General features: G+C 41.6%; 7 protein-coding genes, 2 long non-coding RNA genes, 1 other non-coding gene and 1 pseudogene across 18 annotated transcripts; 3 read left to right on the top strand and 8 right to left on the bottom strand.

Annotated features, from left to right (window-relative positions):
* Nucleotides 1-35914: 35914 nt before the first annotated feature.
* On the top strand, nt 35915-86312 carry obsl1b (obscurin like cytoskeletal adaptor 1b). 2 transcript variants are annotated; one of them, XM_074658064.1, is made up of 33 exons: nt 35915-36261; nt 37935-39053; nt 40649-40918; nt 43092-43352; nt 43507-43818; nt 43915-44181; nt 44408-44683; nt 44862-45137; nt 45403-45678; nt 50972-51247; nt 55852-56127; nt 56829-57107; nt 57302-57577; nt 57836-58111; nt 59774-60034; nt 60480-60755; nt 60879-61151; nt 62449-62724; nt 62819-63094; nt 63373-63648; nt 63732-64007; nt 64122-64391; nt 64512-64778; nt 64921-65190; nt 66812-67078; nt 68171-68437; nt 69912-70024; nt 71561-71714; nt 76912-77073; nt 77284-77388; nt 78711-78977; nt 81275-81544; nt 85397-86312. In XM_074658064.1, exons 2-33 carry the CDS (start codon nt 38039-38041, stop codon nt 85405-85407), a joined length of 8673 nt encoding a protein of 2890 aa, XP_074514165.1. In that variant the 5' UTR covers nt 35915-36261; nt 37935-38038; the 3' UTR covers nt 85408-86312. The 2 variants fall into 2 exon arrangements, with proteins under 2 accessions (XP_074514165.1, XP_074514166.1); XM_074658065.1 differs by lacking the exon at nt 59774-60034.
* Nucleotides 74216-74836, bottom strand: LOC141782069 (uncharacterized). Its single transcript, XR_012597027.1, has 2 exons — nt 74627-74836; nt 74216-74500 (listed from the first exon to the last, which is right to left on the bottom strand). It is a non-coding gene; the product is annotated as an uncharacterized LOC141782069 (long non-coding RNA).
* Nucleotides 86313-86608: 296 nt separating the features above from the next.
* Nucleotides 86609-126359, bottom strand: LOC141782057 (carboxy-terminal domain RNA polymerase II polypeptide A small phosphatase 1-like). Of its 2 annotated transcripts, XM_074658072.1 has the most exons (7): nt 125658-126359; nt 110176-110324; nt 105343-105444; nt 95921-95977; nt 92535-92627; nt 90549-90734; nt 86609-90381 (listed from the first exon to the last, which is right to left on the bottom strand). In XM_074658072.1, the coding sequence occupies exons 1-7, from the start codon at nt 125746-125748 to the stop codon at nt 90253-90255; spliced, it is 807 nt and encodes a 268-aa protein (XP_074514173.1). In that variant the 5' UTR covers nt 125749-126359; the 3' UTR covers nt 86609-90252. The 2 variants fall into 2 exon arrangements, with proteins under 2 accessions (XP_074514173.1, XP_074514172.1); XM_074658071.1 differs by lacking the exons at nt 110176-110324; nt 125658-126359 and adding an exon at nt 106635-109519.
* LOC141782252 (uncharacterized) lies at nt 119973-120394 on the top strand. The gene is made up of 2 exons (XR_012597086.1): nt 119973-120197; nt 120329-120394. It is a non-coding gene; the product is annotated as an uncharacterized LOC141782252 (long non-coding RNA).
* A 2458-nt stretch (nt 126360-128817) lies between the features above and the next one.
* Nucleotides 128818-132355, bottom strand: LOC141782183 (SPEG neighbor protein-like). 2 transcript variants are annotated; one of them, XM_074658245.1, is made up of 5 exons: nt 132212-132355; nt 131725-131831; nt 131202-131509; nt 129300-129441; nt 128818-129101 (listed from the first exon to the last, which is right to left on the bottom strand). In XM_074658245.1, exons 2-5 carry the CDS (start codon nt 131829-131831, stop codon nt 128963-128965), a joined length of 696 nt encoding a protein of 231 aa, XP_074514346.1. In that variant the 5' UTR covers nt 132212-132355; the 3' UTR covers nt 128818-128962. The 2 variants fall into 2 exon arrangements, with proteins under 2 accessions (XP_074514346.1, XP_074514347.1); XM_074658246.1 differs by having other exon boundaries at nt 131725-131856.
* A 1653-nt stretch (nt 132356-134008) lies between these two features.
* spegb (striated muscle enriched protein kinase b) lies at nt 134009-187677 on the bottom strand. Of its 5 annotated transcripts, none has more exons than XM_074658111.1 (42): nt 186572-187677; nt 171127-171210; nt 170526-170592; nt 168801-170359; nt 168484-168627; nt 168192-168374; nt 167113-167279; nt 166784-166872; nt 163835-164010; nt 163284-163544; nt 163013-163171; nt 162667-162856; nt 162250-162479; nt 160260-160379; nt 160000-160104; nt 159580-159786; nt 159266-159389; nt 158246-158418; nt 157894-158006; nt 157590-157758; nt 157344-157440; nt 155395-155595; nt 155068-155125; nt 154860-154937; nt 153463-153635; nt 153351-153377; nt 153050-153202; nt 152139-152181; nt 151929-151997; nt 149087-151826; nt 148825-148974; nt 146965-147081; nt 146198-146365; nt 145904-146026; nt 145008-145172; nt 142440-143409; nt 141134-141373; nt 140749-140972; nt 139580-139684; nt 138816-138891; nt 138370-138519; nt 134009-137293 (listed from the first exon to the last, which is right to left on the bottom strand). In XM_074658111.1, the coding sequence occupies exons 1-42, from the start codon at nt 186987-186989 to the stop codon at nt 137038-137040; spliced, it is 11121 nt and encodes a 3706-aa protein (XP_074514212.1). In that variant the 5' UTR covers nt 186990-187677; the 3' UTR covers nt 134009-137037. The 5 variants fall into 5 exon arrangements, with proteins under 5 accessions (XP_074514212.1, XP_074514211.1, XP_074514215.1 ...); XM_074658110.1 differs by having other exon boundaries at nt 170526-170598; XM_074658114.1 differs by lacking the exon at nt 186572-187677 and adding an exon at nt 175806-176518.
* Nucleotides 187678-191160: 3483 nt separating this feature from the next.
* LOC141782135 (C-X-C chemokine receptor type 2-like) lies at nt 191161-196893 on the bottom strand. 2 transcript variants are annotated; one of them, XM_074658196.1, is made up of 2 exons: nt 194922-196893; nt 191161-193161 (listed from the first exon to the last, which is right to left on the bottom strand). In XM_074658196.1, exons 1-2 carry the CDS (start codon nt 194926-194928, stop codon nt 192113-192115), a joined length of 1056 nt encoding a protein of 351 aa, XP_074514297.1. In that variant the 5' UTR covers nt 194929-196893; the 3' UTR covers nt 191161-192112. The 2 variants fall into 2 exon arrangements, with proteins under 2 accessions (XP_074514297.1, XP_074514296.1); XM_074658195.1 differs by having other exon boundaries at nt 191161-193188.
* Nucleotides 196894-197257: 364 nt separating this feature from the next.
* On the bottom strand, nt 197258-204127 carry nabp1a (nucleic acid binding protein 1a). The gene is made up of 6 exons (XM_074658201.1): nt 202995-204127; nt 202647-202785; nt 202397-202468; nt 200307-200391; nt 198850-198919; nt 197258-198236 (listed from the first exon to the last, which is right to left on the bottom strand). The coding sequence occupies exons 1-6, from the start codon at nt 203089-203091 to the stop codon at nt 198037-198039; spliced, it is 663 nt and encodes a 220-aa protein (XP_074514302.1). The 5' UTR covers nt 203092-204127; the 3' UTR covers nt 197258-198036.
* Nucleotides 204128-204625: 498 nt separating this feature from the next.
* trnas-cga (transfer RNA serine (anticodon CGA)) lies at nt 204626-204707 on the bottom strand. The gene has a single exon. It is a non-coding gene; the product is annotated as a tRNA-Ser (tRNA).
* A 1267-nt stretch (nt 204708-205974) lies between these two features.
* On the top strand, nt 205975-209260 carry LOC141782016 (uncharacterized; annotated as a pseudogene).
* Nucleotides 209261-210059: 799 nt separating this feature from the next.
* On the bottom strand, nt 210060-234059 carry cavin2a (caveolae associated protein 2a). Its single transcript, XM_074658189.1, has 2 exons — nt 233352-234059; nt 210060-213983 (listed from the first exon to the last, which is right to left on the bottom strand). The coding sequence occupies exons 1-2, from the start codon at nt 233901-233903 to the stop codon at nt 213111-213113; spliced, it is 1425 nt and encodes a 474-aa protein (XP_074514290.1). The 5' UTR covers nt 233904-234059; the 3' UTR covers nt 210060-213110.
* Between the last annotated feature and the right edge of the window lie 1687 nt (nt 234060-235746).

Consider the following 235746-nt stretch of genomic DNA (forward strand, 5'->3'; position numbering starts at 1 on the left):
CTGCATCATGGGAGTGAATTACAATATAATGTAATATAAGGCCAATGTCTGATTCAGTTAGTTGTTCCAAATGTTTTTAAGGTTGTTCCTCCACAGCTTATTTTGGACTTGCAGTTGTGACTAATTACAGCTTTATGTCTTCTTCACTCACTGAAGAACTTCCACACCGCCGACATGTTGTGTGTGTGTGTGTGTGTGTGTGTGTGTGTGTGTGTGTGGCTTTGACGTTACTGTCTGTGCCGCTGTTTGCCAAAGTAAAACTATCATGCGTCAGCAGCACGTGTGTACATGTGACCGGCAAAAAAATCTGAAAGCCAATCGATTGGTGCATCTCTAATATGCAGTGGAGCACACAACGTCAATAGTCAATATAGCAGTCGATCATGTTCATTTAATTGTGGGACACCAAAATCATGATAGCCATTAATATTTGATTAATTGTGCAGCCCTAACAAACATGCACTAAAAGGCACGCACGGCCGGCCCGGCAATGTCAACAAAGCACAGAGAAACTCTGATTACAACATACAAAGGGGGAGAGTGACTTCATTCTCTGCTCAGGTAGACATTATTCCTCTATTTCTTTACATAGCAAATACTTGTTTGCTGTTATATTAATGGTCTGAATATCACCTTTACAGACAAACATACAGACAAGGAAAGTTTTTTTATGACTGTTTGGTCCTCAGCTGTCCACAACTGGCCGAGGTCAATCACCTCACGTCAATCCAGCTGAGCATGTGTTTTCTTTACTAAAGACCAGATGGAGAGCAAAAAGCCCCTGAAGCATTTCCACAAGTGAAGCTGGCTTCAGTCTTGTCCTGACAGAGCATCACTGGAGAACCTGAGGCATGCACTAAATGATTTATGCAGAAATATTAAAACTTCATTTGACTTTATTTTCACCTGTCCAATCATTTTCTCTTCCCTAAATTGCGGGGCTCTATTCACACACAGTTAAAGTGGATGAAGACACACTTAAATACAGAGTCGGCACATTAATCTCATAGTCCCTGTGAATGAGCTGCAGTAGAAAAGCCAACGCTACAAAAACATGTGTCACTGTCGAAATACTTTGTAACCAGGGGTGGGGAAAAAATGGATTCATTTATGTATCGCGATTTTTTTTATCTATATCCAGCGTGGTAAACACTACACATCCAGTAAAGGATGGAAACACTTTGGGTTTCACACATTGCAGGAAAAGCAGAGCTAGCAGAGCTAAAGCTGCATGCTAACTCTGTCACGGACAGGAAACGTTATTGTATTACGTTAACGTGGCGGTGGAGCCGGCCGTCGCTCTCGTCTCCGTGGTCAAACGGGCCGACGCTACAACTGTAGAGCACCCATATACTGACATTTATGTTCCTGGAGCTGACCATAGATGGATAAAGAGAACGGAGATAAGAAGTATACATGTGATTACGCCCGGTTTTCAAAATAAAAAATACATATATGGAAATAAGATTGATGGATTATATTAACAGACGTAGAAAACATTACATGTCCCTTATAAATTAAAAAGAAAATACAACTAATTTGTGAGGAAAATGTCTTTATTCTTTGATTTTTGGGTTGCTGGAAAAAAATTAACAAATAATGCCTGACAATGACAGGAATATACTGATATACATGATATATTTGACTTCAGGACATCTCTGACTACATACATGCTGGAAATCAAACATTCTGACTGTATTAAATTAAGTAGAAGTGTTTGATTTCCCGATGGTCTGGTGTTAAAAAAGTGAACAAAAATCGCCATAAATTGTAATATTGAATCGTAATACTTAAAAAGTGCAAAACATATTGAATCAACACCCAATATTGTGATAGTAGCGACTCGGGAGATCAGCCCTACTACATACACATGCAGATTTTTTTTTCTATATGCTGCAATACCACATATTGCAGTGAACTACAGAGTCAGTTCAGTTCCACAGTCTTGGTGCAATTTTTCAATAATAAATATAACATGTTGACATATAAACACACAGACATTTTCAGAGATGTATATACCCTAAAACAAGTAGAACAAAAGTCTAGTATAGTATAAAGTATATGCAGAATCTGAGCGAGCCTTTGCTGCCAACTTCAAATACTTGACAGTTTTACAGTCGGATACTTTGTATTACACATTTCATTCTGTACCTAAACGTTTTATACGTAGCCATACTAGCAAAAGGGAGATCTTTAACCTTAAAGACATGTGTCAAGGAGAACTAAACATACAGTAAAACTGAACAAAACAAATCAAACATCGTCAAAGACTTACAAGGGAGCAGTGAGGGAAAAAAAAACAGGAAGCGTCCTAAAGGATTGTGTCATCTAGACACAATGCTACCTTTAAAGTCCGGGTGTGGTATACAAGTCTGGCCATCTGAATACCTGCTCTCTTTACTTGTCCCCCTTTCTGTCCCTTGCAAGTTAACTTTTATGACCCGGTCCAAGGAGAAATGCATTGGGTGTGGAGGACACTTAAATGTACGCAGGCTGTCCTTGGAGACGAAAGACAAGATGGGAAGGCTACATCCTTTCATCCCTAGACATCAAAGATTTGACAGCGCTGAGTGGGCAAACCCAGACCCACAAGTACAGAGCGGAACAACTATCACATTCCAGTCCACTGTTCTCACACACACACACACACACACACATCAGCGTATCATTCAGCAGCAGTGGGCCACCACAGACACAACACTACCACCACTGCTACAGAGAAGCTGTACTGTCCCTTCACATAGCACATAATGGCCTGCTGTCTTTGTACTGTGGCTGACATCATGCACTGTAACGGCCAATGTTTGCAATGCTATCATCCTGTTCTGTATTCATACTGACTGTTTCAACTTTATCTTCTGTTTTTAGTTGTTGTCATGACATTTGTAGTCAGACTCACCGGATGTAGACTGGGGGTTTAAGTCTGCCATTCTCCAGCCCTTATGCTATCTGAACTATCTAACTTGCAAGGGCACCATGGCTGCATCCTGTGCTTAGTGCCGCCCAAGATGATTGTGATTGGTTTAAAGAAATACAAACAAGTGATCGAAATACTTTTTTTTTTCCTTTCAAATGATTCAGAAGACGTTTTGGTTTGGTCTTATGGTCCAACTGCCCTGGCTGCCAGAATGAAGAGAGGTGAACTGTAATCATCATTACTGTTACATGCCTGGGCATTTACTTCTTCAATGTTTTAGGTTACATGTCTACTTAACTTTGGTGCTACATATCCACGCAATTCAGCATTTAGCTGTTCTCACTGGTTAAAAACCTACTTACTCACTCAGATATCTGTGTCACAAGAGGAAAACAAGTCAGGCTGGGACACTTGGAGCCAAGGGGGAACACAGACTAGATGACAGAGTCCTGCAGTGTTTCAGCTGGATGGTGGGAGAAGTAAGTAAGAATACATGGCTATTGTCTGCTCCGAGGCATTCCCCACGAGCTGCGACTATTCACCAAGGAGACTCCACTGTGTGTGGGTGAGACAGAGAAAGCATGCCCACCCCTCACTTCGACTTTAGCCACTGAGCTTATGGCCATTTGGACTCACTGAGGGGGAGCAGAGATAGAATGAAGTGAGGACTTAGAGATGGGGTGAGGGAGGGGTGAGGGACGGGTGAGGGACCATTTTGTTGCGAGTGACAGAAATCCTTAACCTAAAGAACAAGCACACACACCGGAATTTGGGGCGACACACACACACACACACACACGCACACGCATACACACACACACACACACACACACACACACACACACATTTGCCATGGCATTTCTGGCAGCGGAGGAAGGTGAACTCCAGTTGGGAGGAGGTGCATGTGTGTGTGCGTGTGTGTGTGTGTGTGTGTGTGTGTGTGTGTGTGCGTGTGTGCGTGTGTGCGTGTGTGCGTGTGTGCGTGTGTGTGTGTGTGTGGCCTCGTTTTCTTCTTTCTGACAAACAATGCACCATTCAACTGGAGACTAAATACAACAAACACTATAAATGGTATGCCGCAGCAGCTACAAATTGTTACAGGAAGGACATTCAGAGGCTGGATTTCATGAAGCCACACACACAAGAGATAAAAGCTTCATGAAGCAGCAGGATGAGTTGTACTTCTCTTCTCTAGGTTTCCTTTTTTTCTTTGTTTCAAGATTAAACCTGCAGTTGGCATCATTGGGAAAAAAACTCCATAATAACCTTTCAGCATATTGTAATTCAAGTGTTCTGAGAGAAAACTAGACTTCTGCTCCTCCTCATGGCTCTGTTTTCAGGCTTTAGAACATCTAGCCTGTGACGGGAGACTTTGACCAATCACAGGTCATTTCAGAGAGAGAGCGTTCCTATTGGCTGTTCATTCAACGGAGGCAGCTGTGAGCTCCGATCAAACGGTCAAACCAGGCAGCGCTGAACAAATATGAATTAACATTCTGTTACTGTAATGTGTATTTCTCACGTAAAATGTGTTCAGAATCATCTTGTAGTGTACTGTTTAGTTGTAAAATGAGACAGTTTGCTCCGGCTGGTGGGCGGTGCTTGGTATTTCCTCAACTGATCTCAACATGACTGCTGGGTCACAAACTTTATCATTTTACAGCTAAACAGTACGCTACAAGATGATTATGAAAATATTTTACGCGAGAAATAGTCATTACAGTAACAGAATATTGATTCATATTTGATCAGCGCTGCCTAGTTTGACCGTTTGATCAGAGTTTGTGAGTGATTGACAGCTGCTCAGAGACAGCAAGGCTCCAGCTCAGCTCTGATTGGTTGTTTTCCTCAGGTCTGGGAAATCTTGCAGATGCCGTTAGGAGCACCGGAGGACACTGGAGGATACATGATTTTTTTTCAGGTTACCTGTCTCATGCACTACTGTCACGATATAGAGACCATTTTATAAAAATAACTTTTTTTTAATCGTATGTTTTTCTACCAACTGCAGCTTTAACATTTACTACCAAGTTCAAGATGAGAATAATTAAAAACTAACTACTTCAGCAGCCCAAGATGAGTAGCAAACACATTTCCAACCTCCTCCTTCTGCAAGAAAAATAGAGGTATGATCCCACCTTCATAATAAAAGTCCAGGAAACTATCTGTCATGGCTTGTTAGTATGTGATGAGCATTCAGAAGCATTTAATAACCCCTGGGAGGGCTCTGGGCTCATTTGTATGACGTCTTGCACCTTCAGTTGACCAACTTTCATCTTTGGGGTTTTTATTGTGAAGGAAATGGTACAGTTCTCTGGTTTCCCTGAAAAAAATGATTCAAGTCAAGGTACAGTCTGTGAAAAGTCTGGCACTGCCATTTTAACCTGCAAAAAGGTAGGAGGTGCAGACTTCTCTGCCTCCTCGGCTTAATAAGGAAGCCGATCTTATAACTATGCCGCTTTCGAGCCCAGATCAGACCTATTAGGTAACGCTGCAGTAACCCAATAGCGCTGCCTCGCTCTATGGGCTGAGCGGCGGTATGCATGGCCGGAATGTGTCCGAATACCTGAGCGGAGGCAGGAAGGAAAAAGGCGTATGGAAGGTAAGGAGCAGGAAGTGGAGGCAAACACACACCTCATGTGAGCCAACACGTCCTGATGGCTTTTTCTCCTGACACAGTTCAAACACTATTAACAACACCCACAGATCCACCTCGTCCTATATCCTTTGAAAAATGGTCTGCCATTAGCTCAGCTCTCCGCTGAGTTTATCAAGGAGTCATTTGTTGCCAGTGGACTTTTCACCCCATTGTGAATTTCCAGTGATGTATTAAACTCTTGGCAAGCGGCCAGCCTCTTAAAGCAAGGCCCTGTAGACCCCTAAGCCCCCCCCCCCCCACCACCCACACAGACACACCTCACCACTTCTTTTTGTCCTGGCCTGAGACACAGTCAGGAGCCTGAGGCGAGACTTGGGTTTTACAGGGTGGGGAAGTGAGAGGTTTGACTTGCCCTAAGGGTGACATACTGAGGTGCTGTTGGGGCTAAAGCAGTGTTGCAGCAGGGCACTCCTCTTCACATTCTGAAACTTTTACAGAAGATACTAACATGTCTGAATGCTAAATTGATATCACAATAACGTCAACTGGTCTTTACTCTCAAACAGAGTAAATGCTCGGCTGGATGCATGTCTGTAAAACAACATGTAATCTACGCACATTAACTGATATGACCGTGGAAAAAAACCCATAAATGACATCAAATCATCTTGTGGCTGGAGGGAGACTTTATAAGCATACAGTTGCAGACCAGAAGCAGAGAAGCGCTTCAGCATGAAGAAGTCTTTTAGTGGCTTGTTGTGAACGAGTTGAAGCCTGTGAAATGACTGAGGTGGGATGTGTGCCTCTAAACTGAGGCTACATCACTTCCTGTTGCTCCTCGTGCTAGGCCCAAAATACTGGAATCTGATCTAGGTCAATCCAATATCAGGAGTCACAATTGGATTAGGCGAGAGCCCTTCTGGCCACAGTCCTACATTGTTAACTAATAAGAATGACAAGAAATCGCAAGAGGTCTGAGGGCCACCACTGGCCTTACTAAGTTCCATAATAAGGTTTGAACCACATTGATGGGAGATCTAATAAGCAGCCAACAAGCTTGTTAAATGGCTTTAACTTGGAGGGTGGGACCTCTCTTCTCATCCAAATGGGATTCAACATATTAGAAATACACTTCTCTGTATTTTTTCCACAAGTCACTTTGTTATGATTAAGGGTTTTCAAAACAATAAAAGACTATCATGAGCAAACCATATAAATGAGCCAACAAACAAAATTATATGGTACATTCATATTTACTAAAGATGAAAGCCACATGTTGGCTACTGTGCTATAGGGCTGGGAGGATACACCCATCTCCCAATTCCATACTATCACGATACTCGGGTGCCGATTCAATATGTATTGTGATTCTACAAGTATTGCGATTCGATATTACGATTTATTGCGATTTTTGTTAACTATTTTAACACTAGACCATGGGGAAGAGTTGAATCATACACTTCTAGGGACTTTTACTTTGGACAATATCTAAATTAATACATTCAAATGTTTGATTTTCAGCATGTATGTAGTCAGAGATGTCCTGAAGTCAAATATATCAGTCATTGTCAGGAATTCTTTATTACATTTTTTCCAGCATCCCAAAAATCAAAGAATAAAGACATTTCCCTCATAAATTAGTGGTATTTTCTATTTAATTTATAAGGGACATGTAATGTTTTATACCTCTGGTGAATATAATCCATCAATCTTATTTCATAGATGTATTTTGTATATACAGTTCCCTTTGTTAACACCTTATTTTGAAAAGCGGACGTAGTCACGTGTCTACTTCCTCTAACTTCTCCAAGTCCGTCTCTAGCTCTCCCGTCAGCTCCGTTCTCTTTATCCATCCATGGTCAGCTCCATCGGGGCCGTTTCAATGCAGAGAACAGAAATGTCAGTATCTGGGTGCTCTACAGTTGTAGCGTCAGCCCATTTGACCACGGAGACGAGAGCGACAGCCGGCTTGACCGCAAGTTACCGCGGTACGATAACGTTTCCTGTCCGTGACAGAGTTAGCATGCAGCTTTAGCTCTGCTCTGTCTAGCTCTGCTTTTCCTCCAATGTGTGAAACCCAAAGTGTTTCCATCCTTTACTGGATGTGTAGTGTTTACCCCGCTGAATTTAATATGTGAGGGTGCAGGTCGTATCCACGATGACCCTCCAACGTTTCCTACTTTCTCGTTTCGGCTGGCTGCGACTGGCTGAGGTTTGTTTTGGTTGACGGATACGGAACGGATACGGAACGGATACGGAACGGATACGGAACGGATACGACGTCACGTTACTCAGACTACAGCATTAAAAGCGGTAACTTCCTTTTACCTCCGTAGAGTTGTGTATTTCAAATATTTCAAAATATGTTTTAAAATCATGCACATCTTATGAAGTAAAACACTGCTTCCATTAATCCCTTTTAACTGGCAGACTGCATTCAGTGAGATAAAACACAGGCGGGTTCTTTTCTGACTGCATGTATGCATCACCTGAAACTCTTGATTATCTGACATCAGTGTGAACTTGTAACAGCATGCCAGATTTCATAAGCTAAAACAACAATTGTTAGAAGTGAAACAAAGAGCTCCAGACAGCTTTTCTAAGACCAGTCTGACTTGTAATAAATGTTGGGAGACACATGGTTTTCCTAAACAAATGGAAAGGGAAAAAAAAACTGTACCCAGTCCAGCCAGAAAGTGCAGCTATAAAATAAACCACTAAACAACGTGAATGTAAATCACAGACCATAGCGTTCACACATTGTGTACTTGAGCTCTCTAATCTTCCCACTTGACCCATTTTCACAGCAGCTTCGTAACCCATTTCACTCAAACAGGAAGCCACCAAGAACATACCAACAATGGACTGGTGGAAGAAAAATGAAGGTTTGAATCTGTCCATACAGAATAAGGTTCTAGAAAAGGCAATAAAATAATACATACATAATAAAATAAATAATAACAATAAATTTAATTCTAAATTCAATTCTAAATTTAATCAATAATTAACTGTTGGCTTGACCGCAGAGGGCCAGCCCTACAAACGCAAAAGTCTGTCAATGAGTGACTGACTGAGTGACTGAGTGATGAAGTTACTCGATTGGTCGGCCTGTTAGAGTTTCCTCAATGAGCCCGTCCAGCACGACGCGTCCGGCTCACAAAACTTGGACCAAGCTGTCAAACTAGGCGATCTGGTTCCCAAATGAACCAGATTCAGCAGGGGCATCATCGCCTATTTCTCACCTAAAATGTTTTCAGAAGTAGATTTTGGTGGATTGTTTAGACGGAATAACAGAAAGTTTACGAGCAGGCCGCCATGTTGTTTCCTGTTTAAACGGCGGGCAGAAAACCAGGGACCAATCAGGTGCATTCCACGATAGGATATGTCAGCGCTTACACGGCCAGTTGAGTGGAGCAGCGCGTCCCCTAGTGTCCTCACAGGACCCGGTGGACATGTGGCACTGAATTTAACATTATAGACATGACCACTGACTATTTGAATAACAATTTAGCCACAAACTCACAGACTGACCACGAGGTCCAGACAGATACTCGGTTTGCACGGAGACTTGTTAAAAGGTCACTGGCATATAATTCATTCAACTTCCCACATTTAACTATCACAGCAGTACCTGACAGTTTTCCAGGAACAGAGAAAGCTAAAAAAAAAATGTGGAAATTGATACCCTAGGCAGATTTGGGAACCCGGACAATGTCTGTCACTGGTTAGACATTTCCTCAGCTGGTTTTATGATTGTGGGAGGTTTTCTCTCACATGATAATGAGTGTTATCCAGCAACAGAGAAGCATTAAAAATGTTTTAACCTCAAATTAAAATCAAAGACATCCAAGCCAAGTTTCCCCAGGTGACTGCAAAGCCTCTGACTCACTGATGTTTTGTCGGAATACATGCCCCTGAGCACAATTACACACTGGAAAATGAGTTCACATTGGCACATTACAGGATGCTTCTGTTTCACAGTAAAAAAAAAAACTCTTCCGATTAATTGAAAGATCCAATATTGATTCTTAAAGTCCTGCGATCGATCTTTGCATTTTAGGCTTTTCTGAGTAAACGTGTACATCAAATGTTATGTGTAGGCAGTGGTTACTTGTTGTAAGTGGTTCAGTTAGTGCGGCATGATGTATGCTACTTTGTGGAAATTATGTCATTACAACATGCACAAAAAGGTTGTTTAAAGTTCAAAAGTAATGTCGATAATAGCTGGTTATATTAGTCACCCTGAGTCGTGACAGTCCCGTAAACTGTGAAGTCAATAGTTCCATTCTATGCACACTCACTGCACTTTACAGGACAGGTTCACAGGTTTATAATCCACCGGGATATGTGTGTATATTTAGCCTGTACTGTGAACTTTATACCATTTTATATCCAAGACTCACTTGTTGAATGTAGAAAAGATGTTAAATCCCAGAGTAAATTCTGAGAGTCGCTTCATACAATAATGGTATTTATCTGATGTACCTGAATTATGAATTAAATTGAATAATAATATTCTGGACTTTGAATGGAATCAGCGGTGCCGATATCCAGCCCTATTTTCTTCAGGGCTTTTATTGTGAAGCAGCTGCAGAAAGTGTTGAGTCTGCATTGACTTCATACTATCAGTGAATGCTCCTGCTTTATGACAACAGGTCTCTCCTACAGGCCGTGTTGTTTCCTTCCAGCCAAGAGAGAAAACCCTTTGGTGGGGAAGTGTACTAATAGCAATGTGGACAGAATAAATGGTTGTTAGAGGCTTATCCTCTACAAGATATTTCACTGAGCATATGGAGAACTGGCCTGTCTTAAAATCAATAATCAAACTGCTATAAATGGGTATTTTTGACCAAAACTGGGAACTCAAAGGACTTGAGAACTCTACAACTTGCTGTTGCTTGTTGGCTCTATGAGGTACATTACGGTCACATTCCAAGACTAGCTCATATCTAATAAAATAGGAGGCCCACCTCTTTGGTGTGCAGAATGTCCACTGACAAACTTCCCAGGCTATCAGCATTCTTCAGATTCTCCTGCCAGTCACACAGGACAATTTATTGACTGACCATGTAACAACCTTGATGCAATGTTTCAACACAGAAAACTCAAGGTTTATATTTCAAAATGACAGTCGCATCAATGAAGTGTGTTGCACAGTAACAATATTTCAACAACTCCATAACACTGAGACTTTGGGGGGTTTGGCTGGAATATGTTAGTTTTCATCACCCTGAGACTTAAGACAAGGACTCAAAGATCAAATGACGAAGAAAGAAGTCTGGATCATTAGCTACAAATAATAAAGGCCATGTCTGGGCATGTGCCGAGACATTGATTGCTCAAGCAATTTCAGATGCTGTCGTCCAAAAGAAGAGAGACGCAGACAGTGTTTGCATGCTGGATTTGATCTTGTGCAGTGTTTTGTGAGCGTCTGACAAAGACCTTGAATGCTTTGGCCTGATAGACCAGGAATAATCATCAACAATCATTAAGTCAAATTGTCAGCAAAAAGCACATTTTTTGCTCAAAGAATTTCAAATGAATATTTGAGATATAGTTATGAGATAGAGCGTTAACATTTACACACTCGTTCAGTGATTTCAGAGCGACATTTTGCAATGCTTGACAGATGCTGACATTTCTACGGTTTTGACTCTCTATGCAGCATAGTGACAAGATACAGAACTATGTGCATATTTTGGTTTTTAGTTCAAATATAGAGAATTAAAGTATGTTAGGGCAGCTGTATGATGTCTTCATGCATTCATGGTTATAAATGAAGTGAGTTATCATTCCTGGGCAGCTGTCTGTAATTTAAACCACCTCTAATTTGCCCCCTATTTCATCATTCTGAGTATTCTCAGATTAGAACCTTTTCTATGCTATAAACTCTGGTCTCCTCTACTTACAGTATGTTAAAAACAGTTGTTTGACACAATCTAATTTAGATTCTATCACAGCTTTAAAGCTTTGAACACCTTTGAAACCTTGAATTATAAGGAAACCTTCGCTGTGAGCTTTAGAGATTTGGTCTTCCCTGGAGGTGGAAAGCTTTGAAAATATGACACTTTACGTAATCAATCTTCCGGAGGTTGTACTGGGCTCAGTGTTAAAGCTAGAATGAAGATACTGATATCATATGAAACTAGAAAACCTAAGGAATCCATTGGTACCAGCCATGCTAGCTTGTCATGAAGGAGGTTAAATAACGCTCCAAATTTGCGCTAAATGTTGGTGAGGAAAAAACGGTCATGGCCATTTTCAAAGGGGTCCCTTGACCTCTGACCTCCAGATGTGTGAATGTAAATGGGTTCTATGGGTACCCACGAGTCTCCCCTTTACAGACATGCCCACTTTATGATAATCACATGCAGTTTGGGGCAAGTCATAGTCAAGTCAGCACACTGACACACTGACAGCTGTTGTTGCCTGTTGGGCTGCAGTTTGCCATCTTATGATTTGTGCATATTGTTTTATGCTAAATGCAGTACCTGTGAGGGTTTCTGGACAATATCTGTCATTGTTTTGTGTTGTACATTGATTTCCAATAATACATATATACATACATTCGTATAAAGCAGCATATTTGCCCGATCCCATGTTGATAAATGTAAGTAATGTGTAATTAATCTTGATTAAATACGATTAAATATATATATATATAATATATAATATATTTATATATAAATATATATATATACATATATATATATTTAAATGATCAAATATATATATATATATATTTAATCGTATTTAATAATTATGCCATTCCAACTCAATTCATTTAATTGCCCATCAGATCTTCACATTCACCATGAATGGATAAATTGTACCTGCCTACACAGGTTTACAAAAGCAGCTAAAAATGCTGGCAAAGGTGCAAATGCATATGCACATCCCATCAGCTTTCAGCGTAAGCCAAAAACTATATTTCCTGCCATTCCTGGTGTTGCTCCTGAATGCATAAGTAAATAACATCCTCCACTGAAGACGTGGGCTTCGTGTGGAAAGAATGTGCATGCAGATCTCATTTGTGCGTTAGCCAGGTTGTGTAAGGAGCAGATTGTTAGATCAGTCTGTTGGCCAGCCCCGTCTCTTTGTCCTTTTGCTGGTTCTTTGAACCCGCTAGGCCTCACTCAAGTGTTGAGTTTCAGCTTTGCACAGCACTTCAAGAACGTGTCAATGCAGATCAACACTTTGACAGTAAATCGGACCATGAAAGAGGGGTACAACACTTCTTTTCTGTCACAAAGCTTCCTCTTTGCATGGAAGGGAATCACAGGCCCAAACCCTTGACATCTGCAGCAGACTGATACAAATTCCAGAGTGAGGACGCCGCTACAATAAATGAAAGCAAATCAAAGCAGGGGATGTGTGACCCCCCACTTGTTGACCCTTCAATGGAAAATGACATATGTAAATGTATTTTAAGTGGACAATCATTGAGTTGGTTGAATTGACGCTCAAAGTTGTCACCATATTTGAACGAAGCTCTCCGCTGAGGGACACTACCCATTTCTTCAGTCCGAATCCTTGTTACTTGGCTGCCGAGCACCAGTCACATCTAACTCACATAGATTAATGAGAAGCACAGACTTTGACCTTTGCCCAGACCCCAAAAGGCAAAGTCTCATCCTCTACAGCAGGAGGAGTGTTGACAGGGGCACAAACTTTTAGCTTACGAGGCACAACACCTTCAAACGCCCCTCAGTGAATAATGCTGGCTGGCTCATACTTCACCTTCAACTGACACTGTAATCCCCTGTAATTAATGGTGACAATGGCTGGAAGGGTATGACGTTATGCCTATGGCTATATCAGAGGCCCGGGGGATACAGTAGATGAAGAGAAGTAAGCGGGACAAAGAGGGCTTTCATCGACAAGACAATATCAGGGCCCTCAATTAGTACAGGCCAGACTAGGGTCCAGGGTGCCAGCGTTCATTGCCCCCCCCCCTCCACTGGGCACTTCAGCACAAAAAGCCCACAGGTCATGCTCTTCCTCTGGTTTAGCTTAAGCCAAGCAAAGGCATGTTATAATCCACGTGATGGGGCTTTGGTGAGCTGGTACACCAACTTGATCTAAAACAAGTGAACTTAGCGAACCAGCTGAAACATATTTTGAGATCTATGACTACATCTGGTTAGTTTTGCTATTTAGCTAGGTATTTCAAAAATGATAACCAACATAAGAGCTATGCCAGAATAATCTTGATCATTCCTATATAAATATTATGTCTCTTGTCCAAAGTAAACATGGATAATGCTCTGCCAACCCTTTAGATAAGCGACAGGAAACATTTAGTTTCAGAATGCAGACACACAAAAAGAGTCGGATAGAGATCAAAATATAAACCAAGGTTAGAGAGTGGAATACAAGCTCTCCCTCTGATCTGATCTATGTATAGTGTGCCAATCCACAAATCTAGTTATTCTCACCCGAAGGCATTCATAGAGCAGTGACCTTATCACGCCTTCAGAGTTTCATTGAGAGAGAGAGAAGACGGGAGGAAACAAGAGGCTTCAGTGAAAACAAGCACCAAAGCAGCCAAGGCCCGAGGCTATAGCGTGTGCCTGTTTTGGGTTCCACACACTTGGAGCCAACAGTAGGCTGCCAGGTTCAGCTGGGTCATGTACTGTATAGATGGATGATGGACAGTGGATAAATATGAATCCATTTTTTCTGACATTGCTTTACAAACATGTTTGTCTAATCAGTAAAGGAACAACATGAGCTCCACAACTTTTAGTGCATAAAGTTTTGGTAAATGTGAGCGGTTGGTGCTAGCTGGCTGAGCGTATTCCCGTGCTGTGTCGAGTTCCCAACAAGCTCATAAAATACATTAGTATCTTTTATGAATTACTATATGTCTACACAACCTGTGTAGCGACAGCAGCGCATTAGCAGAGCAGCACTTTCAGTGCTCATTCAGTGTATACACAGGATGTGTTCAGGCCCAGTAGGTCACATGCATTATGGCAGCGTCAGAGCCCAACACACAATCACTGTAGTTACGAGTGTAAAACGTCACGTTTTATGCACATACAACGCAAGCGAAACATGAGCCTTTCCGTGACCCATGTAGACAACGGTATTGATTAAAATTAGGGCTGTTAACGTTAATGCGATAATAACACGTTAATGTAAATTAATTTTAACGCAACTTATTTCTTAAACGCATTAACACAATCGATCTTTAGGAGGTCGTAGCGGCTCAGTTTTAAAGCTAGAGTGAAGATCCTGGTATCAAATGAAACTAGAGAAACCTAAAGAATCGATCGGTACCAACCATGTCATACTAGCTTGTCGTGACGCTCCAAACTTGCGCCAAATGTTGGCGAGGTAAAACTGTCATAGCAATTTTCAAAGGGGTGAAAATGGGTTCTATGCCCACTTTATGATAATCACATGCAGTTTGGGGCAAGTCATAATCAAGTCAGCACACTGACACACTGACAGCTGTTGTTGCCTGTTGGGCTGCAGTTTGCCATGTTATGATTGGAGCATATTGTTTTATGCTAAATGCAGTACCTGTGAAGGTTTCTGGACAATATCTGTCATTGTTTTGTGTTGTTAATTGATTTCCAATAATAAATATATACATATATTTGCATAAAGCAGCATATTTGTCCATTCCCATGTTGATAAGAGGATTAAATCCTTGACAAAACTCCCTTTAAGGTTCATTTTGGACAGATACAAATGTGCAATAAATTTGCTATAAATTGTGATTAAATATTTGAATCGATTGACAGGCCTAATTGAAATAGAAGTGTTTCTGTTCTGTCAGACGAGGTTGAGATGGACGACTGAAAAACGTGACACCTCCTATGTAGACACGCCATTAGTAAAGAGAGAATAGAGCACATGTGCCCAGAGTTGTGAGCAGAGATCCGTCCACTACAGTACTGTGCAGCCGGGATGGATAATGACACCTTTATTTGCAGTATGTGCATTATCCTCTTGCATTCTTACCCTTTATTCTGCTTTTAACTTTCACGGACACATTCAAGACAGGAAACTCAAGGTTACAAAAACTTTACACAGCCAAGTCTATTACCACGCCCAAATAATAAGGTCATGAAGTGGAGCTGTGAAACCACAGGGTTCTGTTGAACATGGCACTAACTGAGTTTGTTTCAGTAAGTCAAGTGGCCACCAAGGGAGGAGTTGGACTGCAGACCTTTCAGCCCAGCTCCCCGACTGACAGTGCCACTGTCTCAGCAGAGGAATGGCCCTGCAAATCTTTCACTGGACCTCTAAATATTTAACGTCCCCATGGTTGGCCTATGTTCCTCCTCTCTAAACCTCTCAATGGATGGCACCGTGCCACCTGGCCCGTAACAACCACCGAGTGAATAGAGGGCACCCTTTATTGTCTGCGAGCTCATGATTCACACAACAATTAGCAGCTTCCAAGTTACGAGCAACCGAGGCATTCACTTTGTAAAAGTCCAGGCTCAGCACATGATCCGACAGGAGCTTTAGTCTTCTGCAGTGATAGAATGGAACCAGGTGCATTTGGTCAAGTACTGTAACATTTTTGAGGTACTTTTAATTAAAATTCTACTTGATACTTCTACTCTAGAAACACCTATCTGCTCTATCACGATACTTGGATGCCGATTCGATATGTATTGCAGTTGTTAAGTATTGCAATTCGATATTAGGATTTATTTTGATTTTTGTTAACTTTTTTAACACTAGACCATGGGAAAAAGTTGAATCATACACTTGGGACTTTTACTTTGGAAAGAATGGTGTAAGAATGTTTTCATTTTCAGCATGTATGTAGTCAGAGATGTCCTGAAGTCAAATATATCAGTCATTGTCAGGTATTATTTATTACAGATTTTACAGCAACCCAAAAATCAAAGAATAAAGACATTTCCATCACAGATTAGTGGTATTTTCTTTTTAATTTATAAGGGACATGTAATGTTTTATCCTTCTGGTGAATATAATCCATCAATCTTATTTTCATAGATGTATTTTGAATAAACAGTTCCCTTTGTTAACACCTTATTTTTCGCCAAGTCCGTCTCTAGCTTTCCCATCAGCTCCGTTCTCTTTATCCATCCATGGTCATCATCGGTCTACATCGGGGCCGTTTGGATGTTTTTAACATAAATGTCAGTATATGGGTGCTCTACAGTCGTAGCGTCAGCCCATTTGACCACGGAGACGAGAGGGACGGCCGGCTCCACCGCACGTTACTGCGCTACGATAACGTTGAACGACTGTTTGATCGGAGTTCGCGAGTGATTGACAGCCGGCTCATAGACAACAGCTGGACAACAGGCACATGGTTTTTTTCCAGGTTACCTGTCTCATGCACTACTGTCAGGATATAGTGACCTTTTTTAAAAATAACTTTTTTTAATCATATTTGCTCCATTTCTACCCACTGTAGCTTTAAAATGTTTTTCCATACTGTATGTTGTCATGCATGAAAAGACCCAAAATGAACACTGTAAGTGGACTACTTGATTACTATAAGCAAATGATTTAAATAGCATTTGTATAGGGATGATCCTGTCCCAAGCTTTTTGACATATATACAGTACGTGGTTGATCACTATAACCGTGATCATTACAAGTGGTTTTACTGTAATGTAATTTATTATATCACTCAACAGAAACTGTTGTTTTCCCTTTCTTTGTTTCTTTAAATTTAAGTCCACAACTCGAGATTACATCCAATACTGAGTGCACCTGGAAAGTCCACCTCTCATTTTGGGACAGGTACAGTGAAGACAGGCCATGTCATCGAATCCCGAACCTCGCCCAAAGTCCCACTTCCGGCAAGACCATAGGAAAGTGGAGGACAGAGGTACAGGACTCAGCAAATCCCTCTTTTGTCACAGGAGCTCTGGGCTTGATGGTAATCTCTCTGTCCCATGGGATTCTCCTCAGTTCACACCCCCATGGTGTGAGATTTGTGAGGGGGTAAAAAGAGAAGTGCCTACAGACATGGCAGCTCTTGAAGGACGGGTGAATAAGTGGAATTCAAGGATGCCTTGAAAAGCGGCCTGCACATCATGAGAGTCAATCAGAAGATAAGAAGACGTGGAGAGCAAAAAGAGGGATATAACCACAAAGTGAGGGTCGAAACACACAATGGCATTCCCGAGAGGGGCCTCATGAAATGCTGAATGGTCTATTCATTCATTAAAAAAAACGCATTGGGTGGTAGCTGTTGCCTGTATTAACAGTGTTCACATTTGGCAGATTAAAAGATGTTTACTTCAGGTCTGAATCTGAAAAGTACCTTTGAAATAATGTCAGATGATCTCATCATAACTGTAGGCGCTCTATATAGCCTAGTCCTGGTCACTGTGGACCAGCCCTCGTTCATGGAGAGTGAAAAGCTTATGGTATAGATTTCTTAGGACAGGAGAATGTAAATGGGTGGTGGTGGTGGGGGCGGCGGGGGGGGTGTCTCTGGTTTCATGCCTCCCTGTGTTCAGCAGGCTGTCAGTGAGGACAAGTGAACACTCCCTAAAGCTGGAGACGGGGACAAAGTGCCAGGTAGATGGATCTGGTTTCCTTTGCTACAGCCAAATACAGCTTTGTGGTGGAAAAATCTGCACCTGGTGGCCATGGAAACCAGTGTTCACCCAGGCTACAGCCTACAGCTGACAAACTGACCACAATGTGAAATGTGAATGAATTATTATCTGTTTCAAATGTCTACAAATGTTTTCCTGAAGCTAATGCATTTCAAAAGCATCTTGAAATATGCATAACTTTGGTTACAGAGATGGACAAGGCTTTGACTTTTGTTGGTAATTCCTAAACTTTTCCATCTCGCCCTGTGTTCAGGTCTTTAAAACAAAACCTGCATATACTGTAGTCCTGTTATTTGCAGAGCTTCACACCTTCCACTAACTGTTACCTCAACTGCGGCTGGGAAAGACAAGCAAATAAGTGAGGGTTTCACCGCAAACAGGAAAGAGGTGCTGAGAGGTAAGAGGGCACTCAGTGTGCCATTAGTGCTGGAGATAGTTGGGTGTACAGAGCAAGCGGCCCTACAAATCCTCTTCTCTTGGAACATAAGCAGTAATTATGGTGTCCCTCTGTATTTTGCCGCTGTCAACCCGGCATTATGACATCAGGGACAGCATGAGAGAACAGCCGAGCGCACCTGAAATGCTGAGTGTTGGGAACACATAAAAATACAAGTAACAGCTGTCAGCTACATTCAGAAGGCTGCTCTGGCCTGAGAGCAGGATGATAGGGTATCACAAATACTGAGCAAAGCCCTGCGAGCTGAAGAGATTTGAACGTTTTGTGATCATGTGTCATAAAATACATCAATAAATACCCCACTGGAGATTATCTTGCTGAACAAAACATGTAAGTATCATAAACATATGTTTGCCACAGATCGTATTTTCTGCAATATTTTCTCATATTTTTTCTGAAAATCCCGTTGGCTTTTTGTCGAGGGAACCCAGGGCGAAGCTCACTTCCTGGTTGGCTTACAGAAACACGTCATCCCTGGAGCACTCTATGCTAACAAAACTATGTCTACATAATCAAGTCACTCTTTTGACCGTGGGGAGTTTTTTAAATCTAAAATAGTTAACACAATGCTGTTTTCCTGTAGTCCGATCCAGAACGCCACCTAACATTCAGTTAAAACCCTGTGCTAGATGCACTAAATACAACCTCACCTTCAGAGTTACAACAACAGAACCACTAATCAAGGAAAGTTCTTCTAGTCAGGTCATGTGGCGATAACAAACATGCATAATCCTCCTTTTCATATTATTCATACGGTGCATCAGTCAAACTGATGCATTTCAAATGAATACAGCAAGCAGAAGCTTGCTTTACTGTGATACATAAATGAACTCTCAATGTTGCTATCAGTGTGATCAGTTATCTGGCAGATACATGTTTTCCTTGGACTCTGGCCAAATTCACTTCCTCCCCCTTTGACAGATCAAAACAATGATGAACTCAGTAAGTTTAACATCATACGTTCAAATGTAAAGGCAACAGATAGCTGGTCATACCCTACTGGTACATACTGTAGGGGTCAAACCTGACACATCCAGGTGTCTCTTATCTGGGTTGTACATAAGGTAACCACAATATTTGAGGTGGTGGTGGTGGTGGTGGCAGACTTGCCAACGTTGAGACTTCAACAACAGGAAGGATTTCAAAACCAAAGCGGGAGGTCTGGGGGTCCTCCTCTAGAAAAATATGAGTTTCAGAGACTTTGTTTCCTGCATTCTGATGACTTTAAAACAATGAAAATAATAAAATAATAAGTAGACTGCAACAGCATATTTTGTTAAAAAGGCCTACCTTTAATTTGACTTTTAATTCTCAGGAGAGAAGAATTCACCCCTCCGGCATGAACTTGTGAATCTCTGGTATACACTAATATTCATCAGTTTTCCCCTGCTTGAGTGTTTCTCTCTCCGTCTCTCACTCACTGAAGGTCCTTTCAGACACAACGTGACAACGGCACCACTGCGCTCTGAAACCCCTTATTTCCAATGGCTTCCACCACGGCATGACGACTTTGTTGTGATGCTGTGAATTGTGGTGAGCGCAGCTCAAACTGCGGCGCAGCATCACGGGCAGCTCTTCTCTGCCAGAAAAACACATTTGGTGTAGTTCTATTGCCTTCCGGGTGGAAACAGTAAGGCTTATACACTCTGTGCAGTGCCACAAACGGGCTGAGAGAACGAAAAGAAAAAGAAGGTGTGACAAATTTCCATAAATCGGGAGAAATGCGGGAGGAAACCAGGAGAGGGCAATGAAAAACAGGAGTCTCCCGGGGAAAATCGGGAGGGTTGGCAGGTATGGGGGGTGGTGGTGGTGGTGGTGGTGGTGGTGGTGGTGGGGGTGGTGGTGGTGTATGCGTGTGGTTGGATGGGGTAATCTTTGGTCAAATCTAAAGAATTTAAAATGATAACATATTTTGTAGAACTGTAGGTCTAAAAACATTAGAATTTCTGGAAATACACAATATTTAATTGATAGATAGAAATCATAAAAAACAAAGTTACAATCGCATTAAGTTCATGCTTCCGATGTGTACATCCACCCTAATTCAAACAGTGTGTCTGGTGACGCTGGGCTGATGCTCAAACTGGGCCGTGTTATTCAATGACCCGCTCAGATATACAACTCTTCAGATTCACTACAGGATCCAGATGGGTTGAATTAAAGTGATCAAAGCAGGATGTGACCACCGTGGTTTTCTTATAAAAACACATCCACACTGAAGTAAACTACACCATATCCAGACTTCCTTTTCAGTCTCCGTAGTCAGTGTTTCTCATATAGAGACACGTTTTTTGTCCTGCTGTTGGACAGCTGCGCTGCGTTAAGAGCGTGGTCCAGTTACGCTGTGTGAGTTTTAAGAGATGGACAGAAATGACCTTATAAACATTGTTGTGACAGTCTTTATGAAACAGAAAAAGCAGCTACATATGGGGTCCCGAGTGGTTTTACAGCGAGGCATCAAATGGGACTTTAAAAGGCCTGTTCAGCCCATTACTGAAGCGTCTGAAACATCCAACTCAACTGATCAGCAGAGAGCCTGTTGTCTCTGTGAGCGACGGACAAAAGACAGTTGCCACACGGACACAAGTAAGAACATAGATGCATAAAGGAAGTGTCAATCCCTTATGTCAAACTTTTAAAAATGCTGAAAAAGGAGCCATAAAGGGAAGTACAGACACCCACTTGACATTTTGAATGACCCCCACCCACAACCCCACACACATAGCCAACACTGAAAGTCACAAGCCGAGCGATCTCCACACTCAGAGATATAAACCGTTTTCCTAGCAGTGGTTTAATAACCTGTAAAATGCTTGTAGCTGACACAGCACAACAAAACACTACTAGGTGGAACTTCCGAGCCCTGATATGAGGCACCTCCGGAGATGTCGATCATGAATAAGTAGGTTTACTGACTAGAAAATCCAGGGATTAGACATCACAAGGTTCACTGAGTCAGCCCAATCGGTGCACAGTCGGTCTATTTATTTCAGTAGAGAGCTACAATGATCCTAACAGAGGCCTCAATCTAATAGTCGTTCACCACAGAAAAGCTGACTTTTATTCTTGAAGGGGTGGACTTTTACAAATCACAGTACATGTGAGGTCTGGAGTTTATGAAAATTGTGTTTTCAGGAATTCACCGTTCGTCTATCTTCTCCATTGAGAACCTGTTTCTGTGCTTTTTCAAATAACACAAAGTGCAGAATCACATGTTCTCAATCAAAATGCATTTGATGATTTTGTATTTATGTATTTTTGCAAACTGTCCTTAAAGTGGCAGTAGGCAGTATATTTCTGGCATCATTGGGAAAAAATTCCAAAGTAACTCAACATGGCGGCCGGGTCCCAAAGTACTCATTCTACAGCTCAACAGTACACTACAAGATGATTCTGAAAACATTTGAGGACAGAAATAGTCATTACAGTAACACAATATTGATTCATATTTGATCAGCGCTGCCTAGTATGACCGTTTGATTAGAGTTCGCGAGTGATTGACAGCTGCTCAGAGACGGCAAGGCTCCAGCTCGGCTCTGATTGGTTGTTTCCCTCTGGTCTGTGAAATCGTGCAGATGCCGTTAGGACCACCCGAGGACACCGGAGGACCGGAGGACACCGGAGGACACCGGAGGACCAGAGGACACCGGAGGACACAGAGGCACAAGATTTTTTTCAGTTTATCTGTCTCATGTACTACTGTCACGATATAGTGACCGTTTTATAAAAATAACATTTTGTAATCATATTTGCTGCATTTCTACCGACTGCTGATGTTAATAATGAACCGTTTAACCGTTAACCGACATTAAGCATCTTAACTGATTAACACAATCGGTTAAAATGATTAAAAGAAATGTTAATAATTAATTAAAAAGCTGAGAAAAACTCGTCATCTTAAGGTGAAAAGCTGGTCCACCTTAAGAGAGTCTGAGCCGGCGTTACAGATACAGGAAGTCGGATCCCGTCTATAGCTCGCTTGAGTGGAGGAGATGAAGCCTCGTAGCATTTATCCACCGACAGATAAACTGTACACACACTGTCTGCTACACCTACGTTCACAGCTAGAACGCCACCAACAACACACACACGGTCTGTCGGAAACTCGCTGAAGTCACGCTGCGCTGACAGACTGTATGTGTGTGACAATGGTGAGCACGAAGCTACCGGCATAGCTACAGATGCTAACGTAGCACAAACACACACACTGTTTGTCGGTCAATCGACAGAGTGTCGTTACGCCGGACAGACACACAGCTGAAAACCTGCTAAACTAAACTAAATGTGCGGTGGAGACGTTTACTGGGAAAGTGGCTACATGTCCGCGACACTACACGCAGCATCGTAGCTGCTAAGTTAACGCTCCCGGACGGTGAACTGGGGACTGTCTGTTGTGCTCATACACTGCAGCTGGTACACAAATATCTTGTCATTTAACGGTTAATAATCGGTTAATGAGGGTCAGTTATCGGTTAAGAAAATCTTTCAAAATTAGCATCCCTAATCAATTCCAAAAGCAAAAAACTTAAGCAAAAGCCACTTTATAAGAATTTTGTGTGTGCAAAGTTTATTGTGTACTTTGTCCTCTACATATCCACTTTGGCATCTTGGATGTCGAAATGTGTTTTTTTTAAATTTGAATTAAAGTCATTAAATACTTTGGTTGGTTTTCTAATTCCTTGATATTCCCTGATACTAAGCTGTTTTTTTCGCCCGAACGTAACTAGTTTTACACTTTCATTTTGAACTTCATTGTCTGCTCTTCACTTATGTTCCAGCTCTCTCCTTCTTTCTTGATAGAGCTCACACAATGTATACCTGAATTATCTTTGTGGTTATTCAATGTAGTATGTGCTTTATTAAAATGCTACAATTCATTGGCTGCCATCTGGGTTATCACTAAAAATAATATGGCACAGGTAGGACATCCTGTTGGCACAGAGGGCCAAAGCACATAATGTACATGTCACCACAATGTGTCAGGTTTGAACTCAGTCAGGGACCTTCCCTTCCCTATATCAGTCTCTCTGCCATCTAATAAAGACTAAATGCCAGAAGAATTGTTTCTTCATACTACAGTCCTTTTCCTTACAACGATTATCATTCTACTGTTTTCCCTTAACTGACCTCCCTTGAAAACCACGATGGTCGCCGCTGTTAAAGCTTGAAACGTTCCATTCACACAGCAAACAGACATGTTATAGGCTTCAAGTAAGTGAACTGTCAATCGAAAAACTGGCAACTAATCTTTGTATAAAATAGGGCTGGGCGATACACGTATCTCCCGACTCGATACTATCACGATACTCGGGCGCCGATTCAATATGTATTGTGATTTTTAAGTATAGCGGTTCTAGAAGTATTGCGATTTGACATTACGATTTATTGCTATTTTTAACTTTTTTAGCACTAGACCATGGGGAAAAGTTGAATCATACACTTCTAGGGACTTTTACCTTGGAAAATATCTAAATTGATACAGTAAAAATATTTGCTTTTCAGCATGTATGCAGTCAACTTCTCCAAGGTGGTCTCTAGCTCTCCCGTCAGCTCCGTTCTCTTTATCCATCCATGGTCAGCTCCATCGGGGCCGTTTCAATGCAGAGAACAGAAATGTCAGTATCTGGGTGCTCTACAGTTGTAGCGTCGGCTCATTTGACCACGGAGATGAGAGCGACGGCCGGCTGGACCGCCAGTTACCGTAATACCATAACGTTTCCTGTCCGTGACAGAGTTAGCATGCAGCTTTAGCCGTGATGTCTAGCTCTGCTTTTCCTGTCAATGTGTGAAACCCAAAGTGTTTCCATCCTTTACTGGATGTGTAGTGTTTACCACGCTGAATTTAACATGTGAGGGTGCAGGTCCTATCCACGCTGACCCTCCAACGGTTTGTTCTTCGTCGTTGCGGCCGGCTGGTTTGTTTTGGTCGATGGATACAGAACAGATGACGTCACGTTACTCAGACTACAACAATAAAAGCGGTAACTTCCTTCTACCTCAGCATAGACACAAAGAAAGCAAATATATCGTATCATATTTGATCAGCGCTGCCTAGTTTGACCATTTGGTCGGAGTTCGCGAGTGATTGACAGCCGGCTCTCATAGACAGCAGACTCCAGTTTGGCTCTGATTGGTTGTTTTCCTTCGGTCTATGAAATCTTGCAGATTAGGAGCAATAAAAGCAGTATTTTCCTTACCTCAGTCTAGACTCAAAGAAAGCAAATATATCAATTCTGGCATTAAAAAAATAGATTTCATAAAAGTAAAAAAAAAAAACGCAATACAAGTTAAGCGATTTTTTCCCCACCCCTTGTATAAAACAGATAGCAAACTCAAATAAAGGATATACTATATGCTCTGAGCAAATAAAGTAATATAGGGGTTTTGTTACCGTTTCCCAGCACACTGAGAGCCTGTCTCATTTACCACTTGTTCAAATGTTTCAAATGGCTCTCCTGTACTTCTGGCCATCATGCCCCTGCACTGAGGAGGAGAAAACCCCAAGCCAGCTGTGATTTTTAATGTGGCATCTAATTCAGCCATTAAATGGCCCAGTGGGGTGTCCCCCTACAGCCGTTCCCCTCCCCCTGCTCCCCCCAGGCAAAGCCACGCTGGGTGCATGTCAAAGATCACATGACAATAGGGATTCCTGAGCCAGCCAGGGACCGGGAATGAATCGGACCTAATTCAACCATGTCGCAGGTGGCCAAAGGCATTGCTCTTGAGGCAGAGTGGCAGGCCTTTTAAACCTGGACACACACAGACGGAACGGCATTCTTGTGGAAATGTCACGTTGTTTGAAATATGTTTTACCCTTTTCACGTTTTTTTGTACCTGTTCTGATCTCCACTGAGGTTAAAGACAGAGAATCATCAAGATCCGGCATAAAGGAGAACAAAAAAAAAGGACCAACAGTTGGGAGGTGAATGGCAAACAATGTTTGATCAGACCTGTCCATAGTACTACATGGGACGGGTTAGTTAGAAAAGACCATACCAAGAGGACTAGAGGAGTAGAGTCAGAGTGTGTCTGCTCCCAAAGCCCCTAAAACACTGCATCTAGCTGCTAGTGATCACAGTCAATCAAATATTAATCAATGTCCTCTCAGTTTCTTCTCCCTATCATCTGACAGGGACACAGTTCTCTTACTGAACGTTTACTAAATGAAATGAAGGACATCAGTGAGGTTCAAAGATCAATTATTCAGCAGCAGAAGAGAGTTCTTTCATTCAGTGGCTCATATAGCCCTCTAACACCATTACCATTGTGTGTGTAAAAGAAATGATCCTTTGTCAGCCCCTCTTTGTTCAAATGTACTGATGTTACAACAGCTGGAAAGATAAGAGTAAGAGTTCTACTTGTGCTAACAGGTCATTACACGGAGGGGAAGGGGAAAAAAGCATCCTTCAGTATTTCAATGCAGCCAGCACAAACAACAGCCTGTGGTCAGACACAGAGCAAGACACGGGACAAACACAGAGCAAGACACGGGACAAACACAGAGCAAGACACGGGACAAACACAGAGCAAGACACAGGACAAACACAGGAGGAATGGAGGTTTTCTGAGCAGAGCAGACTTTGGACTTGAGAAAACTTGTAAACAGTCCCAAAGCCACTTTGACCTTTTCCCAATGGACAAACTGCTGCGTTTTATCACTGAATCCTAACAAGGTGTCATCACAGCTCTGGAGCAGGTCAGTCTGTGAATCATACATTAAAGAGTGCTGGAGAAGTCTGCTTTAAGGAGCGAAGAATACGCAGCAGACAAATGTGATCCAACAAGAAAAGAAAGATGGTATTGAGCAAACATCATGCTCAACATACAGTAGTGCCATAACTGAAGTGTTGCTGCAACTTTCTATAGTTGAGTTGTTTAGAACATCCCAGAACTAGAACAGGGACACACACAGTAGTGCTTTATCTCAATCCACACTGTTCTATAAAGGTTGCACAAGTAATCTGCAACAATTATTCAACTAATATTGGTGCTAAATTGGGGAGATAAAGTCCAGCAGCCTCCCAAAAGGGATATTTCTCAATGTAAGCCCATATCTTACTGTTTCAAACTGTTATTGTGAAGGAACCCTAGAAGATGTATTTACCAAGGGTTCTTAACAAAGGTTCTTAACAACGGTTAGCATGCCATCAGAGCAGCCCGGTACATGCATGTTGTCAGGATGAGGTCTTACCTGGCCATTGCGCTGCAGCTGAGCCGACCACAACCACAACCAGGACCAGGACGCAGCAGTGAAGCCGCTCCAGCTCCAGCTCCAGCCGGGAGGAACACCTGCAGAGGCAGCGGTCACATCACAGTCACATCACAACTCTACCATCCACTAAACTGCTGCAACAAGTTGAAATGCAAACGCACAAGTACCTCATCTTCATCTTCATCTCTTCTTTCGCTGATGTCGAGTAGGAAAGCTACATGGACCGGTCCGGTGTACCGGGGGTAACGGGGGTTAACGGGGGGTAACGGGGGCTTCCTCGGTCCGGCTCCGCTGCTGCACGCGGCTCCAACAGCTGATGGGGACTCAGTCTGCTGGAGACGGAGGAGAAGTGTGGAGAGGAAGAGGAGAGGAAGAGGAGGAGGAGAGGAAGAGGAGAGGTGACCTGCACCAGTTCACATCAGGGACTTCCGCCAGGTCCTAAAAGGGAACAAATTACACCGGTTGTCAACTTCCAGTCGTTTGTATGATGCTGGAGCCATGCCATCCCATAATACACACTACTACTACTACTACTACTACTACTACAATGATAATAATAATAATAATAATAATAATAATAATAATAATAATAATAATAAAAATGACAATAATAATATAATAAGGATAATAATTGTGTTTTTATTATTTTGTGTAATAATTTAACACATATTTAAATGTATAGGACTATTATGTATTTCTTTTTCCCTGGTTCTCACCTTTTAACAATGCTGAGAGGACAGACAGCTTGTGTCTCTTGACAGACCTGTCCAACCTGAGGGGTTATGTCCCTCTGCTGTCATCAGCTGGACTGGATGTGAATAGGTGAAAAACTACAGCAGGAGCTGTGTAAACTTGAGTTTTCCACCAGAACATCTTGTGTCATTCATGCAGAGTTTACACAGTTTACACTACCTCCTCCAGCTGTAGTGGGCTCACAAGAACAGACTTGACCAGATAAGGACCACATGTAGTCTCAGTGGAGGCCTGTTTACTTTGGTTTATCCTGCTTGGAGGTAAGAGAAAGGTGAGACCTCCACACGTTTCTTTCTTTCTCTTTTTTTAGCAATATAAAAAGAAATGCAATATTAGGCTATTCCTTCAATAGCAACACAAACATTTAGTGAGTCATTCCATTTAAGACTTCAAAAGATCACCTTCTGTATTCTTCATGTCTGATCATACTGGCTAACTCAGGGGTCAGCAACCTTTACTATCAAAGAGACATTTTAGGCAAAAAATAATAATAATAATAATAATAATCTGTCCGGAGCCGCAAAACATTTGATTATTGTGATGACGGTAACACAGTTTATAGTCTAAGTATATAGTATATAAGTCTAATGCAGTGAGGGCCAAAGAGACAATGTGCTACGAAGTATTAGGGCCACATTGAGGGAAAAAACATCTGAGATTTACAGAATAAAGTCAGAACTTTATGAGAAAAAAAGTTGTAATATTACGAGAATAAAGTCATAACTTCACGAAAAAAAATAAAAAAACTACTAAATTACTACTTTATAATATTATGACATTATTCTCATAATATTACAAGTTTTTTCTCTTAAACTTCTGACATTATTTTCGTAATATTATGACTTTATTCTCGAAATCTCAGATTTTTTCCTCAATGTGGCCCTGATACTCTGTCGTACCATTGTACCATAGACCTACAACAATGATAAATAAAAATGTAAACAAAAAACAGTTATTCATTTCCATTTTTAAAAGTCCACAGGGAGCCACTGGAGAGGGGCTAAAGAGACGCAGGTTGCTGACCCCTGGGCTGAGCTTTACATGCAACATCAGTTCTAAATCACCCCTACAACACATACTGTATAACAAGCAAAGCAACTCAAATTCACACGCTGCAGAACATAAACCCACAAGATGTTAGCAAAAAAACAATGTATGACAAGGGATGTAAATATGTGCACAGCTGCATAAGTGAGAGGTGGTGGAGCTATTAACACTACATACTACATACTGTATGTAAAACATGCTTCCAAGGGGGATCTTTTAGTCCCACTTACATCTTCAGCCTCCATTCTGCTCAATGATCAGATAAAACAATCGAATCATACTCAAATAGAACCTGTGAAAAGCTTTAAAGGTCACCTATTATGCAAAATGCACTTTTCCATGTCTTTTAAACATCAATATCTGTCCCCAGTGTGTCTACAGGCCACCATAGTATCATAAAAGACCATCCTCTCTCTTTTTCTCCTCCTCCGTTTGTCCGGAAATGGGTGCAGAAAAAAAAATCGCTTTTTTTCCTTCTCTTCTGACGTCATTAGAGAAATGCAAGCCATGTAAGGGTTTCCTGGTCGAACCAGAGAGAACCTTCAGTAGCTGACCCCGCCCCACAGCGCGTCACTGTCTCTCCTCCTCAACCTAACTTGAGCAAAGTCTGCAAGAACCAGCAGAACAGGCTTCATGTACTCCCATCATCTAAATATAACATGTTCTTTCACAAAGGCTTTATGTAATTACACTGTTTAAACAGATGATATTTATATATTATATATATTTGATGTCATGCATGTAGCAGAGTACAGGTAGTAAATAGTGACTTGTAAGCAACACAACACATTTCTGTTTCACAGTCAAACTTTATTTGAGTTGACAGATGACAATATTAATTATTCACAGCATTTGTAATCATCTCACCTGTTAGTTAGTTATGTGACATGGTACAGGAGAAAGTCTTTCAGCTCTGGTAAACTATGGTAAGCTAAGCTCCGGTGGTCTGTAGTCATGGTAACACAGAGACAGCTACTATTGTAAATAATATACCATTACTCTGATCTTCCATACATTTATCTTTTAGCAGAAATAATGAACTGACTACTGTTTCACATCTTCTATTTTCCACCCTGATGGTCGCTGTGTTTACACACCGTGTCATAGCGGTAGCATGTAGCTAACCCGTTAGCATGTAGCTACATGCTAACGGGTTAGCTCTGTATCTCCCATCTGCTTTCAGCTATCTGCTCTCCTCTGGGATGATTCTGTCGGTCATTTCTCACAGATGGATCTGTAAAGACAGACGTAAAACAGAGTGTATGTTTACGGTTTACAGAGTTGATGCATGAGGTAAACACTGAGTTAACTAACAGAGCTATAAATAGTATTATTTACCTGAGAGAAACCGTCAGGAAAACCTGGAATCTGAACCGCAGATGTTCATCATGTGTCGCCGATTTCTGATCAGATTCCTCCGGTAACGTGCGCTGGGTGAAGTTTCTGGTTTATAAACTTTAAAGTGGTTTATAAGCTCTATTCTAGCTGCCTCTCCCTCCACTCCTCTCTCCAGAGCTTCTCCGGGAGGGAGGGGGAGGGTGACGCTGTTGTTGTTGAGGAAGTTTGATTGACAGAAAACGCTGACCAATCAGAGCAGAGTGGGAGGAGACAGGCTGTGAATCAGTGGTTTTCAGACAGAGGCTGAATTAGGCTCTGAGGCAGGCAGACTCAGGCTGCAGTATGAGAAGAATAAAGGGTTTTTTGAACATTGCAGCATGTAAACATGTTCTAGTGCAACATTAAAATACATCTATGAACCTGGAAATGAGCATAATATGTGACCTTTAACATGAGCTGAGATGTGACATGTTGCACTGACACAAGATGACCACCAGAGGACGAAGTTGGTGTTCTTTTGTGCAGAGGAAGGATCTGATTCTGGTCCTGTTGCACTGCTGTCAACCTCCATTCTAGTAAACACTGGTGGTTGGCTTTGGTTTCTGTTCTTTTTCTTTTCTTTTTGTGTCTGTGTTAAAACCTTTATTGTGAAAAATCATGAAGTTGTATATGTTTGTTTTTTAAATTGACATGAATGTTTGTATGTCAAATACACCAAACCTAAAAAAGTGAAAAAGAGGATGCAGAATATAAATATAAGCACTGCAATTTATTAATCACAGATTGGCTTTTGTCCCCATTGCCACAAACAAGAAAGAAAACTTTACCCATTTATTAGATTTTTAGATTGTATGTGTTTACACATATAAAAAAGGTACAAGTTGATATTACATAAACAACAAATGTGATGGAGAGGTGCAAAAAAACCTCAGAGGGGCTTGATCAGGGCACTCTCCAGTGCATACCTTAATCAATTATAAAAAGAGAATACAATATTAAAAATGATGGTAAAGAGAGATATGAATGTGTATCAATGCAGCAGTTCCAGGTAGAAGCACATACTGTACATCTACTGATACATGTCTTGATTCTTTCTGTTCTGATTGGACCATTTTATATCATTAATAAAACATGGTATTTCCTTTACAGGTACTACTACCTCCTTTAGGACTTCTTTCAGCATATAAGGTGAGTTTGTAATCACAGGAGAAGGCACTGGGTTCAGTCCTCTGGCACTATGTATTAGACTGTATTAGTGGCTCTATCTGTAGGCCTCCAGGCTACTGTCTGAACACGTCCATGTCTCTGTGAATGTCTGCTTTGCTCACATTCCAATGTCAGGGAAAAGAAAGGCAAAATTGTCTGTTAAATACTATGTGTTGCTGTGTAACCTTACAGAGAGCAGGGCGGGACTCTTTCCACATACAGTAATACATAGTGCCAACAGCAGCTCTATAATAAAAACATAACTTCAGTTATTATTATCTGACGAGCAATAAGTCACAGCTGTAGTCATGCTAATTGTTTTGTCCTTTTTTAATACTGGGAGCAACAATAGAAGACTTTCTACAGTAGATGATCACAAAGGTATAAAAAGTCAAATGACTTTTTTATTTCCTATTTATAAATCATTCATTATTTTGAAATATGAATGTATTTTAATCTGATAAATATGCTTTATCATACAATCCCAACTCTATTTGGAATCCCACAGCAGCCCAAGTGGTCTTAAAGGTGCTGTTGATAACATTCAGCGACTAGATGTCACATTCTCCCTCCCTGTTCTATTGGATTCACTTCACAACAGGTACTTACCGTCAATCTCAGCCATATATCCATTTTTCCACACTAACTGACAACACAGAGACACCACGTGATACCAACGTTGTCTTACTATTGGCTCACAAGCCTTTTCAGAAGTTGGAATCAAACGTCAGATATCTTCCTCAGAGATAAACAAAACATTCATTTTGACCCGCCTACATCATTTAAATGATTAATCACAATCATAATCTTTTCTTTTTTTTTTCAGAAAAAGACATAATTTGATTCAGCACCTTTCTAAAAGCTCTGTGGATGTATTATTGTTTTTGTAATATTATCTACATAAAAATGTTATCAATAAGACATTAAATGCTAGTAACAGGTTCAGTGTCCAGCTGCTCAATGAAAACAAGTCTAGAATTTCTGTGTTAAAGGTAAATATAGGGTAACAAGGTATGTTGTTTTGTCACATTATACCTAGGGCTGTCAAAGTTAACGCAATAACGCGTTCACGTTAACGTCAATTTGTTTTAACGCAACTCCTTTTTTCAATGCATTAATGCAACTTGCAATTCTTAGGTTGTAGCGGCTCAGTTTTAAAGCTAGAGTGAAGATACTGGTATCATATAACACTAAAAAACTTAATCCATTGGTACCAATCATGTCATACTAGCTCTTCATGAAGGAGGTTAAATAACGCTCCAAACTTACGCTTAATTTTGGTGAGGAAAAACTGTCATGTCCATTTTCAAAGGGGTCCCTTGACCTCTGACCTCCAGATCAGTGAATGTAAATGGGTTCTATGGGTACCCACGAGTCTCCCCTTTACAGACATGCCCACTTTATGATAATCACATGCAGTTTGGGGCAAGTCATTTTTTAATATTAAATGCAGTACCTGTGAGGGTTTCTGGTCAATATCTGTCATTGTTTTGTGTTGTTAACTGATTTCCAGTAATAAATATATACATATATTTGTATAAAGCAGAGAAGAGTATTAAATACTTGACAAATCTCCCTTTAAGGTATATTTTGAACAGATAAAGAATGTGCGATTAATTTACAATTAATCGTCATTAAATATGGACAATCATGCGATTAATCACGATTAAATATTTAAATCGATTGACAGCCCTGATAATACCATAAATTATTCCTCTGACCTAAGAATTATTTGATAGTCATTTGTCCTTCAAGGTATCCATTAAAAAACATTCTTGAGTCCACATTGGAATGAACAGCTTTATTGGATAACGTAAATGGTTGACGTGGCTTTACAAATGCAAAACAGAATGAGTCATTTTGAGTTGAATTTCAAAAATGAGTTTGAGATGAAATGTGTTTGCAATTGATCTTAAAAGGTAAAACAGTAGTATTCTATGGTGCCTCTATCTTTCCAAGCATTTATTTCAGGGTTCAGATAAATCCTTTGTAATCTTATCTGATTGGCTCATGGAGAGCGTGGTAGAATCGGTTTGGTTATCTAAGAGTGAACCACCCACAGTCAGCTGATAGAGTAGGAGCCAGTAGAGAGAGAGAGAGAGAGAGAGAGAGAGAGAGAGAAAGGTTGTGAATGAGAGAGTTTAAGGGTCTTCCTTTCTGAACTTTGGCTTCAAGCTTCATTAGACTGTACTGATAGATGTAACCAACTGTCCAGATTCTGATGGCAAAAATGATCTCACTGTATTTTCTTGGCAGAGTCACTGTTGATGAAACAGTGTTAACCAGGTAGTCGTTCTGCTCATCCTGTCAACACCGTTCTTGACCATGGATGCCAGAGAATGTCAAAAATGTTTCTACTGTAATCAGTTTGTAATTCAGAAGAGTTTGGTAGAGGAAATATACATGCTGAGACAGAAACCATTCTCATCATCCACGCCAAAAAAACATGCATACAAACATGTCCGTGTTTATTTGTGTAGAAGTGAAAGCATCAGCATGATGGTGAATGTTGAGCTCTGGGACTGGGACAGAGGGCAGATTTAATTTGCAGATCATTTGGAATGTATTTTAGCCTGTTTGAAAGAAATAGATTGCAATTTGCCCTTAGAACAATATCACGAATGTCATTATCAGCAAAGTATGAAAACATTACTTGAACCCAAACCCTTTTGAGTTCTTATAGTCAATATACATTAAAAAACACTTTTACCTGGATCTGACACGACACAGAGAATGAGGATATGTGAGTTCTGATAACGGAACAACCCTCCAAGTTGTTACTCAGTTGTAGGCACAAAGCGTTTCATAACCAGCTACAGGGGTCTGAGTTATATCAGATTACCTCCAACAGCTGAAATCAGGGAAGAGGGGGGGGCTGTGGAGCCACTAAACAGCTGAAGGCACACTGCAGCCCACGCTGAGACCACGTCTCACAATCACACAACAGACTCACACACTGAAAAACGTGCTGTCCAATACCCTCATTACCACAAGGCATAGGATTCAAATACTGCCTATTGGCTCGTGTAAAAGAAAGACAAGTAAGGTCAAACTGCATAAACTGTTGATCCTGGAGTGGATAGAGGTATATAAGTGGTATAAAAGCAATGACCCAACCGTACCCGTTTACCATACTGTAAACAAACTCACTGGTTGAATTCAAACTCAGGGTTTACCAACTTGACAGCAGTTTACTGAGAAGACAAAAGAATGTCATGTTACGAGGACTAAAATATCTGACATACAGTAGGCTACTGACATTTCATTTTCATCTACAGTTTTCAGTTAGACTTCCATCTTTGCCACTGAATGAATGATAGTATCACTACTGACACAGCTCTGACACAGAGATGCAAACTTGAAATCAAACTGGTTAAACAGCATACATTACTTACTAGCAAGTCAGTACATTTACTCAAGTACTGTACTTGTACATTTGAGGTACTTATAACTTGAGAATTGCTGCCACTTTATACTTTATACTCCACTACATGTCAGAGGATAATATTGTTCCTTTAACTGCATTACATTTATTTACCACTTATAGTAACAGTACTAGATACTTTATAAACTAAAAGTTGACGTACTGAAACAATAAAGATACATAGTTTAAATTAGCTCCCCCTTGACCAAGTTACATGTTAATATATCAATAATAAAGATCCAATATTATAATAACATAATGCTGACAAGAGCCATTCTACGACTTTTACTTTTGATACTTTAAATCTATAATGCCATTTGTATATGTATGACCTCTACATCATCAATCAATCCGGCCCATGTTAACTGCCCTCTAGTGGATGATCAGTGCAATGCAGGAAGTTTACATCTCTTATTTACCAAATTCAAGATCACGTTGCCTCCACGTAATACTGGGATGGAATACTGGATGGTGGAATTACACAATAATTAAATAACAATAAATACATAAATTGACAAAAATACACAGATCAATATTTATAACACGCATGTGTGTATTACTGTATATACAGTATATATGTATATATATACACTTACATACTGCACATACTATATATATATATATATATATACATATATACTGTATAAACATATATATATATATATATATATATATACACACTTTTATCCAAATCCACACCCCCAGATTATTGTCATTTTCAAACTTGTAGTCCTGACGCTGACTCAAGTGACATCACAACATCGCTTGCCTTAAGCGGCAGCAGCATCAGTGGGAGTTTGTCAGCAGAATAATAGAGAAGTTATAATAGTACAGGGAGCGGCAGCAGCAAAGGCTTTCCCCTCTTCTATAACTTGTAAATAATAAAGTTTGCGATGCTGGACTGTTTTCAGATCTGTACATGCTGATCAATATAGACCTGTTGAGGTAAACAGTGTTTAAGAACCAGCTCATAATTCATGTTATTTTTGCTGTTTTTCTTCGCTATCTGTTCATATTTACCAGCCTAACGAGAATGCACCATAGGGTGGAACTTTGAGTCTTATTTATCTATTTTAGTCATAATTTATAATTTATGTTGCAAATAAAACTTGTTTTCCTCCTTTCAGCAGCACACTGTGTAATAGTTATAGACTGTAGAACTTGTGCACAACTTGTAAATGAAACAAATGTTGGAGACTTAATGAAGGTGAGCTTTAAAATATTTGGAGACCAGAAGCTTGTTGTTCTCCTTAGATTTGTATTGCAAAGCCTCAAGTAAGCTAAGCAGTGTGCCATGCACTAGCCACCTGAACTATCTTTAGCCCCTGCTGGCAAGTGAATGGAAGTGCCTGACTTATCTTCACTGCTGTCATCGAGGCAGCCAGTATTTTTAGGGGACAGCAGCAGCTGCAAAAGCATTTAACGGTATTCCACGAACAATGACACTTGGGGTGTCTATGGCCTGAGCGACACAGAGATTGGGGGACCACTCTGAAGTTGTTAAACGGGAAGCTAGTGTGCTGAAGTTCTGTTTTCTTTTCCTCCTACCGGACAAACGTCTACAAAGATGTACTGGAGTAGAACTTGGGACCTTTGAGGAGAGCATGTGTCTAAATCTGAAGTCAACTTGGGACATTACTCAGCCTTCAGGAGACGAGTGGCATTGCTTCTTACCTCGAAGAGAGATTGCAAGTGCGGAATGTATGTTGACGGTCGTTCCCGGCGACTGAAGCGAGGTAGGTCATGTGAGGGGTACACAGCACAGCTTCACAAGGGGCAGAGGTCATTCCAATTAAATCAGACAAGTAAACACAGGGGTTAATCTCCTCTCTTTAAACCTCCGGAGGGAATATTGAAGACACTTTCAACGCAATGTCCAAACTGTGCTAATAAAACATCTTGCAAGGTGAAAAACAGTTTTTATGCAACTTACAAAATTCATGTAAACACCCAGTTATATCAAATCATATATTCCAGGGTTATACAAAATAGATTTCCATCAACATTCAGTTCAATTTTAATTAAAAAATAATAATAATACTAATTGGTAAGCAATTAAAACTATTATTAGTAAGTCAACTTTCTCGTTTCCATCAATATTTAAATTTAATTCAATTTTTACTGTACCTACAATGTTTAGGCTTAGCTGGAAAAACTATAATCAGATAGGAGCTTTATTTCGTTTTTAGTTGTAAGCGTCTCACATAAAGATTAACAATATTTTGAAAAGTGTGAAAGAATACAAGACAGTATTGTTCAGTGTTCCAGTATTTGACCATGGGTTGGGTTTTGTGTTTGAATAAAAACAATTATATCATTAATATTATCAATAAAAAAAAATTATTAAATGTTTCAGTAAAAACTATCCTTCAAAGGAAATCTTGAAAACATCCTGAGATGACCTTCTTTTGAGACGTGAAACTTTGTTTATTACATCCAAGAGGACAAAGTTACAACACTCTGTGGGAGCTGCCCCAAAACACATCAACTCAGTTTACTGATGAATATACTCTGTCAAGTTCAGAGGCTCCCCAAACAAGATCTTGGGCAGAGAATGAGATTACACAAATGGTCATAAGGGGAGCACAGTTTTCAGAGGGAGAGAGAGAATTACACTGAAGTTTAAACAATATTTCTAGGATTGCCTAACTGATATTTATATATGAATATGACGGCAGACAGAGCTGCCAACAAAAAGTGTGATGGCAGCTCTGTTAGGGAAGGCTTTCTTTGATCCTCACTTATTCAAATCATTTTCATATTAACGGTGGCATATTCTCACTATATTTGAACTGCAAGGTCTCTTGGGTGGGCAGCCTGTGATTTTGGCCTGTGTTTTTGTGAGCATGTGGGTTCTTTGTGATACCTGACACACACTCCCTCGCAGGTCTTTATTTAGGGTATACTATATTAAGCACTTACCCATTGAAATACAGCACCAGCTGTACTGGCTATATGTTGTGGCTGCTGTTGCAAAAGGACTAGGCTGTCCACCCCCCCCCCCCCCCCCCCACCCCCCCACCCCCACCCCCACCCCCCTCACTGCTAGCCTGTTTTCGCTCATGCAGACAGATCTAATTCAATTAGTCCTAATAATCATACCATCCGTTTACGCTGACACACATGCACAGATAGGAGGCTGGGCTGAGTGTTGTCCATTCCTGTTCATTTCATTATATCAGGAAGGCTAAAAGTATAACTATAGTTTATAATGATATAAATATAAATATAACTATATATACAGTTATTTCATATGATGATCTGGATCAAATGTTAGAACAGATTACAATTTAGCTATTTTCATGTTCCAATGTTATTTCAATCTCTCAAGCGGTTTGATATTAAAGTAATCCATCTGTTTAAAGTAATTAAAGTAATCCATCTGTTATTTCTTTTCTTTTTTTTAAAGAAATTTGCAGTGCAGAAGTTGGACCGTCTTCCCCCAGTAAATAACTGCCCCGTGTTACTCTCCTGGACTGCTGAAGGTGAAGTGAGGCTGACACCAAAGCAGAAATGGATGTGTTTGGTGGTGCACCACGTTTCTTGGCCTATCCAAGACCTGTGGTGGTACAAAGTGGAACTGATGCAGTCCTAAAATGTCAAATTAGTGGTGATCCGAGGCCTGCCGTTATCTGGGAGCGAAACAATGAAAAGATTGACCCACTGGGACGATACAGGGTCTTTGAGGATGGAAACGTTTACAATCTCATCATTTCAGCTGTGACCACAGAGGATAGTGGCCAGTACATATGCAAAGCAAAGAACAGCATTGGGGAAACATACGCAGCGGCCACACTGAACGTGGAAGGCGAAGCACAAGAGATGGAGTTACGAGAGGAAAATAAGCCACGGTTCCTTATCAAGCCCCTCTCCACTCGCGCCGGTCGTGGGGATGATGCCGTCTTCTCTTGTAAGCTTTGGGGAAACCCACGACCAGAGGTTGTCTGGGAAAAGGATGGCAGGAAACTCAATGAAATATTTGAAAGCACACATTTCAGTGTGGGCTTCCAGGACGGTGGATGGTTCCAGCTCAAGATCTTTAAGACTCGTGCTCCAGATGGTGGTGTATATACATGCAAAGCCAGGAATGAGTGTGGGGAAGCGTTGGCAGGAGCTGTGTTGCTGGTTGATGCAGGCCCAGGACATGAGGATGAGGGAAATCGTAATGGCTACACGAATGGCCACTGGAAAGCCAACCAGGGAAAACAGAGGAGTGGTAGGCAAGTGCCAAACCGGCTCAGAGACGACACCATGACCAAGTCAACTAAAGTGAAAATGTTTGCAGTGACAGAGGGTAAACATGCCAAATTCCGCTGCTTTGTGACTGGGAAACCCAAACCAGAAATCATTTGGAGGAAAGACGGCAGGCTGATACTGTCTGGAAGGCGTTATTTGTTATATGAGGACAGAGAAGGATACTTCACACTTAAAGTTCTGTACTGTAAGCAGAAGGATAATGGAGTTTATGTTTGTGCTGCGTCTAATACTGCCGGGCAAACCCTCAGTGCCGTACACCTCTCCGTAAAGGGTAAGTCAAGATCATTTTCAGTGGCTTCAGAGTTTTGATTTAGTAAAATGTGAAGAAATGTATCTCCATGTTAAAGAGTGAAGGCAGACACAGCTGCAGCCTGTGACTGTGAGTAGAGGAGTGAGTGAGGGTGTGGTGTGTTCTTGGATCACATTTCTATCCATTTGATGCTCGGATGATGTCAGTGAGATATCTCCAAAGAGGTACTCTGAGATCATTTATTGGGGTAGGGCCAGACAGGGAAGGCAAAATGAAACTTTAAAAAGTTTTATGGCCGTGTGATGATGCTTTTAGAAAAAATAAAAGCTTATTTTTTGCACAGTGATATTGTTTTGGAGATGCTGAAATAATATGCTTCGATATAAAGGAATCTTACAAACTGAAATTACAAATTGATTATTGGTATAAAAACAATAGTTAATATTACGTATTGTTCTGTCCAATCCTTTTTATCTTCAAAAAACCTAATTTGACAAAGTATACCTGTGAGGTACAATATACAATAAGAGTATAATCTCAATATTCCACAGAGAATATGGTTACAGATTTGACCAATGCTTTTACAAAGCAAATAACAGCACGAACTGTACAAAAGCACAATAATGCTTACTGTATGACGCATGATCCTCACAAATGCCTACTTACTCATTGATGTCAAGTCAAGTACATGGATTTCTATTATCATTTAGTTGAATTCATAAAAGGGCAGGTCGGCAGGCCAGTGAGCTGCAAATATAATCAGTAATCAAATGCTTTGACACCAGCTGCTTTAAAAGCAATTCAATCCTTGTCCACTGGAGGATTAATGCAATGTAATAATGATCTGAAATTCAACCCGAGAGATATCTAAACAGGCAAAGTTCATCATCTTGAGGTGGATTCCAACAGCAGTATGATGTCTGCAGTCACTTAGCTTGTGAAAGGTCTAGGGGGGCGTCCATGTGATCGAAGTCTTTGGGAAGGGGATCATATTTCTCACATGGCCCAGAGAAGTCCAAACTCAAGGCACCAACAGACAGTATTGTACTGTGTCAGTCTGAGATAAAGACAGCATCATTGAGGTGGGGTTAATGGTCAGTGGTGGCTAGTGGGTCCATTTAAAGGGGATTTAAATGGAATATGGTGAATGTATTTCATCAGTTGTCTGTGTGTTTAATTGGACTTGGTATGATAAAAAATGAAGAGCTTTGCACACAGACTACTAAACACAGTCCACATTCTTTTGTTTACAACTGTCTGGTACTTTCTGATGGTGTCAGTTACAAACAGTTGATTTCCTATCCAACACCCGATGTGTTAATGACCTTTCCATTCCTCATCTAAATGAGCCACTTGTCTCATGGTTTTGTTCATCTTGTTAGAATTTACTGTCAAATACATTTCAATTTACACTGTTTACTACAAAGACACAGACGATGTGCTGTGTAAGGTTTCGCATGGGCGACATGCCTGAAGAATATATATTAATCAACTAACGCTAATATTTTTGTCAGAAGTTAATAAGAACCTCTTAAACTAACTTTAACTTCATTTTAAATTAGGAGATGTCATATTGGCTTAATCAAACTGGTGTACTTCCTCCTCTTTGGTGCCAGAGCCGCCTGTGCGGTTCAAGCAGCCCCTCATTGATCTAGAAGTATGGGAACGAGATTTGGCTGTTCTCGAGTGTGAAGTTCCAGAGGACTCCGTTCCCATCACATGGTATCTGGAGGACAGACGGCTGCAGCCAGGGGCCAAATATGGAATGGAGGAGTGGGGAACAAAACGGCGACTAACTATCCGTGACATCGGAGTTGACGATGATGGGATTTACCTCTGCGAGATGCCTGACGGGGGCAGAAGCATCGCTGAGGTGGCTGTGAAAGGTAAATCAGGATGAAATAGCTGTGGTAACTGTACTATATTTTTGGGAGAGTAATTTATATAATTTCATGGAACAAGTATGTGGTCCATACCCTTTTAATAAAAAGAGGTTCATGTTCAGATGAGACAGTTCAATTTATGTTTGGGATGATCAAAACCAAAGTTGGTCTAACTTACTAACTGTGACAGCCTAATCATTAAAGCTGAAATAGGCCAGATTGGAGCAAATATGATTAATAAAAGTTATTATTATAAAACTGTCGCTATATTGTGACAGTAGTACATGAAACAGGTAACCTGAAAAAAACTCAAGTGCCTCTGTGTCCTCTGGTGTCCTCCGGTGCTCCTAACGGCATCTGCAAGATCTCACAGACCGGAGGAAAAACAAGCAGTAAGAGCTGATCTGAGGTCTGCTGTCCAGCTGCTGTCTATGAGAGCCGGCTGTCAATCACTCACAAACTCCAACCAAATGGTCAAACTAGGCAGCGCTGATCAAATATGAATCAATATTCTGTTACGTTAATGTATTAATTTCTCTCCTCAGATGTTTTCAGAATCATCTTGTAGTGCACGGTTTAGCTGTGAAATTAGAAAGTTTGTGATGCGGTCGCCATTGTGAAATCTGTTGAAGGAATGCCAATAGGAACGCTCTCTCTCTGAAGTGACCTGTGATTGGTCAAAGTCTCCCGTCACGGGCTAAATTTTTAAAGCCTGAAAACAGAGCCATGAGGAGGAGCAGAAGTCTAGTTTTCTCTCAGAACACTTGAATTACAATATGCTGAAAGGTTATTATGGAATTTTTGCCCAATGATGCCAAAAAATATACTGCCTAGTGCCACTTTAAAGTAACACTGTGTAATAATTAGGGGGATCTATTAGCAGAAATGGAATATAATTATTTAGTATGTTTCCTTATAATCAACTGAAAATAAGAATTGTTGTGTTTGCGTTACCTTAGAATGAGCCGTATAGGAGCGGGTCCTCTCGCCATGTTTTTACAATAGCCCAGAACAGACAAACCTAATTTTTCCTGCTTGGGCCGAAGTTACTCGCTCCGGAGGTAATCCCTGCTGTTACTCCACTCTGCCGCCGAGAAACAAGACATGGGAAACCTCTGCTGGTCTTTAGGAGCTGCAACTTTTTCACAAAGCAGCTATTTCTGCACAAACTGCAACTTCTACTGAACTTGATATTCTCAAAGCTAAACAAACTCTGTCTTCTGCTCCACCAGCTCACTTGTTCGTTCACACATTCGCCGCCTCTCTCTCTCTTGCTTCACCACTCACTTCCCACGTACACACACACAAACACTCCGCACTGACTCTGCTATTCTCCAAATCACCTACGCTACTCTTACAACAGCTCTAGATGGGGCCATTCGCATTTTCGCGTCAGCCACTGTAGTTGTCCTACACACTTGGCACACGGGAGAGGTTTCAATCTGCAACCTCACCACTAGATGTCGCTAAATCTTACACACTGTTCCTTTAATTTGTTCTCCTTCTGTCATTTTTTAACACATATGCCTGACAAAAGTCTGACAAAACACTTGCACTATCCTCTTGCTGTACCGTTTCATTCCTTTCCCCGCCTCCTTTGAATTGGTTTGGCACTTGAGAGAAAAGGAAAATCCTTGTAAATGAAAATGCTAAGGCAGTGAACATAAAGTCTGATGTAATTTGACTTTGGGAAAGCACATTTTGTGTAATGTTGCTTTTCATCTATATTTTTTCAACCAGTGCCAATTGGAAAACACTATATACTGTAATAGTACTAGTCCATTATGAGACTGTCCCTCCAAGAACAGTCGTTCAGGAAGTGCCCAAAACAACATACTGTATGTGTATGTTCAAGTGAGAAAGCTCTGTAGCGGAGTAGAGGAGGTGGAAGTGGTTGCACGACTCAACAAAACGTTGAACTTTAACATGGGAGACCACTGTTCAATTTGTGTTTCCGACCATTAATCAACAGTGTTTCTTTAAACTATGACCACAATCACTCCCTAACCCTAAGCAAGTAGTTACTTATTTAACCATGACGATGAAGGCCCCCTAACCATTTACAAATGACAAATCTGGTTTTGTTTGTAGGGTCCTTATTTTCCATTAGAAAATCAAAATCCTTGTCCCATTAATGTGCAAATGAGTTACTCACTTTCAAAGTGTTTCCTTCCAGGGACAATTTTGCGGAAGCTTCCAAGAAAAGTGGATGTATTGGAAGGCGAAAATGCTGCCTTTTGCGTTGAAGTGGAAAAAGAAGAAATGGACATACATTGGTACAAAGACGCCATAGAGCTGCGTGAAACGCATCAGACCATCCTTAAGTCCTTTGGTCGAACTCACATCCTGGTTTTCGTCAATACAATGCCCCAAGACTCTGGCCTTGTGACTTTCCTTGTAGGCAGATCCAAGACTTCCTCTCAGCTAAGAGTGAAAGGTAGGGTCACTAATCTGTAGATTATAGAATTCCAAATACAATATTTGCACAAAAAATTATCAAGATCAATAAGTTCCTTTTGGAATCGATCAACCTGTATCAGTTATTCCAATCCAAAGAGATATTGATGCATAATGGGTTTCTTCTGTTTCAGCGGCCAGACATTGTCCTCCCAGTTGTCCAGTGGGAGTGCAAATCAACACAGAGCGTGCTAATGCAGCTCTTCTCTCATGGGTTCCTGCTCAGGACACACGAAAGAATCCTCCATCTGGATATGTGCTTGAGCGACAAGAAGTGGGCACTGGCTCACAGGAGTGGCTACAGTGCCTAACCACTGACTCCGCAACCTCTGTGGAGATCCTCGGTGACAGCGTACCATGTGAAGCCGATTATCGATTTCGCATCTGCAGTGTAAACAAATATGGAAAGAGCAACAATGTTGAGTTCCCTAAAGCTGTTCATTTGGGTAAGTTCAGTTATACTATTTTTTTCTTGATTAATGAATTCACAACATTAAGGACACTGCTTGCTAAATCATGTATAAACTGATTCTCTTTTCCAGTTCCAGTTGCCAGAATACAAGCTCCCTTACAGGATGCGTTGGTGCCTGAGGGGCAAGATGCCCTCTTCTCTATTGAACTCTCTGCTTCAGTTATTGGTACATGGTTCTTAAGTGGTACTCAGCTTCAGGAAGATGAGCGTTATTCCATGCGTCGTTCACGAACACACCAATCTCTTCGCATTCGAGGAGTACGTGAAACAGACAATGGAGCCGAGATCACATTTATTGCCTATGGCATCCGGGATTCTGCAGCACTGTACATTCAAGGTACGTATGGGTCATAATTTGCCTGAGTATGTGTCTCACTAGGCCTAAGATGTACTGTGTTTTTATTTGTTTTTCTTGTTCAAAATGGAAATTGGACAAATGTGCAAACATTGTTTGGCACCAAAAATGCAAGATGACACTAACGTACTGTATCCTTCGGTTCAATATCCTAAATGACAAGACTCGATGATGTAAATCGTTCTCATTGTTTTTCTAAAATTTGCAGCTCCTCTTGTCAAGTTTTCACCAATGTCAGAAATGGATCGAAACAAATTTGTAGAAATTGGGAACCCCATTGTGCTCTACTGTGAGCTGTCAGACTCTTCAGCTCCAGTGAACTGGTACAAGAATGGGGGGGAATTACAAACAATGGAGGGTCTGCATATCCAATCAGAGGGCACCATGAGAAGAATTGTGATCCAATCAGCAGAGTTCTCACATTCGGGAGTGTATTGCTGTGATGCCATTGATGACGTCATCAGGTTCAATGTGGAAGTAGAGGGTGAGTGGAGTGAGTTTCTTACAATGTTGGTGTCTTTCACTAACCATCTTCATTGTCACTTTTACCCCGTTTTTCCTTTCTTATTGAAAAAATGCGTTTAGTCTTCTTTTTAAGTCTGACTTATCGAAACATAAAATTTACAACTTAACGATCCATTAAAATATCTAAATATCCTTAGCCCCACCTGTGAGGTTTTCAGCAATTCCAGATGCTGAGAGGAACAAAACCATCGAAAGCGGCTACTCCATTGTTTTATGCTGTGAGCTCTCAGATCCTTCTGCCCAGGTGCACTGGTACAAAGATGGGTCAAAGCTCCATCCTCAAACTGGAGTAGATATTCTAACTGACGGCTTGGCGAGAACACTGATTGTCCACTCAGCAGAATTTTTCCACTCTGGGTTATACTGCTGCAAGACAAAGGGTGACGCCATCACGTTCAGTGTGGATATCAAAGGTGATTTTTTTTTACCTTAAGCGATGTGAAACATTAATAAGCTCGTACTCAGCAAAGCAACTAACTGATGACACTTTTGTATGTTGTATGTATGTCTGTTGCCTTTCTTCTTAGCACTCATAATAAGAGCAGCTAAGCTGTCACTTTTTCTTTGACTGCCTTACAGCATGTTAGCAATTTAGTTGTCAGTACATAGATTGTGATAATCTTAAAGGCTGGCATGAGGTTGATTTGAGGTTGACATAAGATCTAAACATATCTATAGCTCCACCTGTGAAGTTCTCAGCAATTCCTGAAGAAATGAGGACCAAGTTGACCGAAGCAGGCTGCCCTATTGTACTCCAGTGTGTGGTGTCGGATCCTGAGGCCCACGTTTGCTGGTACAAGGATGAAATGCAGCTCATTTCAAACTCTGGATTAGAAATCCACTCAGAGGGCAACACAAGGACATTAGTTGTTCAGTCTGCAGAGCTGTGCCACTCTGGTATGTACAGATGCACCACAAAGGATGATACCATGGAGTTTCAAGTGGAGATCAAAGGTGATTTTACACTTTTTATCTTGTTCGTTAATATTGTAACCCCACCTCCTCTTTATAGATGCCACTAATAATCCCCGCTTGTACTGTATGTGGTTTGAAAGACTGTTTCATGCACATAACCTTAAAGAAGTGTTAATGCCTTAGGTAATTATTAGTTATAATCATTTCTTTAGCAACTGCTGTGCCCTCAATTGAAAGTCTCCAAAGCCCTTTTCATTTTCTGCTCAGCAGTTACATTTTTGCAAGATATCCATTTCCACAGTTTTGATTTTATTAAGCTGTCCTGAATTCCCAATACTAGCTATACCAGTGACGTACTCTACTATCTTTGACGTTGAGAGAACCAAGTCACTTGAAGCGGGCAAACTTTTGGAGCTGGAATGTGAGGTTACAGACTCCACTGTGCCTGTCTGCTGGTATAAAGATGGTGTAAAGCTCTCCCCGCCGAATGATTGGGATATACAGAGTAATGGCACGTTGAGGAGACTCATTATCCCATCTGCTGAGCTCTTGCACTCAGGGCTATACAGCTGTGAAACCTCTGATGACACTATTCACTTCACTGTGGATATCAAAGGTGATTTTTATTTAAATTTGTTGAATCTTTGAGAAAATCCTAGAGCTTTCTGGTGACTAGATGCAACTAACACTTTCAATATGCATATCTGTCTGTCTGTGTTCAAGTGGTGTTTTATGTCAAGTTGTAACAGATTCTTAAATCATGGTATAATTAATCTCTACTGACTAAATGTGAGTTTTTCTCCTTGAATTTGGTCTGAGATATAACAGATTGGTTCCCCGTTTGGGAAAGCTGAACCTATAACCCCTTTCTTAATCAGAGAGTAAATATGCACTGTTCAGTCCGCAATTATAATATCGATCATCATCTTTAGCTCCAACGCTGCAGTTGTCGCCCTCACCAGAGGTTGTGGAGACGCAGTCACTTGAAGCAACCTGCCCAACTGAACCAACATGTGAAACCTCAGACCCTGCTTTCCAGGTGTCACTGCAGAGGGATCAAGAACAGGATTGTATTAAAGAGCCTGATTTTGAAATGGAAGGCATCAAGAGGACCCTTGTTATTGAACCAACTCATCCTTCGAACTCTGGAACATACTATTGTGCAACGGCAGATGATGTTGCCCAATTAATAGTAAACAATCAAGGTGATTTTGCAAATGTGTGTTAAATTTTAGTTATGACTAACTTTTTGTGTAGCTTTTAATCTGTCTTCTTATTCGTGGTTAGAATGGAGAGCTAATATCTGTGACAGTTTTGACAATATCTCTTTGAAGTCACTTTTTCTAAAATCTAGGATAATGTACACTGAAATTATCCCCCTAATGATTGTCTGTAGTGCCACCTCCGACATATCTGCTTGGCCCTGATGTTGAGAAGACCGAGTCTGCTGAAGCGGACTGCCAAATTGTTCAGCAATTTGAGATTTCAGATCCCATTGCCAAAGCCTGTTGGTACAAAGACGGAACCCAAATCTACCCAAAACAGGAAGCTGACTGTGAATCAAAGAGCAGCAGCCAAACCGTGCCCCTCCAGTCACATGACTTGTCTAGTGATGGGAGGTTTGGCTGTGAAACATCTGGCGATACACAGTTGTGCAATGTGGACATGAAAGGTGGTCTTCCACATTGTACCTGCACAATTAAGAATCAAGTATTTAGTGACATACATGAAGCCATCACCCAGCTCATTGTTTTCTCTTTGGCTTTGTCCAAACAGCAGAGCAGTGTCACTATGGTGACGAGATTGGTGAGATAGCTGATGCATCTGCCCAATACACTGAGGATGTCAAAGGTGATTTGATATATTTCAACATCAGTCATCCATCTTAACCCAGCACATAAATGCCACTAACAGTAGTGGTGTATTTTACTGTTAGCTCCATCATCTGAGGCATCTGCATCTTTTTTTTTCCCTTTTTGTCATATGAATCCTGGTCTTATGTCATTTCCTGCAGTGTTTGGCTCTTAATCAAACATGTGGGTGTTAAGTAGCTGAGTAGCTGCTCTTCATACTAACATATATGTTGTTTGTCAATTAATTCTTCATTTTAACAGCCATCTTTGCTTGTAACAAGCAGCTTACCACTCTTTAAAGTCATCTTATGTCTTATTCATCACCAGATCCTCTCATTCACATTGCTGCCCCGAACCTCTCACCGTTGCAATGACAACGAACTCTTATCAAAGAGAAGAAAATCAATTTACATTTTAGGTTTTTAGGGTGTTAGTGTACATGCTGGTGGTATAACAATCGGGAGTCAGCTGAAGGGGGAAATATAAAAGCTCAATCTCAGACCAAACCTGGTCGATCTTCTTGTTTGTCTTTGCAATGAATATCCCATAACTCCATGCTAACCCTCACTGATGCAAAATTCTGTTATGAGAAGAAGTATTGAGACCATCAACCACTGAAAACCTTTCTCTGTGTACATCATAATGCTTATAGCTACATCGCCAAGGCTCTCTTCTGGCCAAGAAAAGAAGTCTACTGAAGAGGCTTATCCTGTTGAAGTTGACTGCATGTCCTCAAAATGCAATTCTGGCACCTTCTGTGGCGAGAGAGGAGAAATACAGACTTATGAAGAACATTCCAGGCATATGCCAACTTCTCAGTCAACATATGAATATATGACTGACTGGATTACAACTAAACAGCCAAATGAGCTCTCCGACAATCAACGAACGACCCAATCTCCAGTTTACAGTAACTCTGTAAAGGCAAAAATAATGCAATCTGACACACACCATCACACTAACAAACCCACAGAATCTCAAGGTGAGGAATTAATTTACTATCTACAGCATGCAAAAGCCCCATCTGAAGAGCTTGACAATTCCCTGCAGACAGCTGTCCAGACAGATGGGTTCTGTAATGTTCTACAAACTGCAGCTGTTGAATCAGAGGAATCCACTCTCAAGACTCTAAGTGTTCAATCAGAAGAGCTACATAGCTCAAGACAGATGCTGACTGTCCAGTCAGAGCTAGGTATCCCCCTACGGACTTCAACTGCCCAGTCACAACACCTTGCTAACCACTTAGAGACTTCAACAGTCAAATCAGACAAGTTCTGTAACTCCTTAACAACTACAACTCTGCCGTCAGAGGAGCCATTTAAATCCTTACACTCTGCAACTGTCCAACCAGAAGAGTCCTTTAAATTCTCCCATAGTGCAACTGTCCAACCAGAAGAGTCCTTTCAATTCTCCCATAGTGCAACTGTCCAACCAGAAGAGTCCTTTCAATTCTCCCATAGTGCAACTGTCCAACCAGAAGAGTCCTTTCAATTCTCCCATAGTGCAACTGTCCAACCAGAAGAGTCCTTTCAATTCTCCCATAGTGCAACTGTCCAACCAGAAGAGTCCTTTAAATTCTCGCAAAGTACAACTGTCCAACCAGAAGAGTCATTTAAATCCATACACATTGCAACTGTCCAACCAGAGGAGCCCTCTAAATCCTTACACACTTCAACTGTCCAACCAGATGAGTCATTTAAATTCTCACACCTTACAACTGTCGAGCAGGAGGAGTCCTTTGAAATCTTGCAAAGTGCAACTGTCCAACCAGAAGAGCCCTCTAAATCCTCACATACCGCAACTGTCCAATCAGAGGAGCCTAAATCTGTAAAGACAGCAGCTGTCCAATCAGAGGAGCATTTAAAACCTTTACAAACTGAAATTGTCCAATCAGAGGAGCCCTTTAAATCTGTGCAGACAGCAACTGTCCAATCAGAGGAACCTTTAAATTCCTTACAAGCTGCAATTGTCCAATCAGAGGAGTCCTCTAAATCCTCACATACTGCAACTGTCCAATCAGAAGAGCCCTTTAAATCTGTACTGATAGCAACTGTCCAATCAGAGGATCATTTAAAATCCTCACATACAGCAATTGTCCAATCAGAGGTGGTCTTTAAATCTGTGCAGAGAGCAACTGTCCAATCAGGAGAGCCTTTTAAATTCTTACAAACTGCAATTGTCCAATCAGAAGAGCCCTTTCAATCTGCACAGATAGCAACTGTGCAATCAGAGGAGCCTTTTAAATCCTTACAAACTGCAACTGTCCAATCAGAAGAGCCCTTTCAATCTGTACAGATAGCAACTGTCCAATCAGAGGAGCCTTTTAAATCCTTACAAACTGCAACTGTCCAATCAGAAGAGCCCTTTCAATCTGTACAGATACCAACTGTCCAATCAGAGGAGCCTTTTAAATCCTTACAAACTGCAACTGTCCAATCAGAGGAGCTGTGTAGCTCCATACAGATGCCAGCTGTCCTGTCAGAGAAGCTTCTTGATTGCTTACAAACTGAAACCGTCTATTCAGAGGGGCCCTGTAACTCCTTATGGACTGCAACTGACAAATCAGAGGAGTTGAACAGACCCCTACAGACATCAACTGTCCAGTCAGAGAAGCTCAGTGATTTACCCAACACTGCATCCCCTCAATCATTGGACTTGTATAACTCTAAAGAGGCAGAAACGGTCCAACCAAGAAAGAAAGATTGGAACTTGCAACAGGCTGCGCATGTCAGATTGGATGATCTCTATCACACAGGACAAGCAGTGCCTAACCATTCAGAGGTGCTGTATCAGTCCAAGCAGGCCACAACAGTCCAAGCAGAGAGCCATCACACCATGAAGGCATCAGAAGACCAAGTAGATACCACAGTTAACTCTGGGCAAAGATCATCTACCCAGTTTGCAGAGCCTCACTATATCAAGCAGTCATCTCCTGTCCAATCAGAAGAGATCTATCTATCAAGGACATGTGACAGTCACTGGAGTGACAGTGTCACTGCAAATAAGGTGGCTGTTGAAGGTGATTTAAATAGTTAGCATTATCAAACAAAACATGGACGGGCACAATGTTGACATTGTGTAAAATGAAGAGATTGCTTTTTGCAATCCTTGACATTTTGACAATTTCTACATTTACTTACTTGATTTTGTTCATACTAAAACTAATATAGTACTCAATGTAAAACTTTGAGCTTGGGTGGTCTGTGAGGAATATTAAAGACAGCGGAAAGAGTAAATATATTAGCTTCAAATCCTAACTTGAATGCCTAGTTATCTCAAGTCTAACAAAAGATACCTCTTTTTAGATTACTAATCACAAAGAAATGTATTTTATTATTACTTATTTTAACTCTTAAGATTTCTTGGCATGACTAATGTTGATTTGAAATTTTGCTCTTCTGTCATTTGAAAGCATAATTTTTGTTGTAGCCAGTAATAGTGATGCAATTTTCTCTTGATGTTACCTCAAACATCCCCAGCTCCACCCGTGAGAATTACAAGACTTTCTGAGGCTGAGAGGATCATGTCTGTTGAAGTTGATGAACCCATAGTGCTGCGTTGTGAGATATCAGATCCTAACGCTCAAGTTAATTGGTACAAGGATGGAATACATCTACGCGAAGCAGCTGGGCAAGACATGCTGGCAGAGGGTTCCATAAGAACACTGGCTTTCCAGTCAGCGATGCTGTCTCATGCAGGGATTTACAGCTGCAAGACAACAGATGATGCAATGCAGTTTCATGTGGATGTTAAAGGTGACAAAAGTTCTTTTCATCTGTTCTGCAAATAGATTTTAGTCAAGGCCAAGTGCAACCAAATGCTTTTGCTTTGCTTATAAATAGTAAGATCTTATTCTATTACTTTCAATTTTTTTCAAGTAACAGAACACCAGCAAAAATAAAGACACTGCCACAGAGTTTAAAACATAAAGGGCCCTATCTTAACGATCTATAGCACATGGTCTAAAGTGTATCGCGCAAGTGCATTTAGGGCGTGTCACACTCCACTTTTGTGAGTGAAGCAGCGCATAATCTGGGCGCAAAGTAAGGCACAAGGGGCAACAGGGTTGTATTTAGTTTTAATGCCAGGTGCGTCTGCACGTTGGCATATTGCTATTTAAAAGGCAGATTTGGCAAAGTGAATGTGCGCGAGCAGATGTATGTGGTGCTTGGACGGTGGACCCTCTGCCTCAGCCGTCTCCCAAGGGAGGGATGAGGAGAGGAGACGCCACAGAGGCGTGTGTTCACCGTGATCTCTCTGGTCAAGGAGGAGAGCTGTTGCGTGTCCCTGTGTGTGTAACAAACAGAGTGTACACGTGTTGTGAACCTTCCTATGTAGACGCATCTTACTATCTGAATAATGCGCCCTTTAGGTAGAAGGAAAATACTGCGCCAGTCTTAAGACCAGGTTTTTGTTGGTCAATGGCCCAATCGCTTTCTGCTGCCTTAAGATAGCAATGCGTTAAACAAAGTACCTGACCACACCTCATTTTAAGACAAACACGCCCATGGGCACACAGATGGGACCAGTACATTTGCTACTTACACAACATGGGCGCTGGGTGTGAAAATGACAACTGCGTCGGTCTGAAACTAGGAATGACAGTTGCGCTGCGCTGTGCGCCCCTCTGCGCCGGGTGTAAGACAGGTCCCAAAATGTTCAATTGCTCCCTTTAGCAATATATAGATGACATCAGTTTACTGTTAACTGTGCATTTTTTTGTGCTGTTGGCACACCAAAATCACAGTCTAAGTGTTACAATAACAAATAGCTATAAGTGGTACGTAAAAGATGGCAGAATCTTTGTTCTCTAGCTCCATTCTATCTCTAAATCAAAATATACTTCGACACAGTAAGTCCCTGGCTAAAACCTACCTACTTAATGTAATGACATTCTAAATTAAGCTAATCTCTTAGCCATGGTAAAACCTTACCTGAGACCGTGTGGCTCAATCTGCTTCTCCTTTTTAATGTCTCAGAGTAGCTACTTAGGTAGCTCGCAAATGTAAAGTTCTTACTTACACTTTTCCATTTAGTACTAAAGCTCCATATGTCTGTCATCTTTTTTGGAAGGTACGATAAAATTGCACTTTAACGCACGGATGTATAACGTGAACTAGAGGCCGACGTCACACATGAAGATTATATGATAGCAGTATTATTTTAATTAGTAGTTGGCCTTTTTTTTAATAAAATTTCGATTGTATTGACCCAATAGTGAAGGTGAAATGCTGACTTCTGTTTCTTTGGAGCCGGTTGCTAGGCATTACACATTGCACCTTTGAGGCTCAATATCCTCTTAATTAAGATTTTTTCCCCCCTAAAATCCCTATCAGAATAGACAGTAGAAACAAACAGGTTTACCACAGTGGGATGAGCTATTTTGACCCCAACTTCAGCCCTGTTCAGATCTGGCATTAACATGCGACCTGGGTGATCTGATCACTAGTGGATAGCTCTAAGTACAGGTGTGAATGCACTCAAGACGCATCGAGGACGCATTGAGATCCGATCGCACAGACCACACTCGTAGGTGGTCTGGGCTGCATGTGACCACATTGTTTTAGCAGTGTGTACGCGAATGTGTCCTGGGCTACATTAAGGACCGCCTACTCAACTGACGTCCCGCTTGGATCCACGAGGTCTGACTGCTCTCGTAATGGGAATAGACAGGTAGACACACGGCATGGAAATGGCTTCTGTGCACTAGCCTAACGTATCCCTGTCGGTCAGAGGTCGTGTTAACCGAATACTTTCCGACATTGACTGATTTTTTTCAACAATGACTGAAATCTCTGAAGGCTGACCGTCATTTTGACGAGAGCTTGCAGAATCGTGAAATCCCGTGTTCAGAGAGCTGGTGATTCTAGTCTCCAGTGTGGCAGCAGAGTGCAGGTTCAGCCTTCAGAACAAAATGAAAATGGCCATGAGAATTCATCTGTCCGCGGAAAAGACTACAGGAAAAAAGGATTCATCTGCTTCTTGTGTGTGACCGCCCGGTCGGTGTCGTTTTTCTGTTCATCTTTTCTCTCCATGCCCTTATAAATGCATAATCTACAAGCTTGTTCTGTATATTAAGTATTAAGACAATACAAATGTACACACAGCAAGCAGGCCGCCACCACCGTGTGGCCCACTTTCTCAGTCCTCGGTCCAAAAATGTAGCCTATTGAAAAAAGATCAATGTAATCATTTCCAAAATTCACAACATGTTTTTATCTAACGAAATATTCTGTTGCAATCCATATTTGTTGGCATTTAGCCTTTCAAAAACAACATTTTCACTGAGGTCAAAAACAATTTGCTCTCCCATTCTCCGCACACACACAAAGGAAAGCTCGCACCTGTATTAAAATACATTTGACGCTTCATTCCAAATCCTCAATAGAAGCTTTGAATGTAAAAACAATGACATTCGGTAGAGACGCCCTCGTGGCTTGGTCACTCCACTTTGTTTGTTTCCTATTTACAGGGCCAGGGCTGTGTATCAACACCCCCAGAACGGACAGATAGCTGACCGTGAGGAGATCGCTGAATTTGACAAAAAGTGCATTGGATTACAATCACAGACTCCACCTTTAAATAGGCATATGTCTTATTATCATCATAATCGTATTTCTCATGTCACAGAAACCACTGAGAGTGAATCTTGTGTTTTGGCTGTTGTCATCATACTGTCGGTGATGTGTCTGTGTTTTTGTTCCGGTGCTCTGCACAACTCTGACATTAGCCCGCCCTCTCTCATCCCAGGCTCTCTGAAGCTCTGTACCGCCGACACTGCCACCTTTGCCAGGCAATAGCGGCAGTTCTGGCGGAAGGACCGCCGGTAGACAACATATTTTTCGACATAACATTTATATGTTAATAAAATGTACCCGAATTCACAAATACCAGTATGTAGAAACATTACTACTGACATTCCTGTAATATTAAGTTGCAACGTCTGCTGTATTAGCCGTGTGTTTACTTCGTGTTTATTTGCATATAGAGCGGGGCAGTGAGATCTGATCACAGGTGGTCACGGGAGACGCATGTGGAGATGCATTCTAATGCCAGGTGTGAAGTGACGTACTTAGAGCTGTCCACTTGTTATCGGATCACCCAAGACGCATGTTAATGCCAGGTCTGAACAGGGCCTGCTTGGAGGTTTTCAGTCACATCAAAATTAAAGTAGAACGGGTTAAGACAAGCGGCCAGGGTTTCATTAGTCCCTTTCATGTTATGCTCTGTACCAGTTAGCCACTGGAGTGCCTCCAGCTTTGCAACCTTCTGCTGGAAATGCAGGAAAATCCGTCCCCGTTCAGACCTGGCATTAACATGCGTCCTGAGTGATCCAATCACAAGTGGAGAGCTTTAAATATGTCAGTTCATACCTAGAATGCGTCTCCACATGCGTCTTGAGTGACCACTTGTGATCTGATCTCACTGCCCCGCCCTATATGCAAATAAACACGTAGTAAACACACGGCTAATACAGCAGATGTTGTGACGTACTATAACATGAATGTCAGTAGTAATATCCTACATATTCGTGAATTTGGGTACATTTTATTAACATCGAAATATAATTATATCGTACCGGCGGTCTCTCCAACACCGCCGTCTTTGCCAGACAACAGAGCCAGGGATGCTGCAGCGAGCGGGCTGGTGTCAGCTCCGTGCAAAGCACCGGAATAAAAACACAGACACATCTCCAACAGTATGATAATAATGCACTTTGCGTGCCTAGTCTGATAGTCTGTAGATATGTAGCCTATAAATAATATATATTTTAATAACATACAGTTGTACAGACAGAATACAGTAGAGCACAGAGGCCGTTTCCATGCTGCGAGGCAGACAAGCGCTCGTGTCTGCCTGTCTATTCACATGAGGAGCGCAGAGACCCCCTCTGAATGTGGTCTGAGCGATCAGATCTCACACCTGTACTTATAGCTGTCCACTTGTGATCTGATCACATGTTAATGACTGGTCTGAACAGGGCCTCTCTGTGCTGGATCATCCTACAAGCACATAAGCAATGTGTTGAAATAAAACTTTCACATTTTAATCATAGATGAATTAATTAATACAAATAATGAAATTAATTTGGGCTTGATTCTCATTCACCATTTTCCCCAAAAAGCTGCCATGTTTCCAATCTGTTAACTGTACAACATATCATCTGAAAACTACACATTTTTCTATAAATACTGAATCAAAATTGCTGAGTAGGATAAAAGATTTGTATGTATTTTTAATGGTTGCATATGATTATGAAGCCGTTAGTTTCAGGATTGTGCTTTGCTTCCTTTGGCTATTAACAGTCTGTTAATTATCTGTTTTATTGACCAATTCTATTTTACATTCAATCCTGTAGCACCACTTCTGAAGTTTTCAGCTTTATCGGAGGGTGACCAGAAAAAGACGGTCATGGCGGGCTTTCCCATTGCTCTACAATGTGAGCTGTCAGACCCCACTGGACAAGTCAGTTGGTACAAGGATGGAACACAGCTCCTACCTCAAAATGGAGTAGACATCCAGTCAGAGGGAAATTTGAGGAGTCTAGTTGTCCCATCAGCAGATCGGGTTCATACTGGTGTATACCGTTGTGAGTCAAAGGATGATGACATCCAGTTTGCTGTGGAAGTAAAAGGTGATGCTCAGAAACTCTGTAGCGCTTTCAGTGTCTTGCACGCCAAACTAACTGTAAAAGCAGGTGATTAAGTCACGTTTGTCTAATCGCCTAACAGAACATTTTTCTGCTTCCCGAATTCGGTCAACTACTTTTCTAAAACTGTAAAGCAAAACGTTTAAAGTTAAATCTGTTATGTTAATTTGTTACGTTAATTTGTTACCGCATGATATGTGAGTATAGAGAAAAACAACTCCCTATCACACCTAATCATGATGCTCATTTTTTAACTAAATTAAATTAGATAATAGAGGAAGTCTTCTCTCCAAATATCTTACAATGTTCAGCTTCACAATGCAGCTTCTTATTATGCATGTCCAATCTCTTGAGAAAGCTAACTAGTGTCTTGTTCTTTTTCATTAAAGACACTAACTGAATACGTTTTCAATATTGTTTGTGTCGTACCTGTGCTTTCAGTTTGTGCCTTTTATGTCGGTGGATAACTTTGAAATTTCAGAACTTTATTCTTGCTCTTTTAGCCCTTTGAATTGTTTTACTCATTGTCCTTCTTAAGCAGGTTGTGTTTATGTTGTATGTTATGTTGTTTGGTCTTGAAATTCTTTGTCATTGCATACACATTAGGTTGGATATTTAATTTCTTAAAAAAATGACATTTATGAAGTTTATTAAGACACTCTTTTTGCAATATCTGAAACCTATAGCACTACCTGTGAAGTTCTCAGAGCTTCAAGAGACTGGCAGGAGCATGTCCGTCCGAGAAGGTTCTCCCATTGTCCTCAGCTGTGAACTCTCTCATGATCCTTCCGCTCATGTCGACTGGTACAAAGATGGGATGGAGCTCCTACCACAAAACAATATGGAAATACAGTCAGATGGTCTAACAAGGACACTACTCATCCACTCAGCTGAAAACACACATGGTGGCACCTATGAATGTTCAACATCAGATGACACCATCACGTTTAAAGTGGACATAGAAGGTGATTCATTTCCATCCTTACTATCTTCCTATCATACATACCACGTCCATCTTATTCTATGGCGTGAGCGGTTAACAACGTTTGCTTTGTTTTGAATGTTCATGAGAACATGGTGTGTCTGGCTGGACAGTGTGTTTTTTCCACTGTTAGTGATTTATCTCTTATCCAAAACCCTTGTTATTCCCTTCTCTTAGGCCGATCGCCACAGATCATGCCAATCCCACTGTCAGAAAAATACAAGATGATTGCAATGGGTTGTCCAATTATCCTCCAGTGTGAGGTCTCGGACCCTGTCGCCCAGGTTTCCTGGTTTAAAGATGAAGTGGAGCTTTTTTGCAAAACTGGCCTTGATATGAAAAGAGATGGCAGTCTGAGAAAATTAATGATCCACTCTGCTAAGGTCTCCGACTCTGGCCTCTACAGTTGTAGCCTCGCTGATGATGTTGTGACATTCCATGTGGACGTCGAAGGTGATTTTCTTGTATTCAGTTCTAATGAGCTTCCAGGTGTGCTACCAACATTTCCTTAATTACCCTTAACTGTACACTTATTTGCACAATTACATATATAACGTAGAGGTTTTTGTAACATTGTCTAAAAACACAGAGCTTCATATAGTGTACATACTGTGCTAAAATAACCAAAAAGGTTGATGATGAACACTACTTGTTAAATGATATTCTGACAGCCTAACAACAGTGTTCTGCAAATCTTATAATACCCTCCAGCCTCTCCTGTGAGGTTTTCAGCACTTCCAGAGGTCGCAAGGAACAAATTTGTTGAAGCAGGCTGCCCAATTAAGCTGCAGTGTGAAGTCTCAGAGCCAACTGCCCAAGTCTATTGGCACAAGGACGGAGAACAGATACCTCCAAAGAGCGGATGTGAAATCCAAACAAAAGAAAGACTGAGAGCGTTGGTTATTGCATCGGCAGAAGTCAGACACTCTGGTAGTTACAGCTGTGAGGCCGCAGATGACCATATAGAATTCAAGGTGGATGTTGCAGGTGATCTAAGTATTTTGAGCTTTGTCAGAATCACTAACTTCTTTCAGTGAATGCTTGGCTACTAGACCAACCCATTTTCTTTATTTCATTCTGTAATGGTCTAAGATAAGGTGTACTGATAATGATGCACACAGACTTATACACCCTAATAGAAAATGTAATGTTGTGACAACTTACTTACATTTGACCATATATAAGTACATAATGGATCAAACATTATTCAATATTGCCAATTGTTTTTTAAGCAGCGGCAGTGATATGTAGCTCAATGTCGCCCTAACAAACAAATACTAAAAGGCCCTTTCAGACTGGACTTTTTAAAGCATGGTGGTAAAACTGCATCTTAAACCAAATGATACATTAACAGTGGCTCAAATTACTGTGTAATGTGAATGGGGTCACTCGTAGTAACAAACCACAGCGAGTTATCACCCGACTCTGCAGTTTCCCTTAGCTCCATGGAGTGTTTTGGTGTTTTTCAGCATACTGTTTTGGTTTTAAAACCAGCAACTTCACTGTTTGGTTGGAGACTGCCAAAGTTAGCAACTAGCTGGTGAACATAGTGGAGCATTTAGTAGCTAAAGAGCCAGATATTTTCGTCAGGAGTTGGTGGAGACCAAAACAAAGCTAAAAGGACAAATGGCCAAAAACACAACTCCAAATTAATGATAAATTTGTTCTGTGTCTGCTGGGTGTGTAAATACAGCCCGTTCTCATTCCCAGGGTGTCAAATACCAAGGCTTTGTTATGGCTGTCGGTGTTCTATACACAAAGTACACTTTAGCGCTGTTCCATTTACTACAATGTAAAACCATCCGAGATAATAGTAAACGCTCCAAGAAAGTGTGCCGTGAGCGTGATGACGTAGTTTAAAGAGAGAAAAGAAACACCGGGCGGGCGGGAGTGGTGATGGATGGGTCCAACAAACATCGTGTTCCGTGTTTCAAGTTTCACTTTCACGTTACAATCAGCTGTTTGTTCGTGTCCTGTGCTCACAATGTTCAGTTTCATTTTCACCTTACAAACGTAGTAGTTTTAAGGCCAACCATCAAGTCGGGATGAGAACGTGTTGGTAAATAGGCCGCTGTTTGCCGTAACTTTATATGAGGCGATAGTATGTGAACTAAAAGAGTTCATGCTGATTTAACTGCTCAGTCCAGTGGTAACGGTAGTGGCCAACATAATTTCCAATTTTCAATTTCCGGCTGTGTCAAACTTTGCCACTTCTTGCAGGATGCAGAGCAGACTGTTGTGCTTGCCACTATGTGATTCTGTCGAGACTTATGAAGGATGAGTTGCGGATGCTGCAGACCTCCTGATCTGAAAGGGCATTAAGGCTGTACATGCTCTGTATTAACAACTCAGATTGCAGGCAGACTGCAAAAAGAGCAAAAAACAAAACAAACTGATTGACATGTTCCATTTTGCTGGCTCACTGATTGCATGTGAGTCCATGACTGTAGCACTGTTTAAGTAACTGAGAGATCTCACTGTGTAGGGAAAAACTTTATCATACCAAACTATTTTGACACCTGGAGTAAAACAGTACATTTTACAGCCTTCAGCCTGTAAATCCAAGCGTTACATAGCATAGCAAATCTGATTACTATCTGGTTACTGTTCAATGAATTGAAATTCCTATAGCACCAGTTTGATTCTCAGCTGTTCCAGAGGCTGAGAGGAGCATATCTGTTGAAGCAGGCAGCCCGATCAATCTGCAGTGTGAGATCTCAGAACCCACCACAAGCCAGACCTGCTGGTGTGACGACGGAATAAAACTCTTGCCAAAATCTGGGATAAACATCGACTCCGAGGGCAATGAGAGAACACTGGCTGTGAAGTCGGCCACGTCTTCATGCTCTGGAGTGTACAGTTGTAAAACTGATGATTCAGATTTCAACGATTTCTATGTGGAGGTGAAAGGTGATGTGCTAAGCTTTTTCTTGGCAAGATGTTGTCATTGTAGAGTCTTATCACCTTCATCATGGCCTCTAATATCTAAGAAGGAAGCAAAGCCTGATCATCATCATATTCATCATAGCTGATTTCCTTCAGATGTGTCCTAATTTCATTGCTTTTCACATACGTGCTTCACATTTAATAGCATGTATTTTGATGGGTTACACCTATGGTAATTGCATTACCTCAATGCACTGCTTCAATTAATTTTCTCACCTTGCTTCAAAAGTGGATTAACACCCACTGATCATTATGATGTCTATGTGGAGTTGTTATCTAGATGGCAAGGCTTGAAATCAGCATGTCTAAGCTGTGAAAACCAGACCTTACAGCTACTGCACGCATGAGCATAAACAATGAATGCTACGTTCAAGCAACAACTTACTTCTTTTGTGACTGTTTTCTGCAGCGCCACCGGTAACATTTGCCGATATCCCAGAGGAGGACCTTTTCAAGAGTGTTGTGGAACAAGAACAGCTTGTTCTGTCGTGTGAAGTATCGCGGGCTGATGGTGTTGTACAGTGGTACAAAGATGGAACTGAAATGCAACCATGCAACAATATCACAATGCAAGCAGAGGACATCAAAAGGAATCTGACAGTACATTCAGCCAAACTGTCCGACACAGGCACATACACATGCCGTGCAGGAGACAACATCCTAATGTACAAGGTTAACATACGAGGTAATGAAATAGCTTATGAAAACTCTGAAAATACATGATATAAAACCTGCACCAAAAAAAAAAATGCACTTAAATTCACTCACAGTGGACAATGTTTCAATTTCATGTATTCTTCTTCCAAAGAACCTCCGGTGATGATAATCCACCCCAAGGAGGATGTCCACCTTGACCGTCACGTCCCTGAGGAAATTATTCTGAGCTGCGAATTGTCTCGTCCAAACGGTGTTGTCAGCTGGTACAAAGACGGCCAAAAGCTGCAAGAGAGCGAGAACATCAAGCTCAAGATCGAAGGCCCTTATCGACGACTGAAGATTATTTCTAGTGGAGTCGAAGATTCTGGAGAATACGTCTGTGATACAGCTGACGCGTCAATATTCTTTCACCTTAGTATTACAGGTAAAATCCCTGATACTACATACAGTATATTCTACATACATACAGTAGATATGTAGGTATCTCAAGGCAAAAAGCATAACAAGTAGATTGTGGTATTTACGGTATCAGTGTGCTTCAAACAAAAAAGTTTGTGCAGTGTCGTCTGAATATGTCTAAAGGCAAAAGTATATCTGTTCTGAATGGCCACACTCGAAGGTTGGTTGAAAAGCCTGCCGTCTAAACAAAAAAAAAAAAAAACTGTCTTCGACACGGACGCGTTGCTCCGCTCAACTGGCCGTTCAAGAGCTGACGTCCCCTATTGTGGAATGCACCTGATTGGTCCCTGGTTTTCTGCTTGCTGTTTCAAACAGGAAACAACATGGCGGCCTGCTCATAAACTTTCTGTTATTCCGTCTAAACAATCCACCAAAATCTACTTCTGAAAACATTTTCAGTGAGAAATAGGCGATGCCACTGCTGAATCTGGTTCATTTTGGAACTAGATCTCCTAGTCTGACAGCTTGGTCCAAGTTCCGTGAGCCGGACGCGTCGTGCTGGACGGGCTCATTTACATAAAGGACTGTTCTTTGCCTTTTCATTTTGAAAGAGCAACGGCCAATGAAGAAACTCCAAAACTCGGCCGACTAATCGTGTAACTTCGTCACTCAGTCAGTCACTCAGTGACAGACTTTTGGGTTTGTAGGGCTGGTCCTCTGTGGTCCAGCCAAAAAGAGAGCTCGAGGGCTCAGAGGGTAGAGGAGGTTGTCCACCAATCGGAAGGTCTGTGGTTCGATGCCCGGCTGCTCCAGGTCACATGTTGATGTGTCCTTGAGCAAGACACTTAACCCAAAGTTGCTCCCGAAGGCATGGCCATTGGTGTGTGATTGAGTATTTAGATTAGATCCTGATGGGCAAAGTTGGCACCTTAGCAGCCTCTGCCATCAGTGTGTTAATGCTGACATGTAGTGTAAAGTGCTGTGAGTGGTCGGAAGACTAGAAAAGTGCAATATAAGTCCAAGTCCATTTAACCCCTACACATCTGGCCAACAGTTACATGAAATGAAAGTTTGAAAAGGTGAGGAAGAGGTTTCAGATGCTTTTCAATGATCTGACAATCACTTTGTTTGAAGCATACCGATGCCTTTAACATTGCTAAAGTTAGGGGTTAACTAATTCATCCAGGATCAAAGATGTATGCAAAGACAGTCCTGCAGAGATATATGCATCAACTTGACTCCTAGAAAACAATGCAAACATATTGTAGCATTCATTAAACTAATGAGTGATGTCTAATCTGGATGATAACGTCCCTTTCCAGAACCTCCAGTGCGGATTGTGTCCCCAAGTCAGTCCCAAATGGAACTGTGCCAGCAGACCTCTGAGAGGATGGTATTGAGCTGTGAGATCTCTCGGCCCAATGCGGTAGTGCGCTGGTATCGAGACGGACTCGAAGTGGAGGAGAATGACAACCTTATCCTAGAGGTGGACGGGGTCTACAGAAGACTCATTATACCAGAAACTACTGTCAAAGATTCCGCAGAATACGTGTGTGATACTGCAGATGACTCCATGACATTCTTTGTAAACATAGCAGGTAAAGGAAACTAAAGAAAGAAAAAGTAGGTCCTCTAAATGTGTTGCTCTGTCAGTGTTTATCCATTTCTAACACAAATTTTCTGAATGCGCAGAGCCTCCTGTTCGCTTTGTACGTCCAAGGAAGATGGCAGGTAGAGTAGACAAAGTGGCTGGGGAGACTCTGGTTCTAGACTGTGAGGTTTCAAGATCAAATGCCGAGGTCACCTGGAAGAAGAACGGGGAAGAAGTAGAAGACTCCAGAAATATCACCATCCTTGAGGATGGTGTCCTGCGTCAATTAACCGTTCACTCACTAACAATGGAAGATGCTGGGCAATATGTCTGCGACGCAAAGGATGATGTGATGGATTTCCACGTAAATGTACAAGGTAGGTTATTGTACTTAAAGATATAAGAGCCCCCAAAGTCCAGAAAGATGACGGTCAATCTTTACAAGTTCTATATATTGTGCACTCAAGATCCAGACTTAGCCAATAGAAAGTCTATGCAAATTTAGACCAGATAATAACTCCTGGGCACAACTTCTTCAGGGGATTTTAGTGCTCTGCATTTTGCAATTAAAGACATTTTTTTTATTTCTTTCTGCCTAAAATACAAAGGATTTTCTGTTCCAATAGAACTTCTGTTCTTTCTTGTTCATTTTCAGAGTTGCCTGTAAAAATTCTTGGAAAAACTGATGCAAAAAGAGAAAAGCAGTTCTTAGTATCAGATGACATTATTCTAGTGTGTGAATTATCGAGATCCAATGCCTCAGTCAGTTGGTACAAAGATAATCAGCTAATTGATGACACCGAGCGATACTGTAGCGAGGAGCAAGGCGTTTTCCGATCACTGGTTGTCCTAAATGCTGGGCTTGAAGATTCGGGAGAGTACACCTGTGATGCAGTGGATGATAAGATTGTCTTCTATATCACTGTCAAAGGTAATCATATTATTAAGAAATGTATATGTTATCTGTCTTTCCTTCAATCGGGAGGAAAATAATGCAAGGTCTTTTATGTTCAGAGCCTCAAGTACAGATCATTGGAAACTCAGGCCACCCGGAGCATCATATCCTGGTAGCAGGAGATGACCTTATTTTGGAGTGTGAAGTGTCTCGGCCGAACGCCACCGTTCAGTGGTTATGGAATGGCGAGAAGTTGAAACCAGACACTCGTATAAAAATTGACAGCTATGACGTTGTGAGGAAGCTTGTTCTCTCTGGACTTCGGCCCTCAGACTCTGGAAAATACATTTGTGATGCCGTCGATGACAAATTAACAACAATTGTTGAGGTCCAAGGTAAGATTTACCGTGAAACATGTTTTAAATTGAATTGATGTTGTTTTCTTTTGATTAACATATTGTTTCATGATTGAATTTGAGCAACTTCTTTGTAAATCTCTTTTTTCTCAGAGCCGGCGGTCAAGTTTGAGAATAAAAAAGCAAGTAATAACGTCTCAGCTTATGAAAATGAGAGTGTTACACTGTATGCCGTCGTGAGCCGAGAAAGAGCTAATGTTCGTTGGCTGAAAGGTGGCCAGCTATTGAACGGGGACAACATTCACATCTCCAGTGAGGGTAATACCCACAAGCTCACCATTAATCCCTTGCAGCTGTCAGATTCTGGAGAATATGTCTGTGACGTAAAGACAGATGAGATGTATTTCAGTCTTTTAGTCAAAGGTAAGAATTTGGCACTCCTGAACAAAATGTGACCGCTATTTCCAAGTAAACATTTACTTGATTTTTCATTGTCACAAAGTTAACACCTCTGGAATTATATTTCTTTATTCTGCTCATCAGAAATGAAGATGAAATTTATCAGACCCCTGGAGAACATTGTGTCTCTGGAGGGCAGAAGCCTTATATTACGATGTGAGATCAACAAGCCCAAAGGAGATGTCCAGTGGCTAAAAGATGGCCAAGAGATCTCTCCAAGCCGTCGGCACACAATAAGGGCACAAGGTCGAGAGCGAACCTTTACCATCCACCAACTAGTGGAAGAAGATGCTGGAGAGTATGCCTGTGAATCCACAGATGACAGGACCTCAGCTACTGTCACTGTAGAAAGTAAGTCAATCCAAATCATACAACATTAAGGCAGGTCAGAGAATTAATATGTATTAAAAATGAAAATCGTTTAAATAGTCCATGTGCCTTCTGAATATTTTGAGCACAATGAATCTAATTCAGCTGAATGCTTTGCCTTCAGATCCCCGTGTTGTGGAGTTCATAGCGGAGCTTCGTAACATCACGGTCTGCGAAGGAGAAGATGCAGTATTTAAGTGTGTGGTTTCACCAGAGGACACTCGGTTGGTGTGGCGCTTAAATGGCAAGCAAGTAGCTCTGAATGAGCGCACTGTCATTTCAAGTAACGGACTGTGCCACATGCTCTGCATCCACAACTGCATGGTTTCAGATGGCGGCAGAGTGACAGCTGATGCAGAGGGGTTGGTATCAGAGGCAGAACTCCAGATTCAAGGTGAGTTGTTGTCCCATCCATTAACACGATGATTACAGTAGTATATATACCCACATGTACATATATTTGTCTTGAATCACAGACGTTACAACATTTAACGACCATTTACTGTTCATAACATCATATCTCTGGTTCTTATGACCATATATTTAGCTAGGAGCTATTTTCAGCAACACTGGAGTAATGTAAACATGAAAGTAATGTAAGAGAGTTTAAATGCCTGTGTACCATTAGTACCACATAAGCATATATGTGACAAATAAAGACCCTTTCAGACACGTTTAAATTGTTGAAGAGGCGCCTGTGACGACTAGCGGTTAGCAGCTCCTCCTGTCAGAGTTCCTCTGGTAACTGAGAGAGACAAGTGGCTCAGCGGTTTTGGTGTATGTGATGCTGCAGGGGACAAGTCTCCTCCAAGCTCAAAGCTTGCTCTCTGTGCTTGAACTTGCAATGCAACTGCTGATTTACTTTGGTCTATATTGTGTTTTATATTGTCTGAAAGTGGCTTCAAAGTATTGTTGTGTAGAATTAACAAAGAATTCAAACATACTAGGGCTGGGACGATACACCCATCTATCCATACCATCATGATATTTGAGTGCCGATTCGATGTGTATTGCGATTTATAAGTATTGCGTATCTAGAAGTATTGCGATTCGATATTACAATTTATTGCGATTTTTGTTAACTTTTTTAACACTAGATGGGAAAAGTTGAAACATACACTTATAGGGACTTTTACTTTAGAAAATATCCAAATTGACACAGTAAAGACATTGTCAGGCATTATTTATTAATACATTTCCCTCACAAATTAGTGGTATTTTCTTTTAATTTATAAGGGACATGTAATGTTTTATACTTCTGGTGAATATAATCCATCAATCTTATTTCCATAAAAGTGTTTTGTATATACAGTTCCCTTTGTTAACACCTTATTTTGAAAAGCGGACGTAGTCAGGTGTATACTTCCAATAACTTCTCCAAGTCCGTCTCTAGCTCTCCCGTCAGCTTCGTTCTCTTTATCCATCCATGGTCAGCTCCATCGGGGCTGTTTGAATGTATTTAACATGAATGTCAGTATCTGGGTGCTCTACAGTTGTAGCGTCAGACGAGAGCGACGGCCGGCTCGACCGCACGTTACCGCAATACGATTACGTTTCCTGTCCGTGACAGAGTTAGCATGCAGCTTTAGCTCTGCTCTGTCTAGCTCTGCTTTTCCTGTCAATGTGTGAAACCCAAAGTGTTTCCATCCCACGCTGGATTTAACATGTGAGGGTGCAGGTCGTATCCATGCAGACCCTCCAACGTTTTCTTCTCTGTCATATCTGCCGGTTTCAGCTCGCTATGGCCGGCCGGGTACTGTTTGTTTGGTTGATGGATACAGAACGGATATGACGTTACGTTACTCTGACTACAACAATAGCACTGACTTCCTTCTACCTCAGCATAGACTCAAATGAAGCAAATAAAAAATCTCTTTCAAAATTGGAAAAAATAATGGCGATACATAGGTGAATTGATTTTTTCCCCACCCCTAATACAGTGTAATCATATCAAGTACCAAAATCCCTGACATGATAGATGTTGCTATCTAGTAATTCCTTCAATTCATTTTTAGAGCAACAGGTGTTGTTCACCAAGAAAATGACACCAGTTGTAGCTGAAGAGTACGCTGACGCAACTCTAGAGGTGGAGGTGAGTCTGGATTCGGGAGAGGTGCAGTGGATGAGGCAAGGGGTGCTGATCCACCCCGGAGCCAAGTATAACCAGAAGCACAATGGCCGAAACCACAACCTTACCGTCCACAAACTGGCCATGTCGGACCGGGGCACCTACAGCTGTGAAACCCTCCATGACCGCACGCAAGCCCAGCTCACAGTGGAACGTGAGTGTGCATGTGTTGTCACTATGCCCTGTTGTTGTTTGTTTACCGCCGTTGCCGACGACTCCATCTCTCCATCGCTGCTTCTTGTGAAGGCAAAGCTTAATTAACTGAGTAAGAGTAATTTGAGTGACTGGGGACCAGGGTGGCACTTGTACTGGAGCATGATGGCAACCAACAGGTGATAGTCTTACAGCCCGAGCTGACTTTCAGACCAGGGTTTCTTATATTGACACAGGATCAATCAAGCCCCGATGGTTTCATCACCTCTGTCAAAGGCAAAGCAGATTACAGTTATAAGGGAAGGGCTTGATAAATAACAAGTTAAGATGCCACTGCCACACGACTAGAATTACATTTTGAAAACAAAGTCTAATTTTCCTATGAACAAACACCACCTACATTTCTTGAATGTAGTAAGCTTGACACACCATAAAAGTGGCATCTTGTAGTGATTAAGACATACTTATGATTGTTTTTCTTTGTGCATGCTTCTTGTATTTCTTAGTCCTATGATCCACAGGCCAGTGGGTGAATTAAAGGCTGTTCTTTCAACACTAGTGTGGGTGGGAAGGGGAAAGTCAGGACTTCAGGCTGCTGTTGGCACCTCCTATGAATTTGGATCTCCTCTCATTGCATCTAAATTTACACCCTGGCCTTCAAAACTAAGGTTGCTGTCATCAGGTCTCCAAAATAAACACTCCTTTTTTTCCACAGGGAATGCTCGTCTGTTAGAATAAGTGAAAAATGTTGGCAGTTTCAAAGCTGGCTTTTGTGTAAAGCCCCATACTCAAATGACTAAACTATTGGCTTGTCAATGTGTGCCAGCTTGTATTGTTTAACTGCAGACTGATGTGTACAGGGCAGACTTCAAGCCTATTCTGTAACAGAAAATGGACAATGTGTCTGCTCTGTGTTAAAGTGGAATGAAAAGCTTGTTACTAAGGCCAATATTTTAAGCATAACCTTTGTTTAACTGTTATTCAGTTCATACTAAAAAGCACTAACACAACAAATTCCCTCTAAGCAGATAAATAAATGCACTCGCTGGAGTACTGTGATGCCTTTTACACACCCCTGCCATTTTCTTTCCAGCTCGAAAAATCACAATCAAAAGAGGGCTGGCTGACATTAAAACCACAGAGAGAGAAACGGCATCTTTTGAGGTGGAGCTCTCCCACCCCAATGTCCCAGGCACCTGGATGAGGAACGCAATTCGGCTTAAGCCGACAAATCACTTCCGTATGAGTGCTAAAGGACAAGTCCACAGCCTGACCATCTCCAACCTATCAGTAGAAGACACCGGCACCTTCATGTTCTGTGTAGAGAATCTGAAGACGTCTGCAAGGCTTGTTGTGAAGGGTAGGTCATTTAGGAAAAGGGATTTTGCCAATGGTTCAACAAGCAGAGACCAATTAATAAGGTATTAATATAAAGTATATCAATATTCTGTTACTGTAATGCCTATTTCTCGCATAAAATGTTGTCAGAATCATCTTGTAGTGTACTGTTTAGCTGTAAAATGAGAAAGTTTGTGACCCGGCAGCCATGTTGAGATCAGTTGAGGAAATACCAAGCACCGCCCACCAGCCGGAGCAAACTGTCTCATTTTACAGCTGAACAGTACAGTACAAGATGAATCTGACAACATGAGGAGAGAAATAGTCATTACAGTAACAGAATATTGATTGATATTTGATCAGCGCTGCCTAGTTTGACCGTTTGATCGGAGTTTGCGAGTGATTGACAGCTGCCTCCGTTGAATGTGAAATGAAAAAGTTTGTGACCCGGCAGCCATGTTGAGATCAGCTGAGGAAATACCAAGCACCGCCCACTAGCCGGAGAACAGCCAATAGGAACGCTCTCTCTCAGAAATGACCTGTGATTGGTCAAAGTCTCCCGTCACGGGCTAGATGTTCTAAAGCCTGAAAACAGAGCCATGAGGAGGAGTAGAAGCCTAGTTTTCTCTCAGAACACTTGAACTACAATATGCTGAAAGGTTATTATGGAATTGTTGCCCAATGATGCCAAAAATATACTGCCTACTACAGGTTAAAATACTTGTTTATTGTAAAATGCAAAACAAATGAGGGCATTTGTTTGTGTCTGGTTGCTATGATACGGAATATTAAATGCCGGCACAAGGTAGAGTACTTCCTGTGGATGAAGGGAAGGCTGAAGCACACAGGGAGAGAGGACACGAGTTGAACATTTTTCAACTCTCAACGACTAGAAAAAAACCACCATACTTGCAGCGCTGAGTGCAGAATAGATGTTCTGCACCTCGTCACGCTGCTGCCGTTTGTAACAAAGTGTAAAAATGCGGCACTCCCATTGCAAAGAAAAAACATGGCATTGCGGTTGTGGCGGTTGCTTGCCATCCCATGCAGTTGGCTTGTCAATATTGCTATTGCGACAGCCCTAGTACTACCAAAACAAAATTTGACAGTAAAATTGTGTTGTGACCTCAGACTGGTAGCTGAAATGGTCCACTCAGAGTAGACCAGATGCCAACCAGTTGAGGCATGATAATAGAATAGAGTGACGGGCTCTACTTCTGTTGGCTTTATCCATGCTCACGTTACAAAGGTGCTAGTTTAACCTCATGCTGTAAAATAATCCGCTCCATGCCAAGTCACTAAGTATGCATCATCCCTTTGAGCTAGGGGTTGAAACGCTGGCGATGACAATTGGATGAAAATCTCATCGCGGTAAATTAGTCCACATAACTGTACAGCATCACTTCTTCAATTTTGCAGCAACGTATGCACTTGGTGCGTTTGGAGAAATTTAAGAAGGTTTTTGCTTGCCGCTAAGTATGCTTTTTCTCCACCAGAGCCCCCAGTGACCATCTTCAGGACGCTGGAAGACCAGAAATTCCCTGACGGGGCAGTAATCTCTATTGAGTGCGAGCTGTCAAGACACAACGTTGATGTGAAATGGTTGAAGGCAAGTGTTGGATTTTTGTCTTTCTTCATAACCAACAACATATAAGATTTTTTACAAAACTCCAGAGCCAAAACAATCTATGATAAAGTGTCATGTTATATGTTATCGCTTTAAAAAATAAATAAATGCATATCCAAAGTAGGGATGCTATAACCGATTATTAACCGACAAGATTAGTGAGTTGCATGCAGCGGTGTTATTTTTAGTGCCTAACAAGCCGCCCAGCTGCAACGGTAAGCCGATGCACAAAAAGGTTAAATCCATCATTTATCACCAGCTGCAGTGTATGAGCACAACAGACAACTGATTCCACAGTTCACCACACCGGGAGAGTTAGCAGCCACGATGCTGCGTGCATTGTGGAGGACACATGCAGCCACTTTCCCAGTAAAAGTCTCCACCGCATCATTTAGTTTAGCTGTGAGGTTGTCAGCTGTGTGTCTGCCTGACTTACTCCCTCAGCCCGGCATAATGATAGCGAGTGTCCGGCGGGCCACAATGGAGAATGTGGGGTTGGAGCTGTGAACGTAGCAGTGTGTGTACAGTTTATTTGTCGGTGAATAAATCCTCAGACCCGAGCCAAGCTCCTGTGTCTTGCAACACCGGCTCAGACTCACTTAAGGTGGGCTGTTAAGGTGGGCCAGCTATTCTCCTTTAAGTGACAAGTCGCTACTCTGAGTTTTGCTCAGCTTTATTTAATTTTTAAGATTTCTTTTAACCGCTTAACCGATAGCGTTAATCTGTAAAAAATCTTAATGTCCGTTAACGGTTAAACTGTTAGTCATTAACATCCCTAATCCAAAGTCTAGCATCCCCAGCTGAATGACGGTCTGCTGATGATTCAATACAGCAAAACATGCCGCGAACACACCGTGAGAGCTACGGACACAACAACACAACATATTGCCAATTTTGAACTTGACAAAATGACAAGCTCTGGTAGATTAGTCCCTTTTTAACTAAAGTCAACATAAAACATATAACAGGGAAAATCACACATAAAATGCAGCTCCAGCCGTCCCTGTTCAAGCGTGCTTCGGCCCGTGTAGTTACTGCAATACACACTTCCCTATACAGCGCTTCCTCAGACTAGATGAAGGTTACCTGTTCATCAAGGCCTATGACCTCAGCTAACTCTTCCTACACATCACTCCTTTTAATTACCTGGCTACAGTTTCTTTTCCTCTGTTTTATTTATCAGTCTGATTTTTTGTGCCCTCTTTGTAAAGCATCCTTGGGTTTCTTGAAAGGCACTATATGAGTCCAATTTATTATTATTATTATTATTAACAAAGCCAAAGGAATGCTAATTGCTTGTTAACATGACAGTATATTGAGCCAACATACAGTAGCATCCTTGCTAGCTTACATACACACTCTCCAACTAAGCAAAACTACAACAATACATTATGAAGTCAGAATCACAATCCCGATCAGTTGTATTCTGCCAACTTTGTGTTGATCAATATATGGAACAATAGTTGTTTGGAGATGATTAATAATGAAATCAGTGTTTGTTTGTTTCTATCTTTTCAGAATGGGGTTGAGGTGAAACCAGGCAAGGAGTTGCGCATTTATGCAATGGGAAGGAAACGCTTTCTTCAGATCATGAAATGCCATGTCAGTGATTCTGGCCTGTACACCTGCGATGCTGGAGATGCTACAACATGCTGCACTGTGGAGGTCTATGGTAAAGTCTGCTGTCTAAATTCTATAAACTACAGACAAGGGCTGTATTCCAAACTGCATACCATACTAGTAGTACGTACGTATCGGACCAGTCCACCTCTCCTACTGTATCCCACAATGCAAAGTACTGGAACGGTACAGGCTACGTTTACAACAGCAGCCAAAAACTGCACTTTTTTACATTTTTCGTAGCTATTTCATCACGAAATTCACTTCACCTCATTTTGAGCGAGAAATCAACTGTGTAGATTTTGAATACTGGCAGTTTTACGATATTAGACAGCAAATCAAACATTTGCTCATTTTGGCGCTTAGAAGTTCCATAAACTACCATGACAGCTAGCTAGCGCCTGCCGGGGTCGCTACCTCGCCAGCCAGACGGTCACGCTCAGAGACCGCTATGCTGGCTCTCTCTAGAGACCGGTCTGTAGACCAGAGGCTTTTCCTTGTTGATGGATAGTTTGTTTAAATATCACAACACAAAAGTCCATCCAAAAATTAAATAGAAAGCTGAGCAAAACTCAGAGTAGCAACTTGTCACTTAAAGGAGAATAGCTGGCCCACTTTAACAGCCCACCTTAAGTGAGTGAGCCGGTGTTGCAAGACACAGGAGCTTGGCTGGGGTCTGAGGAGTTGTAGCATTTATTCACCGACAAATAAACTGTACACACACTGCTACGTTCACAGCTCCAACCCCACATTCTCCATTGTGGCCCGCCGGACACTTGCTATCATTACGCCGGGCTGAGGGAGTAAGTCTGGCAGACACACAGCTGACAACCTCACAGCTAAACTAAATGATGCGGTGGAGACTTTTACTGGGAAAATGGCTGCATGTGTCCTTCACAATGCACGCAGCATCGTGGCTGCTAACTCTCCCGGTGTGGTGAACTGGGGAATCATCTGTTATCCCGTTAGGGGTCGCGGAGGGGCTGGAGCCGATCCCAGCTGACATTGGGTGAAGGCAGGGTTCACCAGACTTAGTCTCCAGACTATCACAGGGCTGACACATAAAGACAGACAACGATTCACACTCACACCTACGGGCAAGTTAGAGTTAACAATGAACCTAACCTGCATGTCTTTGGACTGTGGGAGGAAACCGGAGTACCCGAAGAGAACCCAGAGGGGCCCAAGCTGGATTCGAACCTGCAACCCTCTTGCTGTGAGGGCCCCACAACACAAATGTCTATTTTAAAATGAACAGGAACCTGTGTTTATCTGCCTTTTTGGAATTGAAAAGATCCACAATCGCCCGCAGGCGTAGCTCGCTGGAGAACCGGCTACAGAGCAGCAGAGTGGAGAGGAGCGAGAAGAGGAGAGAGATGAGGAGAGAGAAGAGGAGAGGAGAGGGAAGCGGAGAGAGAAGAGGAGAAAAAGCAGTTTTGTTGCTCAATGTTTTCTATTCACCGTCTCCCCTCTGTGATGATCCTGTTTGTCTTACTTCACCATGGTAAGATAAGATGAACCTTTATTAATCCCCAGGGGGAAATTCAGGTGGCAAAGCGCAGATACAGGTGTACCAAAAGATTATAAAACAATAGAAATACAGAATATACATACTGAATGAACAAAGTGAATGGACATAGCGTGTACCTTCAATACAAAATGAGCTGTTAGAATAAATGATTTAAACCATGTAGTATCTTATTCAGTAAACAAACATTGGTCACAAACAAAGAAAATCAAAGTTGTATTTTTCGATTATATTGCAATAGTGGTAGGAGTTGGTTTTTTGGTCCAGTGCTGTAAGAGCTTGTTTAAAGACTAAAGCCTGGTCTAGCATACTGCAAAATACACCACTTTAACTGTTTCATACTGCATACTACTGAGGAACACAGTATGCAGTATGTACTGTATACTGCATTGGTCAGTAGGTGGTTTGGAATACAGCTAAGGACCTCTTGTTTCACAGTGGTGTGATACGTTGGTATAGCTGGAGATGTGTATTATTATTCAACAGAACAACACTTAGTTAACAATATATTTTTGGGAAAGTACTAAAACACTGGAAGCCTACGACAAACCACCAGACTTAAACACTGCAGCAACATTATCAGCCATTTCTACCAAATGACTGCTGTGAAACATGTAGAGGTATTAGCTGAGTAAGCTACACAAGCTGTAAGTTACATTTCTTTTACACCATTTTGCATTAGTAGTTTGTCAAGAAATGTGGCTAACTAGTTACATGGCATTTTAAGAAGTTTGTAGGCTACTTTGGTTAGCTATGGGTCGGTCATTTACTTACAAATGACACAATGGCTGTATCTGAAACCGCCTAATACATACTACTGACGAACGCAGTATACAGTATACTGTATATGTGGCCCGGGCCCAACAGCCAATGGCAAGACTTAAAGTACCAGTTAGATTTAACAATTAATGTTTTTGCTTAGAGCCGACAACGCCACCTAGGAAATACTTAGAGCCTAGGACTCTGATAAATTCAGGTTCTTTTAAATCAGGTGAGCAGAGTTAAAAACCAGGCAGAAGTCTAAGTCAAATTAAAACCAGATTTATTTCAATTAAAATAGCATGGGTCTAAAATTAATGATTAATCTAAAAGCTAAAAGGAATAAAATGTTACTAGCAACAAGGTTAAAAACCCTAAAAAAAGTCCAGTCCAATCCAGTGATCTAGTCCAATCCGGCTCTTTAATCCAGTCCAGTCCACTCCAGTCCAGTCCAGTCCAATCCAGCGATCCTCCCGTGTCCGCGTCTTAGCTCCTCCCGTACTCCAACAGCCGTCTGCCCGTCTCGGCCGTCTCTCCAGCACCGTCCGAAACTGTGAAATAACAGAGACCAGGACCAGTAGTGTGTTCTCCACTACTTGGCTATCACAACTCCAGCTAAAAGCTATCCTGGCCTATTTCAGTGTGTCCGCCACGTAAATGTACCAAAGGGTACTTACATTTTTTTGAGTGAATCTGCGTTGGCGGACACGGCCTGCTGCATGTAGTCTCACAGGAACTCTCAGGTCACTGGGCTGGTAGGTAGTAGCAGGAGGGCTTTTCTGCTGCACTGCTGTCTCTGGACTGTCTCTGACTGAAGATCTCCCTGCTGCGAGCCGCTCTCTCCTTTTAGTCCTCTCCACCTGTGCTGCATCCTGCTAATTGCAGGCTCTCCGCCACACCTGTCGCTCCTCTCCTAATCAGTGTCTTTGATTGGGGGTGTGGCTGTCCATGGGTCTAGTTCATGACATCTTAAAAACACTTCAATTTACGTATTAAAAGCAATCCAAACAACCAACATGCAGGGATAAAACACATACAAGAATAAAAACCATAAAACATGCAAAATAGAATAAAATCAAACATAAAACATGCACAATAGAATAAAAACAACCATAAAACATAAATCATGCATATGTCATTTTTGACCCTGTCACATATACAGTATACAGTATACAGTACATACTGCGTTCCTCCTCCTATGCAGTATGAAACTGTTAAAGCGATTTATTTTGCAGTATGCTAAGCCAGGTTTTAACCTGCTCTTAAGGCCCTCACACGCCAAGCCGACGGTCAGCCTAGTTTTTTGGGTGTGTCGGCTCTTGTTTGCCCGAGTTGGTTTTTTTCGGACAAATCACAATGTTGAATGGGCGACAGCGCCTGATGGTGAGAGAAATCACTCTGATTGGCCGTTCACCTTAAACAAATCAGTGAGATCAGTACAGAAAAGAGAAACGGAAGTGAGGAAAGCAAGCCAACGAGTAAAGTCAAGATTTTTTTGGTTTATGGTTTTACAGTCATGCTGCTTGAAAAATTTGCAATAGTAAATATATTTTTTCTTCGCAAGTAACAGCTTATATAGAGAAACTGCACTCAGGTGGACAGTTAGAGGCTAACACAAAACACATAGATTCCAAAGTAATGTCTTTGAATAGGAATTCATTGTAAGGATATATTATTCCAATTTCCTCACCGAGCACTTATACAAAAGATATTCTTTCTCTCGTATTAGTATTTATGAATGTAGGCTGTTAGTATTATTAATTAATTATTAGTATTAAACCTGCAGTAGTCAGTATATTTTGGCATCATTGTGCAAAAATTCCATAATAACCTTTCAGCATATTGTAATTCAAGTGTTCTGAGAGAAAACTAGACTTCTGCTCCTCCTCATGGCTGTTTTCAGGCTTTAGAAAATCTAGCTTTTGACGGGAGACTTTGGCCAATCACAGGTCATTTCAGATAGAGCGTTCTTATTGGCTGTGCTCCGGCTGGTGGGCGGTGCTTGGTATTTCCTCAGCTGATCTCAACATGGCTGCCGGGTCACAAACGTTCTCATTTTACAGCTAAACAGTACACTACAAGATGATTCTGAGAACATCTGAGGAGAGAAATAGGCATTACATTAACAGAATATTGATTCATATTTGATCAGCGCTGCCTAGTTTGACCGTTTGATCGGAGTTCACGAGTGCTCTCATGGATGGCAGCTTGACTCTGATTGGTTGTTTTCCTCCGGTCTGTGAAATCTTGCAGATGCCTTTAGGAGCACTGGAGGACACCGGAGGACAGCAGAGGACACCGGAGGACACAGAGACACAGATTACCTGTTTCATGCACCACTATTACTATAGTACCACTACAGTGGCTAGATTGGTAGCAGTATGTACTATGATATGCATATTGATGACAATTCTCTAATGGTATGCCTATGAAAAATAAAATAAAAAGTGTAGTTCTTATTTTGAATGCAGCAGATCGAGGCCGATGTCACGGCTGCATTAACCGTGCAAGAGGATAAGGCCGGCGGGGACCCTCCTCTGGGCGTCTGAAGCTTGTGCGCAATGCATCCTGGCATATGTAGGCACTGCCAGTACAGCTCCGCGAGTAGGAAAAAGGAAAACTCAGCTTTCCCTGTTAATATAGCACACACTGAGAAATGTATTGCTTCATTGACTACATTTACCATCAACCCTCATTGGACATCTACATTTACTGTATATAACACAATGTCTGTAGCGCAGAAAGACAATGTGGTTCTATACATTTACAGTGATTTAGGAAAGGAAAAGGGAATTATAAACTGTAGCACAGACGTTAATTCCTGCTTCCTCTTCTGGTGAAATAGAAGCTTTGTGATTGTTGTTGATTTAATTTTTTTCCCCCTAACTTTTTTTTTTATTTGATATTGTTAAGAGATTCTATTTTACTCCTAAATATCTTTTAATGTTTATTCTCTCGGCAGAGCGTGATCTGCTGATCCTGCAGGGCCTGGAGGACGTGGACATCCAAGAAGATCAGAAAGCGGTGTTTGTCTGTGAGATCTCAGTGGAGGATGTGGCAGGAGAATGGTACAAAAATGGGGAGAGGATACAACCCACCAGCACCATCAAGATCCGGCAGGAAGGTCAGCTTCAAAATCACAAAGTCCACAAGTCATAGTTCCTGTACAGCTCTGATGATGTTATGCTAATAAATACTGTAAACAATATTTAAAAACAGCAAAAAACAAACAATGTGATTGAACACCTATAAAGTCATATTTGGAATTGCATATTTTTCAGCCAGATTGTTATCTTGCTTATTTTTTATCCTGATAATGTTATTCTTATTTCAGGGACCAAACATTTTCTTCTTATGTGCAATGTGAAAGCAGAGGACTCTGGAGAGATCAAGTTTGTCACCAGACATGTCGAATCTGTCGGTTACCTGGAGGTGGAAGGTATAATGAATATATATTACTAGGTGTTCCAAAGGAAGGTATACATTTATGAAAATTAATAATACATACAGTTACTGTTATTAAATATTTATCAATTTATCAGGGTAGTCCTAACTCAATGAAGTATATGAGCTATGAGTTTGCTTGTTAGATTTTCATCTAGCTTTAACCACAGAATTTTAGATTCACACCAAAAACTAACGTCTGTGGTCTACATACCGTAAACTACGGAAGCCCTGAGAGGCAAATGAGAGAAAAAAAAATTCTGGTGATCCAAATTTTCAGTCTGATCTAAATTGTTTTCTCTCCTCTGTTTATGACTTAAGAACATTTGTGCAAAAAAGGTTTTACCAGAATAATCTTTCTAAGTTCCAAAAAACCTGTGAAACATGAAAAAAAAAAAATTTTACCAGGATAATTTTACAAGTTCCTGTTTTGTCATCTGTGAAAACAGGTGAGTTTTGGCAGGTACTTCTTTTCATCACAATTATTTTTAAGTGTTTGTTGTTGTAATAGTCATTTTGGCCACAAGAGGCTGAAATGCATCCCCACCCCATGTTCTCAATAGGACTAAAAACATTCATGTTTTCTTCCAGGTTTTCATTTCTCCATGCACTCTAAACACAAAGTACATATATTGTGTGTTAGCAAGTTATGTACCATTACTGTCATGTCTTCCTTTTGGCTAGAAATGTATTTCAATTTGCGCTAATCTGCTGTTAGTGAAAACACAAACTTTTGAAAAAGACTGAAAACACAGTCCTATTTAGAACATGGGGTAGGATAGAATCGGGTATTCAGCCTCATGTCCAAAATGAGTATTACAACAACAAACACTTGTGAAAGTGATCCTGAAAAAAAGATTATAATAATTCATCTGCCAAAACTGTTCTGTTCATCTGCTTTCACAGATGAAAAAAATAGATAGAAAAAACTTTTTTTCTCCTGTTCTTAAGTCATAAACACAGGGAGGAAAACTATTTAGATCAGAAAATGGATCACCAAATTTTCTTTCCTCACTTGCCTCTCGGTCTCAGGGTGCTCACTATATCCATAGTACCTATACCTATAGCTTACTATATCCATAGTACCTATACCTATAGCTTACTATGTCCATAGTACCTATACCTATAGCTTACTATGTCCATAGTACCAATACCTATAGCTTACTATGTCCATAGTAAGCACTCTGCTGGGCTGGTTATTTTTCTGTTCATATTAAAATTAGGTCAAATTGGGTAACAAAATGTGGAAATATATGAAGTCTTTTATCAAGTTACAGTTTGTTTTGATGAATCTAATTTGCACTTTGTCCTTTTCAGAGCTTCCTGTGAACATTGTGAAACCTCTGCAGGATACGACCGCCCTAGAGAAGACCCGTGTGCTCCTCGACTGCACTGTGTCCAACCCCAGATGCAGCATCCGCTGGTACAAAGGCAGCAATGTCATCCTGCCCTCTGAACGCTTTGAGATCTGCAGTGAAGGCTGTTATCGCAAACTGATCCTCCAGCAGGTGCTGCTAGATGATGAGGGCATGTACAGTGTGCAGGTTGGAGAGTACACATGCTCTGCAAAACTGACAGTGGAGGGTAAGAGAGTTCATGATCGATCTCAAACACTGCGTCATTTACAGCCAAACTTTTTATTTAGATTTTTTTCCAGCTTTACATGGTGCTATTTGTTAACAGGATAGTACATGTATACTGCTCCACTGTTCTTGTTAGTGGTATGGGTGAGGTATTGATAATTCCATAGCAAGTATAGGTAGTGACAAATGGCAGGACTTAAAGGGGCTATTGATAACATTCAGCCACTAGATGTCGCACTCTCCCTTCCTTGTTCCATTGGATTCGCTGGCAGGCATTTACCATCAATCTCAGCCATTTATCCATTTAACTGACGACCCATAGATACCACATGATACCAACGTCGTTATATTATTGGCTCTCAGGCCTCGTTAGAAGTGGGAACCAAATGTCAGATATCTTCCACAGAGATAAACAAAACATTTGTTTTGGACCCGCCACCATTTTTAAAATGATTAATTCACAATAGCAATCATTTTCTCCTGAAGAAGCCATAGTTTTATTTTGCACTTTTCTAAAAACTCTGTGAATGTATTATTTTTCAGAAAATATTCATCTACATAAAAACGTTATCAAAACAATCTTTTAGTTGTCATAGCCCAACAACAATGCTTCGTCTTCCCCACCAATCCACCCCGAAGAGTGTTAGAAAATAACAATACAACAGTACAAGAGCACTCTATTATGGTAGTGCAACAGACATAACCTCATCGCTCCACCTACTGGCAAAGCAATGCTATTACATGTATTTTCTCCTACTGCAATGGGACATCACTAAACTTCCCCCCATGTTTCACATGGTTTTCCTTTCACTCTTGCCTTGTTTCAATATAAAGAGGCCATTTGCAACATCCTTGATTTTTATTTTTAGATGTTTATCTTTTAGTAATTAAAGAATGCTTGTTGGGTTGAAGGGTTGAAAGGTGGCTGTTCAGTTACAATGGATTCTAAAGGCAGGCCTAATTCAACCTTCTGTAGGGATGCACCGATACGACTTTTTCAGTCCCGATACCGATACTGATACCTGGGCTTTGGGTATCGTCCGATACCGAATACCGATCCGATACCAGTGTTTAAAGGCAGGGTTGGCGATGTTCTCCAGTCTCCACTATTTGTTCTATTGGTTGAAATGGTCTTTACACCCCGACAGCGATCCATTACTGATGAGCTCTGAAAAAGGACCGGAAAAGATCCGTCATCTGTATCTGCTGTAATCCTGTAAAAACCTCTACCAATCACTGCCTCGCGGTCCGCTTGGAAAGAGCCAATCAGATGCCTCCCTGCCTCCCTGCTCATTCTCTACCCTTGGCGTGCACCAGCCTGAACTCAAAGCGTGTCACGCTGCACGTTTCCTGGAGAATAGAAGAGAGAACTCAGCCCTGCAGTAGCACTGCCGCGGTTACTTGTCATGAGGTAGCGTTGTTGAGTTGAGGTCCTCTCTCCGCTCTGTGTCTGTGAAGTAGTTACGATGCGGCGGTGCTCGTGCATGTGTGTGTGTGGGGGAGGTGGGGGGGCGTTGCCTTGGAAGGAGCCCCGAGGGGAGGGGGGGGGTTTAGACGGAGCTCCTGAGGCGATGCTACTTTCAAATGATGCTAGCTTTCCTACATCGTCGACCCTATCTTTAATTTATCAGCTGTACGCCTCACTGTGTGGAAGTGACTGGGATCTGTTATGTTTAAGGCAACATCAGGCTGGACTTAAACATTGCTTTCATAACTTTGTAAAACAAAATGTGACCAATAAATACATAGATATACATTTATTTAATTGTTCTTAATTATTGGGATGGTGGATCGTGAACCAGCAACTTGGTAAGAGATCTTTAGAATTAACAGGAATTACAATTCAAGTGTAAACCTTATAAATGCAGCAAACAAATTGGTCAAAACTTAAAAAGTAATTAAAATGACAGTATATAACATGTATAGTATACTAACATAAAATTGAGTTGAATAGATCGGCCCCATTTTCACCGATATCCGATCCAGCTATTTGAATCGGTATCGGCCCGATGTCCGATCCAGTATTGGTATCGATGCATCCCTAAGAATGAGTCACAATAATTCATTTCATAAAAAAGTATCCCATGAACATGCCAAATGATAACATTCTGAGCAACCAAACTTAAATAGGCCTTTTTCACCAGGACGTTTTGACCTGTCACGGTAGGAAGCTTAATACTGTGAGTGATGAATAGAAGGCTGCCTTGGTGTTGTGCATGCTGGCTCACTCTCATGGCTTACTGGAATAGAACAGAGCCACCGTTACAGCTTTTCCCTCTCTTTTGTGCACTGACTCAGCCCAGTCACTGTCAATGGTCAGAGAGCTGAAGGACGTGGAAGTCATGGCCCCCGATGAAGCCTGCTTTGAATGTGAGGTCTCGGTCCCGGTCCACAGAGCCCCTGCGTGGAATCTGAATGGGGAGCCCTTACAGCCGAGCTCTCGGGTGCTCCTGGAGAAGATGGGCACGGTCCACAGGATGACCCTCAGACAAACCTCCCCGGACATGAATGGACTGGTGGAGTTCACCTCTGGGAAAGCTAAAAGCAGAGCCCAGCTTCGGGTGCTGGGTAAGTAAAAGAAGGAGCTGTTTGAGGGCAGTTTCTAATGCAGTCGATTACATGAGATTCATTTTGAAATGTGTTTACATTTTAACTGCATTTATATTATCGGTAAAAGTCATCGGACTTGTATGGATTTATGTATATGCACATGTAAGACAGTAATATGACTCTTTCATGGATGAACAGTTCCAGGTTATCACAGTGTTGCTGTAAAATGCAAAAGCAATCTTTTCATATAACAGATTACCGTGCAGCTAATATTAAAAAACATACAACATACAGTTAATAACAGGCTACTTTTCTCATAGTAATAGCTAATAATTGAGTCATGCCACTGTTGGAGCTGAAGAAGCCATCAGTGTTAACACCAGTGGTGGAAGTAACTAAGTACTGCACTTAAGTGCAATTTTGAGGTACTTGTACTTTACGTGAGTAGTTCCATTTTTCCCCCTACATTTTAGAAGCAAATATTGCTCATTTTATTTCACTACATTTATTTTATAACAGTTGTTACTTTGCAGGTTCAGATTAATAATATAAAGTATAATCAACAAATAAATGATGATGTAATATTATAGTTTAGGATAAAACTTTACTGATCCCCGAGGGGAAGTCACAAGCTACTCAGCGGATAAAGTATATCAAATAGTTAAATTTAGCCCCCCCGACCGTTGTTCACATTAATGCATCAAGAATTATATTCCAATAATATAATACACATTATTCTGCATAATGAATACTTTGACTTTTCATACTGTAGGTATATTTTCATTCCAATACTTCTTTACTTTTACTTCAGTCAAAATTTGAACGCATGACTTTTATTTGTAGTTGAGTGTATTTGAGTATTTCGGCACTGTGGTATTTCTACTGTTACTAGCGGTGTGGTTACAGATCACAACCGAGTACCCCTCCACTCATCCTCACTTTAACGTGAGCCGCCACGTGCAAAACCGTGGTAACGCCATTAGCCTCGCCCAGAGGCCATCCTTACCATAATGACTAGGGCTGTCAAAGGTAATGCGATAATAACGCGTTAACACAAAAACGTTTTAACGCCACTAATTTCTTTGACACATTAAGGCAATCGATCTTTCAGAGGTTGTAGCGGCTCAGTTTTAGATCGAGTGAGATACTGCTATCATATGGGATAAATAACGCTACGAAGTTACGCAACATTTTGGCGAGGAAAAACTGTCATGTCCATTTTCAAAGGGGTCCCTTGACCTCTGACCTCCAGATCAGTGAATGTAAATGGGTTCTATGTGTACCCACGAGTCTCCCCTTTACAGACATGCCCACTTTATGATAATCACATGCAGTTTGGGGCAAGTCATAGTCAAGTCAGCACACTGACACACTGACAGCTGTTGTTGCCTGTTGGGCTGCAGTTTGCCATGTTATGATTGGAGCATATTCTTTATGCTAAATGCAGTACCTGTGAGGGTTTCTGGACAATATCTGTTGTTAATTGATTTCCAATAATAAATATATACACACATTTGCATGAAGCAGCATATCTGCCCACTCCCACGTTGATAAGAGGATTAAATACTTGACAAATCTCCCTTTAAGATACATTTTGAACAGATAAAAATTGTTTTGATTAATTTGCGATTAATCACGATTAAATATTTTAATTGCTCGACGGCCCTAATAATAACACTACTTTAGGAGCATCGGAAGTCAGACGGCGGCTGGCGGTACCGCGGTTATGCACTCTGCGGCTCATGTTACCGCAGTTTCACAAGTGTGTCGGAGAACTACGGTGGCCTTCAGGTAACATAAAAATGCCTCTGCCAGTGTTTGGTTTGAGCAACATGGCGGACCCCGTGAAGAGGACCCGCTCCCTATGTAGATCTGAAGGGCTCATTGTAAGCTAACAAAAACACAACCATTCTTAGTTTCAGGTGATTATACACTAATGAAAACATAGTTATGAATATTATATTCCATTTCTGCTAGTAGATGTCCCAAATGTTACACACTGGACCTTTAAGTACGAGATGTGAGTCCTACCTCCAGCACTAGGTCATACTGGATTTAGCTGACCAGCTGGTGGAACATTGAAACCCAGTGATGTAATTCAAAAGAGAAACACTAGATGGAGCTGATAACAAACACTGGAGTTTGTTTGTGTGACTAAAGAAACATCACAAGTAAAGGAAGTAGCTGATCGATGCAAGTAATGGAAGAAAATGTTTTTTATAATAATAATAATTCCAAATTATTTAGCGCTTTTCAAAGTTCTCAACGCTTTACCTAGAATAAAGAATAAAAGAACAAGCAGTAAACTCTTCATTACAGACAGAAAAAAGATCAGAATACAATGAAAGAAAAGATTAGAATAATATGGTGTCGACTTGGAAATAAAAACATTCAACTAAACTACTAACTATCTAACTAAACTAATTATTCAATTGAAAAGCCATATTTGCATTAGAAGGAAAAACAACGCAAAAACATAAATCCATCAGACTGATTGTGAATAATAATAATAATAAAAGATGCCGTGTTAAAGTGTTGCATGACTTGGCACTGCACATGCAGCAATAAATACAGCAAATGTTTTGGCTCCTAGAGTGATAAATTCTGTAAATAATATGGAGTGTTTATGGTCCTACTCAATCTGCAGGCATATAGGTCAAGCAATATAGAGCACATACCCACTGAACCGAGTCAAGCTATTTCAATGTGTAAGAGAGTAAAGTATTTTTAGTTTTATTATGTTGGCTTTCAATGAAAGAGTATTATGTTCAATCATCTGGCTTAGGTTGTAAACCTGTCGTGAATCCGTTGGGCTTTAAGCTAAGCGAACAACCAGGACTCACGCTCAGCTGACGAAGTTCTTATGAGAAAAATGAGAAAGTTTGTGACCATGTTGAGATCAGTTGAGGAAATACCAAGCACCGCCCACCAGCCGGAGCAAACGTTCTCATTTAACAGCTAAACAGTACACTACAAGATGATTCTGACAACATCTGAGGAGAGAAAAAGTCATTACAGTAACAGAATATTGATTCATATTTGATCAGCGCTGCCTAGTTTGACCGTTTGATCAGAGTTTGCGAGTGATTGACAGCTGCCTCCGTTGAATGAACAGCCAATAGGAACGCTCTCTCTCTGAAATGACCTGTGATTGGTCAAAGTCTCCCGTTACGATCTAGATGTTCTAAAGCCTGAAAATAGAGCCATGAGGAGGAGCAGAAGTCTAGTTTGCTATCAGAACACTTGAATTACAATATGATGAAAGGTTATTATGGGATGATGCCAAAAACATTCTGCCTGCCCTACTGCAGGTTTAAGCCTAGAGGAATGGTTCCCAACCTGGGGCTTTGGAAGGGGCCTCAACACAAATCTTAATGGGTCATGAGATGATTAAAGGTAGAAAAAAAGAAAAATTAATATTTCTTTTGCACAAAATTCTTATTTTTCCCCAATTTTTGCTTTTTCTCCTGGTCAAATACTGGATAATTCCAGCTCTTTAGACTGCTAAAAATCCTTCAAATGAAACAATCTGAGAAGGAAAAATCACTCTGTGGTCGACTCAGCTCCTGTCCATACTACGGCCATAACTAGTAATGAGGGGGCCCAAGTAGACTGGGTTTTTTTAAGGGGCCACAAGCCAAATGCTTTGGAACCACTTGTGTAAAGTAAAAAACTGCAGTTTTAATTCAATAGTTGTTGAAGTTATTTGCATCAGGTTTTTTCATATTGTATATGTTTAATAAAAATGAGCTGTTGCGTGATGGACAGGTTACACGAGACAGGTTCACATTTTGACAGAATCAGGTCAAACTTGACCGATGCTCTCTGGTCCTCAGCCTCATTTTTTTTTCCTCTGCTCAAATTTCACAGGTGATCCGTGAGTGACCTCTCCTGTCTGTCGTCACCTCATTGACATGGATTGATTATTATATTGACGCTTTAAGTTGTAACATTGACGTTGCTTATGTATTTACAAACAGTATGTCTATAAAAGTGGTTTAAACAGGGTTGTGATGGATTCTCATGCAGGGAGTGGATTTTCTTTCAGTATCTTGCCTTTAACAATTGAAAAAATTAAATTTCTGTTTGTATACATTTTGTCGTAGTCAGTGTGTGAATACATTTGGAACAGTTCCTTTATCATAATACAGATTGCAGTTTGGATGTAAATAATGTCCTGTGTGTAAGGGGTCTAACTGTAACCATGTTATAGAGGTTTAAGCTGAATGTGTACTATCTGATTTGAATAGTGTAAAGATTAAATGAGCGGGAAGAACTACAAGTACATGGATAGAATGATAAGTGAAGAGTTCTACATAGTTTGAATGCAATCCAGCCACAATAAATTTTGCTTAAAAGGGCCATTTCTAAAGCCAAATGCTTATGTAGAACACAAACAACATCTCTTAAAGGTGCAGTGTGTAGGATTTGGCGCCATCGAGCGGTGAAGTTGCAGATTGCAACCAACTGAATCTTCTCCCATGTGCCAAGCGTGTAGGAGAACTACGGTGGCCGACGCAACAACGTGAATGTCTCTCTCTAGAGCCAGTGTTTGGTTTGTCCGTTCTGGGCTACTGTAGAAACATGGCGGCCGGCTCTGTGAACAGGACCCGCTCCGTATGTAGATATAAACGGCTCAATCTAAAGAAATCATACTTATAAATATTATATTCTATTTCTGCAAATACATCCCCCAAAATGCAACACACTCTTCATTTAAGATATCTGCCAGTTAAAAAAAAAAAAAACTCCAGACGCCATTTTGGTCCTTTCCAGAACTCCAGTTGGCTGCTTTGACCCATATCTTTAAACATAGCTCACTTACAGACTACATGTGCAGTTATTAGACAATAGAAACACATGCAACGCTTGCACTCAGTGTAATTTTCTATATATTAGAGCATGGTTTTCTGTGGCTTTTAGTCTTGGTTCTCAGTATTACCACATAGGAAACACAAAGTTAGTTTCCAGTTAACTAAAGCCATCGATCCATATCAAGTTTAGATTTTAGACTGGATCATCCAGCAACAATTCATTACATTTAACAATTAACATCTCTTTTCATCATTTGTCTGTTGTATAAAAATAGTTTTTTTTTTTAATGTTTTGATGAAGTTTGAATGAAGAGAATTCTGTCTTGCAGCAAGGGGCTTGTAATGTAAATACATTGGGCCAAAAATCAGGTAACTTAGGAAAGAAATAGGTTAAGAAATTACCTGATCACCTTGATTGATCATCAGGGCATGCTAGTTTTATTGTTGAGTGGGTATTATGTTTGAACGTAACAGAGAATGATAGTTGTTTTCATATAAAATCTGTTCTATATTCCATTTTTCCATTTGACTTGTTTCCACCTCTGCCATGTTGTGTTGAGCGTTTGGTATGTGAATAAAGGTACTGTAGTGAAATATGACCTGTTTCAATAAAACATGCTTTATTGATGCAAGGTAAAAATATCTCTAGTTGTCTTCTTTTTCAATCAGCAGCGATTTAAAAAGTCACTTGTTTGAACCAGTTTCTTTACTTGAGTCACCACGTTAATACTCTTGTTGCATACAGTACAAAAGTTAAATCATTATTTATAGACAGGTTATGTTTTTTTTTCACTTATCGTCAAAGTATCTTTTTAAAAAAATCTTAAACCGACGTAAATACTCACACTGACGCAATCACACTGAAACCCACACGCACACATACAAATATACACACTCGCTCCAGACTGAGGAAGAAGTAAATCAGCTCCAACATGTCTGGCACAAGTTTCCCCAAATGAAACTGTATTTACAGCTCGATACGGCAGTACGATTGCTTCCATTGATGTCTTGCACAAAAGAAGTTTACAGATCAAAGTGTGCTTTCAAATCAAACGTCAAACTTATTGAAGTGGCCGTAGCAGGTTACAGCCACAACAGTACTGCATTACTGAAGGGCCACACTACAACGGTGCATCAGGGTCATCGGAAGTAAGAAACTAAGAATTACTGAGCCGGGGGAGGGGGGTGAAATTCCGAGAAAGAACTCAGACATTAAAGTCGTGACGTTACGAGAAAAAAAATTGGATATTGTCTGAGATTAAAGTGGAAAATTTACAAGAAAAATCATACAAATTTGTGAGACTTTCCTCGTAAATTTATGATTTTATAATAGGGCTGTCAATCCATTCAAATATTTAATCGCATGATTGTCCATTACTAATCCAGATTAATTGCAAATTAATCACACATTTTTTATCTGTTCAAAATTAACCTTAAAGGGAGATTTGTGAAGTATTTAATACTCTTATCAACATGGGAGTGGCAAAAATATGCTGCTTTAAATAAATGTATGTATATATTTATTATTGGAAATCAATTAACAACACAAAACAATGACAGATATTGTCCAGAAACCCTCACAGGTACTGCATTTAGCATAAAACAATATGCTCCAATCATAACATGGCAAACTGCAGCCCAACAGGCAACAACAGCTGTCAGTGTGTCAGTGTGCTGACTTGACTATGACTTGCCCCCAAACTGCATGTGATTATCATAAAGTGGGCATGTCTGTAAAGGGGAGACTCGTGGGTACCCATAGAACCCATTTACATTCACTGATCTGGAGGTCAGAGGTCAAGAGACCCCTTTGAAAAGTTTCCAGTGTTATTTAGTCTCCTTCCCTCCTTCTTGATGTCAGGATCTTCACTCTAGCTTTAAAGGCACTGTTTGTAAGAATCAGAAATGTCTTGTTAACAGCGACACCTGTGGCCGTTAAGTCAACAAAAGTCAGCGTCCTGTTACTCGCGCTTGTGCTCGCTCTACATAGACATGAACGAACATTGATCAACACAGTGAGGCGACACAATATCACTCTATATTTCAGCTGCTTGGCAGTAATGTTAGCTGACCAGACGAAGGTCTCTCCATGAATCAATGCTGATACGGTGTTTCCTGCTTCAGCCTCCCATCTTCTGCAGTGTGGAGTGTGCGCGCATGCACATGAGAGGTGGAGCGAGAGAGCGAGAGAGCGAGTAAGAACGAGCGCGGTTTGTGAGTGAAGGCAGGCAGAGGAGCAGAGAAGCAGAGTACAGCAGAGACTTCGGTCCTGGAGACCAAAGCTACGGTCTCCCCTGAGTCTTCCAACCACAGTCGGGGGGGCTGGAGCAACACTGTTTAACAGACGGGCTTCACTAGATAGAACTTTGCGGTTTTCCGTGTATCTTGTGTTGGAACAGCGTAGCCACACGCGAGCGAGGATGGGACACGACGCGATTTCTACGTGTAAGAAGTTACAAACAGTTCCTTTAAAACTGAGCTACAACCTCAGAAAGATCAATTGTGTTAATGTGCCCTAAAAAATTAGTGGTGTTAAAACAAATGTGCGTTAACGTGTTATTATTGTATTAACTTTGACAGCCCCGCTAGTTTTTCTCGTAAATGTATGACTTTCTAATCTCTCTCTGAGTTTGTTCTTGTAAATTTGCTACTTTAATGTCTGAAATTCAGAGTTTGTTCTCAGACTATTACCCCTCCCCCACAATGGCTCTAATACGCCGTCATACCATACACTGTGGTGACCAATTCAACCAAAAACTCAAAAGATAAAATAACAAAATATCATTAGGTAAAATAACATTAAAACCAAATCAAACCGATTGCCTAAAATCCTGAAATACTGTATATACAAAAATAATCTCACCATTTCTGCAGTGGTAAGGTCCAATCAGTGTGCAGTACATCTGTTTCTTAATGCTAATCCGGACCTGTCCAAAAGATCCAGATCTTAAATGTCTTATATTTAGCTTTTCCAAGATTTGTTGGATGGCAAGAATGAGGTCAACTAATGAGTAACAACATTAGACTGGACTGGGCATAAGACAACATATAAAAGGGCTATTACACATTAATAATTTGATTCCAGTAATATTAGAATTTAGCGATTAAACCGTATCAGTCATCTGTGATGTAGTGAATAAGGACTACAATCAATGGCAGCGGATTCCCACCATTACCGTTCTGGTTTCTTTTCAATCTAAATGTAGAAGTATGTAATTAAACAGCATCTGTTCAGAGCCGAGGAAGACATACAGGAAGTGCACAGTATTTGGAGCACGTCAAAAATGGGTGTTTTGTAGTGTAATGTGCCAAAACATGTTCTGGAAAATATAGTATATAACCAAAATTCTCTAAAGTTAATGATTGTCTTTTACTACATACACATTTGAATCAAAGATAGTTAAAGAGAGTTAAAGAGAGTTAACGGGGTTTAAGGAACAGTCTTCAATGACTTATTAAATTCTGTGAGAGAGCTTCAAATAATATTACAAATACTACATTATAGAAATGAAAATGACTGATGTGGTTCATTTGTAGAATGGCACTGAACAGCTGTTCACACAATCTAGGATTACAGCACACTTACATAGGTCACTGCTGGCACATAACGACGACAACAACACACTAGCTGCAATGCAAAAGATATCTACAGAAGTCATTGAATCTCATATTCATTCATCCAGCATCACAAAAAAGGAAAGCAATCGTTCAACGCTGCAAAACCCTGCCAGAAGATTGCTTTCACTTATTTGTTACGCCACATACTGTAAGAATACCAGATTCAATGAGAGGCTTTTTTTTGCAGTGTGGTCCTTGAAGTTGGAAGCAGCATGGAGCCTGCGGCCCAGCAGCCTCCGTGGCCCCGTGACGACAGCTGTTGCTGATTGTTTTCATCCTAGTGTCCTGCCTCTGTTAACTTGAAGTCCTCTGCTGCTGGAGGACATCATAGATGTCATCCACTTTGCTTAGTCTCTCGAAGAAGGGGATAAGATCGAGGAGCTCGGTGTCTGACATGTCGTCAAACCAGGACGCTACGGGAACCTGGAGGTTTGAAGAAGCAGGACATGGTGGAATTAGAAGACCTTTTCAATATTCCATAGTACTCAATAGTATATCATTATTGTATTAATATTGTTCCAAAAAAGATTTTAGTGAAACATACAAATGTAGGTCAGTGTAATGCAGAGAAAGAAATATAGTAGGCCTACTGCGTTGTCGGGATGGAAGATGTAGGAGGCTGGCGAGTTATCGATGATGATGACCTTGTTGAGGTCTCTTCCTAAACGGCTCAGGTCTTTCACGTAGTTCCCTTTGTGGAAGACACACGACTCCCGGAAGAGACGGCTCCGGAAGGCCCCCCATTTGTCCAACAGGTCCGACACCGGATCTGCGTACTACAGTAGCAGGACAAAACCAGGGGCTGGCTTTAGACAGTGCTGAGCTGTGTCTGTGTGTCATTCTATGGCAGAATGCTAAACTAGGACCAGTAAAACATGTAGACTGTGGATGAGGCCACACCACAGACTGCATAGAAGAAGTGGACGTAGTCACCGTGACGTACCCCATTGGTTTGTGGACTACCGTTTTGAAGCCATGAGTTCGGCATTTTGGCCGACGCCATCTTGGTTTGTTGGCCTTCGCCATGTTGTTTTTTTTTGCCACCAGAAGTGATACGACAGGGTGGAGCTAATAACAACCCACCGCTGAATAAGAGAGGCAACCAAAAAGGTTCTAATTAACTTTCAGAAACTGAAAACACACTGTGAAAGGGTTAAAATTCTAAGATGAAAACATGGACAACTTCCAGACCGGACAACGCCGTGGTAGCGACCTGTCAATCACAAGGTCTTAATTTACTAAATGAACATCATGCTGTATTGAAGAAGACCTGAAACTAGAGATTGAGACCATAAACTCATGTTTACCGAGGTAATAAATCAAGAGAGAAGTAGACTCATTGTTCTCATAGACTTCTATACAACCAGAGGAGTCGCTCTGTGGTAATGCAGGCTGTAGGATTTCCTCACAAGTCCTAACAAGGTAAAAAAAAAAAAAAATAGTTTTTAAACAGATTTCTAAATTAGAGGTAAAGTTGCATTAGCTAATTTTTTTGCTACTTGGGGGCAAAAAAATCAGTTCTAAGCACATCATTGACATATTAAGGCCTTTACACACCGGGGGCGTTGTTATCGTGTGATTCATTTGCACATCAATACATTTTTTCGACTGTTGTTTTTGTCACGAGTACTTTCACACAGAGCATGAATATTATGCGTTGAAAAAGTCTTTTTTTTTGGAACAAGGTCGATTTTCTGAGCTCTCGCACTGCGAATAAAGGCGGACCTGGTTGAGTTGCATCTATATTTATGAAACAACAACACAGAGGCTCCGTAGTCTGAAACTTTATTACTCCTTTCAACCTTGACAAAGGCAGCGCAGACCAGATCCTATCCTTCCGTTCTTAACTTTCACAATAAAAGCCCTAGCCATACAATATTCGCAGGTGAGTATTTTGCATTTTCATGTTGTTTCTTCGTCATGCCCCCGGTGTGAAAAGGCCTTCAGTCAATAAGTTACAAGTTGAAAAGGTGAACTTATTAGCAAACAGTTCCCTATTTACACTAGCAGACACACAGCTACATTAGCATTCATTTAGAGTCGTGTTTCTGGCCAGCTGATGAATGGAACTTCAATATTCACACTCTTTTTAGCTCTGCTATCAGTCTCCACCAACTTAAACCTTATGGCCTACACAGACCTACAACCAATCTGCATCATATTTCAATGCACATGAACATACAGTACGTGTCAGCCATAGAGAATCGATATCTGCGACATTTAAGCTTGGACATTTTCAAAACATGAAAGGCGGCAGATCAGCATTTGATTTCAGACGATGTTCACAAAATATATGACACGGTCTGTAAATGCAAACATGGCAACTAAAACCTAATGAATCAAGTGTGAGCAAGTCCCTGAGTCATAACCGACCACATGCTTCACAAGGTGAAGTTGAGGCTAAGACGGTCTGAAGTAAATGTGAGAGGGTAAAATGTCTGCGATTCGCCTGACAGGTATCATAAATATCATTTATGTGTGACGGTGTATGTGGAAGGTCACCTGCAAATCAAACTCACTATATGATGAGTCAAATGTTAAACACAAGTCACACAGAATAGGGACAGCAGGCTGACCTTGGATAAGCTTGCAGTGAACAAGACACACTCGAACAGTTCTCCCATCCTCTTGAGGAATTCGTCAACGTGGGGTCTCTTTAACACATACACCTGGGGGGAGACACAGAAGCATGACAGCATGAAATCCACAGTTGTTGCACCACATGCTTCATTTATTAGAGATATGATCAGGAACACAAACTAGGGATGCACCAATCCAACTTTTTTAGTCCCGATACCAATAGTGATACCTGGGCTTTGGGTATCGTCTGATACCGAGTACCGATCCGATACCAGTGTTTCATTAATAAGCTGTATGTCTCACTGTGTAGAAGTGACTGGGATCATTCTGTTATGTGTCAGGTGACATCAGGCTGGACCTAAACATCACTTACCTAACTTTGTAAAACAAAATGTAACAAATAAATACACAGATTAAATTATTATATATATAAAATTATATACACCGATCAGCCATAACATTAGGTCAGCATGGGCACCCTGACCGGTCTGCGGCTACGCAGCCCCATACTCAACAAACTGCTCCTCACTGTGTGTTCTGACACCTTTCTATCAGAACCAGCATTAACTTGTTCAGCAGTTTGAGCTCCAGTAGCTCTTCTATTGGATCAGACAACACGGGCCAGCCTTCACTCCCCACGTGCATCAATGAGCCTCGGGTCTGACCCTGTCGCCGGTTCGCCGGTTCGCCGGTTCTCCTTCCTTGGACCACTTTTGGTAGGTCCTGACCACTGCAGACCGGGAACATCCCACAAGAGCTGCAGTTCTGGAGATGCTCTGACCCGGTCGTCTAGCCAGCACTATCTGGTCCTTGTCAAAGTCGCTCACATCCTTATGCTGGCCCATTTGTTCTGCTTCCAACATAAAGTTCAAAGTTCAAAATGTTCACTTGCTGTCTAATATATCCCCCCCACTGCCAGGTGCCATGGTAAACAGGTAATCAATGTTATTCACTTCACCTGTCAGTGGTCTGAATGTTATGGCTGATCAGTGTATAATCATACATTATTATACATTTTCTGAATTGTCATTTATTATTAGAATAATAAATCTTACACCAGCAACTTGGTAAAAAACCTTCAAAATTAACAGGAATTACAATTCAGGTGTAAACCTTTTTAATGCAGCAACAAATTGATCAAAACGTAAACAGGAATTCAAATTCCAGTATATAATGTATATAGTATATACATATAGTATTGAATTTAATACATCGGCCCCATTGTTACTAATATCCGATCCAGCTATTTCAGTCAGTATCGGTCCGATATCTGATCCGGTATCTGTATCGGTGCATCCCTAACACAAACTAGTCATGGGGAAGGAAATGGTAATCATCTGACTTGTGTGTCCAGATATTCTGAAGACACACATACACCGATCAGCCATAACATTCAGACCACTGACAGGTGAAGTGAATAACATGGATTATCTCGTTACCATGGCACCTGGCAGTGGGGATATATAAGACAGCAAGTGAACATTTTGAACTTTGAACTTTGTGTTGGAAACAGAAAAAATGGGCCAGTGTAAGGATGTGAGCGACTTGGATGAGGACCACATAGTGCTGTCTAGACGACTGGGTCAGAACATCTCCAGAACTGCAGCTCTTGTGGGATGTTCCCGGTCTGCAGTGGTCAGGACCTACCAAAAGTGGTCCAAGGAAGGAGACAGGGTCAGACCCGAGGCTCATTGATGCATGTGGGGAGCGAAGGCTGGCCCGTGTTGTCTGATCCAATAGAAGAGCTACTGGAGCTCAAACTGCTGAAAGAGTTAATGCTGGTTCTGATAGAAAGGTGTCAGAACACACAGTGAGGAGCAGTTTGTTGCGTATGGGGCGGCGTAGCCGCAGACCGGTCAGGGTGCCCATGCTGTCATAATGTTATGGCTGATCGGTGTATATTGGCACATAGTTTATTAAAACATAACAGAGCAACCTATGTACCTGTCCAAATTCAGGCTTTTTTAATATCATATGTACAACAGTCTCCAAATACGACAGTTCTGTCATTATCAAGACAAGGAAAAGGGCCGTCCACACCAAGAACCATAACTATAACGCCACTGATGAATAATAACGTTCTGTAAACAGCGCCAAGCACGCGCCAAGCACGCGCCAAGCACAAGCCAAGCACAAGCCAAGCACGCACCAAGCACGCACCAAGCACGCACCAAGCACGCACCAAGCACAAACCAAGCACCCACCAAGCACAAACCAAGCACGCGCCAAGCACGCGCCAAGCACGCACCAAGCACGCACCAAGCACAAACCAAGCACGCACCAAGCACAAACCACCACGCACCAAGCACAAACCAAGCACGCGCCATGGTTGGTTCCGATAGATTCTTCAGGTTTTCCAATTTCATATGATACCAGTATCTTCACTCTAGATTTAAAACTGAGCCCACTACAACCTCTGAAACATTGATTGTGTTAATGCGTTATTGTCGCGTTAACTGTGACAGCCCTACTTTATAGTTATTGTTATAGTTATCTTTCTTGGTGTGTGCTTTACCCACTGTCTTTCTCTACCATTAAAATGATCTTCTTTTGTATGTTGATATTTCTATGTCACTATAATGACATCAAATGCTGCAAAAGAAAACATAAAGCTATAATATCTAATCCAAGAACATTTCATGTAAACATCCCAACAGGACTTTATTATCTACTTCAGCTAAGATGCTGGCGGCCTTGTTTCTGAACCAAGTCATCCTGAATAGGCTTTCCCCACTTTAACAAGCCTATCCTGGATTACTTGAAACAGACCCAGGCCCTTTGGACAACAAAGCTCCTCTGTCTTCTGGGAGGCCCAGCACAAGAGATGCGGTTGCCATTGAACGCCTGCAGGGAATAGTCGCTGCCATCCCCCAGCACCAATGTGCAGGACATAATATGGGCCACAGTGTGAGATTGATGGCCAGTGATTTCTGAGAAGCCTGCCAAGGTTTCCTCATTTCGTCAGGCCACGTAAATAGCCACCTGCTGCTTGGAGCCATCAACAGAGCGGGCTACAGCACTGTCAGGGAGCTAGCACAGTGTTCCCAGTGCAAACCATGGAGCAGTTCTCAATTTGACTCTCTTACTTTTGTATTTGAGAGTTTATAAAGCATCCTGCTGTTCAGGTCAGATGGTGTACAGCACAGATTTTGGTTACTGGTGTATATACAGTACAATGATGGTCAGTGCACATAAAATGGTGATCTGTATAAATCCTGTTTGCACAATGTTTAACAAAAATCTTTGGGGCTTTTAGCAGGAAGTCTATCAAGCTTGCAGTAACTTCCACAGTGGCTGCTTTATGCTTTAACATTGTGATGTGATTGAAGCAACACAAGACGACAGTGTAGCAAATGGTCTCTTTAGCATATCAAGTGCTTACCTGGTGAACTGTTCCATCAATTTCCACTGGAATGATAAAATCAGCATTGTTCACTGGCTGTTGAAAACAAAAGCAGAAGTGTTAAACACACAAAAAAGACTATTTCTTTCATTTGATCTCCAAAGGAAATCTACACTTTTCCATAGAGATGTGAGTGATAGCAATTAATCTGAAGTGAGGCTGCGTTGCATAGACACAAAGACACCACCTCAGCGTCTTTAAAATAACACACAATACTGTAAATAATATGACTCTTGTCACTTACATCGTTGAAATAAGAGCACTACAGAAAGTTATATGGGTCATAAAATATCTGGTTTATTTAGGCAGTTCTCATGTCTGAAATATGCTTCTCAAATGTTAGTATCACCCCTAGCATGTTCTATATAAGGCAATACACCATGGCCTAAATTGGTGCACTATGAGGTAATGCACGTAACACAGGACGAGTTGGCCTTCAATCAGAACGTATGCATTTAATGCATAGCTTGTTTTTCCCCGATGTTGCATGCTGGTTTATAATCTGTCCTACACCTGTTGGTTTAAATGTTTTGCATTTGAATAGTTAATTAATTGAGTCATTAATAATCAATTAATTATTATGATTATGATTATTATAATATTTTTTTTATTTAATTTCAAAATAAAATGATTTCTTTTGCTCTTCTTTTTTTGTCATACTCCAAGAATTTCCATGGACAAAAATGTGTAGAATTAAAAGCAGCTTGAACTCGAACTAAAGCAGACTTTTTAGTACTATCAGTACAAATGCAAATCCAGTATTTACATCTGTTTTAGTTCTGGTTTGATCCGCCAACTCTGGCTCTCTTAGCCTTGAGGCCTGAGTTCTCCATCTCCATCTTTTCACAGTGAGCACGTAGTGTGCGGCTCAGCAACCACTCTTTGTTTTGCTGTTTTTTTTATCCACTTCTACCCCGACTCATCTCAGTACAAATCATTATTTGTTTAATTTATGTATTGTTTACTACGTTTACTATTTTAAAATCCTCCTTCCTTCCTCCAACTACTCTCATCCTACTTTATATGATATACATGTATGTCCGCTATATTAAAGGGAACACTCTGTAACATTTAGGGGGAGGCAGAAATATAATATAATATATTAATATAATAATAATAATAATAATAATAATAATAAGTATACTTTCTTTAGTGTATCACCTGAAAATAAGAATTGTTGTGTTTTCGTAACCTTAGAATGAGGTATATATCTACATAGGGAGCGGGTCCTCTTCACAGGGCCGGCTGCCATGTTTCTACAGTAGCCCAGAATGGACAAACCAATCACTGACTCTAGAGAGGGCCGTTTGCATTTTTGTGTTTTCACGTCGGCCACCTTAGTTCTTCTACATGGGAGAAGTTTCAGTTGGTTGAAATCTGCAACCTCAACGCTAGAAGCCATTAAATCCTACACACTGCACCTTGAACCAAAATATTTACAGGGTTTTTTTCTCATTCACTTTGGCTCAATTCTCAAATGAGAATTTTTTTTTTTTAAAACAATAACCTCAATTTATTTGTTGTTCACAACAGATTAGAATTTTCAATTCATTCAAGAAAATTGCACGTGTTTTTGACACGTGTGCAAAAGAGTCAGTACAGTTGTCTACAATTTGCACAACAACCACTTGCACATGTCTCGCTGATCAAAACTGATGAGTTGATTCTCAGTGAAATCTTCTAGACAACTTCTAAACATTCTTTCATCGTTTGAGCCATCACATGCAAAATGACCCATTCAATTATCAAAATCATTCAGACATAGACGTATATTCCATAAATATTTATGACATGGTGTTACATACTGTGAGGAGGTTTTAATGACCTACAGCAGGTTCTTTCATTGTTGCACGGTTTGTTTTTTGGCATTTTGTAGCAAATCTTCTGTTCACTGTATATGACTTCACATGAAAGCTCAAAGGTGAATTTTCTATTTATAATACATGTAACACATTGTTGCTAAACAATGTACATATCCTGTTTCTGTGTATTACAATATCGTACAGTATTGACTTTTCCCAGTAAACTTTTACCTGCTGTTGAAATGGGAATCTAGAAAGCTAATCTAGAAAGCTAATCTAGAAAGCAAAACACAACAGCTTTCAGCTCGACGAAATTTATATTCTGCAGACATGTAATAGAGTTGTGATGTCCCGTCAAATAGGGATGTTAGTAATGAACCGTTTAACCGTTAACCGACATTAAGCATCTTAACTGATTAACACAATCGGTTAAATGAGCTAAAAGAAATGTTAATAATTAATTAAAAAGCTGAGAAAAATTCGTCATCTTAAGGTGAAAAGCTGGTCCACCTTAAGAGAGTCTGAGCCGGCGTTACAGATACAGGAAGTCGGATCCCGTCTATAGCTCGCTTGAGCGGAGGAGATGAAGCCTCGTAGCATTTATCCACCGACAGATAAACTGTACACACACTGTCTGCTACACCTACGTTCACAGCTAGAACGCCACCAACAACACACACACGGTCTGTCGGAAACTCGCTGAAGTCACGCTGCGCTGACAGACTGTATGTGTGTGACAATGGTGAGCACGAAGCTACCGGCATAGCTACAGATGCTAACGTAGCACAAACACACACACTGTTTGTCGGTCAATCGCTATTGTTAATCCAGGCAGACAGAGTGTCGTTACGCCGGGCAGACACACAGCTGAAAACCTGCTAAACTAAACTAAATGTGCGGTGGAGACTTTTACTGGGAACGTGGCTACATGTCCGTGACACTACACGCAGCATCGTAGCTGCTAAGTTAACGCTCCCGGACGGTGAACTGGGGACTGTCTGTTGTGCTCATACACTGCAGCTGGCGCACCGCTACACGAGACGCACTAATCTTGTCGGTTAACGGTTAATAATCGGTTAACGAGGGTCGGTTATCGGTTAAGAACATTTTTCAAAATTAGCATCCCTACTGTCAAACAGTTGTGACAATTGCACTTACAGTTTAGAGAATGTTAAGACTGTTTCAAAAAATGAGCCAAAGCGATTGAGAAAAAACTTAAAAGCCACCACAAATACACTTCTAAAAATGTCAGTTATTTCAGTCAGTCCCATATAGTCCCAATTATTCCCATACGTTTTCCAATCTAATTGCATGTGTCCTAAACTTGTCATTGATTTGTGCAATTAGAGTCTCCATTGTCCAATGATCTATTACCAAAGGTTTACATTTTTTCAATCACTAATGAGTCTAAATGTCAAGCTCTACTATTTTGCTATATCCCTTTAGCCATATTTTAATTTTGGTCCATAATAACGGTCCATAAAGAGCAGTATTAAAATATGTAATTTTATGATTCTTTCTTATCATGACAAAATGTGCAAATTAGATACAATTTAAGCACTGTAGGTAGCCTACTGTATGTTTAGCATCTATTTTGTGGCAACGTTTCTGTTACCTTGCACAGCAGTTGGATTCTTGCAATGTCACGAGGTCACGCTAGAATCACGGGATCACATATCACACGAACATCCATCTTGTCAGGCTACAAGTAATGCGTTTGTGTCCGGCAAGCCAGAAAACGGACCAATCAGCGTCCTGTGAGAAGCTACTGGCAGCTACGGGCGTGGCTTAGGTGTTTGAGGCGACATGGAGAGGCGACTGTTCGTTCAAATAAAACAACGGCGGCTCCGGAAGAGGTTAGCGTAGATGCTGCAATAGCATCAATTCTATCTGAACTGGAGAGTGCTTCTTCATTGATAGAAGAGCAAAGAACGACACTGAAGGCTTTTCTAGATGGAAAACATGTTTTCGCTCTTCTCCTGACTGGCTTCAGCAAAAGTTTGATTGACAGATGGTTCATCCAATCACCTGCCAAGTATTTTTTTGAAAGTACCTGCGCTTTTCCAAACAGTTTCCAATGACGGTTTCTCAGATGGTTCTGTGTAACAAACCATCTGGCTGGTCAGGTTAACATTTCTGTATGGTAGTAGGTATTATATAGGACTACAAATATAACATCTGATGACATATTAGGTCTGTTGAGCGATAATGTGACTGGCTTTGTCTGGATTCTCATAGAAGTTGAGCATTTATTTCCTAAACCACTCAAACTGTAAAAAGGAAACTGGGTCCCCTTTTAAAAAAGTGGTGGTCTGACTAACCTGCTACAGAACCAGGCAGGGTTTGAATAAGTTGGGATGATTTAAGAGTAATATTAATACTTAACTACTCAGCGGTTGCACACCTTCATTTATTTAATTTCATCCAGTTTTCCATTTCATATAAAATGTAATATTTTTATTAAAAAAGTTTTTTTTTTTAATGAGTCACACAGCACGCTGGTTTTCCTGTGCCTTTCACTTACAACCAACTCCAAAACGGTGTTACCTAACACTATTTTTAGTATGTGTGTCAAAGTAATAATGAGTTTTATTATCCACCTTGTGTTAAATATGGAGTTCACAGAGTCTGAGCCTGTTTACACATAGCTAGTGGTACTATCCAGTGACATGCTTTAGGGACAGTCTGTGACCTGAGAAGGGCTAAACACCACATGGCATTCATTACATAATTTGTCGTGACACAGGAGCCTTGACTTTTGGCGTTGACTACTTTGTTAACTCAATGCTACCTTAAAAGGTATCAAACTGATCAAAAGGATGCCAGTTATTTGTAGGAACTGAAAGCATCTCTACTAGCAGTGTATTAACACGGATAGATTTGCATTGTTTTGCAGAGATTCTATTTAAACAGGTGTGCAGTTGTAATGTTTTCTACAGTATTTATATATAAATGACTCAACTTAGTATTGCATTTAAAAGCCATTTTTGAAAAAATCTATATTTTTGATAATTTTTTAGGGTTTCACTTTATAATAACCATCATTTAAAAATAGTAAATTGATAGTTCATTAAACTTAGTTATTTTATTGTTAACAAATAATTAAATAATAATTAATTATATATACTAATTATTAGTTATGCTATAATTCAGTTATTCTATCATTAGTTTGAACATGAAATAATTAGTTTATACATTAAATATTGTATCATAGTTGATAAGAGATGAAAACAATTACATTCTTATTTACATTAGTTAAGTATTTAATATCAGTTTATTGTTGCACACATAACATTTGATATACTATATTAAGTATTTGTTAATGATTACCAAATGATTTGTAAACCTTTAAGAATGTAAAACATCTATAAACATTACATAGATGGAACACAAACCAATTATTAGCCATTGACAAAGTATTAACTATCTATCTAAATAATGTTTATTGATGCTTTACAAAGTATTTATTAACCATTTAACAAGGTATTATAATCATCAGTTGCAACTTTAAAATAGTCATCCAAATAATGTTTATAGATGGTTTACAAACCAGTTATTAATATCCGGTCCATCTATCTATGTCATGTTTATAGATGTTTTACAAACAATTTCTTAAATGTTTAAATCCTTTGGTAATCATTAACAAATACTTATATATATACACGTATATGTCGTTTATAAAATTAAATTTAAAAAAACATCTGACTTCAATTACTCGCTTTAACATCTCACTTGGATTTTAGGGTGCAGGTGGATCCGGCATCATGAAACCAGAGAGCCCATAAAGCATATGGTTAATGTTTAGGTGGCACATGAGCCGGGTCATTTACGATAAAAATAAGTCATGTGCTTCCTGAACATATGCAAAATTATGTAGTGCAAATCCTATAGCTATTTTTGCCTTGGCAAGTAGATTGTTTGCTTTAACAGTCAATATGGAAGCCTAACAGCGGATAATTAATGAGAGTGTCCTCGCTATTTAGGAATATTGATGACATTTAAGTAATTAAAGGCCAAAAGTATAAAAAAAAGGGTTATAGAAACAATTTAGTCCAAATGAATAAGTGGAAAAAGACTAAAGTCATTTGGATGGAAGGGAGTTATTTTTCTAAGATTTAAATATAATTTGCAGTAAAGATTTTCCAGTGACTGTATCATCTCTAAACAGGCAAAACAATGATAGTTATCCAGCATGCCACACTGTATATACAACACCTTCAGAGATCATGTCATCATTACTCACTATATTCCACAGATTTAGTCACATATGGTTTCAGTGAGAACACGTTTTTTTACTCAAATGAGTACATGAACATCTCACTTTTGGATGAAGGTCATGTGCTTGGGATGGTAATGAAGGCGTAAACTCAAATTGCTTTTGGTTTATAACTAATTGGCTCTTTACACCATGAACCAAATCTACTTGAGCTTTATTGTACTGCGGTGATTGCAGACATGCTTGTCTACTGTAAACATCTCAACACCTTGGTAAATCATGCTTAAAGGAATAATTCAACATTTTTGGAAAATACAGTTCTCTTTCTTGGTTAGAGTTGTATGAGAAGATGGATACCACTCGCATATCTGTATAGTAACTATGAAGCTATAGCCAGCAGTCGGTTAGCTTTAGCCTTCTGGAGATTCGAGGTCTCGCCTTTTTTTTACCGCGAGAATTGGGCGGTTCACAGCAACAAGACAGTGAAAATGATCTTTTGACAGTATATTGACATCATATCAGCAACATTACTACAGTTTCAATGTCTGTATCTGTAGAATATGTCACAGTCATGAAAAAAAGTAAAGATTCATTTTTAAATCAACACCTCCTGCTCCGTTTCAAAATGAAAGCCCTCAAGTGTTTTTTTTTCTGTGGACAGAATTCCTTCATTTGTCAACATAAGGCTTTTATTCTGAAATATTTACAGGACAGTGTTGTAGAAAATGCAGTGACTTGCACGGCTCCATGAATGAATATAGTACGGGGTTGTAATTGTGAATTATTACTATTATTTATAAATTACCACACGGTTCCTAACCTTCTGTCTTAAATAAATATAAATTACATTTATAATGAAATGAAATGGCAATTATGAAAGGCAAACTATGTAGAAAGAAAGGGCTGACAGCAGCAGAAACCAGTGCCAATGTGGATACCTCACCCGTGGGATTAGATTATAAATGTCATATATCTTTATTTTAGACAGAAAAAGGTTAAGAATCGTGTGCTCATTTATACATAATAGTTATAATCCACAATTAAAAGCCGGTTCTCTATTAATTTACAGAGCCCTTCAAGTCACTGCATTTTCCACAACACTGTCCTGCAACTATTTCAGAATAAAAGCCTTGTGTTAACAAATGAAGGGACTCTGTCAACAGAAAAATGCTAGAGGGCTTTTACTTTGAAACAGAAACAGGAAGTGGTGAGTTTAAAATAAAAATGTACTTATTTACATGTCAGTGACATATTCTACAGATATAGACGTTGAAGCTGTAGTATGTTGCTGGTATGATCAACATACTATCTTTGCTGTGAACCGTGCGGCACATGGAAGAAATAGGCAAGACTTAGCGGGGGCCGGAATGAGTTATAAAGTGGGGGGGCATCCAGCTTTGGATGACGCAATACAATGCTCCCCACAGGATTCTGTGAGACGATGGTGGGTGGATCTCGGACCCTGTAGGAGGGTTCGGGGGCATGCTCCCCCAGAAGAAAATATGGAATATTTTAAAGTTAAATGCATCAATCTGGAGCACTGTGAGAGCAAAATGAAGAGACTAGATCTATGAAGAACTTTGTGCTCTAGTAAACAATTTAATCAGATGATGTCCGCGTTTCAAGACAGGTCTGGTGGGTTGCCGACATTGCCACAGATCCCTGACGCACTGAGGACAGTCCGCCCCGGTTTACAGACATAAGGGGAGCCCCGACCCTCCCTACAGGGAGAGAGGGCGCACTTCACAGTGAGCACTCCATGGCGAGGTACAGGCGAAAGTGCTGTAAAACTCACGGTCGGAGGTGGGAGCCACCTTCACCCCGAGCTTTTCCAAGCCGACTGCGCGGACCCCACCCATTCAGAAGTGGAAAAATATTTTCGGCTCATTATGAAACTGTGGCGGGCTGGATGTCAGAACACTTTGATTTCATTTGAATTAGGCTACACAATGATTGATTATGATTGGATAGAGGTCCAACATGTTACACGCCATTTAGAAGTTATCGCCAATGTTCAGCTTAATGTTACCAATTTATTACCATAATATTTAAAAGTGGGGGGACAAAAAGTCTCGTTGTCCCCCCTATTCTGGCCCCCGACACGCAGCCGGCATACAGCCACGCCGTGCCGCACATGAGCTGCGCCTGAGCTACAACATCCACCTACCAGCATCTATAAAGCTGACTAACTAACACATTATATCTTTGTTCATTCTGTACAAAAACCATAGTGTAAAAACAACAAGTTATGGTTTCATGAGGGATTACGTGCTGGATTATTTCTTGTTTGGGAGGACTACCTTCCTGTAGTCTCCGATGGTTGCCTGGTAACCTCACCGTGGCTACAAAACTCCAGGAAGTTACTGCTCCTGTCAAAGAAATACGCGACATGTGCCGTTCTGTGTACCAAATTGGAAACCAGCAATGTGCCGATGAAAACTGCATCTACAGGTCTATAAAAATAGTCACGCTCTTGGAATGTATGATAATTATCTACACTTGTGACAAAAAATGCCAGTTTTCCTGGGAGAAAAATATTTATACCTGACCTACCGTAATATTTTTAATTAATGAGAAAACCTTCAAACCCAATTGTGGCATCCTGAAGGCCAAAAGAGTGCTGAACTCTTGAGCTCCTGAGCTCATCACTGGTCACTTTACCTTTATGTACTTTACATACGGTTACACCTCTGTGTAAATACACATACATATTTATTACTTCGCTATACATACTACATTCCTGTCTACACCTCTGTATATATATTTTAGTACATTTCTTTATTACATACTACATTCCTGTTGACACCTCTGTGTACATATATTACTTCTCATGCATATACACACTACATCCTGTTTATATTCAGTTTTCCCATCTGAAATACTGTTGTCAACAAAATTACAAATTTACATTTACATTACTATTTAATACTTACTATTGTTTATATTTATATTAACTGCACTGTTTTATGCCCTAGATTATCATTTCACTTGTGTGATTTCCCCTTTTATATTTTATGAGCATTGTTGAAGGAACCTGAGACCAAAGGTTTTCATTGTAAATGACTGCTTTGTTGGAATTGACAAATGACACCGAGATGAATGGACAGAAAGAAACACATATACCAGTGCTCTCTAAGTTTTCAACAAACAAAAGCATATATCATCAGAATAATTTGAATAGTGCTATAACCACATAAATATTCTACACATAGTGGCACAAAGTATCTGGATGGACATGAAAATGATTCATTTTGGTTTTGGATGAGCTGATCCTTTAATCATCTCTTTTGAATAAAAGTCTGCTAGTGGTTGTCCATCTGTCATCTCTCCCCTTAGAGCATACATACAGTATAAGAGACAGTAGGTCACACAGGCCAGCTTACCTTAAATGAACTATGCACTAGTGTTTCATCCAAATCAATGACCACACAGATCTTCCCTGCATCATTCGATTTTACCCGTGGGAGCAGCGGCTTTGCTGGAACCTGAAAACAAAAAGAGAGTTTAGACCTAACCCCAGATTTATTTTAGCTTTCAAGCCCACATCTGAGCAGCAGCTACAACTTACAAGAAATTACTTTAAATATGAGAAATTACCATCTCAATTTGTCATGTAGGACTTACAGCTCATTGTGTGTGCGCGTGTTTCTTGTCACTTAAGAGACTGAACTGTGTTGTGGTGTTTGTGTGATGGGTTACAGGAAACCTTGGATGCTACAGCTGCTGCCACACTGATGGAGCAAGCGAATATCACCATACTGCGGCCCGTCCTTCAACGAGCGGTCAGAGATCGGCGTTTGTTATTGTGATTCGGATGCTAAAAACAAGCTGGCGTGACAGAACAGGCTGCCTGTAACACTGCTGCATGTGTTTCTCTGTGTAAAGTGAACTGCCAAGGAAGGATAATGAAGTTTGACACAGTCTGCCAAGCTGAGATCTCCTGTAACTTACTCCACAGTTGGTAGTACAGTCTTAAAGGAACAGTGTGGGGCATTTATCTTTTTATTATCTGATCTACTAGCAAAAATGGAATATAATGTTCATAACTATGTTTTCATCTATTCATTCATTTCATTTCATTTCATCTCCTGAAACTAAGAATCGTTGTGTTTTCGTTAGCTTAGAATGAGCCCTTCATATCTCCATAGGGAGCGGGTCCTCTTCAAGGAGTCCTCCATGTTGCTCCTCCATGTTTCTACAGTAGCCCAGAACGGACAAACCAAACACCGGCTCTAGAGAGAGCCTTTCGCGTTTTTGCGTTACCTGAAGACCACCGTAGTTCTCCGACACGCTTGTGAAACTGCAGCATCGTAAGCCGCAGAGTGCAAAACCGTGCTACCGCCAGCTGCCGTCTGTTGCTCCTAAAGTAGTGATATTATGGTAAGGAGCGAGGTGAACGGCGTTACCACGGTTTAGCACTCAGCGGCTCATGTTACCGCAGTCTTGGAAAGGGAGGAGTGAGCGGAGGGGTACTCAGTTGGTTGCGATCTGCAACCACACCACTAGATGCCGCCAAATCCTACACGCTGTCCCTTTAATGATTTAAAAATAGACAACAGTATTGAAGACAGGTTTGCTTTGATTCTGGAACAATTTAAAGTTTTTCCCACTGTTCTGAAAACTCAATTTTATCTACTCCAATAAGTCACAGCTAAAGTGCAAAGATGTATTATACCTCTTCGATTGGTGGAATGCAGTACTCGCATTCACAAGGCTCAGAGGATTCATCGTCGCTCTGCTCCTCTTCTGAATCCGTGCTTTCTCCGGAGGCTTCGTTTTCCTCCGTCCTTCTGACCAGCATGTGTGCATCCCCTCCCTCACTTTTTGCAAGTTGTGAGACAACACTGTGAATAATACCGAAAGTGGGTTTGATTTCTCTTGACGTTTCACTGAATCCACTGTCATCGTCTGATTCGCTTGTTTGTTCGTTGCTTGTTTTTTCCTCAACAGAGGGGTTGGCTAGATCCTCACTCAGCTCAATAACCTCAGTAATTCCAAATCGGACTGCTTTGCACTCCTCTGGGCAGACTCCATGTGCTCGTAACTCAGTCTCTTTCAGGGATGAAAGAGCATCATCTCTTTCATTCCTTGAAGCATCCCAGTGGATTATCTGATCGTATGATCTTCCTTCCATGATAAATCCATTCGGGGCTTGTTTAACAGATGACTGAATGCTTTGAATGTGATATGCGTAGTATTCCTCAACACCTGGCTCACACGTCTCTCCATTTTCCTCATGATTGACAAGTGACCAATATGGCTCCATTTCTGAACATGCGATAAATACTTTGTCGTCAGAATCAGTGACAAGAACAGCAGTCTGTAAATGTCCGATGGTAGAGGTATTGTCACAAAGACATTCATTATTCTGAGCAACAGAGCCTTCATCCTCATATGCATCACCTTCAACAGAGATGTCCTCTGCACATGGCGCACTCATACTCTCCTCATTAGCAGAGGACAGGCAGACCTCAGCTTCTTCTTCTTTGCAGATTTCAGACACATGGCCGTCAAACGCAGTCTCCTCGTCTTCCTCTGCTTCCTCACAACTCTCCGCATAAAGTTCATGAGCCTCCGATTCATGTTCTTCAACTTCATCCCCTGCTAAACTTGACTCCGATTCTACAATCCAGTCTTCAGGTTGGTCCTCCGACTCACAAGACCCAGAAGAGGCATCACCTCTCTGACTTGCATCTTCACATGCTTCTTCCGGAGCATCAAAACATGCATCAGTTTCCTGGACATGAATCTCCTCAATGATTTCTTCAAGTTTGTAGGCATTTTTGGCAAGTTTCTGTGCCTCAGATTGGACTTCCTCAAGGTGCAGACTGTCGTGTATGTCTCCACCGTCGAAACAGGATATGTAACGTCGCTTCTGCGCAAACGCGTGTCCGTAAGAGTCAGCTCTGTCAAATAGATCAAAGTAATCCTCAACAATGGCATCAACAGTGGGTGTTTTCTTTGTATCCTCATCAGTTCTGTTAATATCGCTTTGCTCTATTTCTTCATCGTCTTCAAAAGATTCCCACTGCGTCTGCTCATCGCTCGAGTCACCCTGAGCTTCTTTCTCGGATTCCCCGCATGAATCGGAGCAGCGATCTGAAGGAATGCTGCAATCAGGACAAGTCTTAAATGATTTGGTTTCAACAGAAGAACAATCTGAGGAACCGTCTTCTTCAGTGCCAAAATCTGAGGAACACTGCTCTGAAGTAGCACATTGTTGATCATGCTCTTGGCTTGCTTCAGAGTAATCCGTTCCACACATTTCACAGTGATCTGTGGACATGTTTAATGCAGTGGCTTGCGGAGAGTTTTCCTCAGTGAGCTGGTGTGTCTCACTTGCAAAGGGAACGTCTTCACGGTCAGCAAAACAAACGTGACAAACAGGTTTGTCGAAATGTGAGGAAATTGCATCCTCTGATAATGTGCAGGACTCTTCATCAGTGGGCTCTGTTTCATTTTGCTCATCCTCTTGTTCAGGCAGACAGCTCTCTTCATCATCAACATCATCATTGTTGGTGCATTCATCATAATCACAAAGTTCAGTGCCACAGTCCAATAAGTCCACCGAGTCAGATATGTTAGTCGTGAAACCAGTCATTCCACATGGCTCAGAATCCTCTGTTGACGTGTCTGGCTCAGAGTCAAAGCACTCGTACTGCTGATCAGAAGGCTCGCATTGTTGCAGTAACTCGACGTGATCTGCACATTCAGTTATGAAATCAGACATTTCGCACTGCCCAAAACCATCACAGTTCACTGCCAATTTATCTGGCTCAAAGTCAAAAGACTCAAGCTGTTGATGAGAGGGCTTGCATTGCTGAAATAATTGGAGGTGTTCTGCACAGTGTTCACAGCAAGGACTACATTTGGAAGCTAAGCTATGATTAGCACAGTGCTCAGAGGACTTGCAAGGTTTAAAACACACACAGTGTTGAGCACATTCGTCAAATGGCTGGCTTAACCCCGAAGTCTCACACTGATCGAGGATCTGGTCGCATTCAAAAAATCCGACGCTTTCTGAGAATTGCTCAAAGCTCTCAGAGTGTCCGTTGCGGTATGTGCAAGATTCAGTCTCATCTTGATTCATGTTGCAACACTCCACACAAAGGACAGAAGGGTCCAGTTCTCTGCTGACAAAAGTCTGCTCAGTATATTCCACAAGGACCTGTATTCCAAGTTCAGCACCTCCCTTTGAAGGGCCGGTTATATTCGCAGCTTCTGTTAATTTGGGGACCTGGCATTGTTCAGCAAGCATGGCCTCAGCAGACGGCTCCCCTTCCCCGGAGACTTTACTCTGCTCAGAGTTTTCCAAATACATCAGGAAATGATTACTCAGACTGGATTTTGCAGAGTCCAAGTCCAAATGACTGGCAGGTAACTGGAGGGTCCATTCAGAGTGGATATTCACACGGCTGGTGGGGGGAGTCACTGACACCACAGCCCCCCAGAGAGAGAGTAACAGCAACAGGAGCAGCATGCACATTGATATGACAGTTTGTCACAACCAAAACTGAGCCTAGCACTTGACTCGTCCCCCCCTCCCCCTTTGCCAGAGACCAAGCAATTTATTTTGGGGACTTGGAAAGACGTGACAAATAACTTCTGGAATATCAAATCTCTATAAAAAGGCTGAACTAAGGCATAAATCTGAAACTGACACCTGAGAACGTCTTGACCACTTGATCTTCAGACCATAACTACCAAAAGCCATGCTGTTTTCCAAGAATATACTCAGTAAAACCACAAGAAGTGTTGTCAATTGTCCAAAAATGTTAGGTAAAGTGATTGTGGTCAATTATTGATGGATTATCAGACACTGTCTTCGCATATGTTAGACACTGAGACCACGTGCTCTTAATCATTCCTGATGATTAGTGTAATGTGCCTTGCTTGTGGCACATGAGCTGATTTTTGCAATGCAGTGATCTTCCGGTCAGACCACAACCTCTAATATTCAAACCATTTCCTCCCTTCTTGATCCTGATAGATTTCCGACATTGGGAGTACTTTTCAACACTGCCGTACTACTTCCCAGCACAGGATGCTCTTGTAAACAGGAAAAGGTCTGAGCCAAGAAAACATGTGTTTCACGCATCACACGGCTGTCAATCACACTGACCACATGCCGCTCAAAGACCAAGTGATAAGGGTGAGAGAAAGCTGATATCACACGGAAGAGTGAGAGAGGGATGTTGCTTGAGAGGCGAACTTACTTTTGACAGAGTCCCATTTTCTTCTACCAAGAGGGGGGCGTTGTTTTTTAGCGGAGGTGGCTCTGATTCTTTGCTACACAGACAGCAGAAGAGACTGTGGAAGAGGCCTCTTCTGCGAGGCTTCTTTGAGGGGGAAACTTCGTTGGCACCTGGAATAAAGCGAGACAGAGAAGACATGATGCTCATACTGTACCAACATGACAGAGACACATAGATGCCACTTCAGATTAGGATTATTATAAGTGAGTAACATCAACTACAGAAGTGAAATCAGTCAAACTGCTCATCAACATGCTCTTGTTTACCAGTATTGTTCTTCATGCAATTGTTGTTGTTGCTACGGTTTTATTTCGTCAGTGAGTAAGAAACAGTATCTGCTGTGTTTCAGTCACATCTGGCCAGGACTCAATCCGCTTCATGATGTCAGTATTGGAAGCAATGCTGATTCAGTATATCTGATCTGTGCATCACTCTGGCTGGTCTGTCAGCAGACTCCTTCTGTGCTCTCTGTCATGTTGTGTATTGATTGACCATGGTTATTTTAGTTGTGAAGCAAAAGGTTAAAAGACATTGCATAACAAAGTGTAAGTGTACATTTCAGCCCCCAAAATAGTCAGGTGAAGACATCCTGGACCAGTTTCAATTCCAGTGTATATTATGTTGTTCAAATACCAAGGATTTGCTTAAATAGACAACTTAGTGAATGACTAACATTGAACATATTTACAATAGGGCTGTCAATCGATGAAATATGTATTCTGTTCAAAATGTGCCTTAAAGGGAGAATTGTCAAGTATTTAATACTCTTATCAACATGGGAGTGGGCAAATATGCTGCTTTATGCAAATGTATGTATATATTTATTATTGGAAATCAATTAACAACAAAAAAAACAATGACAGATATTGTCGAGAAACCCTCACAGGTACTGCATTTAGCATAAAACAATATGCTCCAATCAGAGTTGTTAGCTGTCAGTGTGTTGTGCTGTGTCAGTGTGCTGACTTGACTATGACTTGCCTCAAACTGCATGTGATTATCATAAAGTGGGCATGTCTGTAAAGGGGAGACTCGTGGGTACCCATAGAACCCATTTACATTCACACATCTGGAGGTCAGAGGTCAAGGGACCCCTTTGAAAATGGTCATGACAGTTTTTCCTTGACAAAATTTTGCGCAAATTTGTAGCGTTATTTTACCTCCTTCGCGACGAGCTAGTATGACATGATTGGTACCGATGGATTCTTTAGGTTTTCTAGTTTCATATGATGCAAGGATCTTGTAAACTATCTAACTTTAAAACTGAGCCATAACCTCCGAAAGATTGATTGCGTTAATGCATTAAAGAAATTGGTGGCGTTAAAACAAATGTGCAAAAGGCAACATTTTTATAACTATTTTTTTGTTATTTAATGTTTAGCAGCGTGTAAGTGAATATGTCCTCGGCCACATTGAAGGACCGCCTACTCAACTGACGTCCCGCTTGGATCCGCGGGTCTCTGCGCTCTTCATGTGAATAGACAGGCAGACACGAGCGCTTGTCTGCCTCACAGCATGGAAACAGCTTCTGTGCTCTACTGTATTCTGTCGGTACAACTGTATGTTATTAAAATTAGGGATGCTCATTTTGAAAAAATATCTTAACCGATAACCGACCCTCGTTAACCGATTATTAACCATTAACCGACAAGATTTGTGCCTCGCGCCAGGGGCAGTGTTTGAGCACAACAGACAACTGAGTCCCCAGCTCACCGTCCAGGAGCGTTAAGTTAGCAGCTACGATGCTGCGTGTAGTGTCGCGGACATGCAGCCACTTTCCCAGTAAAAGTCTCCACCGCACATTTAGTTTAGTTTAGCAGGTTGTCAGCTGTGTGTCTGCCCGGCATAACGACATTCTGTCTGCCCGGATTAACGATAGCGAGTGGCCAACAAACAGTGTGTGTGTTTGTGCTACGTTAGCAGCTCTAGCATTGCTGGAGGCTTCTTGCTCGCCGCCGCCGCCACACTGATACAGTCTGTCAGCACGACTTAACTTTAACGAGTGTCCGTGTGTGTGTTGGCGGTGAGTGTGAGTTTGTTGGTGGTGTTCTAGCTGTGAACGTAGGTGTAGCAGTGTGTGTACAGTTTATTTGTCGCTGAATAAATGCTACTAAACTACAACTCCTCCGCTCCGCTCAAGCGAGCCAGAGACCGGAGCTGACTTCTTGTATCCTGCAACTCCGGCTCCGCCTCTTAAGGTGGGCTGTTAAGGTGGACCAGCTTTTCTCCTTAAAGTGACGAGCCGCTCCTCTGAGCTGCTCAGCTTTTTAATTAATAAGAAATATTTATTTTAACAGTTTTAACCGATAGCGTTAATCAGTTAAAATGCTTAATGTCGGTTAACGGTTAAACGGTTAATTATGGACATCCCTAATTAAAATATATCTTGTTTATAGGCTACATATCTACAGACTATCAGACTAGGCACGCAAAGTGCATTATTATCATACTGTCGGAGATTTGTCTGTGTTTTTGTTCCGGTGCTTTGCATGGAGCTGACACCAGCCCGTTCTCGCTCGCTCTCCTCTCTGAAGCTCTGTTGCCTGGAAAAGGCAGCAGTGACAGCAGCACAGAGTACATAACCTTATATTTCAATGTTAATAAAATGTACCCAAATGTACGAATATGTAGGATATTACTACTGACATTCATGTAAAAGTACTTCACAATGTCTGCTCTATTAGCCGTGTGTTTACTATGTGTTCATTTGCGTATAGAACGGGGCAGTGACATCAGATCACAAGTGGTCACTCAAGACGCACGTGGAGACGCATTCTAATGCCAGGTGTGAACACACATACTTAAAGCATTCCATTTGTGTTCAGATCACTCAGGAAGCAGGTTAATGCCAGGTCTGAACGGGGCCAGAGAATGACATTAAGAATGCCAGACAGTAACAGATGTGTACTGTTACAAGTGGTGCAGTGGAGGATATAGAAAGGCCTACAGGGTATACCCACCGGTCAGCCAAAAACCCACTGGAATATATAGGACAGTATACCCACTTCCTCCTCAGTAACCTTCTACCCATCTACCTAGTAGTACATCCACCTCATCAACGACCACTACACCTCTGGGTACAAGTGTTATAACAGGGATCAGCAGGGGTCTTTCTAAAAAGGAGATATCCCTATTTAAAAGAACAGTTCAGTGCAGAATTAATGCTACCATGAAGCAAAATCTAAATTGCAATCTATTATCATAGTTCCTCTATATTTGTATTGATGATGGCTGAGATTACTTTTTTGAAACAACAGAATTAAATGTTTATTTTATTGTATTAAAGCTGCTAAATGCAAGATAGAGGATCGTCACACGACAAGTCGTTGTTTCCTGCTATATTATTGCTCTGGATACCGTGTAGAGCACCTTTAAGTACCATGGTTTGAGCTTGAATCCTCCTCTCCCTCTACTTGTGTTTAAATAAATCACAGTGTGAAATTGTGACAATGTCTTATGACTGCATTTGCATTTTATCTACCTTAAAGAGGCAGTAGGCAACTTGTTTGGGCATCATTGGACAAAAATCCCAAATAACCTTTCAGCATATTGTAATTCAAGTGTTCTGAGAGAAAACTAGGCTCCTCCTCATGGCTCTGTTTTCAGGCTTTAGAACATCTAGCCCGTGACGGGAGACTTTGGCCAATCACAGGTCATTTCAGAGAGAGAACGTTCCTATTGGCTGTTCATTCAACAGAGGCAGCTGTCAGTCACTCCGATCAAACGGTCAAACTAGGCAGCGCTGATCAAACATGAATTAATATTCTATTACTGTAATGACTATTTCTCTCCTCAGATGTTGTAGTGTACTGTTCAGCTGTAAAATGAGAAAGTTTGCTCCGGATGGTGGGCGGTGCTTGGTGTTTCCTCAACTGATCTCTACATGGCGGCCGGGTCACAAACTTTCTCATTTTATAGCTCAACCTTAAACGATTTGAACTTTCACCATTGTAGTGTGGCATTTCTCTGACCAAATATTTCCCTTTTAGCTCCCCTTTATTTGCCGTCACCTACATGGTTCTCATGCAAATGACTTGTCTGGATATCAAATGGTTAAATTGAAATGTTCCTTTTAGTTGCACACTTTTCTTGACCATCCTCACAGAACATTATCTATCAGAGCAAAGATAGTTTAGCTGTTAAATGAGAAAGTGTGCTCCGTCTGGTGGGTGGTGCTTGGTATTTCCTCATCAGATCTCAACATGGCTGCCGGGTCACAAACTTTATAATTGATCAGTGCTACCGATTTTGACCGTTTGATTGGAGTTTGCGAGTGATTGACAGCTGCTCAGAGACGGCAAGGCTCCAGCTCGGCTCTGATTGGTTGTTTCCCTCTGGTCTGTGAAATCTTACAGGTGCACCCGAGGACACCGGAGGACACAGAGGCACATGACTTTTTTCAGATTACCTGTCTCATGCACTACTGTCAGGATATAGTGAACGTTTTATAAAAATAACTTTTTTGAATCATACAAGCTCCATTTCTACCCACTTCGGTTTAACCATCACTAACCGATGTAACAACAGCTATTGGAACACACAACTGGTGGCAAAAACATTTCATCAACTGGTGTCAGAGTGATGAGAGTTTTCAAAAAAAGAAAAAACTGACAAATTAGCTGAGCCTTGATGAGCAGTCAGAGCTGTCAGCTCGAGGCATTAGCACGCCGCTCAGACCGGGCTAAATCTGTTGCCTCACTATGGGGTATATGACGGACCTGTCAACTTGCTTTGGGTGTAAATGTGTTATGATTGCAAAGTAGCACAGATGGGCAATGGTTATCTTGTTGAGCAGACAACAAATGGAGTCTGTGTACAACACAAAGACGTGTTGTTACACTGACTGTCGGGAGAACCCAAACACTTTCAGCATTATTAAAGGAAGCATTGAAATTGTTCTCAACTTGCTCCTGACTGACAAAAAAACTTATGTTGTACTTTAGAAGTCGGCTCAGTACCATTTTTCATCACTACATATTTTATATTCATTATAACAATCCCATAATAATCAAGGTAACAGAAATATAAAACCAAAAAAAAAACTGAAAACATAGTAAAAATAAAAAAAACACATAAAATATGTACAAAATGACTCAAAGGTTATTGAAAAATCACAGAAATGGCACAGATAAATATAAATAGAAAAACAGCTTTTATAATCACCTTTATTATTAACCATTCTATTCGGCCCAGCTTCGTCCCTAACAAGTCTGACCTACTTCCAAGTGTTATTCACTATGACTTTGGCCTGTTGACTACTTCATTCAACCGGGACTGAAAGTGGACGAAGCCACCAGAGAGCTGTCATTACGGCCTGGGCATGCTTGTCGGGACATACCTCTCTGGTCCCAAGATGAAAGGTCTGTGTGCAAACACGTGTGAAGGGACAGGGCAGGTGAAAAAAACATCACGCTGCTCGTTGCATTACCTCTTCTGATATTACACATCAGAGCGCCTAAAATAGCCTGCCGGAGCAGCTGCTGACAGAGGTTCATGATAATATTGTGTGTGTAAATACAGTATAGTGCCACATACTCACACCGGGCCATAAACAGTCACAAACCTTGTGGTGTCACTGACAATCCACGGCAGGAACTGGCTAAGCTGTGTGTTTACACTGCACCGAAAAATGAACTAAATGAAACCTCCGATGCTGTATACTACTCTGCAACATCATGTCATTCCCAAAACGTCTTAATGATCATGTCTGCATTGCAGGTGTCAACAGAAACAGAACCCCCGGCTGCACAGACGACACTGGCTCCTGATAGAATGAGTTAAGGTCCAAAATAAGAGCGGTCATACTAACCACAAGTCATTTGGACTGGTTTCATTTACATTTCTAGCATGTAATTGAAGAGAGATCATGCTCCGATAGATAATGTTCTGTGAGGATGGTCAAGAAAAGTGTGCAACTACAAGGAACATTTCAATTTAACCATTTGATATCCAGACAAGTCATTTGCATGAGAACCATGTAGGTGACGGCAAATAAAGGGGGGCTAAAAGGGAAATATTTGGTCAGAGAAATGCCACGCTACAATGGTGAAAGTTCAAATTGTTTACGGTTTAGCTGTACAATGAGAAAGTTTGTGAATCGGCCGCCATGTAGAGATCAGTTGAGGAAACACCAAGCACCGCCCACCAGCCGGAGTACACTTTCTCATTTTACAGCTGAACAGTATACTACAAGATGATTCTGACAACATTTTACGAGACAATTAGTCATTACAGTAACAGAATATTGATTCATATTTGATCAGCGCTGCCTAGTTTGACCACTTGATCTGAGTTTTCAAATGATTGACAGCTGCCTCCGTTGAATGAACAGCCAATAGGAACGCTCTCTCTGAAATGACCTGTGATTGGTCAAAGCCTGAAAGCAGAGCCATGAGGAGGAGCAGATGTCTAATTTTCCCTCAGAATACTTGAATTACAATATGCTGAAAGTTTATTATGGGATTTTTGCCCAATGATGCCAAAGACATTCTGCCTACTGAAGCTTTAAGGGATCACAAAAGTTGTTACTGAGGGCGATCATCCAATAGTTTTTGAGATATTTCAGTCTGGACCAAAGCGGTGGACCGAACCACAACATTGCCATCCCTAGAGCACCGCCACTAGCGTGGCTAAAAATAAAGTGGGAGCTTGACATGGGTGTACCCATTTCCTCAACACAATGGGATGCATCAAGTTGACAACAATAAAAAGCTATGAAATTGCTTAATACAAATATAGATAATACACAGGGCTTGTATATGTCACTTGTGCAGCATGAACAGTTTTTCTCTGAGCAGCCCCATGTTACATGTGCGGGATGGATCCTGATCTGCAGGTGGGTCATCACCATGGCATGCTCGGCCAGGGACAACCTTTAAACACTGACAGCTGCTATTTAAGAGCTACAGACTGGTCAAAGTGGTCTGCAACAAGATTTTAAAGAGCACTGGAGATATAACAAATCTAGTTTAGCCAAGTTCAAGAAGCAACTATAGCCAACTGAGTTAAAACTCAGGTAAGCACACCACAGCCACGTTCATGTGATTGCAGTTAGATTCATTAGTTGCACCGAATTTGCTCTTCAGCTCATTGTTTAAATCAGGCCCACTGCCAAAATGGGGAAGAAGAAGCAAACTGTACTGCAACATTCCTCACAGCTCTCTGCCCAAGAGACTCAGACACTGATAATGAGGTTACAGCATATCCGAGGGGCAGCAACGACCTCGCGCCACATCAGCATGTTTCAACCTACTTAGTTGAAAGCAGGCTTGTCCGGGACCCTTTGGGGCTAGGCATGACTCTGTAACATGGCTGCTTCTATTCCTATCCAGACACAGAAGGAATGGAGGCCTCCCGCGACCGACTTTCCGCCACTTTGACACCTGATATTCTGTTACAATCTGACAACTCGCTTCACACCCCTCCAGAGCAGATGGTATGGCAGGTTCACGGTGGCCAAACTGGTCAGGTCAGATCAAGGTTTTAACATTTCTGCATCTGAAAATACTCACCTGACAGTCATAGGCACAGTTTGAACTTTAAGGTTGGGGGTTCACAAAAAAACTCTAGAGGGACTGTAATGTGTACAACACAGAGAGGTCTAATGTATTGGGATGTGTGTAGCCTACATATTACACCATCCAAACAGAATGCGACGCAAGCAAGAGTCAGTTATAAAATCAGTTCGATTGCATGTTTACTATTGGAATGAACTAACTGGCCGCGAGCGACGAAGCGCTTCGCAGTGCAACGTTTTGAGTTGAACTTTTGACAGACGCCCCGTTTCTATTCATTCCTTATTCCAACGGACGAGGAACGGCTGATTGGTGAAGTTAAAATGAGGAGTTATCTGATACGATACCACCGCATTTCACTACTAACACCTAAATAAGGAGACAGCAGGCTGGAGGGAGATCACCAGGAGCCTGAAAGTCTACTCAGGCTGTATTGTATGTCATTTTCACTATAAAACCTGTTTTCTATTTAGAAAACACAAACGTCGGAAGAGAGTAAGTACTACTCACCCATCATTTAGGTGGTTACATCTCTAGTCTGATCTTGAGCTCACAGCTGATAGGTACGTGGTTTGTGTACATGATGTACCAGAAGTGCATATTTAACTGTGTGTGGACAGTGTGTGTTATTAGGCTATAAGTAAATAAAAAGACCACAAATCTATCTTATCTTGTTGGTTTATTATTCTGTCAATAAGAAGACACAACAAGGTTGATATTATTCATCATTACAATAAATTATGAGTTCTGTGTTATTATAAAAAATACAGATGCATTTCTAGGGGGTTCAGTGAGCGACCTGAACAAATGCAAACTGCACCCGTGCTGACAGTCCGTCTCATGTCCAATGACAAAGAAAATACAGTTGAAGTTATTGTGCTGACTTCAGTGAACAGGAAATGAGGCTTGATGGTGCAGAAAATTATCACTGAAAATAATATGAACTACAAATATACATTAACAGCAGTATTATCATGGCCATAAAACTGAATATTAGTATTGCAGAAGTGATGTGAGATAAATATGCCACCAAACAGAGTTAAAACTTAGGTTGCTTTGCAAAATGAATGGTTTCTACAGTGATGCCTATTTGGCTGCAGCAGCTTGTGAAACTACAGAAGGGCTGAAAACAGCTCCTCCTTTCCTATTTCTCTGGCGCCTCACTTGTGGATGGCAGCCATGTTTTGGACTCATGACCTCTTGGCCAGGAGGAAGTAACCAGAGAGCAGGCTGGAGTTGCCTTGTACTAGAAAGCTGGACAGTGCTGCCACCTTCTGACTGGACTCAGCATTAATAAAGGTAACAACAGAAACACTGCACACTGGCTGCACTTCTTTCCTCATCCTGCTCCTCCACACGCTGTAGCCCATATAATACTATCTGGTAGTGGATTAGGTCATGAAACTAATTCATTCATTCTGATTATATCACTTCATTTAGATTCTACTGATAAGGAGAATGCCGTAGCATGAGGAGTACCAAATCACATCACTAGGTGGTGTGATAAAACATTTAATTACAACTTCAGCACCCCAACTATCAGTCTCATCTTACATTCAGTCAGCACACTGTTCTAAACCCAAGAGGGACAACTGATTGGGCTGATTCAGCTCATTCAGCAACTGCTTTCCACAACAAGGAAAAACAAACTGGTCAAAGGGCTGGAAGTGCATGATTGGGGTCACAGAGGTGGTTTGACATCTAGCAACAATTTTAACAAATGGACACTAGCAGTATCCGTTTAATGAGTCTGGCAACACCTAGAACACTGGAGCACAACATTCACCTTCAAAACTATTTGACCACAAAAAGACAATGCTTACAACCAAAACAACAGTTATTTTATGAATGAATGAATGTAAATGGGTTCTATGGGTACCCACGAGTCTCCCCTTTACAGACATGCCCACTTTATGATAATCACATGCAGTTTGGGGCAAGTCATAGTCAAGTCAGCACACTGACACACTGACAGCTGTTGTTGCCTGTTGGGCTGCAGTTTGCCATGTTATGATTTGAGCATATTGTTTTATGCTAAATGCAGTACCTGTGAGGGTTTCTGGACAATATCTGACATTGTTTTGTGTTGTTAACTGATTTACAATAATAAATATATACATACATTTGCATAAAGCAGCATATTTACCCACTCCCATGTTGATAAGAGGATTAAATACTTGACAAATCTCCCTCTAAGGTACATTTTGAACAGATAAAAAATGTGTGATTAATTTGCAAGTAATCGTTGTTCTGGCCTGAGGAGAGGAACTTTCAGTTAATTTCTGCAGCCACTAGGGGGTGCTGTTTATTTTACGACAGGCTTTATCTGTTGACCTGTGACCTTTGACCTTTGACCCTAGCTGCCATCTTTGTTTTTTCCTTGCATTCCTGAGTAGAAGCACATTTTGAAACTATCTAGTCAGTATCTACATCCATCTTCTTTTGGAATCACTTTTAGAAGCATTGTCTGTGAGTACTGCTTTTATAAGATGTCCATATTTATATCTATGTTTATATTTTGTGTGGATGGCTAATTTAAACCATGTTTTTTATGTGTGATGCACTACTCATTGTTTCCTTTATATCCTTTTTCATTTCAGTTTTACTCCTTTGTCATGCTGGCAATAATAACGGTGGTGCAAAATAAAGCCTCCATTTATTGTCTACAGTGTGTGAAGAGTTATCTGTCTGTCTAGTCAAGGAAGGGGACTCTGATGAGGGCAGAACAATCGTTATTAACTATGGACAATCCATGCTGTTAATTGCTATTCGATATTTTAATCGATTGACAGCCCTATGGTAAATATGTTCAATGTTAGTCATTCACTAAGTTGTCTATTTAAGAAAATTCTTGGTATTTGAACAACAGAATATACACTGGAATTAAAACTGGTCCAGGATGTCTTCACCTGACTATTTTGGGGGCTGAAATGTACACCTACTGTATACTTTGTACTTTGTTATGCAATGTCTTTCAACCTTTTGATAAAAAAATTGCGATTAATTTACGATTAATCATGGACAATATACAGTATATATGTATGTATATATATATATACATACATATATATGTATATATATGTATATATACATATATATATATATATACATACATATATATGTATATATATGTATATATACATATATATGTGTATATATATATATATATATATATATATACACATATATATGTATATATACATATATATATATATATATGTATATATACATATATGTATATATACATATATATATACATATATGTATATATACATATATATACATACATATACAGACGTAGGCAAAGTTGTTGGTACCCTTCCGTTAAAGAGAGAAAAACCCACAATGGTCACTGAAATAACTTGAAACTGACAAAAGTAATAATAAATAAAAATTTATCAGACATTGTTTTTGAATTGTGGTTCAACAGAATCATTTTAAAAAACAAACTAATGAAACTGACCTGGACAAAAAATTATGGTACCCCTAGAAAAGATGTAAAATAATGTGACCATAGGGACATGTTAAACTAAGGTGTGTCCTGTAAATAGCATCACAGGTATCTTCAAACTTGTAATCAGTCAGTCTGCCTATTTAAAGGGTGAAAAGTAGTCACTGTGCTGTTTGGTATCATGGTGTGTACCACACTGAACATGGACCACAGAAAGCTAAGGAGAGAGTTGTCTCAGGAGATCAGAAAGAACATTATAGACCTTCATGTTAAAGGTAAAGGCTATAAGACCATCTCCAAGCAGCTTGATGTTCCTGTGACTACAGCTGCACATATTATTCAGAAGTTTAAGGTCCATGGGACTGTAGCCAACCTCCATGGACGTGGCCGCAAGAGGAAAATTGATGACATATTGAAGAGACGGATAATACGAATGGTAACCAAAGAGCCCAGAACAACTTCCAAAGAGATTAGAGGTGAACTCCAAGGTCAAGGTACATCAGTGTCAGATCGCACCATCCGTCACTGTTTGAGCCAAAGTAGACTTAATGGAAGACAACCGAGGAGGACACCAAATCATAAAAAAAGCGAGACTGGAATTTTCCAAAATGCATATTGACAAGCCACAAAGCTTCTGGGAGAATGTCCTTTGGACAGATGAGACAAAACTGGAGCTTTTTGGCAAGTCACATCAGCTCTATGTTCACAGACGCAAAAATGAAGCATCCAAAGAAAAGAACACTGTACCTAATGTGAAACATGGAGGAGGCTCGGTTATGTTATGGGGCTGCTTTGTTGCATCTGGCACAGGGTGTCTTGAATCTGTGCAGGGTGCAATGAAATCTCAAGACTATCAAGGCATTCTGGAGCGAAATGTGCTGCCCAGTGTCAGAAAGCTTGGTCTCAGTTGCAGGTCATGGGTCCTCAAACAGGATAATGACCCAAAACACAGCTAAAAACACCCAAGAATGGCTAAGAACAAAACATTGGACTATTCTGAAGTGGCCTTCTATGAGCCCTGATCTAAATCCTATTGAACATCTGTGGAAGGAGCTGAAACATGCAGTCTGGAGAAGGCACCCTTCAAACCTGAGACAGCTGGAGCAGTTTGCTCACGAGGAGTGGGCCAACATACCTGTCGACAGGTGCAGAAGTCTCATTGAGAGTTACAGAAATCACTTGATTGCAGTGATTGCCTCAAAAGGTTGTGCAACAAAATATTAAGTTAAGGGTACCATCATTTTTGTATAGGCCAGTTTCATTAGTTTGTTTTTTTAAATGATTCTGCTGAACCATAATTCAAAAACAATATCTGATTTTCATTAGTTAATTTTCAGTGAATTTTTATTTATTATTACTTTTGTCAGTTTCAAGTTATTTCAGTGACCATTGTTGGTTTTTCTTTCTTTAACGGAAGGGTACCAACGATTTTGCCTACGTCTGTATACCCTATCCCTCTCCTCTCGTCTTCTCTCTCCTCTTCCCTCTCCTCTTTCCTCTTCCCTCTCCTCTTCTCTCTCCTCTTCCCTCTCCTCTTCCCTCTCCTCTTCTCTCTCCTCTTCCCTCTCTTCTCTCTCCTCTTCTCTCTCCTCTCCTGTTCCCTCCTCTTCCCTCTCCTCTTCTCTCCTCTCGTTTTCTCTCCTGCTCCCTCCTCTTCCCTCTCCTCTTCTCTCCTCTCCTCTTCTCTCTCCTCTTCTCTCTCCTCTTCCCTCTCATCTTCCCTCTCCTCTTCCCTCTCCTCTCTGCTGCTCTGTAGCCGGCTCTTCAGTGAGCTACGCCCCGCGGGCGATTGTGGAGCTTTTCAACTCCAAAAAGGCAGATAAACACAGTTAATTTATAATGGACATCTGTTTTGTGATATTTAAACAAACTATCCGTCGACAAGGAATTAAAAGCCTCTTGTCTACAGACTGGTCTCTAGAGAGAGCTCCAGCCAGCTCATAGCGGTCTGTGAGCGTGACTACCCGGCTGGCTGGCAGCGACTCCGGCAGGCGCTAGCTAGCTGTCACGGCATTTTGTGGAGCTTCTAAACTCCGATAATGGTGGAACAAATGTTCGATTCGCTATCTAACTTCGTAAAACTGCTGGTATTCAAATCAGTAGGACATCCGGGTATTTTTGGCATACTGTAGATTTTGCTTTTGTTCGCAAACTACATACTACATTTTGGCCAAATCAGTACATACTACTAGTATAGTATGCGGTTTCAAATACAGCCATAATGCACCCGGTCAGGGTGCCAAAAGCGCCTACAATGGGCATGTGGTGAGCATCAGAACTGGACCACGGAGCGATGGAAGAAGGTGGCCCGGTCTGATGAATCACGTTTTCACATCATGTGGATGGCAACGAGTTGGAGGTGTTGACTCGGCCTCCAAATTCCCCAGATCTCAATCCGATGGAGCATCTGTGGGATGTGCTGGACAAACAAGTCCGATCCACGGAGGCCCCACCTCGCAACTTCCAGGACTTAAAGGATCTGCTACTGACGGCTTGGTGCCAGATACCACAGCAGACATTCAGAGGTCTAGTGGAGTCCATGCCTCCACGGGTCAGGGCTGTTTTGGCGGCAAAAGGGGGACCTACTGAATATTAGGCTGGTGGTCATAATGTTATGGCTGATCAGTGTATATACACATATAACACATACATAAATACATACGTTTATAAAGCATGTCAAATTTACAATCACTTAATTACTGAAGTTGAAGTAAATATAGATGTCAAGTCCTAAAGCTATGTTTAATAGTGTATATACGTACACACACATATATACTGTATATATAAAGCATTTAAAATTTAACGGGGTGTTCTCATTATATTTTCTTTTTACTCCAAGAAAATGATTAATATTTTTGATGGAAAGTGTCTTTTGTGTAGCTGTTTCTCCAGGTAACCTAACAGTTAATTAAGCTTATGTATGTTGAGGTTTAATCTTCTATACAGGTACAGCGGCAGAGTCCAACATGGGATTTGGAATACATAAAGTCTGTTTTAATGCTGAATATTGTAATAAACCTTATAAACAAGCTTGGACATTTTTACCGGTACACACACTATTCCTAATATTTGGCCATTGACATACTATACTATGACTTTTTATGGCATACTATATAATATAGATGTCAAGTCCTAAAGCTATGTTTAATACTATATAAAGATGTACATTATTGATACCTGTTGGGAATTTTTTTCTCATTTTCCACTGCATTTCCACCACCAGCAGCCAACTGTCAGTCTGATGCCAGGTAGTACTCCTAAAGCTGAACCTGTCTTTGTCTTGTAGTGTGGAAGGAAGCCAGATCACCCGCCCGTGTTTATTTCTTGTTTCAATGTCACAGCCAGATACACCCACTGTGGGCCAGTGTACTGTACGTAGCATCAGTAGTCTTTGTTTAGTGCCTTACTCAAAGGCATCTGGATCTGCTGAATCTGGACAAAAACATCTCTCATCACTGCACTGTGTGCTAATTTCCTGTATAGCTGCTTGTCTATGCCTAGCAGTGTTCCACAGGTGATCTTTGTGACATTTCAGTGACCCTAGTATATTTGTGTTCAGTGACAAACAGGAAGCCCCCTGTGTGAAGACAACCCAAAGGTCAGTGACATAGTGTTTAGACAAGCTTCATGGGAAGGGTATACAGTTCTTTGAAATGAAACAATCCTGCTAGTTTTTAATCAGGATATGTTTATGATCTGTTTTTTCATCAAAACATAATATGGTGCAAATATACTCTATATTTGTTATTTCAATCAAGTCTTCCATTGTCCCACTTTAGGAAACATGGTTTCAAAACGTGGGGCGGTATGATTTGCTTAATGTGGGACAGTATGGATTTTGCAATAACAATGGATATTTATAGGGTTTTAGATATTTAAGGTGCAGGGCAAATTATATCCAATAATTGAGGGTGGCTTCATCTCTGTTAAAATGTTGTTTTTTCTAATTTTTCTAAATAAATCGAAATACTTGAAGAGATGAACTTTAGCAGCTCAGCATCAAAGTCCAAAACACTAGCAGTGAATAGTGAGGAGACCCGCCCCCTCACATTACACCAGTGATTCTCATCTTTTACTCTCTCAGTCTGTTCACAAACACGCACAAAACTCTCACAACTCTGTCACGGTTTCACACCACAGACTCCTTTTAAATCTACATTCCTGCTCTCCTTCTGACCGCATGGAGCTGCTGAGCTGCTGAGCGGCCGACCCACAAGGCAACAGTTAGAAACTTTACTCAAAGCTGGTCAACATGCTCCAACAATGTCAGCCAGCCAGGGGCAGTCCTCAGAGCCAGGAGCCGCCAGCAGAGCTCTGTCTCCGGTTAGTCCGGGTAGCAGAGCTCTGTCTCCGGTTAGTCCGGTTAGCTCCGGGTAGCAGTCTGACACCGTCCCGTCCTAAACACACCGCTGTCTCGCGCCTCGCTGACATTGTCATGCGCAGCTGAAAAAGTTCAGCAAACTTTGTCCCCAACTCACCGTCCTCACTGTCCTCACCGTCCTCAGGACATGTCGCATTGTCCTCGTCGTCTCTGGTTACCTGGGTGATAATAGACGGTGACTGGTCCATTAGCTCCCTCAGAGCCGCCGCTGGAGCTAGACTCTATGAAGTTAGTTGGAGGAGTTGTGGCACAACAAACTAGCGCTATATGTTGATATGTTGCCACTCCCTGTCTGCTAACGCGCATACTGAGCGGAATGAGAAAGAACAGCAGAGAAGCGGACCATGTCGGACCAAACTGCGCTAAAATGCAGCAGGTTAAAGGTTAAAGGTGTAAAATAGTTGTTAGTAAAAGTTGTAACGTTGAAGAAGTTCGAGCTGCTAACATGGAGCTGACGGTTTCAAGGAAGCCCCGCTCTTAAAGCCACAATGCAGGATGTGAAGCTGTCAGCGCTCCACTAAACCACGGGGACCGGGGAACGGTTACCGGGCGGCTCGGTTAGTCCGGGGACATGTTGGGGGGACATGTGTCCGGGGACATGTTGGGGGGACACTCCAACACATTTCTGGCGTTTTATTTGTAGTTTTTATTTTGGGTGTAAATTCGCTGAATCGCTACGTTTATTAAACCGATATTTGTCACAATGTTCTCGTCGATAGTAAAATGTGTCCGTTTACTGACGTTAAAGTGAGACGGTTCTTGCGCGTGGCGTGTTTTTAAAGTTTGTTTCAGCACGTGTGACGTGGGAGGGGGGGGGGGGGGGGTAGCCTTGAAACCGACCGACAGGAAGAGGAAGTGAGGGACACACACTTTAGTCCTTAGATCAGACTTAGCACAAACCTTAGTCCTTAGATCAGACTTAGCACAAACCTTAGTCCTTAGATCAGAGTTACTCTCTAACTTATGAAAGATCTCCAGAAAGACTGCTCCTCCATGGAAACAAGGATGGTTTATAACATGTTTATAACATGTTTATAAAATGTTTAAGCTGTTATAGCTGCAATAGTTTAGTTGACAGTGATAGAGATATTCATACTAGTATTTATTTGACTTTTATTTAACCAGAAAATGAAGGTATGTCCCATCAACTCAAGGGGAGGTTGATAGGGAATGGGAGAAAATGGCTTTAAAAAAAATCAGAAAAGAAAAAAAAATCAGGGGGATCACATGATGAAAAAGATGTGAATAAAGAAAAAAAAAAAACATTTATGCTACACAAATGATTTAATTTTTTCCACAATTTTCTCTAACTTGTTTTTTTATGTTGTATAGTTTTATTGTTTTGTTGACATTGATAGAGACATTCATACTAGTATTTGTTTGACCTTTATTTAACCAGAAAATGAAGTTACGTCCCATTAACAAAGGGCCTTTTGCTAGGGAATGGGGGAAAATGGCTTTAAAAGAAAAAAAAGGAAAAGAAAAAAAATCTGAGGTATCCCAAGATGATGTCAAAGATGTGAATACATTTAAAAAAAAAACATTTCTGCTACACAAATTAATTTATTTTCTCATTATTTCCTGTTTTTTTTATGTTGTATCTCTAAATTAACCTGAGAAGGGAGCATTTGTCTCTGGTTGCGCTGCTTGCAATTCATACACATTCATATACAGTATGCAACCTGTGACAATGAAGAGTCGTGTATACAATAGGTAAAGTGTCTCCATGGTGAGCCTGGTCCACTGTGTGTAACCTCTATATTCTACTGAACTCCTTGCCGTGACGTTCTTCTTGCTTTTACTGCATTCAAATCAAGTAACAATCAGCACACACAGCTGAGTGGAAAAGCCAGCGTATTATACCTGACAGCTGTACTTCCTTTGATCACAGCTAGATGCTGCTGGCAGCTAAAACAATCTCTGACTCCACACAATGAATTCCAGTCATGTCCACTTTGTCTGTCAAAATACAAAAAAAATGTTATCCACATTTTATGGTCTTAATTATTTGTATTTTAATGAGTGGCACATTTTGATAAGTATTCCATTAAGGAGATATTAAAGCAGCAGTTGGTAGAAATGGAGCAAATATGATTTAAAAAAGTTATTTTTATAAAATGATCACTATATCATGACAGTAGTGCATGAGACAGGTAATCTGGAAAAAAAAATCATGTTCCTCCGGTGTCCTCCGGTGGTCCTAATGGCATCTGGAAGATTTCACAGACCGGAGGAAAACCACCAATCAGAGCCGAGCTGGAGCCTTGTCGTCTCTGAGCAGCTGCCAATCACTCACAAACTCTGATCAAACGGTCAAACTAGGCAGCGCTGATCAATATTACTGTAATGCCTATTTCTCGTGTAAAATGTGTTCAGAATGATCTTGTAGTGTACTGTTTAGCTGTAGAATGAGAACGTTTGTTCCAGCTGGTGGGCGGGGCTTGGTGTTTCCCCAACTGATCTCAACATGGTGGCCAGGTCACAAACTTTCTTGTAGGCATTACAGTAACAGAATATTAATGCATATTTGATCAGCGCTGCCTAGTTTGACCGAGTGATTGACAGCTGCCTCCGTTGAATGAACAACCAATAGGAACGCTCTCTCTCTGAAATGACCTGTGGTTGGTCAAAGTCTCCCGTCACGGGCTAAATGATGCCAAAAACGTTCTGCCTGCTGCAGGTTTAAAGAGAAATGTGTTTTGGGACTTGATTGACTTGTGTCTCAGCTTTTCGCAGCTGTGGTTGTCATTTACACAGCTCCACTCACACTTCTCTGTCTTTGAGCTGGATTTTGCTAATCTAGGCTTTAGCTATTATTATCAACCAGAACAGGAGAAATTGTACAAATTAATGATTTATTACAGTAATAAAAACAGCACTTTGGATACTATCTTAAACACATCTCTCACATGTCCCTTTTAATTATTGCTCTCATCTTAATGTCAAGAGGGGGGGCCCAGGCAGCTCACCTGGCAGAGTGGGCACCCCAGTACCAAGGTGGAGTCCTTACTGCAACGGCTGGTGTTTGAATCCGACCCAGGGCCCTTTGCTCCATGTCTCCCCCTCTCATGACTAATACTATCACTATCAAATAAAGCCCAAAAAATCATCTTTAAAAAAAAATGTCAAGATGGTTAATAGGTTTTATGTAAATATTATTATGGTAAAATGCTGTCTTTTTCATTATGAATATCTATTTTCTCCTCCACTTCTATCAGAAACAAATAAAAAAAATAAAAAAACACTCAAAAAAGCTGTTGGCGAAAAAGTATTTACTTTTTATCATGGGCATGATTGAATGTACAGCTTGGAACACAGCATGGATACAGTATTGTCCATTGGATTGCACTATAAGAGAGCAGAGGCTCATCGCATTAGCATCGGTGTAGTTGGGAGGTCGCATCAGAGGATGTCGACACGAGCGAAGGACTGGTCCGTGCCCAGATTGTTCTCCACAAACACCTCATACTTGCCAGCATCAGACAACTTTGCATTTTTGATGGTCAAGATTGTGTTGGTGTCTCCAACGTCGAAGAATACCCTGAAAGACAATCGTAGCACCTTTATTATCACTATTTGTTTTCCCTAGAATTATAATTTAGTAGAATCACGATCCTGGTGGCATTAGTTCACACACAATGCCATTTTGACATGTACACATATCCAGAAAAAGCACTGTAAACACATAAGTAGAAATGTATACTACATTCCTCCTAACTAAATCTCTTAGAGAGCCTACCTGTCATCTTCTTCAATGTCATCTCCATCTTTGAGCCAGGCAACATCTGGAGGAGGCTCCCCGTGTATTCCAGCCTTCAGCACCGCTGTTGTCCCTCTCTTGGCCTTCATGTTGTCTGGGCCTTTAGAAACCTTAGCAGGAACTGGGAAAGCATGATGCAAATACTCCGTCAGCCACATGATTTGTTGAAGATCACAGGTGCTAGTATTTGGATAAAGATCGAGTTGTATGGGAGACACTAGTAATCACTAGAGGAACAGAGTGGAATGAAGCATTGGCTTCAGACATGTCTGACGAGGCCAGAGCAGACAGGAGCAACCATTAGCATCTGGTCTTTCTGTTCACAGTGACAACTCTGTCGTCAGTTAGTGTTTTCCACTTCATCTAGTAGGCTGTTGTTGTTTTGGAAAGCTTTCATTCCATTGGTCAGGAAAATTAGGTGTTTTATGGTAGATATAGAAGACATTTTGGGAAATACTCTTAAGTCTACACCCAGCGGCTGGTTAGCTTAGCTTAGCATAAAGACTAAAAATAAAACTGCTAGCCTGGCTATGTCCAAAGGTAACAAAATCATATTCACAAAATGTTGAAATGTTCCTTTGAGCTGTTTGATTAAATTCTGATTCCTCCAGCCATGCCAAATAAAAGGGATAGTCCGGATGTTTCTCACAGGGGTTGTATGAGGTACTGATCCATAGTTAGTGTATTACCTACAGTTGATGATGTCGGCACGCCTCCAGTTTAGAGAAACAGACAGGAGTTACCGCACGGAAGCAAAGCGATGTACTGCCGTGGACGTTGTCGGCAGCAAAACATATTTTAGACACCTAAAAGAAAGACTCACCTAAAAAGAATCAGTATCACTTTAAGTGTACGCTATATTTAGAATATTTTCACCGCTTTACCTTGCCGTCAGACAGCTATACGGTCTATTCATTTCAATTTCAATTTATTTTTGTATAGCGTCAAATCACAACAGAAGTTATCTCAAGAAGCTTTATATATAGAGCAGGTCTATGACCGTACACCATAGTTTAGAGACCCAACAAGAACCACCAAGCGCACTGTGGCCAGGAAAAACTCCCAGATTACTGGGAAGAAACCTGGAGCAGAACCGGGCGCAGGGCGGGCGGCCATCTGCTGAGACCGGCTGGGGGGATAGATAGATAGAGAGAGAGTGTGAGAGAGAGAGAGAGAGAGAGAGATAGAGATAGAGATAGAGATAGAGAGAGAGAGAGAGAGAGAGAGAGAGAGAGAGAGAGAGAAGCAGCCACAATAGTAGCCTAGCAGCTGTAATAGCTAATACAAGTCTATGTTTCCGAGGGGTTAGTGTTAACCTTGCTGGTCTACCGCTGCCTCGATAGGTTATTAAGTTTGTGATATTGTGTAAATCTGGTTAGTTCAGAGTCACCAATATCACACAATAGCACAAACTAACTAACCAATTGAGGCAGCGGTCGACCAACAACTCCAGGGGTCAGCAAAGTAAAATTTGAGTGTGGTGGCTTTAGCAAGAGCATAGATGGATACAACAGCTTCAGTTCCCCGGCAGAAAGGGCTGTCTGACGGCAAGGTGAACCGGCAAAAATATTCTAAATATAGCGTACACATAAACTGATATTGTTTTTTGTTTATTGTTTAGGTGGGCCTTTCCTTTAGGTGGCTAAAATACATTTGCTGCTGCCTCCGTCCACAGCAGTACATTGCTTTGGTTCGGTGCTGTATCTCCTGTCTGCTCCTCCAAGCTGGGGGCGTGCCGACCACCATCTACTGTAGGTAATACACTGACTATGGATAAGTACCTCATACAACCCCACTTCAACACACCCGAACAACCCCTTTAACAAAACTTAGATAGTATAGATCAAACAATGCCAGCTAACGCTAGCGATCTGCTCTCACCTTCCACTAGAATACAGGCAGATCCATATGTCTGTCCAAATGGATTTTTAATGGAAACAGTGTATTTTCCCAGATCAGCCAGGACCCCATCTCGAACCACGAGCGCCACAAAATCCGGGTCTTCGAAAACGTAGCGGTACTTGGGACCATCCTTCAGCTCTTTGCCATCCTTGCACCAGATGATGAAAGGATCAGGGAAAGCGCTAACTCTGCACTCCAGCTTTGCAGCGCTGCCCTCGACAAGAACCACATCTTTGAGCTCCTGCAGGATCTTGGGAGGGCCTTTTTCCCGCAGCTCTTTACGCGACCTATATGAGAAACACAGGAATATATAAGACTTCAACCAAAATGGGGTCCGTATGCATCAAACAAAGTATCTACGAAGTACGAACAAGAACAGATAGGTGTGGGGGACCGACCATCATTTTGTTTGAAGCATACAGACGCCTTGCGTGATTACATGCCTTTGAACTTTGCTCACTTGAATGTCAATGATGCCAATAGACATTGGACGCTTTAGTACCTGTGGCCGCGATACGAGGCTTGGATTCGGATGGCAGCCTCCTGGACCTGAGGATCGTTGATGTTCAGAGTGCACCCAGGAGGGGGTGTAGCCTTTGCTTTGGACATCTGCAGTGGTCAGAGCAGGTTAGCACTAGAAGGAACCTGGACATTAGTTCAAAACGTATTTGATATCCAATTGGCCTTTTTCATAATTAGCATTTTGACTTGTCATAGCAGGAAAAGCACAGGTGTTACTAATAACATTAAATATGGCTCTGTTCTATTCAAGTGTCCCAGTAAACCATGACAGTGTGACAGTGAGCCAGCATGCACAATACCAGGACCCTGAAACTGGAGCAACTAAATGGAATTCATCCGTCATTTATGTTAAAATGTCTTCTGTGAAAAAGACCTACATACCCTGACCAATGGAAAAGAAGAGTTAATCCTTAATATGCGATACCGTACCAACCATTTCTTTTACAACTTAATGTCACGTTTCTTACCTCGGAGAACCTCTCGAAGCTGTACTCTACTTCGGATCCACTCCAGAGTCAGCAAACCCCAAACACTTCATGCTTTATATGTAGAGGTCCTCAAGGATCAAAGAGAACAACTCATCACCCAGACGTTCCTTTTCCTTCTTTGGATATTAGGAAACGCTCTGCATGACGAGGCTGATTGAGGACGCGCAACAAATGTTGCAGAGATACTTCCCCGTCCTTATAAAGCTTTCATATCAAATACTCCTGAGAATTTGGAGCAGTTAATAGTTTTGTGTGTGGTTGAAATGTGAGTCGTCCCTGGTGAGAATACACACATAATTGTTGGTCGTCAGGGTCATGTGGAGGGAGCGGCCTCAGCCTGAACTGAGAACATTCTATGACAGTATCGTAAAATCATGACCCGACTCGACTGTGATCTTTTATTAGAGTGGAAACACTTTTCATGTCATCTCTTTTGTGTTAATGAGCTACTAGCACCGAAGAGTAAAATGAGTCATTGTTAAATATTGCAAATTCAAGAAAGGTTCACAGTAAATTCATAACTCTGCTACCACTTTTCACACCTAGTTTTCATCCAGTGTACAAACCATAGACTGCATATAAAGATGGACAACATTACAGCTCTCCAAAAGTGAAGCCAAAACATCTCAATCGCCCCCTGGTGGCTGGCTGCAGTATAGCTCATAAAGCTCCTCCATGTTAGCGGATAGGACATGGGCCAAATTAAAAAGTCAAAGTACACGTCAGATAATTTTTTCATTTTAGGTAGTTCTTATCACGCTGATGTAAAGTATGTTCAAGTGTTCATTCTTTCTGCCAAGTTTGGTTTTAATTAGTTATTTGATACTATAAAAAGGGGGTGAGACGTCATGACTGACAGCTGTGATTGACAGCTGCTCTGAGTGAAGTAGTCACAGCTGGAGGCTCCGGAATTGTACGAGAGAGGAGATATAACATGAACTCTTCATAACTGTCACCAGTCTGTGTAACAGAACATGTGTCAGTTTGATCATTAATGTATTTATAGAGATATTATGCTTAGTAGTCGTGTCTTTCTAGCCAAAGAGCTACCGTGGTGCTAACGTAGCAGCTAGGTGGCTCACGCTAACAAGCTGCGGCCGTGCTCGGCTCCTGAGTGGCTCGGGCATATGTGTGGGCAAGACCTCATTACCGCGGCTCCACCCCCCCGATCACTACTGCGCAGACTCTGGCTCCAAATGACGTCAAAATCTCGAGATGGCTCCCGTATCCGGGATATTTTGGCTTCACTTTTGTACAGCTGGAGTGGAGACGCATCGTCCATCTTTATATACAGCCAGCCTGTTCTCATTCCCAGTGTGTCAAATACCGAGGCATGTGATACCGCCGCACGAGGCACCCTTTAGCACAAGTATGAGACGCACCGGGCGTCCAATTAACTACAATGTAAACCCATCCGCGGCAACAGCAAACGCACAGAGAAATTGCACCACGAGTGTGGTGAGGTAGCGAAAGAGACACAACGGGCAAGTGGGAAGAGAGGACTTTCATCCAGGAGACCGCTATTCGTGTCCCATACGTTAAGTTTCACTTTCACGTTACAATCAGCTGTTCATTCGTGTCCTGTGTTCACAACGTTCAGTTTCATTTCCACTCTAAAAACTTAGTTTTAAGCCCAACCATGTCGTTTTTCCTAAACCTAACTAAGTGGTTGTGTTGCCTAAACCTAAAGTGACGCCAAAGCGTAAGTATGTGACGAGTTGGTTGAGAGCACGTTTATACAGTCTATGGTACGAACACATTACTACATTGTATTCATATATTTCTCATATTTCCTTTATTGTTCATAGCCGTAACAGCTGTCATGCCTTTTCCATGCCAGATTCAGAAAGGTCACAAAATAAAAAGCAGCAGCTATAACAAATACAGTCACTCAATAAATAAACAAATTGCGAAACACACACAAAGCAGTCACATTCATATAATCAAAAAAAGTCATTCATTTAACAAACTATTTTCTCTGTGGGTCTAATATCCATCACGAGGCACTGCAACACATTCCACAAAATACGGCATAGGATTTAATACAAAATGTGAAGCGTTCAACATCTTTTTTTTCAAAACCCTGTCGTCTGCTTACAAATAGTTGTTGTATGATTAAAGAACATAATATAATGCACAGACGTTCAGAATTGAATGCAAAATTGCATCCTCATGCTGATGTTGCATGTTTTCATTCAGGTTTAAAACAACTCCCTCAGTGATTAACTTCTACTCTGCATAGAGAAATGACTGAGCCAAAAAGACAAAGAGCTGCAGAAAAGGGCAGTATTTATCTAGCAATAGCATTAGAATATATAGAACTAGTAGAATCATTTCATAGAATTACCAACAATCTCTGCCAGTATACACTGATCAAAACAACTGGTGATTTAGCTGAATGTATGACGCAGCTTTACACGATATCGTCGTAAAAGACTCATCACTGTCTGATTGGGAGTCGACTTTAAAATGAATCCAACCTGTTGCAGAAATTACACTTTTTGTATTAAGTGTGCAAATCTGTACACAGCTGTGAAGAGCAAAGTGATCAAAAATCTGACATTGTGCAAATGTTTCACATGCTGGTCTGAAAACAGAATTTGCCCTCACAAGGCAAAGCAATATGAAAGAAACAATACAAGTTAGCCATTTATTTATGATGAGGATGAATCGAAATGATCAACGCATCACTGATTTATGATCAACGTCATGTTAAAGCAAATGTGCTGGTAGTGACACCCAAAGATAGACTTCCGAAACAAATATTTAGCATGAGTCATATTCTACCTTCAATCCAACCAAGGGACAATTGTCAGTATGTGTCCAATTGCAGTCTTCAATATTGTCCTTGAAGAGGACTTTACGTGCTTTAAAGGACTAAAATGAGATCAAATGTATGATTTACCCATTCTGCAGTGAAAATCAACCAGACATGTTTTCTCTCATTTACAATCTATTGATAATGAACAAAGACTTGTAAGACTTGTTTTTAACAATATTATCTTATGTATTTTTCCCTCAATATAGCTCGAGCATGGAATAAGAGGAGGCTTCCCTTAAAATATATTAAATATTCCCTATGCTGTATGGATTGTCTAAGATTTAAACCGGGGGCTGTAATATTGCACATGTATTGAATTTATGTTTTGATCACTGTGTATAGCGTCTTGTAAGCTTGTATGGGCTGGAAACCAAAAGGGTATATGATGCTTAATTTAGGGAATAAATAATAATTTATAATTTAATTGTAACCATTTAAAATCTTATTTAACTTTATTTATAAAAAAAAGTCTGGGTCATTTAAAAACTGTAATTTATAAAAACCAAATAACTATTTTTTTTTTCAAAGTAGTAGCTGTTAAAATAAGAACTAATACACTCAACAATGTCGTAATAAACATCCTTTCTCAATGAACTGGAGAGGCTATTTTTTATGCTGACTAATGCTAACTGGTTAAGGGCACTTGGAGGCACCCCAGTATCACCAGTGGGTTTCTAAAGCCATTCAGTTAACCCCCTGAATAATCTCACATTTAATAATGATCTGGTATCTCAGGCTGAGTGCTGTATGCACACTCTAAAAACACATTGAGTGACTCAGCAAACTTGTAAAGTTCATTTTAGTAAACTCAGAGATGAGTGTAAATATCTCTGCGTGGCTCATCCCACTGGATCCTTTACGCTGGGCTGAGTGGAAGAGCTGAGCTGAACTGGAAGCCAGTTTGCTGGTTGTTAGCTTACTTGTGGTGAAGGAACTAGTGTCTGCAGAGCGCCAACACAGTGGAGCCACTTGTGCTGTGCATCTCATCACTTGGAGCAAAAATGATCTAATAACAAATTCCAAAACAAAATTCAGATATTGAGAATGAGCAAATCATTACTATCTTTAGTAACATTAGGGAAGAAATTAGTGCTGATTATAAGAGTCCTTTTCTAATAGCCCTTGTAGAGAATCCTCCGACGTATCCTCTGAACTCCAAAACTCAGAACTAAAAAAGGAACTGCTACAATCTTGACAATCATCGAGATGCTACAGGAGTATAAAAACTCAGGTACTGTAGCACGAATAAAGTTGGATTAAGTTTAAGGAGAGCAATCTTGGCTGTCCTTAATCATGGACACATAATTAGACATCATAGAATGAACATGTGGTCAGGAAACACTGACTATGAGACTGTAGACGGATACAGTGGAGGTGTTGCTGTGGAAAAGGCATCAATTGTTTTAGCGCTCCTTGTTTTGAAATTGTGCTCAGAATTCATTATTTTGGAATCTCGTGAATAACTTGTACTTAAATGAAACAATGTTTTTAACATCAAAACTCTATTACAGCAATTTTAGGCCTTCCATAGTGGGTTAGGGTTACTACTATGTCTTAATAATGCATTCCCTCTAATCATTGGAGAGTTGACAGTAAGAACGGAAGTCATTTATCCAAAATGTATGCAAAGTTACAAACCTTGAGGTACTAACTTGAAGACAACATCCTGCCTTGTATGAACAAGGTCCACCATATAAAAAATACAGTCAGGCTCTTGTAACTTTGTAAGAGTTCCCTTAAGTGTGAAAGCCTCTTTTAGATTCTCTTTAGGAACCACAAAAGAAGAAGAAGTGACGTCTCTGTAGATCACAGCCACTGCTGGTTTCTTTTTTTTTTTTTTTCTTCCAACCAAGTTCAACAACTCAAACCTGAAGGGACCATCCCACCTCACGGCCCAAAGTCTCGTCTCACTCTGAGGATGCCCCCCCCCCCCCCATCCCCATCCCCGGTAAAGTCATGACAACTGGTGTTTGGAAGCCTGTTCTCATTGGGAGACAGGTGCGTTGGGAAAAGTTGGCACATTTGGCGTGGCGGGGCTGGTGGGGGTTTGTGGCGAGCTCTGGTAGGACCGCAGGAGGACTTTGTGCTTAGTGGCCACCTGCTCTCGCCTGCGCTGCTGGTCGGCCAAGAATTCCTTGAGACGGGTGGTTGTAAAGGTGAGAGTCTGCCTGCGGAGGCGCATCAGGTAGGCATCTTGAAGCCAGGAGTTATTGAAGCAGTCCTTAATGGAGGGACGGGCCCTGTGGAAGACCAGACAGTGAGAAGATTTTCCAGCGGGCCGCATGCAATATTTTGTGAAAAAGGTGATGCCACTAAACTGAGTAACTCATCGGTTTGTATCTATTCAGGCTGTTCTCATACACCGTTCATAGCTATAAATATGAAAAGTAATGCACTGTAATTCATGTATATCCCATGAAATCAATTCATATTTAATCCACGCAGGGCCGGTTTAAGACGTAGGCCATAAAAATGTATTAAAAATAAATGTCGGTGGGTGCCCGTTCTCATTTTGCGCATTGAGGTAGCAAAAGAACAAGTAAAGAAAGAAAGAAAGAAAGAAATACACTTTTCATCCCTTTAACTCTCGTTGTAGTGAAACTGACTAAACACTTTTAAGCCAACAATATCAGGGACCATGTGCTTATTTATATAATAATAAATACAGTTATTTATGAAAATAAAAATCTTAATTTTTCTCTTAAAACCATTGTGATGTCTGATGTGTGTTGCGGTTTACGGGGCCAGGGTTAGGGTTCTGGGGGATCTGAATTTCATCTAGGGCATCAAAAGTGCCAGAGCCGGCCCTGAATCCACATAATGGTGAACCAGGAAGTATAAAGAATGACAAACGCCGCGTAGGGAGGAGGTCGGGATGGATAGCTGGGTCAAAAAACACCAGGCTGTCACACAGGACAACAGTGTTCGTGTCCCGTGTGAAATCAGTTGATTTATTTATTACATAACTTCCACTTCTGCAGTTATTTTTAATCCAAACCACAATCTTTTCCTAAACCTAACTAAGTCGTTTGTTGCCTACTCCTAACCAAGTTGTTTCCTGTGAAGATGGAAGTTTATTTTGAAAAGACTGTATGCATGTAACAGGCGTAAATGGACACGCGTTGCTGGACATTCGTAGGAGAACGCTTGAAAAATGAGGAATAACTTTTTCGAAGATATCATAGATATCTGCTGTGTGAGAATATGATGATCTACTCAACCATTTATTTTGCTGTAAAATTAGGTCTCAGCCGTAGGCCATGATGGAAATTCTGTACAATATGGGAACTACAAAAAGGATGCATGTTCAGCTTACCAAGGGTAGCTACAGAGGATCTTTTTGAGGAACAGAGAGGCACTTTGGGACACATTCTGGTAGAGTTTAGAGAGGTCAAACTTTGCCGCCTGGATCCTGGCTTCAGTCTCCTGAGGATCATTTTCAATGAAAGGCGACTTGCCGCTCAACCTGGAAAATCAGGGGGAAGTTTTGACACTTACAAAACAGTGTAGATCCCTCAAAACATGTCCACAATGCACAATACAATCTAATCATTAGGTTAGTTGTGAATTAAATGAGTATCACAAGAGCAACCAGATGTCCACACCATGTAAAATTAAATAATAAAGGAAAGACCTGAGATCTGAAATGCAAATGCAGCAGACACATTTTCAATCATAAGCCTCATTTCACATAAAGACATAACTATTATGTTTCTATTTAAAGAGGGCCTGCTGGGTGGAAGCTGTGAAAGCAGTACTCACATGATGAAAGTCAGTACGCCCACGCTCCAGATGTCAGCTGGAGGACCCACTACATCCCCTTTCAACATCTCTGGAGCTGCAGAGACAAGAAAGGAAAAGCCTTCATTATTTTACACAGAACTTTAATCACATCTGCAAATTGTCTTTGTACAACACAAACTATATGTAATTACTTAATTGTGTGTGTGTAGTCTTTTTAAATGTGTGAATGCATAGTCTTAGTTTATAATACTCCTGTGTTTTCACAGCTAGTGCACGCCCACTGGCAAAACCGTTACACACATCAACAGTAATTACAGTAATTGATCTGTATCAATAGAACTCAACGATCTATAAAAATCAATCATACTCTTGTCATGAAGGGTTTTTTGTATCATTTTCATCCTGATAAATGAGCACAGGAAGATTACATAATGCACACTTAAAGGTGAAAAAAGTTCTATTTTTTACCTACCCCAATGCACATAATGGCAGTAAGAGGATCATTTCTAAAGTGAATTCTACTTTTTTAATCCTTTAAACTTTCAGTAGGCAGAATGTTTTTGGCATAATTGGGTACAAATTCCAAAATAACCTTTCAGCATATTGTAATTCAAGTGTTCTGAGAGAAAACTAGACTTCTGCACCTCCTCATGGCTCTGTTTTCAGGCAAACGTTCTCTTTTTACAGCTAAACAGTACACTACAAGATGTTTCTGAAAACATTTGAGGAGAGAAATAGGCATTACAATTACAGAATATTGATTCATATTTGATTAATTTGACCATTTGATCGGAGTTTGCAAGTTATTGACAGCTGCTCAGAGACGGCAAGGCTCCAGCTCAGCTCTGATTGGATGTTTTCCTCCGGTCTGTGAAATCTTGCAGATGCTGTTAGGAGCACCGGAGGACACCGGAGGACACCGGAGGACACCGGAGGACACAGAGGGACAGGATTTTTTTCATATTACCTGTCTCATGCACTACTGTCAGGATATAGTGACCGTTTTATAAAAATAAAATGTTTTAATCATATTTGCTCCATGCTTTCAGTGCTTTGCCTTAACATCATGGAACACATTTCTAATCAATGATTTCTATTAAAGCTGAAGTAAGCGAGATGGGAGCAAATACGATTGCAGTGACTCGCAATTTTCCCTGCTGGGTGTAGTGTAGCAAAGATGGTGAAATGTTAACCTGCACTTGACCCATGTGTGCTCAGTTTGACAGTAACCACAGCCCCGTGATGACAGCCATCCATGCTTTCTTCACAGCCAACAGGATAAAAGCCAGATTTACAAAAAGCGTCAGTCCTGCAGCTGTTTGACTTTTGAAAACTAGAGCCAATGAAAGTGTGGGACATCAACTCAATATGTGGGACGTGGGACAAAGGATAAAAATGCTATGCAGTCCCTCATAAAGTGGGACACCTGCGCACCAACCGTCACCTACTGTAGGCAATACACCTACTGTAGGCAATACACCTACTGTAGGCAATACGCCTACTTTAGGCAATACACCTACTGTAGGCAATACACCTACTGTAGGTAATACACCTACTAAGGATAAGTACCTCATACAACCCCACTTCAAAACACCCAATCTATACCTTTAATCTACAAAAGCAAATATCAGGCTCTGTAGCTGCTAAATGCTCAACTCTATTCACTAGCTAGCTGTGTCTGTCTGCCATTTGGTGCTGAGCAGGTAGTGTACAGTCTGTGAAAGAGGCTGCCTGCTGAGTCTGGAAATGATGCTGATAAGAGCCTGAATCCAGTAAAAGTAAATTTGCAGGACATAAAACCAAAACATGAGCTGAAAGATGCTAATAAGCTCCACAGAGTTGAGGGAATTTGGGTCTCATCCGATCTATTATTAAAATAAAAATATTGATCAGGGCAGCTTATGTTTTTTTCCCCCAGTGGTCTGTGTTAAACGTACACCGTACAACTTACACATATACTCCAGCGTTCCAATAGGAGGGCTGAACTGCTTGAGGAAGAGAGGGTTGTAAGTCTGAGCGCTGCCAAAGTCAATGATCTTGATGACGTTCATGTAGGTGATGATGATGTTCTCTGGCTTGATGTCCAGGTGGAGGATGCGTCGGGTATGGAGGTAGTCCAGACCCTGGAGGATCTGCACGATATAGGTGACCACGTCATCCTCTGAGTAACGGAACCTGAAACACACCAGAAAACAGCTGCTGAGAGGGCTCCAGGGAGAATACTTTAAGGCAGTTGCTCATCTCTAAATAAATTCAGCTCATTCAGTATAAATGGGAAGTAGTGATTTTACATCCGATAAGCAACCAAGTTAACAAGTACAGCTGTTTGGCTTCACCTGTCTATTAGGCTGAAGAGCAGCTCCTTCCCACTGCAGTACTCGGAGATAAGCACCAGGTAGCGCGGCGTGACGTAAGCTTCGTGCAGAGCCATGATCCTCTCGTGATGAAGGGACTTGAGGATGTCGTATTCCTGCAGCACGCCCTGCTTGCTGTCTGCCTCATATGGAACAATCTTAGCCATAAAGAGGTTGCCTGTGGCGTTTTCCCGGCACTCACGGATCACACCAAACCGACCCCTGTGTGAAAAAGAATCAAGAGTCAACAGGTCCTTTATGTCCATAAACCAGTTGGTTGCAATCTCTTCACCTCACCGCTAGATACCGCCAGATCCTACACACTGCACCTTTAAATGAATAAGTGCTGAGTTTGAGGGGCAAAAAAATGAACAAAATGTCAACATGTATTACCTTCAGCCTTCACTGGGGAACTCAGCAGAACATATTATCAAATAGATAACTGCTCTGAAAGATTAGACACTTTTTAATTGTTTTATTTATAAAGTCTGGCTTAGTTTTTTTTACTTCCTGACAATGGTGAAAGACGTATTCAGAACCTTTAATTAAGTCAAAGTACTAATACCACATTGTTGAAATACTTCATTACAAGTAAAAGTCCTGCATTCAAAACTTTTCACTCTAGTGGTGAGGTTGCAGATTGCAGATCAACTGAATACTCCTCCGCTCACCCCTCCCTTTCCAAGAGTCTTGGAGGAATATGGTAACTATGGTAACTACGGTAACGGTACTCAGGTAATGTAAAAACGTGAAAGTCTCTCTCTAGAGTCAGTGTTTGGTTTGCCCATTCTGGGCTACTGAAGAAACATGGAGGAGCAACATGGCGTACTGTGAAGAGGACCCGCTCCCTATGTAGATATGAAGGCTAATGAAAACACAATGATTCTTAGTTTCAGGTGATTATACACTAATGAAAACATAGTTATGAATATTATATTCCATTTCTGCTAATAGATCCCCCAAAATACTACACACTGTTTCTTTAAGAAAAAGCATTTTCAACAAAATGTACTTATAGTATCAAAAAAGTAATCATTGTGCAGTGAAATGGTCCCTGTCAGTGTTATACATCCATGGTTTTACTATTATATATGATGTTTCTGGATTAATATTACAGCTGCATTAATGTATGTGTTGCGTTTTACTGTTGTCAATGTCTTTAACTCCTGTATATACTGTTGGGTAGTTTAATCTACAGCGATGCATCATATGGGAATCTGTTTCCAGCTGATCCAGGAGCAAAGAGTTTATTTAGCTTATGATGTTTGATAATAATCTCTCTCATTACCTTGCTTTCTCATCCATGAAGGTGTAAGGCTTCTGTGGAACTCCCTGGCGCAGAGATCCCTCTCCAGGCTTTCCCAACGGCGTCCTGCGTCCTGAAGGTGTGGCCCGTCCTGTTGGTGTGACGCGTCCAGATGGGGTAGTCCGGCTGTCCCCTCCTTGTAGCAGTGGTGTGAAGCTCTGCACCACCACCACGGGCGGTGAGAGAGTCACGGGCGGTGAGACAGTCACGGGCGGTGAGACAGTCACGAGCGGTGAGACAGTCACGGGCGGTGAGACAGTCACGGGCGGTGAGACAGTCACGGGCGGTGAGACAGTCACGAGCGGTGAGACAGTCACGGGCGGTGAGACAGTCACGGATGGTGAGACAGTTACGGGCGGTGAGACAGTCACAGGAGTGACTGAAAGGGTGGTGGTTGTTGGGGTGGAAGTAGATTGAGAAGGTGGAGTAACACGTACGGTCGCAGCTGGCACATACATGGGAACAGATGAAATGGGTTTCCCAATGGCAGGTGCAGGTGGTGGTACAGGAGAAGGGGATTTTTTGGCTATGGGGGAGACTGCATTTACAGGACTTTTGGGTTTGGGTGGGACAACAGGGGGAGGCGCCAGTTTGGTTTGTGGTTTGCTCACACTGATGCTAAGGGTGGTCTTGGCTTTGGCTGCTGTGGCTTGGACAGCTGTGGTGGTCTGAGCAGGGGCTTGTTCTGAGGGAGCTGTACTAACGGGCGGAGTAGCAGCAGGACGGCTAGCATCAACCTGCACGGCGGGTTTGATGGTTACTGGAGAAGCAGATTTAGCCACAGATGGAGCGGGAGCTGAAGTTGAGGGAGGGACGGGTGTTACTGTACTGGATTTACTAGGAGCCGGTTTAATGGGAGGCACTTTCATGGATGACATCATCACCACAGGGGGAGGAGGAGTAGTTGCAGGTGCAGTCTTGACCACCACTGTAGCACTGGATTTAGCTGGTTCTAAAGAAAGACAAGGAGAAGGAGGACATCATCAACATATAGTAGAAATCTTTCATGAGTTGAGTGAACAAAAACTAAACTTAAACACAAAACTGTAATCCTTTCAGAATCTAGACATTTTAAAGCTGCAGTATATTTTTATCATCATTGGGCAAAAATCCCATAATAGTCTTTCAGCATATTGTAATTCAAGTGTTCTGAGAGAAAACTAGACTTCTGCTCCTCCTCATGGCTCTGTTTTCAGGCTTTAGAACATCTAGCCCATGACAGGAGACTTTGACTAATCACAGGTCATTTCAGAGAGAGAGCGTTCCTATTGGCTGTTCATTCAACAGAGGCAGCTGTCAATCACTCGCAAACTCCGATCAAACGGTCAAACTAGGCAGCGCTGATCTGTGAAATCTTGCAGATGCCGTTAAGCATCTGCACATCTGGAGCACAGAGAGATTGAATTTGGAGATAAAGTCAACACTGAAGATGTCATCCGAGCTGCAAGAGAATATCACAAGAACTTCTGCCTATAGGGACGAAGTAATGCTTTCAGAATCAAACATACATTCAGCTATACGAATGATCATATTAACGTTAAAAAATGTTCATAGTGTGTGAGAAAAGAATCGTTTATAAAGTGCACATTAGGTTTAGTTTGTTGGTGAACACAGACACACATGATTTTTTTCAGATTACCTGTCTCATGCACTACTGTCAGGATATAGTGACATAATAAATTAGTACATTGAAAGCAACTTAAAGGGACTGTTTGTAAGTTACACGTATAAATCAATCCGGGTCGGTGTCCCATGCGCGCTCACGTGTGTCCACGCTGTTCAGACTCAGACACCAACACAAACTACAGTGAAGCACCAAAACCTCTTGGTTGTATCTAGTGAAGCCCATCTGTTAAACAGTGTTGGCCGCGGCCGGAGGACGCGGGGGAGACCGTAGCTTTGGTCTCCAGGACCGGAGTCTCTGCTGTACTCTGCTCCTCTGCTCCTCTGCCTGCCTTCACGCTCAGCTCGCTCCACTCTCACATGCATGCTGCACACTCCACACTGCAGAAGAGTTAGTTTAGCTCTGAGAATATCTAGTGAATGTTCAGTGGACGTTTGTGCAGAAATAACTGCTGCAGCTCCTCCAGACCAACAGAGGTTTCCCGTGTCTTGTGAAGTGACGGGGCTCCGCAGAGAGAAACGTTATCGTCTCCGACCAAAACTCCGCTGTCTCCCCTGTTCCCTCCGGCCGCGATCGGGAGGCTGAGGCAGGAAAAGCCAACACTAGGATCAGCATTGATTCATGGAGAGACCTTCGTCTGGTCAGCTAACATTACTGCCAAGCAGCTGAAATATAGAGTGATATTGTGCTTTTAGCTGACGTGTGTCACCTCACTGTTTTGACGGATGCTTGCTCACATTCAGGTAGTGCATGCACACGGGCGAGCGCGAGCAACAGGACGCTGACTTTTGTTGACTTAACGGCCACAGGTGTTGCTGTCACAACTAATTTCTGATTCTTACAAACAGTCCCTTTAATGTATATTTGATGGCCTTATCTAAAATAAACACAAAGGTCTCAAAGAGTTTCTTTGAGATGATACATACCTGAAGCGTCCAGGCTTACTACTTCGGAGAGGTTGCTGTAGGGGCCCTGGCCAGCTTTATTGACACATGCCACCCTGAACCTGAAGGAGCCCCCTGCTGGCAGGTCAGCCACATTGTAATAACAGTCTGCCACCCCTGTAGCCATGATCAACCAGTTGGTCTCACCTGGGGAGTCAAAATAAGATCAGTTTGTCCATGTTATTTCAAGAGACAGTTTATAGTAGAATTACATCACACTTCTCATCATTCTAAATCAAACACACACACCTTGTTTTAAGCCAGTCTCATTTCTCATGTAATACTCATGATTGGAGCATATTGTTTTATGCTACATGCAGTACCTGTGAGGGTTTCTGGACAATATCTGTCATTGTTTTTTGTTGTTAATTGATTTCCAATAATAAATATATACATACATTTGCATAAAGCAGCATATTTGCCCACTCCCATGTTGATAAGAGGATTAAATACTTGACAAATCTCCCTTTAAGGTACATTTTGAATAGATAAAAAATGTGCAATTAATTTTCGATTAATCGTGATTAACTATGGACAATCATGCAATTAATCGCGATTAAATATTTGAATCGATTGACAGCCCTAATTAACTAGTTTGATGAGAGTCGGTGTGTTGCATGGTCGAAGGTCGAGGGAAAAAAAGTGAGTCTTAATAAAGCTTCCCGTAGCTTTAAGGACAACCTAAATAATCTGGGCAACCCACAGCATATGATATGAGACCCCATTATTCTTGGATCTATGTAATCCTTTAAAAACCTACAGTAAAAAATATCAACCATCCATGGGGTTCAATTTATAACAGTATATGTGGACATCTGACAGTATTCATCTGTCTAAAAAGGGAATAACACATGAAATCCTTGTCAGTGAACACTGACCCTCTGCTCTCCTCTCCAGAGAGTATGTGCAGGGGGCCATTGTGTCTGAGGGCCTCCACAGCACCAGGGCTGTGTTGTTGTACTTCTGAGGTATTTCAGGGGTCCCAGGACGATTAGGCAGACCTGAAAGAACAAATATATCGTCATTATATACATATTACTTGCCCTCCAGTTTCTTCCCAGGCTCTCTGTTGTCTATCCACTAGACTATAACAGCACTTATTACTGTATTTTTTATAAATATAGTACTATCATAAAGAAAGACATATAAGCGATGTATGTCTCAGATCTTACGAGCAAGAGATATTGTGCAAGAGCTGGACACTGCGGCCAGGGGGCTTGTAGCAACACATTCGTAGACCCCTGCATCCTTTTTGGTGGTCTGCATGATCATCAGTAGCTGCCGGCCATCAGGGCAGGCGATCATGTTCATCCTGGCATCAATCTCCAGGGGCTTCTTATCTGAGGACACATGCATAAAAATGGTCATTTATGATGAGATATAATGATTTAGATTCAAGTTTATATTACTTATCATAAATGAAAATGTCAAAGAGTATTAACTTGTCAAAAAAAGTTCTGTTATGATTAAAAAAGAATTGTGTAAGGAATTATCAAACACTGAACAGAAGGTCGTCACGCATGTAGCTGTTGGTTTAATCGGTTTCTGGAGTAATAAGGAATGTCACTTGTTTATCTTATCTCCTGTACTATTTATTTGCACCGTTTGTATGCAACCTCTGTGGTCATGGTACCATATGATGCAATGTAAGCCATCATTATGCCTCTGCACTCATGCACCCAATAATCACGTAAATGGTAATTAGCAAGTGAAGTGATTCTGACCATCCATCTGTGACCATCACTGGTCATATGTGGCCCAGACCACCTCAGAATGTGGTCTGAAAGATCCGATCTCAATGCGTCCTCAATGCGTCTTGAGTGTGTTCACACCTGTACTTAAAGCTGTCCACTTGACACATGTCCACTTGATGCATGTTAATACCAGGTGTGAATAGGGCCTTATGTAACACTGCCTTATTTGAATCAGAGATCCTTACCTTTCATCCAGGTGATGTGTGGGTGGGGGCTACCTGCTGGCAGACAGCTGAGTGTGACTGGATCTCCCTCCAACAGGACATGATCTCTCAGCTTGATGTGGAACACTGGAGGGAAATCTGGGAGCAAAAGACATTAGACCACTTAAATAATATCCATACCATATAAATGTATAATTAAAATTAAAAGTTATGATTTACTGTACACAGTGATGGTTAAGACCACCATCATTGGAACCACTGTACAACTACTGGCCAAGGATCAGCTAGACATTTACGAAGAAATCAAATGCTATGTGTTCACTGATGTTGACATACAATCTATGAATAAACAGCTAGCCTGACTCTGTATTGAAGGTAAAAAGCTAAGTTCACAGATCGCTGTCCTGTTCACACTACACAACTTGCTGTCTTGTAATCGTGAATCTTGAAGTTGTTGTGGTTTTCACACTACATGACTGACCGGCAACAGGGGTGACACACTACAAGATCCTTCACCGGGAGGAATCCCTGATGGGTATGTCTGGTCTCCAAACTACGTTTTCTCAAGAAAACACACAAGGAGTGACACAGGAAGTTTGTAAAATCATCGCAGTCAGGATTTTAGTTCAAGTAATCTGCGGAACTTTCCTTGCAGTCATGCTTGTTGATGTTGTCGTTGGCACACGGATTCACAAAATAGCCTGTTCCACACATCTTTACAATTTATAGCCTGTTTCCTCTAGGTGCAACAACAACTATGGTCTATACTTTATTATACAATAAAGTTCCTACTGTTACAGGCGACCCCTCCCCCAAGTTTCCCCTCAACCTGTGTCTTGCTCTCTCATTGGCTGTAGCTCCCTCACAGGTCCAGATATTTAGCATGCTAGATGTCGAGCCTCTCGGCTTGCATCTTTGAACAGAGCACACAGAGCTCGAGTGCCAATTTGCGAGCGCAGATCCAACGCATATTTGCATGAGGGCTAAAGTCGTGTAGTGTGAACTATTAACAGGTTATATGTCATTTGTTTTATCTGCAACAAAGAAAAAGGAATAAAGGATAACTACATGTTGTGGTTTTGGGTGGATGAATGGCTCTTTCAAATGAAACTTGTGAGCTTGTGTTTACAACATGGGAAGTCGTGGACACAATATGCTTGGCGTGCAAACGGTTAAATCATGAGAACACCACTGCTAGGCAACGGCAATATTAACGTTGCCGTCTGCGTCTAGAGGTCACAGAGGCGAACAATTTAGTAAGCTAGCAAATGGAACATAATAACATAATGCAGTAAATACAAAGTCCTAAAGACAGAGGGAAAAGATGAGGCCGTTGGGAATATCAACATGTCCTTCAGACCTATCATAAAATTACAAAGAAAAACAATTTATGACTAAAATTACAATACATTCACTTTTTATGCACCGAAAAATGAACTTCCATGGCCTCCGCCATTTCTGACAACGTCAACAAACACAACTCATGAACTCTGAGCTTTCAGAAACTTTCCACTTACAAGATCTTAAACACCAGACGAGGGGGGGCGTTCATATGAACTCTTCTTGTGAACACGATAAACACGACCCCATTTGAAGGCACCATATGTGCCGACTATTTCTTGGCTAGGAGCAATCACTTCCTGAAGTATCCTCTGGTTGGTGAGGACAAGAGCAACAGAGTTTCCACTCTTTCTGCTAAGCTAAGCTAACAGGCTGCTGGCTCTAGCCTTATATTTAATGGACAGATATGAGAGTCTTCTTATCTAACTCTCGGGAAGAAAGTGACAAAGAGTATCTCCAGGAATGTCTATTGCTTTAAACTCTCATTACCTTACCATTGACACAGTGCAATCACAATCGCTTTACTTTTGTGTAACTTACCAGAGGCCAGTTTAGAGTACTGGCGTGAACGTAGGGAACTATTTTCTCTGGAGATTGCTGTTGGTATGTCAGGCTGTGATACTGTCTTGTCTCGCCTCCCTCTGGTTAAGCCCCATCGATCCCAGCGGGATCTGCGCTCACCCTCCACAACTTTAGAAGAAAAAAACAATTGACTCCATAAATCAACCATCATGCATTTAAGAAAGGGCAAGTTATAGTACTCTACAAACATGAATACAATTAAAGTATATACCATACATACCTTTTGATGTTTCTGTCTTTAGGCTGGACATGGAGTCTAGAGACTCTGATGAGGCCCCATTAGTGGCCTGAGATGCCAGCTGGTTCTGAGGAACACTGGCAACCTTCATAGCACGGCTCTCTGATGTTGCACGACGAAGCATGGAAAGAATGGGTGTCCTCTTGGTTTCCTTGTCCTCTGACGCTTTCCTTTCTTCTGAGTAGCTGCGAATTCTTGTGGAGATCCCAGCCACTGTTGATTCAATCTTTCTGCGCATTGCAAAGACCGGTGATTCATTAGGTTTCTTAAGCTCCTTTTCATCTTGTTCCACCAATGGTTTACCTCCACCATCCATGTGTGTCATCTCCACTTCCTTCTTGTCCGATGATCCTCTTCGGCCGAGAGTCCAAGAAAGCCTACGTCTTGAAGCATCTTCTTCTTTGGTTGTTTCGTCCTTGCGCTCAGTTGACGAAGCTCTCTTCAGGCGCATAGAGAGCCTTCTCATAAAGCCTTGGTCCTTTTGAGCTTCACGAAGGTCCTGGACTGACTTTGACTTCTCCTCAAGTCTCCGTGGTGCTAATTCCAATGGTGCACCAATTGGCCCAGGTCTGTATATCTCTTCACCGGACTCTGCGGAGTCTGATGAAGTCACTTGTGATTTGTCGTCATTCTTTGACCGTGACAGAAATTTTAGACTTCTCGAGAGGGAAGACTCACGTTTTTTGAAGCGGGCCTCAAAGACCTCTTCAGAGGTAATGTCCTCAAAGTCAACTCCTGCTGAGAGATCTTGTTGGGATGAGTGATTTGGGGTAGTCCTTGGTGGACTGGGTTCTTTTGTCATCATTTCTGGTGATGCTACCCTGGAGTATACAGCAGGGTGCTCAGTGGTTGACATGATGCCTGGCTTTGGTGGACCAGCTAAAGCAGAGGACATAATGGCAAGTGAAGATGTGGGTACAAATGTTTCAGTTGATACTGAGGATGACAAGGTGGCTGGAGCAACAACGGGTGTAGAGGGGCCTAAAAGTTGGTCATTGAGAGGCTGAACTGCAGGGACCATGATGGTCTGCATAATGCTTGCATATGCTGAGGTCCTTCCATCTGGGAGAACAACTCGAGCAGGAAGCGAGGGTGTTACATAAGTTGACATAACATTTGCTGACGGATGGGATAATTCTTGTCTCACCATAACTGAGCTTGTGGTTATGATCATATCAGAGGATTTAGCAGGCATAATTACTTCTTCTTCTACATTTTCTTCAGAAACATCTCCATTTTCTTTAGCATTTGATTCAGCAACACTGACAATTGTTTCCTCTTCTTCTTTCAAAATCTCTTCTTTTTCTTCTTTCTCATTTTCTCCTTCTTCCTCCATTTTCTCTTCTAGTTCAGGGGTTTGGACCACAAGAGGAGGTGTAGGAATTCTCTGGCCCGTATACTCCGATTCAATCATTGGTTCTTCTGATATGCTCATGTCCTTCTCTGAGAAACCACTAGTGCTCGATCTCTCATCAAAATTACTATCTGTTGTCAGCCCTTCCATCTTTTCGTTCATAGTCTCATCAGGCTTTATCTCTTTTTCCATTAATGATTCCTCACTTTCTGTTTTGGTTGGACTTTCCTGCACAACAGACTCTGGTGTTGGTGGTTTTGGTGAAGGCTCCCTGGGAGTCACTGGACGCGAGTCTAGCTTGATTTGCTCAGTGAGAGATGACATAGATATGGCTTCCTTGAGCCTTCTCTCTTCTACCTGTGCCAAAGGAATTTCCAAGGGAGCTCCTGACCGGCGGTGTAAAGCTATGGGTTCTGAATCACCTTGACTGAAAGATGCAGTTTTGCGCAAAACTTTGGGTTTGGGAACTTCCTCCATTGCAGAATCGCTGGATGCAGCTCTAATTAGTGGGGGTGGGCCCAAACGAGCAGTACGAGAGTAGCGATCTGATGTTATTGCACGTTTTTCATCTCCCATTCCTAATGTTTCCAACAGTGGTCCTCTCAGTCCACTCATCTTGTTGTCTACATTGCCACCACGAAGCAGCCGCTGTCTCATCAGCTCCAGTTTAAGAGCGTAGTCTTCTTGACTCATCTTGGCAGTTCCTGGGCTGGCGCTCCTCCTTGGTAGTTCCATAGAGACCGCTTTCTTGAGAACTCTTCTTCCATCCTCTTGGTTCCCTTCTCCAGCTCCTTCCTCGGGTGTAATCCGGAGCAGCAATGCACTGTCAGCAGAGCCTCCACGTCTTAGCTCTCCTCTTCGTCGTCCACCCTCTGGTTTGTCTGACTCCATGCTTGAACCCCTTCGCAGGGGTTTTCTAGTCAGCTGTGACTTTTGCGGCAATTCAGCGGGTGATTCTTCATCTGAGGAATCCCTGCCATTATCTTGTGATGACCTTTTCCGCACACGGCCTTTACTTGTTAATTCGACCCCTTCTTTATCCTTTTCTTGAGGGTCACACTCCATTGCCTCCTGGGCTTGAACCGGAGACCCAGACCATTTACTTGTTCCATCCTGCTTTCCTGTTTCCTGCTCATTGGTCTGGATGTCATTCAGTGACATCCTTGATCCAGAAAATTCCATGTTAAGTGGCATTGGAATAAACGGCAGTTCATCAATGTCTTCATCAGAATCTGAAGATGATGATGGCAAAGGTGAACCTTCTTTAAGGTGCCTGGGAACGGCAATGGAGATATGGCTGGAGGAGTCGTTCAGCAACTCAGGTATGGACCTCATGACCATTTTCGATTTATAGCTGATTAGCGAACGCTGTAAAAAAAGGAAGTATGATCCAGTTTAAAAAGTAAAAAGATGTGACCATGGCATTCTGAGTGTAATGCAATATAGAAGCAGAACAGAAACATCCCTCACCTGCCATTTTCTGCGTGATACAAACTTCCTCATGGACTCTGTACTTATGGCCTTCCCCTTGCTAAGTGTCTGTACAATAAATAGGCATTAAATATAGCAAAAGGGAATAAAGAACGGCACCTTGCTCAATATTGTCAATTAGAAATGACTTCAGAAAGAGGTTGTGGATGCTTAACACTGTAGTGTGAAGTACCACTGGCCTTGTCTTACCTTGAACCAGGGGTGTCGGAGACATCCTTGAGTATCAGGTCTCCTAGAGAAAAAATAAGGCATATATCAGTCTTCCAAGTTTATGCACATTTGTTTCATTATCTAGCTTAATAAACTGTGCTGTCTTAGCTACTGTATCTTAAATGAAAAGCACCAGTGGGGAGCAGGGACTAGGAGAACAGTGGAATATAAAAAACAAATGTTTATCTGATAAGCATCTAATATTGAAACAAATCAATAACATGAGCTACTTTGTCTTTTTATTCACTTAATATGGAACGATTTCTCTCTGCAGTTACAAAATGTCTTCCAGAGTTGTTTAAACAACCTTGAAAAATTTACAAATTATACAAAAACTTTTATCAAAATATCTATAACAAGCCACAAAGGAAGTAAATGTCAAATGAAATTCTGAAAATACTCAATGAGAACCTGTGAATATTACATGGAAATCTAAAAATATTGACTTAAACCTGAGAGTAGTGAATGACACTGATACTGAATGGACAAACTGCACACTTCACATCATCATCTCATTGTTGTTCACATACACTTGGTTTGTATTTGTGTATTTTTACTTATTAGGTTAAGTTTATTGCTACGCATTAAATAAGGGCACTGTTATCCATCCAACCAAGATTGTGTTATCCTGATTTCACACCAGTTCACTCATTCTGATACACTGTGTTTACCTATTAAACCTCTACTGTACAGGCTGCGATGCAATCCAGATGGTGACTGAAAATATGTCCTTCAATATCTCATGTATTATTCAGTATTTGTTATTATTTGTTATTATTATTTCAGGCTTGTTGCCATTATAAATCATAAATGTATAGATTATAGTATTTTTCTTACAATAATTTTGCATAAAAGAGATCTTGATAAAGAGATCCAGTAGTGTTACTCACAGCCTGTCTGTTACCAACAGCTTTATGATGAACCCTTTAGCCTCTCGACAAAGGTCAGCGAACATGCTCTCCTCGAAGGCCACGTTATAGTTCCTGATGTTCAGTACAGAGCTGCGGTCATTCTCTCCAGCAAATGGAGAAACTCCTGTCAGACTGATGAAGGAAGCAAATGCTTACGTTTTATGACAAGCCTACGGGTAGTCCTGAACATGCAAACACGTCAAAAACTGACACTGATAATCAGCATACTGGAATACATTTAATAATGAAGAAAATAAATAATAATAACAATTTGACTCACCACAGGTATGCAATAACTCCAACTGACCTACAGGAAAATAGAGAATTCTAAGAGAATTAGAAAAAGGTGCTGTGTTGATACAAAACAAACTGTAAATTCAAGAGCTGCCTACCAGATGTCTGTAGCTTTTGACACAGGGGTCTGATTGACAATTTCTGGTGCAACAAATTCTGGTGTGCCATATTTGCAGTATTGAGCCTCATCGGGTGTGATCTGCAATGCATTGCCGAAGTCGCAGATTCGGATCTGATCACCATGGGGGTCCGCCATGAGGATGTTATCAGGCTGAGGAAATGATACAGAAATACATTTTACCCCGTTCTGCCATCACATTTTGTATGTCCATTTGCTAAATGTAAAAACAAAAACTGCACTTTTTTCCATGACCCCCTTTACACCTTGCATTAAATTGCATCTCATATCCTGATTGTGTCTAGATATGATAGGGCTGTGTATTGGCAAGAATCTGGCGATACAATACGTATCGTGATACAGGGGTAACGATTCAATTTATTGTGATACTGTAAGCAAGGCGATATATTACGATATTTTAAAATCTAATTATAGGAAAACTGTCATAGTATAAAGAACACACCACTTCAACACACAAAAACGTTAGCGGTGCGCCCTTGTGCTACTTCCTGTCTCAGTTTGCGTTGTTGCGTTGGAGTGGAGGAGTCAGATGGCTGAAGATAGATTCCAACACTGCTATCTATCGGTCGGGAGTTTAAACACAACACAAAATGAACCACGAATCTTTGCATATAAACTATTAATTAAAAATCTATAGTGTTTTTGAGATTCGATACATTATCACAAAACATAACATCATGATACTCAAGTATATCAATATTTTCTTACATCATAAAGATATGATATAACCTTATTACATTTACACCTGATATTAATGTGTCTCCAGTGTCCATATTGAGATCCGATTGTTCTGTCTGAGAGGGCTGAGAGGAAGCCGCCAGAGGCTGCACTACGAACGGGCAAAATGCCGTCGTTTAGGGGGAGAGGGAATGTGACTTTGAGGTACGTCTACACTCGCACACACAGAGGGATGAGGAGAAGAGACGCTGAGCGCACAGCAGTGGCGGAGATCTCTCTGGTCATGGCGGTTCAGAGACCGGAGGAGCGCTGAGAGCACACTGCAGGTCGAGACCCCTCCACACACACACCCAGCCGAAGCTTGGAATACTCGCCGTTAATTACTACCGAAGCTCTGAAGCCTAAAAAAATAGTAGTAGGGACAGCCCGATCATTACTTCTTTCCGCCCACATAGTTGTTGTATGTGGATTGAAAACGCTGTTGCATTTACACTAGTGTTCAATGTGGTCACAATGTGTCCTGTGGTTTGGTCGATCGGATCACAATCCGTCCTCAATGCATTTTGGGTGCATTTACTGTACACCTGTACATTCATGTGGTCAAGCACTATCTGATTGCAATCTGATCACCCAAAACACATTTTAATGCCAGGTGTAATGGGGTCCATGAGTATCTACCTTAATGTCCAGGTGTATGATGTTAAGATGATGAAGGTAGTCCATGCCCTCAAGCAGTTGTCTTATACATGAACGTACCTGGTGGTTCCCAGACACAAACATACCAGTATAGCTGTTATTTATTAGATCATTAAATTGCATACATTTAAATTGATATTGGAATGTTTAGTGTAAGATTTGCTGTGCACTCATAAAACACAGCACTTACATCAGACTCCATTACTGTAGATTTCCTTGTAAATCTGTCAAGCAGCTCCTCATGGCATCTTTAAAGATGAATTAAGGGTATTCTTTCTGGGACTTCAGGTGCATTATACAATAAGCGCTAGTTGTTAGTAATACAGTGGCAATACACACTTGTACACATGTTTATTTCACTTCTAACAAGACAATTTTTCATTAAAGCTTTTCAGAACAACACAATGCTTACAGCTAAGTAATGAAAAATGAAAAATTCAATAATCATTTCACTTACTTTCCCAGGCTAATTGTCTGCATCAGAGTATTCTCTGTTTTAACTGCATAATAAGGATACATTTCAGTGATGATGACGACTGCATTCTTTTTCTCGAAGGCATCCTGAAAGTAAAGGACTCTCTCGTGGTCCAGCTTGGAAAGCAGGTTCATCTCTCTCCGAGCAGACGCCTTCCTCTTGGCCCGTGTGGAGATAAACTTTGAAGCATACTCCATTTTGCTAACCTTCTGGGTCACACGTTTCACATAGGAAAATGCACCTCTGGAGGAAAAAGTCAGGAGGAAAACTGAGTTCATCACTGCTAAAAGCTGGGGTTGACAGTGCTGTTCAAATACATTTGTGTTATATTTGTTGAAATTCTTATTACATCCTGACACCAATCAATAAATCATATGCTCTGACAAAAAAAGAAAAACAAATCTGGAATGGGTGGCTGTCACAGGACTGTAATAAGCCCGTCCAATTATTTCATTCAACCTGAAAGTAATGATTGGATAGGCCTATCTGCCTACCTGCCTGCCTGCCTGCCTGCCTGCCTGCCTGCCTGCCTGCCTGCCTGCCTGTGCACTCATTGTTCGTCAGCGGAGTCTTCCACAAGCTGCTAGCTTGACAGCTGTGAGTACTAACAATAGCCATGTTTGCTGTTTACGTTCATTATGATATATTAAATTTCATAATGATAATTTTGGGAGCGTGGCTTTGGAGAGAGGCCTGAATGATGGACTGTCACAGCCGGGACACACTGGAAACGTGAGCAGCGCGTGTGCGTGGCGGAACCTCTTGCTCTTGCTTACTGTAAATCTACTGTTACGGACATGTGCAATAACATATGTTGGACACTTTGTGAAATAATTATCTGATGCTGTGCATAATTATCTGATGGACACTTTGTGCAATAATCTGGCAAAACTGGCATCTCACTAATATACATATTGTATTTTTATATTATGTATTATCTTTTATATTTTTTATATTTATATTATATTATCTCTTTTTTCATTGTATTATCTTTTCATTAGCGCCTGTGGGATTGTCACAATCTAATTTCGTTGTACTACACAATGACAATAAAGGGCTTGAATCTTGAATCTTGAATCTTGAATCTTTTTATTTTGGTGCCCCTGTTAACAGGTTAGAGCAGCCACACAGCCCACATGAACAGCGCGGCTCGGCTGCGTGTCGTCTGCGTCTCTTCGGGATTCGAGGTCTCGCCTATTTTGTCCACGCTGCGGTTCACCGCAAAACTAGACAGCGAAATTGATCTTTTGACCGTATCTTGACATCATACCAGCAACATTAACACAGTTTCAATGTCTATATCTGTAGATTATGTCAGAGACATGAAAAATGTTAATATTTATTTTTAACTCAACACTTCCTGCTGCAGTTTCAAAATAAAAGACCTCTAGCATTTTTTTCCGTGGACAGAATTCCTTCATTTATTCAACATAAGGCTTTTATTCTGAAATATTTGCAGGACGGTGTTGTGGGAAATGAAGTGACTTGCAGGGCTCCATGAATGAATAAAATACCAGCTTTTAACTGTAGATTTTTACAAATAAGAACGCGCCTCTTCACCTTTTCCTGTCTAAAATAAATATAAATGACATTTATAATGAAATGGTAAATGGTAAAGGGACTTGCATTTATACAGCGCTTTTCTACTCTTCCGACCACTCAGAGTGCGAAATGAAATGGCCATTATGAAAGGCAAACTCAATGTAGAAAGAAAGGGCTGGCAGCAGCACACTAGCAGCAGAAAAGCTGCTAGTGTGGACACCACACGTGTGACAGACACATCAGTTCAGCGAGGCAGCCGCCACGCGCTGCTTACGTGCCCAGACTGGCCCGGTGGTAGAGTTGGCGACTTGGCGACTTTCTCACTAGATTTAGGGACTTTTGGAGCTAGTGCTGCTAGCTAACTTCATTAGAAAGGGTTAGCCCTTTACCCTACCTTTAAGTCCGGATTAACGGATGGGATGTAAAATGTGGGTTTAAAAATGCCTTACCTTCCAATTTCCTTGTGAATGTCATAGTTGTCAGTCAGTCTGCGCATTTTCCTTAGTATAGTCTCCTCATCATCCATTGGATCCTCTTTACGTTTAGCTGCAGTAATGAGCAAGTTTTACTTAGACAAAGGGAACTCAGTATAATTACAAGACAGAATGGCAATGTTAGTTCCTTCACTTAGCTTGTTAGCTGTGCAACAACGGATTGTCAGATTTTGTTATGGTTCTGATAGATTGACCTCTTACCTTCATGAATGGTGAGTTCAGCTTTACAGGACACAGATCCTGCCAAGTTCCTGGCAGTGCAGGTGTAAACCCCGGAGTCCTCTGGACGAGCGTTTAGAACCACCAGGGAACATTCATTATCATCATACACAAACGTGTAATGACTGCTCTCCGACAACAGGATGTCATTCTGAAAGCAAATACTGGACTGTAAGTTTCGGTAATGGTTCTTAGAAATTTCCATTTTGAAAAATGCACCTTACTGTTTAGTTCATCTTGGTAATCACCTATTAAATTAATTTAGACTACTAAAATGGATAAAAACCTTGAACCAGAGGATGTCGGGAATGGGTTTGCCCTCCACAACCACAGCAAAGCGAGGGGTCTCCCCAGAACAAACGTCCAAGTCCTCCATGATAGTTTCAAATGTTGGGGGAGCTGTGGACAGAGTTGCAACAGCGCAATACCAAGTTACACTCAATGTACATGGATAAATGGAAAGATGTATAGATCAATCTACTGCCCGTATTTTAGGAAGCCTTTTGTAACACTTTGGCCAGGGACTACAGATGAAAAATTGCCTTTTTGGCTAATTCTGGCATTTTTTATACCATGTGTATTTATTCATTTGCACTGTCCCTTCTCAAATAAACTAAACTAAACTAAACTAAGCCTACCTGCCATCTCCACGCTGAAGGTGCAGCTGTCGCTGCCATATTTGTTAGAGGCCACAAACATCATCTCTCCGATGTCAGCACTCTTCACTTTAAGCAGCTTCAGCGTTTGCTGGTCATCATCTGGCATAGTCATCTCATACAAGCCTGGTTTGTTGGCCAGGACCACTCCCCTCCTGTGGAGAAGTGTTTGTATTGTTACCCAGGGTTAATATGTTGCCAGTAGGAGAGTAGTGGACTATCACTGGGCAGGTTTGGTGGATGTTTGGCTTAGGGCTGCCCCCTCTCTGTCGATTAGGCGACTAATCGGTCGTTTTGGTCTCAGTCGACTGAGACTTCTTTAGTTGATTAGTTGTTTTTTATGCTTTCTTCATGCTGAATGACGTATTTCCAAGGAATTTATGAGCACATTTCTGGTAAACACCAGATTTAAAGTGGTGCTTTTGTGTGATTCTTTGTGGACAAACTCTGCTGATTAAATCAACTAATCGAGTAGTCAACAAAATGAGGTTGAGGACAGCCCTAGTTTTGCTCTTGCTTGAGTGCAAGTCGGGACACAATAAAAGATTGTATTCCATGCTCTGGAATCTTTGATAATCCCTTGGAATTAAACAGCTGCCTGTATGCATTGTCACACTGTATTTGTGTTTGTCAGTCATACACCCTGACTATCCTGTAATACACTGACTCCACGGGGTGGGAACCTTTCCACCAGCTTCCACTTGACTTGGACTAATGAACTAATCAGATAGAAGTTTATTATATCAGGATAACCCCTTGAGATAATTCATCCCGTTTTCAAGGGGGATCATGGAATAAAAACATGGATGTTACGTTAAAAACTACAAATACAACCGCAGTGCTGTTATAAAGTTATTGGTAAACAATGACTGTATATAAGTATACTGTATATGCTGGAAAAAAACTATCACAGGAACATGCAAGTGAAGTGCAACCATATGTCAAAAATAACATAAAGTAAAGGAGATATGAATAGAAACTTGACACCAGAAACACAGATACCTCTTCCAGATTACGGCAGCATTGACATGATTGAGGGTGACAGTGATGGTGACTGACTGGTTTTCCATCACATGTACAATTTCTGGCTTGTCAATAATCACAGGAGCCTCCTGAAGATAGGGACCTACAAGGAAATCAGAATGTACAGGTAATATTTAATAAACCGTTGCACACGGAGGGATGGATGAATGGAAGGATGGATGGATTGATAGATGGATTGATGGATGGATGGATGGATGGATAGATGGATGGATGGATGGATGAATGGATGAATAGATGGATGGATGGATGGATGCTCTAAAACCTGAATGTACCTCGGTCCAGGAGCTGCACTGTCTCGGTGGTAGGTGAGGGCTTGCTGAAGGCTTTGGAGGTGATGGTCAGGACCCTGAAAGCATAGCGCACGCCTTTGGAGAGGGTGGTGATGGTGTAGGTGGTCTCCTTCAGGCCAGAAGCTATGATGGTCCACTGGATGGAGCCCAGGGCTTGTTGTTGGATCGCATACATCAGGGAGCTGGGATCTGAAAAGAAAAAGGATTTCATGCAAAATGCTACACCGCAATGTTGAAACGACAACAATTACTACTTTAACAATTTGGTTAGCTAAGCTCCAGAGAATGCTTAAAATTAAATCCTTTTTTTTGTATCATTCTGTCTATATTTTGTCATTTTGAATTATAAATAACTTATTTGGTGTGGTGAACAAAACGATTCTGAATATCATTCTTGCGTACCAATGGAAGGGTCCAGCCTCCTTGGTTTCTTCCAGCTTAAGGTGATGGTTTTACCAGTGATGGATTCTATCACTGGAGTCCCATCAGGAGGGTCAGGGAGGATATCTGTAAAATGATGACAATGGAATTAGAGGTCCATTGATGTTTCTGATGTGCCTTAGCCCGAACAAATTTGTTCATACGACTGGTTCTTGTTTGAAGACCAATGTGTTTTTTTGGGGTTTTTTAAGGTGCATGCCAAAAAAATGAATGAAAATCACCGGTGACATAGAGATGAGCGTAGCAGGTGGCCTTGCCAACTTTGTTAGAGATGACACTCTTGTAGACACCACCGTGGGCATGGCACACTGAGCGGATGACCAGGCTGTGGACATCACGAACTACAGGAGAAAGCAGAGATGAAAGGATATGAGGACTGTTGAGCATCTTAATGCAACTTAGCTTACTGTAACAATGTCAAACTAAACACACTCCCTGCCTACAAAGTGACAATTGATTGAATTGATTGAAATTTTGACCTGAAAAATTAAATAATGTTCAAATTCTTAAAATTACTTAAAGTGTCTGAAATAGCAAACTCTTGCAGTTGTGTGAGTATTGAGGGCGCTTTCACACCTAACTCATTTGGTTTGGTTAAAATGAACTCAGATCTGTTTGCTCGGTTGGTACGGTTAGTTTGGGCTGGTGTGAAAGCTGTCAATCAAACCCTGGCGTGGACCAAACAACTGAAGCGAGAGCGCTTGAAAAGATGGGTCTCGGTCCGCTTAAGTGGACTCCGGTGCGGTTTGTTTGTGGTGTGAATGCAAATGAACCAACCACAGGATTATACAGTATGAGAGCAGATATGTGATTTTAGCATGATTTCAAAAGTTGAACTACTAATAAATCCATCTGCTGATCATGAAATCTGTTCAGGAAGTGATATATTGATCTGTATAAGGCCATGTATATAATATATTTATGCAAATCAACACACATGCACGTCAGTGTGGGTATTTTTCTTGACTAATAGGTCAAAAGCGGTTAAAACTGCTGTGCTTGTATCCGACTCTGGGAACTTTGTCAGTTCATTAAGTCCATTAAATAGTGTGTGACAGCCTAATCAGGCCTTAACCATACAGGTGGCAGATTGAAAAATACTAGAATTATATAGAATATATTGAAACTATATAGAATTATAAAATTGTCATATGGGTTGTTTTGGAGGGCACTGACACTATTTTGTTGTCAGTGGTTCTCAACCTGGGGGTCCCAACCCCCACTAGGGGTCGCCAAAGCTTTATGGTGGGGGGGGGGGGGGGGGGGTCACAAGGCCTTCTTGATTTTAAGGGATGTAAGACAACTTTAAAATATATACATACAAATAGCCCATATCTCAGCATTTCATAGATTTCTGTGAAGAAAACTATAGTAAATTCTTATTTTGGAAGTTTGGTAATATAATATGAAATATCTATAAAATGTGTCACTTAGTAAAGGGTCGTCAGTTGACTGAATGATAGAAAAGTGGACCCTTAAGGAAAAAGGTTGGGAACCTCTGACTTTCATCAGTGTTGGGGGGGGGGGATGCTATACAAATAAAAAAAAATATATATATATATTATTATATGATTTATAATAATATATAACATATCTTATTTTCTAAGCCAAGTTTAATTTGATTTATTTATTTATTTCATTTGCCCTAGTATTGTCAATGGGTTTTTAAAGACATCTTGTAAAAGGGGGGAACCTAGCCATAAGCTAATATTATTATGCCTATTAGGCCTTGGCATTGAAAAGTTTGGGAAGTCCTGGTCTAGGTATACAGTGTTCAGTATAACAAATTATATATTTAATTATAAACTCAACAAACTATGTTTTTTTCTAAATGATCATTTTCTTTGCATTGTAAAAGTGACAGTAAATGAAAGTCAGAGAATGCTTATTGTTCCTGGGATTATTTGCTGAGAACAGGGCAGGTTAGTGTCAGTCTCAACATCATGCATTACATACTGCCATAACAGGGTTTTTTTATTGAACGCAAACACATACTCAATTGATTTTAGAAAGTTTTCTTCGTGTTATTGCTAAAGTTCTTTGTTCATTTTAATTTTGATTGAAATATTTATTTTACTTTAACTTTCAATAAAAATGCTAAACTATAGGAGTCTGAAATAAATTGCCCAGAGTGAAATTGCTTTGTACAGGCTTGAGTACACTGATAGGCCTGAACATTGGCTGAATGTTAATCCATTCTGAAGCACTTACACTGTGTCATCTTTCTGTCCTCGGTGCTCTCAATCCTTTTGCCATTGTGGAACCAGACGATGGTGGGGTATGGCAAACCAGCCACTTTACATTTGAGCACAGCCTCCTTTCCCTCGATCACATCCAGGTCATAAAGGGGTTTGATGAAGTCAGGCATAGTGAAACGCTCCACCTCATTCTCTGGGACCTCTGGCTCCTCTGGAATCGATGGCATCTTCTCCAGTTTAGCCCTAAAGGGAAGGGAAGGGAAGACATGGAACAAAAGGATGGAGAGAGTGACACATAGAAGGATATGTTGATTATTCTCCTATGTCTGTTACTACATAAAAATAACATTTTATAATCCATAATCTAGACAATTCCATGAAACACACAGGAGCTATGGCCAAATACAGCCACAGAATAACATGCTCTTACATCTGTGAGGAGATGGCTGGCCGTGGTTCTTGTATGTAAAGTTCGGCGGAGCTCTCTGCGTCGCCGTGGTTGTTACGGGCAGTGACAGTGTAAAAACCCTCATCCTCATTGGTCACATGAGAAATGAAGAGAGAGTGGCGGCCGCCCTCTTGAAGAATACGAATGTCCTCACTTTCAGTGAGCGGATGATCTAAAGCATAAAAAAGAGTCTGTATTTATACATCCCGTTAGTTATAAAGTGTGTTATATATCACAAAATCAAAAGCAAAACTCGGAGAGGCTGAGAAATATAAAGAAGATGCTCTGTGATACACCTGGGTGCAAGAACAATGAAGTACAATCCTACCAAAGTGGCTCCAGATGACCTTAGGAGATGGCGTCCCGCTGACTTTGCAGTCAAACCGAGCGTTGCGCCCCTCAATCACTTCTAGAACGTCCAGCTTGCGAGTGAAGAGAGGTTCAAATGAAGGGATGACTTTGAGTTTGCCACATGAAGTCACTTCCTCTGAAGAGTCAAACATGTAATTCAGAAGTAGCAGAAGAGACAAACAGGACAATAGAAACATCCATTTAGATTTTATGTTACACATACGGTGATATTTACTCTTGAGACATACCTTTAGCTGTGCTGAGCTTGCACATGTATGTCCCACTGTCGTCCTCGTGTACGGAGTTGAGCAGCAGCCGACACTTTCTTCCATCGAAGTGCATCTTGCAGTTGAGCAATGCCGGCTGGATCAGCTTCCCATCTGCAAGCCAGTCCACATCAGTGTCCTTCGGTCCGATGACATGACACTCAAACAAAACTGTCTCTCCAGCCTTGGCTGTGATGTCCCTGACCGGGCGGATGACGGCCAGGCCTGGCTCAACTGGCGGTGCTGGGTGTAAATAAAGGACATTTTCTGAAGAGTGCCGTTGAGTGATACTTGAACGTTGGTGTTGTGACTAGTTACTGGTCAAAAATGGTTTTATTCACTTGATTAATGTGTCAGTTTATACGCTGATTAACAAGTAAACTAGTGTCAGCAATTTAGTCACAATGTAGCAAATAATGAACTTGACAAGACAATCGAAAACAGCTCAATGATCTACCACAGAGAGAGAGTGAAATGTGAATTTGTACATTCTTAATGACAATTAACACCGGTGCATTTGAAAAGAAGCGTACCTTTTACCTCCAGCTTTCCTTCACACTGCTTTGTCCCATACTCATTAATGATCTTACAGGTGTAAATCCCAGAGTCCGATCTCACTGCTGACTTGATGGTCATTTCAAACGTGCCATCTTCTGTCTCATGCACAATGTGACGCGGGCCTGTTTTCACCGTGACTCTGTCCCTCAGCCTACAAAAGAGTAGAACAATTGTTGCTATGCTTTAAAACAAGAGATGAATCATGCATAAACCACTCAGAGCTTCTTTTAAAAAAAACGTAATCTATGCAATGAAGGATGACCAGGCACACACTTCTTCCAACCACAAGCTCTCTTCCGGCTGGTATGAAGGGGGTGGAGGGTGGGATACATTATCCAGGACTGCCAATATTATGTTCAGCACATTCTTTTCTGCTATTGTCTCTCGAGAGTCATGACTAACTCCAATGACAGAACCTGCCTGTGTGATTCAGCCTATTCTAGTCTCCTATATTAAAGGATAAGGCTGGCATTATTCTACATTGCTCCTATTGTCAATAAATCACATGAAAAGACCAAAACCTACAATGCGTTAGTCCATCTGAAAATACACTCCGTCTTCCCTACTGAGGCTGTTAGTTTTTATATGCAATTCAAATTACTGTTAGAAAGTGGTACAAAATGTAATATTCAATCCGTAATGATTTGTTCAAATACTAAATTCTCAGTGTGGGATGCACTGTTCGTCTGACCCAGGACATGCACTGTTTTCTTATCAGTAAAATACACTAGCGTTGTTCTCGTTCTTCTCTGCAAAATGGAGAAAAACTAGCGAGCCGTGCCAAATGGATAATCATGACACCAGACCATCTGAGAAGTGTGAGAAACACCAAAAGATGGTTCACTAGTGAGTATTTACAGCAGGATGGTGTAAAATCAACTTCAGTGCCCATGCTCGTGGTAATGAAGAAACATGTCACCCACAACTGTGTGGCTCATTGATGTGTTTTGAGTCATTCCTCGACAATTACAGAGCTTTATTACCCTGACCCGCCAGATGGTTTGTTACACAGAACCATCTGAGAGGCTGTCATTGGAAACTGTTTGGAAAAGGGCAGGCACGTTCAACAAAATACTTGGCAGGTGATTGGAGGAACCATCTGTCAATTAAACTCTTGCCGTAGCCAGTCCGAAGATGAGCGAAAACATGTTTTCCATCTAGAAAAGCCTTCAGTGTCGTTCTTTGCTCTTCTGTCAATGAAGAAGTACTCTCCAGTTCAGATAGAACTGATGCTATTGCAGCATCCACGCTAACCTCTTCCGGAGCCGCCGTTGTTGTTTAGAACGAACAGTCGCCTCACACACACCTAAACTAAGCCCGTAGCTCCTCACAGGATGGTCTGAACCACTGGTGGTTTGGACACAAATGCGTTACTTGAAGCCTGACAAGATGGATTTTGGTTGTGTCTAGATGGTAACCCGTAAATTGCAAAAATTCAAAAAACTCTTGCGAGACTCACTGTCTGATGACCTATCCTGACATTAACCATTCGAGGTCAATGCCTAACCTTAACCACCTCGTGAGCGTTTCACAAATTTGGGTGTTACCTTCTAGACCCGACCAGGGATTTTCCTGGGATCTCATGATCCTGTGATTCTCGCTTGATCGTTTGATATCGCTAGAATCCAGCTGCCGTGCAAGGTAGGAGCTTTATGGCACAGAGGAATAAGAGATATCAGGCTTTGGTCTTCTCATGGGATTAGTTGACAATAATAGAAATATAGAGTATTACCAGCCTTATACTGTGAAGCTGCTGTCCTAGCTAACAATAGCAATAAAGAACCACTGGCTCCTAGAACATATAAGGAAGTGTTCTACAAACAGGACCTGACCCTTGAAAGGAAGTGCAATCAGATCTGGCTTTTTTTTTTGGTGGCCTCAGCATTGCATGTGAATTCCAGATTGCTGTCTAAGAGCTCGTTATTTCAGCCAGACGTTTGTGTTTCTGTACACTGAGCATCGCCTTGGTAAATGAGGGAAGCATGTAATGCCTAGTTCACACTACATGATTTTAGCCCTGATTTTCAGCTCTCTGACAGTTTTTGGAGCTCCCTGACAAAAGCCCCAGATCAGAGGCAAATTAGCATTGGCTCACCACTCGCACATCTGCGCTCGGGCGTCATGTGTGAACTGTTCAAAGACGTGAGCCGAGGGGCTCGTCGATGCCTCTCAGAAACATTCCAGATATCTAGCATGCTGAAATATGTGGACCTGTCGGGGACTCCGGCCACGAGCTACAGCCAATGAGAGAGCAAGACACGGATTGATGGGAAACCTGGGGGAGGAGGGGTCGCCTGTAACAAGAGGAATTTACTGGATGTGATGCACTTGCAACACAGAGCAAAGTTGTTGTTGCACCGAGAATAAATAGTAAAAAAGAGTATGGAAACCGATGGAAACAGGCTTTTTAGTGACCACATGTGCCAACAACAACATCAACAATGTGTATAGCGTATGGTATCACGTCATTTACCGTTAATTTCTCGCCTGTGTTTTCGTGACAAAACGTAGTATGGAGACCTCATCAGGGATTCCTCCTGGTGAAAGATCTTGTAGTGTGTGACCCCCTGTCACCGGTCAGTGAGGTAGCGTGAAAACCACAACGACTTAAAGACTCCCGATTACAAGACAGCAAGTCATGTAGTGTGAACAGTTGTGCTATCTGACGACTTTGAAAGTCGTGTAGTGTGAACTTAGCTTTATTCTTCCCTTTTCCCTATTAAGACACTTTCTGTCAGCCTGGAGATTGTTAGACAATAAACAGGAATCTTCCACTTCCTTTAACAGATGCAATAAAGCAGCATGCTCTAGAACAAAGTATGCAGTCAAGCAAGCTCGCTCATGGTTTGTGATACGGAGAAAGTATTTTCCATTTCCCACGCAAGCGATGAGTTTAAGTAGTTTGATGAAGTGCGGGGACCTACCAATAGAGCATGGGTTTGGGTTGTCCACTTATTCGGACAGACACGGTGACTTCCTGTCCTTCAATGACAGCTTGATCACTCATTGTTACCTGTTTGAAATGTAATGCAAGTTAGAAGCTGAGAGATGCATTTTACCTGTATGTTTTATTTGACAGATGTTGATGGGATGAACACACAGTGGAAAACACGTTCATACAGGAAAAATTGATAGGATGAAAGGACATCCTGTACATAAACCATTTTCATGCAATATTTTGCAACCAACCAGTCAAAAATACAGTTGAGTAAGTATCAATGTTAAACATATAAACGACTCTGTGCAGTCTCACCAGGAATGCAGGGGGTTTCCTGAATCGTGTGTCAATAGTTCGCTTGAGCTCTGGCCCCCCAAAATCCATGCTTTCCTCCAGGGGACTGAGGTACTCCTCGTCAGATGTAATAGGGCTGCTGATATCCCGAGGCACGCCCAGATTTCCCTTTGGCTCCTGAACAGACTCTGTAAAAGCAACACGGTTATATTATGTTTCATGTTGTAGTTTCAGACAATCCTGCTGACAAACAATTCCTACATGTACCTTTCATTTTGCCTCTGTAATCTGTATTTTTTGTGACTGAGAACACAGCTCAATGAGAACACAGGAGTTCAAGGAGTTAAAATATAATTAGAGTCTGAGATGTCAAATGTGATATCCAAACAATAGTGGATTCACAGTGGGTGGAGCCAGTGAGCCTCAGTGGGCAATTTATAGGTTCAGTTTCGCCTCTGAGTTGCTATGGTAACTATAAGTGAGGTTGTTCAGCTGGAATATATGGCACAGACATTTTGCTCAGTGAGATAATGAAAAGGGAGCAGGAGAGAAATCAGCTGAAACACAATGCCCTGTTGGGAAGAGACTACCAAGATGTTTTTTTTTAAAGATGGAGAATAAGAGATTTTCAAAATCAAAACTATTGTTACATACATTGGCCTATTTTTGAATATGTAGGGTATTTTTAAATAATTCTATGGGAATAAAAATATGTGTTATATTCAATCTTTGACTATAATAACAATTCTAAGATTATGATATAATAAATATATATAATATAATAACCGACTTCATCCAGTTAAATGGGCAGACATGCTGTAGTTTTCAGTGTTGATGGTAATAAAACAATTAACAACATGGTGGTCATAGCAGTATGATGCTTTTCATGTTAATGTCCATAATCTTCTATCTGGTTGAACCGCTCTAATTCAAAATAAGCAACTGAGTCATTAGAGAATTTTTTTTAACATTTCCTTTGCATAATTACACTAACCAAATAATTTAAGTTTAGGTTTCAAGTTTTGAAGAGTCAAAACTGAGAGTAAACCACCACAAAAACAGCACTATATGCTTTTTGATATCCCCAACATCAAACGTACCTGCTTTGACTATAAGGGTGGCACTGCTGGACACGCTGCCCATCTGATTAACAGCAGTTACACAGTATTTTCCACCATCACTTATTCTAGCTGATTTGATGAGCAGTGTATGTCGTTCACCCTCCACTTTGACTGCATAATTTGCAATGCTGGTGATTTTCGTATTTTCTTTCATCCAGGTAACTGTGACAGAGAAGACAAATAAAGCTGTTTGTGTATTGGTTGCTTAAATACACAATTCAAAATGACCTGTGAGGTTTCTGTCGTTAAAACACAAAGTACAACATGTTACCTTCAGGAATGGGGGTGCCGGCGATGATGCATTTTAGTAGCACATCTGCACCAGCAGATGCTACAGTGTCCTGCAGGGGAAACTCAAATACAGGGGCCTCCATCGGGTCTTCTCCAGCAGAAACATAAGAATCATCTGAAGAATCTGCACAGTTTAACAAAAGACAAGCCTGAAGTCATTTTTTCACTGTGATCAAATTAGAGGAAAATCCCTTCTAGTAAGGAATGAGTAATTGGTTAATTTAACATGAAAAGCAAGCAGACTGGAATGTCACACTACTACAGGAAGCTAAATGAAAGAAGCACAACAAATCTAACCTAACTCTGGAGACATGGGTCGAGGGCGGCGGTTCTTTCCTTTGGTCTTCAGCTGTCGTCCCTCTTTGGCACTAGCAGTAATCTGCTGAGGCTCACTTGTCTTCTTATGAACATCCTCTTCCATCTTTTCATCTTCGACAATAATTGCGGGGATTCTTATCTTTAAGGCTGGTTTAGGTAGATCCACCTCCATTCTCTCCTCAGTTGGAGTGACGGGTGACATCCTTGGGGGTTTTGAAGGAGGTTGAGGGGGAAGATCTATCACAATGACAGCCCTTTTTTGTACCAGTGGACTTTCAGGTCTGTTTTCAATTTTTCTTAATGCTACCTCTATTGGCGTCTTTCTCCCCGAAGTCTCATCCTTTTGTGATGTTTGCACAAGAGATTCTTGGATGTGCGGGGATTCTTGCATTCGAGATACCCTCTGTACGAGCGGACTTGGTGGCCTCCGTTCAACCTTGCGTAATGTCATCTCAGCGACATTTCTGCTTGGCGAGTCTTCCCTTTGTTGGTTATATAATGCTGGTGATGACGATCTCTGAATGATTTCCGTTACTGGACTAACTCGGCTTAATTCTCTCACTGATCGTTGTCCTGGTAAGTCAGATAACTGCATGGATTCTGGGGTGCCTGTGACTTCTCCAAATCTACTGATTACTGTTACAGTGGTTGAACCAGTGCTTGCTGTCTTCTGGGGCTGGGATTTATGCTGTTCTTGCTGTGTTTGCTGTTGTTGCTGCATTGGTTGCTGACTATGTTCCTTTTCCCTCTGTTCCTTTGCCCACTGGGCACGTTCCCTTTCTTGGAGCTTTTGAAGGACTTGTGGAGGAATAGGTTCAATTTTCCTGAAAGGCTGACGCTGCTTGCTCCTTAGAGTGAGCTGTTCAGTTGAAAACGATTTCTTCAGATGAGGTTTACCAACAAGCTTCTTAATGCGCTGGAGCTCCTCCGTGAACTTGTTCTCAATGTCTTGAACTTTTTGGGAGTAGCGAGGTTTATCCTCCAGCGAAGCGGCTCTCTGTCTAAACATAGATCTTCGCTCAGCAGCATCCTCTGTCAAAGCCTCCCTTAGATCTTCCCTTGAACTTTCTCTAGAGATGCCCAACCGGCTTCCTCCATCATCTGAATCTACAGATCCCGCACGATTGAACCCTGCCCAGGATCCTCCCGTGATGGAACCTTCTGGAATATCAAGGCTTCGTCTCCGCTCCTCTAAGCCACGGACCTTCTCAAAAACCTTTGAGCTTGGCCTAGTAAGCTTTGGGGATGGTCTGAGAGTAAATTCTTTCCGGGAGTACTCGCTCAGTGGAGTCTGAGGTCGGGAGTCCTGGCTGTTGCTTTGGGACACGGCTTTTGGCTGCTTAACCTTTTCTTCAAACTCCCCTGGCACTGTGTCTTGGTAGTCAGTTGGCACAACAATTTTCTTCCGAAAGCTGAGAGGAGTTGTTGAACCAGAGCGACTTGGCATTGGAGAGGTGGAGGGACGTTTGATGAGTCTTGGGGATGGGGGTGGGAGGGCTTGTGGGGGAGATTCTCTTGAAAGATTCTCTGACTGGCTCCTGAAATAGAGGATTTGAAGCAAAATCTGTTGGCATCGGTAGGTTGTTACTAATTCACAATCTGCTGAGTATTGTATTTTAGAATGGAATTTGAGTCCAATAATACAGTCAGCACACTGAGGACTTTTTTTAAACAGCTAGAGTTATTTGCATGTTTCTTTCTTGCCTGGTTGTGTTAGGGTGATCCTCATATCCATGCGTTCTACTGTCATCTTCTGCACATTTGTCCATCACTGCATCTCATGTAAAGAGGAGATATGACATATTGTACAGGTAAACAATCAGGTTATTGCATTGATTATGAAACAAGGCAAATGTAAAGCTGGACATTGTTTTGTTTTTCAGCCAAAGCAGGCAGCTGTTTTCACAGAAAGAGCTGTTTTACCGAATATACAATACCTACCCAGCACCAAACGGAGACAGACAAACTTAGCGACTAGATGGTGAACACAGTGGAGCAATTAGCAGCTAAAGAGCCAGTATTTCCAAAACAGGGCTAAAAGGAGAGCAAATGTTGGACTTACATTCATCAAGTAGACAAAAATACTACTGCTGCTAATACCTTCATCATAATAACTTTATGAAGTGATAACATGTTTTGTGTTTTCAGCTCATTTCACTGCCAGTAAGTGGCCAGCTTCCTTTGAAACATTTCAGAATTCTCATTAATACCTATAAATGTTGTAATATTGTAGCATTGATGGAAATCAGTAAAAATTCCATATTTGTCTAAAAGAATAATTGCAAGCTGGAAACACGGTGGATACCTTTATGCACAGCCTGGTCCTCAACATCCCCACTATCTTCTTTGGTCTCAAATTGGTCACCTTCATCGTCTGTTGTTTCGGAATCTGAAAAAAATTAAATCAAATTAAAAAAAATGGAGAATCATTTCTCACTGAATTTGATTTTAACTGGAGCGATGTTTTAAGAATGCTATTGGTTGAGAAAAATAGTGCAAGGCGAATTTGTACTTGGAATAAAACTGCAAAGAGAATCACTCATAGTATAAAACTATTTACAAAATGAAATATACAATTTTGATCTTTCGGCACTAGAGGAAAACCATGTTGCCATAGTGGCAGCAGAAGAAGAAGAGAGAGCACACTGTTACTATAGGAACCGATAGACTACATTATCCTATTCACTTCACTCTTTAATGGTGTTTGGTGAAAGGCAATTGAAAAATACCTGTGCAAATTCATGTTGAAGGTGACATTTCAATTGCAATATTTTTAGACCAGAGTCACAACTGTGGAGAAAAAACAGGTACGCTAGTAATATATTACAATATGTATTTCAAAATGAGCATATCCAAGATTTAATTAACCTTCAACTACAAGTTTAGTTTTCCGGTGCATTGGACCTCATCTCTATTTCATTATGACACTACCCTCGGGGTCTCATTAGCACAGCTAAGCTAAATGTACTCAATTTGCTGCAGCTGAATAGTTGCTGAATAGAGTCTTTATCATTCATAATTTTCCCATCAGCATCTGCAAGTTAATATTAATACGCAGGAGCAAAATAAGTAGAGGTGTTTCAGCATTTTCAGGAGAAAATCGTTCTTTTCATTTTATCCATTTTATCCCTTTTAAACCTAAAAATGTGTTCCAGCTGTACCATGTGAAAGATATGACTATTTTCCTCAGACTGAGTGAAAATTCAGTCATCGGTAGAACTCAAAATAGAAAGCACTATTGAGTCATTGGCATCCCAGCAGCTCGCATGAGGTGTTTGCTTCACAGTAGGAGGAATTATAAAAAACAGAGGCTATCTGTTGTTCTCTTACAGTAAGAGAACACAATAGGATTATGTTGGCCATATTGAACACAGTAGAGAAATACTGGGAATGTTCGTATGAATTCAGTGTTTTACATGTTCGGTATTAGATCTACATAACAAGTGGCACATTCAAGCAATATTCTAAACCACAAGGAGACACTGAAGATTAAAAATAAAACTCACTTGAACATTTTCAGTTCAAATCTGTTCCCAGAATAGCACCTAATGTTCTAATAAAGCAGTAACAAATGCAGATATTTGACATGAGCATAACCTAAATGCCACCAGAGTCTGTTTTACACATAGTATGTGTAATTTTTGCATAATGTTCCGCTGTTTCCACAAAGCACTCATAAGCATCACAGATTTTGTTCCAATCTCAAATATTGAAGCAAACCAAAAAATGACACAGTAACTAGAATGGCCCTGGGAGAGCGCAGACCTCCGCCAAGCTGCACGAGTACGATTGCCCCACCCGCCGCGCTCTCTCTGTCTCTCTCTGAAGGAAAGAGACTGGGTCATGCGTCATCAACGTGTCATCAGTTACACTATGCATGTGTTATACCCATAGGTCTTAATGTTCTGGCTGATCGGAATCCTTAAAAACATTCCTGAATCCAGATTATGACCTGGATCACCACCATAATCTAATGGATTGTTCATTGCGCCACAAACCCACACCTCCAAAAAATTTCATTCAAATCCATTACAGACTTTTGGAGTAATCCTGCAAACGGACAAACAAACAAACCAACAAACCAATGCCGGTGAAAACATAACCTCCGTCGTAGGCCTTCAGCCTTCGGCCTTGGTAATAAAATGTCTATTGATTAAACTGCTGTTATTGTAGCTAGCCATGTGTCAGGTTGATAATACAAATGATTTGCATAAACCAAATATGTTAAGTGCTCTGTTATCCATGAGCTTCTGTCTGTCTTTACTCTGCCTTGATTAAATAAGAAAACAGATACATTGTTCAAACAAAAGTTTGTACAGACCAAGCGGCAACCTCTGGGGCTGAAAAATTAAGCCAACATGGAAGTACCAAAAACTGCAGTTCCTCAAATGGCCACTTGAGGATGGCTCCAAAGGGAGTCAATCCCCATAGACCCCCATGATAAAATGCCCAACATTACAGCAGAAATAGCTTGTCACTGCCAAGATGGCGACGGACGGAGCTACCCACTTTGAGCATCACAACGGCTCTTGGGTGACCTATGGGTGACGTCATGGAGACTACATCTATAATTTATGCAGTCTATGGTACGGACGTTCATGTTCCCCAGAGGATGAGTCCTCAGACTTTGGGGATCCATGGCTACGCTTCCGTGACGACCCCGTTATCAGTGGTAACCGCCGTATGAGAGCAGCACAGAGCGGTGGCCATTAGCTAGCCAGTGGGGTACAACAGAGAGACTCACATGCACTAAAATGCATGCACGGCCAGCCTGGCTATGTAAACAAAGCACAGAGAAGCTTGAATTACAACACAAATAAAAACAGCAATGCGCCAGAAACTGCAAGGAAGAAGAAGACTCCAAGCTAGCAAACATGGATGTAAATAATGGTGGTTTCAAAATAGAAAAAATGTGGCTTTGCAAATGATAAAGGAAGAAAATGCATTCAACATATGGATGTATAAAGAGGACGGAATACAGTGCTGGAGGTGTGGTCATTCCTGTGAAAGTTGGCACATGAAGCCAAAACAATTAGACTGACGGGTATAAATTAGCCGGATCTTCCGCATCCATGGGGCCCATAGAGCAAGTACACTAGCGTTTCCTTTAACCCCGCCTCCCAACTGCCAGGCTCGCGCCTATGAACGGCACTTCATTATGCCAAGGTAAATAAGTCAGGATTCAGCTATTAGTGAATTTTACAAATTTTAAGACATAATGATTTAAAAGTCGTCTATACGTAATTCAAAGCATATTACAGTGCAAACAACGGCAACAGTGCTGAAAGAGCTAACAGTGTTAACCTGAGGGGGAACATCACCTGTAACCACCGTATGAGAGCTAGCCAGTGGAGCACGCTCACGTGCACTAACATGCAATAAAAGGTATGTCTATGTCAACAAACACAGAGAAGCTCGGATTAGAACACACACAGAGGGAGAGTGACTTCATTCTCTGCTCAGGTAGACATTATTCTTCTATATCTTTACATAGCAAATAGTTGTTTGTTGCTATTTTAATGCTCTAAATATTGAGTTTAACACCTTTAAATAAGGTCTATTCAAGCGTTCGCACTGGGAAGTTGATTTACCTGAAAAAAAAAATCGGCTGATTTACTGACGTGTCTTTCCCAATATAAGTCTATGGGAAAAAGTATTTTCGGGGCCCAATGGCATCATGTGGTGTACACGGAAGTTGTAAATTCACGGTTTGGCCACTAAAAAAATTGGCTTCAAACCCTGTCACTATTCCTGGGGGCTTGATTCAATATGGTAGGCATCAGAGATACACACAATGTTTTCGTGAGACATTGAATATCATGCACAGGGCACCTTTAAAGGCTGCAGAAATTCGATTGACTGACAACATTTCAGACAAACCCAAGCTTCTTCCTCTGAGATTCTGGTAAGTATTGTTCAAGGAACAGTGCACAAATTTTGATTGATGAACTTCTTTGGAGGAATTTTAGTTGAAAAAAAAGGTGGATGCCATTGCATTTGTAATTAGAGAGGTTTCATTAAATGATAGAGAAACAACTTTAAATTACTTTAAAGGAAAGGTTTGGATTTTTTCAACTCTGCCTTAAAGCACATCTTGAGTAGTAAGCAAGTTATGGAAGAGGAGGCGATTAGACATCTCACAGCTTCATTAGTTAGTGGCTTGACAGGGGTATGATGGCAGTGAGTGACTGCATGGGGTATTGCTGTATATATCCCACAATAATCCCAGGATAGTGTGGTTCATAAACCTGTCACTGCAACCCTGCAGAAAACCACGGAGCTCAAGTTACATCCTCCAAAATGAGATTCATACTGTGCTGAGTACCACCTCAATGTCTTAGTTTTGCCATCTTTGTTGTTGTGCAATTTTAAGAGGGGAAAGGAAAGTAGTTTTTTTGTCTTTCAATCCAATCATCTTCTTGTTTCTTTTTTCAATTATGCTAATGTAAGACTTGCACTGTCAGGTTTCGGTTAGAAAGTGTTTCCAGTTTAGGATATTGTTAGTAGCTTCACAATATGTATATCTAACAATAAAGAAGCCCGTAAAGGTGATAAGAAACTAAGAAAATAAGAAATGTCCCTCTTACATGAGCAACATTAGTCTGAGAAACATCATAGTATATCAGCATTTTAGCAAAACTTGCAATTCTTTGAAGTTAGTTCAAAGCTATGGCGGTGTCTTGAGCTCGGTGATTTCTAATGCTAGTTTCTATTGGCCGAGGCTCCACAACAACATTGGTCTTATCTTGTTTCCCTATCGATTAAGGATGTACAGAGTAGTTTCATCTCCTTTAATCATTGCCATTGCATCATGAGAAAACATTGTGTGGCCAGTTGTTGGGCAGTAATGTTAATAAAACATTTCTGTCACCATTTCACATGGAATATACTATAATCTCGTATGTTCTACATACAGTAAATGGTTCAATGAGTATATAATAAATAGACTAATGATTGACAAAGATAACATGAAATAGCACTTGCCTGATTTTTTCTTTGGTCTGGATTTTTTTCATGGCCACTGTTGGTATGTCCTCGACAGGTATTTTTTGTCTTGGCTTACATTCGGCAGCAGGGTATTCCCCGAGATACACTGGGGGTTCCGAGCCATTACTACACGCCTAGATCAGGACATTTTCTATGAAGACATCAGCTATTAATATCAGACTTGGATGTAAAAGATTCAACTTGTTATAGACTGTAAGTCTGCTAACATGCAGGAAAAAGCTGCTCAATCAAATGCAAAGAAAAAAGGAAAGAAGGCACTTTGGTCCATTATATAACAAGTTGCAACCTCAGAGTGTCAGCACTTCTTGTGAGAGAATCCGTTTCTGAAAAGCATAGAGCATAGATCTCCATCCGCAGGTGGAAATGTCTGTTGAATGCATATCATCCACTCTGAGGGAGCCCCCCTGTCCACACAATAGCCAGCGACAGTTTAAGCATCTTCCCCCGCTGTGTTCCACCCCACAGGCAGTGCACACCGATAGGCAGAAAAACCAGTGGGAGTGATCCAGCCCTCTTGAGATCAGTGTTCTACAGCAGCGGTTGACATTTTTCATTTTTTCCTTCCTCCCCATGTGTCTGTGTCTTATTCTTCAACTGGTGTAACGAGCCGATGTTGTGTTGTCGGCAGAGAAGGGGAGAATCACTGCAACAGCTAAAGGGACCTCCTCACTCCTCTGCATTGCTGGAACACTGTTAGCTCTCTCTGTTAGCAAATGTGTTACTGCCTGGCTGCTTACACTGACTACACAAAGCAATCCTATTTACTGTACTCACTGCTACGCATAGATGATATAGCTATTGTATTATTGTACATGACAATTTCAGCTGCTGCAAATGTTTCAAACATTTGGTGGAATAATTCTTGAACATTCTGTAATGTTATTACATGCTACATTTTGAACGACTCCCTGAGGGAAAGGAAAAGGCATTACACACATCTCATTTCACCACCGAGTCTAACTCAGTACACAGAAATAGCTATGCTTAGAAATGACATTTCAATTCACATAGCAGCACGCTGTGCTCAGGACAAAATAACACAGTGAGCAGGCTGAGAGTTTGCCTTCACACCGAAGTAAATTCACATATTTAAATAAACCTAGGCTAAAAAAGGCACCAACTTTACAGCGTTATACTTAAAGGTACATCAACAGTAACTCCTACTCAATATCTCACGGTTACAGCCACAAAGTCACTCGCATAATTGCAAAGACACTACAGGCTTAATTACATGGTTTGTTGATTATGTAATATCAGGCCATGGAGAGTGCCTTTTTGTTTCCTTGGCAGCCCCACTTTATGTGGACCTTTTCTGGTTGTGTTTTTTTTTTCTTTTTTTTTTCATATATGAATTCAACATTAATTTAACAAAGGAGAAATCTGACATGATCCTCAGTCTTGCGACAAAAATAACGCAATGTTTTAGTTTTAGCTGCAGCATGTTTGGCACCGGCTATGTGCTGGAATAATAGCCTTTGTTCTCACTAGAACTGTATACATATTAGCTTGTCTGAATAGTGTGTTTGTGAGTAATGTGTTATATTAAAGTCATATTTCACAACATGTTATCTCCAACATTGCTGGTGTCACAGAGTTAATGCGGAGGCTGCCAGTCTATCCAGCTTTTATTCAAAGTTTTATGGTTATTATCACGTATCCAGAGTTAGAATGACTTACTGATACTAAAATGCTAATAAATACTGCACCTTTAATGCAGTATTATAATTTGTTTTTCTTAAAGCTTCACTAAAGATAGAATTACTACATGCAATGTGAAAGGAGTAATGAAACCACAGACAATTATTACCCAACTCTGCAGTCCCTGAAGCGATTTTTTTATTTAAGTTTTGTAACGATTTCTTGGCCTGCAAATTCCTTTCCCTGAAAATTGTTTCTGACGTGCCATAACAACTTTAGAGGGTCGCAATATGTTTGTATTTATTAAACAATTTCATGCTAAATCAACTTGTTTCAGGATTTTTTTTAATCTATAGCCAGACGTGATCTGTTCCTTTTTGTCTTGTTTCAATTAAAGGTGCTCTAAACTATATCCAGAGCATTAATATAGCAGCAAACAGCTAATGTCTATGTAAAGATATAGAGGAGTAATGTCTACCTGAGCAGAGAATGAAGTCACTCTCCCTCTGTGTGTGTTGTGATCGGAGCTTCTCCGTGCTTTGTTGACATAGCCTTTAAGCCCATGTTCATGCATGTGAGCGTGCCCCACTGGTTAGCTCACGGCCGCCACTCTGCACTGCTCTCATACTGCGGTTACAGCTGATAACGCCGTCCAGACCGACGGCATCATCACGGAAGCGTAGCACCCACCCTCCAGTTCCCCCCCAGGTTGAAACTGTCACCGTATCTTGCACTGTTAGCACCGTTAGCTGTGAGCCGTCGGCTCAGCTGCCGCCATGTTGAGAGCCATGCGGAGGCAATAGAAATGCTCCCAATCCAAAATCCAGAAAATGAAACCTATAAAACCAATGAAATAACCTCAATACATACATACTCATTCCAACTTTGTGTAAGACAATCAAGTGTTAATTAAGATTTACACTCTAGTAGCCACAAATATATGACGATGTCATTCCATAATGAGATATTTTTCTGAAGTGAATTATGATAGTTTCAAGTTAAAGGGACTGTTTGTAACTTCTTACACGTATAAATCACCCGGGTCGGTGTCCCATGCGCGCTCGCATATGCGCGCTCGCGTTTGTCTCCGCTGTTCAGACTCAGACTCCAACACAAACTACACGGAAGCACCAAAACCGCAAAGTTATATCTAGTGAAGCCCGTCTGTTAAACAGTGTTGACCGCGGTCAGAGGACGCGGTGGAGACCGTAGCTTTGGTCTCCAGGACCGGAGTCTCTGCTGTACTCTGCTCCTCTGCCTGCCTGCCTGCCTTCATTCCGCTTGCTCCACCTCACATGCATGCGCGCACACTACACACTGCAGAAGACTTCGTAGCTCTGAGAATATCTAGTGAATGTACAGTGGACGTTTGTGCAGAAATAACTGCTGCAGCTCCTCCAGACCAACAGAGGTTTCCCGTGTCTTGTGAAGTGACGGGGCTCCGCAGAGAGAAACGTTATTGTCTCCGACCGGGTGCTGGTGTCTCCCTCCGACCGCGGTCGGGAGGCTGAAGCAGGAAAAGCCAACACTAGGATCAGCATTGATTCATGGAGAGACCTTCATCTGGTCAGCTAACATTACTGCCAAGCAGCTGAAATATAGAGTGATATTGTGCTTTTAGCTGACGTGTGTCGCCTCACTGTTTTGAGCGACGCTCGTTCATGTAGAGCGAGCAAGCGCGAGCAACAGGACGCTGACTTTCGTTGACTTAACGGCCACAGGTATCGCTGTTAAGAAGCATTTCTGGTTCTTACAAACAGTCCCTTTAAAAGAGCTAATTTAAGAATCATAATTTTCTGCCAATGGACTCCAGTAAAACTAATCACAGTTGGTTTCTTCATTTCGATTCACGGACAGTTAATATTCTTTGGTTTACTTTACTGTATATTACTGCTACTGTTCTGCATTCACTGTACATCCAGAATCTGGTTATTGGTACTTATGAGCATTAGAAGGTCAAATATATCCCTTGGGCTCTGCTGAAAATAAAATACCACATTTAAATCATTTAAAAAAAATGTGATGAAGGGAGTCTGTGCTGCAAGGATGTTTTGCTGTTGTTCACCTTTAAATGTGAGGTAATGAATAAATTGTAAAGTTGTTTTCAATGTAGTTTTGGCAGCACTGATTATACTGTGACTGCACAGGTTTGACAATTCCACAAAATAAGTGTGAATATTTATCAGTCCTAATGTGGTGTGGTATGAGATGAGCTACTTTTCAATCCACACTGTGCAAGAATGGCAACTGATCTCAGAGAGGCTTAATATTGGGACAGTATTTCAACCATGTTTACTCATTGCCAGGTCCCTCTCTGTTTTTCACGAACTGTTACTCCTCTTATATTCTACTGAATATGAGCATGGGAAATATAGATCCCTCATATTTAAATTCTGGTTAGAGTTACTGTGATTATGACAAAACAGTCTGTAACGCCAAGTCTTTTAAAAGCTCTAATAAACTCCATAATTACCCTTCAGGATTTCTTGTCCATTAATCAACGTCCATTTGTTGATCTACTATTATATCTACTTATTAAGCAACATAGCGATGTAGGGGATTTCCACAGTGCAACTGCAGCTCCACCTGTTCACTCCCATTAGTGGTCCAGGAGGAAACAGCATGGTGAGGAAACTATCCAAACACACTGGAAAGGGGCCATGGTCATGCTCGGTGGTGACATCTAGTTCCCAGTATTATGTCTCTCCAAACGGTATATTACACAGCAAGCATAAAACAGGCAATATAGCTTTTTAAATAAAATCACTCAGTTACTGAAGTTGTTATTAATCAACCAGAGAATCACCAAACTCTGTAGGTTAGTTCTTGTCAGCTCTATGCAGCTTTTACCTCAGTGTTTTTGCTCACCACCCTCTTCAACCTCCACAAAAACAACTCCAAAGGAAAGTTAATGTTGCTCTGTGTCATCTTGATGTGCAAATAGGCAACTGTTTGCTAACAAGTTCACCATGTCAACTCAAAAGGTGCTAATATCCAAGTTTTGTGTTTACAGCTTGTTTCTACTGCCCCCAAGTGGCCAATAAGTTATTAGTGCAGGTTTGAAGCTGCAGTTATCAATATTTTCACATGAGGTGGTGTCACTTGGAGTGACAAACCTACAGATAATGCATAGTTCCCCTCAGCTCTATGGAGCGTTTTAGCATCTTTCAGGTCGTTGTTGTGGTTTTACGGCTGCAACTTTACTGTTTTTGGTTCACCCTCTCTGCTCCCATCATAGTAGTTTTCAGCTGATGCAAGCAGCTTTTTTTCAGTGAAAAAGCTCTGATAAACCCACTGTATGCTACCTGACTAGCAACAAATGGCAGACAAAGTTAGCAGCTAGCCAGTGGTCATTGCGTAGCATTTAACTGCTAAAGTGCCAGATATTTTTCTCAGGAGTTGGTGGAGACCAAAACAGAGGTGGCCAGGAACCATATCCCCAAGTGAATGCTAATGTTGCTCTGTGTCTGCCGGATGTGTAAATAGGCAACTATTTGCTAATGTTTGCCGTAATAACTTCATATGATGATAATATTTCAATGTTGTGTTTACAACTTGTTTTGCGGCCCCCAAATGGCCAAATTCAATGCAGATTTAAAGATTTAGGGTATGTAACCATCTTTATTTTTCTATTGCTTTACTTTTAGTATTTTTACATTTCAGTTACTCATTTGTGCTATTTATTAAAACTAGGGCTGTCAAAGTTAATGTGATAATGACACGTTAAGGAAAATCCATTTAACGCCAATAATTTCTTTAACGCATTAATTCAACTTATGATTTTTAGGTTGTAGTTGGCTCAGTTTTAAGCTGGAGTGAAGATACTGGCATCATATGAAACTAGAGAACCTAAGAATCCATTGGTACCAACCATGTCATACTAGCTCGTCGGGAAGGAGGCTAAATAACGCTCCAACCATACGCAACATTTTTGCGAGGAAAAACTAGCATTATAATTATTTTAATCGATTGATAGCCCTAATTAAAATAAATTTGAGTGAATAATCGACTGACTGCTCAATCAAATGCCGAACCCAAGAGGATAGAGACAGTAAAAACGGTATGGATCATAAAAGGTGCATGACATCACAACATATGGTAGACAACTTTATGCTTCTGCATATTTAGCAGATGATATGGATTCAAAACTGTCCCTTTCCCTGATCAGAAGACGGAAAAAAAAGTCATACAGGGCTGGGCTAAAATTAGCAGTGATGTCTTCCTGTGTAATAGGAGAGACGTTGGCTGGCTAACATCACAAAAATGTAAGGCCTGGCACATTCCACTGTATAAATAACCAGGGGGAGTTGGTGGGGGAGGGGGGCGGTACGGAGAGACATTTTCAAAGAGGGAGAGAGAGAGAAAGGGGTTCAGGCAGTATCATTGAGTGATGGGACAGCTGTAGACTACGCACATGGCAAAGCAGCAGAGAGCTGATTCAAACTGAAGGTTAAAATGGAGCGTCAAAGGAAAACTTCTGGACCAAGATCTTGTTTTCAAACCTCGTTTGAAGGTTTGAAGAGAGCTAATAGGATTGTGAATACTGAATACTGTGGAGCTACCACTGTTTCTGATATTCAGTGTCTCCATCACTGTGTTACATAACATCACACAATCTATCTAGTCTAAGATCATTTTGAGTGTACCACAACACAAAACGACAGGATCCTGGAGCATATGGATCACTGCTGGTACAATCCTCACTGCACGTTAATGCTAATAACGCTCTTCTCCAGCTGTAAGTCGCAAAATGATAGATTGATCTTACTTGAAACAGAACTATGGGAATCCAGGTGACTGTTGTGTGGCCTGCTTACATGAAATCACTTTTTTGTGATGTCTTCAGTGATCTGTGCTGACGTGATTACTGCTATCATACAGTATCACATGGGTGTGGTGAAATAGCCCTTTCATCTTACTTCTCTATTTTACTGTATTTCCAAATACAGTGACTGCCCTGATGTGATGCATGCAAAACATTACTGAGGTGACAGTGATAGTGCATGAACTGTGAAGACTGAAAACAACACACTGCCATAAAATATGTTATGCTGCAATTTAAGCGATGTTAGACACAATGTTTTTGGCATCATTGGGCAAAAATCCCATAATAACCTTTCAGCATATTGTAATTCAAGTGTTCTGAGAGAAAACTAGACTTCTGCTCCTCCTCATGGCTCTGTTTTCAGGCTTTAGAACATCTAGCCTGTGACTGGAGACTTTGACCAATCAAAGGTCATTTCAGAGAGAGAGAGAGCGTTCCTATTGGCTGTGCTCCGGTCATGTGACCAGAACTTGCCATTCCTTCACCAGATTTCACAATGACGGCGGTGTCACAAACTCTCTCATTTTACAGCTAACTGTACACTACAAGATGATTCTGAAAACATGTGAGGAGAGAAATAGGCATTAACCAAACATAATAGTGATTCATATTTGATCAGCGCTGCCTAGTTTGACCGTTTGGTCCGAATTCATGAGTGATTGACAGCCGGCTCTCATAGACAGCAGCTGGACAGCAGACCTCAGATAAGCTCTTACTGCTTGTTTTCCTCCGGTCTGTGAAATCTTGCAGATGCCGTTAGGAGCACTGGAGGACCCAGAGGAACATAATTGTTTTCAGGTTACCTGTCTCATGCACTACTGTCACAATATAGCGACCATTTTATAAAAATAACTTTTTTTATTTATATTTGCTCCAATCTCGCCTACTTCAGCTTTCATAGAAAATCATTTTGATAATTTCCATTCATATGCTATACTTTTAAAAAGAAAAATGACATTGGTCAGATATTTCACCATCTAATGCTGAAGGGTACGAAGAGACATTTTCAAAGAGGGAGAGAGAGAGAAAGGGGTTCAGGCAGTATCACTGAGTGATGGGACAGCTGTAGACTACGCACATGGCAAAGCAGCAGAGAGCTGATAGGATTGTGAATACTGAATACTGTGGAGCTACCACTGTTTCTGATATTCACTATCTCCATCACTGTGTTACATAACATCACACAATCTATCTAGTCTAAGATCATTTTGAGTGTACCACAACACAAAACGACAGGATCCTGGAGCATATGGATCACTGCTGGTACAATCCTCACTGCACGTTAATACTAACAACGCTCTTCTCCAGCTGTAAGTCGCAAAATGATAGATTGATCTTACTTGAAACAGAACTATGGGAATCCAGGTGACTGTTGTGTGGCCTGCTTACATGAAATCACTTTTTTGTGATGTCTTCAGTGATCTGTGCTGACGTGATTACTGCTATCATACAGTATCACATGGGTGTGGTGAAATAGCCCTTTCATCTTACTTCTCTATTTTACTGTATTTCCAAATACAGTGACTGCCCTGATGTGATGCATGCAAAACATTACTGAGGTGACAGTGATAGTGCATGAACTGTGAAGACTGAAAACAACACACTGCCATAAAATATGTGAAGTTGCAATTAAACCTGCAGTAGGCAGAATGTTTTTGGCATCATTGGGCAAAAATTCCATAATAACCTTTCAGCATATTGTAATTCAAGTGTTCTGAGAGAAAACTAGACTTCTGCTCCTCCTCATGGCTCTGTTTTCAGGCTTTAGAACATCTAGCCCGTGACTGGAGACTTTGACCAATCACAGGTCATTTCAGAGAGAGAGTGAGCATTCCTATTGGCTGTTCATTCAACAGAAGCAGCTGTCAATCACTCGTGAATTCCGATCAAACGGTCAATCTAGGCAGCGCTGATCAAATATTAATTAATATTCTGTTACTGTAATGCCTATTTCTCATGTAAAATGCTGTAAACATCTTGTAGTGTACTGTTCAGCTGTAAAATGAGAAAGTGTGCTCCAGCTGGTGGGCGGTGCTTGGTATTTCCTCAACTGATCTCAACATGGCTGCCGGGTCACAAACTTTCTCATTTTACAGCTTCACAGTACACTACAAGATGTTTCTGAACACATTTTATGCCAGAAATAGACATTACAGTAACAGAATATTGATTCATATTTGATCAGCGCTGCCTAGTTTGACCGTTTGATCGGAGTTTGTGAGTGATTGACAGCTGCTCAGAGACGGCAAGGCTCCAGCTCGGCTCTGATTGCTTGTTTTCCTCCGGTCTGCGAAATCTTGCAGAGCACAGGAGGACACCGGAGGACACACGATTTTTTTCAGATTACCTGTCTCATGCACTAATGTCAGGATATAGTGACCGTTTTTAAAAAAAATACCTTTCTTAATCATATTGCTCCAGTCTTGCCTACTGCTGCTTTAAGGATCAAATTAAATTCAAGCCCAAGATCCATGCTGACCAATTAATGGCTATTCACTAAAGCAAACTGGTATAATTACTGTATTTATATTGTAGGCTTCTTGTCTTCAATTTCAAAATCACACTGAAATGGAGATGTTTCGTTATCAGTATCTTTTTCGTTAACTAGGCAGGCGGGGTCCCGTCGTTCATTTTCAAGTACTCACATCAGATGGTGTATCTTTTATGTGGACTATGTCCAAGCATCCAATATTTATACAGTAAAGGAAATGTAATACACTGTGGTTTCTCGCAGCCCACACTAAAAAGAATCCTTGTCATCACGTTACCCAGTCAGCAGACATCACCACTCTTTTAGCATCCAATATTTGTACTGAGCTTGCACAAAGCATCTTGTCAGCAGGGATGGTTGTGTAAGCACCCAGTCCTTGAGAATGCTGTCATTTGCTAAAACTTTACTCATGTTAAACTGATTGAACTGTATGCAGCAGTGATGAGCCTCGACATATACTCTCAGCAAGAAAAGGCAGTTCTGAATTGAAGAGTGAGTTTCAGCTACACACTCACGCCGAGCACTGCGGAACAATGACAAAGCACTTGAGCTGATATACGAAGGGCATATTTGTGGAGCTGGTAATGTCATTTTTCAGAACACTCAGGTGAGCTGAATTTAGATCAGTGCTGGAGATCACAAGATGCATAAAAAGAGGTTTTGTTGATCACAATGGAAGGGTTTTAACAGAAGAGCTACAGTGGCCTTCGGAGCATCCTTGGCTAGAAATTGAGGAATGTGACCGTAACACACTCTAAAAACTCGCTTTGGCCGCATTACTCAAAAGCATGGGTTGTTTAAAGAATGATTCATTTTAAGTGTCTGCATGGTCATGGTGGGAATCAAATCACCATTCTCTTCATATGCTAATCTCAAACAGCTATACCCATAGTTCCTTATTAAAATACTAAAACAATATATAGTTTTCAAATTTTGATTTCACATAAAACTTCTTCTCTTTTTCAAGAACTTGAAATAAGAAATGACTTATTGACAGAGTGTCTATGTTTGCAAAATATCCTTGCCCTCCACTTTGATATAGGTAGCAAAGAAATATTTGAATGGCATTTAATATAATTAAACTTGCGTAAATATACGCTTGTATACTTGATTGTGTGTATTTATGCCCCTGTATATTCTAGCATTGTTTCCTCTCTTTTCTTTCTTTATGGAGCAATGTCAAATAATTAAATTGAGATTATTTAATTATTTGTAGCATGACTTGTACACATTTTTTCTTCTTCTTTCAAATAACTGCTGAACAAAAGTTCAAAGATGAAGCTAATGATCTGCATTGCCTGGCCAAGTACCAGATAAGGACAGAAACCATTTAGCCCCTTAAAAATCTAATTGAATACTGAAATATGACAATGTGGTAGCTTGTGTCCTGGTTGAGATATCAGTCAGCATTATCTCTTAATGTTCCAGCAAAAGGAACAGGAAGCTAGACGGGCCCACATTACGTTTCCTAGTTAGTAGTTTCTCATTAGGGGGTTTGGCCTTTTGGGTGACTGTGGCATGCTGGGTATTTTTCATGGAAGTTACTACAAAAAATTACTTTGTAGTTAAAACCTCATTGTCAGCTTGACAATGATATTACTGACATTCTTAAATACATGTTACATTGCATTAGAAGACTGAATTATATTGTGGTATCAGATAGATGGCTATCTATATTATTATAAATGGGTTGGGAGGAACTGGAGGTTTTGAAGTCAAATCCATTTAAGGCTACTTGCTAAGAGCTAGACACGAGTGTGAAGTTTAAAATGTATTAAGTAGTATTACCTTCACCCAGATCCAAGACAGCCAGTACAGCGCTGCTCCGAGCCTCTCCCACGTGATTGTTGGCAATGCAGGTGTAGAGGCCAGCATCACTGGGCTTGCAATCCCTAATCCAGAGCCCTCCGTACTCCTGGTTCTCCATGTTGAGGAGTTCCTCATTGTGGTACCAGTACAGGGAGGGCTGGGGATCTCCAGCCACCGTCACCTTCAAACGGATGTCACAGCCTGTCCCCACAGCGGCGTTCCTCATTTTGCGTGTAAAAACAGGTGGAGTCGGGGTGGGATAACCGGGTCCTCGAGGGTCCGGGACAACTTGCACTGGGCTCGCTTTGGACCGCTTTGGGGGGATGATAGGGCTCGGGGGTGCCGCTGCTTCATCTGCCCCTTTTTTCAGGGTCATTTGCATCTCAGATTTTCTCATGGTTGAAGTGATTTGATAGATCCTACAATGGATTCTCTAATGAATTGTGTGCTGATAGCACTGACCGGGCCCTCTCTCAGAATTCTACACCAAAATCCAATGAGGGCATTGGAGTCTATGAGCAGGCTTTACATGTAAATTACAGTTAACAAGGTTATCACATTTTTTAATTTAAGAAAGTCTATCACTTTCTTGTACTTGGAAAGCCAAATTAAACTATATAGAAACACATCTACCATGGATAGATTCTCCCAAAATCGCTGTTCTCTGACCTCAGTTATTGTCCGAAGAAGAAAAAGAAATTGTTGATTACAAGGTAATGAAGCAGATAGAGATAGCTGCCACTCTCCTGCCCAGAGGTATTTTTAGGGCAAGACCCACTGGATCATGTTGCATTAACAGCTCCCTTGACTTGTCTCTTGGAAGTGACGGGCCTGTTTTTCCCCTCCTTTTCCTGATGTTCTCTGACTTTTCAGCCTTTTGTAACCATTTCCTAGTGTGTAACTTCTCTGCAGAACAAGGTGAATCTTCAGTGAGTTTCCTCTATATTCCCAGCGGCCTTGAGATCCGTTCTTGCTTGGCTTCTGTTTGAATGCACGCATCAAGTTCCGTCCAGCAAGTTGCACGGTGCCCCCTCCCTTCCTTGTCCCATGAGCTAAACCACCCCACTCATGATTTCCCCCTACCTCTGCCAACCAGTCCGGAGGGGGAAATGACAGCCAGAGCCCAGCAAGCCTTACAATGACAGCTGCATGGTAGTCTGTCTGCCCACTCACTGGGAGGCTCCCGCCCCCATGTCATTTTTAGCCAACCTGAGGTCAGTAGAACATATGAGATGGTGCAACACTTGGCACAGAAGAGGGGGTGGTCAGTATGGGACAGATATTTAATTTGTAGGTCAAATGTAGAGGCTGACGTTGGCTTCTCAATTGTGTGGACGTGGTCAGATATCGTGAAAAAGAAAATATCACTGCATAAACATTGAGGGCTGGCCCTATAATTCTACATGAAACAAACGTTGAGGGTGTATCCTACACTGCAGTGTAGTTATATCCTTTCAAAATTGGTGCTCCTGAACCACAAGAAACAAATAAAAAAAAGGATATCATTAGTCATGACCTGCCTACTGGGATTGTCTTAATAAATGGAAATATTTCAATCACATTGAAGACAAATGATTGTAATAATACTGCAGCTCACGACAATTTAAAATCCAATTCACTGCTTAGCCTATTGCTATATAACTCTCCTGCTAGCATATTGCCACAAATATAATAAGACATTACCAATAAGAAGGCAAAGCAACTGTGGTATCTCAATAGTAACATTTAATAAGCAACTGTAACTTAACAGTACAGCTAAATAGCTTACAACGCATATAACACACTAGCTGCCCTTCAAATTTCCGAGTTCACGACTCGTGTACACGACTTCCCATGCCGTAAACACGCGTTCACGAGTTCCATTTGAAGGCACCAGCTTGTGGTGGTTAGCTTGTGTGCATTCTCAACAAGGGTTAATGCAGTTCTATGGAAAAAAAACACGTTCCATATAAAGAACAAACAAAAAAACAGCAAAGAAGTTAAAACGACACACATGAAATATTAGCTAACTAACGTTACCAACATTAAAATGAGCGTTAGCTATCAAAGCAAGCCACAAGCAGTTTAGCTTATCCAAGGAGAAATGTGAAGCAAACAAACGTTGTCAAAGGCAACTGAAAAAACTCAAATATCATTTCAAATCATATGTTAGTATGAATGTATAGTATTGCTATACATAACGTTTTACTGCTGTTGTTACTAATGTTGTAATGTAATGCTAACGTGAGCATTAAACACATTGTCAAACATTAGGCTAGCTAACTGTTAGATGCCTAAAGTAGCTCTGAACAAGTAGCACAAGTCCAACATGCAGGACCTGAATGAAGAGCTTTAATGTTGTCAAATAAAACGTAGCTTGTAAGAAAAGCAGGGAACTAACAATTAGTCTGTCAAAATACTGCTACAAGCAGATCCAAGGGCATGTGACAAGCAGAATATCAGCTAGGCACCATCAGCAGCCATTTTGACATGTCACTGCAGGTGAACACAGGTGTAACTGATGGTGCCTTCAAATGCGGTGGTGTTTACCGTGTTTACCAGATGAGTCCATATGAACGCCCCCCCCCCACCCCCCCCTGTGGTATCACGACCTCTTCAGTGGAACGTTTCTGAGAGCTCAGAGTTCACGAGTTGTGACGTGTTTGTTGACGTTGTGAGAAATGGCAGCGCCCATGGAAATTCATTATTCGGTATAATATAATAATTCTGCACAATAACTTAATATATTGTAATTTTAGTAAGTTTAGTTTATTTCCAACGGCCTCATCTTTCTCCTCTGTCATTATGCCTTTGCATTTTATTACCGTTGCTTAGCATCGGTGTTCTCACGACTTAACCACTTGAACACCGAGCATATCGTGTACATGACTACCCATGTTGTAAACTGGAGCTCACGAGTTTCATTTGAAGGCACCATCATAACATTAATTATGGCCCTGTTCCATTTCTGTGGGTTGGTAGTAGGCTAGTAGTAATAACAGCCTAGTAGTAGTAGGGTAATAGTTGTAGTAGTAGTAGAAGTGGTAGTAGTAGAAGTAGGCTATAGCCTAGTAGTTTATAAAATATAGGCTAATATATATTAATGTTAATGGTTTTTACTGGAAAGACTGTTGAATTTCTGGAATGCTTGTATGGAAACACATTTTTGTAGTTTGTGGAAAATACAAATAAACTGCTGATGGTACTTTAAGGTTGTTTAATATTAGTTCTATTTCGTTCTTCCTGACTGCCAGAGGCAGTGTTTAACACTGGATGTTATCCATCTCGCGCACGCGCAGGTCGAGTATTTAATATCAACAAAGTCACATGTGACCTGGGATGACGTAGTTTATATAAACCCACGTCATCCTCAGAGATGTCCCTTGAATCTTCTCGCGGCAGGTAATCCGCGAATGCAGGTTGATTAAAGAGATAAGCCGTTGACTTTTCGCTGGAAGCCCTGCAACCGCATGGTTGGAGCTACGGTTTCGTCCTCCAAGGGCTGCGATTAGTTAATCACGGCTACACTCTAACACTTTAGACGCTGTAACACCGGTGTTTTCGCCGGTTCAATTCAGCGAGGCTAACGACAGGTGAGCTAGGATAACAAGGTGAGTATATCCTCCCGTCGTTAGAGTTTAAGTTACGTTTGTTGGTATGATATTTACCAAAAGTTGGAAGAGCCCCAAGGTTTGATCTTTATTCTTGTGTCCACTATGTTGTATGTAACATACAATATTGACTTTGAATCAACTTGACTGTTAGCTCTGATTTGGTTTTGTGGGATGCATTAAACCTGAATCAAATGGGGGAAGACTAACCTATTTAAAGGTCCCATATTTTAAAATTTTGAGATTTTCATGTTTTTTTATTATAAAGCAGGCTTAAGTCCTATATAAATACTGTGAAAGTATCGAAACACTCAATCCACAGGGAAATACACACAGCCCGTATTCAGAAACTCTGCATTTGTGATGTCACAAATATACAATATTTAGACCCTTTACATAGATTTAAACGGAACATTCTAAATGTGTCCCAGTTTATTCCTGGTTGTATGTGAATGTCATCAGCTGACAGAAAGTACACATGGACCTTCTGTTGCAATTGCGTCGCAATTCTGTCGAAATGCGCTAAAACAGAGAGTGTTTAAGACAGAGGGTAAATACAGGCATATTCAGGCCGACAGTATGAGGAAAATAAAGTTTCCTCATCAAAATACAAGTATGATCCTGAAAATGAGCACGATATGGGACCTTTAATTGTAGTAATAAGCAAAATAGTTTTTCTTCTGCTTTTTTCATAAGCAGTGGTGCCTGTCAGCTGCACTTCCCTGAGATCATTTTGAAACCAAACAGTGCTTTTTAAAGGGGATTTTTCTGTACAGAGGCAGAACATTGTGCCTCTCTGACTGCTGTAGGTGTTGCTGATGCAGTCATCACAACTTCTATTATTTCCAAACTGGCTGTAAACATAAAACACACTGTAGTCTTACCTTCTATCATCAGCTGTTTATGTCAGATGTTAAATCTTTTGTGACATACGAGGTGAGTCATGCTGTTATATTAATCAGAAACAGAGAGCAGTACTGTGCATGTTTATAAAACTTTAATAATGATTGCAACTATATACAGATTGAAAGTTGGGTGGCATGTGAATGACAACCTGCTGTCTTTAGCTAAATATACATAAAACTTAAACAGACTTACAAAAATGTAAATACATTACTATAAAAAAAATGTATATGAAGTTATACAGCACTGTACAGGATAGTTTAGGTTTCTGCTGCACTCGATGCAGTACACTTTGAGCTGGGAGTAATAGCCTTTCAAAGGACACTGGTATTGGTTGGGAAACTGGAATCATAGAAAATCATTTTGATAATTCACATTCATATGCTATAGTTATAAAAACAAAAATGACATTGGTCAGATATTTCACCATCTAATGCTGAAGTGTCTTAACTCAAATTTTTGACCTGTTGAAATATAGTCACACTTGAAACTGAAACTTAACAAACATGTTTCCTACAGTTTCCTCAGAACTAGACATGACTGAGGAAAGAGAGGGATTTAAATGGTGACCCACAAAAGATGCAAATGTTTACAGCTTAACTTTAAACAACATTGACCTGCTACCAAGTTTTATGTTCTTTATTGTCATATGAAACAATTACAGAGAAACATTTGTCAGCAATGACAATCTTAGCTCTCAGGCTCCCTCCAATATAAAAAGAAAAACACACAATTAAAAATGGGAATGTGAGACATACATCAGACTGGCACATATGGGTACTTTACAAAAAGTCAAGACCTAATTGAGCAAAGCATGAAAAGATATTTACAAATTTGGTGAAATGTTCAAATCAACTATAGACAAATTTTGTAAAAAAAAAAGATCTGAAAATCCACCAAATATGAGCTGTGATATAAATGCAGATTAGTATCAAAACTACTTTGTTGTCCAGCACAAGAGATAATGCAGTAAATACACTGATGTGATTCATTTATGTGAATAGTTCAAAGTGTCTCTTTGGTGCTCTCACATGACCGTGGAGGTGATTTCTGATGACACTGAAGACCTGCTGGTTCTAGAAACAGACGTTCTCTCCAGGACGCCCATCTTCCTCATCATCTGCAACAGGTTCTTCCTGAACTTCTCCCCCACAAAAGCGTACAGCACCGGGTTGACACAGCTGTGAAGCAGCCCCAGACTCTGGGTGGCAAACATGGCCTGATCCACTGCCATCCTTGCCGGGCACTTGTACGGCACTATCTTTGCCCTGAAGAACGTGTCTGCCATCACTGCGAAGTGGTACGGCGTCCAACAAAGCAGGAAGGCGACGACCACGAACACAATCACTCTCATGGCTCGTTGCCGCTGAAACCCCCCACGGATGTGAAGGAGGCGCCGGATGGTTACTCCGTAACAGGGCAGCATGATGGCCAAGGGGATAAAAAAACCCAAAGTGTGGCGAAGAATTCTGGTGGCCAGCCGCCACACATCAGCACTGCTGGGATCATACTGTTCACCACACACTATCTGGCTGGAGTTCTGAGATGGAAAAGAAGAATTCAAAAGCCCCGGGAGAGACAGAAGTACTCCAACAGCCCAGACAGCAGCACAAACTCCCCAGCTGACTAGCTGTCTGTTAGCCCTGCGTGCTTCCATCGCTCTCACAATCACCATGTAACGGTCCATACTGATGCAAGTCAGGAAGAGAATGCTAGAGTAGAAGCTTAGCTCTTGGATGACGGTGATGATTTTGCACATGGCGTCTCCGAACACCCAACCCTGCGTAACAGAGGTGGCCCAGAATGGGAGAGTAATGGCCAGCAGGAGGTCGGCAACTGCCAGGTGGAGGAGGTAGAGGTCCGAGGGAGGCAGCGACTGCTTGTTCAGGCCAATCACCAGCCCCACTACCAGGTTTCCAGGAATGGCCAACAGAAAGATGAGGATATAAAAGATGCTGACAACAACCGTCACTCCATCTGGGATGGAGAAGGGGTTGCAGGGCTGCGTCTCAGGGTCTATGATGAACTCCGTGTAATTATAAGTAAAGTTGAGTTCTTCATAAATCGATCCAAAGTCTAAAATAAAAGCAGATGTGTTTGGATCTGAGGATTGCAACCAAAATGACATATTAGTCATATAAAATACAAGTCATTATTATAAACCTGCTAAAGGGTAACTTTGGTATTTTCAACTTGGACCCCATTGTCCCTTGTTTTTGTGTCTAAGTGACTCATTTCTTTTTAAATTGGTCAGCTAGGGCATGTGAGTAGCATCAATGTAATGTTCAACACATTCTTACTCCCAACTCATCAAATACTGCCGCTTGGTCAGCGCTCCTCGGCATCGGAGACGGACGCACGCGGTACCCCTCTTGAGTTACTTTTGGATGGACCAGGGACGGCGTGTCAATATAAGCTCGTTACATGCATAGTGTCCTTTCAAAATAAACTTCCGATTTCACAGGAAGTTAAGTTTAGGGAACTAAACCACTTAGGTAGGGTTAGGAAAAGGTCGTGGTTGATGTTAACTTCACTAATGACTCATGTGACTGACGATACCAACGAGTCATGTGACTAAAGATTGACGTGTCAAAATAAGTCAACGTTACTTTTAGTTTCACACGGGACACGAACACCGGTCTCCTAGTTGACAGTCTTGTGTTTGTTTGACCCATCGATCACCTCACCCACCCGCCCTGAATGGACTCTCACGCTATTAATACTACCTTAGTAGAAAGCCCGGTTCAACACATAGGCTACTGTTGCTAAAGGGTGCCTCTATGTATCGGTTTCCGATGCTGAGGGGCACTTACCAAACGGCAGTATTTGATGAGTTGGGAGTGAGAACGGGATGTAATGTTACATCCACTAAAGACAGGCTCAGATTGTTATTATAAGTGTCTGACAACATACACAGAACCTACAAAGAAATAAAACCTTTTTCTTACCTTTCGTCTGTTTGTTATTGTGTCCAAGTCCCGCTCAAGGAGAAATCTGAAAATCTGTATACTCTGGCTCAAATAAATACGGGCAGCCATTGAATTCAAAGAGCTCATCCTCATTGTGGAAATCATCGAAATATTAAGCCATGACATTGAAAATCTTTTAGATAACACTAAGCTACTCTTTCTGTGATCAAACACAACATACTCTGCCCGGCTGGCTCTCAAGTTATCACCATGGATGTATTCCACTATTCCACCGTTGTCTTCAAGCAACACGCCACCTCGTCAGATTTCAGAACGCAACTTCTCCTTGAGCAAGACTCTTTCCATAATTTCAGATACTTATATTAACAATCAGAGCCTGTCATGGCAAAAACAAGCATTTTAGTGGACGTAAATGACGGTGCCAGATTGCCTCAATAAAACTATTTTGGGACCAGTTTCAGAAGTTGTTGTCCTTTTTAGTCAGTTAGACACAAAAACATGGAAAATAGGGTCCAGGTTAAAAAATACCCAAGTTACCCTTTAACATAAGCCTAATGAAAATACTAAATGTACTTTTTAACAGACCAGACTGATTACATGCAGCATTCCAAATCCCTGTACATTGGCAGGGGACAAACTAAGGTGCTGTTTGTTAAAGTGTTAACATATCCTGTAATAAATGTTATGGAACAATAAAACATTCATGTTTTACTGTTATAAAAGGAACAGTGAAGCAGCTTACATGTCTTTACAACATTTCCATCACGGTATTCAATTGTAAATGTCCCTTAGCCCAATTGCCTATTACCATTTCAGTGAGTCCTTAAGGGCTACAAACTGCCTGTTTGCTATAATACATACAAGTCAATAGAATTAAGTTGTTATTCAAAGGATGAAAATACTCACCAGCCATTGTGGTGTCTTTTCTTTGTGGGAGGCAATCCGTTTGTCACAAGGAGACAGGGAACAACTGCTGTATTTCTTTACACCCCTCCCATCACATTCTAACCATAGGTCTGTTTTCCTGTTTGCTTCACACATACTCTATTCTGATTTGCTGAAGAATTCAAAAGATATTCACATACATCACAGGAAATGCAACCAAATATAGCTGGAAGTTGTGATTAAGTTCTTATATTTCTGTTAAAACAGATTTTTTACATTAAAAAATATATATAATCATTGTATTTTGGAATTATTTCTTCAAAATGCATTTGTCACAGTTTATTCAGTACTTGTGTTGGGCTGCAACCATATTGCTAGACAAGAGTACATTTAGATTTCCAATCCCATTTGGGTTTATGTCGTGGATACATTTATTAATATTTAGTTTTGTCAAGCTGTTCTTAGACTTTTTGCCCTGTACTTTCTCCTCATCTATTTTAATACCCAGCAATCTTTTTTTACTTATGTCAAGTGTTTATTGATGTGTGAGTCAGACTATTTTCAATAGTCACTGTTTGGTTGTTCCAAAACCACAGTGCTTCCCCTTAAACAAACCCAAGCCACATTATCTGAATCATGGGTGTCATGAGATGAGCTGTCACACTGTGTGCTGAATCGAAAGAGAAACCATTAGTTCAGGAAAGATTTATGAATTCAAAATAAACACAATATATTGAAAATATACAGTATATCAGAAATGTTTAAGTGTCAGGTTTTTAAATTGTACCTGGTTCTGCTGACCTGTCCAGGGTGTACTCCGCCTTCGCCCAATGTCAGCAGGGATCAGCGTCAGCCCCCCTGCGACCAAGAATAGGATAAGTGGATACAGATGGATGGCTCCCTGCTTTTCCAACACACTAACATCCTGTTTATTTAATGCCTTTGTTCATAGTTTATAGTTATGAATTGTATATAGAATGACATAATACTTTTTTACAATTTGGGAACTAATAGGTTAGTTGTTTACTTTTAAGAATAGAACCCAGAACAGCTGATGAGGGTTGAAACCTGTCTCTGGGCCTCTATCATCATGCAGTGAAATCCTAAATACCATAAGCCACATGATGCGACCACATTTCTGATTGACCACTGCCGTTGAGAGGAAGTTCCCAGCTCATGACATCGGTGTTGACACACGAGTGCCGAGCATCACATTTCCTGCCACACTTCTCATGTGTTTCAACTTCCAGTGTCACAAGTGCTGCAATCCTGTCATAAGTGAAATTACATAAACATGTTTTGATCATATGGGCAAGACAAAGAACTGGTTACTAAACATTAGGACTGGAGTTTTTGGGAGCTTTAGATAGGAAATCTCCCTACAGCCCTACTATTTCAGTCTTACATTTCATGTAGCTACAGTGGCACACTAAACAATACGACACATGGTTGTGTTGCTATTCCCTCCTACTTGGCCACTTACCTATTTTAAAAAAAAAAATCCCTTTTATGCTCAAAGAACAGATGGCTGTTGTTGAGACTAAGACTCCATTGTGTTGTTTGAAATGTGAGTCACATGTAATCTAATCTCATTTGAATAGCATCTCTACTGCTCTACCAGTTAAGACACACTAAACAAAAGGTAAGTGCGTCAGAAATGAAATGGGGTAACACCCGGAGGCCACAATGTTTAGGTGCTTGGTGCAACAAGGATATGAAGAAACACGGGGGGGGGTTTGTTGTAAGCAAAGCATTGCTTCAACATTGAATACTTAATGCAAAGCCTTTTGGTTTAGAAGTATAAATGTGACAAAGGAAGTTCAATCATTTAAACTCCACTTCTGCTTCATTTAGCACAGCTTACTTTATAAAAAAGAAAAAGGGGGGGGGGGGGGGGGAAACAAGTGCACAACCCACTACTGAGATATAGCTCATACTTTGGAGCATCTTCTAAACTAACAAATGTAGTTTATTTTTTGTAGGCACTAGATGGTGCTGTAGAATCTAAACATGACATCTGATGGGAGGCTCATTTCAAATGCTCAGTGCTCTAAGAGAGGCATTGTCTCTTTAAACCATGGTGACAGGTCTGTAGTGGTCACTTGGGGGGCTTTATACTGTTCTTGTGTCGGGGTTTGAATATGATACCTTTAATACCAGTTGCAAACATCTCCAGAAAAGGTTTGAACAAAGTCTAAACAAATAAAACAAATCTTTACTCAAGGTAAATGTTGCATGTTAACAGACACAATTTGTTTGTTTTAGCCACATTACTAAGAAGTTTTATACCTTATGTGCAGTACTTGACATACATTTGACATTAACCTGTGTTTATCTGTCAAACAGGCTACATGTGGCTGCAGAATTGCTGTAAAATTTATTCTGTGAACCATTTTGCCAGTATTTAAGTGAGCCCACCTTGATCAAGGTACAACTGATGAACAAAAAAACAGTTTAATATCAATCTACCTACCTATTATTAAAGATTCTAAACTAACACCTTTCCTTTCACAGATTCACTTCGGATACAGTTCGGTTAAGAGGGAGAAGACTCTTTGAAGAATTTTGCTCGTGCATTCAGTCCAAGAGCTCATTTTCACCAACTTAAGGCCTTTTCCACTAAAAAGCAGAAACGGATTTCCTGATTTAAATGACGGCCATGTTTGCCCCGACATAAATTAAGAGAAGAAAGTGCATCAAGTGTTCAAGTAGGGTGTATAGTTTGAAAGAACATAACAGGGAAGGGGGTTAGGACAGTGTATGGGAGAGGAAACACTGGCACAGAACTGGCAATTTGCAGTGAGATTTAGGAGACGGGGGTGTAGATTGAGAAGGCTGACCACAACTCAACCACCAAGGCTCGACTATAAAAGAAGTCCCGCTAGTGCATCAAGTGGTAGATCAATCACACTGTGCTGCTTACTGAGAATACTACGCATGACAAACGACACATCTGACTATGTTGGCCTGTATAAAATGTATGCAAGCAGTCCCTATATTTAATTCATTGTTTTGAAAGCCAATATAGGCTGTGATGAGAAGGGGCAGAAATGTAAGAAAAAAAGAAAACAAAAAGGAGCAGGGGGAAATGGGGATGTCCATAGTTTTCCCCGCATGATCCCCCCCAACCCCAATTTCATCTTTTGGCACGCCGTGGGTCCCTGCCGTTGCTAATGGTAACTGAAGACTTTGCGGCAGCTGGGGGTCCTGCAGCAGTAACTGGCGCTCCGTTGCCAGGTGACCGACCGTTGGGTCGCCCAATGCTCCCGAACGCAGGGTCACGGGGTGCACCAGGTGGTGGGTTGTTGTTGGCAAATGGGGGCATGGCACCGTTACCTGTGGGTTGAGATTGAGAAATTACTCACATAAAAAGAAACAACATTTTAAGACACGTCATCCTTCATAGGCCTTTTGCATATGACACATTTTGACAGGTCACAGTAAAAGTACAGGTGTGAGTAATAAAACTAATGTAGGCTGAAGTCCATTCAGCTGCTTTGGATTCAGGGTCCTGGTATTGTGCATGCTGACTCGATATCACACTCGTGGCTTACTGGGACACTTCAAAAGAGCAGAGCCATTGGTATTATTAGTAACACCTGTTCTTATACCATGGCAAGTCAAAATGATGTGAAAAAGGCCTGCTGTGCCTCCTATTCTCTAAACACAAAAAGGCAAGTGTCATCTCATTTCATATTTAAGTAAGCAATAAAAAAATAGGGCACCATACTACTTGTCATATTTTCACTCCATTTTATCAAATTTATTGAGTCAAGAACTGTTACGTATGCAATCACAAAAGTTTACTAGTGTAGTACTGACACACTACGCCAACATTCTACAGTCATTTTGTACAGACACCATCGATATGTACCGCTCTACGAGACATGGACAACTCTGCTGTTACAACACAACAGTGGTAATTTGCATAAAGAAAAAATATACTGACCTGGTGGGGCAGGTGTACCTGAATTCTGATTGGGCGGAGAGTTTCCCCTCTGATTCTGGTCTGGTTTACCCTGTTAGTGAAAGACAATGTCAGCTTTAACAACCTACCACCAGTGGTGTTAAGACTGGACTGAAGGCTTAATATTAACATGCAAAGTTACCCAATTCAAATTCTGATACAGGTCATCAAACAAAGGTATGTTTAACTTTCTGAGGCCCACAGTAGATGTCACATAGAAGCGGTGTACATCACCTGAAAGGTGGGAAATAATTGTAGCTGCTCTGATTCAGCTCAGCACTATGTGTTAAGTTGTTCTAGTCATAAATCAGAAATAAACATTAATTAATTAAAATAACTGTAAAAGTGTATATGGGTTTAGAATATTATGATAGAAGTATATGATGGTCATTCCCATGCTCACTTATGTCTCATAAGTTGTTGCAACAATGTTTGGGTTGATACCATTTGTTACACAGATTTGGTGCTGAATTCAACCATTTCTTTACCACTCGAGAAATGATAAAAATGATCCATAATCCCTCCAAAACACCAAGACCATGAGGAACACCATAGAATAAAAAAATATGCTGTGATTTGTTATCAAACACTTGACGTTTTGAAATTTCTGCAAGAAATGCATTTTTCTGCGATTGGATAGTGAGCGCTTCTGTTCTGGAAACAGATCAGAAACCTCCTTATTGTCCATCTAGCTAGGAAAACCATCCATCCTCTGAATGCTCTAGGTCTCTAGTCTGATCCATCCATCCTCTGAATGCTCTAGGTCTCTAGTTATTGGCTGTAAAGTTTCATGAGGCTGTGATTATCCTAGAGGTCACCACAGGTCATTTTATACAGTGAGGTCAAATTTTAAAAAAGGGTCTCACTACAATGAAATGGCTACTATGGGGACTAACATCACCCAAGTAAAATTGGGCTCAATGGATCCACAGGAGTCTCAGCTTTACAGTGATACCCAATGTATGTAATTCCAAGACTGTTTAGGGACCCCAGTATGCAGAAATATTCAAACGCACCATTTTAGAATAGACAAAAGTAACACGTTTATACTGCATGCAAAAAACTGCATGTGATATCATAAAGTAGGCATGTCTGCAAAGGGGAGCATTTGTTAAAAGGTACTAAATGTTTGCAAGATTGGGAGCATTTCTATTGCCTCCACACGGCTCTCAACATGGCGACGGCTGAGCCGATGGCTCGCAGCGGGAGGGTGGGCGCCACGCTTCCATGACGACAGCTGTAACTGCCATATGAGCGCAGTGTACAGCAGCCGCCGTGAGCTAGACAGTGGAGCATGCTCACATGCACTAAATGCATACGCAGGTAGACATTACTCCACTATATCTTTACATTGCAAATAGTTGTTTGTTGCTATATTAACGCTCTGACGTATAGAAAACCATTAATGACAAGTTGGGAGTGGGTGCATGGCTACTCACAGACTTGTTTTGCTGGTTTGTTTGGTTTAGCAGCTCTGGGTTTGGTTCACTGAAGTTGGGCACTTCTGAATACACCATGCAGAACCTGTGGAGACAAAACAAGTTTTTGAAGATAACATTCAGAAATTGTGTTTTTTTTTTTCTCTTTTTCAAACAGTCATTGTCTGACCGTTAGGCATAAGCTTTTTAGATTTAGATTTGAAGTCTTTCAAAGGCTGCTCACTGGACAGTAAAAGCCACAGTGAGACTACAGTGTAAGTGTGAGTTGGAATTAAAGGTTAAGGTGTTTTGAGAAAATACACAGCTGTCATAGGCACAGTTTGAACTTTAAAGGCTGTGTAAAGGGAAATCAGAGTTTTGTTTCTAACCACATTATAAATGTTGGAAAATAATGACTGAAAAAATGTGCAAAGACTGAACGTTGTAGAACTGGATTGTGGAGTTAGGCCGTTAAACTGTTTTTCATTAGTTTTGTGTTCAGGATTTTTTAAGCGGGGCTGAAATCATGGCTGGATGAGGCACTGGAATCATCCTTAACATAACTCCAGCCGCGAGCCACCCTCTCCCGAGCCATTCCAAGCCGACCGACCGCCTCAGATGAAATGCTCCTGGCGGGGGCCAGCACCGTGGAGAAGGGAGAGGAGATCCGCGAGGGGAACCTCACACACAGAGTGGCCGTCCCTAACCTGCCGAGTTGAATCCCCAGGGGACTGCACGACGGGGGCCGTTATCGGCCTCACACCGTCCACGGGCTGAGCCTCGATCAAAGGACTCAGGCCCCATACCCCCAATCCCCTACCCCTCTTGTGAGTGTGGTTTCAGCCATGGATGTATTAACGGAGGTTTAAGATTTCAGCGCCTTCAGCGACATGCCCCCAGCGTTTCAGAGCAGAGAATACTGATGATTTTTACATGATTTTGAAAGTTAATTTTATATACTTGCCGATTTTTTTAATCATTCAAATTTGGCTGGGTGGTTAGTAACATATATTTCTGTGGTGTGACAAACCCAGAATGCATATTTATTTTTGCTTTACACAGACTTTAAGTTTGGAGGTTCACATAAAAACTCTAGGACTGTAATGTGTACAACGCAGAGAGGTCTAATGTATTGGGATGTGTGTAGCCTACATATTACACCATCCAAACAGAATGCGACACAAGTAAGAGTCAGTTATAAAATCAGTTTTATTGCATGTTTACTATTGGAACTAACAGAAACTAACTGGCCGCGAGCGACGAAGCGCTGTGCAGCGTGCGCATTTCAGCTGTACTTTTGACAGACACCCCGTTTCTATTTATTCCTTATTCCAACGGACGAGGAACGGCTGATTGATGAAGTTGAAATGAGGAGTTATCTGATACGATACCTCCTCATTTCACTACTAACACCTAAATAAGGAGACAGCAGGCTGGAGGGAGATCACCAGGAGCCTGAAAGTCTACTTAGGCTGTATTGTATGTCATTTTCACTATAAAACCTGTTTTCTGTTTAAAAACATAACGTTGGAAGAGAGTAAGTACTACTCACCCATCATTTAGGTGGTCACATCTCTAGTCTGATCTTGAGCTCACAGCTGATAGGTACGTGGTTTGTGTACATGATGTAACAGAAGTGTATATTTAACTGTGTGTGGACAGCGTGTGTTATTAGGCTATAAGTAAATAAAAAGACCACAAATCTATCTTCTTATCTTGTTGGTTTATTATTCTGTCAATAAGGTTGATATTATTCATCATAACAATAAAGTATTAGTTCTGCGTTCAAAAAAATATAGATGCATTTCTAGGGGGTTCAGTGAGCCCCCTGAACGAATGCAAACTCCACCTGTGCTGACAGTGTGATTGATCTGAACTATACAACTCTGTCTAAATGTATTCCTGATAGAATAAAAGATGAAGTATTAATGTATTAGTATTAACAATACTACTAATAAGTATTAAGAATTCTAATAATTAAAGTATTAATGTTCATTTTGAAAACATGTTACTGACCAATTTCACAAGATGCCTTGGTCTTTGTATGATGCTTTAGCAGGAGGGACAAGAACTTAACTGGAGTATAAAGACATTTGTGGGCAGTTACTTACTCTCCAATCTTCTGTAGATCGCCTCCTCTTCCAGTGTATAGGGTCAGGCAGCCCTTCCATATGGATGCATAGCTAAAACAGAAATCTCACATTAAACTTCTAAAACCCAAGTTGCTCAGGTTCATAACCACCTGTCAAATAATGCATGTATTTGTATGTGCATTGATCAGTCAGTAAATAGTACTAATTTAAAGGCAACTGAGCGAGCATTGTTCATGTCATCAGTTCCCGTGCATGGGATCGATCCTACCCTCTGGTCAACTTGATGATGTCCCCTGCCTGGATAAGGCTGCCCAGCTCGTCCCAGACGGAGATGGCGATGCTCCCGCTCTTGTCTGCCACCTTGCACGAGCGCACCTCATGACCATCTTTGGTTTTGGTCACTCGTCCTGAAAGAACAAAGCAATGATCAGTCAGACTAAAGGGTCAACCTACTCCTAACACCTAACCCGGGTTAAAGGACGTGCGTGTGTGGAGATGTTAGAAGTTCATTTACAATCAATGCAAGTCAAAGTAACGTTTCCGCTGGCTCCGTTAATAAAGAGACAGAGTTGATGCTAGTGTGGAGAGAGAGATGCTTTAGTCCCACTTCTCTTACCGATCTCCAACACGATGAAGACGATGTTGAGGTTCTTGGAGCCGGGCTTCACATCCTTTAGCAGGAACAGGGCCTCTCCTGTTGCTGTTGTTGTCATCGTTAGTCTGAAGGAACACAACTCTTCGTTCCTTCACGGTCACTGAAACTCTACAGCAGTCAGTGCTGCTGTCGTTACTTTGTAACGAGTAACGTTAGCCAACAGTACCGCGTTAGCTTTAGCTCAGCTAGCTAACTAACTAGCCTGTTAGCCAAATGCTACCTGAACCCTCCTTCTACTTCACACACCACCGTTACCCTGACTGGTATAGACACGGGGACTACAGCCACTACATTACAGTCACATACACAAGAAACACACTGAGACTGGAGGACAACACGACAACTCTGCTTCCTCCAGACAGCCAACCCGCTAGCAGGCTAGCAGGGAGGCCACATGAGCAGCTAGCCGAGAGCTCTGCAAACGTTAGCTAGCTAGCTAGCTGCCTTCTTTTAGTTTCAGGATGTGAGTCTTCTGCATATCTCTTTTCACGATTCTCGCCATAATGGCAGCTCTGAACATCCGGTGAACTAACGTGAAACACGCACTAATGGACCCAACAAGCACTCAGAGGTTCAGCAGCACGGTGGATTCAGATCACATACTATTACTAGTATTAAGAGGCTGACACATCCAGAGAGATGTTACTGACAGAGACCACAGAGCTCCACTGACTGCAGGTTACAACACAGCTGGAGGTCTGAGTCTGTGTTGCAGAGGATGTGGAGTTAACAGTTCTCTCCCTCCACCATTTACACAACTCCAGTTTACGGTAAGTATTTATCAGATCAACCGAATCATATCCTTTGTGTGCCTCTTTAAAGCAACAGGAAGTGTTAACGGTAGCTCTGCTAGCGCGCAGTCATTAATGTTGGTGTGTCTATATCTATATCGATCTGTGGCCCCTATGACGGTGAAGTTGTTCGAGAAGCCTTGAATTCCTTGTTCTATCTGCCTAAACAACACTAAACCCCCCAGAAGCTGTCTAAAGTCTGGAGCAGCTGTTCCCTCTCTCTACACGCTCCCCCTGCTTCAACAATGCCCCAACAACGACGTCAGCGGAGCGCTGCCGGTCTCATTTATATCAGTCGGTCAGTTCCATTCTCCTCCAGAGGGAGGGGGTGTACACGGAGACATTTCCTCTTGTGTGCTCTTATACTATCGAGCCGACAGATACTGACCATTGCTAGGCATCTATTTGTAAAGACAATGCAATCAAAAACACAGGCAACGTGCTGACCTGTTTACAAAGAAGAAAGAAAGTAGTTGGTGTATACCAACTTCATTTCATTCACAAACAACGCGAGAAGAGATGAGAGAAAGCATTATGTGACAGCTCAGTGTCAACGATGAAACTAACGATGGTGAAATGTGTTACATTGAAGCCACACTGTTCATTCATTTGATGTCATCGAGGCTAATGTTACTTATATTATTAAACATCACATTTAGAGCCGTTTGACACACTTACTCACAGTAGTCTGAGTGCAAAATGCGTCGAACAGTAAGTATATAGTAGTTATTCAGGTGCAGTAGCATTACAATTGTTATAACTCCCTTTAAAGTATATTTGATATCTAAGCAAAAGAAAAATCGTCACGAACAGGATTCGAACCTGTGCGGGGAAACCCCATTGGATTTCGAGTCCAACGCCTTAACCTCTCGGCCACCGTGACTGCTTAACATGATATGTGTAGGAAGAACAATTTTAAAGAACAGAACACCGTCAGTTTTTGTTTGACTTGATACGAGGACATATTTCAGAAAATGGCTCATACACACATTTGTGTTTTATGGCTTTGTAATTAAAGTACAGCCATCGACGGTAATGACGATAGATGATGTAGTGTAAGACCCACAGAGTGTTAGCGCGTCTTCGGACGCAAGAGGGAGACAAACACCATCACAATTTTGCAGACAGTTCACATATTAAAGAGCCGGTTCACCCAAATTACAAACCAATCTTTTCTCAGTACATCTGCTCGTACATTCAAATAATGTGAGATTTCTGCTGCTACCCAACACACAGGCGGTGGATGAAAATCCATTTATGATGCTCATAGTATGGGGGGGGGGGGGGGGGAAAAAATTAATTCAGCGGGAACATTCCCAGAACATGTTGTCAATGCTTGTTGGAGGGACTATTTCCTCTGTAGAAAGTAGTTCCAGTCCAAATAGGTGACAGTGCAGGAGACTTAGTTTCTAGAAAGACAGTTTGCTGTTGAATCGTTGTTGTTTGGATGGTTAGATAGTGCTATGGTAAGTGATGTAAAGGTTATTTTCTAATTTGGGTGAAGCAGTTCTTTATTGTGGCTCTCACCCGGTCTTATCTTGGTTTTATACAGAGCGCTCTGAATCCACAAACTGTGCTGTGTAAATAGAGGTTGAGCAACTGAACCACTCCCTCCACTGAGATGAATCCACCACTACCTTAGGTTTATGAGATTACAACGCTATGCCCTACAGTCAAATCAAATGATACTCCGTACACGTGTGTTTGTTTTTGTTTGTGCCGGTGGGTGAGCACTGCTGGCGTCTCCTGACTGGCGTCTCCCTCTGTCAGCTGTCTTTCCTCTCGTTTTGTTGCTGTTTCTTCACTGTTCTCCTGAGTTTTGTTGTGTTCCGTCTCGTTCCCACTCTTGTTCTCCGTCTTTTGTTTTTTGTTTTTTGTTTTCCCTCTGCTCCCGTTCGCTGCACTCTCCTCGCCGGTTAGCTGCTAACTCGCTAGCGGAGCTGCTCTGCATGTTTCTCTGTCCCCCTCAACTCCTCTCGAACACTCCACCACTGGAATTACATTAATCATCTGGCTGTTCTCCTCATCATCTGTAACCATCTGTATCGTGAGTACCACCGCCCCCCCCCCCCCGCCCTGTCTAACGCTACCCTGTGCTGCCTCTACCGTCCCTCTCACCACCTGCTAACCGCTAACCCGTCTGCTAAACCATGGAACCATCAACCCTACTCACCCCTCTCCTGTTGCTTCTTACACTACCCCCCCTGTTATTCAAAGGACCCCCCTGGTTCCCACAGTTGTTTTGTCCCCCCATTACCTCCTCCCCTCCCCTCCCCTACTCTCGCTGTCAACTCCTCCGCCTCAGGAGAAACTACCGGCTATCCTCCACTGCTCTCTCCTCTGCTCAATCTGCTGGAATCCTCATCTGTAAACGCTACCTTCACCGTGGCCCCAAACACAACCGTCATCTCCAGTCCTCCATTACCCCTACCACCCCGATTTACAACATCCAAACCACTCACCCCCGCCGCCCCCCCTCCACTGGACCCCGCCGCACTGTGAACCTGGCCAACCTCAAACCTCTCCAGCGTGCCCCCATCACACCACCCTCCCACTCATCCAACTTTGCCCTCCTCAACACCCGTTCACTTAACAACAAAGCCCCCATCCTCCATGAACTCATCCTGGACAATTCAATGGACTTCCTCCTGCTCACTGAAACCTGGCAACAACCCAATGACTTCTTCTCCCTCAACCAAGCATCCCCCCCCAACTTCGGCTACCTCTGCAAACCCCGCCCCTCCCGGCGTGGAGGGGGCCTCGCAGTCTTATTCAACAAGAACCTCAGGACCACCGAACTCACTTTCCCTACAGTCACATCATTCGAATCCCTCGCCTTCAAAACGTGCTCCAACACAGTCATTCTCATTTACCGCCCACCTAAACCAAATTCATCCTTCCTCTCCGATCTGTCTGAACTCCTCATCCTAGCATCATCCCTCCCCTTACCCCTACTGCTACTGGGCGACTTCAACATCCACATGGACTCCCCCACCTGTAAACTTGCCTCTGATTTCTCCACTCTACTGGACAACTTCAACCTCACCCAGCACATCACCTTCCCCACACACACATCCAACCATCCCCCTTTCCCCTATCTGATCACAAACTCATCCAATTCACAATCCCTTCCCCATCACCCCGTCTGAAACTCCCCAGAGTCATCTCATTCCGCAACATCAAGTCCATTGATCCCCTCCATCTCTCCGACCTGCTATCTGCTGCCCTCCACCTGGACCCACCCCCCACCTCGCCTGATGATCTCACCAACCACCTCAACGCCACCCTGTCTGCCTCCCTCAACTCACTGGCCCCCCTGAGAACCAAAACTGTTTCATTCAACACCTCCTCCCCCTGGTTCACACCCCACCTCAGAAAACTCAAACAGACCGGCCGCCAACTTGAACGCCTCTGGAGAAAATCATCACTCACTGTTCACCTCGAAGCCTACAAATCTCACCTCATCACCTACAAAGACGCCATCACTGCTGCCAAATCTGACTACTTCTCCACCATCATCAATGACCCCACCCGTAACCCCCGAACCCTCTTCTCCACTGTCAACACTCTCCTCAAGCCTCACCCGATCTATGTAACTCATTCCTTCAGTTCTTCAGCGACAAAATCACCACCATCAACAACTCACTGCTCCCCGTGTCTGACCCAGCAGCAACCACACCGACCCCTTTTCTCTCCATCCCTCTGGACCCCCTGACCCCTCCCCCCCAGCACCGCCTCTCCCGGTTCGACCCTGTTGACTCAGCAACCATTGCCAAACTCATCAGCACATCCAAACCCACCACCTGCTCCCTGGACCCCCTCCTGACCCCCCTGCTGAAGTCCTGCCTCCCTGTCCTATGCCCCTACCTCACCGACCTCTTCAACTCCTCACTGTCCCATGGAACTGTCCCCTCAGCCTTCAAAACTGCTGCTGTCACCCCCACACTCAAGAAACCTGGTCTGGACCCCTCCTGTCTCAATCATTACCGCCCTATCTCCAACCTCCCCTTCCTCTCCAAAACCCTCGAACGCCTCGTCTCCACCCAGCTCCAATCCCACCTGCATTCCAACAACCTGCTTGAACCCCTCCAATCTGGCTTTCGCCCCCTCCACAGCACAGAAACTGCACTCCTCCAAGTCCTCAATAACCTCCTCACCTCTGCTGACACCGGAGCCCTCAACATCCTCATCCTCCTGGACCTGAGTGCAGCCTTCGATACCGTGAGTCACAACATTCTTCTCACCAGACTCCAAGACCTCGGTATCGAAGGTACTGCACTCAGCTGGCTCCAGTCATACCTCACCAACAGATCGCACTTCATCTCCCTTCACAACAACTCCTCTGCCACATCCACAGTCACACAAGGTGTCCCCCAAGGCTCTGTACTCGGTCCACTCCTGTTCATAATCTACTTATTCCCCCTCGGTCAGATCCTACGCCACTTCAACCTGGACTTCCACTGCTATGCTGACGACACTCAGATCTACCTCAGCACCAACACCCCTCACAACCCACCGCTCTCCCACATCAACTCCTGCCTCTCTGCAATTAAAGCCTGGATGCAACAGAACTTTTTAAAACTCAACAGCGACAAAACACAACTCCTCCTCATCGGCTCCAAATCCACCCTCACCAAAACCAACAACCTCACACTCAACATCGATGGCACTTCTGTTTCCCCCTCCCCCCAGGCACGTAACCTTGGCGTGATCTTCGACTCCACCCTCTCCCTTGAGCCCCACATCCGCCAACTGGTCAAAATATCCTTCTTCCACCTTCGCAATATCGTAAAAATCCGTCCGTCCCTCACACCCCCTACAGCAGAGAAACTCATCCACGCCTTCATCTCCTCCCGCCTTGACTATTGCAACTCACTCCTCTATGGCATCAGCAACACCTCCATAAATAAATTACAACTGGTCCAGAATGCAGCTGCCCGACTCCTCACCCACACCAAATCATGGCATCATATCACCCCAGTCCTGAAAGACCTTCACTGGCTCCCCGTCTCCCACCGGATCTCCTACAAAATCCTGACCCTCACCTACAAAGCCCTCCACCAACTTGCACCCCCCTATCTCTCTGAACTCCTCTCCCCCTACCAACCTCAACGGTCCCTCAGATCCACCTCAGCTGGTTTACTCTCCACCCCCACGTCCAAACTCCGCAGCTTTGGGGACAGAGCATTCTCCAGGGCAGCTCCCAAGCTCTGGAACTCACTCCCCAATCTCATCAGAGACTCTGATTCCCTCACCACATTCCAGTCCCGCCTCAAAACACATCTTTTTTCATCTGCTTACCCGTAGCCCCCTCCTTCCCCCTACCCATCAGTCCGTGTGTCTGGATGTGATTGTGCCTGTGTATGTCGCTTTTTGTCGTTCGTCTCCTGTCTGTCTGTCTCACACCGTTTTCCCCCCCGACTATGTTAAAGCGTCTTTGAGAATACTATAAAGCGCTATATAAATCTAATATATTATATTATTATATTATTATTACAGTTAACTTACAAACAATGTCCCAAGCGACAGCAAACACTTCCTTGTGCACTCCAGGTCATACATGCAAGTCACGACACGAATGACGCACAGAACATTTACTGTTATCATATTTATATGAAATGTGTGATCATCTCCTTTTACCTGCTGCAAACAAAGACCACAGACAGTATCTGAATGTTATAAAATCTTTATTGATGTATACAATACTAAATTCTGAAAGGAAATGCCTGCATGTTTACAAGATGCTTGAAACAAGTGGCAGGAGTTCATTTAAACACTCAAGTGGCAGGGAATCTTCTGCTGTGAAGGAAACATCTTTGGTTTAAGTGGTTAACTAAATGAACAGGCTAGAAAGTTAAGAACTCTGTATGAACAAAGATGATGGTAAACACGAGATCACGACCTGACACATGCTGTAGATATCTGGTGTTTGAACTTTCTAGCAAAAAACAGCCGATCCAGATTAAACAGTCTGATTTCAAGACAGACTTTAAGACACAACAAATCTAGATATTACATTTTTTTAACATTAAAGATATCACCAAAGAAACACATTTGCATGAATAAGCAGAAAATACCGCAAAGCCAGTCACATTTTAACCTACAGTACAAAGAATGTACACATAAGCCTAGTGTTCAATCCCTTTTCAGTAAAATGACTTATAGAAAGAAGAATTCAAAAGAAAAAAATACTCAGAATGACTACGCATATTTAATAAACACAGGTAACAAGTTCTTTAAAATCATTTATGTCTATTTATTTATTTTCTCCTTACAGATCCCATTGAGCAAAATTGGCAGGTTAATTTTTGTAACGCATGAATTACATACAGTTGAAAATATTTCTGCTATTTCATGTGCACTACTTTTCTGACTTCTTTTGCATAAATAAGACATCAAATATTTGGGGCACTATATTTTGACTTTAAGAAGTTAAGAATTTATGCCTATATAGAAGAAGTATAATGGACATAGTGGGGTCCAGGTAATGGAATCCTGCAGTGCCAGATATTGGTATGTATACCCCCTACAACGTATTTCAGTTCCCACGGTCGAATGCATTTCACTCACAATTTTACATACATATGCCTAACCCCAAGGCTACTTTATCATCCTCTCCAACAACTGAAGTCCTTTTCCCACATTTCCCAACACCCACACATGTCCCCTTTCCACTACATGCTCATGCCCAGGAGCCTCCACAGGGGCAGAACACCTGTGGCTCCAGAGAGAGTCGTCCTCTCTTCGCACCGTCTCAACAAGGAGGCCAAGAGCATGAAAAATGGGCTGAGCAAGAGTCATCCGTCAAAGCTAGGAATGCTGTCCTCCGCCTTTATCCACTTCTGTGACCTCTCTAGTATCTGGCACCTGGTATCACTTGCTGGAATATTTTTTAGGGAGTCATGGCATTGGATATCTGTAACTAAGGCTGGAATAGCCCTAACAACGTGTAACAAGAGGAGGGTCACTTTTTGAAACTATCAGGCATTACTTCCAAACAAAAAGTGGATTGTGAATGAATTTGCACCTCCTTTGAACTTGAAACGTTCTCAGTTTTTATGTAATTGGTATAAACCCACGACTTTGCTCCATAAAGTGTTAGCTGCAAGGAATTCCTCAGAAGAAGAAGAACAAAAAAACTTCAGGTGTGTTTTACTATCACTCGTATCTACAAAAACAATCCGTCCCTTCAGGACTGCATTACTCATACTAGCTTGTGCAAGGTAAAAGGCACAGTAGGAGTGTGTGCATGTGTGTAGGAGGAGGGGATTTAGTGATGGTGCCCTGGCAAATGTAAAATACAGTGTTTATGTCTTGAACATATGAAGCTGAGTAAACATTTCACCATGCAAGTTATGGATGCCTTAAAGAAAAAGACGACTTACAAACACCCAAGTATCATATAGTAACTCCAAACAAATTCACAGATACATTTACTGTATAAAGTACACACACTCATGGCAGTTATCATAAAGTTACTATGTTATGGCGTTTAAGCTGTTAATACCTAGGGAGTAGTGTGCCTCACATAGAAAAAAACTAAAATAATTCCTGTACATAAACATACAAAGTTGTCCCGCAGATTACACAAAGGGCTGTGAAAGGGACATTTAGTATGTAAGTATTAAAACCTGCAGGGTTCTTTGTGTCACTCGTTTTTCTAGGCATAATACAGTAGCTTCTATCCTGCAACGATGTCCTTCATTTGCATCAGTGTAGGTAAGCACAAACATGTTAACTGGTATTTGCAAATAAGTTGATCTTTTACCTTTCTTTTACCTTTCTTAAAGAGGACCTATTATGTTTATTTTCAGGTGCGTACTTGTATTTTGGGTTTCTACTAGAACATGTTTACATGCTCTAATGTTCAAAATGCTTTACTTTTCTCATACCGGCTGTGCTGCAGCACCTCTTTTAATCCTCTGTCGGAAACGCTCGGTCTGAGCTCCTGCCCCCCGCCCCACCTACAAAAAGCCCAGTCAGCTGGTCCACTCTGTTGTGATAGGTCAACTGAACCAAACTCTTCAGACTCCGCTCCAGCTCCGCTCTAACTAGCTTCGTTTGAGAACATGCCTAACTAACTATTTTGCAGATGTGTTACTTGGTGACATCACCACGAAGAAAAGGCAGGACTTCAAGCGAGGCGTTTCAGGCAGTTCAAGAGCAGTGTTTCTGTGGAGGAGAGTAACTCCTTTTTGCGTGGACTTTGGACATTGTGACTTTTCAGACCTTTTACATGCACATAAAAAATATACAACAGACTAAAGGAAAGGGAAAAAGCACAAGAGCATAATAGGTCCCCTTTAAGACTATTGATTAAGTCAAGAACATTGAGACTCTTTCAAACGCCATCTATTCTAATTTCAAATCAGCGCCTGGAGGTTACTCAATTGGCAAACACCAATTAAAAATATTTTGATGTACCGCATGCAACTCATGTGGTATTGTAGGTAGGTCATATGATAAAATCAGAAATGATTAATTGGATCTCCTTATGGAAGTAATAAACAATTTGACAAGCGCAGGTGAAGGACAGGAGGCAAGACAGCGCCACTCGCACTACTGAAGTAATAGCCACCTGTTATTATTTAAGATCTGGGCTTTTTCAGCACACGTCCAAAGAATTTAGTAAACAACTTCTAGTTCACAACAAAACACCCCAGGACCTTTGCACTGAAAACCCTGAAACTCCCCATTCCAACTCTTGCACAGCCTGGCAACACACTGCCTCAGCAGGCTGTGGGCAGCACCACTGTTGCCAAAGATTTACTATTTTTCACACTAAAAAACACAAAGAACGAATGGGCTATTTGTCAGTGAGGAAGAGAGCTCCAGAGGCAGACAAACACAGCAGTAGGGAGATAGTTGGCCCAGCGCCCTGGAGATGGGCTGCTATTGAGGAGGTGGGCACCAGTTTAATGGGAGTGAGTTATGGTACATCGGTGCTTTCTTTGGACAGCCCTGCTACACGGTTTAGGAAGCACTTGCACTGGATTCTGATACACTGTTAGGTCTAGTTGTTAACCTAGTTGCTTGTACAGTCTGTGTCAAGGTTTGTGGGCTAAGCTGGTGATAATCAAAGGTAGTGTTGCAGGAATGGTCCAAGGATGGACTACCTTAGGAAGCCGAGTGTGTTTCTAGTGGTTGTTTGTGACGAGAACAAAGGACTGCAAGGTTTGCAATGGAGGGATAATTTGTGCCTGCTGGATGTTCATGACTGTAGAAATTTGAGCAAGAAAAGAAAGAATGGGAAACTAGAATAGATGCTCACTAAAATCAAATCATATTAAGACACTTGCTCTACAGCAATTGTTGCTGTGGGAATCTGGGCATCTGCTGCTGTCTCGACAGGGCTTTTGTCTTTCTCTTCTTCTTCCTCCTCTTCTTCTTCCTCCTCGCCGACATCTTCATCAAGCTCTGGAACTGCCAGGCCAGCAGAACGACTGCCGTTTACCTCACACTCGATGCTCTGTGCCTCTCCATTGATTGCCAGCTCTGCCTTCAAGCTCTCTGGGGTGGAGGGACTCAGAATCTCCTGGAACTGCTCCTCAACGCTTCCCTGGGTGTGCACCTCTGCCAAGGGGAACTCCGCATCTAAGCTTTCCAGAGCAGGGATCTCCACATGGGCTTCTTCCCCGGGTGAGCCCATGTCTTGCGTGGGGGTCTCCCCGTCTCTGACCTTCTTGACGTTGAAGGTCATGGGAGATACCTTGAAAGTGGAGGACTTGGCAGTCGGGCTCTTGGGATGGTTAGGGGTGAGGCTCTTCCTGAGTTTCTCGCGCTTCTCCGGTGGCACGATCTTGGTGGTGATCTGGTTCACCTTTTTCTCGATGCTCTGACGCGAGAAGGCCTTCTTGATGCTATCCACCTTCTTTAGGCTGTTGCGCTTGAACTTGTCAGCCCTTCTCTCGAATCCGCGGGAAGTGCCCGGATCCATTGAGCCCTCGCCGTCAAACATCTCGTCCTCCTCGTGGTGCACCGTAAGATCATCGTCATCGGAGGACAGGCTGATGGTCTGAAGACCCTCCTCATGGGCGCGGCCATCAATAGAGCCGGTAACAGAGGGGGCAGGAAAGTTGGATTCTGCATCGTACTGGCTTGGTTGTGGGGTCTTGAGGGAGTCCCTGACTAACACAGTGGAGGGGATCTCATTGTCTTCCTATTGGAAACAGAAGCACAGAAACAGGAGGGTTAAGAGGGTGGTCATTTGGATCAGTTGTGAATCAGCATGATTGCTTGAACCAGGACTTAGTTTGACAAGGAATTACCTTGATGATATCTTTGTTTGAATTGGTTCTGGTCAGGGTTAAGTAACTTTACAACTTCCAATGACTTCAATGGCAATCTTGACCATGATGGTTAAAGTCAAGATATTTCAGATGTACGTCCAAACACACATCCCCATAAATGTTTCTGTATAGTAATATGGTCATGGTTGGCCATTGTAAATGGCTCTTTGCATTTAATACACTCTACAGGCCAGAGGGTGGGTTGGTCTGCCTGCTGAGGACTGATGAAACCAGTCTGTGCATGCCTCCCTGGTCTTCTCCTCAAGACATCTGAGGAATTCCTCCTTTTTCTCTTCAGGAGTCACACACTTCTCACTTTTTTTTCTTCTTTTTTATGTCTCTCTCTGCCTTTAACCCGCCATCCATGAACACAATGATGACCATAAACAGACTGAAATGGAGAACAGTAAGTTCAACATCCAGAGTTTCAATTTGTTTCTCCTCAGTCTCTTCTTCCTCCCTCTTACTTGCTGCCCATTCATCTGTGCACAATCATGCAATCACACACAGTCACACGCATACACAATGTTCCACTCCACTGGGGATTTACGAGCTAGAGTTCCCACCCACCACTGCCCCCATGCTTTCACACCCAGGAGTGAGCAGAGAGTGAGGGTGCAGCTTCAGTGGTTGACATACTCCACTACACATTTGAAATGCTCATAGAGAAGCCCTCCCAGTGACATCAGCTTGGAGTACCACAGCTGGATACTTGTTTTTTTGAGTTGACTAAATACAGCACAGTGCACAGCATATTTGTATGTTTTCAAGTTCATTTTTGATAGGATTAACGTTTCGACACCAGGCGCATATTCATCACAAGATTGCTCTACTCTGAGAGCACTGGACAGGCCTGTTATTCCTTGTGAGGCGGTTAAATTCCTTCATTGGAATTTAAACTATATGCATTCACAGGTCGATAGCAGAGCCACTCATATTTGAGATGGTTTAACCTCAGGATATGTCAATATCAAGCACCAGTGTCGGCCCCAGGCACCTTCAGTACACAATGGCATACTTTTAAACAATAGTTGTTTCTGTACACCATGATTTTTAAGCTTTTTAAGAATGAGTCTGCATTAAAGTATGCATTTCAAAGAATGCATGGCAGTTCTTACTGTAGGACATTATAGGAATGTTTAAAGCATGCCATAGTTTGTTGAAGGAGTGAGCAATGCATCTTTCCTGGGGTGTCATTAACACATACTTAAGGACTGGGCCAACCAGATGGTCTAGAGGAGTCCTGCCTCCTGTCCATTCTTCACTCAACACTCAATGGTTTGTTTTTGCTTAAAAGGACATTCAAGCCAATTTTGACACGCTGTTATTTGCAGCTCTTTTCATGAAGTCGGTCAAATGTGTGAAATAAGATGATACAAAATCTGTGACAGTCATATAATATATGAGATTGTGATTGTGATGTGAAAACGGCACAAAACCATGATGTAAAAGGAATTACTCCCACAGTGATTAAAAGGTCTGATCAATATTGTTATCATAGTGTCAAATTCTATACTTACACAAGATGTATCCATCAAAAGGGCGTATCAAAGTGTGCTTCCTTCTCAATAATACTTCAAGAACTTTTGCATCACTTCCTGCATTTTTCTGGTTGTATAAACTCTGTCCATGAGGCTAACCTGACCTGAGGCTGTTTGCAATGAGCACTCAGGATTATGTCCAACTGCTGTTTTACCCCAGTCTGATCCACAGCAGTTCACAGCACTCCATAGTGTATGGAAAGCTCTTGAGAGGTGGAAAGCCATGCATAAACCCTACCTTTTTTACCATTTTCCAGACACCTGATATCTCTTGCCTTGACCTTAAACATGCAGGCATGATTCACAGTTCAGGTGTGTGCCAAGCATGTTAGGTATCTCCCACTTAATGCTAATAAATCTGCCAGTGTGTTCTTAAAGGAACAACATCAACCTCACGGCCACGTTTACAGGGGAAGGTAAAAAACTAGGAATGTTTTAGAACTGTTAAGCTTTTATACTTTTTCCCCTTTCCTTTAGTGTGTTATATCGTCTTTGTGCATGTTAAGGGTCTGCAAAGTTACAAAGCCCAAAGTCCACGCCAAAGGGAGTTACTCCCCCCCCCCAAGAAACACTACTCCTGAACTGCCTGAAACGCCTTGCTTGAATTTCCACCTTTTCTTCCGTAACAAAGTGATGTCACCAAGTAACACATTTGCATAATACCTGCCTAGTGGCTAGTTTGGCACGCCTTCAAACAAAGCTAGTTAGAGCGAATCGAAGGGGGGAACAGGAGCTCAAACTAGGGATGCAACGATACCGATACCGGATCAGATATCAGGCCGATACTGAATCAAATAGCTGGAACGGGTATCGGTAAAAATGGGGCCGATCTATTCAATTACATTCTATGTTCATATACTATATACTGTACATTATATACTGGAATTTGAATTACAATTTATTATTTTAATATTAAATAACAATTCAATAAATGTATAACTATGTATTTATTTTTTACATTTTGTTTTACAAAGTTAGGAGAGCAATGTTTGAGTCAAGCCTGATGTTGCCTTACACATAAAAGAATAATTTCAGGCACTTCCACACAGTGAGGCATACAGCTTATTGATTAAACACTGGTATTACACGGCTGTGTTGAATACTCGATTCTGATTGGTCAATCACGGCGTCCTGCAGTCAGTAATTTCTGTATAACAGACTGTTGCTAAGTATAACAGACCGTTGCTATGGGCGCAGCTCTGATGTCAGACTCTGGAGGACCATTTTTGTGTCTAAATATTGATTTCTTCAGTAAGTAGCCGTATGATAAGCGGGACAATGTAAAGCGAGCCGGTCATTGTTGTGAAAGAATCCCCGACAGAGCGATGAGAGACCAGCGTCGCCCTGTCGGGGATTCTTTCACAACAATGACCGGCTCGCTGTACATTATCCCTTATGTATTGAATCGGTACTCGCCCAGGTATCACAATCGGAACTGAAAAAGTCAAATCGGTGCATCCCTAGCTCAGAGCGTTTCAGACCGAGGGTGAAAAGAGGTGCTGCAGCACCGCCGCTATGAAGAAGTAAGGCGTGTTTTGAACATTAAAGCATGTAAACATGTTCTAGGTGAAACCTAAAATACAAGTATAAACCTGAAATGAGCATGATAGGTCATCTTTAAAATACACAGCACAATGTATAGTACAGTAGGGGTGGTTACTTAGGGTTGATAAATTAGATATACTGGTCCTCTCTGGTGTCAATTTTAAATGATCCTAAATGATTTGTCTGATGTTGCTCCTTAGAGGTAACACTTGTAAAACATCAAGGAACTGCTTCTCTGTATGGGTTGACAGTTTGTGAGTTTTTATATACCACCAAGGACCACTAGGGGTATGTCATCATCCCCAAAAAGCTGGGAGTTGTGATGAAGTGCAGGTTTGTAACTTGAAATCCAAAAAGACAAAAGGTAGCACCCTGGGGAGCAGCTCTGGTTACCACTAACTCTGGTTTGGTTCAACTCTAATTCCTTCTTTTCAGTTTGGTTCTCTGCAGCTCCCTCCAGTCATAGCTGGGTGAGCAGTATCTGCATGCCCCATTTTACTGTTGGTCTGACGCTGTGCCACACCCACAGAGGCTGTGTGGATCTCAACGTGTTCATGCAGAATCAAATCAGAAAGTCAGCAACTCTGTGGGTGACAGCTCTTGTGCTGAACACGTTACAGAGAAACACCAGAAAGCTTGCTTATAGGAAGATGATATTACTCCAGACTTATTATGCTCAGCTCCCTTTTCTGTGTACAATTTTAAGTCGGATAGGGTCAAATTGTTTTAATCAGCATGAAGTTTAAGATATCTTATCAAACACCCACCTAATGTGAGCAGTCAGGATTAGAGAATCAGAGCCTCTCCTGACCCCGACATTCCCTGATAATAAACACTAATCTCCCGATTGTCTGGTGGTGTTAAGGTTTCTCAAGATTCAATCGTGACTCCTCTGCTCCAGTCTGGGCATGCCGTTAGACTTTGTGATTTGGCTCAAACATGTTTGACATAATCACTGTGGGTACTGGAGTGTGTGGGAGGCAGCAACTGAAACTCAAACGCCCTCCAATGAAAAGCGAGCTCTCCCACCACATACTGCACTAGACCTGCTGCAGTAACAGTGCAGTCTTATTGATTCATTCATGCGTTACTCGTGGTGATAAATGTAATCAATGCCTCACTTGTCAATTTGAATTGACGAGTGCTTATACTAATCACACGGCAAGAGTCCACAGTGTTCATCATTGCCTTTTTCCCCCAGCATTGACTTCCTCTTTGTCTCTTTGTCTACATCTCTCATTTGGTTTGACTGGTAAAAATGTTGTTTATGTTGTTTGGCCGTCCAAATAGTAAAATAGGGTGAAATTAGTGTGTCCTCAGTTTAACCCCCAACAGTCTTGGCAAGCAAGCTAGAACAAACAAAATCTTCCTAAATACCATTTGACCCAGGTCTGCCCTGTGTGTGTGTAGACCTCACATTCTGGCACTATTCTCCTGGGAGCCCTGTTAATTAATGCATCCTCTAAGCAAGCACTCATTAGCCACTGAGAATGTGATATGTGTATGCATGTGTGTGTCTGTGTGCCAGTGTGTATTTGTGCAGCCGTGTAAGGACATCAGCCATTGTTTACAAAAAGCATTTAAAAGAGCAAGATGAAAGTAAACCAAACCAAACCAGAAAAACAAAGTTAATTTACTGTGACAGCAAGTTTACTGTACGATAAAGGGCGCACGCACTTCAAAGATAGTTTGGAACGCTTACGTAATGGAGTTCAAGATCTCCTTTAACAGTTGCGTGGTAGAAGTGCCATCTAATTGCAAGTCCTGCAAGGTGTTACTAAGAGCTTATGGAAGTCTCGTGCTCCATTCAAACAAAGAGAGATCAGGGCGGGGCAGGACGGCGTCACCACTGCTTCAAAGAGCTCAGATGGGCTCACGTTACCCTGTGAGTGTGTGTCTCTGTTTATACCATATGGTAATGATACCCTATACTGTTTCTTTTGCCTTTGTTGATGTGTGTATCTATAGCAACTAGAATGACAGTCCCATCAGCCTCAGTTGTGCTTCATTGGTGCTAATTAACAAACTTTAGCACTCATTTAGCAACATCAGGCTTGACTTAAACATTGCTTTCTTAACTTTGTAAATCAAAATGTAACATATGAATACATAGATATACATTTATTGAATTGTTATTTATCATTAAAATAATAAATCGTACACCAGAAAATTGGTAAAAAAAATCTTCAAAATGAACAGGAATTACAATTACACTGTAAAACTTTGAGACGCAGCAACTAATTGGTCAAAACTTAAACAGGAATTATAATTCCAGTCTATAATGTATATAGTATATAAACATAGAATTGAATTGAATAGATCAGCACCATTGTCACATACACCCGATCCAGCTATTTGAGTCAGTATCGGTTCATCTCTAGAAAAAGTCCCTCATAATGCAGGAGGAGAGCTAGCAACGTTAGCTGTTAGCAGCCGGTCAGCCAGTCCTACTTGGCTAAATAACGGAGCTAACGGCTAATGTACGGAGGTTGTATTGAGTAACATTATGATGTGTTCAAGCTCTATTTATTTATTAATATATATTTACTGTTTCTATTGTATATGCTTTTTACCAATGTAGTATGTTCTTACTATTGTAAATATTGTATTATTGTTATTACTCTAGGATGCCTAACAACATCTGGCAAAGAGACTGCTGATGAAAACTAGCCTCTTGGCTAACTCGGGTACATTTACATTTGTTTGAATGTTGATTAATGTACATTGGCCCGTCAATAAAATAAAATAAAATAAAACAAAATAAAATAAAACAAAACAAAACAAAACAAAACAAAACAAAACAAAATTAAATTAAATAAAATTCAGTAAAAATGAGTATTGGACGAAGGCAAGTTATCTTTATGTGTTCTAATATAATCTTGTATAATTTTGTTTTTGACAAGTAACTTGAGGCGGATCCATCAGGGACTAATAATAATATATTAATTACATTAATTAAATATTTATTGTTTGTTTTTTGTTACCATGGTATCGAATTGGGTATCGAGAATCGTGGAATTTCACTATCGGAATGGACTGCTAACTTTCTGGTATCGTGCCATCCCTACACACTATCACACTACACTAACATGCTAAACATTATACCTCCTCGATCATGGCAAAAATCATAATCACAATTATTTTGGTCAATATTGAGATCACGATTAGCCGACCTAGAGCCAGTCGCAGCACACCACAACGGAGCTAATGCACCCGGCGAGGGCCAGCCAGCACTGGGGAGAGTTCCAACGAGAGTTCCTCCCACACACCGAGCGGCAGTCCCGGACCCACCGAGCGGGGCAAACGCACACCGCTGTGAAGAAGAGGGGTGCGCTGGATTTATAACACAAGACCAAACTGGAGCGCCTAAACGGAATGCGGCACAATAATCGCTTTATGTCGATTATCTTGTTTTCCTAATTGTTGGAAGCCAAAATCGTAATTGAAATTCTATTAATTGCACAGCCCTACATGTTAGCATGGCGATGTTAGCATTCAGCTTAAAGCACCACTGTGCTGAAGTTCAGCCTCACAGAACTGCGAGCATGGCTGGACCGTCGTAGTCTTGTCCAGCTGGATTATGTAACACTTTCCGTGTACACAATAAAAAACACCTAAAACACATAAATGTACTAATCAACACGCACACAGAAAACTAGACAGAGAGCTACTCATGTACCCATACGAACCATAATAATCACTCCTCTGTGGCTTGTACTGCACATTTGCACATAGCCAGTTATGTATTAATGTGTATGTGTGCATGTGTGTGCACGTGTGTGTGTGTGTGTGTGTGTGTGTGTGTGTGTGTGTGTGTGTGTGTTAGCAAAATGAACAGGTGTGTTTCCTGGCCCTTCAGACGATGAATGGAGGTTTTCTAAATCCTAACGGGCGAGGTTAGAACAGGTGTGTTGGCTCAGTGAGTCAGGTGCTTCCGGCTCCGGGGACTGCACCAATGAGAGGGTACACACCATCACCACCACACACACTGAAATGCATGTGTGCGCACATTTGCTACAGCCAAACCCCTGCAATTATTTTGGTAAAGAATGAGAAAGACAAAAGGCTTAGCTTATAAAAACAGGGAGGAAGGTAGGGCTGCCCTCGACCAAAGACACTCTTAGTCGACTAACACTCATATGATTTAGTTGAGTAATTGCTTAGTTGATTTAATTCAGGGGTTCTCAAACTTTTTAGTGCCAGGGACCTCTTAAAGGGGAGAACATTTTCCAAGGACCTCCTCATAATCCTAACACAGAATAAGCATAACGCTTACTACCATTTGTACTCTTAGATGCCATTGGAACTATTTGTATTCTAAAACTCGATATAACTGTCGTCCTATTTTCTCAGTTTAGCTAGTTTGGTCTTAGCATCACTTGACGATGTGGACTGACTCAAATATTTCTCCATTCCCACCAGCTAGCTAGCTGGCTAATAAGCTAAGCAGCAGCAGGACCGCTTCGTTGCGCCCTGAGTGAAGTGACCCTGACTGATTCATGACAGATTGATGTGATGGGTCACAATCATACCAGAGTCTCTATTGGCCCAAATGAATGTGGGTGCGAGTAATGGAAACAATATGCTTGGTACAAATGGTCCCCATCTGTAGATATGTGCTTTTTAATGATACAGCACAATTTTATAATTTAAAGCAAATTACTTCGCGGACCCCCTGACAGAGGGCCACGGACCTTTGGCGGTCCCCAAACCCCACTTTAAGAATCATTGATTTCATCGACAGATCTGTCAAACTGAGTTTCTGCACTTCCACTTTAAATCTGGTGTTTACCAGAGATGTGTTCACAAGTTTCTTATAAATACGTCATTTAGCATGAAAATAGCATAAAAAAATGACTAATGGAGTAAAGAAATCATAATCGACTAAGACCAAAACGACAGATTAGTGGACTAATCGACTAAGAGGGGGCAGCCCTAGAGAAAGGAGATTGAAGACTAACGGAATGCTACTTAAAGAGTGTGCAGCTTCAGATGCTTCTTATCGATTGATAACAGACTGTTACGTAAAGCACATTTCAAACAAAGGACTCAATTCAAATCTCTGCTCTGATTATTCCCCTTTTTTCTTCTCATCATTTCCCCCCATCCTCCCTTTACTCTCTAAATCTGTCTATCCTGTTCATCTGTAATACAACCTACCAAACAAAACACTGTCCAGTGTACTACAGTCCCTGCACCCCCTCTCACACACAGCTTCATCCATGCATGAACAGCTGAGGTACTGTGTCTACCTGAAACTCATGTGATGTGTGCAAATTTGCCTTGATCAGCATGTGTTTTGATTACACCCTTCCCATCACAGTGCAGCGAGGTGTGTCCCAGTTCACCCCCACCCAGCTGGTTGCGTAGCGTCACGCCCCCTCCACCCCCCCACCCCAATGTGCACGAAGAGCCATCTGTGGACTGAGGAAGGAAGGAGGAAAGGAAGGAAAGGAAATGGAATTCTGCTGTTTGTCATGGGACTGGGCTTCATGATAAACTCTCAGTGTACTGTACACTGTGTATTGGCGTCTTTACACTGCCTTGCACTAATGATTGTACATACAAGTATTCTATACAACTGTTAAGATCCCTGCTCACCTCCATACCACCGTACCAAGTATGCTCAAAATAGTGACAAACATTATGATTCCAAGTATCATAAATCAGCGACTTCATGCCAATTCTGAATCATGCCTCCTGGCCTATTACCCATGAAGCTTTGCATAACAAGTTATGGCATTCTTTCCCATCCACACCCCTCCCATATCTGCCTCTCCAAAAGAAAACACGGCATGTTTACTGGCCCTGCGAGCTTGTGTAATCACACCACACAATAACCGATTCATGCTGACGTGCTGGCAGGATGGAGATCCAGAGAGGCGCCGATTATTCCTCATGACAGAAATGATGATGATGTCAGACGTCTGTTCACTCAGCCCGTAATTTACAGGATAGCAGTCCTTGCACTTCGGATAATGATAAGTTTCATATTCTGCGATGTATGCTCTCCAATTCCCATAATGAATTCATACATGGTATTCATTAGAATAATCCTATGGTTTACTGGACCATTATCACTTACTGCACATCCTCTACATTAACCAGATCACACGCGATCGTCTCGCACCGTCCCCTCTGTGCATGTATGATGAGTGAGAAATGTCTTCCGTAGTGTCACTGCAACACATTCCTGTACATTTACGGTGCTTGTCACTCCTGTTTTCACTCTGCTCGAATGATAAAGCGAAGGTAGGCAGAATGTTCCAAAAATTCCATAATAACCTTTCATCATATTGTAATTCAAGTGTTCTGAGAGAAAACTAGACTTCTGCACCTCCTCATGGCTCTGTTTTCAGACTTTAGAACATATAGCCTGTGACGGGAGACTTTGACCAATCACAGGTCATTTCAAAGAGAGAGCGTTCCTATTGGCTGTTTATTCAACGGAGGCAGCTATCAGTCACTCGCAAACTCTGATCAAATGTTCAAACTAGGCAGCGCTGATCAAATATGAATTAATATTCTGTTACTGTAATGTTTATTTTTCGCGTAAAATGTTGTCACAATCATCTTGTAGTGTACTGTTTAGCTGTAAAATGAGAAAGTTTGCTCCAGCTGGTGGGCGGTGCTTGGTATTTCCTCAACATGGCGGCACAAACTCTCTCATTTTACAGCTAAACAGTACACTAAAAATGATTCTGAGAACATTTTACGTGAGAAATCAGCATTACAGTAACAGAATATTGATTCATATTTGATCAGCGCTGCATAGTTTGACCGTTTGATCAGAGTTTGTGAGTGATTGACAGCTGCTCAGAGACGGCAAGGCTCCAGCTCGGCTCTGATTGGTTGTTTTCCTCCGGTCTGTGAAATCCTGCAGATGCCGTTAAGAGCACCGGAGGACCTAGGCACATGATTTTTTTCAGATCACCTGTCTCATACACTACTGTCAGGATATAATGATCGTTTTATAAAAATAACTTTTTTTAATCGTATTTGCAATTCTACCTACTGCAGCTTTAATCTCCTTTAGCTCTTTTGTTCAAATCTCCCAATATTCCCCCCTTATGCATTGTTTCAGTACAATCCCAAACTGTGCGAATCACAGCCATTGTTTGATAAGGGCTGTGTGGAGATACCATGAGCATTTTTTGATAAGGCTACCACCAATTGTCCCAATGTTTACCCCGTGTGGAGGTCAAAGGGCACGAGTGTCCGCAGAGAAGCCCAGAAGTCATCACGTTATCTAAAGACATGTTGTATTTTCATGTTGCAGAGAAATACAGTAAGACCACTGAGAACCAGCGTGGCTATTGTTTCCCTTTTCCTGCCATGGATGTTGTGGCCTTGGCCAGTGGATTGGATCATGGACACGGAGGTTTGAAAAGTCAAGAAGGAGCAGACACGTAGAGAAGAAAATCAGGGAGGTGACAGGAGGAGTCAAAAGTTTAATAGGACCTTGAGCATCTTTGGCAGCATAAAAAACACTCTCAGCACTGTTTTTAGAACCATTTAACTCCATTCCCTTCAATAAATCTGCATCTAACATGCTATACTGTGTGAGTGTGAAAGAGAAAGCTCAAAGAATTGAGAGTGAAAATGAGCATGTGAGTGCTAATGTGCAAAAGAGCCTAATGACATTACCTTATTAATACTTGCGGTATCATGAAAAAACATGCTAAATATGCGCTCTCGGCAGTTACGGAGAAAAAAGAAGTGCCGTGCATCATGGGATATGCTGGGAGGCTATAGCTTAAGAGTTGCCGCCTTTATTTATCGTTGAACGCAGCTCTGTTTTATCGTCCCTTTGACTTTGTGTTTACTTTAACACCAACTTTAAGTTCATGGCACGTGAAAATAATTAAAAATCAACTTCAGTTGTCTAGCTAGCACGCCACATCAAACATCTCCAGTCTGTTGTAGCGGCTCGCTCAGACTTGTCTTTGCCTCACAGACTGAAACTGTTGAGAAGACTTGTCAAACCTGAATGTGACATCAGGCTGAAGAGAGCAAGCACTTAAGATAATGCTCCCCTGTCCACATGCATGTCTTTCACCCAAGCAGTTTGCAAAGTTAAGTATAATCTCTTATCCAAACTCACTGTTTTCCTTTGGGATTATCACTAGTCAACAAAAACAGACCACGTTGTCTTTCTCCTCCTGCCATCGTTTTCCTCTCTATATTTATCTCTCTTTCACACTTCTCTGCTCTTTATTTTCTGTTTTCTGAAAACCCAGAGGATTATCTGAGGAATGAACCCCAAAGGGAAAATAAGAGTGATGACAAAGCTAGAAGCCCTGCTGTAAACAAAGCTCATTGTTCATTTAGATAGCACGGCGGAAAAAGGCTGCGCAGCCATGTCCGTCTGTTGTCACTGAGACCAGTTTTACTCTGATCCAACAGCACGCCTCCACAAAAATCTCACTCGCAACTCGAGATTGTGAAGTACACAATGTATGAAAGTCACATACTCATGGTCAGTGGTAGGGCAACAACAATTAGTGGAAAATATCTAATTGCGATATTTCTGACCAATATTTAAACTGCAATATTCTCTTTAAACTCCAGGCTTGTATATGACGTCCTCACAGTATCTAACAGGATTTGTATCAAACATAATAAACCTTTTTTAACCTGCACGTGCAGATACAAAATTGACATCAACTATCCCATCTATCTCCTGGTCACACAGCGAACAAGCCAGTCTGTCGAGAAGTCAAAGTAATTACTGGGATTAGTGACTGTAAAGTAAGACATCAATGTGAAACTGTAATCCCTTACACTACTTGTTACTGAGGAAAATCAAACCACATTACTGTAATGCAGCCCTACTGGTTAGTCCGCAGAAATAAATGAAAAATACTGTGTTACATACATAGACTGTATATAAGAAGTGGAGGTAGTCACCGTGACATTGCCAATTGGTTTGTGGACTACGGTTTAGAAACCTCAACTTTGGCATTTTGTCCGTCGCCATCTTGGTTATTTGAATTAACAACTTGATTGGTTGATGCATTTATTCGCAGCGCGGAAGATTAGACAATCAAAAAAAATTCCACTGCTTTTTCACCGTGTAATATTCACGTTCTGTGTGAAACTATGAACGACAAAAACAACAGTTTGAGAAAATATATTGAAGTGCCAATTAATCACACAGCGCCGGTGCGTAAAGGCCTTTAAAGTTGTGAGTCAAAAACACGGACAACTCCCAGACCGGACAACGCCGTGGTATCGACCTGTCAATCACAAGGTAGCCATGTGTGGTCACGTAGTAGTTCTTAATGTAACCGTGGGTTTATTTAGTGTTTCTGGAAAGTGGCACTAGCTGTAAGGATACTTTGAGTCAACTATCCTATCACTTGAAACTTCTGGGTTAAAGCTGGGTAAAATGTAGGCTGGGAATGTTTGAATGCACTGAAGCAGCTAGCACTGCTTCAGGCTACACGCTGGTGCTATACATCACCTGGTGCAGGGACACACACTACTAATCTGAGCCGTAGCCTACAGCTAGCGGCCTGCTCCAACCTGTGGGAATGGATAGGATTTTATAATGGAGGATTCTGCACTGAACACACACGCAGTATGTGCACTATAATTATACTCAAATATCTAATTGTCCATGAACATTATATTGTTTTGGATGAGGCTGAATAAGTGTTCTATATTCAAATTTTACTCTCAACTACGTCTTTAGGGGTTCCCTTGTGGTAAAGCTTCACTTGTGTCACATTTGATTTGTGTGCACAGGATGGGACCCAGAGGGATCTGACACAGCTGACTTGTTTATTAGGCCGTTATTAAGCTTGGTTTACCTGCAGAGTAATGAGCTATGAGTCATTAGGCTAAAGGGAAGAGCTCGGGGCGAGGCTGGGAACAGAATTACCAGTTTGTCCTCCATCTTAGAGTATGAACAGAGTGTGTAACAGCTTTTACTTCCTGCAGCTGAAAGTTTAAGTCACAACCTTTGGTCAAGTGTCGACGTACAAAAAGCACGATGACGATGGGTAGCAGAACAAAAGGACAATGACTGAAGTGAAACCAATCCCTCAGAACCCTTAAACGGCTGTTAACGTCTTCTGTACTGAACGTCAGGATGTGGTGATAGACGGAGACGTTTCACAATCTGAAGAGTTTACAGTGAATTCATTTCAACTTATTAATACTAGGGCTGTCAAAGTGAACATGATAATAACAAGTTCATGATCATTTGTTTTAACGCTACTAATTTCTTTAACTCATTAACGCAATCAATTTTTCGGTTGTACTGGGCTCAGTTGTAAAGCTAGAGCTAGCTAGTGAAGATACTGGTATCATGTGAAACTACAAAACCTGATGAATCCATTGGTACCAATCATGTCATGCTAGCTTGTTGTAAAGGAGGTTAAATAACGCTCCAAACTTGCGCTAAATTTTGGCGGGAAAAACTGTCATGTCCATTTTCAAAGGGGTCCCTTGACCTCTGACCTCCAGATCAGTGAATGTAAATGGGTTCTATGGGTACCCACGAGTCTCCCCTTTACAGACATGCCCACTTTATGATAATCACATGCAGTTTGGGTCAAGTCATAGTCAAGTCAGCACACTGACACACTGACAGCTGTTGTTGCCTGTTGGGCTGCAGTTTGCCATGTTATGATATGAGCATACTGTTTTATGCTAAATGCAGTACCTGTGAGGGTTTCTGGACAATATCTGTCATTGTTTTGTGTTGTTAACTGACTTCCAATATGTGCCCACTCCCATGTTGATAAGAGTATTAAATACTTGTCAAATCTCCCTTTAAAGTACATTTTGAACAGATTACAGATTAATCACGATTAAATATTTTAATGCATTGACAGCCCTAATTAATACATGCATAGCTGAATAACGAGAAACAAAAGAAGACGCTCATACCATCATGACTCCTACAGCACTACTTTTATGAACAAAAAACCTGTTGCAGCCATTGTGTTTAGTTTGGCTGGGGAGCATGTTTCTCTTTCCTTGCAACGCGATACCAATGTTCTTTGATAGTGTGTGAGAGCTCTGACTGTTGTCACTCCCTGCCAGTCTGCGATTAGGGATCACAAAAACACATTCATCACCAAACATCCTCTTCCCACCCCACCACGAGGGCCACGCACAACTACTCCCCTCGGAACCGGGCCCACGTGTGTGCAAGGCGGGAGAACAAATGCAATTCTCACGGCGTTTAAATTCAATTTGCTATTGTGGCTTGACTTGTTTGTTGTGATGAAATTCCGCTGTGACATAAACACAGACGGGGAGATTAAGATCTACTCAGGAATAAATGACTTTGGTCGCAGGAAATGAAATTCCAGATATACCGTGGATTTCATGTAGCATGCCACAGCGATGCAATTAAGATAAGATCTCCAGGGCGACTGTTGATATTTAAAAACCCAGGTAATGAGCCTGTGAAATTAATCCATTTGGCAAATAATAGAAAATATCTCCATCCAAAACAAAACATTTTACCTTTCCAAACAGTAATTACCAAAACAATTTCTACACTGTACACACTTGAAATGTCAGATGGCTGGGAATCGTGTGTTCAAGAGACAAGGCCCAGAGAAGGGGGGCGGGGGTGGGGGAGCATGTGGGGACAGGAAGAGCACTGGTCCACGAAAAACAAACAAACAAGGGCCAAGCATCGGTAATTAAGTCCTCATTAGTCCTTGTTATGCACAGGAACGCAGCGGAGCGGCAAACAGTGTTGCCATTTCTGACTGACCGTGGCCAAAGCCTGGAGCGGGTATAGACCCCTGCTCCATGCAACTGCGGGCGTTTACCCAGAAACCCTCTGTGTTTCCACCTCAGCTGGCACGTACAGGGTGATGAGTGTTCTAGATCAATTTTTTTGGGGGGGGGTAGGAGGATGAGGGCCTCTTGGCCAGTAGCTGCAGGGCTGGTACAGAGAGTTTGGCTCTTGGGTGTGCAGCGTTATCAAAGAGCAGCGTGAGGCGTGCAGCATGTGCTTTCGTGTAGTTTCAGGGAATCAGGACAGGTGGCCGGACCAAAGACCAAAAACAAAAAAGTGGTCACATGTAAGTTGGAGTTTGTATAAAAGACAAAGAATCAAAGGGAGAGAGCAATGTGAGAAGGGAAATATACCTGGACATATAAACATAAACTAAAAGATATCAGATAAGAAAATTACAGCCCGGCACCAGATGGAGAAAATCCAGAAAAAACATCCACACACACCCAGTACTGGAGGCAAAAAAGAGATTAGGCGAGGCAGAAAGTGATGGACGCAGTAAAGAGTCAACACAAGCTCAGGGAAGAGAAGGAACAAGGGCTGAACAGTTCTTTTATTTCCCGCTCCCCTCAGGCACGCCAAGTCTCATTTACCAGCTCTGTAACTGCATACACCTGACCCAACACATCAGCATAACATCCAATGGGCAGGCTGCACGCACACACATGCTGCACACACATACCTGGCCCTACTACACCCATCTACAAACGCTATGCTCTTAGCTTGACTCACATTTAGAGGACAAAAACTCAACTCAGCAGAAGTCAGGTCACTTTTAACTGTGAGCAACACAACACTCCTACTATAGAAAGTAAACCTTAAAGTATAGCCTGCTCCTACATGCTCTAATCATATTGATATAATAGGTCAAATATAAAACACTGGTTAAACACATTTACATACAATGTATTCTCATTATAAGTAATGAGAATACATTACATATAATATATACTGTATACTACATACTGTACATATGTATGTAGTATGATATCTGCCCAAAAATTATTCCTAATTTTCTATGCGTTTTCCTATGAATGCCCAGCAACACGTGTCAGTTTCTGCTCGTTACATGCAAACAGTCTTTTCTAAATAAACATCAGTCTTCACAGGAAACAACTGTGTTAGGTTTAGGCAACAAAAGTACTTAGTTAGGTTTAGGCAACAAAAGTACTTAGTTCGGTTTAGGAAAAGATGGTGGTTTCGGTTAAAATAACTGCAGAAGTGGCATAACTTAAGTACGGAAGTTACGTGACAAATAAATCATGGTTGACCTCTGGTTTCATACGGGAAATGACCAGCGGTTTCCTGGGCGAAAGTCAGGTGTTTTTTGACCCACCCATCCACCTCGACCTCCTCCCTACGCGCCGTTTGTCGCTCTTTACACTTCCTGGTTCACGATTACGCGGATTACATACAAACTGATTTCCTGGGATCTATATACCAATTACAGCACAGTACTTTTCGTGGATATAGCTACAGACTGTGTATGAAAACAACCTGTCACAGGAGAAAAACAAAAAGATATTTGCAACCAGGAAAACACAACTCGGAAAATCCAAAGGATGCATGGAATTTGACAATGCATTGAAAGCAATCGACACCGTCCACACATCTCTAAAGCAACAGGACACACCCTTGTAACACATAGAAACTGACCGGGGATTCAATCCAATCGATCCACGGTGCCTCACCCACAGAGCCACCTTGTGCAAGTTAAAGCCTTGGCACCGGTTGCATTTGAACAACAGAGCCTCAGTACCTGGGAAACCAGATAACAGCAGCAGTTAAGAGCTCTCAGTGGGCTCTGGCTGTGTCAACAATGGCCCCCCTTTTGCTGCCTGGACACACACTTGCACGTACACGCTGCTCAGATGCACCCACACACACATGTAAGCATAAAAAAACCATGCACATATTAATGCACAGAGCGTAGAATATATTTTTTTTATGTTGAATGGAAATGCATCCTTCAAATACAATATGGAACTGCTTTCATCTTGCATGGCAACCACATATTATAATTCTGCATATCAAGAGCCCAGGTTGGCCTATCTGGTACACGCTGAGTAAACACAAGTTCCAACGGGTTTTTTTATATCTTGAGAGAGTGGGTTATGTAAGGATACTTTCCACTCGTAATTTCCTGGGGAAATTAGGCGGTTTATCACTTTTTATAGTGCCAGTATAGAGTTTTACCCTCCCAGGTGTGTGATATGGCAGTTGAAGTGGTAAATCCATCCAAAACCATCTGTCTGTCTGAATTATGACTGGGGGGTGTAAACAGATCTAGTCAAAGTCAGTGTCTGAGCCCTCCTCTATTATCCTCTACAGCTCCATTCCCAGACACACCCTTCTTCTCACACACACACATACACAGGCACACACACACACACACACACACACACGCACAGAGGACATGAGAGGGAAGAGCCTTACATGCTTACATGTGTATAAAAACTGTTAAGGTCTTAACTTATATTCAGAAACCAGATCATATTCAGCACTTTTACACTTCTATTAGTAGAGGTGTATTTGAAATCTACTTCAAGAGTCAGAAACCAGCAAACAGCTCCCCCCCGTCCTTTGTGAACTGAGCTCTACAGGCTGCCTCAGTCCTGTTCAACAAGTTTATAAGTGTTGAAAATGTAATAAAGTGCTGTTCACCTACAGCACATCACGTGTCAGTGCCAGGCAGGCACACAAGAAATGTGCGCACATCTGAACACACCCACTACTGCAGTCAAATGGGAATGCAAATACAGGCACACTAGAATGAGGCCTCATGAAGTGTTCATGATGTAAATATATTCTGTATAAAAAAAATAGAACATGCCTCAACCTTAAAGAGGTAATGTAGCCATTTAGTATCGCATTTTATAAAGTCGGGGGACTCACAAGAGACACGTTAAAAAAAAAGAATGGTCCAAATTGAAAGTACAGAAGCCGTATGGGTCAAGCTCCAAAACACTGGATCATACATTTCCCATAATGCACGTGTTTCATTAGATGCTATCAAATCGCCTCCTAAATGCCAACTCACGTTGTAGTACCACCGTTTGGCCACTACGAATATTTGCTTCTCAGCCTGGCACTCTTCCTGGGGGCTTGGACAGCCTAGTTTTTTTGGTGGAAAAACACAGAAGACTCTTCTCATTTTTCATCTTTATCTCATCTGATCATTCCAACACACGGATATTTTCACAGCGACATGAACATCTGTAATGAAGCTAAGTGGTGAGTGAGGGTGGTGTGAAAATGGACGGCAAACGCCGCTTTGTTTCATGTACGTATCACAACAACAGCTTGTATATCCCCAGTCCTCGAGCTTCCGGTTTCCCTTTTTCAAAGACAGATACAGACTACCGCCGCCTGCCGGTCGGGAGAGTTATTACATGTCATGCAGGCGCAGAAGGTACAGTAGCTATGTGGTATCCATTTAGTATCGCATTTTATAAAGTCGGGGGACTCACAAGAGACCCGTTAAAAAAAAAGAATGGTCCAAATTGAAAGTACAGAAGCCGTATGGGTCAAGCTCCAAAACACTGGATCATACATTTCCCATAATGCACGTGTTTCATTAGATGCTATCAAGTCGCCTCCTAAATGCCAACTTTTTTCAAACCCCACACCTCTGGTTTGTAACGTAGGCTCCTATTAGCTACAAATAGCATATCACGCCTCAACCCTGAGCTGAGACAACCCTGGTGACATCACGATGATGTCACCAGGGTTGTTTTTTCAGATTTTGGAGGGTTTCCCTCCAGAGCCAGATAAGAGAATATACAATCATAGGCTGAGTAGTAAGCTACTCCTCCTGACGAGCAGCCTAAATTAAAACTTTAGATCAGTGGAGTGCCACTTCATAATTCCAACACTGGCTGTAATAGCCTTTAAAAGAATCTTTGAAGCATTTAATGCTACTACGTTTGTTTCACCGCTTTATCTTGCCACCAGACAGCCCTTTCTGACAGGGAACTGATGCCGTTATATCGCTGTCCTCAAAGCCACCAGACTCCATTCACAAAAACAGTAATTCTACCTCGCAGAACGTGGGAGTTGCTGGTCTAAAATGCCTCCATTTTTCAAACCCCACGCCTCTGGTTTGTAACGTAGCTACAAATAGTGTATTACGCCTCAACCCTGAGCTGAAACAACTCTGATGACGTCACAATGATGTCACCTGGGTTGGATTTTCTTTCAGATTTTGGAGGGTTTCCCTCCAGAGCCGATAAGAGAATATACAACTGTCTGTTTTCATAGGCTGAGCAGTAGGTCAATGAAAACTGTTAAATTCCAACACTATAATGAAACATGTAGTTTAGTTTTAGCCTACTAAAGAATCTTTGAACCATTTTGTGCTACTAGGTTTGTTTCTGTTGCCTCACCTGGAAGATGATCACTTTAAAGTGGTTCCTCTTCAGCAGGTGGCTGTGGTTGGCCTCCAGCTTCTTCACCTGGACCGCCTGTTTATCCATGCGCTCCCGCACATCCTTCAGGTGCCCGCTGACTTTGCGGGAGCGCTCGAGCAGCTTGCTGACGCTGTTGGAGGTGCTGACGTGTGTCTTGGACAGGCGGGTCACGTCGCCCTGCACGACCCGCACGGCGCCCTCCAGGTCGGCCTGCCGCTGCTCCATCCGCTGCTGGTTGTCCTGCACCGCCTCCAGCATGTTCACCAGCTTGTCGAGCAGCGCCACCACGGTGATGGCGCTCACCTGGCCGCCCGTGGGGCTGCCCGGCACGGCCCCGGTCGGGCTGGTGGGACCCTTGAAGCCCATGCGGGACAGGGTGCCGGTCGGGGTCGGGGAGGACGGGGCAGAGGACGGGCTGAAGCTCGGGGTGAGGAGCTCCGTGTTGTCGGACAGCTGCAGCGGGGGGATGGTGTGGGTGCTGCCAGAGACGCTGCTGTTCAGCTCGGCGTGGGACGCGCGATCTTCCATGTTCCACAGGTGGTCAGAGGTCCCGCTGGAATGGAGCGAAACACGACTAGAAGAGTGTAGTGGTGGTTGGACTGCTGTCACCTGCTGCAGCTGACTACTGGAGACTGACTGCTTTACTTTCTTGGACTTAATTCAGCCTCCACGCCCCTTCTCTGTCTATCTCTCTCCACACACACACACACACACACACACACACACACACACACACACACACACACTGTGAACTTTCAAAACACCTCCCCTGCAAGCCAAAGGGAGGGGCGTGGTTGCTATGGAAACCGTGCAGGCCAAGCCCTGTTGACAGAATAGAGGTAGAGTTTGTGTGCGTGTGTGTGTGTGTGTGTGTGTGTGTGTCCTTCCTTGTATGCTAGCCTGCTTTGTGTTTCCATGTGACTACTGCCAACCATTCCACTTTGTGCATGCCTGAATGCATTTGCAAAAAAAAAAGAAAAAAAGAAAATGTGTGTGTGCATGCTACTTTTGTTTTCTGCCCTGGCTGGTGTGTTTGTTTGTTTTGTAGCTTACCAAACTGTACTGGACTGCATTGTAATCCAGAGACATGGATGTGTGTGTGAGTGTGTATCTTTAAAAAACAATGAAGTGAAGATAAAACTACAATCCAAACCAGAAGGCCAGTGTTTCTCGTGTGTATCGGGAACTTAGCTGAATGTTTCCACTGACATGCTGTCGATCAACCGCGGCCCATATTTTCTTTATGTCAAAGTGGGGTGTATGTATGTGTGTTCACTGTGCCTAATATGTTAGTGGATGACTGTTTGCCCTGTGAGCGCCCCTTTCCTCTCCCCTCTTGTTTTTGAGCTCTGTGTCATGGCATGGGGCACACTGACATGGAAATGTGGAAATCCCTGTTTCAACAATGAGCTCATCTGTGCCCATGGCCTCTCTGAATTTGTCCCTTTGTCACCATCACTGTAAATATTTCATCCACAGCAACACAATCACTCTTTCAATCTAACATTTCTTAAAATAAAAAATGTGGTGGGCCAATGTGTCAGTGTGTGCATGTTCATTAAGGGAGAAAAGCATGTGTGTTTACTATGACAAGAATCTATTTGAACACCACAGACTATGGAACGCATTCAAGCCCACACCTGACTTTTATTGGATTCTGCATGATATGGTAAAAGGCTTGGTCAGCCACCATCCCATCTAAAATCAATACAAAGTATTCACACCTTTAAACTGAGATTAGGTTTTCTGCAACTACTCATATGCACACACAGAAAAGACACACCTGAGAACAGCAATAAAGTATGTTGGCAGAGTCCACAGTTCTCCTCAGATCCAAACCACATTAACAAAACAGCCCGGACTCACCAAATGGCACCAAATGACACGGTAATTTGTAAGTCACCTTTGCTGCTCTTGGCGTGTCATGTGTACGCCATGTAGTCTGTACTGACTGCAATGCAAAGGCATCCACGTGAATATGCTACGCTCAGAGCTAGTGACGTGAAATAACAAGTGAGAAAGACGTGGATGGGTTATTATGTAGTTATTTAAAGCCCAACCATGATGTTTTTCCTAAACCCAACTAAGTGGTTCTTTTGCCTAAACCTAATTGCGGCCATTACGGTAGTTTTGTTGCCTAAACATAACCGCGACCATTTCACAGTAACGACATGGCGTTAAATGATATGCAAAACGCTGTTTCACAACGTTAACCCTGTGGTGTATAAATTACATGTGAAAAGCCTAAAGGCCCAGACACACCCATGGATGTATAAAGAGAACTGGATACACCTGACCCAACACATCAGCATAACATCCAATGGGCAGGCTGCACGCACACACATGCTGCACACACATACCTGGCCCTACT

Source organism: Sebastes fasciatus, chromosome 14 (assembly GCF_043250625.1).
Source record: "Sebastes fasciatus isolate fSebFas1 chromosome 14, fSebFas1.pri, whole genome shotgun sequence".
NCBI classification, from domain to species: domain Eukaryota; kingdom Metazoa; phylum Chordata; class Actinopteri; order Perciformes; family Sebastidae; genus Sebastes; species Sebastes fasciatus.

What these genes read in the sequence shown, in the direction of transcription:
- LOC141782183 (XM_074658245.1), bottom strand. Translation starts at nt 131,831, where the DNA reads ATGTCCAAAGCAAAGGCTACACCCCCTCCTGGGTGCACTCTGAACATC. An exon ending in GCCTCGTATCGCGGCCACAG is followed by an intron (nt 131,510 to 131,724) that starts GTACTAAAGCGT and finishes TTTCTCATATAG; the next exon opens with GTCGCGTAAAGAGCTGCGGG. An exon ending in TGCCTGTATTCTAGTGGAAG is followed by an intron (nt 129,442 to 131,201) that starts GTGAGAGCAGAT and finishes ATGCTTTCCCAG; the next exon opens with TTCCTGCTAAGGTTTCTAAA.
- nabp1a (XM_074658201.1), bottom strand. Translation starts at nt 203,091, where the DNA reads ATGACAACAACAGCAACAGGAGAGGCCCTGTTCCTGCTAAAGGATGTG. An exon ending in CTTCATCGTGTTGGAGATCG is followed by an intron (nt 202,786 to 202,994) that starts GTAAGAGAAGTG and finishes TTGTTCTTTCAG; the next exon opens with GACGAGTGACCAAAACCAAA. An exon ending in AGGTACACCTGCCCCACCAG is followed by an intron (nt 198,237 to 198,849) that starts GTCAGTATATTT and finishes CTCAACCCACAG; the next exon opens with GTAACGGTGCCATGCCCCCA.
- obsl1b (XM_074658064.1), top strand. Translation starts at nt 38,039, where the DNA reads ATGGATGTGTTTGGTGGTGCACCACGTTTCTTGGCCTATCCAAGACCT. An exon ending in TTTCTATGTGGAGGTGAAAG is followed by an intron (nt 60,035 to 60,479) that starts GTGATGTGCTAA and finishes TGTTTTCTGCAG; the next exon opens with CGCCACCGGTAACATTTGCC. An exon ending in ATTCTTTGTAAACATAGCAG is followed by an intron (nt 62,725 to 62,818) that starts GTAAAGGAAACT and finishes CTGAATGCGCAG; the next exon opens with AGCCTCCTGTTCGCTTTGTA.
- cavin2a (XM_074658189.1), bottom strand. Translation starts at nt 233,903, where the DNA reads ATGGAAGATCGCGCGTCCCACGCCGAGCTGAACAGCAGCGTCTCTGGC. An exon ending in TTAAAGTGATCATCTTCCAG is followed by an intron (nt 213,984 to 233,351) that starts GTGAGGCAACAG and finishes TGTTTCCAATAG; the next exon opens with GAAGACAATGAGATCCCCTC.
- spegb (XM_074658110.1), bottom strand. Translation starts at nt 186,989, where the DNA reads ATGAGAAAATCTGAGATGCAAATGACCCTGAAAAAAGGGGCAGATGAA. An exon ending in TGTCTTGGATCTGGGTGAAG is followed by an intron (nt 171,211 to 186,571) that starts GTAATACTACTT and finishes AATTTTTTTCAG; the next exon opens with ATTCCGAAACAACAGACGAT. An exon ending in CTGTTGGTAACAGACAGGCT is followed by an intron (nt 152,182 to 153,049) that starts GTGAGTAACACT and finishes TTTTTTCTCTAG; the next exon opens with GAGACCTGATACTCAAGGAT.
- LOC141782057 (XM_074658071.1), bottom strand. Translation starts at nt 109,445, where the DNA reads ATGTGCATGCTGCTCCTGTTGCTGTTACTCTCTCTCTGGGGGGCTGTG. An exon ending in GCATTCCACCAATCGAAGAG is followed by an intron (nt 105,445 to 106,634) that starts GTATAATACATC and finishes TTTTGTTTTCAG; the next exon opens with GTTCCAGCAAAGCCGCTGCT. An exon ending in TCTTCCATCCCGACAACGCA is followed by an intron (nt 90,382 to 90,548) that starts GTAGGCCTACTA and finishes TCAAACCTCCAG; the next exon opens with GTTCCCGTAGCGTCCTGGTT.